The sequence below is a fragment of the Tachypleus tridentatus genome, chromosome 12, assembly GCF_004210375.1.
Source record: "Tachypleus tridentatus isolate NWPU-2018 chromosome 12, ASM421037v1, whole genome shotgun sequence".
In the NCBI taxonomy this organism is placed as follows: domain Eukaryota; kingdom Metazoa; phylum Arthropoda; class Merostomata; order Xiphosura; family Limulidae; genus Tachypleus; species Tachypleus tridentatus.
The window spans coordinates 58,499,048-58,787,405 of NC_134836.1; the positions used below are offsets into that span (position 1 = coordinate 58,499,048).

Consider the following 288,358-nt stretch of genomic DNA (forward strand, 5'->3'; position numbering starts at 1 on the left):
ATATTATCTGTTTAGTTAGTCTGATATTGGAACATATATTCATGTGCCCCTCCCACTCGTAGGTATCTTCTGGACGCTAAGTATCGTTCATCAGTTTTTATACCAAAAAGTGTTTTTAAATGTGTTGCTTTATATTATTAGATACATTTCATTTGTTTTGAATTTCATATGAATGCAGTTTAACATATATATATATTTTTAAAAGATGCTGTGTACAATTTATCATTTTATTTGTAAGACCTCCGGGTGTGCGGCTGTTTGCATATTTCATCCATGAAACTACGTCAGTTGCTGGACTTGAATAAATTGGTCGCCATCTTTGAACTATAGTGTTTGAATGTTAAACGTAAAACTTTGAATCTTCGAGTTAAAGTATTGTACCGGAAAACTTTTAAGTAATAAACGCACAGGAATAGTGAAATTAAAAAGGTAAGAGAGTATTTTTTGAGCTATTTCATTATAAATGCCAGGTAATATTTTAAATAAAACTTACGGTAGTAATTTATTTATAGTTCTTACACTTAACAATTGCAGTAATAGAAAAGTAATCCTTATACCACAGTAAATCCAGAGTAATGTCAGTGAAGTTTACTTAGGCCTAATGGCTAACAGTGAGTTTTTGTCATAAGTTGCTGGGTAAAACAAATTTCTACATAAGAAATAACATATTAGTTGGATACTTATACGCCCGACTCTGCATAATGATAAAACAAACATGGAAAACTTGTATAACTAGCGCTTCGAATAGTAGTAGTAAGCTCATAAAGGACATCACATGTTCTGGGTAGACCCAAGTTGAACTTCCCGAGTACAAAGTGGAAAGTTAACAGTGTGAACTATTTTGAGTATCCTTTTATTTTTAAGTAAAATCTTTCTATCAACATATTACGAAACCAGCAAGATATTTACATAGATAAATACGAAACATTATTGACTTGATATTTTCAAATAAAAAAAAAAGTAAGGCGAAAGGCAAAGAGTATTAGGGAAAAGTGAAGATGAAAAGATAGTTCAACTCTTCAGTATAAACTCAAAATGTGAGATATATTGTACTAAAATGCCAGAGATGTTCATGTATGGTAACTGAAAATAAAATGAATGAATCCTTTTTTTTCTATATTTGAGAATATTTTGGACGTTAATAACAGGATTCTTAAAAAAACAAAATATATTTATTTTAATTTTAACACTTAAAAAATGACCATTCTGTGAGCCACTATGCTGTGACTAAAATTAACAGTAAGCATTACAATACATTAAGGATAATCAGAATGCTAGGATGGAGGTAGGACCCTTGAGGAATGCTAAAGGATGGCTTGTGTCTGATGATTGTGAGATGGTCGGGTCATTAAAGTCTACTTTTTCTACAGTTTTTACTAATGAATATTTTAAGTAGTATTCAATATCTTTTATCTGTGTATAGATGGAAACAAGATCAAATAAGGTGACCACATTAAGTCTACTTGTTAATCTGAATTATTTGGCTGATATAGTATTTTCCTAAGGATTCTAAAGACAGTTAAAGATTGAACATACAAGTCAATTCCTACTATAATTTGCTAGTTGTTCAATAGTTGGCAGAGGTACCAGAGGATTGGAAGTTGGCTTGTTTCACTCTTCTTTGCAGGAGAGGTGATAAAAATTGTAACAGTGATTATAGGATTATTAGCTTTAATGGGAAAGGTGTTTGGAAAGTCTGATGATACATTGCAAATGCATCATTTAATGAAATTTAGAATTGTATTGGGTTGTCAATACAGTTTTGTTAAGGGAAAATGTTGTCTCACAAATATTATTTTTTGAAAAAAATTACTCTGTCTAGATGAGGATATGGGTGTAGATTTAGTGTATATGAATTTCAAAATTATCTTTAATCTATCAACTTGGGTATAAGAGTGGCTAGATGGAAGAAAACAGAGGGTTATAAGTGGATTTTACTCAAACTGGGTTATTGTTACAAGTGGGGTATCTTGGGGTTTAGGCTTAGATCTTTCTCCATTTTGATTTACCTCAATGGTATAGATAAAAGAATGATCAGTGAATTACTTCAATTTGTAGATGATATTAAGGTCTTGAGTGTTGCTAGCTGTGAAAAGGATGCTGCTGGATTATAAAAGGATTTAGATCATTTATTGAGTTTGGCAAGGAAATTGCATATGTGCTTTTAATTATAAGTATAATATGGATGGAAATAACCTTAACAGAGTCATAAAAGGAAGGGAGCTTAGTGTAACGTTTGATTGGTCTCTAAGGGCGTCCAAGCACTGTGCTGTTGCTAATTGTAGGGTAATTACCAATTTAGGTTATATCTACAAAAATGTTGAATACAAGTGTATAAAACAGTTAATTTTATTGTAGACTGCTGATTAGATCACATTTGGAATATTATATTCAGTGGAGGGTTGCTAGGATGGTGCCTGGGATGGAATGGTTATGATACGAGAAACGGATGAGATTTGTCAGATTGTTTTCTCTAAAAAAAAAAAATAAGATTAGGGGGGATCTGATTGAGGTGTTTAAGAATGTAAATGAAATTGATTGTGTTGGTGAATCATTGGTTTTGACACCTAACGGTAAGATTAGTAAAACTAGAATACACAAGGTTTGACAAGGTTGGAGCCATCTGCAACTAAGATAGTTTGGTTTTTCTAACATGCTGGCTGCCTTCAGGTGTGGAGGCAGTAAATGTGAGTTTAAGAAAAAGCTTTAATTATGTGGACAAAGGTTGGCTTTAAATTTATTATTATTTATTTATTTAATAGGTTTAGTTCATAGGATAGGACATCTGAGATGGACTAATACAGCCTTTGTTGTCTTAAAGCATTATGTTGTGTTTTTAATAAAATGAAAACAACAACAAAAAACTTGATGCCTCCCAGCATTGGTCATTTTATTTATTACTGAATTAACTCTTTAATCTTTTTGCAATGTGCTGTGTATAAAATACACAGTTGTACACCTTAAATATTTCTTCTATAACTTCAGTGCTATATGTGTATCTTCACAAAATTTGGTAGACTTTCAGTAATGATTCAGATTTTTTAATGAAGTATTTTTACCAAAGATCTGTTTGTGAAACTGTTAAGTCTATTTTATTACTAGTCAGAAATGTGTGAAATGATTTGGGTATCGTGATTTAAAAACTATTCTTCATTTAAAAAATCGTTTGTGTAATCTCTTAAAACCTCCTAAGTACATTTCAAATGCTTGTTTTCAGTAAAACTTTATATTTTCTGTTATTTACTCTAACAATATGATTCTGTCAATTTGACCAACCTCGTAACCACTATAAAAATAATTATAAATAATTTATTTTTATTAAATTGACTTTCCATCTTGCCTGGCAAAATATAGTACAGAAGTTATAATGGAATGACATGTGCACTTTCACCATGTTCAATAAAAACTGACATTTAGTCTTTATATAGTGATGTATCGTGAACTAATACTTTGTGAAATACAGTTATGTTTCAATTATTATATATGTATATGGATTACTACTTTGATCAAACAAGTTATTAAACTTATCTTTCTTAAACCAGGGCAAAGTAAATAAAGTAAATAATTATTTCTTGTTACAACCTGTGTACTTGTTTACTGCTGCTTGTAGTTTGTTAAGCTTTAAGAACTTTTGCACTTGGAGGATCTAAAACAAAATTTATTTTGTAGGGTACATACACACACTTTAATAACCAACATTACATAGATGCTGTAGATTTCTATTATTGTTTATCAGGTGCAGTAACTAAACTGTATTTTGGTTTAAAAATATGAAATTTTGAGGTAACTAAAGATGCAGTTTCTACCTCCTTGAAATTCCATTTTGAAAGAATGATGTGTCCTGTAACATATTACAGTTTCACGTAGCCTAAACTGAATTAAACTGTAATTTAGATTGAAAGTTAAATGTTTACGTGTCCAATTTATCATACTTACAAGATTTATACATAGTTTTTAATATTTCAAAATACAAATGATAACTTTACAATAATGGTTATTATAAATAATGATCTTTTGCAAGTCTTGCAAATATATTCTTCTTTCTGGTCTAGAACTTTCTCTATCTTATTGAGGGTTCAGGATGAGTGAGTTAATTTTGTGTTGATGCAGTTCATTAACAAGAAGCTAGCTTCCTAGTTCTCTGCACTTTGCTGATCACAGGTGAAGTTAAATTGTTTAATGTTCAAAATCTATAAATGTTCTTGGTCAAATATCTGAAGTTCTCAATTAATAAACAATAATTATTTATAGCTTCTGAAGCTTACAAACCAACCACAGTAAACAATGTTTACTGTCACCTTGGCTACATTTGTAGGTGGGAGGAGAGTTTCTGTTAACCCTGCAGATGGTGCACCGGTATTTACATTCACACATATTGTTAATTCGTATACTTTATAATGTTACAATTTTAGTTAATATGCAGGAATTATGCAACACAGATTTAATAGTGTAAGTTGTCTACATTTCTAAATATAAACTGAACATACATCTATTAAAATAGATATGATAATAAGTCCATAATATACATACAAATGCTGAAAAATACATTAAATATATTACATTGGCTTTGTTATTAAAGCTGTAATTCTTTTATATTCTCAATACCCAGAACAATAAGTCTTATCAGTGGCATAACTTGAATCCAAGGGCAACATGCCTTCTAGTTACAATGTTGGAAACACAGTGGGTAAGGTATTAGCAGTGTCCACCTGTTTCCATTTTTGGAAACTTGTTTACACTTCAATATATGATGAGAATAACCAATCAGAACTCAGAATGTCCATCTAGTGGCTTATTGGCCATTTTAAATTGTTAGAAAGCCACCTCATTCACTTGAACTAAGATTTCTAGGAGCTAGGGTGTCTTCATTTTGTTTGAAGTTATTAGTTTTTAGATAAAATATATCTTATTAAGCCTGGTAGATTACAAATTAATATTATGGTACGAGTATTGTTATTTATTATTTTTTGGTTATTTCAAGTATATTTGTGTGTGTGTGTGTAAGAGAGACCTGGAAAGACTTTTCCTTTGTAATCCTCCACATGCAAAATTAGGAACATATGGCAAGGAACAAGTCATTATAATTAGAATATATATGTAATAATTTAAATGTGACTGCATTTTACAAAATACTAGTCCACTAAAGTACATCTGAGACAGGTAACAAATAAAGATTGGTTTTATATTATTGGATATGATGACATGAGTGCATGTGTCATGTCATTTTAACTTCTCTGATGTTAGCCAGGCATAGCTGGAAGGTCAGTATAATAGAAGTAATTATAGATAAGTATATAATGTTGTGATATTTAAACTATTTGGACTAAATATTTTTCTTTGTATTATAATTTGCAGTCATTCTAAAACAGAAAAAGTATATTTATATTTTTTTCCCATGGTGGTTATAAGATCAGGCAAATTGACAGACCCCATATAGTTAGGTTAGAAAAAATAACAAACAAAATATAAAGTTTTTACTTCAAACCAATATCTTAAATGTATTTGTGAGGTTTCAAAGATTACGAAAGTCATACCAGATTTTTGAAGCAAAGAATAGTTTTGTAATTGTAACGTGAAGTCATTTTTTTACTTGGACTAGTAATGAAACATGCTCTGTTTTTACAAATAAATCTTTAGTGAAAATACTTCATTAAAAATCTGGTTTTCTATGAATAAAAGGTTTGTAATTTTTACCAAAAGTTTGCCAAATTTTGAGAAGGTACATCTATTGCATCAAAAGTTTTGGTATAAATATTTGATTTTTATATCGTACATTATAGAAACACATCTTTCAATGGATCTCAAAGTCTATCCATCGCTGTTAAAGGCAGTAGAAGCAGCAGCTTTCAGTCGGGCATCAAGTTTATTGTTTTATTCTTTGTACGGATCTGAAATTGTAATGATACTTGTATTCGTTGTGTAGATATATTTTTATTGCAGCTTTCTGTATCTGAGAGTTAGTTTGTGGAAAGTTATATCAACATTATTTTTGTAAATTTGAGTGATATAACTAATAATTATACATTTAAAACAAATTGCAGTTATTTTAATTATTTTTCTTTAGACATTCATGGATATACTACTTCCTGTATGGTAACCGTTACATATCAGTGTAACTTTATTCTGTGTTCAATGGACATTTTTGGGTTTTCCATAGAAAATTCAAAATGGCTTCCGTAGTTTTATGAAACTGCCAGTTGACCATGGTGTGATCATACGCGTAGGTTTTAGGCATTTTTTGTTAGCAAGGAAGTTATTTAAAAAAAAAAAAAAAGGTGAATGATTTATTAATATTTGTCTCTACCAAGTGTCTTCCCACTTTATCAAATTTTTGTGATAATTATTGCTCATGACTGAGATTAGAAAAGTAAAATAAAATTTATTGCAGAATATTTCTCATGTGCTTAATGCAGTGTTTCTTCCCCTTCACTTGATTAATCGTATCTGCAAGAGAAGGAATATTAGTTGTGTGTGTACTTATTGGTTTGTTTTATTTAATGTACAGATCAAACTGAGTTGTCAAATTGCTGATTTTACACACACACACACACACACACACACACACACACACACACACACACACACACACAGTATTTCAGTGAAGGAGTCAGCAAGACTTTAAACATAACTACCTTCTTAAAAAACAAAAAATAAATGATTTTTGAAAGTGATGAATTTTAGTAACAGGAAATGTATGACCTATGAATTGCATAACAGGCATGGGCATGTGTGTATTTATGTGCAAATAGAAGAATAAATAAATATTTTTCAAAAGTAGTGTTACATTACTAGTTTAATGTATTAGCATGCTATGTAACATTTAAGTGTTGGTTATTTTTATGAAAAGTATTGGTGAGATTCATTAAATGGTTTGGGGGCTAAATTTCAGTGTGCTATGGCTGAGAAATAATTTTTTTTTAAACTGTTTACTATTAATAGTTAGAAAAGTGATATTTAATTTGAATATTTGTCTCTAACAAATTTATCTTGTTTAATAAAACATTTAAGACTCAACAATTTGCAGTGATCATCATATTTTGCATATTTCATGATGTAATCCAAATGGAAGGATACTCTTCCTAAACCTTCAGTAAGGTCATGAGCTTTAACTAAATTGTTTTGAAATTCATTTAATTTCCAGAACTCCAGTTCTGTTGGCCATTCAAGGTGGATTCCTGTACATATTAAGGTTATCTTCCAGAGAAGGTTTTGTACTTTCAGTTTACCTCCTCTAGCATCTGAGCATTCATCCACATGTTTGCCATGCTAGGTGACTCTTGAAGGGGAGGAGAGGAGTCTGGTGGTTGAGTAGTCCAATCCTTATGCACCACTTTGGTTTAGAGTTCCTGTATATGGGCATATGTTGTGGATATTGCCTGATGCTGGTGTTTGAGTTTTGTGCTCACAAAATCCTGGCATTACTGTCCTTGTTTGGTATTACAGGTTTCCATGATGGTGGGGACTGTGGGCACTGAAATATTCTTGCTTTAGTGTGGATACTCCCATTCATGAACACAAAATAAATCATAAACAACAACAGATTATTGGTAAATGACCATGTATGGATGACTATTACATTGTAATTATCATAGTTGGTTTCAGTACTGAGAGTTCTCATTTTGCATTCATTATCTGAGAAATTTTTAGGGCAGATGTTTCCTTTTTATTCAAGAGGAATTTGTGGGGCTTCCTGGTTTTCTAAAGTCAGTAAGAAAGTTATGTTCTGGAGACATCTTGATGGAAACATCCTCACCTCAACATATTAAACTCTTCCTGAATTCAAAGAGCATTGAGGTTACTCCTTATGCTATCCTGAATTCCTCAAGAGGAGTTATTGTTGATAGGGACTTGAATAACATTCCTGAGTTGCAGATCCTTACTGGTTTTCCCATCTAAAGCATTTTTTTTTAGTTTCCCAAATCTCCCTTTGCAAAAAGGTAATTATGTTGCCTACTAATGTTGTGATTTTGATGTTCACATCACTATATCTACCTGTCACAGTCGAGGCAGGTTACCTGAACTTTAAGGTACAGCCATACCTTCCCAAACCTCTCAGATGTTTCCAGTGGCAGCGGTTCGGTCACTTGAAGACATGTCGTGATTCCCTGACGTGTGCTCTTTGTGGTGGCAAAAAGCACAATGCAGAGGAGTGCAAACTGGAATTGCAGTGGTTTACATCCTTCTTACTCTTTTCTTGCCCTAAGTGGGTGGGGGTGAAAGAGACACAACACTTGAAGACTCTAAACAATATTGCTTACCCAGAGGCTTGGAAGTTTTTGTTTTCCACTCCATCCTGGATATATGCTGATTTGCTCCATTCCACTACTACAGTGGGAGTGCTCTCCATATCTCTAGTAGAGTTGTTTGCAAAGCATCTGAAGAGTCTTTTTGCCCTCCTCCACTTCTCTCATCTCTGTCTCCACCATTCCTTCTGGTGGCTCTTTGAGTATACTTCCTTTGGCTCCAAGTTTGGGTGTTTTTTTGGGTCCATCTTTTTCTCTGGCCCTGAGATGCAGAACAACTATTCGTTCACACCCTTAGTTGCTGGAATCTCTGTTCACAGATAGAGACCTGCCTACACGACTCTGGGCATGATCCAAAGAGCTTGATAAACCTCCTTCCAGTGAAGAAAAAAATGGTTGAAAACGGGTCTCTTTTCCCAGTTCTTCTCCAACTAAATAAAAATGTCTGATTTGCAACAGTGAAACTGTTGAGGTTTTCATTTCAGTATATATAACAGTAAGGATTTGATTGATTCTTATTTTGTGTCTCTCTCTTCATACAGGAAATATTTCTGAAACCTGGCAATGTGGTCTCCTTTTGGCAGTTTTCTTTGTACAGAAATGACAGGTTGTGTAATAGGTAAGTGCAAGGAGGGTTGACATTGCTGTTCAATCAGCATGTGCCTGCCCTCTCTTTGTCACTTGATACACTCTTGGAAGCTATAGCCATCCGTGTTTCTCTGGTCGTACCATAACTATTTGTTCTCTCCACTTATCTCTTGGAGAAATCTATGATCAGTCCGAGCTTGATGCCTTCACTGAGCAGTTACCATTTCCCTTTTTAATCCTGAGAGATTTTAATGGACATAATCCACTCTGGGATAATGTTTTTATTGATGGGAGAAGTCATTCCATAGAGTATGTGTTTTTGGATCACAATCTTTCCTATAGTTCTGGTTCTTATAGTTATTTTCATGTATCAGATCAGTCTTTTACTGCTGTTGATTTCCCTATCTACTCTTCATTTTTCTTACTTTTCTTGGAGGGTTGATAGTGACCCATGGGGGCAGTGATTGTTTTCCTGTTATTTTGAGAGAGACTGGCTGTGATTGATGCCACCCAACCCATGTGCCTCAGTGGAAGATGGATCAGGCTATCTGGCCCTCTTTTACTGCTCTCTCTCAGAACTTGATCTTGCTGTCATCTGTAAGCCATCTATAAATGACTGCATCATCCTGGTAGCTGTTCAGTGTACTACTAAAACCTCAACATGTTTTCCACTGTATCCTCACTTGTGGTGGAATTCTGCCTCCCACATGGCATGGAAGGCTCAAAAATGAGCCTCGGATACTTTATGTAGGCATCCCACACTTTCAAACTGCATCATATTTTTAGCAGACCCATACATATGCTCGGCAGGTAAGACATCAAAGTCGGAAGGAATCTCGGATTAAGTACACAACTAGCATCTTTTTCACCATTGGTTCCAAAGTTGCACAGGACAAGAATCAAAAGGCCGGTGGGTAGTATGCTTCTGCTCCCCTTTTCATCTTGTTTTTTGATGGCCAGGAGTTTGCTGATGCCCACAGCATTGCCAGTACTCTCAGGAAAAGCTTTCCTCATGCATCTAGCACTTCTGCTTCATCCTTCACCTTCGTAGTTCTCAAGACTTTGAGCAATTGCCTCTATCCTTTCAGGCTGATCATCTACATGACTGTTATCACCCCTTTACATTGGTGAGGCTATAGCTTGCTCTTCATTGGTATGGCAGTACATTAGCTGGACCTGATTATATTCACTACAAGATGCTGCCTCTCTTGCTATTCTTCTGGTTGTTTTTAACAGGAAAATGCTTTTATTCATGCTTGGTGCCAGGCTATTGTCCTCACTTTTTCTAAGCTTGGAAAGGATACCAAGATTCCTTCAAATTACCATGCAATTACACTGAGCTATCTCTGTAAGATCTTTGAGAAGATGGTTAATGCTCGTCTTGTTTGGTACCTCGACTCAAGCAACCTTCTCTTGCCCACCTATTATTGGGTTTCAATATTGATTTAACTTAACCTTTCTCAAGCAACATCTTGTTTCTCACTTTTTACCATGTGGAAGTAACACATTCTGCGAGATCTCCACTCATATGAGTTGGGTGGTTATTAGCCCATTTTTATTAGACATTTTTAATGGACCAGTGATCCCAACTCTATGTGGGTTTGACACTTTCCAATTATTTCTCACATTAAGTTGGAATCTCTCAAGGCTGTGTCTTGAGTGTTACACTTTGCATTATAAAGATTGCCTTTACTGTACAACTCACTCCCACAGTTACAAACGGACTGTATGTCAACCATTTCCACATCTGGTGTTAGTCATCGATCACGAGGTTTATTGAGCAACAGCTACAGACTGCTCTCAGTTGTTTACAGCAAGTGGTTTTTACCTTTTTTCTCTATCTCTCTCTTTCTAAAACTATTTGCATGCACTTTACCACTAACAAGGTATTAACTCTGATCCTGATATCCATTTCAGTGAAGTTATGCTTCCTGTGGTCCCCGAGACAAAGTTCTTGGGATTTGTACTTGACCATAAGCTGTCTTTCATTCTACACATCAAGAAGTTGTGTGTAAAGTGTACAAGGGCACTGAACATCTTCTGTGTCCTCTCTACCATCTCTTGGGGAGCAAATCGATGTTCAGTGCTAATAATCTATCGTGCACTCGTTTGATTGAAAGTGGACTATGGGTCTCTGGACTATGGCTTTTTCAAAACCTTGGACTTCAAGATGTTGGACCCTGTTCATCATCTGGAATTTTAGCTCTGCAAAGGTGCCATTATGCCTTTGCATCCAAGTGCAGCTGATAGAATTGGGTTTGTTTTTGGGTGAAGTTGCTGTCTCCACTGGTGGTTAACTGGGAGTGATGAGACCGTTTCAAATGTTTTTTGATCATGGGTTCACCCCTGATGTTGGACACTGTCCTTCATAATAGTAAAACTTTGTCTTACAAATTAAATTTATTTTTGTGTGAACTGAGCATTCATTGTAATATCTAATATAAACATAACAAACTGTTTAGGGCTTTTGTAAAAAAAAATAAAATACACATTTGGATTTAATTTTTCTTTTACTAAAAATAAAGAGGATTTTTTTAAAGAGATAAAGTATTATGTTCTACTCTTCCTTTTATCTGGATTTTGACTTCATGTTTATAATCACCCTCAGAATAAATTTCAGCCAGTTTAATGTTTTTGTTTGTCCAAGTGTAACAATTATCCTGATTAATTCTATTTTTGTATTATCAATTCCAACCACCAGATCTCTCCTTTCTGAACTAGAAATGTAAAAAAAACTGATACTGACTACAGCAAATATATACACAGTTAGCTGGTTTTGTGTGCCACTATTTGATGTAAGATTATTTTTTTTATCAGACTTTTAGATAAACATTTAATTTATAAATGCTTTGCTTGGGTTACATGTGTTTTAGCCCTTAAATAGTTAACTGGTTTGAATGGCTTCATTGGTAATGAATTTCTCAGAAAGAAGTATGTTTGATATGTTATACATTCTTTAAGTCCATGGAATTGAATATCAATAAGCCAAAACAATTCAAATCATATACTAATGTAATAAAACATGTTTTTGAAGCTGTGTACAAAGAAAAAGTAGTTTTATCAAAAGTTAAACAGACTATTTATGAGTGTTCCAAAGTCAAGAACATTGTCTTCAGTTTTAAACTGTAGACATTGTAAACAAACTCACTGATTTGTATATGTACTGTACAAGTATTTGTGAAATATTTTGCTTTATTGATTTACAGTATCTGTTTCATAGTGCCCTCTTTCATTGTTTATCTGCATATACTGGTAATTCTAAATAGTTGTTTTTTGTTGTTTTATACCTATGCCCCAAACTGCAATATTATTATAGTTTGATATGGTCAGCAACACCAAATCAACCCTATTTCATTGTTGCCTCTTTAACAGAATAGTGCAGATTGCAAACAATTTTAGCTGAGACTCATGAAAATTAAAGGGGTAAAATTTATTTTAACCATTACTCCATTCTCCTGTTGTTTATAATAAGGGGAAAGAAGGCTTCCTAAGTGGTTATAGTAATAAAGTTGAACTTTTTAAAAAATGTACAGAGATAGACTGTAATTATTTAGAATATTCAGTTGGCTTAAAAGGAACGGTACAAAATGTTATTAGGTAAGACAGTTTGTAACTACCAAATGCTTTTAGTGATTTGCACATAGTATACCAAAGATGACTGAAAGTAATCAATTCCTCATATAACTGATGGCAGAATGAACAAATTAATTTAAACTTGTATAGAACAGTGTTAAATTATATGTATTGATAGCAAAAGAAACATTATTTGCAATGGTATACTTTCTGAATAAAACAAAGTTTGCCCACATAACTGTAAAAGTTCAGGAACTTTGCCATATGTTTCTTAATAAATAAGGAAATTTTTACTTAAGTGGAGTTTCTATCCACTTCTGACATCAAGTCTAAACATCTCTGGCTGATTATTCTTTATCCTTAATGTGAAATCTAGGTACTAGTTCAGTAGTTCTTATTGAAAACTGGGGTATCCAGTTTTGTGGTAGTATTATTTTGTATGTTTATATGTTACCTCAAAATAACATAATAGTAAAAATGAAATATGTTTGAACCTCACAATACTGGTTATGAAAATGTTTTAACAAGATAATTCAGTAATTAGTTTTTATTCTTTTTATTAAACTTGTATAACTACTCAAATTCCACTTATGTTAGCCCAGACAATTTCTAATAATATTTTCATCAAAAACAAATAAGAACAGTGTTAAAAATGCCTATTACATTTGCGTTAGTTTGAACTGAAGCCAATATACATGTGGTATACATTGACACACATTTGCAAGATACATCACTGTTAACCAGTAGTGTATAGAAATTACCATGAATAGTAATAACAGTATAATTAACTTTTTCAAATATTTTGTAATAACTTCATTATCTTAGAAGGCAATACTGAAAACTAATGCATTAAACTAACTACAATTTAATTTTTTTTATTGCAGGTTTTCCAGTTCTTGAATTCTGGATAGTTGAGAAACATCTTTTAATAGACCTCATTACTGTGAAGTTGTAACTTAGTGTTTACAGACTTTAGGTTTTTGTGCCTGTTTGCAAATCATCATGGCATCTGTTAAGGCAGAAACTCTTAATTCTGCTAATCGCAATTCTACAAGTCTCACTAACAACAGTGTGGATAATACTTTTAGTCAGAATACAACAGTAACAAGGTGAACATGTTTTTTCACTTTGAGAACCTAATTGAAATTATTTGTTTAGGGTATGTAATAGTGGTATTAGACATTTTCACTATTTTAATCCAAAATATAGAATCACTGATGTTATCATAATGTTTATTTTATGAGGATGGTTATGATAAGGTTCTTACATTAATGATTACTTTAACTTTTCAAAATTATCTGAATGAATAGCTTCATTGTTGTTAGTTAGAACATAAAATGAAAAAGTGAGTTGGGTGAAAAATTTGTTCATCTATTATATGTACGTATCATAGTGAGTAATATCTTTATGAGTATCAATCTGGAAAGCTTTCCTTTAACTCTCTCAACATGTTTGAGTTTACCTGACCACGTTACCTCTTTGTATTTCTATAAAGCTTTTCTAGATTTGATACTATTTTTTAATATATTATGTATAACTTCACAATATATGTCAGTCTTTCAATAAACACAAGTCTTTTGCATACAAAACCTTTTTGTGAAGTAAAAATAGATTTAATGAAAATATCAAGTATTTGTTTTGAATAGTTTGTGTACAAAGTGGGTTTCATGTTAAAATTAAAAATACATATCTTGGAAATCTCAGATTGGATTTTTGTAATATGTAAAACCTAAATATATTTTAAATACTTGTTTACTTTAGAATATTGTAATTTATGGTATTTTGTCTACCCTGTGTATGATGTTGATCAGTTTGGCCAACTTCATAACCTCAAGAAAAAACAAAACTAAATTAACTTTGTAGAAGGACTTCAAATTGTAACATAAAACTTTTATTTATCCTAAGTAACTTTGCATTCCTAACAGTACACATCTATTTATAATTAAATTTTGTTTTATTACCATTTGAACTGTCTCTAACTACTGTGCATACCACAAGTTGTAAATAACTTTGGGAACATGGAGGTATATTACTCTATCAAATTGCATTACATGTGAGTGTCTTGAGTATGTTCTTTGTCAAAGTTTTTTTATATTATTTATTCTACCGAATCCAATCTTTACTAACCTAAAGAGGTCCCATATGTTTACATTCTAGTTACTTTTATAACAAAGGAAACAAAAATAACTTTCCCAAATAATTTTTCTAACTATTGATTGTCAGTGACACTTCACCTTACTTTTTATACTAATGGTAGTAATGCACAAAGTTTTTATTTAACTAAATAATGCACCAGAGAACATAGTAATAACTTGCAAAAACAGTTTCTCCTAACATCTCATTATCTTCCCTGTGGAAAAGAGGCTAACAGTGAAACTGACAGTTCTTCATTCACAGTGTTATATAATTTGTCATTTGATGGATGAAAACCTTGACTTTCTATTGGTTGGATACAGAATTAAATACTAAGTATTAACAAATCCTAAAAGAGAAGTGTGACAAGAGGGTTTTGATTTCCTGCTTGATAACTCTCTTACCAAGTAATTGGCATCTATAAAAACTGACTTGTGCAATGGTGATTTTATAAAGAGTAGCTTTCATTTTGTACATGTTAGAGAGATCTTCTGTCAAGTAAAGATACCATGAGTAAATTTCATACTAAGGGAAATTCATGATTTGTTTAAAATGTTACCTCGTGAAATTAAAAACTTAGAACTTGTATACTATTAAAACATGGATTACTAGCTAAGAATTTGTTCCAAAACATTTACATTGTTAACAGTGATACAACACTGTAACAAAATAATCTGAATATGACCATTATATCAATTAATAAAACTAAGCTTAGTGTTTTAGATCTGACAGTCTTTAATGCAGTAACACAGTAATCAGTGTTCATTAACCCTTCAAGTGTGTAACTAAGTGTCAGATGGGATTCACAAAGTGTCGATTACCCACTAGAAAGTGAAATTTATAATTTTAATATTTTTTAATATCAAAATACACTAGTTGCTCTTTTAGCACACATGGTGTCAAGGTGTGAGGAAATGTGTTTCTGACACTGTGGGTTAATCTGTTTGTGACACCCAATTGTTATAAATCTCAAGTTGTGTAAATCAAATTATAGCATCCAGAGGGTTAAAACCTAAAAATAATTTAAGATTAATGAAATTATCAAATGCTGTGTTACTACTTATAAGAATACTAATTGGACAATATTAACTGTTTGGCCATACCTTATTTTAATGAGATCTTTGAACAACTCATTTTCATAAAATGCATACATTCTTGCATATTTAATCACTGTAAATTGTTTCTTTTCTAAATATTTTGTTTTTGAGTAGCAATTATTAATTTTTTTAGATGTATATAAATATCTCTCAACTTGATAGCTCCAGTGCATGTTTGGAGAGTTGGGTGTATTTTGTAGTGCCATTTTAATATTAGCATTGTATTCTTATTTCCTGTGTTTATATTTTAAGAGGCTTAAGTGTATCTTAGGAGCTTAAGAGTACATAAATGTTGTGCTTGCATTATAATGCTGATTTTTATATTTATTTCAAACCTTTCATCATTGTAATTAACGAAACTTACTTAAAAGGAAGTTTAAGAAAAGTACATAAAGCAGTATTTTTAACAAGTCTGTTTAGAAAAAGCACAGAAAACAACTGCATATTATTCTTGTTCAGTGCTGCCACCTATTTACAAAAATATTTTCACATGGTTTAATGAGGTCTTGCATGCAAATTATCATGTAGGAAACCTCCACCAATAGATGTGCTTTTAGACAAGTTTTTTTAATTGTCGTTATAGGAACTAAGCAAGCACTAACATCTACAAATTACCTTCAATTTAAAATCACTTCTGACTTGTGAAGGTGATTGTTACGTTATTTGATGTTTTCTTGTATAAGGCATTGGTTTCATTCTTAGGTTACAATGTGCACATTGCTTGAACAAAACAATAAACTTAACCAAGTACAATAGATGTAGGTAGTGTAAATTTGACTATTGTGTCATGTGACATTCAGAAAAGTGTAAGCTATTTGGTGAAACTGTCAAATTAAATACAACTTCAAAAGATATAAAAACTTTCAGAACCATGCTGTGTGGAACAGAATGGAATATCTCTGATGAAACTGAATGTATTATAGCCAGATGTCTATCATCCTGTATATCTTCAGGATAGTTATTAATACAAAACAAAATTGTAGATCAAAATTCATATTTTCAAGAGTACATTACAGGGAAATTATTCATTCTTTGCAATTACTCAAATTTAATATCAAGATTAACATTTGAACTGTATGTGCTAAATGTTCAGTCTCAAGAAAAACCTTTAACTGTTCAGTTTTGTGAGAGGAAGTTCATGAAAAAAGGCATCGTCTGCCACATGACTGAAATAAGTATTTTTGAGGATAAGAGGGTATGAAGGAGGTAAAAAATTCATACAGAGAGGAATATGTTAGATTATATGTTGTCTTCATGTGAGGAATATGTTAGATTATATGTTGTCTTCATGTGAGGAATATGTTAGATTATATGTTGTCTTCATGTGAATAACATATGCATGATTTTATTGTACAGTGCAGAATAAATTGAGTGGAATAACTCTCCTTTTACACTTGCAAAGATGAATACTATTAAAAGCACTTGCTTCCTCAGTGATCTTGCACTCAAGAAATAGCAGCATTCTGCAGAAAACATCCCAGTGACTACTTAACAAAGCTGAATGATTTAATGTGTTGGATCCACCATTGCATCAAAAACCAAATATTTTTGTTAACTGTGTATTGTATTCATTCTCCTTTGCTTAAAAAGAAACATGGTACTTTAATAATGAAAATTTCAACATGTAGAATGACAAAGGACAGTTGTAAATGGCCCATTTACATTCTGATGCAAAGGAATGGGTTGACTGCACATTTTGTATTTATTCATTTCTTTCTTTAGGAAAATTAACATTAAATTGTTTCAACAGGAATCTGGTAATATAAAGTTAAACAGACTAATAATTCATAATGAATGAGATAAATTATGTGGTAAAAATAACTTTGTAGATGCAGTTACAAACTAGGATGACTTTTACTGATAATCCTACTTATTTATGTAAACATTAAAAAAAATCAGTTTCTGATTTTTGAATTGAGAGTAAATATTTTTAGTTTAGATGTTTTGAAAGTCTTTCTCTAGTGTAATTTGTTTATTTTCTTATTTAAAGTATTAAATTCAGAAACTGAGGAAAATATCTTCAAGTGAACTATTAAGTTTAGGTTTTACATTGTCATTAGTGTCTACTGTATGCTTGTAAGTTTATAGACTAACAGCATGATCATTTAACTTTTGTAAAAAGATTCATGATGTGCACAGATAAAAGATGTAATAAAGGACATAAAGGATCTGAAAGTTCTGTACTGTTAACAAATATGTGGTGTTATAGAAGTTCAAAGCACAGCTCCAACTATTTTATTACATTATGTTATATAAGAAAGTGCTTTTTGTTTCTCTAGCTTCAAGAATTGTCACATGTGATCAGGGTAATGCTGTGGATCATATCTGCTGTTTGAATGTTGTTAAGAGTATTCTAGTTACATGTATGTGTCATTTACAGGGATGACATTGGATGGAAAGCCAAACTTTCTCTTCCTGAAAAAGACAATCGAAAACGAACTGCGGTAAGTTTCCTTTTATAATTTGCATATTTCACTGTTGTGGTTCAGAAAGTGTTTTAAGCAATTACAAAAAGTGTGGATTCATGAATAGTAGTGTGAAAATTAAGTTGTAACAATAACTGGACTATTTTAAATTTTTAGACCCTTATAGCAATGTGTTTTGTATTTTTGAAAAGTTTCATGGTTACTTATTACATTTTGTTAAATGTCCTCATTGTCAAAGACTTAAGGTTAAGTATTTATCATTCCTTAAATGTAACTATCCATGTTTTTCTTTTCAGCTATTTTCCACTTCTGTTAGTGGTTTTTATGTGTGACCATTTGAGTTGTCTTTTATTTACCATGGGAAAGGTGTTTATGTAGCATTTTAAGTGTGCATAGCATTCATTTGAATTGTACAGTTTATTATTATAAGAAACATTAGTCTGGTTTTATCAATCTGCTATTTTTTAGGGTTACTGATGAGGAATGCAACTCCCTGAATTCAATACAACTTCATAAAAAAACAAACTAACTCAATGATAAATTGAGCATATTTATTTTTAATGTTAGCTGTTTCATTAGGGCTTTCTTATTACCCTTTTCATGGTATTACATATGGTCTAAACAATTACTTATGAAGCATACCTTTGAAAATTACTAATGGAAAGTGTAAATGTCATTTGTGTAGAGCCTGTTATAAGCTGCTTACATAAGTATAGAGTAAATGGGTGATGTGAGCAGTAATTTGTAGCTTTTTAGTGGGAAAGTACCGATGCAGGTCTTTTGTTTGAACAGAGAAATGTAAGCTTAGACTTCATAACAAACTACAGATATGGATAGTATTCTTATAATTTGGTTAGATATTGAATTATTTCTGAAAATGTTCTGTTCTACATTTGTTTGAAAGTGTTTTATGAAACTAGTTACGTTTTGAGAGTATGATAATATTTCTTTGACTAAACCTTTTTTTCTATAAACTTCAAGTTTATCATGTTCAGACAGTACGCAAATGAAAACAATTTTCTTTATTTAAATCTAATTATTTATTAGATATAAATTTATATTGACCAGAAATATTGTTCGTAGAAAGCTACCTAGCCTGACCAAAATCATAGTGATGCCATTTCGAAAAAATGGAACTCTAGGTCACAAATAAATCATTGTCAGATTTTTCTAAAGTTTTACAAGTTGTAGCTGGAAGTAATTACTACTATGGTTAGTAATGTACCGAGAGAGAGAGAGAGATTGCAAATCTTAATCAAACAAGCTTATTTGTGTAAGTTATTAACTGTAATTTTTGAAGCCAAAACTAGATGCTCTGCAGTAAGTTTGTAATGAGATTCATGCAACCTAGATTAGTATTTTTGAGGGAACGGATTTAAAAAAAAAAAAGTTACTCAGCACCACACACACACACACACACACACACATGATTTAAAAAGGGCTACTGATGTTTAAGTAAGTAAAACTTGTTACATACATATTATTTTTGAACAAAATGTTATTTGAAATAAAAAATATTAGGGATAACTAGTCATTATTAAAAATAAACTTTATTATCAATGTCCACCCTAAGTAACACAGATATTACTCATTTCTGAACATTTGATGTTGTGTGGAAGCAACTGGTTTTTGTTTTCCCTGTGCTTCCTGTTATTTACTACAGATACTGCTGGCTAAGGCTGATTAGGTATTTTCATGCTACATATGATAATATTAATTGTCCATCCATACTAATGAATTACAGCTGTAAAAAGTGATAAGTGTAAATAAACTAATTTTACTTATAACAGCAGCTTATTTTGCATGACCAATTTGACTGAATGTGCACATATTGTAGAAGGAATTTTGACTAATTCTGAATTAACAATGTGGCAGGTTTTTAATATGATGTACAAGTCTGCTGTACACAAAATCAGATGTTACAGAAGTGCTTGTATTGAAGATCTCTCTCTGGATTGTTGACAAGGTCTGTCTAACTCAGATGTTGACAAGTTGGAGTGGAATATCTCTGTGGATTGTTGACAAGGTCTGTCTAACTCGGATGTTGACAAGTTGGAGTGGAATATCTCTCTGTGGATTGTTGACAAGGTCTGTATAACTCGGATGTTGACAAGTTGGAGTGGAATATCTCTGTGGATTGTTGACAAGGTCTGTCTAACTCGGATGTTGACAAGTTGGAGTGGAATATCTCTCTGTGGATTGTTGACAAGGTCTGTCTAACTCGGATGTTGACAAGTTGGAGTGGAATATCTCTCTGTGGATTGTTGACAAGGTCTGTCTAACTCGGATGTTGACAAGTTGGAGTGGAATATCTCTCTGTGGCTTGTTGACAAGGTCTGTCTAACTCGGATGTTGACAAGTTGGAGTGGAATATCTCTCTGTGGATTGTTGACAAGGTCTGTCTAACTCGGATGTTGACAAGTTGGAGTGGAATATCTCTCTGTGGCTTGTTGACAAGGTCTGTCTAACTTCGGATGTTGACAAGTTGGAGTGGAATATCTCTCTGTGGATTGTTGACAAGGTCTGTCTAACTCGGATGTTGACAAGTTGGAGTGGAATATCTCTCTGTGGATTGTTGACAAGGTCTGTCTAACTCGGATGTTGACAAGTTGGAGTGGAATATCTCTCTGTGGATTGTTGACAAGGTCTGTCTAACTCGGATGTTGACAAGTTGGAGTGGAATATCTCTCTGTGGATTGTTGACAAGGTCTGTCTAACTCGGATGTTGACAAGTTGGAGTGGAATATCTCTCTGTGGATTGTTGACAAAGTCTGTCTAACTCAGATGTTGACAAGTTGGAATGGAATATCTCTCTGTGGATTGTTGACAAGGTCTGTCTAACTCAGATGTTGACAAGTTGGAGTGGAATATCTGTGGATTGTTGACAAGGTCTGTCTAACTCGGATGTTGACAAGTTGGAGTGGAATATCTCTCTGTGGATTGTTGACAAGGTCTGTCTAACTCGGATGTTGACAAGTTGGAGTGGAATATCTCTCTGTGGATTGTTGACAAGGTCTGTCTAACTCGGATGTTGACAAGTTGAAGTGGAATATCTCTCTGTGGATTGTTGACAAAGTCTGTCTAACTCGGAGGTAGACAAGTTGGAGTGGAAGATGGTCTTCATGTGAAGAATACCTTGTCCATTGTTCAGCATGCATGTTACAGTTGACTAACATATTGTTTGTTGTTCAGTAGTCCCTTATATTGTAACTATATTTAAGCTACCAAGAAATGTCACTAAATTATTAGTTTAGGGTACAATTAATAGTTAATTCTGACCCTCCATCCTCTAGATTCATGCATCTTAAGTTATGACATGAATACTTTAACTACTACCCTTGTACTTAGGATTAATACTAGGTATAGTAGTTACTGTGAAATTAGTCATGTGTTCCTTGCCTTTTCCTCAACAAATAATTGTGCTAGTGATAAGTAACCATCTGTGTTGCTTCCATTCTGTCTTCCCCTCTGTGTGGATTTCTGTATGTGGTGAGGGGACCTCTCAGGGAATGTTCTGTTCTTTCTGGTTACCTCCTCTGGGATCTAAACATCCACCCACGTGTTTACTTGCATGGCGACCTGTGAAGGGGAGGAGAGGATCCTAGTGGTTGAGGGGTCCAACCCTAACACACCACTTTGGCCTCGAATTTCTGGAGACGGGCGGCCTTTGGGTGGCCCCCCTTGGGTCAATCGGCTGGTCCACTTGGGCTAGAGTCAACCAAGTACCAGTGTTGGAAGTTCTCAACAGATGTTGTGGACATTGTGTGTGACGCTGGTGTTTGAGTTTAGTGCTTACGAAACCCTGGCATTGCTACAATGTCCTTGCATGACCTTGTATTGCATCCCCTTGTAGGGCTCCATGGTGGGTGGGGTCAGTGGGTACCAAAATTTTCCTTTTTTCCTGTGGATTCTCCTACGAAAAATTTAAATAAAATAGTGAAAAAACTGTCAATAGGTAAACGACCACATCTTGAAGACTCTGAGTAGCGATCTTCAACATCTGTAACACACGTACCTCATTTTTTTATTTTACATTCGCTTTCAGAAAAACCTTTAGGGCAGATGTCCCCCTTTTTTATTCAGAAGGGACTTGCTGGCTCTCCAAAGTCATAAAGAAGCTTTAATCTAGAGACATATTGGTTGAAACATCCACATCCCAACACAGTGACTCCCATTGAATTCAAAGATAGTTGTGGATATGCCTATTGAGGTTACACCTCATGCTTTTTTGAATTCATCATGAGGAGTTATTGTTGAGAGGGATTTGAAGAACGTCCCCGAGTCAGAGATTCTTGCTGGTTTCTCCACTCAAGGAGTTTCTACAGTAAGGCACATCTCCACTCACAAAGATGGAGTTACACTGCTGACAAATATCCTCGTTTTGACATTTTACATCACCACGTGCACCTGCCAGCATAAGGACAGTAAAGAAAAAAGACGTCGTAAACAGAAGGGTTCTCCAGCCACTTTGCCTACCTATCATTAAAAATGGCCACTTTGATACAAAGGAACTGTCGAGGTTTATGTTCTAATCTGGATGACATCAAAACACTGATTTGCTTCCTACCATCCTGTATGTCTTTCCTTACAAGAAACATTTCTAAAACCTGCTGATACAGTCACCTTTCAGCAGTTTTCTCTGTACAGAAATGACAGGCTGTGTGATGGACGAGTACATGGAGGGGTGGCATTGTTGGTTGATCAGCATGTGCCCACCCTGTCTTTGTCACTCAACACACCCTTGGAGGCCGTAGCCATCCGTGTTTCCTTGGGTCATACCATCACTGTTTGTTCTCTCTACCTGTCCCCTGGAGATACATATAATCAATCAGACCTTGATGCTCTTGTTAAACAGTTGCCGTCTCCCTTTCTAATTCTGGGGGACTTTAATGGACATCATCCCCACTGGGGAAGTGCTGTTATTGATAGGAGGAATCTATCTGTAGAGCGTATGCTCTCTGATCACAATCTTTCTCTTTTCAGTACTGGTTCTTCCACTTGTTTTCATGCACCTAGTCAGTTCTTTAATGCTATTGATCTCTCGTTTTGCTCCCTTTCATTATTCTCCCATTTTTCATAGAGGGTTGACAATAATCCACTAAGCAGTGATCATTTTCCTATACTTTTGAGAGAGACTGGCCGTTGTCAATGCTACCCTACCTGCATGCCCGGTGGAAGCTGAATCGGGCAGACTGGTCTACTTTCACTGCTCTCGCAGAACTTGATCCTGCCATTGTCAGTCAGCCATCAATAGATGACTGTGTAGCAGTGGTAACTGACTGTATTATACAAGCAGCTGCTCAGTGTATTCCTAAAACCTCAACACGTTTTCTATGATATCCTTGTCCGTGATGGAATTCTGCCTGCCACATAGCACTGAAAGCTCAAAAACGGGCCTGGGATACTTTCCGTAGATATCCCACATTTTCAAACTGCATTGCTTTCCAACGGGCCCGGTGCACATGCTAGGTGGGTAAGACGTCAAAGCCAGAAGGACTGTTGGATTAAGTTCACAACTAACATATGTTCTACCACCAGTTCCAAGGTCATACGACTCTCTTAAGGTAGCCAAATGCCTCGTCATCTAATTAGTGACGGGCATGAAAGGATTAACGAGATTCCCACTGTCCCTATCTACTATCTAGCGAAACCACAGCTAAGGGAACGGGCTTGGAGAAATCGGGGTTTGAAAGGTCAGTGGGCACTACAATTCTGTCCCCCTCTAGATCTTACTCTCTGATGGCCAAGAGGTAACTGATGTCTGGAGCATTGCTGATACTCTAAGTGAAAGCTTTTGCTGGGTATCTAGCACTTCTGCTTGTTCCTCCACCTTCTGGCCATCAAGACATGGACAGAGCATTCCTTTCGAACTGATTGTCTTTTTGACTATAATCATCCCTTTCTACTGGTGGAACTGAAAATGGCCCTTCATCGGTCTGGCAATACATCTGTTGGACCTGATGATGTACACTATGACATGCTGTGCTATCTCTCTCCTGCTTCTCTTGATATTCTTCTACTTGTTTTTAACTGGATCTGGCAGGAGAATGGTTTTTCTAATGCTTGGTGCCAGGCTATTATCTTACCTTTCTCTAAGCCTGGGAAAGATCCCAAGATTCCTTCAAACTACCGTCCAATTGCTTTGACAAGTTTTCTCTGTAAGACCTCAGAAAGGATGGTTAATGCTCATCTTGTTTGGTTCCTTGAATCAAGCAACCTCCTCTTGCCCACTCAATGTGGGTTCCAAATACAGCACTCCACCATGGACCACATAATTCGACTTGAAACATCAATCAGAGAAGCCTTTCTCAAAGTTAACATCTTGTATCAATATTCTTTGATATTAAGAAGGCTTATGACACAACATGGAGATATGGCATTTTGCAAGACCTCCATATATATGGGTTATGTGGCCATTTACCCATGTTTCTTAAATTTTTTTTAATGGACAGAAGATTCCCAGTTTGTGTGGGTTCGAGACTTTCTCGTTCTTTTGTACAGGAACTTGGGGTCCCTCAGGGCTATGTTTTGAATGTCACACTTTTCAGTATAAAGATTAATGCCATCACTGAACAACTCCATCTCACTGTTGCAAACGGGCTCTATGTCAACGACTTTCACATCTTGTGTCAGTCGTCAAGCATGAGATATATTGAGCGGCATCTATAAACTGTCCTCGATCGTGTACTGAAGTGGACCACTGCAAAACGGCTTTAATTTCTCTCTGTCTAAAACTGTTTGCATGCACTTTTGCTGCCAACGGGGTATTCACCCTGATCCTGAACTCCCTGTTGGTGAAGTTTTGCTGCCACTGGTCCCTGAGACCAAGTTCTTGGGGCTTATCTTTGACTGTAAGCTGACCTTTATACCACATTTAAAGCAGCTATGGGTCAAATACACAAAAGCACTGAACATCCTCCGTGTCCTTTCTACCACCAGTTTGGGAGCGGATTGATGTTCTATGTTAAAGATATATTGTGCTCTTATTTGATCGAAACTTGACTATGAATCAATTGTCTATGGTTCTGCCAGACCCTCGGTCTTAAAGATGCTGTACCCCATTCATCATCAGGGACTTTGACTCTGCACTGAGGCTTTTTGCATCTCCCCAGTTCAAAGCTTGTACGTAGAATCTCGTGAACCTTCTCTGCATCTTTGCCGTTTGCAAATGTCTTTACTGTATTTTTTGAAACTTCATTCCTTACCAAAGCATCCAACCTGGAGTTGTGTTTTCCTTCCTCAGTGGGCCATACTTTTTCAGAACAGACGATCTGCCTTTTGGCCTTCGCATCCAGGTGCGATTGGATGAATTGGGTCTGTCCTTGGATAACATTGCAGAATCCACTGGTCAGCCCATCCCACCATGGCTTATTACAGTCTCCAAATGTGATCTTTCTTTAAGACATCTGAGAAAAGCAGATACTCCCGATTGGAAGTACCGTATTTTATTTACTGAACATAAAAATAAAACCCTATATTGGACTTTGGCTGTCTAGCTTCCGTAAGGTTTGGAAGGAGGAAGTTGTTCTAACTTGACTACGCATTGGTCACAGTTTTTTTAACTCATCGTTTTCTTTTATCTGGAACCTACCAGTGTGTAGTTTGTGTAACACTTAAATCACTGTAAGCCACATTTTACTCTCTTACCATCATTATGACTCTCAATGACGGCACTATTTTAAACATGTTCTGTCCCAAGGTTTGTCCATAACATTGGACAGTGTTATTGGTGACCGTGACGCTGTCCACCCTGATAAAATTTTTAGTTTTTAATGACCATTAATCTTTTTAGTCTCATATAAGTGTTTGATATTTATTCATTATACCTTTTTAATTGTGGTTTTCCCTTTTATGAGTCTCAATCTCTTGAGTTCAATTTGAAATTGAAAAATGGCCGTAACATTAAATAACTCGATACCAGGACTGGAAATGCCAACTTCAGGTGACTAATGCTGCTGTTTGAACTACCTGTTAGTCATCCTGGCGAGTTATTACAATTTTCCTGCATGTTTTTTAACACTTTTATTACTTTACCTTTTGGTACTGGCCGTAATGACTCATAACCTGGAACCAGGACTAGAAAGACCAATTTCAGATGACTGATGGTGGTTCTTGTACTTACCTGTTAATCTTCTTGGCAGGTTATGATCATTATCATTCTTCTACAGGAAGTCCTTTACAACTTCTCTTACTCTGCTTTCTCTCTTAACATTGTAGACTAGGTGTCAACATTGGTTTTATGCTTTTCTGTTTTTCAATGCTGTTTTGTTTTACCTTCATTACCTTTTATGTATTTTACTACATTAAATTTATTTTTACCTTTTACCAGACATTTGGCGCAGATAGCCTAGCTGCTTTGTGCCATAAAACACTAAATCAACCAACCAACCATTTTTGTCTTTTAACCACAGGGTCAATGGTTTCTCCATCAGACTCCACTATTCTCTTACCATCTTCTTTTGTTGCTTTTTTAAAAAATACTGTTAAACTGAGGATTCAGTAAATTCGGTTTCATGCTTTCTTTTAACCATAACTATAACCAGTTATAAATATTTAAATAACTCGTTGAGAAATGGAACAAAAGAATAGCCACATTTTGGATAAGTTTCAAAATTACTGAGTGAAGCTGAGCTTTTGAATATTTCTTTAAAATCACAAAGTACTCAAAAGTAAACCCATGTTATGCTCCTTTTGCATTTGAAATCATTCATTATAATAAAAGACCAGAAAAGTCATTACTAATGTTGCTTCATGCTATCAGTGGAAATTTTGAATTAGCTTGGAGAGTAGTGTGTGAAAAATGTATCTCATAATGGTTGGTATGGGTATTAACACTTTTATTGACAAGCAGAGAACAATTTTCAACCTTCCTAGGTCATCCTCAGGATAACAAAGAAGATGACCTAGGAAGGTTGAAACATTGATGTCTGCTTATCAATAAAAGTGTTAATACCCATACCAACCATTCTGAGATATATTTTTATTTCAAGTGGGTTTCTTGTCATCAAGAATGTGTAAAACATCAAATGGCAAGTACATGTATGTTAAAAACTTGGTGTACATAGCTATTTAAATGGCATATGACAAGTTGAGTTTTAAAAAAGCATTGGATGCATCCAGTTAAGGTTATCAGTAAACTTTTGTCTACAGAAAATTATTTACAGTTTGAGACACTAGATAGAACTTGTCTCAAGCTATTATAATATTCTTTGTTAAAGTGTTGTTACTGCACCCTACTTTGTCTGTAATTTATCCTTTTATGAAATGCTATATTTACTTGTAGAGTACTTTGCCAACTTGACAACAGTACATTTGGTTTGCATTGAGTTAACTATTCATTGAATACAATTAGCATGTTTGTTGAATATGCAAAATTTGATTAAGAAACTTAACATCAGTGTTTGATAAGTGTTTATTTGGACATGGAGAAAATCTTGAATATTTTGACAAACAAGTTAACTGTACATACCTTGGTAGACATTTCTTGAGCAGTTGCATATACAATTGTTATTAAATATTTTTTGTGTTAAAATGGTGTAGATTAAACTTGTGTAATTGATTGGGTGAATTTTGTAAATATTACTTTTATTTTGCACAGCAGTAACTTGCATCTTTTATAATTAAGATTTTTTTGGAGGTGCATCAGAATAATTTATTTAAAAAGTACAAGCCCTGATGTAAATTAAATTGCATGAGTATTGTACCAACTAGAATAGTACTTCCCATAATTTTGTTTTGCAAAACATTTCAGTTTTAGAACAGATTTACCAATCTTTGTACATGAAATACTGATCAAAACAATGCAGTTATTTGTCATTAATGTAAGAAATTGATAAGTGTTTTGTTTGTTTTTTTAAATTCAGGATGTGACTGATACAAAGGGAAATGAATTTGAAGACTTCTGCTTGAAAAGGGACTTGCTCATGGGTATTTTGAAAGGGCTGGGAAAAACCGTCACCTATTCAAGAAGTGAGCATCCCAATTGCCTTGGTTGGTCGGGATATTTTAGCTCGTGCAAAAAATGGAACAGGCAAAACTGGTGCCTACATTATTCCAATTCTTCAACAAGTGGATACCAGTGTTAACTATATACAAGGTAAGAGGTACAGTGTATTTGGATGTGTACATTTTAAGTTCTCAATTTTATAAGAAGTTATTTATAAAATCTTCAGTTTCACTTAGTTTGAAAATTGTAACATTTGTTTTCTGGGTCTTTTCCTTCTATTTAAGATTGAGGTTTTATATCTTATTTCAAAAAGAGCATTAATATGTTTAGTTGGTGTTACTGCTTATTTATTCAACTGATTGGTGCTTTATTGTCCAGAAGTTTCATTACTTTTGGGAAGAAATAATCTCAAATCATGCTAATGGTAACAGTATATCAAGTAAATAAGCAGTCTTGACCAATAATAATCAATTATTTCATTCTAACCAGCTTGGCATGCATGCCAATTACTGTAATTTACAGCCTTTAGTAAGACTAAACTTGTATGGGAACTCTCACAGATGCTATGTCTGCATAATATAGACAATGGCTGAGTACTATATTTAAATACATGCCACTGATATGTATTGTCATTCATGCTTTTAGTTTGTATTAACCTACAGAGGAATAAAGTTAGCCTTAATTTTTATCATTATTCTATTTTGTACTGATCACAACTTTCATAAAATTTGGCTTACAATTAGTTACTATTATGTTCTTTTTAAGTTCTGGTATTTCCTGCTTCTCTCCTCATAGCTTGGCTTTCCATATTTCTAACTTTTGAACGGTCATGTCTGTCTATCAACCTTATACCTGTACATTTGTAATTGGAAGGGGTCACTGTTTTAACTGTAATCAATAAAGAAAACTCCAAATTTGATTTTGTAAATGTGATAATTTTAGTCCCTGCTGGAAGTTTTTAAATGGTGAAGAAATTGAGATAACCATAATAGTTGTCATAAGCATCTGTACTAGACATTAATCTTGCTAAGTGTGTTATCAGCATTTATTTTCATCAGAAATTCCTGCATGCATAAGTGTATGCATACAGCTATTGCACAGTATAATGTGTGGTGATGTAACTAAACTGTATGAATTGTACTGTGGAAAAATTACATTCATAAAGTATACGTGAGGTGCAACTTGTCCACGATAAAATTTATCGACTTAAATGGCATTATTTGCTAATAATAAAACTGAGAAACTTCATAAAATGGATGTCCTGTTGTGGACACACAAGTGTGGAGAACAATGTTTTGAAAGTAATCTTTTTGAAACAAACAAACAAAAGAAAAAAATGGTCCAAAAATACTTTTGTTTGGGGTTCAGATTTTCAGTTTCATACTTAGGGATATTTACTGTTGATTTTGGTCAAGGATCAGGGTCAACATAATCTGTGGGCATGAGTATAGTGGACTGTGATGTTGTTTTGAGTAAGTATGTTCCAGGTCATTAATCATTTGTTGGACAACACAAATGTTTAAGTTGTTCCACTATGAAAATCATAAGTTGTCTTGGATGACTGTTTATTAATCAAGCCTTGTAAAATGAAGTCTTTCTAGAAAGAGAAAAAAAGGATATTTTAGATTTATTTTATACTGTTTTATGTTGGTCAAAGGAGCTTATCTTGTACAGTAAAAATATTTTTACTGAAGAAACAAAAATTATGAAGAAAGTTTTCAAGTTACAAAATTTGAAGGACTGAAATAGCCAGGTGGTTATAGTGCTTGTCCTTCAAGCTGATTATTGCTTGTTTGAATGTTTGTTCTCCCAAAATATGCTTGTCACTTTCAGCCTTGGTGGGATTATAATGTTATTGTTAATCCCTATACTTGTTGGTGAAGGAGTATCCCAAGAGTTGGTAAAGGGGTGATTGAATAGTTTCCTTTTCTCTAGTCTTAGGGTGCTAAATTAGGGATAACTAGCACAAGATAGCCTTTATGCACAAAATTAAGAAAATCTGAAAGCTTTGCAAATGAATAAAATTATTTTTAATCTTAACATGAAAATAATTTTGCACTTGGAGCAGTCAGCACTTTGAAAATACACAAAACATGTCAGAAGTTATGGTATATAGCTGGTCATTTTGAGTTACAAACTTGGTCATTTATCTTAACTTTCTCACTGAAAGGAAACATTTTTACTCATTTCTTCAAAATATCATATTAAAACATTTACATTTTAATTATTTAAGTCAAGGAGAAAAAAGTAACTCTACACCCTTTGACCAACATTTTAATCATCTTTTCAGTGTCTAGGATTACTTGCTGTTCTGTCTCCAAAAGTAGTACATTCCTTGTGTGAATGTAATAGTCAGTACTGTATATTTACTTTCTGATTTTGTTCATAGTTACACAGGAAGACTAATTTTATATATTTGTCCTCACAAATATTAACGATTGTTTATTACGTTTTTCTAGGTTTCATTATTTTATAACTCAGTGTTCTTGTAAGCAAATAAAATAATCTTATTTAATTGAATTAAGCAGTTTATAACTTGTATTTATAATATAGTTTTCATGCTTCCATACAGTTTATCAAGGTATAACTGTAGAATATTGTTTTAAGTTTCCTCCCCTGAATTCAACTGAGTTGTTTCATTTTCTTTTGAACCAGTTTTTGTATCAGCCCAAATAGCCTCAGTAATTTGCATTGTAATTTGTGCAGGTCAAGGTATAGCTGCAAGGTTCCATTGTCTTTTCTGCCATTAAAGATATTCATTCATGCTGTATGCTTAGGATCCTTCTATCTCAGGAAGGTTAATTCAAGCACAGTGAATTGTACTCCTTGGGAAATGGCATAGCGTATCAGATCTGTATGTATCAATGGTCAGGATACCATTAGTATTAAATCACCAACACCACTGACCAAGATGCTGTCCCAAACATATACTGACTCCCTACTGTGCCTCGCTGTAGTTGTGCATGAATTAAGATACATTTTTCCTCTGCACTGTTAAACAAATTATTTCTGAATAGTCTTGGGTTAAAATCATGTGTAAAGTGCATGTCTCCAGTTATAGTTCAAAACCTGTGTTTGGTTATTCTTAGTAACAATATGTATAAACATCCATCCAACTCTTGCATCATACTGTTTTCATTCATGCCCATATTTACCATTAAGTCAGTGCCCAGATCTGTACTTGACCACGATCTCTATCATATAAATGATTTTTCATGATTCTTCTTGACCACTTATTAACAACGTCAGTTTTGCATCACCTCTTCAGATTCTTACATTAATTTATCTCCTATTTCATGAAATGTGGAGACTTAACTTTTGTTGCTCAGAGTTACTATACATAAATATTATTCCTTCATGGCTGGTATGCTATATTTCAGTCTTGGAAGGTGGTAATGGAGTTTGATTACTACTATGTTTTGAGTATAATTTGACTCTCTGAATTTTATAGGCTTTACACTAGTGTGACAGTATCTGATTCATCATATGACAACTAATCACAGTGACAAGTATTGACATGGCTGTATGCTGGTATAGTTCTTGGATAACTGTTTCTGTAAATAATTTCATTATTGTGTACATGAATAACTTTTATTGTTGTTTGACTTGTGCCTATTTCACATTTTCAATTGTAAAATTATATTTAGCTGTGAACTATTTGCAAACGGAGGGTAGTAATTAAGCATCACCTGATTTATATTTCTTTTTTGTCATCATGTGCTGCGAAAAGAGAGTATATGAATCTAAACACAACTTGAGGAAAGCAGCCATAACTAAATGTGAGGGCCCACAACCATAAAAATTAGTTGTATTTTCTTGAGGATGATGGTATTAACATTTTAACAGTTTGAAGCCTAGTTGTTAAATGTCATTTATCATGATGCTTGTGTTTATGGGCAAAGGTACTGTTGATGGCCAATAGAGGGCATTACAAGTATTATATGTCCAATCAGTTTGTGAATTTTTATTATTTTGGACTTAAAGAAATCCCCATTTCTTTATTTAAAAAAAAAAAATTGCTGATCCATTTTGAAATAACATAGAATGAGGTCGTTAGAACGATTAATAAAATATATTTTTGTTAAAGCAGGAATTATGGCATCTGCTGTAATTAAACTGTAAACAAACACCAAAGAGAAACACTTTGCATTTAAAAAAAAAAAAAAACTGAAAATTTCCTAATATTTGTGAATTGTAAAAATTGTGTTCCGTGAATTATCTTAAATTATTTTGAACCTTTAATTATTAAAAGAATGAACCATAGTCTGAGAAAGCATTGTATTAACTTTTGTTATTGCATAAATACTGAGACGTTACTCATAATCTGAGGGTCGCAGGTTCGAATCCCTGTCACACCAAACTTGCTCACCCTTTCAGCCGTGAGGGCATTATAATGTGACAGTCAGTCCCATTAAGCGTTGATAAAAGAGTAGCCCAAGAGTTAGTGGTGGGTGGTGATGACTAGCTGCCTTCTCTCTAGTCTTACACTGCTAAATTAAGAACGGCTAGTGCAGATAACCCTCGTGTAGCTTTGCATGAAATTCAAAAAACAAAACAAACGAAGCATATATACTAAGAAATAAATTATATGCTGAAATTTTCAGTTAACTGTGTTAAAATAACATTCGTATAAGACAAACAGGAAAATCTAATCAATAAAGCCAGCAAGATTGTAATAAGTATGAACCAAACATTATTTTATAAACTGTCAAAAAGTTTTATGAATCAGTTTTCTAGCACATATAAAACCTAATGAAAATGATAGGACTAGCTTACACTTAAATTTAAATGTATGAAACAATATTAGTGGTACAAATACACACATCAACAAGACAGATGAATTTATCATATCAAAAATAGGAATAAATCAAAATAAACCTCGCAGATTTATTTTTGATTATTAATAGTTTGTAAAGTTATCTCTAGGATATTTTAGGTTTGTCCTACAGTTGTCAGTAGAAATGGGTATTATACATTAATTTTTTATTTGAGAAATAATTTTTTAAAAATGCATCTAAATATTGATTTGTGTGTGTGTGATATGTTGAATGCAACATTGGTTCAATGTTTGCAGTGGCCAAATACAAAGTTTGTAGTTTGTTACAAATTAGGAACTCATATTATTATTGATAAACCAGAATATATCTTTTCTGTTTGCTGAGGTACTGCTACATTTACTAACTCTGACAGTGTCCCTGCCTACTACTGCCTCTGATGTATTAATAACCAATTGAAAGCTCAGAATGTCCCTCTAATGCTTTTCTCAGCCTTTTTGAAATTTTCAGGCACAAACCTTTTATATGTTAGATTCAAAAACTTCAGTGAGCTCAAAGTTTCATATTTTTCGACACAAATACAGTTTAGTTACTAAGTCTAAGAAATTATAGTGCAGTTTTGTGGAATTGATATAGTAATTTATAATTTTTGGATATTTCATATTGTCCATGTACAAAATTTGTTAAGGCTTAGCAACTTGTGGCAAGCAGCAAACTAATACAAAGTTTGTAACTAGACGGAAATGATTGTTTGCTGTACTTCTTTATTTACCATTTTGTGTTTTAAGAAAAATTAGTTGTTGAGATTATCTTTGTAAATACTAATAATGTTATACATGTATAATTTATTATAACTAAAATGTGACTATTTTACAATATACTGGTCCACTAAAATGCAACCAAGACTGGTTACTCTATAAAGACCAGTTTTATATTTTGAATACAGTAACATTGTAACTTTTGTAATGTTAGCTGGGCATGATTGAAGGTCAGTATAATTCAGATCAACTGAATCATGCAGGGATTCAATACTGAAAATACAAATAATATACATAAAATATAAAGTTTTTCCTTGAAAAACAAACGTGATAATTATCTGGAGGTTATAAAAATTTCTCATAAGATTTGCAAATTTTGTGATATCCATTTAAAATCAAAATGTATGTTAGATAATCAATAAAAACATCTTTAAAAACTTAATAATAAAAATAACATTTCCATTGAAAAGCCTTGTAATGTTTACTGATAATTTGCAAAATTTTGTGAATGCATAATGAGTTAAAAGTTACACTAAGAACAACAAAGTTGTTACGAGGTTGAACCCAGGGACTGAGGTCAAGGTGAAGGGGTTGCAGAACATCAAGATATTTGACTTTCTTTAAGGGTTGGGCAGCTAGCTTGAACTTATTTTGAAGTACATGTATTCTTAAGGGGAAGATAAAAATGTGTATCATTTGTTTTTGCTTTTTAGTTCTTTACTAGTGTTTTTTTTTTTTTATATTTATCTTACCTTGCTATAGTATATATAGTTACTAATTTACTACAGATTTTCTACCTAAGTAAAATAGATTTTTGAGATATATTTGTCAGTTTATACCATAAACCCTTTATTCTTGTTTTTCAGCTCTTGTAATGGTACCCACAAGAGAGTTAGCTCTTCAGACCAGTCAGATTTGCATTGAAGTGTCAAAATACATTGGAGCACGAGTGATGGTTACAACTGGTGGAACAAGTTTAAAAGATGATATCATGAGAATTTATGAAAATGGTGTGAATCTGTTATTTAATTGCATGAAATAGTGTTTTTGTTCTCTCTTGAAAAAGCAAGAGAATCGGAGGGGGGAGTTTTTAGAAAGGATGATATTGTAAAGTTTCAATGTTAACAATACCTAAAGAAAGTCCAAGACTATTTTGTTCCATTTATAAGAATATTGAGGTTTTAAAAACAAACAAAATTACCTTAGATAGAACATTCCAACAACAATGAAAAGATACAAATGCTAGAAAAAAGTAAATTTCCCAGTTTACACAGCAGTTCAGATTTACTGTCTTTCATGTAATTTAATCTTTCATAATAAACTGAAATTCTGAACCATTTAACAAGCTTATTTTTAGGAAAACTAGGTACAGAAATTAAACCTAATTTCAGAATATAAAGATTGATTTTTAAATGTACATATGTCAGTTTTCATCTATTATGGCAAGTAATGATTTTAGTCTTAATTTATTTAGTGGTGGTGGCATCCTGCAATCTAATACTTATGAAATTTGAAACTCCTTAATATTAATTTAGTTTTCTTTTTCCAGTTATGATGCGATGAAATCATCTTAAAATATCTGAAAAAAATTAAATTTTTCCACTCTGCAGAATGATAGTATAAGATATTTTCTTTCACTCGGTATTTAAATCACAGACAAATATTTAGCTGTCTTAACTAATTATTATTTCTCAGAATTATAAATGTTTTATTTTTTTTTGAAGTTGCACTACAAGTTTTAAAGAAATACTGTTACACTAAATGTTGTTTTTTATTTCTTAGCTGTAGTCAATGCATTACAAATTTCATGCCAAAGGGTGCGTAAAAGAAATGCCTAATCCAGATAGAAAAGTATGAAAATTCTTTAAATTCATGAATTTAGTATCCAGAATTGTTTCTCAAGATAACCTAAGTTAGCTCATGGCAACTTTTAAAATTTTTCTGCCATACTGTTAATGAATTACAATTCCAAGTGTTCTTCTCTTCTAAAGTTATATACTTGCAATTTTATTTTACAAAGGTTATGTTTTTCTTTCTTCTCGTAATGATCATTTACTAATATATCCAGGGTGTATTGTCAGGGATAAAAAAATCAGTTTGCTTTCTCTCACATAGTTCGAATTGATAAAGTGAAAGTTAAATATATAAAAGTGAAATGGATTTAAGAATGAAGAGAATCCTTGAAAACTAAAACACCTTAATGGAGAATAAAAGTAAACTGACCCTAAACTAAAAAAATAGTTCAAGATGAGCTGAAACAAAGTGATAAATATGACAGCAAATAGACCACAAAGATAAACGAGCAAGAAACTTAGAAATCAAAGTGGAGAAAGTGACTTTAATACTAAAAGGAATATCATCTGGGGTGGTATTCATTAAAGTTGAAAGGAAAGTTAGCAGAAGCATCACAACATTAGATTTAACAGTAGGGAAGGGAGACCCTCAGATGAATACAAGCTGACTAGACTGATCTGGTAACAGATTTAAAGTTTGTGAGTCATTTAATGGAAAAATCAGTCTGCTCCTTTCTTACATTTGATAGTCACACAAAGTTACTCATGATACCAGCAGTCTTGGAAGATAGAATGAAAAGATGACTCTCTAAATTTACAATGTTAGTAAGTTTTTGAAAGATTGAAGGAAAGCACCATGTTGAGCTAGTATGGTGAAATCCACAGACTTAAGTAATCACAACGGATGAATTGTTGTGAAATAAAAAGTGTAATGGAAGGAAAATAAATTTGTCTTAGTTGTTGTAGTGTGGTAATAGGTCAAAAGGAGAAAAATGATATAAAATTAACTTGCAAACTTTAGGAACATTACAACAAAATATATCATTAAAAACACACAGGAGTTACAAGTGCTAGCAGAAAGCTCATGTGATGTACATGGTAGTTAGAACAGGAGTGTAGATTCTTGTGTTTTTAAAGTTGCATTATAAACACTTTACAGCTCTGCTACTGATTGATAGAGAGAGTTTGTCCCTCTTGAGTAGCTCAGGTTGAAACTTATGCAGGAAAAGAGTTTGATGAAGCTTTGTAGAATGGACAGCAACTGCAAGTAGACGAAAGGTGGAAGACTTTGAAACTTCGTCCTCTACACTGTGTCTCCACAACAGGCAGTTGTCGTCCATTCTACAAAGTTTCATCGTGAATACTCTGCCTAAACAATCTGTCAAATAATAAGTCTTTGTTAATTCACATTGTTTTTGAATTTGTTTGTCATGAACTCCTACACTTGTAACTAGCAGAACCAAATGTGGCATGTGGGCTCTGGGCATCTCAGAAATGTTTATTTTTTGATATATGACAGAGCCCTCTACTTTTATTTATTCCATGAGAAACCTTCTAAGCTAAAATGTGGATGTGAAGTTATCTGGGTGTGTGATGGGTGTCTAATAATATATTTATAGGGTTATTGAACTTTACTTAAATTGTATTTTGTGTTTCTCTGTCCACTTTTTATCCCAGGGACACTATTTCTGAAGTTATTTTATCTCTCACTCACAGTCAAGTTGGACTAATGTTTTTGTTGTATCAAAACAAGTCCTGATTGGGTTAGCTAGTAAAGTAATTAGGGTTAATGGAGGATTATCAGTACATAGAGATTTCTTAAATTTAAAGAAGTCCTAAACTTTGATGTGGAATTATGGGTGTTTTATGCTAATCATTCTGATTTGATGTCAACTGGAAGGAATATTTCAGAACATTTAAATGTTTCATAAATGTTACAGATAAGAACAGATATTTGTGGTTTCTCATAAAATTAACGAGTTACTCTTGAATTTTGAAAATTTCATAAGTAACTATGGAATACTAATTTGAAAATCAGAAATATTAGTTTTTCACTAAGAAAATTAAATATACTCTTCTAAATTGTGATTTTTATTTTCAGTTCACATAATTATAGCCACACCAGGAAGAATACTAGATTTGATGGAGAAACATGTAACTCAGATGGACAAATGCAACATGCTAATCTTGGATGAGGTACAGACATATTTTTTTCAGTGTTGTCAGTGTAGATATAATAGAGAAAATTATTTGTTAAAAGAAATATTACACAGAGAGAGAGAGAGAGAGAGTTTATGCTGAAATGTATTAACAATGAAATGAAAATCATTTTAACTCCTGAAATTTTGTTTGTAATGATTGGTTTTGTTACATAAACTTTCTTGTAACATTTCACTTGTAGCAGTAATAATAATAAATTGAGTTTTAGACAACAGTAGATAATGCTTGGAATAAGTTGGTGGTGTACACTTGACTACATGTACATGTGCCTAAGAATGAGAATTATAGCTTTGAAATGTAAGTTTGGTACTTTTTAAATATTAATAAAATTATTTGTCTCATAATCTAGGCTGACAAGCTACTGTCCCAAGACTTCAAGGGTATGTTGGATAAAGTAATTAGCTATCTACCAAAGGAACGTCAGATTCTTCTTTATTCAGCAACGTTCCCTTTGACAGTTGAACAGTTTATGGTATGTTAGGCTTAGTTCCTGTCACTAACATATGGTTGTTTCATTGCTTATGTCTATAAATATGAAGATGGTCATGCTCCACTCTCGGCTAAAACCAATTATTTTTAAGACTCAAACAGTTGATGTGGATTATTCTTTTATGTAAAGTACTAGAAAGTTGTAGTTAACAGTATAATTGTTGTCAGGCATAATTAATAATAAAATTCCATCCATTATCAAAACTGAAGAAAAAATGTCTGTACAGATAAATTAAAGGAGGCTTCTTCCAAAGTATATGTTAGCTAACATGACACCAAAGTGAGAAAGATCACAGGATTTGAATGACATTGTACAGTTAACTTATTTAACAATGAAATTACATAAGGCTTAAATACTGTACTCAACATGTGGAACAAGTTTAGAATTCTATTGCCATTTTGATGCACTTCAAGACTGTATTGGACACCATGATGAACCTATCATTGGTTCTGAATTTTGTGAAGAGATAATTAATATAGTTCTGCTAAAATGAAAATACAGTAGTATTTGCTAATCAGTTTGTGGCCCCATTAATTAACTACATTTGATTAATATAGTGTTTCCTTAAAGCAAAAACTGTTGGTAGTCAGTACTGCCAGAGAAATACCCTCCACCAATGACAACAACAGAAGTCTGACAGCAAGTTCTGCCAGAAAGTTGCCTTCCCTGTACTCAACAGTTAAAAATAAGTGACATTTGTAACTCACTTTAGTAGCTTTGTTATAAAAGAAAGAACCAGTTTTAATAATAATGTTTTGATTACTTGAAAAGTTGGAATAATTGAAAATCCTATATATGTAAAAACAGCTAGTTTGGGTTGAGAAGAATTTTATGTAGAGGACAGAACAACGTTTCGACCTTCTTATGTCATCGTCAGGTTCACAAAATTCTAGGTACTGCTGCTATTATGTCAATTCTATTTTATTTTCTGGTTTCAAACTTGATAGGTGTAGTTGTTTGTTGTTGTTTTTTTACAAAGATATATTTGGAATATTTATCTTCATGACCTGATAGTTAGGGTACTTGCAATTTGCAGGTTGTGGTTTAAAACTTATTGCCAGAAATTCTCACAATTTCAATTGTTGGAGCATTGTAATGTGGCAGTAAACCCCATTTTTCATTGGTGAAGAATAACACAAGAGTTGGCAGTTTGTGGTGTTAACTAATTGCCTTCCCTTTTGTCCATTGCTTCTAAATTAGGGACATCTAGTTCATATAAACCTTGCAGTTTTGCAAGAAAGTCAGCTAACAGGTGAATACTATTACTGAAAGGGCTAAGGTGGAAAATAATTTTTTTTTTAATAGTACATGATAAGGATTATCATGATGTAAAAACGTTTATCAATAATGACATGAAATTTAAATGGTTCACATTACATTATTTCCTCTTGTAATAGTACTTGTCATGATGATTTAATGTGTTGCATGATTGTTTGAGGAAAGATTTGTTTGTTTTTTCAGGATTGTTATTTCAGATATTTTTTTTTATACAGAGAAAGTACTTAAAGAAGCCGTACGAAATTAATTTAATGGATGAGCTGACCTTAAAAGGTGTGACTCAGTATTATGCTTTTGTTCAGGAGAGGCAGAAGGTACATTGTCTCAACACGTTATTCTCAAAGGTATTTTTATGATTTCTGTCAGACAAAAGTTTCATTCCTGTATATAAATTATTTTTAGAACTGAAAATTTAAAAAAATGAGAGTTGTTTTCCTTTTTTCTTTGGTTTTCTATGCACAAAATAGGCCCAGTCATAACTGATGTTGTTTTGCAATTTTTGTAATCCATTATTTGAAATGTATGTAATAATACTACAATAAACCAAAATATGTTTAAATAATCCACAAACTGACTGTCTGGTGTGTAAGTGATGTAACTGTCAAAAACAAAACATGTAATTTCAATAACAGGATTATTTTGATTATTAAAGACAATGTAAAAACCTGTTCCCCAAAAACAAACAATGATTGTAAGACAAATATGATTATTTGTTTGACAACCAACCAACTTTTTAAAATAAAATACAGCAATCCTTGCACAGGACAACATTGTTCTGTGAGATTTAAGGTTGATCCTTAAGCAAAGGATTTAGGTTTCAATAATAACTGTTTTGTTTATTACAGAATACTCCAACAAAACTGTTACAATACACAGTCATCAAATGATGACAAACTTGCTGAACAAGTTTATCAAACTAGTATGGTGGTTGAAATCCAAAATTGGTTTTAATATTCACATTAAGGACACACAAATAATTCGGTTAGACTGAAACAAAATTATTTATCACTTTTCAGCTTCTGGTCAGATACAACATTCCCATGATCTTGGATATAAATGGATAATGCAGTGTATGTGATAATCCATATAATACAATTTTTCTTCTAATAGTTAACTTTTGTTTAAGTCGTATATATGTTTCTGCCTTTGTATGAATTTTATTGTAGATATATTATTAAATGCTTTTGTAGATACTGTTCTCTTTCTTTTTGCAAAAGCTTATTAGAAATAGAGAAGACAAAATGGAAATGTATTGAGTACCAGTGAACCGGTTCTAGAGTTTGTTTAATGGAGTCTCAGTGAAAGATATTTAGCTAATAATTGACAGTTTTTTTTAACTCTTAATTGTCAAAGGTACCATTCACTGCCAACATAGGTCTTGTGAGCTTTCATTTCATTAATGTATAGACCCTGTTGCTGACATTGGTCAGTAATTCGTCAGTGTCCAGCAGGTTGAAGCTTTGACTGGTAGTTTTTTGTTTTTTTTCAAGTTATAGGGAAACTATTTTATTTTGGTAAATTCAAAGCTTGTGTTAATTTGTTTAATAGCAAAACAAACATACACAAACATTTAATATTTTGTTATTAAAATGAAATTAAATACTTGCATGAAGAAATAAATTGTTAAGTGTGTACATGAATTCATATTTTAACATTCTTCTTCTAGGTGACCTGTTGTTTGCTTTCTGTTATCTCTCGTACAGTTATTTCATTTTTCTTTCGAGTATCCTGATTTCGAAATAATTTTAAACTTATTAGAAAACTTATTTGTTATAAGAACTGCAGGTATTCCGAGCAACACTAACTTTGATGGAAAATTAAATCTGTAAAGACTAGCCATATTGTTAGAAAGTCTTAAGAAAGGTCAAGGTGCAGAAATATACCTCAGTCATGTTCAATTGATATTTAATGTGTTCTGTTTGCTTAAAAATAATTAATTATTAGTTAAGACAATAACCAAAATTACTGTAGTCTCTAGCTGTGCTGACTTGAGAAAATGCTGGAAAAAGCTTTTGTTTGAATAATCTGTTAGCTCTGAGCACAGGCTCCATCCCTGTGACTGACCTCATAACCATTTTGTGCTTGTTATAATTTTTATTTTATAATTTTTAAATTGGTGAATTTATCATCACACAATTTTGCAGATTGTTAGCAAACATTAGAGCTTTTGTGTGCAAAAATCAATTTTATTTACTACGTTTTAAGGTTTTTTAATATTTTTTTTGCACCTTTTTCTCTTCTGGAATGTTAACTATCCAACATGCAAAATAATTTTGATTTTAAGATTGAAAATGCTTTTGTGTTCAGAATTTTTAAATCTTGCATGCAAAGTCTTTGTGATGTCCAAATAATTATCTAATGTTCCTTATATTTAAAAGAGAGAGAAAATAATTACAACTTGTGCCTCTTCATATAGAATTCCTAGTTCATACAGAACTATAGGCTTTGTATTTGAATGTCACAGATATCTAATTTGAACCAGCATTGCATTCAACATACGATATGACTCATAAAAACTGATATTTAGGTGTGTTTTTTAATAATTAAAAGAATAATGTTAATACTACAATTTTAAATTATCTATTGTTTGATGTCAAATTTATAGACTTAAAATAGTCATTCAATAAGATTTTCCTGGGTCTCTGCAAAAATAAGGCCCCCTAGTGGCACAGTGGTATTTCTGCAGACTTGCACACTAAAACCCATGTTTTGATACCCGTGGTGGGCAGAGCACAGATAGCCCATTGTGTAGCTTTGTGCTTAATTCTAAACAAACAAACAAAACAAAAAGATTTTTGAATGCAAGTCTACAAACATGATGACATGGCCTTTGACCTGTGATCTTTGCAGACATGGCTAATTACTGTAAGAGCATCATCTAATTTTTCTTTATACCATATGGTATTGATGTTTCACTTGGAATCCCTTCTCAGGATTCATGTCAGTTTATACATTAAATACTTCTATTACTAGTTCTTCTCCAAAAGATAAAGGCAGGTGCCAGGCCCTCTATATCCACTGCTGCTTATACAGCATTGAAAAACATGGAGGTAATTTAATAATTCACATGATTACAGTTATTAGTACTTGGAACAAAAGTAGATAGGGGAGATATCTGTACCCCTTCCCCATACCTTCACTTACTGATACAACATTAAAGGATATATTTACTTAATTATGAATGGAGAAAATGTAAAACAAATGACAGTAAATTTATTATTTATTTAATTGTTTAGCAGCTGAAGAGTTGGTAGTTGATGCTGTCTGACAGTTGCCTTCCCTGTGGTTCAGTAGCTCAAATTTAGTGACTGTGACAGGTGGTTTTGATAGCTGTGTAATAACAAGACAAGCAAGTTTATTAACAATGGAAATTAGACCCTCAATCATGAGGCATTCTTTGTAGCTATAATACAGGTTTGCACTTAACAACCAAATGTAATGGTATTGTTTCAATTACTAGAATATATGTTATGATCGGAGGTACCAGTTTTCAGAATTTAATATTTTTTTGTGGCATTGATTGATTAGTTTATGAGAAACTAACAAATGTAATTGTTACTTATATATATAATTGATTAAATGGAAAAACTAATTTTGTCCATAGTATGGTATCTATTTATGTAACCTCTAAAACCTCCAAAATACTTATCTGCAGTTTTTTTCAGTATCCTTGTATACTGTTTATGATATCTACTTTCCTCTACCACAAACTGTCACTAAATCAGGAATGCAGAGTAAAACAAATAGTTGGTATCTCTGACATCAGTTACATAATGCAGTGTTGAATGACACTTTGACTCTCACTGTGCACGTAGGCTTAACATTTTTCAACATGAAAAGAAAGACTAAAGTAACTTCTCTATACTTTATTGATTGAATAAGTTCAATATTAATGTATAGTGTGATGATTTATATTAATAATGCAGCCATGCCGTTAATATGTTGTGATGTTTTATTTGTATGTACCAGTTACAAATCAATCAGTCCATCATTTTCTGCAATTCAACTCAACGAGTGGAACTCCTTGCTAAAAAGATAACAGAGCTAGGATACTCTTGTTACTATATTCATGCCAAGATGTCTCAACAACATCGTAATAGAGTCTTCCATGATTTCCGTGCTGGTCTTTGCCGAAATTTGGTCTGTTCAGGTAAGAAATAGGTGCTATTAATAAATAGAACTTTTTGATCTTAGAATATTCACATATAAACTGATTGTTAAATTACTGTACTCCATTTTTGAGTTATTTTCATTCCACTATAACAGTATGGAGAACATGTGTGCACTGACTTTAACATTCTCTTTTCTGAAAATAAAGTTTAGAGATAGCTTTACTGGGCAGTAATAAAAACTCTTATAAATGCATAGTGTTTCTACAAGATTTTGAAACCTTAAGATACAAGTAATATCATGTTTTTAAAGTTGATATAACTTAGTTTCCTTCTATTGGCATTGTAATTGACTGTCCTACTTCTGGAACAAGAAGGCTGACTTCTTGGTTTGATAGTTCTTCTTAATGATAGTAAAGTTAAGTGAAAATCAAAAGCAATGGTAATTAGTGTAAGAAATAAATAATTTTATGTTATGAGTTCCTTAATATAAACATGTGATTTGCAAATGATTGAATGAAATCAAAATTGATAATTGGAGTGTACTTGAGTTATTTGTGAATACTGTTGACATTAAAAATACCTAGACCCCCACTACTTAATCTAGTTCAGACCATAACAGTTGTTGTTCTTCATCAATACTCGTGACATTAATAGAACCTAGACCCCAACTACTTAATCTAGTTCATGCCATAACAGTTGTTGTTCTTCCTCAATACTCGTGACATTAATAGAACCTAGACCCCAACTACTTAATCTAGTTCGTGCCATAACAGTTGTTGTTCTTCATCAATACTCGTGACATTAATAGAACCTAGACCCCAACTACTTAATCTAGTTCATGCCATAACAGTTGTTGTTCTTCCTCAATACTCGTGACATTAATAGAACCTAGACCCCAACTACTTAATCTAGTTCGTGCCATAACAGTTGTTGTTCTTCGTCAATACTCCTGACATTAATAGAACCTAGACCCCAACTACTTAATCTAGTTCATGCCATAACAGTTGTTGTTCTTTATCAATACTCCTGACATGAATAGAACCTAGACCCCAACTACTTAATCTAGTTCACGCCATAACAGTTGTTGTTCTTCATCAATACTCGTGACATTAATAGAACCTAGACCCCAACTACTTAATCTAGTTCACGCCATAACAGTTGTTGTTCTTCATCAATACTGATGACATTAATAGAACCTAGACCCCCACTACTTAATCTAGTTCACGCCATAACAGTTGTTGTTCTTCATCAATACTGATGACATTAATAGAACCTAGACCCCCCACTACTTAATCTAGTTCACGCCATAACAGTTGTTGTTCTTCATCAATACTGATGACATTAAAAAATACCTAGACCCCTACTACTTAATCTAGTTCAGACCATAACAGTTGTTGTTCTTCATCAATACTGATGACATTAAAAAATACCTAGACCCCTACTACTTAATCTAGTTCAGACCATAATAGTTGTTGTTCTTCGTCAATACTCGTGACATTAATAGAACCTAGACCCCCACTACTTAATCTAGTTCACACCATTACAGTTTTTGTTCTTCATCAATTCTCGTGACGTTAATAGAACCTAGACCCTTACTACTTAATCTAGTTCAGACCATAACAGTTGTTGTTCATGAATACTTATGACACTTAATAGCACCTAGACCCATACTATGTTGAATCACAGGTCTTATGAGCTCTGGTGTTTGATAAATAACTTCATTGGTGCTGGGTACTGATGAAGTATTATGTTTGATATATTTTTCTCTGTTTTTACTCAAAAGTTCTTAGAATTATATAATGTTCCACTAAGGCTTGTAACACATTGAGGGATTGGTTTTATAAGAAAATGAATTTGAAACTCTAAGCTTTCTTAGTAGGTATGTTATTGGGAAGGATTTAAAAAATGTGTGTGTATTCCATTAGTCTGAGGCTTGTAAAAATGTTTGTGGTTGTGTAACCAATATTTTATTTTACTAAAAATGTACTATTAATACTTTGTCTTTATTTTTATTTTTAATTCTTCAAACTTTTTTGTTTGAGAAAACAAATTAAGTTAATGTGTGTAAGGAAATTCTCTGTTCTTGGGGTCAGTTAATGTTAAAAAGGTAAAAAATTAAGTATGATCAACATAGTGTTTGTTTTTATTACAGACTTGTTCACCAGAGGTATTGATATACAAGCAGTCAATGTGGTTATCAATTTTGACTTTCCTAAAATGGCAGAAACTTATCTTCACCGTATTGGTAGATCTGGTCGATTTGGACACCTGGGTATTGCTATCAACTTGATTACATATGATGACAGATTTGCCTTACATCGTATTGAACAAGAACTTGGAACAGAAATAAAGCCAATCCCTAAGGTACAGATAAGTATCTTGTTTTTTATACAAACTGCTTTTATTCAAATGATTTTTACTCAGTTTGTGTGTGTGTGTGTGTGTGTGTGGATTGGTTAAGGTTTGTGAAATGGTGTGGTGGTGATGCAGCTCTTTTTATGGAACTTTGAATTCCACCACAATAAGAACTGATCTCTCAGTTCTTCTAGCATTACACAAACACATTGTGTTTATAAGTGATTTATGATGATAAATCTGGTGACGAGTGATTCATGTGACAGTAAATTGGTTAGTGCTGAGCAGACTACATAAAGGTTTGTTTCAGTTAGACATAATTTAATCCACAAGCAACACATACTGACATTTTTTATACAGGTTAGATAATAAAATGTAATTCACTAGATATTTGTCTTTTTTCTTGTATACTGGTGCATATTATCTTTTTTAATAAAGATGTAACTTATTTCCTAGAACCAAGAGTACTGCAGTCAACTGTAAGGTATGGCCACCATACATTCCCAACCCTCTGGTGTTTTCGGTGTCAGTGGTTTGGTCAGTTGAAGACAAGTGCAAACTGGAAATCCCAGTGTATTAACTGCAGTGGTTTACACCCTTCCTACTCTTTTTCTTGCCCTTAGTGGGTGGGGGAAGAAATAGGTCAAAACAATAAACAATATTGCCTACCCAGAGGCTTGAAGTGATTGTCCACCACTTCATGTTGGAGGTATGCTGTTGCACTCCATTCCACTGCTACAGTGGGAGTGCTCTCTGTACCTCAAGCAGAGTTTTTGCCCTCCTTGATTAAATGAGTTGACAAATCTACGTCTACTTTCATCTCTGTCCCCACCAGTCCTTCTGGTGGCTCCAGGTTCAGATGTTTTCTTGGATCCATCTTCTTCTCTGGCCCTGAGATGTATAGCGATTATTCATTCATGCTCTCAGTCACTGGAATCTTTGTCCACAGACAGAGACCTTCCTACTCGACCCTGAGCGCAGAATCCATATAGGTCAATAGACCTCCATCAAATAAAGAAAAAAAAAAAAGGTGATCAAAAACAGAAGGGCTTCCCTGCCCCATTCTCCTCCACATGAATAACAATGGCCACTTTGATACAGCGGAACTCTCTGGGTTTTTGTTGAAACATAGATGACAATAAGAATTTGATTTGTACCATCCTTTGTGTGTCTCCTTACAGAAAATGTTTCTGAAACCTGCTAGTGCAGTCACCATTCGGCAGTTTTCTTTTTAGAAAAATAACAAGTTGTGTGATGGATAAGTGCATGGAGGGGTGGCACTACTGGTCAATCAGCATGTGCACACCCTGTCTTTGTCACTCTATACACCCTTGAAGACTGTAGCCATCTGTGTTTCCCTGGGTCGTACCATCACTATTTGTTCCCTCTCTCTGGCTCCTGAAGAGACCTATGATCAATTAGACCTTGTTGCCCTTATTGAAAAGTTACTATCTTCCTTTCTAATCCTGGGGATTTTAATGGACATAATCTCCCCTGGGGTGGTGCTGAAATTGATGGGAGAGGTCGTTCCATGAAGTGTATGCTCTTGGACCACAACCTTTCTCTATTCAGTACAAGTTTTAATACTTATTCTCATGCACTTAGTCCATCTTTTAATGCTATTGATCTCTCTGTTTGCTCATGGAGGGTTGACAATAATCCACAAAGCAGTAATCATTTTTCTATAATTTTAGAGAGAGACTGGCCATGGTTGATGCCACCCGACCAGCACACCCCGGTGGAAGCTGGATCAAGCAAATTGGTTCTCTTTCACTTCTCTCTTGGAACTTGATCCAGCAGTTGCCTGTAAACCATCGATAGACAACTGTTTGGCAGCATTGACTGACTGTCCATGGAAGCTGCTCAGTGTATTCATAGTATCTTCATTTGTGGTGGAATCCTGCATGCCATGTGGCACAGAAGACTCAAAAATGTTCCTGGGATACATTTTTTAGGTATTCCACATTCTTAAACTTCATTGCTTTTAAGCAGTCCCATGCACATGCTTGGCAGGTTAGATGACAAAGCCAGAAGGAATCTTGGATTAAATGCACATCTACTCTACCATCACTTCAAAAGTCATATGGGATAAATTCAAAAAGTCTGGACAGGTTACTTCTTTCCCCCTTTCAATCTTTCTCTCTGATGGCCAGGAAATTGCTGATGCCCAGAGCAACACCAATAATCATGGCATAAACTTTTCTCATGTGTCTAGCACTTCTGCTTCATCCCTCAACTTATTAGCCATTGCCTTTCTCAATTTGGGCTGATTGTCTCTATGACTATAATCATCCCTCTATGCTGGTGGAACTAAAGCTTTCTTTTTCATCAGTCTGGCAGTATGTCGTCAGACCTTATGACATTCACTGTGAGATTTTGCACCATCTCTCTCCTGCCTCTCTTGCTATTCTGCTGGTTGTTTTTAACTAAATCTGGCAGGAGAATGTTTTTCCTGATGCTTGATACCTTAATATTGTCCTCCCTTTCCCTAAGCCTGGGAAGGATCCCAATATTTCTTCAAATTACTGTCCATTTGCTTTGAGTTGTCTCTGTAAGATCTTGATTTATATGGGTTGAATGACCATTTGTTCCCCCTCCTTTTTGTCATTAAACATTTTTAATGGACAACTAATTCCAAGTCCTTGTGGGTTTAACATTTTCTCCTTCTTTCTCACAGGAATTTGGAGTCCCTCAGGACTGTGTTTTGAGTGTCACACTTTTCATTATAAAGGTTAATGCCATCAGTGGACAACTCACCTCCCCCCCTACAGTTGCAAGCAGTCTCTTCATCAACAACTTCCATAATATTGTGTCAGTCATCAAGCATGAAGTTTATTAAATGGCAGCTACAGGCTGTCCTCTGTCATTTACTGAAGTGAACTACAGTAAAGGGTTCTACCTTTTCTCATTCCAAAACCATTTGCATTCACTTTTACTGCTAACAAGGTATACCCCGATGTCGAGCTTTGTTCCTGAGGCAAAGTTCTTTGGGTTTGCATTTGACCATAAGCTGTCTTTCATTCCACACATCAAGAAGTTGTGTGTCCAGTGTAAAGGGCAGTGAACATTCTCTATGTCCTGTCTTCCATCTCTTGGGAAGCAGACTGATGTTTGTTGCTAACAATCTATTGTTCACTCATTTGATCAAACCTGGACTACAAGTCTCTTGTCTGTGACTCTGGCAGAATCTTGGTCTTGAAGATGTTGAACCCTGTTCACCATCATGGGCTTTGGCTCTTCACAGAGGCCTTCCACACTTACCCAGTCCTGAGTTTGTACATTGAGTTTCTTGAATCTTCTCTACACCTCTGCAGTTTGTAACTGTCTTTACTGTATGGTTCAAACTTTGATTCTTACCACAGATCATACCTGGGGTTGTGTTTTCCTTCCTCAGTGGGCTATAATGTTTCATAATAAACACTTTGTCATTGTTTCTTTTCAGGTGCAGTTGGATAAATTGTGTCTGTCCTTTTGATAACATTACTGTATCCATTAGTCAGCCCATTCCACCATGGATCATTACCACCTCAAAATGTGACCTTTCTTTGAGTCATCTGAAGGAGGAGGATACTCCCAATTGAAAGTATTGTCTTCTATTTGCCAAACATCTTTCGAACCATCCTTCGGGCCCCCTGCTAGTACAGCGGTATGTCTCTGGATTTACAACGCTAAAATCAGGGATTCGATTCCCCTCGGTGGGCTGAGCAGATAGCCCTTTGTGGCTTTGCTATACGAAAAACACACACACCATCCTTCGATTACCATTTGTACAGACGATTCAAAATTGATTGACTCTGTGACTCTGCCATTGTTTGTTGTGATTCAGTGGTTGCACATAGAATTCTGTCTACAGTTTCTGTATTTGCTGCTGAATTGTTGTACACCATTTTTTGTGCCCTGGATCACATAGTAGCTATGCAGTACACAAACTGTACTATTTATATGGACTCTCTTAACTCTCTTCTGTCACTGGAATTGCTTCACGTTGGTTCTCACCCTGTTTACGTTGGCTTTCAAAGCTGACTGGCCAATTTTTCTTCATCTATTTCTATCCAGTTTTTAGGATATCAGGACTCCTCAGTATTCACAGGAATGAACTTGCTAATATAGCAGCAAAGTCTGTCTCCTCTGGTGCTGTCACTGTTGTGCCTATTCTATACATGGACAACAGTTCTGTATTCAGTGCTTGGTTCTGTGCCAGTTAGCAGTTGATTTAGTGTAAGCAATGGATAACAAGCTTTCCCAGATCAAATCTTCTATTGTTCTTTGGGCATCTTGCTTCTGGAAGGAGGAAATTCTCCTGGCTGGGCTATCCATTGGTCACATTTTTTTAACTCATCATTTTCTTTTACCTGAGACTGATGTACCAATAATGTGGTCTGCGTTGACACTCAAGTTACAATAGCCAACATTTTACTGTCATGCCATCATTACGGCCATGATCAACAGCACCATTTTAGACACATTTTTACTGTTTGTTCACCCTTGACTTTGAACAGTGTCATTGGTGATGGGTGATGCTGTCCACCTCAGTTGTGTTTTCAAGTTTTTATGGGCCATTGGTCTATTGAACTTTTAGGTTTTTAATTCAAAAATTGGACTTTGTTTTCTTTTAACTTGATTCCTTTATTGTATTTTAAAAATTTTATTTTTACTTTTGAACAGTTGTTTGGTGCACATAACCTAGTTGCTTTGGACCAATGAACCCAACCAACCCTAATTTCAGTAGTATGGTACAATACAAAACTTCTCTCTAGTCAGTATGCTGTTAATATTTCTGATACACGTAAAATGCGTTAAAAATTATATTTCTATCTAGATTATTTCTATATTTACATATTTCTTGTATGTATTAAAGTAACCTTTTTTTTCTAATAACAAAATTGTTTTCCATATAGTAAGTTTCACCATATAATGCACTTTTATAGGAGATTGACAAAAGTCTCTATGTTTCGGAGTTTCAACTAGATGATGATGTAGAAAATATAAGCAAGTAGGCCACATTCTAAACCTCTTCATAAGGTAAATGTGATTCCTTGTTTGTTTGTTTAACAGTTTGAAATTGCAAGTTAAAGAATATATTTATCTTGTGTATGGTATTCTTTTAATAAGAACATTTTGTGAATACTGAAATCATTTTGAATTCATTTAAAATTTATTAAACTAAAATTTGTAAAATCCAAAATCCTTGAATTTTTTTTTATTTTATTTTTTCTAGTGCTTGAAAATATGATGTGCAAATCTTACAATAACACTTAACAGGTTGGACAATGTATTGATATAAATTTTGGTAGTTTTATATTATATATGTAGGAAAGCAGTGGTGCTTTCTATAAGTAAAACAACCTTAATAAGTTCCACATATTTTATAAAGTATATTACTTGTGAAATGGTTTACTTTTTTTTAATGTTTTGAATTGCGTATATCTGTTTCTAGATAGTCTTTTATGAATTTTTACCAAACGTTTTGTGTAATAGGATGATGCTGCCATAGTGAAGTACTGAAGAAATGACTGTCTTTAAATTTACCAAATTATTAGTGTCTTAATAAATTAGCATGTACATGTTTTTATAACAACACATTTCATGCTAACATGAAAAATATTTTGTTTTATTATTACATTAAGCATATACAGGTGAACAATATATATATATATATATATATGGTTTGATGTAACTCAAGGTTTTCCTTTTCAACTCTTACCCTTAAAGGGTATTAAGACTTGCTAATAAAGCAGAGAATGACATTTGACCTTCCTAGGTCATCTTTAGGTTAACAAATGGAAATAAGAGTGTGATTCTTATAGAAAGATGTGTTAGTAACAAACATAAATGACTGCATGTTTAGGAATCTAATGCTGACTTTCGAATGATATTTGTGTAGAAACAAAGTATATACTGTAACTTGTTTATTTCTAAAATGTACTTAAATGATATGATAGTGAGCAAGTTAATGAATGCAGAGAAATTGTAGATCATTAAGTGGTATTTTTCATTTTTAAATGGGTGTAGTGATGAATGTAAAAAAACGGGTTGTACAAGTTTCATTTTTTCTTCATGTAACAACCACAATGTTATACAGTTTACTGTGTAGCTTACTTACTGTTTAACACCTAATTTTAAAACTGGGTTGGTCATGTTGTTGGGAAAGACTAAAAATCAGCTTAAATCACACATAATGTACGTAATAGACTGCTAGGTAATAAGAGTACAACTTTATAATTTAATATTATTACTTTGATGTGCTCTTACAGTGCTCAAAATATTTATACAAGAAACAATCTCACAACGTTTATGTACAACTGGTTTAAAAAATAAAAACACCTTGGCATTATCCTGCATAACACATACTATATTTAAGACTTGAAAAAGAAACAAAATAAAAACAGGTAAGTGAACATAACACACAGTTATTATTTGACAATTACTCGAGGATTCTCGTCAGTACACAGTGGATATTGAGCATTATGTTTTTTGTAATTTTAGCAAGAAATAATGTTGTTTTCATTATACTTCTGTTGTATAATAATTTACTGTATTTGTGAGTAGTAGTTAAACCTCTGTGGATAAGCCTTCCAATCTGCAGCTGATGTGTCGTAGATAAATTGTTAATTTATAATTTTAATCATTAAGTGAAATATTACTGGCATGCTACTCTTTTTAAAAACTTAATTATGCATATATTAAGTCTTATAATAAAATAGTGACTCGTTTGAAAAGTGTAATTAAAAGTGTGTGTGGTCTTTATTTGTTTGTTAGTACTAATAATAATTTTATGTGCATCGATTGTAAAGTAGGGTACCGACCATTAAAATGGTTGTTTATGGATGTGGTCAAAAGTATTGTATGACATAAGTTTGATATGAATAATGCACACTATTCAGCATGTTTTAGATTTATTTAAACATTCTGTTTAAATAGAGTTGGCTAATCAGTGGAATTTCACAGTTGATTAATTGTTAAGCTTGTTAGTTGACTACGTTGAACTAATCTACTATTCTCACTGAAGCTTATAATTGTTGAAATAAATGATAATAGTAATAAATGGAAACTCCAATTTCTATAATTTGATTATTTTTGTGAGTTATGGCATTAAATCAGTTGAGCTAAATAGCTTTTAATTAATTAAAAATGTGAAAGAATGTAAAACAGGATAGCTGGAATTGTGAGTTTCAGTTGAATATTTTGAATTGCACCAATAATTGTAGTCAGTACTAGTAAATATTTAATAATATTAAGTAAATCACCCAGTTCTGCTATACATGCTTGATGTTAAGCTGTATGCAATACTGTATTAAAGAATTATATGCTTGTTTTGGCAAATATTATTCCAATTTAAAAATTTAGCTCCATTGTTTTCCATATTCAGAATTAAAAAAAAATGTTGTATAACTACTATGAACAAAATATAAAACTGAGTAGTGTTTTTAAAATAGGTTGATGTCATATTATGAATATTCTGTTTATTTGTTCATTGCTAATACTGTTTTTCTTTAAACTTGATATACTATTAAACTTGGAATTAATATTAAATGATTCCCAGTTTGTCCAACTATAATGAAATTTGTCATAAGTAATTAACTGATAAGTAAAGAAAGTTTTTATTGTAGTTCTTGTCTAAAACCTATATTTGTCCATGGATTAAAATTTCAAATTTTTTTGAAATGACGATAATTTTAAGTGTTGTGTTAACCTGTGACGGAAAAAATGTGTATCTTAAAGTATTATTGGTTTTTGTGTTTCTAAACTGTTACAAAGTAACAAATTTTTGTTTATTTACTTCATATACATAATTATAATATATGATATATTTATTAATTTACTAGTTATTTACAGTTATTATGAAGTATTAAGTTATGTACTTATTTCTGTTTCCCATCTTCTTTTCAGAAAACTATCCTGTGTAGATGAAACATTCAAGGAACTTGTAAAGATTAATATACCATTATACTTCACGAGTCATCTTTCAGATTTGGTCATACAGAAATCATTGAGAATAGCTGTTTGTGTTTTATATAATTCTTTAATTAACAAAATATATTTATTTTGCTCTCAGCTTGCAAAGATTGTGAGCACTGGCAGAGTTTAGTAAGGAAGGTTGTAACCATTCATATTGAGCTTTGCTGTAAATAGATAATAGATGAGCGTAATATCAGTGACTGCCACCTTCCTAATCAGTCAATATTTAGTACATGAAAATATGCATCCAACATAAAATTTCATTAGAGTAAAAGAAAATGTTTTACATATAGTGTAAGAATACAAAGAAAAATAATTTATGGGGAAGTCTACTAAGATATTAATCCCTCTCTATAGACTGAAGAGCAAATTTGTATTGGATATCTTACATATTTTTTGTTTTGTCTTAAAATTGCACAGAAGTCATGTTTAATTATCATTCATCTGTATTGAGATATTGTTCTTAACATCAGATGAGATTTTGTATATATGTCTAACCTGAAGTTTTTCTTAACTACAGGTTTAATTCGTATGATAAACATTGTTGTCTTTCACGTATATGGCAGTGACTATATGGTGAGAAAAAATGTTTGACCAAGGTTTGGATAAGTTACAAATTAGTTGAACTTAATTTGAAGAGGGAAAAGAGATCCTTCTAAAAGATCCAAACAGTCATTGCCAGTGTGTTTGTATGTTTTTACATGTATTTTTCTAATATTCAAACTGATTATTTTCAGTGAGGGTGGTTGTCTTGAAGACAGGTTTTTTGTGTTTTTTTTATATTGTTTTTATTAGATACCAACTTGAGGCAGACAATAATAATAATAAATGTAGGAGGCCTGAAGTTCTTCTGCAGAAGTAGAATAAAGATTAATAACATTATATTTGTTAACCTTCTTATAAGATAACCACACTCACTGAAATAAGTGTTAAAATGTAAACACAGCACTTTTAATGAGATGAAACCCAACATGTGCATGTGGTAATGCTACAAGCCAAGACATAAGGTGGAGTATGAGGAATCTAGTTTGTAGTAGTAGTACTGTGAGTACAGACATTATAAAGCACAAAAAGACTTTGTGGTTGTGTTGTGTGTGCAAACATTTATAAACCACAAGAAGATTGGCTTGTGGTATTGTTGAGTCCAGATGGATAGGAGCTCAAGAAGATTGGATTGTGGTATTGTTGAGTCCAGATGGATAGGAGCTCAAGAAGATTGGATTGTGGTATTGTTGAGTCCAGATGGATAGGAGCTCAAGAAGATTGGATTGTGGTATTGTTGAGTCCAGATGGATAGGAGCTCAAGAAGATTGGATTGTGGTATTGTTGAGTCCAGATGGATAGGAGCTCAAGAAGATTGGATTGTGGTAATGTTGAGTCCAGATGGATAAGAGCTCAAGAAGATTGGCTTGTGGTAGTGTTGAGTCCAGATGGATAAGAGCTCAAGAAGATTGGCTTGTGGTATTGTTGCAATTCAAGACATTTGTAAAACATAGACTGATGGTGTTAAGAGACCATAACACATAATAAAGGATTGATTTATGTGTAATGTAAGGCATACCAGCTGTTCTTCAATATGAAATACTCTTAACATAGTGCAGTTATAATAGAAGAGGTATAGAAGAACAAAGACAAACGATTTTTTTTTTTTTTTTTTTTGGAAGAACAGAAATATTTTGTCTATGCAAGTGTATTGAAATTTGCAGTGAATTTTTTCTTTTAAAAAGGACTTCAGGTCTTCTACTTTGCTCGGCTAGTTTCAGTTGAATGGTATCTCTAAAACTACATTGGGTATCTAGAACCAGTAAGGTTACTATGAAACCTTATTTTTGAACTTTCAAAGTTTTTACTTTACCTCATCTGAAGCAAGTCCTCTTTCTGTAGACTAGAACACTAAAAGTTTGTGCCACTTAGCTGCAATATAACCTGGCTCTGTTGGGCTTATTGCTTCCGTATAATGTTTATTAATTGTTATCAATGGTCTCCGAGTAGTTAGGGCCATAATTAGTCTTGGTATTGTGCCTAAAGGAATTGGGTATTATCCATATTTTGGTATCAGATCAACAGAATAACACTGACTTACAGTAAACACAATGTATTATCCATATTTGGTATCAGATCAACAGAACAACACTGACTTACAGTAAACACAAAGTATTGTCCATATTTTGGTATCAGATCAACAGAATAACACTGACTTACAGTAAACACAAAGTATTGTCCATATTTTGGTATCAGGTCAACTGAATAACACTGACTTACAGTAAACACAAAGTATTGTCCATATTTTGGTATCAGGTCAACAGAATAACACTGACTTACAGTAAACACAAAGTATTGTCCATATTGCCTTAGATTTCTTTTTATTTCCTTTGTGAGTTTACATTCACAAGATTTTCCAATTTTTCACAATTATTTCTTAAGCTACAAGCACAAACTTTTAGTTTGAGTTGAAACCAAGGAAATGGCCTCCTTCTGGTTGCTCATTGTTCTCGTCTTGAGTGGTTCAGACTTAACTAGATTACTTGTAGTAAAATAGTGTTTATTGGTCTATTTACACAAGTCATCCTAAAATCGGTTGAATCTATCTAGGTATGGTTAAGTCTAAGAATCGACTGTAGGCCATAACAATAGTGTTTCCCAGGAAAATTGGAAAATATCAAGAAAGGTGTGTGTACACCAAGTGTAAAAAAATATCTTTGGTCTTAACAAAAGAACAAAACTAAACTTACCAACGTTACTTTTATAAATTTAAATTACAATGCAAATGAGAATTTTTTTAAATGGTAAGGGTCAATTAAATCTGGCTCCTTTTATGTTAATTGATATAGTTACAAATAATAAATTTTATGAGAGGAATGAAAATCATTGAAAAAACATGGATTAATTACAAAACTTTGGTACTGTGTTACAAGAGTGTCATTATGTACTGAATATTTTAAAAACATTAGCAAATTTAAAGAGATTAAAGCGTATAATTAAAATGCTGTCTGTATAAATAAATAAATATTACTGACTAGAAAATGATATTTTGGGGGGAGGGGGGTAAATGAAGTTATTTAATGAATTAATAAATACTGTTTATGGCTTGAGGTCCGTCATTGTTTTGATTTGTTTTACGTTAACTTCAGTGGTATAAGACGTTAAAACAAATTGTCCTATACCACACACGTTTAATGTAAAAAATCTGGTCGTAGAAACCATGTTGTGTCTCGTGCAATCTATGAAAGCTAAAACCCTCTGTGTTATGCAAGACGACTTTTAACAAAATATTTATAGAAGGGATGCACAATAGGAATATATTTTTAGCAAGTCGTTATATAGACATTGGTTTCGTTTCAAAGTATAATGTTTACCAAATCGAGGTTTCGTCACCAGAAGATTTTGTTTGAATAACGTTCATTTTCGGTGCATCTGAGTTGCGCAGTGCAACTTGTACACGAAAGTTCTTTATTAAAAAACGTGCTTATCTGACGATATTTGCAGATCTATAACACAACGTAAAATGTGTTTCTGGATTTTTTATTTTGAATTTCATGTGAAGCTACACAAGGGCTATCTGCGCCAGCCGTCCCGACTTTATCACTGAAAGACTAGAGGGAAGGCAGCTAGTCATCACCACTCACCGTCAACTCGTAGGCTACTCCTCTACTAATGAGTAGTGTGATTCTTGTAAAATCTCTGAAAACTTGTTTTTAAATATACTAACCTAAACGTGGTGTGTCGACTTATTTTCGTTTTGTGAAAATTGTAGTATCTAGCTTGTATAAAATCCTGTGCGTGTTAAGTTACGTTTCATTTCTCCGTACAGTAATAGTCATAAAAGCCAAGATGCATTTATCCATATAAAATAATTCGATTACTCTCTGCGCAATACGAGTTTAGTGAGGGAAACGTGTTTGCCATGAAACCTTGCAAGTGTAGTGAATGTTGGTGTCATAAAGTAAAGATGTAATAAGGGGTCACCTTGCCAAGTGCGTGAAGTTTATATTGAAAGTAAAAATTGATTTAGTTTTAAACATCAATCGTTTCTGAGTTAAGCTGTTTTCTGCTGTATCGCCCACAATTTAATAGGTAAAACTTTTTTAATCAGTAGAGACTAAATTGAAAAATAAATATTATTCAAGTTTTGTTGTCCATAATACATTTTTATGCTTTCGATAATACATAGAGTAACAACAAGTTAAGTTAAACTTTTTTTTTCTAAGCAACATGTCCTAAAGGTCAGTGTTGAAACTTCGTGCTTACAAAAAAAAAACTGACTTTTCTATATATAACATAACGTTTGGAAATATTATGGAATTTATTGGTCTATCTAGGCTGTTCCAACATCTAAACTCGTGTTTAAAAAATGACTAAAGTCAACTTTTTCTTTAACTTTTAAATTTACTGCCTCTTTTAACATCCGAATGCCACCCACCTTGTTAGAAAAATGAAACTGTCTAGGTTGAAGAGGACTCTTACCCTGTCACAATTTATATTTGTGTTCCGTAGTCTGAGTGTTCTCACTGTTAAATATGAAAACAAAAATAATGCTTCAACACTATCAGTTTCCTTTACAATTTTAAATACTGGAGTCAGATTCCTCCTTAACTATTATTTTTCAAGAGAGAAGATTTTCAGCCTCTCCTGATGTAATAACCCATCCTTCCCAAGCACCATTCTAATAACCCTTTCCGAAAATTCAATGTTTTTCCTAAGATAAGGAGCTCTAGACTGAACAATATGCCCTCCCCAGTGGCACGACGGTATATATGCAGACTCGCACCGCTAAAAACTGGCTTTTAATATCTATGGTGAGCAGTGCACAGATAGCGCATTGTGTAGCTTTGTGCTCATTTCCAAAAACAACAAACAGGCCAGAAATGGCCAGGTAGTTAAGGCACTTGACTCGTAATCTGAGGGTCACAAGTTCGAATCCCCGTAACACCAAACATGCTCGCCCTTTCAGTCGTGGGGGCATTATAATGTGACTATTACCGCCTATTAAAGAGAAACCGAAGATTTGGAGGTGGGTGGTGATGACTAGCTGCCTTCCCTCTAGTCTTACACTGTTAAATTAGGGATGACTAGCGCATATAGCCCTCGTGTAGCTTTGCGCAAAATTCAAGCCAAAAAAACAAAACAGTTTTCCAAATGTGGCCTAACCAGTGACCTATACAATAAAATTAAAATTTCTTTCGACTTGTATTCAGTATTTTTATAGGTACGATCTAAAACCCTATTTTCCCAACCATTGATAACAGCGTGTTACTTTGATGGCTTTAGAGACTAATAACCTATTATAATAACATTTCCTTTTTCCTCAAAACGCTATTTCGGTTATTCCTATCCAAATTATGATAATCGTCATGCATTTAAAGTAATTTATTTACCATTGTTCCATCTATATCATTGAAATAAATCAAAAAGAGTAAAGGCTATGAGACTGAACTCTGAGGTACCCCACTTGCGACATTAATCTGGTTTAACTGAACCCTTATTTGTAATAACCCTCTGCTTTCTTTCATCTAGACATTCTTTTGCCCAATTTGGTAATTTAGAGATAATTTTGAAATTGAGATACACTAAATCTATACCATTCTAGATGAGTGGTAGCTTTTTCAAAGAATAACAAAAGATTCATAAGGCAAGGTTTTCCCTTAACAACACCATGTTGGCATCCCAATAAAATTCCAAACTTCATTAAGTAACTTTTCAAAACATTTCTATTGAAAATTTTCAAAAAAACATTTTCAACAACTAATGTAAGACTAATGAGTCTATAACTATAGAGGTAATATTATCACATCACTTGGGCCCCCATGCTAGTACGACGGTAAGTCTACGGATTTGCAACCCTACAATCAGGGGCTCGATTTCCCTCGGTGGGCTCAGCAGATAGCCCGATGTGGTTTTGGTATACGAAAACCCATCACTTGGAAAAAAAGAAGTTACATTAGCTAACTTTCAATCCTCTGGTGTTTGCCCACTATTCAAGAACTGAAGAAAGAAAGTAGTATATAGATCACGTATCAAATCTTTAGCTCTCTTCGAAACCCTTGGAAAAATACTATCTGGTTCAGGAGCCTTATTTAAAAAAAAAAAAAAAAAATCCCAACGTTTTGTTAACCAGCTCATAATTAATGTGGTGATGTTAGAAGTTAATATAAATGTTCCCAATAATTATTCTATGAATTCATCTTACTCCTTAAATGAATAAAAATGTCTATATATTAAAACCAGAGATAGCAGACAAGTGGTATTTATATATATATATATATATATATATACCACACTGATCCCTCATTTCAAATTATTCCGATCATTTCTAATTTTGAAGTTTAAAATCAAATTTGCCCACATATTATATTAGCCAATAATTTGTTCTTAAACTGACAACGCATACGTCGGAAGGCATATCATTCCAAACCTTTTGTTACAATACTCGTGTTGAACAGAAAACCTCTGGCCTTCCTGCAGCTTTATGCTTAATAACACAATATAACCCTTTAACAAATGTCTCATGATCAGATTGTAATTACATAAAGTTTAATAAAGAGTATGTTACAACATATCTGTCCTTTGTCATTAAAACTTTCTTAAAACTAAGGTACATTTACAACGTAGAGTCAAATATAAAAGGAACCCATCAAAACTCTTTCTATACACAATACAAAGAACAAGAAATAATACAAATGTTTGGCCTATAAATTAAATTGGATAAAAGCAACATTAAACTCTAAATGACTATACTTACAACTTCAATAACAGAACAAACATGTTACATAATAACATTTCATAACAAAAATACTTTGAGATACAATCACTGTAGCTGCTGCTGCTGTGAGCTTTGTTCTCACGTAAAGACTTCATCGAAGTTGTAACGTTAAATCTCATTACGAAGGAACTATCTCTGTTAAGATGGGAATCTCTCTTACGCTTAAGTGATGCCACAAATTAATTTAAACATTTTTATGTAACACAAATAATAGTTGGAAAAATATACTGTAGGCTGGTGTAAATCAATGAGTTTTTGTAGTACTGATCCATACTGAGAAAACAGAATTATATGCACGACACAGTAATGGCATTTTTTCCAGGAGATATAAGTTACTTACGACACTGTTGGACATTGTTGCCATAAAAATGTGGAAGGTTATATTCTCAAGCTAAACTGGCATGACAATGGAAATTATCGCCGTCTATTTTTACGTTGTATGCTCAAATTTATAGAAATCTTTACTAGGAGAAAGTGTATGTGATACACAAGTAAATGATCCAGAACAATATGTAGCTTGTGCGAAAAGAATACAGCTATTTCCCTGACTGACATTCTATACTTAAAACAACATAAAATCGTACGCATTGAAGTTTTTTAAGTTCCACATTAAATATAATAAGCTACCAGAAATGTTTGAAAAACGGTCCACATTTTTTTTATATATAACATGGTTGTATGTTTTTGTTAAGGATTATCTTAATATAAACGATTGCACTTGTGATACTATGAATTTGTTTTTTTGTCTTGTTTTAATTAAAAGTAGTTTCAATTGGTTTATAACAAAGGGCATTTTTGTAGTTTTAAATAAACTGTTTTTTCTTCCTTGTTAAGAGTCATTCTTGTAATTTTAATTTGTTGCTGTATCTATGTTAGTGTTTATTTGTGTATTGGTTTAGTTGCTCAGGGATATCATTGTATAATCGGTTAGCATTATGGATTAATCTATAATAAACTTTTATTTGATATTGTATGAAAAGTGATTACATTTTATTCTTATTATGCTTAATTTGTAGTAATTCATTGTTAAAGGGTGTTTCAGTGTAATTACCGAGTCTCTGTTAAAACGTTGTGTTGTGTGTAAGGGTTTTTACCTGGAGGAAATTCTTACAACATTATTTGACTAACACATATTTGTAAGTTTTATTGGATTTAAAGCTGAGATTAATGCCTGAAGACAGTTAAAATGTGATATATAAGCATATTATTACATCTCGTTGTAGTAATAGAGGAATTTTTAAATGTTGTATTTGTGCAAGTATGTGCTTTGTCCTCTTGTAAGTTCCTTTTGCTCTGGCTATTTATTGTTCCATACCATTTAATTAGAAGAGCACTTTATGCTTTTCTGTGGGAAAAATGTACTTGTAGTATTTTATGTATCAGCAGTCAAGTGATCTCTTGAGGTTATAACCTCATATTTTGCTGGGAATAGCCAGTCACTTTAGTAGTACTAGTCACCGTAAGTAGTTCTGAAATAAACAATTTAAAGTAGCTAATGTGAGATTTATTCAGTATGGAATACGATTTCAAGATATACAAGCTGAAACAAGAAATCACCAAGTTAGGTTATAAAATATTATAGACTATACACTATCTTCAAAATTAACACTAGAGGCGACTGTCGACTGTAACACGTAAATTATACATTTTAGCTGCGTCTGCTTCAAATAATAATTATTTATTTAGTGTTTGTGTTCAACATTTCTTTATTTCTCACAAACTCATTTAGTCAGAGAATATATAGTTATTTCGCAGCAGATACCTTAACAATATCTCGTTATTAAGAGACCTGTATTGTAACTCTTAGGAAAAATCAGTTTTACCTCAAAATACCCAAATACACGCATAAACATTCGTGATTCTAAAACTAGAACTGTATAATCAGTAAGGGTTTGCTAACATATATTCAATCTTCAACAGCCCAGGCGTGAATAAAACTTTTTTAAACGCTTCATTTCAATGATTAGGCTAATACTGGAGGAGATAATTAATTATTCACGTTATTTTTAAAAAATCTTCATGTACGTTACTAAACATGTTAAATTATGCTTAATTAAAAATATCATAACTCTTAATTTTTGTGAGACATTTTTCGTTTGTGTTAGATATAAAAAAGATAATAGTTCTATATTTTAAATATTACAGTGTCCCTCCGCTTAAAAATATAGGAGTTCTGGAAGCCCAATATCATCATTCATTATTTAATTATATATTTTTATTTTATAGAAGTACATGAAATTTATGATTTTAATTACGTCAATAAGCCTACACTGAAATATTTTAAGTATATTTATTCGCATTTAGAAACAGTGCTAAGCCTATTCTGCTTTGAAAGGTGGGATTAACAACACCTAGCATAAGGCATGAGTCGTTGCGCGGACATGTATATTATCACAGTGTAGGTCCTATTTGTTTGTAGAAAGGTTCGGTTATACACAGTGCTAACGTGTTCTTATTTATTCAGTATTTGAACTTTTCAGCATTAGTAGAAGAAAGCTGATCTCAAAATGTGGGAAAGAAGATGGAGATGTGTATTACTCTCAACAATTTTATTAGGTAAGATTATTTATGTGTTTGAGTAAATGTAGTTTTACTTCAGCGCTTGGGAAACGCGGCTTCTTGCTGTGCTTGTTGTCCTGGTAACTTAACGTTTGCCGTGTGTTACCTGTTGAAAGCTTTTCGGAGTTTCAGTTACTGCGCATTAATAACATGTTTATTTTATTTGAACTTGTTCGTGCAGCATAATACTTAATTTTATGAGAAAAATGAAAATCGGAAAAATTTTGGTGATTGGAATAATAAGGTCAAAACGTAGCAAGTTTAGAGAAAGTATTTTAAAGAAGAAGATCCGAATTTGGAAGATGGAAACAAAATTGATTAAATTGAAACTAATGCCCAACATACTATTAATGTATTTGCATAAACTGTTTATGAAGTTATTCATGAAAACTCAGTGAAATATATTATGCAAAATAATTCAGTAGTGACTAATAATATCTCTATCTATATATATATGGCCTGGCATGGTCAAGTGGTTAAGCCACTCAATTCGTAATCCGAGGGTTGCGGGTTCGAATCCCAATCCCACTAAACATGCTCGCCCTTTCAGCCGCGGGATCGTTATAATTACATGGTCAATCTCACTATTATTTGGTAAAAGAGTAGCCGAAGAGTTGGCGGTGGGTGGTGATGACTAGCTGCCTCTAGTCTCACACTGCTAAATTAGGGATTGTCAACACAGATAACTCTCGTGTCGCTTTGCGCGAAATTCAAAACAAATCTTTCTGTATATATTTATACATATATATATATATATGGCAAATACAGAAATATTTAAGAGATAACTTTAAGATAATTTATTGAAAAGAAACAAAGTTTGTTAAGTATGAGAAAATATTAGTGAGATAAAGACATAAAATTGTACTTTACAACAACATAAGATTGTTTGTGCTTTTGAATATATCTAAAGTTCAAAATAGAAATTCCACCACATATGATTCTTCTTGTAAGAAAGTTTATATATAAATCTTGATGCATAAACTTTTCAGTTTAAATGACAAAATTAACCATGGTAGTCATCATTGTTAGGTCTGTTACAGAAATAAGAGAAATTTTTGTGAAGTCCATGAAATTATGGTAATTATGTAGAATTATACACTGACTTTTGTCTACATTATAATAGTTTTAGTAAATAAATGTAGAGAAAATTTGACGTATAACATAAATTTATTCACATTCTGAATTTTAAACAAAAATTATGGCAATTATAATTAAAAGTTCTATCATATTTTGTTTGTAATGTACTTTAATTGGGAGAATTTGATAATTCCATTTGTTTAATTAAATGAGGATGTGTTGATTTGTTATATGGATTAAAATACACTTTATCTCTTGATTAATTTTGTACAAACTGTGCAGTCATTTGTGTGTTTGACCACTTACTGCAGACGTCATCTGATCAGGTAAGGGTGGTCAATTTTTTTTACAGTTGTGCCAATTTTTAGGTTCTTAATTTTGACCTCAAACAGTTTCTAAACCAAAGTCCAATGGAGTGGAAAGGGGGTTTCATGTAGTCATGGTAAAATGATTAAATTAAACTGTTTGTGATATGACATATATGTCTGTTATGGTTCATATGTGCATGTGTGGAAATCCTAAGCTACATTCGTCCTATGTGCCACAAGTTTCGTCTTATGTCATTTGTGGCATGGGTAATGTCGATTTCATGGCTACTCTGTCATGAAGGTTACTGTAGTTTTTGAGGTTTTTCTTTCTATTGCCTACTGTGAACAAAAGAACCATTCAGATAACAAAAAGTGTTTTTGTAAATAAAGATAATTATAATCAATCAACCTCCTTATGCTTCCAACTTTACCACTGAATGAAGCCTCTGTTGGTTATTGTATGTACATTATGAACTAGACTATATGATTGATATTAAATACTAAGAAGCAGGTTTTAGCCTAGCTGTTCAAATCTCCAAACTGAGACTTATAACATTCTATGTATTAACCAGATAATAATTTCCAAACTTTTCTACAGTCCTTCTAACCTTATCTTTCTGTTAATTCTCTACATCAAAGAACACCAGTTTTATTTCTTTTTACATTGTTTTTAAGCTGAAAACCATGGTTATAATATTTTTACATTTTTTTTTAGCAGTTACCATCAATTATAAAAATAATATAACTCGTAACTAGATTCTACATTTTATATTCTGCAACCATTTTAAAGAAAGCACAAATATTTTTATTTAAACTTGAATTTCCATGTTACAATATCTTTCGACTTTTTCATAGGCCTTAAAATGTTCATTCCTAATTGCATAAGTGAAAGAAAATTTCAAGTTTTAATTAATTCACTAGTTCTGTCCAAGTTTTAATTAATTCTCTCGTCCTGTCCAAGTTTTCATTAATTCTCTAGTCCTGTCCAAGTTTTCATTAATTCACTAGTCCTGTCCAAGTTTTCATTAATTCTCTAGTCCTGTCCAAATTTTCATTAATTCACTAGTCCTGTCCAAGTTTTCATTAATTCTCTAGTCCTGTCCAAGTTTTCATTAATTCACTAGTCCTGTCCAAGTTTTCATTAATTCTCTAGTCCTGTCCAAATTTTCATTAATTCACTAGTCCTGTCCAAGTTTTCATTAATTCACTAGTCCTGTCCAAGTTTTCATTAATTCACTAGTCCTGTCCAAGTTTTCATTAATTCTCTAGTCCTGTCCAAGTTTTCATTAATTCACTAGTTCTGTCCAAGTTTTCATTAATTCTCTCGTCCTGTCCAAGTTTTCATTAATTCTCTAGTCCTGTCCAAGTTTTCATTAATTCACTAGTCCTCTCCAAGTTTTCATTAATTCTCTCGTCCTGTCCAAGTTTTCATTAATTCTCTAGTCCTGTCCAAGTTTTCATTAATTCACTAGTCATGTCCAAGTTTTCATTAATTCTTTAGTCCTGTCCAAATTTTCATTAATTCACTAGTCCTCTCCAAGTTTTCATTAATTCTCTCGTCCTGTCCAAGTTTTCATTAATTCTCTAGTCCTGTCCAAGTTTTCATTAATTCACTAGTCCTGTCCAAGTTTTCATTAATTCTTTAGTCCTGTCCAAATTTTCATTAATTCACTAGTCCTGTCCATGTTTTCATTAATTCACTAGTCCTGTCCAAGTTTTCATTAATTCACTAGTCTTGTCCAAGTTTTCATTAATTCTCTAGTCCTGTCCAAATTTTCATTAATTCACTAGTCCTGTCCATGTTTTCATTAATTCACTAGTCCTGTCCAAGTTTTCATTAATTCACTAGTCCTGTCCAAGTTTTCATTAATTCACTAGTCCTGTCCAAGTTTTCATTAATTCTCTAGTCCTGTCCAAGTTTTCATTAATTCACTAGTTCTGTCCAAGTTTTCATTAATTCTCTCGTCCTGTCCAAGTTTTCATTAATTCACTAGTCCTGTCCAAGTTTTCATTAATTCACTAGTCCTGTCCAAGTTTTCATTAATTCTCTAGTCCTGTCCAAGTTTTCATTAATTCACTAGTTCTGTCCAAGTTTTCATTAATTCTCTAGTCCTGTCCAAATTTTCATTAATTCACTAGTCCTGTCCATGTTTTCATTAATTCTCTCGTCCTGTCCAAGTTTTCATTAATTCACTGTCCTGTCCAAGTTTTCATTAATTCACTAGTCCTGTCCAAGTTTTCATTAATTCTCTAGTCCTGTCCAAGTTTTCATTAATTCACTAGTCCTGTCCAAGTTTTCATTAATTCACTAGTCCTGTCCAGGTTTTCATTAATTCTCTAGTCCTGTCCAAGTTTTCATTAATTCACTAGTTCTGTCCAAGTTTTCATTAATTCTCTCGTCCTGTCCAAGTTTTCATTAATTCACTAGTCCTGTCCAAGTTTTCATTAATTCACTAGTCCTGTCCAAGTTTTCATTAATTCTCTAGTCCTGTCCAAGTTTTCATTAATTCACTAGTCCTGTCCAAGTTTTCATTAATTCTCTAGTCCTGTCCAAATTTTCATTAATTCACTAGTCCTGTCCATGTTTTCATTAATTCTCTCGTCCTGTCCAAGTTTTCATTAATTCACTGTCCTGTTCAAGTTTTCATTAATTCACTAGTCCTGTCCAAGTTTTCATTAATTCTCTAGTCCTGTCCAAGTTTTCATTAATTCACTAGTCCTGTCCCAGTTTTCATTAATTCACTAGTCCTGTCCAGGTTTTCATTAATTCTCTAGTCCTGTCCAAGTTTTCATTAATTCACTAGTCCTGTCCAAGTTTTCATTAATTCTCTAGTCCTGTCCAAGTTTTCATTAATTCACTAGTCCTGTCCAAGTTTTCATTAATTCTCTAGTCCTGTCCAAATTTTCATTAATTCACTAGTCCTGTCCATGTTTTCATTAATTCTCTCGTCCTGTCCAAGTTTTCATTAATTCACTAGTCCTGTCCAAGTTTTCATTAATTCTCTAGTCCTGTCCAAGTTTTCATTAATTCACTAGTCCTGTCCCAGTTTTCATTAATTCACTAGTCCTGTCCTAGTCCTGGTTTTCATTAATTCTCTAGTCCTGTCCAAGTTTTCATTAATTCACTAGTCCTGTCCAAGTTTTCATTAATTCTCTAGTCCTGTCCAAGTTTTCATTAATTCACTAGTCCTGTCCAAGTTTTCATTAATTCATTAGTCCTGTCCAAGTTTTTATTAATTCTCTACTCCTGTCCAAGTTTTCATTAATTCTCTAGTCCTGTCCAAGTTTTCATGAATTCTCTAGTCCTATCCAAGTTTTCATGAATTCTCTAGTCCTGTCCAAGTTGTCATTAGTTCACTAGTCCTGTCCAAGTTGTCATTAATTCACTAGTCCTATCCAAATTTTCATTAATTCAACAGTAACTTAACTAACCAGTTGATTAGAAATGTTTTCATATATTTTTCTGGTCTAATGAAATGTTGGTAAGATCTGATTATACCAAAAATAACTTGTATTATTAGGCCCTTATTGGCTGGTGCACAGTAATTTTTAATATTGACAAGTGTAAAATGACACCTGCATGATATTGTAATTTTTGAAAGTATTCATTTTTTTGCGTGAGATGAGTGTTGGTACTGTGGAAATTAGTTGAGTTCAATTTGTGATAAAACCTCACACACATCCAGCTGTATGTTTATCTATAACAAAAAGCGCAAATAACGTTTTGGGTTGCACTAATAAGAGTTTAAAAGTTAAGAATGTAAAAATTTTCACAAGGCCTCTTTTGATACTGTGAGCTATTTTTAGTGCCTCTATGTTATTATTGTAGCAAAATGCATTCTGCATCAAAAACACGTTTAAGAGTCTTACGTTAAGGTAAAACATAGAAGAATGAAATAATTGACAGTGGATTTGACTGTTTTTTATCATGAAGATGTCAACATCTTGGAAACAGTTCTGGGATGTACTACTACAATGGTTTAAGTCGGTTAAGTGAGAAGACGAGACATAATATATTTATTATTGTTTATCAGTAGATTCTGGAGCACAAAAGATTCGACTTTTGAAAGGTCTGTGGGTTCAAGAAAAATTAATTATTAAGTATACGTGGTAGGCATGTCATTATTATTACTGCATACTGTAAAATTTGAATTTTTGGGTCGCAAGAACTAATAACTAAGAATTTCTTGAAGAAACTGTTTGTTTTTGTTTTGAATTTTGTGCAAAGCTACTTGAGGGCTATCTGCACTAGCTGTCCCTAATTTAGCAGTGGAAGACTAGAGGGAAGGCAGCTAGCCATCGCCACTCACTGCCAACTCTTCGGCTACTCTTTTACCAATGAGTAATGGGATTGACTGTCACATTATCACACCCTCGTGGCTGAAAGGACGAGCATGTTTGGTGTGATGGGGATTCGAACCAGTGACCCTCAGATTACAAGTCGAGTACCTTAACCACCTGGCCATGTCGGACCTGAAGAAACTGATATTTAAAACTGTATAATAAGCATAATCAACTACTGTAATAACTCATTTTTAAGTATTCTGGTTTTTCTCAGCCTTTTAAATATAGACCATGTACAGTGAAGTTTATTTACTTGCTCAGAGTACGCTGTCATACAGTCAGCCTTAAGCTATAAGATAGATAAAATTCAGACACTGTACCATCGTGCGTATATTATTCATTCAAGTATCAGTATATTGTATTGTAAAATAAGTCCAGACAAGAGCTGGTATAGATAGGTCAGGTTTACGCACGTGCTTCGATGTTGATTTGTTGTAAGATGACACTTAGTTAGGTTGACTATAAGAGTTGGCTTTGTATACTCATTTCTCACAATACATGGCTTGTGAAAACTGGGGTATGTTCTGTATCCATAACTGATGCTAGTGTCTAGTTTCACATGATTCAGAAAGTGTTCCATACAATGAAATAGAGTACCACGTAAATATGTCCTTTATAATCTCTGCAGCATATGTGTTTCTAGATTCGGTTAAATATATTTCATACACATACAGTAAATATGTAGGTAAGAAATATTTCGCGTAGTATACTTGCATTTGCGTATATATATGTTTCGCTGATCATTTCAAACAAAATGGTTTTGGTTTGGTTTGTTTTGGATTTCGTGTAAAGCTACACGAGGGCTATCTGCGCTAGGCATCCCTAAGTTAGCAGTGTAAGATTAGAGGGAAGGCAGCTAATCATTACCACCCACCGCCAACTCTTGGGCTACTCCTTTTACCAACGAATAATGGGAGTGACCGTAACATTATAACGCCCCCACGACTGAAAGGGCGAGCATATTTGGTGTGACGGGGATTGGAACCCGCGACCCTCGGATTACGAGTCAAATGCCTACACTACCTGGCCTTGCCGGGCAAATGCAGTAAGTATATATAGCCCGGCATGGCCAGTTGCTTAGGGGAGCTCGACTCCTAATCTGAGAGTCGCGGGTTCAAATCCCCGTCACAGTAAACATTCTCGCCCTTTCAGCCGTGGGAGCGTTGTAAAGCTATGATTAATTCGCCCTAAGATAAAGACCAATTTATTCAATACAACACAGAATCACAAACTCGATTCAACAAACATCCGCTAAACATTATTACAATTTGAAAAAGTCTATTTTTCCAAGAAGCATATTTACCTAATTTTATTACATTCTAGATACAACTGCTCTTACGACTTAGCAAAAAGCACCTATCATACATTTCAGTTTGACAGTTTTTCTTTCGTATTTTCTTCTAAAGCACCTTTTCTGACATAGGTTTAAACTATGTAAGAATATTTATAGGTTTGATAATATCAACATTAGTTTTTAAAGTCCTCCGCTAGGATAGCGGTAATTATAGAGGTCTATAAGGTGGCGTTCGTGTTCGTGTGTTCTCCTTGGCATTATTGCACTGTTTCCTTGCCTTCTTTCAAGTATATAAACAATGTTTTAACACCGTTATGTGATCTTTATAATATAGTAGTAGATATTCGTTTTGTGTGAATGTTGTCATTAAATACCTTTTCTATAATTAAATGGCTTTATGGACATCTGTCAACATGGTCTATCGGCGGTGGTGAATGAACGGAAATACATCTGCCACTAGGGAAACGGGGCTGCAAGTTGCTGACTGACTGACTGAGACAAAAGACAGTTGGACAGGCTTTTAAAATACACCATACATTTAACTGTGCTTTAATGAACCGATTCACTCCATTGTGGTCAGGATACAACTGTTTTCGCCAGTACCATGCAAAGAGCTTTTAAAAAAAACTACCATATGGTAGCTGAAACTGCCCGAAAACCGTTTATTCCAGGTGCAAATGGAAAAACTCAGTTTTGGGCGTAAAATGTAGACAATGGGTAGCTCAAAACATGTGATGTTGTCTAATGAATAATGCACCATTTGTAAAGATTTATGGGAACTACATGAGCCTCCAAACTTGTCTGTGCTGTTTTGACTATTGAGGATGACGTATTGGTGAGAAACACATTCGTTGCAGAATTTAGTTTAAATTATTTGCGTAGGAGAATGAATTGCATCCAGATTATTTTAAAATGTTGTTGGCCATCGTGTGGACCGTACTTTGCTGGATTTTCACCCTGATGGGCAGGGAGTCCTTCAAGATGATAATGCAGCAACTCATTAAGTTCATGTTATCCGAAGTTGGTTCAAAGGCAGTAACTCCATTCGTTATGCTTGAATGTCTGTCGGTGTTTGGGTAAGAAAAGTTCATACCTTGAGGGTCAGGTTTTCTATGACCTCTTCCGTTGTACTTGGTCAGCATAATCATAGAATTTGAACCACACCGAGCGTGAGCTAATTACCAACCCATGCCTTGATGACTGACCTCTTCCGACATCTTATGGAAACTATGCCATGTTGATGACAGGTTGTAATCCTGTCGAAAGCTGGCCCAAACTTGCTTCTTTCTTTATATCCTCTGAGGACTAAGTGTGTGTGTTGTTCTTGATGTCGAAAAATCCACATGAAATAAAAATGTATCTCAGAATGACTGGTATGGGTATTAACACTTTTATTGTTAACCTGAAGATGGCCGAAGAAAGTCGAAACGTTGTTCTCTGCTTATCAATAAACAACCGTTCTGAGATACATAAGTGTGTGTGTGTGTGTGTTTTCTTATAGCAAAGCCATACCAGCCTATCTGCTGTGTTCATCGAGGAGAATCGAATCTCTGATTTTAGTGTTCTAAATTCATAGGCTTACCACTGTTCCAGCGAGGGACTTGACGATTGAAAAGCAGTATCTTGATATTTCAAAAAAATTATGCATTTATATGGCCATAGTATATAAAACATAGTGAGTAACGCTGACTTAATTATCTAAATTATCTTATCAGTGACACAATGGTAGCTTACGTACTTACATTCGGGGTTCATTGTCACGCAGTGTACGGGTGTGGAGATATCCCAGTATGCAACTTTGCACTTTAAAATAACAATAACTTTCAAGCAAATTGAAGAAAGCCTCAGTAATTTTTTTAACCCCCATATTTCTATGAGATGCTTTAAAAGTAAACGTTTTTGTTGTTAAAATAAACAACGCGTAGATATGAGTTTCACATGGATTTCTGAATATTAATGTCATGTCTTACCAATTAAATGAATGTTAGTTTTTGGGAATACAATCAGGTGATTGGTAGAGTATAAAAATCCTTTGTGTATATTTGTACAATCGTTTCTGACGACCGTCTTCAAAACCTATACCATAATTAAGTAAATAGAGCTCTGAAACAACAAACGTATCCTTTGAACTGTTTTTTACCAGATAGATTCCTTGTGAGAGATAATTGTAGGGATAAAAGGAAATGGGGAATAAGTTGTAGTCCCTTTTATGGTACAGGTAAATCTGGAGTCGACGTCCAGATCACATCAGGGCAATGAATTTATCAAAATGATTTTTTTGAGTAAAGTTAACACAAATGGAATTGCAGTCGTAACCTACCTTCAAAGGAAACTTCATATTTCAGACTGAAAAACAACAACAACACACACATGAAAAACTAATAGAAACGGATGAATGTGTATGATTATAAACATTATTTTGTGAGAGATGGAAAAAATTATGTTTATTCGTCGTGGTTATTTGTGCGTGTACACAGTTTCTCACAGTACCGAAGAAAATAAAAAAAGCCTTACAACACCGAAGATTTAGGTAAGTATCTGATTATTTTAATTCGTGTATAACTTTACACGAGATTATAAAATCAGTATCTGAAGCATTGATACATATATATATATACTTTCTGCAAGGCATGGTCAGGTGGTTAAGGTACGCGACTCGTAATCCGAGGGTCGCGGGTTCGAATCTCAGTCACATCAAACATTTCAGCCGTGAGAGCGTTATAATGTTACGGTTAATTCCACTATTCGTTTGTAAAAGAGTAATCTAGGAGTTGGCGGTGAGGGGTCTAAAACTAGCTACCTTCCCAACATGTCGGTGGCTCAGTGGTAAGTTTAAGGGCTTATAAGTGAAATTATTGTAGGCAGAATTAGAGTAAATTAATCTTTTAGACCTTTGGCATTGCAAATACACCAATCAACAGAGTGTGACCTCCTGAGCCCAACACTGTAATTATTTCTTAAATCAGTTAAGAGGTGACGAAACTATGAGCTAAAAGTTTTCACTTGAAAAACTCGGAACTATTCTATGCGCCAATATGCCGCGGCTGAAAATTCTGAAGACTTTGGATACCTGTTTCAAAAACTCGTATACGTCAGTGTTAAATTCTAAGTAGCCCAATTAGGAATTACACATTTGTACTTTTGTACTGTTGCTTGAATGCTAATAAATATTTATATATAAACAATTTATAAACAGTTAAATAACAAAACCAAATTTGTACGCCTTTAGTACAACTGGTAAACTATCTTGTAACTTGTTCAATTGTTACTGAAAGTTTCTAGAACACTTCAACATATTTAGAAATGTTTCTACTTCACATTTTAAGTTTGAAGGTTAGCAAAAAAATAAGTACAACAGGTAGAGATCTTTCTTTTCAACGCAACAGAATAAAATATATCACATAAATGTTGTCAACAGTGGATGAAAAAGGAAGGTTCAACAGACAGAGAGCAGAGTTCAGTCTTGGGACAGGGTTTTAATCCCAACTTTAAAATGATGTATTTATTTTCCAGTCCTGAAACTTTAATTTTGGAAATGTAAGTCAAAGTTTTAGGTACGTGTTCAGTGCTTGTAAATTTGATTGTAGTTGACAATGTTTAAACGAACTCGTGAAATGTTGAATGATAGCAGCTTGGGGACGCCGTACATGCCTCTCAGGACAGGAAGATAACATTAATATCACACAGAATATCTTTATCAGCATATTGAAGATGATAAATTGATAATACCTGGACAAAGGGTAACTTGCAATATTAAAGAAAGAATATGTAATTGATATGTTTTTCTTAAGGTTTTAAAAATTTAGTTTTTTCGTTAACTTTTATGGCTGAAAAATTTAGTGGAAAAAATTCTGTTGCTCTAACGACTTCTATAGAACATTCTTCCTGTTTTCCACTTTGTTTTAGTTTTTCCAAAGATATTACGTTATTAAATATTACACTGTTTTAGTAAAGAGACAAACAAAATAATCAGTTCATCACGTCGCTCCCACGAGAGGCCAGAAAAAAATTGGTATGTTTTGAATTTCGCGCAAAGCTACACGAGGGCTATCTACGCTAGCCGTCCCTAATTTGGCAGTGTAAGACTAGAGGGAAGGCAGCTAGTCATCACCACCCACAGCCAACTCTTGGGCTACTCTTTTACCAACAAATAGTGGGATTGACCGTAACATAATTAATGCTCCCACGGCTGAAAGGGCGAGCATGTTTGGTGTGACGGGGATTCGACCCCACAACCCTCGGATTACTAGTCGAGTGCTTTAACCACCTGGCCATGCCAGGCCGCCAGAAAAAAAGTGAATCATTTGGTAAAGTGAATAGCTTTGAAACATTATACTGAAAGAAAGAAATTTGTCACTAAGTGAAAAACAAACAACAATATAGAATCAGTTAAAGCATTTATGTATATATTTTGTCCACGAACTGTTGTTAATATAAGTTTACATTTAATTTGTCAGAGCTTGATAGGCGCATAAGTAAAGAATAATTTCTTCTCTACCCACATTGGCTCAGCAGCAAAACTGAGAGCTTAGAAAGCTAAAATTCTGAGTTCGATCTTGCACTGGGCACAGCACAAATAGTTCATTGTGTAGTTTTCCGTTTTAAAAGGACAGAATATTCTAAATAGTAAAATCAACTTACAAAATGAAAATGTACACTGTATACTTGTAATTTTATATAGTCGTAGGAGTTTTTTGGTTGCTATTGTTTTTATAGCATTGATGGATAACTAACTCAGGCCCCGGCACGGCCAAGCGTATTAAGGCATTCGACTCGTAATCCGAGGGTCTCGGGTTCGAATCCCGGTTGCATCAAAGATGCTCGCCCTTTTAGCTTTGAGGACGTTATAATGTGACGGTCAATCCCACTAGTCGTTGGTAAAAGAGTAGCCCAAGAGTTGGCGGTGAATGGTGATGACTAGCTGCCTTCTCTTTAGTATTATACTGCTAAATTAGGGACGGCTAGCACAGATAGTCCTCGAGTAGCTTTGCACGAAATTAAAAAAAAACAAAAACTGATAACTAACTCATCAATATAACATTTAAAACAAGAGGTTTGATAAAAAGTCCAGTTATTTAGACAACCTATATAGTACATTAAATATGATTCATTTCCATCTAAGTTTACTCTTTAAAGACACAATTATCTCTGTGTCTTTAAACGTATTAAACTTCTAATATTTCTGAATCGCAACTTCATACGTAACTTACCAACATCGTTTAACTTAACACTACTTCAAACAACTTAATTTAAACATGTTGCATACTTGCAGAAAATTAGTTAGAAATAAACTACTTAACAGAACATACAGTAAATTGAAATGAACGTATTTCTTTCTTAAGGCGAAATTGACACAGTCCAATTTATTGGTAGCTTTCCCCTTTTCACTGGAAGTGCTACAACAGTGCCATAACCCTACAACAGTACCATAACCCAGAGATATAGATATATTTTTATGAAAATGGTGTATCTTTTCTTTTTCTTTCTGAGACACTTCACACTTCTTGCGGTCAACATATTTTCACAACAAATCTTAGTCTCTTGATGGAGTTATAGGGAATATATTTCTAATTCACAAATGAACCCAGTTTATCCGTGGGTAAAGTGGCCCATAAATGCGATGTCGGATGTTGTTGTGTTTGGATGAGGTCTGAAGGAAATGTTGGACATTTTCACAGCAGTTTAAAGTTGTTAGTGATAATAACACGGACGATGAGAGACAAGCACTGTTGATCGTGAAAATGAGGTCAGTCTAGCGGAAAGTCCGACATTAGGACCTCCACCACATAAACATATAGTGCTTAGAGGTCGCTTCATTACATCAGATGCCACTTCAAGCCGTTCTCAAACCTGGTGCCTTCAGTTACCATATATTCCGCATATATGGTTCTGTAGGCCGTCTCAAGACATAACCTGCAATTGTCGGTAAAAATTCTAAAAACAAAAGCAAAAACAATACTAGACGTCATCCTTACATTATTATATTTGATATAATATGTACCGCACGGAACTTTATATATATATTATACAGTCGCACAGCTGGACAATGAAGTCTCAAATGCTAGGCTATAACTTGTTTCGTACAGTTTATTTGTGTGGCCTCAGTGCTTGCAACTTAGGAGAATTGTATATCGACTCTCATAAGCATTATTTTGGTGATTCCATGATCCAGGATACCATGGTATCTTCTTTTGTTATCCCAACTCTCAAGTACTCTGTTGGCCTGGTGTAGTTGTGAGTGACGTGGACGGGTCATTTTTAAATATTAGTTTATTAATACAACTGAACACAGATCTTAGCGCCACACTCTATATACAAGACTATTTAAACAAATGTACCGACTTTTTTTAAGAATCAGGCTTGGGCCAGTGATTAAAATACCCGGATGCAGATCAGCAAATTGGAAACTCGAGCCGTGATACCCGTGAACACGCTGTGCTCTCATAACCACAGGTGCATTATAAATGTGACATTCAGTCGTGTCTTTCGGCTGAAAACCCTGTGACAGCAAATTTTACTAACTGGCTATTTATCCCACGTGCATATAATGTGTCATTCAAACGATTATCGACTTTTTTTAATTTTATACACGGCCTGATTCGTGTCACACCAAGAGACTCATGTAAGTGAAACGCCCCCACACAGAGTTAATGGAACTACTTATTTTCAGGATACTAAAATACTTTTTAACTGGTATTAATTTATTATTCTTGGGTTTAATGCAAAATTGATGCATAACTACGAAATTCCTATGTTCCAAATTTTTACGCCCACGAATCTCCCGACAAGTTCATGATATATCTCACATGAACGAAAGCAATTATCTATTCAGTCGAGTTCCTCTCTGTCTACACAAATATCTTTCGGTGGCTCAGCGTTAAGTTTAAGAGCTTATAACTGAAAACACACACTCGATACCTACAGACACATCATTGTATGGGTTGATGCTTTACGACCAATAAGATTGTACGGGTTTACACCTGGCACTTTAATTGTTTATATCAAGTAATTTCCAGAATTCCTTCATCAGCAGCATCGATATATATATATACATAAAGTACACTACAAATAGATTAGAAGATGAATTATGCAGTATATGATAAACACAATACCACAGATATAATTATAGTTCTAATGTTCCACTCATGTGTAACAATGCTTCGTTGTTTATGGAATTGCTACTCAATAGGTTATCGAATGGCAAACTGACCCATTTTATTACGATCAAATGGACAACCAAGTGCCACGTTTCTTGCTTTAGACAATTACATACATATAAATTAAAATAATTAATCTAGGAGTATTGTGATGAGTCATTTCGGAGCATTGTGATGAGTTATTTCGGAACATTGTGATGAGTCACTTAATAGGTATAATGGGAGAACATTCCTGCTACGTTGATTTCAAAAGCTAGACCTAAATAATCAATAATAATATATAGGAAAAAGGTAATTTAAATTGTTATTCCAAAACTTGGCAGGTAAGATTAGAAATTATATTTCTGGCTCTTAGCTGGTGGTATATTAATATGTGTTGTGGTATTTTGAGTTTCTCGGATTTAGTGTGACTCCCGTGTCAAAGATTTCTGAAAAATCGTAACGTCATTATCGCATAGCACGATTCTCTGATGTCTGTGGTTACGATGTGTGACACACCTTCCCTATGATGCTTTCGTATTTACGTATGCATGGTAATTTGTTAGTGAATGACTCATTTAAGATACGTCAAATTTTACGTTGTTACCGCCTGTTATTGGTTTTCGTTAGGAATAAAATGTGTTATAGAAATCATGGAGTCATTAGACAGAATAAAAAAAATATATATATTGTTAGTTTGTGCAGCTGGTATACAAACTAGCCTCGCCAGAAACGCCACATTATCATGTTTTTAAATACAGCCAGTATTTTAAATTGAATTTTGTTTGTTTCGCTTTTGAATTTCGCGCAAAACTATTCGAGGGCTACCTGCGTTAGCCGTCCCTAATTTAGGGGTGTAAGACTAGAGGGAAGGCAGCTAGTCATCACCACCCACCGACAACTCTTGGGCTACTCTTTCATCAACGAATAGTGGGATTGACCGTCACATTATAACGCCCCCACGGCTGAAAGGGCGAGCATGTTTGATGTGACGGGGATTCGAACCTGCGACCCTCAGATTATGAGTCGAGTGCCTTAACCACTTGGCCATGCCGGGCCTTAATTGAATGTAACTCGCCTGCTAGATGTTTCAATTTAAATACTATTTTGGAGTTCTATGTGTATGTATATAGGTAAATTATTTCAAAAGGAAAAACTTTTCTTTTCCTAAATACGCGTTTACGATTCGAAGAAATAAGTAAAACGCATATCTTTGGAATATTTATTATATGAAACGAATGTAAACCATTAGATCATTGTGAACTGTAACAGTATTTTCACTGGTATTTTGGGAGTTGTAAGTTGTAATGAAACCATAAATTATTCATGTGTTCAACAATGTACTTTTTATATCTCATTATTTAATTGAATTTAGAGACTTACTACTAGTTATTTGCACAAAGCTGTTACGAGAAATACATACACACACATACATATAAGCAGATTACAAAACAATGAAAATAAAAAAAACAACTTCTTTTCGCAAGCAGTGTGCCAAGTTTTTCACTTTTATTATTACATTTATGATGCTAAAAAGCAACAGGTTTCGATATCTATGGTAGACACAACGCAGGTAACCCATTACGTGGCCTAATACAAATATTTTAACGGTACTTCTGAGGGCTTATAACGGTAAAATTCAGGTGTTGATCCCTTCAGTTGTTGTTCACCGGTGGGACAGCAGCAAGTCTTCGGATTTACAAAGCTAAAATAAGGGATTCGTGTCCCATTGGTGGACACAGTAGATAGCCCTATGTGGCGCTGCTAAAAGTTAACATATCCCTCATATTCCATTGTACAGATTTGCCTTTAAAATCAAACAAACTATTACATTTTTGATACTGCTGCTGTTTAAAATTTCCCTATGTTTTTTTTTTTTTTTCTGTGCTAAAGTTACGCAGCCCTTATGCGTTCGTTGTACGTATAAAAGATTCGAAGCATGGCAGGTTTTGTCATCAAATTTAGTGATTTATAAGTTCTTTTTATGATATTGTACGTATTGCAAAAAGAATAACTTTTTTTTAAGTTATTAACAATCTGTAGACACTTTGACCTATGTCAGTGAACCTTGCTTTTAATGGGCCACAAATCCCCACTTGAGATATAGTTTTAAGATTTTTAAATTTTCTACACTGTTACTCCCACTGGCGTGAAAGAAGAACCCCCCCCCCTACAAAGAAAACAACAAAAACATTAATTCTTTTTTCTTTTGCTCCAACAATAAACTGCTTGTTGAATTTCCAGTTCATTGTGGATAAATCTAAATCCCACTGGCGTGAAAGTAGGACCCCCCACAAAGAAAACAACAAAAACATTAATTCTTTTTTCTTTTGCTCCAACAATAAACTGCTTCTTGAATTTTCAGTTCATTGTGGATAAATCTAAATCCCACTGGCGTGAAAGTAGGACCCCCCCCCACAAAGAAAACAACAAAAACATTAATTCTCTTTTCTTTTGCTCCAACAATAAACTGCTTCTTGAATTTCCAGTTCATTGTGGATAAATCTAATGTATTTTTGATCGACTGTACCTATACTTTGCAGGGAAATGTTTGATATGAATATTTTGTAATATTTATAACTTCGATGGTGAATAAGTGACAAGTAATTCCACGTTACCCTATATTATTTCTTTTCTGTTAAATCACCCAGACATTCATCAGATGTTCTTCAACGAATTCATACATAGTACCGTTTTTTTTTTGTTTTTTTTTTAATATTGGCGAGAACAGTTTTTCTGTGTGTGTTCGTAATCTCATGATAGAAAAACTAAATGTTTCTATATCTTTGACTACAGCATCACTGGACTTGCTGATAATGTACTGCAGAAATTACTTTTATTAGGTACCCCCCCAGTGGCATAACGATATGCTTGCGGACTTACAACACTAGAAACCAGGTTTCGATACCCGTGGGTGGTAGAGCATAGATAGACCGTTGTGTAGCTTTGTACATACTTCCAAACAAACAGATTTTATTATGTAAATGTGCCATAAGACAGTAATGTTAAAAAGGTTTTACCCCTTTTATTCAAAGCGTTCAAATATGTTCTGAGCAAGCTGTTTGAATCTGTTGCACAGTGGGCTATATTTGCCGTGCACACAGCGAGGATCGAACTCTAAATTTTAACATCATAAGCCCTCGAAATGGGTAAACAGTAATTAATGTAATTAATAATTTATGTTACAGCATTTGAGACCTTTTTTTTTTTTTAGGTAGTTGGAACACTGTAAGCAGGGATATAAGCTCGAATTCTGCTCAGTCAAACCTTGGATGAATTAAAAACATATATGCGGGTATATCTTCATTTAATCTGCATAGTTTTCTATATTCAGAATATATCATTTTGCTTAACGGAAGTTGTTTTATTTTATCCGAAGTGCTAATACGGCTCTGAGTAAGGGTTAAATGTTGTAAGTGGCAAATGTTTTTTTTTTTTTTTTTTAGCTTTCATTTGTAAAAATGAACTAGTTTACTTTACACCGAAACTGTTTCATTGATCTGACGTGTTTTAGCCTGTGGGTAAAACTGACGAACCTGAATTCCTGTTCTCAACAGACACACCACATGCATGACAGCTTTAACCGATCGTATTGTGACAGTAATGACTCTCGTTAGATATATATTCTCCAACCCTCACCCTCCCTTTTTAAACGTTGTTATAATTCAGGATATTTAAACATCCATTTTATTTTTATTGATCAAAATTTTAAAGCGTATTTAGAGCATTTAGTATTTTATATGTGGAATTAACAGTACTTAAAAACCAGTGTAGTCAAGTATGTCTGTACTTGTTAACGCCCTTGAATAAACTCTGCATTGTTTGTTACCAACAAGTATTTAATAAATCCATTTCGTACGTTATTTTACACCTTTTTTTATTGTTTAACTTTTGAGGAACTACTGATTCTGTTTGACTTGTGACGTTTGATCTGGATACCACCAAATTGCGCGGCCGTCTTGGTGAGCATGGGCATTATTGTTTATGGGTAAATTTCCTCCACCTGGTTTGATTTTACCGTACACCGAGTCAGTCGGTAGATCGGTGGTAAGTCAACAGGTTTACGACGCTATAAAAACTGGGTTTCGATACCCCTTAGTGAGTAGAGCACCGATATGCATTGTGTAGCTTTGTACTTGCCAACTATAAACAAATTCTGGTTGAGAGTAGAAAGCTTTAGTCGTATAAATTTATTTTATTGTAACGTATTAATAATTTACGTGTTCATTCCTGATTAAACAAGACATCCTCTCCAACAGTTTACCATAGAACTATATAAACTGCCACATCTTTATAACCATATAACTTACTATTTATTGCTGAATACATAAAGTTCTGAATAATTCAGAGAACATATGATTGACTCTCAAGCGACTCGGGACGTTTATAAGTTGCTCACATGTCACTTAGAGAATATGTTAGTTACAAGTGATCTGAAGCAAGTATTAGTGACTCACAAGAAACTGAACACGTAAGAGTGAATCACTAGCAACTACGCTACTCGAGACTAATAACTCTACACACGCACGCACACTAGTAGTTTATGACTGTTGTTAGTTACTCATAAGATACTTTAAATTATGTACACATGTTTATTTTTCTATCACTTTATAAAATATTTGCTTCCCATATTTCATTCCTGAAGAAAGTTAGGCCTAATTTATTCTCTAAAACTGACTAATTACGTAGATTTATTTGTGTGGCTAACAAGTTTGAAACGATAAAATCAGATGTACTGTAAACACCTTAAATTTGATAAAATATGGCGCTGAATATTGAAGTTAAAATAGACACAATTTGAATGACAGTAAAATTGTTTTGAGTTATACTATTAATATCTTAATGTGTAATTATAGACACCTTTAGCAGAGATGTTGACATGAAATAGAAGTTTAATCCTCTCTCCTGGTTTGCTCAGTTATTGTAACCCTGATTGATGTTACTAATACAAGTATGGTATCCATTATGCATGCCACATTTCTCTCGTTAATATATTTTTCTTTTTTTATTAAACCGCTACAAATTGCTAGCTAGTCTTAATTCTATAAACGACAACTGTGACGTTATACATTTTACTTCACGCAACATAAATGTTACACGTTAAATCTTAATAGTTAGACTTTTCTGGCCTCGTGTGGCATGATGATTAAAGTACTTGACTCGCAATCTGCGGTTCGCGGGATGAAATCCCACTACTGAACATGCTCGCCCTTTCAGTCGTGGGGGCGTTATAATGTGATACTTAATCCAGCTATTCAAAGGTAAAAGAGTAGCGCAAGAGTTGGCGGTGGGTAGTGATGACTAGCATCTTTCTATCTTATGTATCACTTCAAAAATAAGGACTGGTAGCCCTCCCCCCCTCAGTGGCACATCAGTATATCTGCAGATTACAACGCTAGAATCCGGGTTTTGATATCCGTGGTGGGCAGAGCACAGATAGCCCATCGTGTTGCTCCATGCTTAAATTCAGACAGAAACTAATAGCTCACATAGCCCTCTAGTGACTTTACGCAAAATTCAACTAACAACAACAAAACCTTCCTGCGTAGTCAGTTACGTTAAGGCCCGGCATGGCCAGGTGGGTTCAGGAGTTTGACTCGTAATCTGAGGGTCGCGGGTTCGAATCCCCGTAGCACCAAACATGCTCACCCTATCAGCTACAGGTTCATTATAATGTGTCGGTAAATTCCACTGTTCATTGATAAAAGAGTAGCCCAAGAGTTGGCGGTGGGTGGTGATGACTAGGTGCTTTCCACCTAGTCTTACACTACTAAATTAGGAATGGCTAGCGCAGATAGCCCTCCTGTAGCTTTGCGCGAAACAAACAAGCACCCCAGCTGTAATAAGTAAAGTATGGTATTTCATAATAGGCCAGTATTAAAATATATACAGGTCAATGACAAAAGCCGTCCATATGCCACAGACAACAGACGCAGCACAAAGAAATCGCATCTCCGTCTGGTAAATGGTTGGTGTGGTTTGGTGTTTTATTCCGTCTAGGAAAGCGACGTAAGTTACATAAGCTGTAGAATAAAACAGGTGTTCGTGCAGTTCCGTATGAAGACATAAACTGCAAGTCGTTTGAACACATTGCTTATATATATATATGTGTGAGCTTCCGTTGAAACGGGCGCTGAGAATCTATTGTCTTATCAATATGGTACCCTTGTGACGGAGCGTTTTCATTAGAAACTGTGGTGAACGGCTATTGTTAAGATGTAGTCGTGAAACAAAACATGGCCGGACGTTACGATTGGACTAAAACAGCGTAACGAGTTTCCACAACGGTTCAATAATCAATATTTAAGTTCTATATCACAATACTTTTGCTCGTTTCTGTTGAAATTATTTTGTAATTCTTTTGAAACATTTAAAACAGTTAAAACCAATTACTGGCATATTTAAACAAACGAATGAGCAGTGTTATATCTTTATATTTGTGTTACATGTACACAAAAAGTTAGGCCTACTTTCGCTCGCAAATTGTACTGTTATTAAATATGCCATAATGATTTGCATTTATGTAAGACTTACGAGTAAGGGTGCGTCATTATTTACTTCGTGATGTAGTCCTACACAATAATTTGTAAAGTTATTATGTTTTCTTTTAGTGCAAAGACCCGGAACAGAGGCATCCACCACAGGGAAACGAATTCCTTGTTTCAGCGTAATAAGTCCATAAACATAACTGGTGACCAGGAGCATAGTGAACAAAATAGAAGCAAATGAACAATGTGATTCAGTAACGTGTACTCGACGTAACAATATTTACAAATAACTTTTCTGTTTAGCGACCATACACAACAGTTACTAAATGTTATCGTTGTAAGGATTTATTACAGAATTCCATGTTTCAACATGAGCTATTAATAAAACTACAAAGAGCAGATGATGGCATAATTAATAACAAAAGAGGTAGATTTAGAAAATCGAAACTGTTCAAAATTGGTGTTAAATTATCTCGTATATTTTTTTATCGGATAGATGGCGCAGATAGCCTAGTTGCTTTGCGCCATTAAACCCCTAAATCAAAACCAGTGGAATGAGCAAAACGTGACGCCTGCTTTATAAAGATGAATCCAATTAAAAGTTGTTAATCAAAATTAAACGAAAATGTGCCTGATGACGACAAGGAAAATTAGGGGCGTATATTTTTTACACACGATGGGGGTGGGATGATTCTTGCAACCACTTATGTGGACTGTTAAAGTTGCAAATTGGTAATCTCTGACTACGTGAACCTGAAAGCTGTAAACATGCAGTCATAGAGTAATCTTGTTGCCACGATACTTGCATGTATACTTAGGCCTACTGACTGATAATTACGAACTATCGTTTAGATCGAAAAGCTTAGAAGCACGCCTATATTAAAGATGTACATTTCGGATACTGAAAAAGCCTACATCTAGGCCTAATTACGTAATTCGATTGGTAAGAACATGTGAATCACGAGAACAAACAATTTGTAGGCCTGTGATGCAATAAAACAATTCAACAGACCAAACTGTAGGGGGGATGATTGTATGCACCATACCCCCACCTAAAATGAAGGGGGATATATCCCCCCATCCCCCAGGATCTACGCCCCTAAGGAAAACCATATCATCGTCAATACTGGGGAATTAGTACAATAACTGGACTGTTTCTCGCTCTCAGCCAACTGTGTAGTTGGTGATTTACATTAAATTTATGAAAGTCTGACAAATACAGGTACGTAATTATTAAGCATGTCATTCTCAACAAGACTTGGCGGGAATTCATGTGACAGCAAGTTATTATTCTAACAAATACAGCAATATGTAGTGCAAAACTATCTTGAAGTAAAATATAAACTGGTGTTTAACTCACAGCCCGGCCCGTAATCGGAGGTTCACGGGTTAGAATCCCCGTCACATTCAAAATGCTCGCCCTTTCAGCCGTGGGGCGTTATAAAGTTACAGTTAATCCCACTATTCCTTGGTAAAAGAGTAGCCCAAGAGTTGGCGGTGGGTGGTGATGACTAGTTGCCTTCCCTCTAGTCTTATCTTATCTTAACAGTTGTAATATTTTGTGTGTCTCCCCTTTGGCTTTAATATCTGCACAGTCTTTCATGCATTATCGCAACATATTTAACCAAATTGTACTTTGGGATTTGTCTCCTAAAGTGTTTATAATACACTCCCATAACGTTTCTTTGTCAAGTATTTGACTTATTAAATCCCAGGTCTTCTCATGTTGATATTGAGATTCTGTGGGGCTCATTGAATCACGTCCAGTACCTTTATTCTTAGTTAAGTAATTTCTACATAGGTTGAATGAGTGTTCGTAATCATTATCTTCTTGGTAGTAGAATCCTTTAACAACAATACAGAAATCACTGGGTGTGCCATGATGGATAAATATCTTATGATACTTACACTGGCCCATTTTTCCATATATCTTGCAATACCACCTGTTACCTCATCATAAAAACGCCCCCAAACCATCACACTGTATCCACATGCTTCATGGTAAGTGTTATGCATTGAGATTAGTGTCTTTCATCTTTCTTCCACCAGATATTCAACGTACGCTTTGAACTAAACTTTCAAACTTGGACTCATCTACCCATACCGCCCTTTTCGAATAATTAAGAGTCCATTTTTTCATTTTTTAAACAAATTTCAGTCTCTTAACAATATTTCGAGATCGAAGTAAAGGTTTTGAAAATTACTACATGACCAAATATTGTATTCTCATTGAGTTTCCTTGATACTATAGATTTGGACAGTTTTCTATCATTTGGCACATGTTTATCACATGTTTGAGATCAGCGTCATTCTTCTTTCTGTCCTGAAAGCTACATAAACGAAGATATTTAACATTAGTAACATTGAGTTTAGGTGCTCTGTATCTTACTTTGCTATTCTCATATTTACTTGTCTCGGTCTCACAATCTAGGATCTAGTTGATAGTGTTTGTAAAGCATTTCAAGTCTGCAGCCATTTGTCGGAGAGTCCAACCAACATCACGTGAAGCTTTTATGCAGATTTTGAGCTCTGTAGCTAAGCACTTCTGGAATAGACGTACTCTAACATTGAGGTTTATGGTTCGTTGTTGTTTTATAATTCTTAAACACAAAACACCACAAGGGAAAATCTGTGCTCTGCCCATCTGAAACCCGGAGTTTAGCGTTATAATTCTTCAGAGTTACCGCTGAGCCATTGGAATGAAGCTATAACTACCAGTACTGTTTGTGAATATATTGTTTCATGTATTGAGTGTTATAGGAGTATTTGATGTATTACATTGTAGATGTAACTGTAGGATGTATTAATGGAAAAAAGACGTCGTTTTTCAGTTTTGGTTTCGATAGTATGACTGAATCTAACTTATGAATTTCAAGGACTTGCTCCTGGATGTTTGATATTTGTTTTTTAATGTTGGTTTAACGATCAAGTGGAACCAGAGGGCTTAAGACAGTTTGAAATGATAACTTATCTAGCGTCTTTTAATTGTTCAGCCCGAGACGGAAGAAGTGGGCGTGACAGACAAGAGGGAGTTACACACATTACGTTGTCTGTCATATTAATCACAGCAAATTTCAGAAGTTAATTCTCTAAAAACAAAAAACAAACTATACAAGACCCGTTTGTATCTACACTTATGTAGGCTGTAACAGTTGACAACTGAAACTTAATACATTCTATCACATAACAAAGGCTTACTTGTATCGATGTCTTAGTGATAAAAATGTTACGATGAACATGCTACGGACATACAGACAAGATTTAACCTATATAGTTCTTGCGTGTGTGTGTGTGTGTGTGTGTGTGTGTGTGTATGTTTTCCTATAGCAAAGCCACATTGAACTATCTGCTCAGCCTACCGATGGGAATGGAACTCCTGATTTTAGTATTGTGAATCTGAAGACATACCGCTGTACTATCGGGGGACAGTTCTCACGATCTCACGTGGAGTGAACTGTTATTGTAATATACCGTCGCATTCTCAGTTTCTGTGGACCAAATTATATTTATTCCTCGTCAACTAAGCTTAAAAAAAAAAAAAGGAATTCATACAAAATGTTCAACAGGAGGCAAGAACATCAGTTGTATATGTTGTACTTGATATTTGGGATAAAAACGTATGTGACTACTCTAAGTAAATTAGAATGTAAGCGAACAATCAGTCTTCGTCATTGGTTTAGTTGTGTGTAGGTTTACATCTAAAAAAGCAGAGCAGAGCACAGATAAATCATTGTGTACATTAAGGACAAACAAAAAATATCACACACAAACAACAAAATCCCTTTGAAAATTAGGTTATGTTTTTTTCAACGTCTATGCGTTAAGCTGCGCTACTTTTACAGGCGCAAGTAAAGAGTTTCACGTTATTATGTTGTTATAGTAACCCGTGGCGTCTTTTGTGAAGCATTAAACTACGCTAATTTTACAGACGCAAGTAAGGAGTCGGTTTCACGATATTATGTTTCTATAGCAACCTATGGCGTCACTTCTCTGAGCCAGATTGTCGGTATAAATGAGTCAATGGATTTTTGTGACGTAGAAGGTGTTAATTGTCTCGTTGTTTTGTCTTGCTTGAAAAACCTAGCGATAGTGGCTTCAGGCTTATATTTAAAAAAACAAAATTGTTATGTCTAAAAATATATTATGAAAGTTAAAGTATTTATATATGTATGTCGCACTACAAGACGTTATTAGTAAATTCGAGAGAAAAACAAGCTAACTGAAAGTGGTTGTAGGTGATACTAATAGCTTTTCAGCACTTTGTATTGTAATTGTGTTCCGTTTAGAGCATAAGCTCATCACAGGCACAACTAATACCCAATACGTTGATGCGTGCAAAGAACTGATTGACTACAGGGTGGCCCGTAAGTCCCTACCCATCCAAATGTCTTATGTATCCAGTGTATCTGTGTGTTGCCCCTCATTCTCGCTGCATAATATTATGCGACGCCATGTTCTGTGAGACATTTTCCTCAACATAGCAGGGGTTATTGTTTTGAATGCCGCGGTAACAGCTGCCTTCAACGCATTATTTGTATTATAACGTTGTTTAGGCACAACTATGGATGGGTAGGGACTTACGGACTACCTGTACAGAGAGAAGAGTTAGTCATTCCTAACTCTTGTCTGGTAAAGTCATAGGATTTGATTGTTGCCTTTATGGTATATTCATAGCCTAAAACTGTGAAGTCTGGATATGCTAACCATAATCTTAATACATATCATAGATGATAAAAGAGATGATTGCTGTTTGCTTAAACACAAAACTTCACAGTGGGTCTTTTGCACTTTGCCAGTTGAGGGGAATTGAACCTTGGCTTTTAGCAATTTAAGTTTGTAAATTTACTACTAACCCACCAGGCAACAAAAATTGCAGTAAATGTGACCTATAAAAATCAGACTTGTCATTAGCAGAATTGCTAGGAGGTCTCACATTATTATCTTGTTGTAGGAGGTTGGCATAGTTATGTTAAAAAACAAGGTTAGAGGTATTTCTTTGGTTCTCACAAATGAAGATGTCTTTTGTGAATTTTATGATTGATTTTAACTAATTGAAATTGTGAATGATTCATGTAAATCATACTTAAGTGGCCTTAGGTGCAATTAATAAAGACATTTAGCCTAAAATTATTTGAGGATGACAATACCTGAAACTTACATATTGTGAGTGAAGTCTTCAAATTATTTGCTGATCTAGCAGTTTCAATAAATAGAAATGTACTAATCAAAAGGATAGGAAATTTATGAAATATAGGTTATATATACCTGTTCAATCAAATATTCTGGCTGAATACTGAATATGTAATTTATAAATTAAGTTTTTCTGATAAATTATTCAACTTGTTATGAAGAAAAAATGTATTGTAGAAAAACATCTCTCTTTGTATGTTCATAAAATACAGTTTTTTTTCTTAAAATATTTGACAAGAGAACTGAAATTATTCATAGTGATAGCAACAATTACTTTTACTTGTTCTTCTGTTTTCCAGTTTCTTTTCTGACTTTGTTTGAGATACGAAACCTGTTAGGTAACTGGTTTATTACATTGGAACTATATTAGATTTATATGGGCATTACCGAATTAACTTAATCGTGCCAAAGGAATTCTCTCTCTCTCTCTTTGTTGTTGTTGTTAACCAGATTCTTCAACTCTTACAATAAGGTATCTAATACATGTTATAGGGTTTGTGAAAACACAACAGACCTAATCAGGTTTCAGTAGTACAGAAACTGAGTTAAAAGAGCTGTTTTGATTAGCGAAGTTACATTTTAAACTGTGAACATTATTGTAATGCTAACAGATACAAATATGTACAGCATATCACATCCATAACAACAAACCATAAGGGAATAAATAAATGTGTGTAGTATTTTATTTACTTTGACATCTTAGTGCTCGTAAAATAAAAAATGTAAAGAAGGATAGGATATAAAAATACATAATTAATTATCAGGGTTAGCTCTTCTTGGTGTAGGAGACATGTTCCCCTGCACAGGATGCCATCCTGAGGGGCACCAAAAACAACATTGCCAATAGTAGTTCTTGTCAGTTTTGCAGGGGAAGAAGCACAGAATATAAAGTTCTTACAGACCACAATTTTGCCTGGAGTTGACTCTATCAATTGTAGCAATTAAAAGTTTATTAGTGATGAAATAGGTCTGTCATACCTGTTGTTTTGTTTTTATGAACGTATTATAAAACAACATAACACTTGTGAAGTATGCAGCTCAGGAGATTTATATACAGTTTAGTTCCTAATATACAAAATTATTAGTTACAATTTAGTTCTCAAATATCAATAATCTTAAATACAGTTTAGCTCCTAAAGTGCAATATCCTTAGTTACACTTTAGCTCCTAAAGTGCAATATCATTAGTTACAGTTTAGCTCCTAAAGTGCAATACTCTTAGTTACACTTTAGCTCCTAAAGTGCAATATCCTTAGTTATAATTATTTCCAAAAATTCAGTGTTCTTTAGTTGAAAGCTAGATTTATTTTGTTAAATATGTTGAGAAGTGCTTGTAGAAAAAATATACATGTATATTTATTTTATATTCACTGTGAGCTTGTACAATTCCATACTTTAAATTCTCGAAGGATCTAAATACTAATAGTGACCTCTTGTTTTCCTTTGTAGAACTGTAGCAAAAAGACGAAAAAAAATAGATGATATTTATTGAGGCAAAATCCTACTGCATAGAATCAAATGCTTCAAAAATCATCATCTATTTTTTTTTGTCTTTTTGCTACAGTTCTACAAAGGAAAACAAGAGGTCACTATTAGTATTTAGATCCTACCCATCTACCAAAAACTACCCAGATAGTTGTTTTTGACTATCATAAAAACCCACAGTATTTTGTATATCAAAGAACACATTTTTGTTGTTCAAAATTGAAATTTGAATTATATTTCTTTTTATTTGCTGTTTGGTTCTGATTTATTTTAGTACAGAAGTAGATATAAAACTGGAATGTTTAAAGTTAGTAAAAAAATAGGCTTTTCCAAATGAAAGTGATGTCCTGATGTTTAAAGTTTTATTCTTTCAAAAGTTATTTTAAAATAATAATATTTAATAATATTCCTAATTTGTATCAGGTTGTTTTGCTGAGGAACCTGAGAATAGAGCAGAACTTATTATACAGCCAAAGGGCAATTCTCAGTCTCGTCCAGCCAGGGAAAGCTTTGCTATTACTTGTACAGGAAAAAGTGACAACAATGAATATTTCTCAGACATGGAGTGGAAAGACCCAAGTGGGAACACCCTGGTTTCTAGGTGAAAAGGTTTTATAACTATTGTTGTATTTCATTATATAATATTTTTTTAATTTGTGTGAAAACTGTAGAAAGCTATAATTTTTGTTTAGTTAATGATTGTCTTGCTTGTAGTGTAATTTTTATTTCTATCAAAGAAACACAGCTATACATTTATATGCAGATAAATGTTTAAAATAAAGAAAAACAAAAGATCTAGGATTTTTGCAGTCAGAACCTGGCTGAAAAGGATTTTGTATAAGTGTTTCTCTAAAATATGTCATAAAAATGTTTAATAATTTAAGCTTATAAATATTAAGTTTTAGCTAGTACCTAGTTTTGCAAAAACATTTCAAATAACAATTTCAAAGTGTGAATTTGTTTGTATTACTAAACATTTTAGTATTGTTTTCTCTTCTTTAAGTCATCAGTGCAGAAAAAAAATATTGCATAAATAAATTTTCTCTAGAAAACGAAAAATGGATTTTAATTGATAAAGAAAAAAATTTAAGTTATATATATTTTTGGAGCTAGTTAGAATGGAAATTTATGCAATATTTCTGAATGTCTAAAAGCAATATTTGGAAAATTATTTGGATTACTTAGCATTTTGTAATTATAAAATCTGTATCCAAACATTTTGTGGTTCTGTTAAATTCTTAAATTGTGCTGTCTGAAAACATTTCAAAAATTTAAAGATAAGTTATGGATACATGATTTTTAAAGTAAAAACAAAATATCAACTCTTAAAACCTGTAATTTTTTGTGTGTTCTGCCAAAATAAATTTCATAATAACTGCCACCATACCTTATAGAATTTCAATTTTCTTAATTTTGTTTTTTCCATCAGCATCACGAGTACCCACATGAAGCATTGTTGAGTAAATAGCCTCAAATCTTTCATTGTTATGCATTTAGTGTCACCGTCCAATGGGTAAATTGCAAATTTTAGGCTGCATGCTAGTAGCATCTCCTCAGTTTTAAGGTTAATTCTAATAACATGATTTATAAACTTTTTCAAACAAATTAATATCTCACAAGACTTGAATGTTTTTCCATGTACACAATAGTTAATACAGTAATAATCTGAACAGTTTCTCATTTATTTGAAACTGTGTTGTTTTTTTCATGTTTTTCTAAAAGCATCACACCTTGACCTAATTCTTACATTATTTTTGCAAAGCAAGTTATTGAAATATTCAAACAAATGTGTACAACTATGTAATTATTCAGCCAGTTTTCAGCTCCTTGCAACTTGTATTTTTATTGAGAGTTCCTTTTTTAATTTAAAAGTAATATTTCTCAATGCATGGAATAATTGTAGTATCTGATTGGTTGTTTCAGCAAATAAATATTTTGCCTGTTTCTTTTAACAATGATTGAAACAAGTTGTCTAAAGTAATTTAGATGTATTAGTTTTAAATTTGTCAATTTTTTTTAGATACAAATCTAGAAACTGCAAATCCTTTAAATGTGGAGACTACAGTGATGTTATTGATGAGTTATAAATGAAACAGTCAGCTGAACTTTCAACTAAAAAAATATTTTTTCTAAAGTGCATTAAGTAACTTATGGGAAACTTTATAAGATATTTTAACATCATTTGTGGATTTTTTTTTCCAACCTTGCTTTGTTAAATCACACTGATTAACCTACTGGACAAATCATTAAAGAAAACTGGTATTTTAAATCTAAGCAGTGAATCTTGTATTTTCAAATTGCAGCTGAAAATTAATGTAATAGAACAATGAAGTGTGAATTTAACTTTTAAAAAATTGTAATATAATTTTTTTTTGCTTATTTCTGACAGTGAAAATAACCAAGATATTGAAGTACGTAAAACGAGTGAAAGCATATTGTCTCTTGTATTTGTGAATCCTCGAACAAAAGATTCGGGCAGGTATACATGTATAGCATCTTATGATAATTCTGAAAGGTTGGAGACTTATGTTCAAATTACCTTCTTTCGTAAGTATTTTGTTAAATATTTTGTTTTAATCTTATAATTTTGATTTTTAAAAAAATGTAGAAATTACAAAACCATTATTTTAAGAGCCAATATAACTTCTCAAAATATGCTTCAATCTTGAGTACAGATGAAATAATTTACTTTGCGTGTGACATTGAATTTAAAACATGTTTCAACATTTAATTACACTATGTGACAAAATTTTTAATTTTTCTTGTTCCTGGGTAGAAAGTGTTATTTCCCAATTGCTTATGCTTAAAGTAAATGGAAAAGGCCTATTTTTCTCTTCAAACTTTGCTTTTGTGACCAGGGAGTGTATAACAAAAGCATGATGGGAGACTATATTTGGGGGCTGATACGTGAAAGTGATTTATATTATAGTTGCAAATCTCAAAAAACTACTCACTTCTAAACATTTTTCTATAATTTAGTATAAATACATGTAAATCTTGATTCATATGTTGTTTTATTCAGACCTTATGCAAATGAAAATGTGCAAATTTGCCCGTTTTTACATATAAAATAGGTTAATTTCTAAATTTCATTATCCAGGTCACAAAAGCAAAGTTTGAAGGGAATAATGGCCATTTTCTGTACTTTTACAACACAAGCAATTAAGAAATAACACATACTATCCAGTAACACAATTTGTGTTACACAATGTTATTTTTAATTTAATATTTTTCAAATTTTTAACATTTAACCACTATGAAACTGTAACTATCTGACAAAGGGAACTCCGTGAATATAACAGAGGTGTATGTTATAATGATACTTTGATGCATCTAAGTATACCAGGAACTTAAGTACCTTCTTTTTCAATCAGAAATTAGATAAAATTAAGATATAACAATAACATTGCATAAAGAAGCATTATGAATAAATTAAAAACCAACTTATGAATGATTTATTGAGATAACGTTTTACACCAGGAGAGAACAACGTAGTGAAGTCTCACGCTTGTAATTTTCTGTCATGTTCATGTCAGTGGGGTATGGGATTGATAGCTATTTTAACAAATAGAATGGAATTCACTCTGCAATTTAAACACTCCATTTAACTGTAGAAAATACAACATTTTTCTGTATTTTTTTGTATTTCTCTGATTCTGAAAGTTTTATTTTTGGAGAAAACAGGTTGGAGTATCTCAATTGCTATAAATATTATTTCTGAGAAAATCTGTTTTATTCACAGTTAGTATTTGTACCTTATTATTAATTCATCTGTAAAATCTGTTTTATTCACAGTTAGTATTTGTACCTTATTATTAATTCATCTGTAAAATCTGTTTTATTCACAGTTAGTATTTGTACCTTATTATTAATTCATCTGTAAAATCTGTTTTATTCACAGTTAGTAATTGTACCTTATTATTAATTCATCTGTAAAATCTGTTTTATTCACAGTTAGTATTTGTACCTTATTATTAATTCATCTGTAAAATCTGTTTTATTCAGTTAGTATTTGTACCTTATTATTAATTCATCTGTAAAATCTGTTTTATTCACAGTTAGTATTTGTACCTTATTATTAATTCATCTGTAAGATCTGTTTTATTCACAGTTAGTATTTGTACCTTATTATTAATTCATCTGTAAAATCTGTTTTATTCACAGTTGGTATTTGTACCTTATTATTAATTCATCTGTAAAATCTGTTTTATTCACAGTTGGTATTTGTACCTTATTATTAATTCATCTGTAAAATCTGTTTTATTCACAGTTAGTATTTGTACCTTATTATTAATTCATCTGTAAAATCTGTTTTATTCACAGTTAGTATTTGTACCTTATTATTAATTCATCTGTAAAATCTGTTTTATTCACAGTTAGTATTTGTACCTTATTATTAATTCATCTGTAAAATCTGTTTTATTCACAGTTAGTATTTGTACCTTATTATTAATTCATCTGTAAAATCTGTTTTATTCACAGTTAGTATTTGTACCTTATTATTAATTCATCTGTAAAATCTGTTTTATTCACAGTTAGTATTTGTACCTTATTATTAATTCATCTGTAAAATCTGTTTTATTCACAGTTAGTATTTGTACCTTATTATTAATTCATCTCTGTTTATATTCCATATTTTTTCAATTATGCTTTACTTTTATCTGCTTGGGTACTGGGGCAAATTTAACTGTCAGATGAAGCTGACTCAACCTCTCTTTAGGTTAGGCCCCTATTTGCTTTTGTTTGTTAGCTGATTAGGTAGTTTAGGTTTAAATTCCCCCCCTACTTGGGACTATAATTGTTGAGATTGTCCTTGCTTGGCTCAATAGTAAATTCAGTTGTTACTTAGTTCTTCAAATTTTGTGATAACTTTTGCTTTTCCATTTCAAAAATCCTTTATTTTCATCCATTAGTGAAACATTTGTTCTGTCTTCAGATGATTCAATTATTCTTTCTCTTACTTTCTAGTTAGTTTTAATTTTCGTAACTGTTTGTTTTGGTTTTTGCTTCATTGTAGACGTTCTTTCTACAAACTCTAATATTATTCATTTCCTTTCTGTGTGAAGGTTTGAATTAAGAGATTTCAGTTTATAAACAGACTAGAGAGAATGGCTTTAAATGGAACAATCTTATAAGTTATTTGCTAAATTCAATACTATGCCCTTTGTAATTGTCTGTAGTCTGTAGACGTTTATTTAATGTGGATTATTCTCATTGCCTGTGCTGACTAGTAACTAATGTTTCACTGGTTTAAGGTAGAACTTTTAAAGCAGTTTATATTTCAGTCAATTTCAAGTAGATAAAATACACACTTATTTCTTTCAATCAGACTTTGATTTAAACTTGAATATGTCTGTACATTATTCTTCATTCTATTCTGTTTCCCAGAGTTTCTCACTTATCTGTCTGACAAGCCTTGTTTAACTTGTGAAAGGAAAGTGTAGGCATAACTGAGACAGTACATAAAACACAGAGGATGTTAAAAGATAAATCATGCGTAACTGAATATATTGTTTTCCTAAGTTTTTTTGTAATTATGCCATTCAGTGTTTTGAATTTAACGTATGTAGAAAATAGCACTTCGGATCCATCTTTTGTATGCAAACAAGTCAATACTAGTAATGCCTTTTGTTTATACGAGAACTTATTATCTGGTTTTATATATATACCTATGGCAATCAAAAAGGTGAAATAAATGCTGTTTGTTTACATTATAAGAAACGTATTACAGTGATGTAAATTTCCTAATACCTATCTTGTATTGTGTACAAATTTATTTTTGTATTATGCATGGACCAATTGTCTTTTAGCATTGCATTCAAATTTAACATGATTGCAAACTCGTCTGTCGTAAAGATTGTAAGAAATATAAATTTTGGAGTTTATTAGTATAATTTGTAATTTGTTTGCGCATTTGCAGAGACAAATATTTGTGCATAATATGTCGAGTATTGCATCATATATCTACCTGTATCATAGAATAATTGTCTATTACTTTCTCAGATATTTATATTTTAAAATATGTTGAAAAAATGATTGCAATTCTAGTTGGTGAAAGAGTGTCACAAGTGTCAAATATTCTGATAATTTAATTATTTTATATTCTAAATAGCAAATGATGCAGGTTACTATAGTTTTTAATTTATAGTAACACACCTCTTATCCATGATCAATTGATTTCACCAGGATAGAGACAATTTTCTAGGGACCACTTTCCAAAATTGTATTATGTACCTAGCTAAACTCAAAAAAGAATACCGTTACCTAAAAAATTTTAATAATACAACAAAACACACACATAACAGTCTTATCAACCACTTTGACAACTGCTGTTCACATGAATTTATATCTGCTATCTGCATGTATGAATTTCTTAGTTCCAGTCAGTCCCCTAACAGAAATAGTTTTCGTAACTACTGATACAGTTGTATTTTCCTCATTAATTGTATTATCTCCAAGAATATATGTATTTTTTTTTACAGATATTTAATGTTATTCTTTGGAAATATATGAAAGATCTATTGATTAAACTGCAATGTCTGCAATTACTTGTGCAACACTTACTGAAAACATAATCACATATCCTTGTTATATCCTTTTCCCAACAGACTACACTATTTTGTGTATCTCAGGATTGTTGGTATGGATATTAACACGTTTACTAATATGACAGGGAACAACATTTCAACCTTTTTAGGCCATCTTCAGGTTAACAAAGAGAGAGTTTGCAACTGACCATTGCCAGGTGCATATCATAGGAATGAGGGTATAAACAGGTACGGGATTGTAGGGGGCATTGCAGTTACATTTTGTTAATTAGCATAGGTATAAAGGTGTTCCTTTATATTGGTTTAATTTTGGTTTTAGTTATTGTATAAGTAGGGCTTCTTTGATTTTGAGTTTGTTTATATTTGCTTCCCTACTTAGTATCTGGGTGTTTTCTATGGTTATGTTGTGTTTATTTCATTTGCAGTGTTAGTAAATGTGTGGTGTGTTTTTGTGATCTTTGAATCTGGCTTCCATTTTTCTACTTGTTTCTCCAATATAGAAGTCGTGACAGTTTTTGCACTGCTATTTAGTTTCTAGTTCCAAAATAATGTCCACACAAAGTATCAACTCGACATGCAAGGTTTACAGCTGATAAATTATTATGTTGTATTCTTTCGACTAAAGTCTTTGGTAAATTCAAAATATGTACATTCCTGCAGAATGTTCATACTCTTATTTGAATAACTGGTATTGATATACATTAGACTTGCTCCATTTTGGTAGGATTAATTAAGAAAGAAAGACTCACAGTTTTGTCATTAACCTTCACTACTGTCACTTGAATGTAATGCATTGATATATCAACATTTCTGATGAATGTATGCTCCATTCCAGTAAAATAAACCAACAATTAAACATTTATAATTTTACCACTGCTTTCAGTACTATAACTTGAATGTATGGTACTGATATATCATAATTTTGACAAATGTATTCACCATGCAAGTACAATAAATCAAGAAAAACACATGCAATTGTCATTTGGACTAACATGTTCAAATAATTTAAAACGATACATTTTGTTTGTTTGTAATTAAACACAAAACTATACATTGGGATGGATATCTGTGCTCTGTCCACACTGGGTTACTAAACCTGGCTGCTAGTGTTGTAAGTTTGAAGACATACCATTGTGCCACTTAGTGGCAAAGTGTTGCAGACACAATCAGCTAAATTTTCATCTGGGCGTTTCCCGAGTATATGTGTTTATCTCATTTTGTGATTTTAGAAATATTTTTGAAGAAAATATGTCAAAAAATTTGAAAATACTGTGATAGTTCCTTTTGCTTTGTTAGCAAGTTTGTAAATTGTAATTTATAAAATTTATTGTGTTTGTTGTTAAGCACAACCCTACACAGTGGGCTGTCTGTGCTATTCCACTACGAGTATTGAAACCTGTTTTTAGCATTATAAGAGACTTATTGTTATACCAGTTGGGGTAGTAAAATTTAACCAATAATTATTTTCAAAAGTAAATCAGCTTATTTTCAGATGTTAAGTTGAGGAATCAGAAAGTGTTGTTTAGTTGTTCTCATTATAAGTAAAAATAAAGCGATATGTTCCTTGATTTATGTGATTTTTACTTTAATTCGTTTATCTCAACAGATGACATCACTTGGAATGATTGTTCAGAGAAACAGTCACTGATTGTTAATAAACCTGGAAAATTGTTATGCATTGTTTACTAACCCTTCTCCTCAAGTTTCCTGGGTAAAGCTAGAGGGTACTAAGGATATTGAGTTGGATAAAACCCACATTACAGTTGAGTCAGATGGAATTTTTATGTCTAAGGTGCAAGAAAGTGATGGTGGAAAGTATCGTATCCAAGCTATGGTTACAGAAACTGGAAGATTCAAACATCGAGACATTAACTTGGAAGTTCTTAGTGAGTGAATTTTCCAGTAAATTTCTGGACACTTTAATTAAGTAATACACTTTAAATTCAAGCTTAATTTTGAGGTCAAGATTTACTTTTATAATGCTCTTTTCTCTTATAAAATCTTTTTTAGTTCAGTTCTGTTGTGTGTGTGTCAACTGAAATGTTATCATATTTTAAAAGTTACTTGTAATTGTAGCTTTGTATCCCCAAACTAGTCTATTTATATATGTATTTAGTGGCAACCAGTGTGCCTTATATCCTGAATGGATTGTTTTATTTCATAGGATATCTTGTTACAAATCAACTGCTTGTTTGGGTGATAACCCCTTTAATATGAAGGACCTGCTAATCATGTGCTTAATATGTAAACTTTCATTCAGGTATTCTGCATGTGGTCAGTTGGCATCTTGAGTAAAATATGTTGTAAATGAATTATCAGCAGAGCATTGAAGTTAGGCCTACTGACAACAAGAGGTTCTTGGATCTTTGGTTTTATGATGTAGTTACCTTCAAGTTACAACAACAGTTAAGTCATGAAAAAAATAGACAAGACATGTGTTCACAAGAGTAACAAATATTTAATTGCATATTCACTTTTTATTAAATACTAAACAATACACTGTAAATAATGCAATAAAAACAATATAATAAACAATAGATAAAGTGGTCTGTTCTTGTAATTGGAGAACTGGAAAGAGCTGATGAACCTTAATAAGATATAAGGCTGTTTTCAGTTTGGTTTGGATGTTTTCCTCTTGAAAATTAAATTGAAAACAAAGGAAACAAATAAATGGGAAATAACTCTATCTGAAGTTAAAATAAACAATTATTACCACTCTGTGAAAGGAAATTTTCTTTTTGTATGTCACTAAAATAACTATTTTACTTTAAAATACTCTTACAGCATGTGGTGAAAGTAAACAAAGGTAAGGTTCTTTTGAGAGCCAATTGGGCTGTTAATCTAAAGCATGATGCAAGTAATGGAAATCTAACAAAACAAAACAAAAGGTCCTTTCAAAATGCCTTTGGGTAATGCAGATACAAAGAAAACTTTTAATTAAACATTGACATTTTAAAAAATTATACACAAGTAAAACATGAAACTCTGGTCTCTTTAGTACAAGCATGAAACTGAAGTGTAATAAGACCAGCCTTTAATCACACTAAAAGCTACATTCCACACTATTAAATGTAGGTTTATAGACCAGACACATTACCACTCTAGACGTTACCTGATTTATCAACAAAAATAGTTTAACTTGTTAATAAAGTGCTGTCTTAATGTTTCCTGTAAGAACATTGGATAAGTAAGTTTCAGGATTTGTTTAAAACTTGCTTGCCACTTAGAGAAGGCTAAAGTTAGTAACTCTCTTCAGCACCTCACTGAATTCAAAAATGGAACCATGAAAAACAACATAATTCTAAAACATTTTTTTTAAGCTAAGGGGTAGGAAACAGTCAGAAGGTTCTTGTACTACAGAGGTAAACCTTAAGTATGAACAGAGGGGAGCTACCACAACTGTTTTTCAGAATTGCTTCTTTAAACATCATGTTTTTTTTAAGATGAAGTAATAGTCGTTTTAAGGGGTTGTACAAAGACTTGTGCTAGATGGCATGTGTTTTATCTTCTTTGGAAAACCATAAAGGGGATGAACAGTAACACAGATAGTTGGAAACTGTTGCACAAGGACTTTTCATGTGGTATCACTGTTCTTCTTGTGATGGACAAAATTCGTTATTTATCAAAAAAAGTAAAGCGTTTGGAGTCCTACAAATTCCATTTTCATTTTCTAAAAGAAAATATAAAAAACTAGCATCAATCATTGGATATCACTGAAATTACATTGTGAAATTTAATGACAATGAAACAAAAACAAAAAATGTGTGGAAAGTGAACTTCCCTATAGTTTCAAAAATTTGGCTTCGTTTATAACTTCAAATGCAGTTGTTAAAAATAGCCTAACAGTGCACCTCTTTAGAGTGTAGAATATGGGTTATTATGGATTAGAGTTTTAAGTTCACTGAAGTTTCGCATAAGTTATGAACTTTTGAAACTGAGAACTTAATATTTGATTATATTTTTATATTACAGTTCCTCCTAATATCACAGAGTTTCAGGAGAAAACTCAAGCAATCGAGGATAATGGCTTAGTACTCAAGTGTGTGGCTAGTAGTGCTAATCCTGACCCTTTGTATTCTTGGTTTGATAAGGTGAGGCAGTGCAACTACATTATGTCAGTTGTTACCTAGCTTTATAAAATAAATTCCAAAACATTACAGTATGGTGAGAATTTATTTCAGTTACAATCATGATTTGATTAGTTAACCCTAATTTATTTTGATTGAGGATGTTTGTTTAATTTCACATATTATTCATTTAACAAATAAATAGTTTACTATAACTATTATAAGGAATAATACTGTAAAGTATATTTTCTGTTTCCTAACCTATGCACACTGTTTGTCTTGGTTGCTGTATTGAAATTAATTATTTTGTTTGAATGGATTTTATGTACTGTTTCCTATACTTGTTTAATTGAGAGTGAATCTGTGTATGTGTGTAGGGTGGATTTGTTTTTCTGGAAAAGCAGTTTGTCGTTCAGTACATATTCTAAGAAGTAGAACAGTGATTATTTTAATATTATTTTTTGATGGAAATTTCTTACCATTATAGAATGATCATCAAATTCAAACTGAAGGAAGATTTTTAGTTGATAAAACTTTGGGAACTCTTACGATACAAAAAGCTAAGAAAGAAGATGCTGGACTTTACAGTTGCATAGCTCAGAATGAAGCTGGACAAGATAAAAAACAGTTACAGCTTACAGTTCTGTGTGAGTTCCAGGTTTTATTAAGAGTCCAACAAGATTCCCATTGCCCATATTAATCATATCCTCTCTCAGTATTTATAAGTGTTTCCATAATTATGGCATACATTATAAAGAGAACCATGTAAAATATTGCAGTGACAAAATATGTAATTTAAGTTTGCATCATACAGTGATTAAAAGTTATTCATATGTAACCTTCGAAAGTACCTGTGCTTTATAATGTACTTATATGTGTCTACTTCTAACCTAAAATGATCTTGTGAAGAGACTGTACATTTTTGTTGCTCATTTATTTTAATATTTTATGTATTAGCTTGATTTTTCTATTTAACTACAGTTTGACCTTAAGGGATACTGTTTAATATATTGAAACAAACCATGAGCCATGAGTGGGAGTCTGAGGGATGAACATCTTCATTAATGTTTTAAGAAATGTAGTTTTGTTGTTTTAGATTTAATGAAACCTTTTCATGTTTTTGTTTTGTAGTGAACTTTACTCAGTCAAAATTAAAATATTTGAATTATTTTTTGTTATTAGGAATATATTACATTTTGTTAACTTAGTCGTGTTTGTTGAGGAGTACAAAAAGTTGCATCTATACTTATGGAAGAGTTTCGTTACAATGTTTTTTCTTATTGCAGCAAAACCAAAAATTCTGCAGTTTGAAAAAAAGAACACTGTTGAAGGAAAGTCAACTTCTTTAGAGTGTCGTGTTTCTGGTGTCCCACATCCAGAAGTGTCTTTACGTAAAGAAGGATCACATGAGAAACTTGAATCTGTGAGTTTGGGCATAGTACTTGGATTCATGTTATTTTATTATTTTATAATTTTTTTATTTCATTAAATAAATGTATGGAGAGTAACTGGGCTGGTTAATTACACTGTATAATAGTTTAATATTTATGAAGTGACATTTGACTGCATATGAAAGCCATGGCATCATAGATGACAAATCTTATTTAGTTTGTAGCAAATTTTCAACCATTTGATGATGCAATGTCTCAGTGGTAGATTAATGGCTTTAATGTGAGCCATAGCCTTTTCCAAAGAAGATTATTTATAACTCTATATAGTTAAGTGATATGGAACTGTTGGCACAACATTTGAAAGAAGGAAGCCTTTTGTGTTCTCTGTGTAGGCAGAAACTCTCTCACAGCAGAGCATATAGGATAAAAATGGACTCAAGAACCACACTTCAAACCAATTCAGAGCAACACTGTCAGATTCAAAGTGAAGATGGGATACATGAATGAGAGCTATCTAACTTGAAAACAAAACATCTCCATGAAGTTGAGCACATCTCTTGACACCTTTATCAATTTAAAAAAATTCATGATTTATATTGATCAAGATTGGCAAGCCACCAGCATTAACAAGCATAACTGAAAAAACTGAAATCACACCAGTTCCATTGAACTGCATATCTGTCAAGTCACTTTGATCTACTTAAATGTGTTCTTGGAAACCAATGTCAGCTATAAAGTTTGCTGAGATATATGGTCTAAGATTGAACTTTCTGTCCTTCACAATAGATTTTTTTACAATAGAAAGTGCAATGTTGTACAGTGGTCATCAAGTTATGCATGACTGGTGACGGAGAGAGTAGTACAAAAAGCATTATACACTTGGAAAGTCATGCTTATAGGGTGCAGTTAACCCCACATAAAACCTTTTAAAAATTAACAATTATGAAATGTTAATTGATATTTTTAAATTATTTTGATTTACTGATTGAAAGTACTTTTTGGGGTGATCAAAATTATTATGTGAAAAGGTTTTGAAGCATTTTGAAGAATGGTCTAGTAGTAAAATATTATAATTTATTTTTTGAAAGGTTTGTGTGTGTTTACATGCATATGAATTACTAATGAAGGTTATCTACTTCCCTTCGGTTTTGTTTCAAAGAAATCAGATAAAATTAACTCTGAAATACTAAAATCTTTTTATTTTTTAATTTGCTCTCATGCTGTCAACAGTCATATAAATTAGGGTCCTGAATGGCTTTGATACAATGCACAGCATGCATCAATTTGCCTAGAGTTCTCTGCTCTCCCACTTTCTGTGTAACTCATTGTGAATAATTGTATCAGGAGAACATACATAAGCTATGCTTTCTCTCTATAATTTAAATTTCTTAGAGTCTTGATGGAAAGCCACATAATTCTTGGTTGACAGGAGGTGGGTTGGAATGTATTTCAGAAGTGAGTACCTGTTTGTGAAACATGGTATAGCAATAAAAAGTTACAATGTTGTAATAGTTATCTCAGTAGTAACAAACATTTTGCAGTAATATTTGTTTTAACCTTGTCTTTTATTAAGTTATTAATCCAAACTTTAACTTATAAAGAGTGGTAAAATAAATATTAATTTGTCAGGGAGGAAGAATGATTGTAGAGAGTTTTCAAGAGAAGGAGATTACGAGCTTGAAAATGACTATTAGCCAAGTTATGAGAGAAGACGATGGCTTATACTTTTGTCATGCAGAAAACATGGCAGGCAAAGTGGAAAAAGCAGGACATCTAACAGTTGAATGTAAGATATCATCAGTTTTTGAAGATATCGTATCTTTTGTGGTGTTAACTAGGCACTCTACAATTTTTCCTTGCATTAGTTTCTGTCTGTTCAAATAATCTTAGATATTATGAGAATATGAGTAATGCTATCATTAATATCATAATGTTTATTGAGTGAAATATTTTTTCCCAAATTCTGCAGATCGTAATATCAGTTGGAAAATTACCATAAGTTACCTGCACACACAGATATAGATATATATTGTATTTATTATTATTTTTAACATTTTGACTTTATCACTTATGATTACACTGCACAACAAAGTTTTTGCTTCTTGAACACTGTTGGGTGTTCCTTATAGATTTTTGGCTGCTGATCACAAAAATCACATCCAAATTGCCCATCGCATTACCGTTTCATTGAAATCTTCAGTTTTGCTATAATGGAAAAATGATATCAGGGCAACTGGAATCTGTCAATGCTTGATGACTACTGTTGGACACTGCAACGTGATGCACCGGACATTGAATACAAACAAAAATCAGGAGCAAAACACTTTTAATTATGTTAAACTTAATAGCATATTAGAAACATAAATGTAATTAAATACATTATTGCTGGTAAACAATTAACTGTATTTCTCAGAGTTCCTACGTGATGAAGCAAAATCAAAACTATATTTGTGCATACCCACCAGGTGTCTGTCACAATCAGCAAAAACTTTTCAGGAAGCAAAACTTTTGAAAAAAATTGTTGTGCAGTGTTATATATTTTTAGGAAAATCTTTCAACATGCCTAAAAAGTCTAAAGTTATTTGATTAGTCTTGCTAATACATTGTTACATTTCTCTTGAGAAATACAACAAAATAAGTCTTATGAAAATTATACAATTTAAATATTAAGATGATTGGATGGACTGAAACCTACAAATATATGGAGAAAAGAAAACAGAAAAAGATGAATGGAAACTTGAAGAAGGCTTATAAAATTCTGTCTTTTGTATTGTTGGTTCATAATATCTATACATGTTTCCATACAACAGTTTTAGTTAAAAATATACTCAAATTCAGTGTTTGTGTTTTGTCTTACAAAGATGTTTACTGTAAAAGATCAGCTGAAGATTGTCACTTGTTTTGGTGTTTGGGGAAAATTTATAATTAATTATTGATGCAGTTCTCCACTGTAGATGTTCTACTTTTGGTTGGTTCAGTTGATTACACTATCTTAAAAGTTATTCTTATGTATAATTAACATTTTTCACTCTTACAAATCTGTTAACAGTTAAGCCACGAGTAAGTACTCCAAAGTCAAAGTTCATGAAAACATGGAGTGAATACTCGGTCAATCTAACCTGCATTGCTGATGCCATTCCAAATGCAACTATTCAGTGGTCTTTTAATGGACAAGAGATTAAGTCTGACCAGAGTGAAACTTACACTATTTATGGGAAAGGAGGATACAGTAACTTGCTTGTAAGTGTTAATGTTTTTTTGTTTATTAGATTAAAAGATTAAGTTGCTTCAACAGATAATATAGTATAATCAGTAGGCTAACAGTATGTCAGTATTTGTAACATCTCAAATTCAGATTGAAGTTCCAAAACCTTATTATTTTATAACAAAATAATTGTGTTCTTTAAACCCATAATATTTTGCACATTTTGCAAAATTTATTTTCATGATATCCTAGTAATTATTACCATACGCAATAAAATTTCTGGACTGTTTATGTAAGGTGGGTAATTGCATTGTTAGAATTAGTTTTCAACAAAAGAGACATAACTATTATCAGACACTGTCACTATTTGATGTTTAGGAGTTAAATTAATTCACAGTTGAAGTGGCTTCCATTAAAAATGTTTTATTTGGAATATATTTTTACAGCTTACATTCTCAAAGAAACTGAACAAACTTGTATGCTGAATCAATGATTAGTTTTACCGTAAATCTCAAGTGTTCCCAATCATTACTTAATCTATATATAAAAACGGCTCATTTTGGTTGAGAAAATATTTTACGTAGAAGAGTGAACAACGTTTTGACCTTCTTCGGTCATCGTCAGGTTCACAAAGAAAGAAAGAGGTAACTGACCAGAAGCTGACCACATGTTTGAAAGGGGCTGTGTAACTGAGTGTAGGAATGTAGAGGGGCGGTGTTAGATGTTTGAATATATAATTTTATATTATTTATTTTATTATATTTAATATAGATATACAGGTGTTCCTTTGTATTGGTTTATTTTGAGTTTAAGTTGTTGTATAAGTAAGGCTTCTTTAATTTTGTGTTTATTTCTTTATTTAGTATTTGAGTGTTTTCTATGGTTATGTTGTGTTTATTTGACTTGCAGTGTTCGAAAACATGTGAAAGTGACTTTTTGTGTTCTTTGAATCTGGTTAACTCTACTTGATTAGTATTTATTCACGGAAAATAAAACTCTGCTAGAAAAGGTTACTAAACCAACAAAATGAGATAACCATACCTTGTTTTTCATGTTAAAATTACTAAAAAATTCTAGAGTGTTAAATCTAACCTGTTCTTTCAGTTAAATGGTACATGCTGTTTCAGTTTTATTCTGATGGATTCAGAAACTTTTGTGTGCATATAATATCAGTTTTCTTTTAAATTAACCAAGATTTTTTATTCACAAAAATTTAGTGATTTGTCAAGTTGAAATTGTGTGAACAGCTAAGAAAGTACATTATATACATGCTACAAAATAAAGAAAAAAAAATTTAAAAGTGTTATTAATTAGTTTATGAAGGAACAAAAAAGAAGATACTGGTTATATATTTGTTAAAGATGCGTTAATTGGTTCCACACATTTTCCACAAAGCAACACTAGTAGCTATTTGTGTATAGCTACCCCTAATTTTCATTTAATAGACTAGAGGGAAAACAGATATTCAACGTGCCTATTTCTAACTCTAAATCTAACTGAATAGTTGGATTTGACTGTCACTTTTATAATCTATTGACAGCATCAAAGGGTGGAATGTACTTTGTGCCAGTTAGTGGACTGGGAATCGTGAGCTCTCAGATTCATAGTTCAAATGCTAAACATTATGCAAGCATTTATTAGAGACATTTGAATATTGTAACTCACTAATTCATAAGGAATATAAATAGATAGTCATCAGGTTGGGTTACAGTTTCCAAAAGTAAATTATTATATCATTTAAAAGTTTGTCATACTAAGTTCTTTTTTAAAAATGCAATTTTCTTTACATATGAATTATCAACAATGTTTGAAGTCATATCTTACAAATATTGGAAGGGGTATTTTTTATTCTAATTAGATAGTTTTAAATGCATACCTGTCTTCATCAGTTTTTTCTCATGAAAGCAATATGTGTATTATAAAAAAATTGTATACAAAGAAACTGAAATCTTAACCATACACTATAATCACACTATTTTTTAGCTGCAGCATAATGGCTTATAGAATGGTTTTGTCTTTTCTTTTAGTTCATAACTCCACCTCTTAATTGATTTTGAGATATAATTACAGCCAGGGTATTGAAGATTCCCTCATGTTAAATTTTTTATTTATATATGGACATTGAAAGAACCTAATGATTTGATTCAAATTTATTTATTTATCTGGTTTCAAAGTCATGCACATTTCTATGCTTAGAAGTAACAAGTTAATTAACTTTAATTGTACATGATGTCAACATGTTACTTTTCTTTTGTTCCTGGCCCTCTTGTGGTTAGTTTGATGGTTTATAATGGTAAAACCCAAGATTTAAAACCTGTAGGGAAATACATAGATATCCCACTATATTGCTTTATGTTTAACAACAAATAAATTAATAATTTATATGCATTAAAAAATCATCCAATTAGAATAAATCGTCTTGAAAGATTTTAGAAGTAAACTGTAACAAGAGATGTTTTGTGTTACAGGTGAAACCTTCTTCCAAAACAAATGTATATGGTTCTTACAAATGTGAGGGAGTTAACATTCATGGGAAAGACAACATTATTATCCAGTTAACTGAATCATGTAAGTTCAGCATCATTAATAAATAATGATGGCACTTTTCAACTTTAAGATGTTTTTGTTTACTTGTTCTGTTCATATACATACACTTTTTGAATGCTGTAAACTAGCAGACATATTGTAGGGTTTTTGTTTTCAATTTTGTAATTTCCTAAATATTTTGTAATTTTATTGATTAAGATTAGTTTACTGTGTTATTTGAAAGCACACTAAAAATAACAAAATGTTACTGTAAATTTAAGAAAATGGTAAACTTTAAAAATTTTACAAAAGAAATGTTTTTAATTAATTAAATCTATGATGTTTTATCTTCAACTAATGTATGGCTAACAACAAATATGTTAATAATGAGGATAATGGAAATGGTGGAAACTGTTAGAGAAAAAAAGAACCTTAATACTTAAAAAGACATACCAAATATATCAGTTATTATGACCAGCAAGTTTTTTTTTTACTTATGCTATTTGCTAAAAAAAAGTTGAAAATAAAAAAGTTTGCATTTGACTTTGGCCTGGTCAGACATTGTTTTGAAAACCAATTTCCACATACAGTGGAAGGCTTGTGAAAAAATTTTCAGAGTGTCTACTTTAATATTGACCTCTCTGTCCTCTGTAAGTACTTGTTAGAATGGGAACTGTGTAGGTGGGCAATACTGCTTTCCCATTGCTAACAGATTAAACATGATCAGTGACAGAGAAAGAACCTTCAGGGTCATCTTGAATCTTGCAGTATCATTTGTGCAATTAATTTTTTAGTTTAGATAATTATAAGTAACAATGAAAATTATAGTATCTCCATAATTTATGAGGTGGTATTTCTCTTAAGCTGTCCCAAAAAAATTGTTTGAAGTGATTTACAAAGATGTTACATCTACAACAATCTCCTTTGAGTTTGTGGGCCCTAAGGATGATGGAGGTATGCCTATTACTTCATACTTGGTGGAATACAGACAAGAAACTGATTTACCAGAAAATTCTAAAATAAAAGAAATGACAAAAGGTTAGTAATTTTTAGTTACTTTGTTTGTTTTTATTCTTAGTTTAACTTTGAATCTTTTCTTTCTTTGCTTCTGTTTCATCAATTTCAGTGACAGTTTTAGCAAGCCACAAATATTTTAATTGGCCCTATATCCAACATTTAATTGTTCCCTGCTGAGACAATGTTAAGTCTCCTGATTTACAGTGCTAAAACCAAGGGTTTGATTTCCCTTGGTAGACACAGCAAATAGCCCAATGTGGCTTTGTTATAAAAAAAATCACACAACATTTAATTAAATAATACTGTGTTGTAGTGTCAAATAAAAGATAAGTAATAAATAAATTAACACAGTAATATATTTCTGTGAAGAGAGGGCTTTGACTGTGACATGTAATTAAAGAGTGGTGTCTCAGTATTGCATTAATATGAAAGTGTTTCATAGTTAATTTCTATTAATCATGTGTATAATTTCTGTATATCATGCTATATCAAGGCATCTGGACCATTAGGTGGTGACCAAAAGTTACAATGAATAGGTACATGCCCATTTCTGATTTAAATAGTATATTAATAACACATTATATTCTTGTGGTGTAAAAGTCAATAAACGTATTTAGTTAAGTTTAATCACAGAATAAAATGTTTTACCTTTCTGTACAGGAACAACTTACATTCTGGAAAGCCTGAAACCAAGAACTACCTACATTTTTCGATTTGCAGCGAAGAATGCAGTTGGCACAGGGATGTGGCTTGACAGAGGATCATGGACAATGCCAAAAGAATCAACCCTGACCCACCAACAATTATTTCACCCCAGGAAACATAAGTGCATTTCCAGACAAAGTAGTGATTAGATGGACTATAAACCAAGACAATGGAAAGCCGATTGAACTTTATCAGTTACGCTACTTTAGGGTATAGGTCACAGTATCAGTTATATTAAGTTTTTTTACAGTTTTATTTAGGAAAAATAATGAATGTTACTTTTGAAGTTTTTACACTTTGAAATATTGCATAATAACAATTCATTTAGTTATATCTGTGGGATTAAAAATTCATACTGCAGAAAAAGACATAAAAAGTTAGTATTATAAGCTAGTTTATTGAATCCATAGTGAAATAACATATGTGTATGCTTAGACTACTATTATTATGCATAGATTCAGAGATACAATAGACAACAGTGGTACTAACACTTTTTATCAATATTCTAATAAAATACTTCTGTGTACAATACAGTGGAGCACTGTTAAGCCGCTGTATTTGGGGTCAACCTGCTTAACCGCGGCTTAAACCTCTGTGACTGAAAAGCCGGTCGCCAACAGCTCCGCTGAGGAGCCTCATCCGGCCATTCGCGTGATCATTATAATATCAATAAATATCCCCTTGAAGTTATAAAACCAGGATTAAATTCTTAAGCCGCGTTTTTACACATTCTTAAATTAGCGGTGAGCCGTGATAATCCTTGCTCACATCGCTCACAAGACTTGCTACAGCGGCTTAAGCGATTTCGCAGTTTACTGGTCCGCGGCTTAATGGCGCTCCACTGTAATTACTACATTCTTACACTATATCATAACACAGAATTGTACATGGAAAGTTCTAAATGTATTGACACATTTTTCTATACATATTTATAATCGTATGAATATACATGGTTAGGTATTAGAAGTCAGGATTATCTATGTGAAAGTAATTTAATCACACTTTACTTTTTGTGTGGGTACCATCATTGCATGCATCAGTAGATTTTTTCCCAAACAATTTCGTGTTTCTTCATAAAATTGTTAACGAAATATTTCTTTACCAGTTATGTTGCTTTCCAGAGAGTCACATAAGAACAGGTCCTCTTCAGTAGCCTTATTAAACCTGTAGCATCAATTTTCTTACTAAATGTGTACATTATAACATATTTTATTCAAGGTTTAATAAGTGTCTTTCCAATAGCATGCACTTCTCCAGCAAGCTTATATGATAACTTACCCTGCAAGATGTCTCGGTTGCATTTTTATTGCCTCTTTTAGAAATTTTAATCAGAGAATGTTTGCAATTATCAATTGTATTAAGTTTCTTCCTCAAAAAAAATTATGTTGTTCATTTATGTTCATTGTGGTTTGTTTCCAAATGCCTATGAAGTTTATCAGGAACCAATGAACTGCTTGATAGTATTTTATTACACACCATGCACCGTGCATCAGGACAATCTTTATTTCCAACACACATAAGACCAAATGACAAATAACTTTTGTTTTGGTAGTTTATCACTTGTTTCTAATTTAATTCTTTTACCTGGATTTTTGTTTTTTTCACCTTCAACAATTCACTGCTAGTAATAGAGTTTCTACCAATGAAAGATTGAGAACATTCATTCTTATTTTGAACTCTCTCGATATCATGATCATTTATTTCAATTTTTTGGGGGTAAGAAAGGCTTTGTTTTTCACAATTTCTGTTTTCAGCTATTTACATTTATTGGACTTAAAGTATGAATAAAAACACTTTTGTTTCGATTGGGGACTTGTATAGACACTAGACATGTAAAATATTGGTGAAGAGAGTATGCTGTGTATGTAACACCCTCTGCACCCATATATTGCAGTGCCAACAAATACGTATGCGATACCAGATATGTATATTATTTGTTTATTTACCTATTTAATATGTATTATGAATTTTTACATTTTTATGCTTATAATATATCTTAGGTACAAACCTCTCCACTAAGATATTATATAGAATAATTTTGGGATCTTCTATAATTCTTCAACTTGAAATCGTTATTATCTAATTCTAGTCCACAGAAAATATTTCATAACAAGTCATGATCATGCAAAAAGTGTTAAATATTTTATTAAAAATTAAAATTATGATTTTCTCAAAGAGCACCTATTAATCTCAAACGAAACACCAGTATTCTGCAGAACATAGTTTGGGAAACACTGCTGTCATGTAATGAAATATACATTTGGTTCAGTATGGTTTTTCCTTTATTTGGGTCTGAGTCACTTGTGTGCATAGGTTTGCTAATGAATTTGCATGATAGCACACAACTCTGTATTTCATTACTAATTTGTTTACAGTCTGACAAATTAATAACACATGTGGGAACCATGCCTCCATTTCATCAAAATGATACATTCTTTGAACAGTCTTTTAAGATACTTTGTGCACTTTGTAATGCCCTCGTTATGAAGAGCCTACATCAATTTTCAGCTATTCTCAAAATGCATCATCAGTCCAACAAGTTGTAAAGTTTTTCTTGTTTTTCACTTTACTCTCACTGAGTCCCTTCTATTTTTTATATCTTTTCTAATCTTCACATTTGTTGCAGTTTTTATTCAGTACATTATTGAATTCCTGAGTTTTCTATAAAACATTTCATTTGAGGTTGTTTTTTTTATAAGATCATAAAAGACAGTGAAGACAAATGGAAGCAAAATGGTCAAGTCAAGATAGTGAAGCTTGAAGATAATTGGCAAAGAGCCCAGTATATTATAACTGGATTGGAACCCAAAACCTACTACAAGGTTCAATTGAGAGCCAAAAATGAGATTGGTTACAGTGACGATGAAACAAGGATTTTCCAAACAGCTGAAGGTAAGAGTTTGTATAACATTGTGTGTAACAGCTGAATGTAAGAGTTTGTATAACATTGTGTGTAACAGCTGAAGGTAATAGTTTGTGTAACATTGTGTATAACAGCTGAAGGTAAGAGTTTGTGTAACATTGTGTGTAACAGCTGAATGTAAGAGTTTGTATAACATTGTGTGTAACAGCTGAATGTAAGAGTTTGTATAACATTGTGTGTAACAGCTGAAGGTAATAGTTTGTGTAACATCAGTGTGTAACAGCTGAATGTAAGAGTTTGTGTAACATCATTGTGTAACAGCTGAACGTAAGAGTTTGTATAACATGTGTGTGTAACAGCCGAACGTAAGATTTTGTATAACATTGTGTAACAGCTGAACGTAAGAGTTTGTGTAACATTGTGCATAACAGCCGAAGGTAAGAGTTTGTATAACATCAGTATAACAGCTGAAGATAAGAGTTTGTATAACAGCGGCACTGTGTATAACAGCTGAAGGTAAGAGTTTGTGTAACATTGTGTATAACAGCCGAAGGCAAGAGTTTGTGCAACATCAGTGCATAACAGCCTGAAGGCAAGAGTTGTGTAACACTGTGTATAACAGCTGAAGGTAAGAGTTTGTGCAACATCAGTGCAACAGCTGAACGTAAGAGTTTGTATAACATCAGTGTAACAGCCGAAGGTAATAGCCTGTGTAACATTGTGTAACAGCCGAATGTAAGAGTTGTGTAACATTGTGCGCAACATCCGAAGGCAAGAGCCCAGTGTAACATTGTGTGCAACAGCTGAAGGTAAGAGTTTGTGTAACATTGTGTATAACAGCCGAAGGCAAGAGCTTGTGTAACATGTGTATAACAGCCGAAGGCAAGAGTTTGTGTAACATCAGTATATAACAGCCGAAGGTGAGAGTTTGTATAACATCAGTGCATAACAGATGAAGGCAAGAGTTTGTGCAACATTGCGCATAACAGATGAAGGCAAGAGTTGTGTAACATGTGTGTAACAGCTGAATGTAAGAGTTTGTATAACATTGTGCATAACAGCTGAAGGTAAGAGTTTGGTATAACATCAGTGTAACAGCTGAAGATAAGAGTTTGTGTAACAGTGGCATTGTGTATAACAGCTGAAGGTAAGAGTTTGTGTAACATTGTGTATAACAGCTGAAGGTAAGAGTTTGTGTAACATTGTATATAACAGCCGAAGGTAAGAGTTTGTGTAACATCAGTGCATAACAGCTGAATGTAAGAGTTTGTGTAACATTAGGCATAACAGCTGAAGGTAAGAGTTTGTGTAACATTGTATAACAGCTGAACGTAAGAGTTTGTGTAACATTGTGTGTAACAGCTGAAGGTAAGAGTTTGTGTAACATTGTGTATAACAGCTAAAGGTAATAGTTTGTGTAACATTGTGTATAACAGCTGAAGGTAAGAGTTTGTGTAACATTGTGTATAACAGCTGAAGGTAAGAGTTTGTGTAACATTGTGTATAACAGCTGAAGGTAAGAGTTTGTGTAACATTGTGTATAACAGCTGAAGGTAAGAGTTTGTGTAACATTGTGTATAACAGCTGAAGGTAAGAGTTTGTGTAACATTGTGTATAACAGCTGAAGGTAAGAGTTTGTGTAACATTGTGTATAACAGCTGAAGGTAAGAGTTTGTGTAACAGTGGCATTGTGTATAACAGCTGAAGGTAAGAGTTTGTGTAACAGTGGCATTGTGTATAATCCTGGAATTCTTCAGAATTTTAGTAATAACAGAAGTTTATGACAGAGCCAACTATTGTGCACGTTACCAATCACAAACAATATGTTCAAATAAATAAGGACAAGAAATATGCATTTTTTAAATCAAATTTTAGTAGCTGTTTCAATCAATAAATATATCTTATTAAATACGACTATAAAGTCTATTAACTATAAATTGTAATCTAAGTTTATTAAAACAGTTTTCTCTAAGTTTGATAATGCTACCTGGTAGGTAGTTGTTTTAAAAAAATAAGGAAATTACAGTTGTTTGTTTATACATTGTGTTACACCTGATTCTATTTATCCTTGAACCAGCTTTAATGATGATATAATTGTTTAACATATCATAATAAACAGTATAATAAGGCTTGTAAGCTTTATTAATAGTTACAGCTTGGTACGTGTTTTAAGTTATAAACAGAAACACTTAGCAATAACTCACTAGTTTTGTCATTGATTGCATCACATTAGGTTAATTCAAAGAGTTATTACAGAGTTGATCTTTTGTTTTGTATATATTTTAAATAGGTATTTCACTACATATTTTTCATAAGCATACTTATCAACTTGTGTCTTTTCAATGAAATAAAGAACGTTTTAACACTAACTTTACGAAAAAACTTTCTTGGTGTTAAACAAAACAGAAAGTTAGCAACATCAGGAACTATGTACATATAATCTGTTTTAAATGCTTAACACCAGTGAATGGACATAATAACTGATAAAAATCATACTAGATAACAAATTCCTTTTTTACACAATCTTCATAATTATTTCATTTCAGATTTCAGAACAGAAGTGCCTAAAAATAGCCATTTTTTCCATCAATAAATTTTGGTCTACATTATAAAAATCTGGTGCAATAGAATAGTATGGTAACAACATAAAATGGTAACAGTTGATAAAAGACTTTTAACATGTTTATACTTGATCTTTAAAGGAAGGATGTGGTCTAATAGAATGCACAGTCGTTATATGCTCTGTGTATACAATCATAAAGAGGCCTTCAGTATTCTGATATTGTGTTTGTATAAATATAATAAAACTTGTATACATGAATCATGTAGTTAAGTGTAAAACTTGTATACATGAATCATGTAGTTAAGTGTAAAACTTGTATACATGAGTCACGTAGTTAAGTGTAAAACTTGTATACATGAGTCATGTAGTTAAGTGTAAAACTTGTATACATGAGTCATGTAGTTAAGTGTAAAACTTGTATACATGAGTCATGTAGTTAAGTGTAAAACTTGTATACATGAGTCGTAGTTAAGTGTAAAACTTGTATACATGAGTCGTAGTTAAGTGTAAAACTTGTATACATGAGTCGTAGTTAAGTGTAAAACTTGTATGCATGAGTCATGTAGTTAAGTGTAAAACTTGTATGCATAAGTCATGTAGATAAGTGTAAAACTTGTATGCATAAGTCATGTAGTTAAGTATAAAACTTGTATGCATGAGTCATGTAGTTAAGTGTAAAACTTGTATGCATGAGTCATGTAGTTAAGTGTAAAACTTGTATGCATGAGTCATGTAGTTAAGTGTAAAACTTGTATGCATGAGTCATGTAGTTAAGTGTAAAACTTGTATGCATGAGTCATGTAGTTAAGTGTAAAACTTGTATACATGAGTCATGTAGTTAAGTGTAAAACTTGTATACATGAGTCATAGTTAAGTGTAAAACTTGTATACATGAGTCAGAGTTAAGTGTAAAACTTGTATACATGAGTCGTAGTTAAGTGTAAAACTTGTATACATGAGTCGTAGTTAAGTGTAAAACTTGTATGCATGAGTCATGTAGTTAAGTGTAAAACTTGTATGCATGAGTCATGTAGTTAAGTGTAAAACTTGTATGCATGAGTCATGTAGTTAAGTGTAAACCTTGTATGCATGAGTCATGTAGTTAAGTGTAAACCTTGTATACATGAGTCATGTAGTTAAGTGTAAACCTTGTATGCATGAGTCATGTAGTTAAGTGTAAAACTTGTATGCATGAGTCATGTAGTTAAGTGTAAAACTTGTATGCATGAGTCATGTAGTTAAGTGTAAAACTTGTATGCATGAGTCATGTAGTTAAGTGTAAAGCTTTTAAACATGAATCATGTAGTTAAGTGTAAAGCTTTTAAACATGAATCATGTAGTTAAGTGTAAAGCTTTTAAACATGAGTCATGTAGTTAAGTGTAAAACTTGTATACATGAGTCATGCAGTTAAATGTACAACTTGTATGCATGAGTCATGTAGTTAAGTGTAAAACTTGTATACTTGAGTCATGCAGTTAAATGTACAACTTGTATGCATGAGTCATGTGGTTAAGTGTAAAACTTGTATACATGAGTCATGTGGTTAAGTAACATGATTAGTTTTATTCTTAGTTATTCATTTTTTTTATACAGACTTCCTTTGTTTGATTATAAAAAAACTGGAATTCCATCTCATTTATTTGGCCTTTTTCCATGTGACATTAGGGACTATGAACAGTCATCAGCCCCTGACCCAGGAAAAAGGAACAGTTTCTAATACTGTAATAATCGTAGTTGTGGTGGTTGTTATTCTCTTGACACTTATCACCATTGATGTAACATGCTCTTTCCGCTACCAGTGGGGATTGCTACACTTACTAAGGAACAATGTCTGTGGCAAAAATTCTGATAGCAACAGAAATGAAAAAAATGTCTCTGATGAAGAGAAGGGAAGGTAAGAACAGTTTTGGTTAATGGAAGAATCTTTGTATTATTTGAATCCGGGTGATATATGAATCTATAACATGATCAAAAATATTGTTTACAGTGAGAGTATCCAGCTAATGAAACAGTACATTTTTGTCTATATGTATGAATATAAAGAAAAACATGTTTGTTCAGCTACAATCTTTTACCAGGGTGACTTGCTCTGATTGGTCGTTAATAATAACTAGTAACTATTTATAAGTGTAAAAAAGAAATATTCTAACAATTTACTAAGTGAATTTGCATTCATGTAATAATTAATTGTCACTAATTTTCTAATTTCAACTTGTGAAACTGCATCCAATGGTTTATCTTTTAGCAGTGTTGTTAGAATTCCTAAAGATCATGAAATATTTTATTACTGTCTTTCTTTACTATGAGACTTAAGTAACAAATGAACTCACAAATATTTCTTATTATTCAAATAAGTATAAATGGGACCTTATTTTGTATGTAGATATTTTGAGTGATACCTGACATAAGAGGTTAAAGTATAATATAATTGTCATGGGAAAATTTGGAATTTTGGTGTTATTTCAACTTTCAATTGCTTCTTTATGTACATGTTTAAATACAGTTTGAAACATCTGTAAATGGATTATGGAATAATCAAATGGAAGTTTAAGAATTCATGTCAGAAACAGTTTCTAATTTGTCATCTGCTTGAGCTTTTTTAATAAGTTGGTACCATCACAAATATCAGTTGAAACTGTGTCTTTTATCTTATATATATATATAATTTTTTAAAAATATGTTTCAGTTATTTAAACTGACCAATAATTTAGTTGTAGTGTTTATTTGAAGTTCACTGGCTTATCTATGTTGTTGAAGCAGTAGAATTGTTGTTGTTGCACACTGTAATGATAAACTAACTATGGCATTTAATCACAAAGTAAAAGATCAAATTAATCAATTTTATAAAAATGTTTTCCATACGTTTCTTGCAATTAAAATAAATATAAGTTGGGCTACACTTTATACTTAGATGGTTTGGTTTATGTTAGAACATAAAAGGTAAATAGTATAATGACATGGTAATACAAACATATAGAATCTTGTGTAAAATAAGAGGTATGTGATAGTTTGCCAAACCATGTGTTCCTACAAATAAGATTAGAGTTTTAAAATGTTATTAAATCATAGTTAAAGAGAGTATTAAGTACTTAAAACTTAAGTAAAATTAAGAACTCTTAAGACTACTAAAGAATAATTTGGTTTGTTATTTTAATAGCAAGTGTAAACTGTTATATTTTAGGGCAAAAATGTTAAGATATTGTCAACCAACTTTATTTTTGGTATAACCTGTGTTTTGTTTATTTTAAATCTGAATGTCAATTTTTCAGTATGTAGACAAGGAAAATATATCTTGATAACGTAAATACTTTGAGATAACTGCTCTAAGAGCAGCCATATGAACATTCATTAGGCCATGTTTTTCTCAAGCATTTCTAAATAAAATATTCATTATTTTACTTATTATAGATTGAAAAAAAAATGTTAACATTTCATAACATCATGTTTTTCTCTAAAAATTCTCTAAATACATCTGAATAAAATATCCATTATTTTGGTTATTATTGATTCAAAATATGTATGTTAATATTTCTTGTTTACTAATATTTTGGATGTTTCTTTATAGAGCTGGGTGATTAGTTTAATTATCATAATTATGATGAAATTGACTACTGTTATAAAAATAATCATCTATTAAAAACTTGTGTTGATTATTATTGTTTTAAATTATTCCAACTATGGAAGTAATTAAAATATTGGTATTATGATATCTCATTATTTTCAATGACTTTAAAGTTATTCATTATTCAGCTTAATTGTTAGTGAGTGTCATGAATTATGAAAATAAGCAATTAGTTGAAATTTGTAATTTTACTCATTGCTATTTTTGATTAATACAACATTTCTAGTTTTGTATGAATAACTGTTAATTTAAAATAATCAAAAAATAAGCCTGACAATTAATCTACTCGTAAATTACACTAATTTCCCAGTTCTAACTCCCTAGGACAAGGATAACAAGTCAAGCTGTTACTTATAGTTTTTCTAATTGTTTATACTTAATATAATACTTGGATTTCTTCAGTTTCCAAGCAAACATGGATGAAGTTAAAACTACAGATGAAGCTATTAACTCAGCATCTCCAGTTGACATGTAAGCAATCTGGCTCTGTTTTCTACATGTGTGTGAAAGCATAAATGCATCTGTGACTATTTTATTCGACTGATGTATATTGTGTGTAGATAATTTAGTTGTTGTCTTATAATGTGAAGATAAACTTGGCTTCAATCCTAAACTACTGAACATATTCATTCATTCATCTTTGTTCTGCCATAGACAGGTTGGACTCAAAGCACAAAATATCGATCAAGCTGTTATTTTAAGTCACATCTTCTTCTCCACTGTTACCCATCTTCTGCCCTATTCATCAGATCCTCCTCATCTTGTAGCATAATTCTGTTGTTTTTTTCATTCAGGGATATTTTCTTCCATTATTTAAAATTTGTTTAATCTAGCTTTGTTCTCTAATTTTAAGCCCAATCTGTTTCTTTTATTTTCCTATTTTTTCCAGTGATTTTCATGGAATGCTCTCTAATAATTATCCAATTCTTTGCTGTTCATCTCATTTTCTTCATTCTACACTAAACTCACATTTTACAACTTTCTGATTTTCTATATATGTCACTACATTCTACATGTTATATTTATTTTTCTTCAGTTTTCTGCTCAGTTTTTTGTTAAAAGATGTTTCTTCATTCAGTATATTTATTTTTCCATTGCAGGTTTTAATTTTGTTTCTTTGACTCAATAAAGACTTTCCAAATTCACATATAAATCTTTGGTAGAAATAAATCATTAACATTTCTGATTTTTCTGTGTGCAGTGAACTTGTAAAGCTTACTAAAAGTTTGTCAAATTTCATGTACATACATGTAGTAAATTCAGAACTGTAGTAAACATTACTAATGCCATGCACATAAATTAAAGATCTCCAGGACCTTACATGTTGAACTACTTATGACTAAAACTGTTATCCTTAGTTAATGTAAATTAACTAGTATTTTGTAAATGGTAATAATCTAGTGTGAAATTAACCAAAAATATATCATTTAGAATCCGCAAAATGCCAGTTCAACAATTAATTTTATTTGTCATGACACAAATTAATTAAGCTGAACAAATCTGAATCAGCTGAAAATAATAATGAGAAATCATAACAGCAATATTTTAATTCTTGGATAGTTGGAATAAAAACAAATTAGAAATATCAAAACTTATTTTCAGTTCTGTGATTATTTTTGTGACATTATTTTAATTTTGAGCATATGATAATTTTAGGAAACACGAATCAATTATATTGAGTTAATCACGTAATTTTATATCAAACACTTAATAATGTTTATGGTGTAACATGTTAAAATCTTTTCATGTATAGAAATAAGTTACGTGGGTTAATAGACTTACTAAGTACTTGTCCAGTGCTTTGTGGTTAGATAGTTTGTTCATTTACACTGTTAAAGTCATTCCCTTAACTTTTTACCAAATAGAGATCAACCTTGAATAATCAAACTTTCTTTATATAAGCATCAAATATTCCCGATGTGTCTTTATGAGATACTTAGCACTCTTTGTAATAAATTAGTAATGTATTCTGTTTCAGTGAAAAGAACCTACTTCACAAGACTGATGACAAACCAGTAATGACAAAAGATCTAGAGGCAGCTGAAGAAGACACACCAATGATTCCACAAAACAGGTATCTATTTGTTAACTCGAAGACTGTTGTAGAAACATATAGAAAGGATGGGATTTCTAAGGTACCAAAGTACCATCCTTTTAATCTTAATACTTTACTACTCCATAAAAGGCTATAAACCTTAAAGCTTAACACACATAAAAAATAGTTAACCAAACGTTTTGTGGTCAAAGCAAGAATGATTACTCTTTGGTGGCAAGTTTTAGTACATTATCTTGAATCCATTAATTTTTCACTGCTATAAGCTGTAACTGATTGAAACCTAGTGAAGTTCAATATATGTGTAACTATACAAATATACTGCATCAGGTGGATTGGAAAATATGGGTCGCATCATCCTTTCAGCTCTAACCTATAGAAAACCCAATGCTTTAACTGTTTGGAGCTGTTTCTCATAATCAGCCATATTGCTGATAGGCTGATATAGTAGTTATAATTGTGCTTCTGTGCATGTTACCAAGTTGGATGACATCTTCTCTTTCTTTGCTTCTTCATAAATAGCCATCTTCGTCTTTATCCATTGGATAACAAGAGTACTAGATGGTGTTGTATATCTTTGAACAAAATGTACCAATGTATGATAATATTTTATCAAAAAATAGGACTAAGTGTTAAAACGTTGGGTTCATTTGGAACAGAAACTCATTAATATCTGCATACTTGAATTTATTTATGCAGAAATTCCTATTTGCATAAAAAAATCAGGTTTAAATCAGATAGTCTGAACAAACATTTACTCACTTTTAAACAAACTTGTCCAGGCTGTCAGCCTAGTCAATGTTGTGCAATAAAATTGTACTCTTGCAATAATGTGATCCAATGCTCATTTAAAGCTTCCAGTTCTGTACATTTCAAGAATTATTTCAATGATTTGTCATGCCTTGGACAGAACATTCAGAACCATACAGGTAGTGTTAAAAATACTTAAAATATGCAGCTACTTCAAGAAGTTCTTTCCTTATGTTATAATAATAGTGTTGTATCGGCATGAGTGCAGAACTCACACATACTGTAACACATATAATATACATTGCCCTGTATTTGTACTTTTTAAAAAATATATATAACCTGACTCACGAATTACTGTTTAACAAAATTCAAAAGAGGTGAACTTCACAGGCTTACATTTTGTGAATAACCTGACTCACGAATTACTGTTTAACAAAATTCAAAAGAGGTGAACTTCACAGGCTTACATTTTGTGAAAATTTCTAAATAAAAGTTTTTGTGAGTACACAGTTTCCTATAGTTCTGAAAGACAACACAGTTTGTTGTCCATGTCTGTTGGTTACACTTTATATAAATAATTTGTTTTTTTAGGAATCTAAGGTAGACACAGGTTTTGGAATCCAAAAAAACACTATGAAAATAAAATTACGTGAATACCACAAAATAAAAAAATGTTCATTTTGAAAACCTTCTTGACCCACAATTTAACTTAGGTGTGGTTAAAGCAGCTGGATAAGTGGAACATTACCAATGTGAAAAAGAAAAGACAGACTACATTTAGTATGTAGAAATATATACTTTCATAAAACCTCTACTTAAATACTTAGCATGAAGCAAAATGAAAATCTCCAAACTCTTACAACTTCTGAATCTAAGTACAGTTTTAATTTACGTTCTTACTTTGAGCAAAAGTTGAAATAGACAGGACTTGTCTATTAGTGAATGGATAGAGCTCTTTAAGCACATGTTTTCTAGGCTATGGTTAGATAGAAAATCTTATTTTGTATTTAAAGGATTAATTTATTATCAAGTTAATAAAGTTAGTTTAAGGCCGTTCACACTTGCTGTGGTTAGTATATTTGTCATTAGAAATAATGATTGGAACAATGCCTTGTTTGCATTATTAAACCACTTTGATATGGATAGTATATAGACAACATATATTTCCCAATTTTCAGTCACAGTTAATGGAGTCTTGAAATACTAGAATAATCATCACCCAAACATAAGACTTAGAGTTTAACATGAACAGTAATGCAGTTTGCTGTTTTTCGTATATAATCAACAAGGCTGTTCTAATGTTGGTAGTTATTCTAAACTGGTTATTGTGATATTTTTGTTTACAAGTGATTTAAATGAATATGAGAGCAGTAATAGTTAATTTCAGTCCTGGATAGAATAAATCTTGAGAGAGAAATCAAAAGTGTGATCAAATTCGTTGTGAGAACGTTGTTTGTTTTATTTTCCATTTCAGGTATTTAATACCTAAAATAAGACAGTGTCTGTTATTTACAAATTTAAATATTCAAGTTTTGCACAGGAATGTGTAAGCTCTATTATTAAGAGCCTGCCTTCACTCATGAGGAAATGTGCTTTTGGCAACATGAAAATTTATCTAGAATTGCATTACACATTTCAACTAAATGTAATGCTACTGTCATTAGTGATAGCTTTGTGTTTATTATCTGTTACTTAAAGTTTGTGTAAGGCTGATGGTTGTGAATCTGAAGACAAAAATAAACCAGTAAGATCTGGTGATACCACATCCACTTGAACTATATTCTGGCTCTATTGCTTTCATATTTTCTGTGTTAATCTGGCAACTGTAATTTCATTAATACATGTATTACTTCCATCTTACAGTGAGTATAACACTGTGATAGAAGAGGAAGGAAAAAAACAAACACACCAAGGAGTCTAAAACAAGCCTACAGTAGCAGCAATATTGCTCATTCTTTTCATCGGTTTACCAAAGGCCACTTACCAATTTTTGAAACAGGTTTTTTTTATAATTTTATTTAAAGATATAAAATATTTTTATGCATTGCTAGACATGAAAAACAAGTGAAGGAAATGAACCATGAGCAATTTGACTTATTGGTCATAAACTGCTTAAAGTTTTACTTGGGTAAATTCATAAGTTTGATGCATGCTGTTAGGGGTTTTGATACAAAAATCTGCTGTATAAGATTTTTTCCCCCTAATTCCACAGTTCTCTGCATTCACAAATTGCAAGCTGTTTTTCATTTGTTAATATGGACAAAATATTCTAATACTGATTGTATTTTGTCTTGGAGGTTATTTCATTGATACTTTAATTTTATTTTTTTCATTTTGTTCATTAAAAGTATTATTCATGTTTTTGTAGAAGGTTACTGTGTTTCATTCTCTCATATGTGTTTGTAAATTGTATTCATTATCTGTGGTAATGCAACCATTAAGTTGGATGCTGAGGAACTTTTTGTGGGGTGCAAAAAAAACACCAATAAACGTTTCTTTTATTTTTAATATGTACTTCATAGTGCAAAGAAAGTATTTCAGTTATTGTGATTAATATGCTTCTGGTAGAAATGAAATCAAAATTATTTTTTGAGGCTCTTTAAAAGATCAAAAATATTACTATTGTCTATGATACTTTATCGTGTGCTTGTTTATCAACAGCTTAGTTGAACTTGGATTCAGTGTTGTAACCTGCTAGTCACAGTTATATTAAGTTAATCCTAGCAGTCAACATTGAAAGTTATGTGTCCTTGTTGTTAATATAAAGTTTCTTACATATTACTTTGTATGTTGTGCACATAAAAGAGACTTAATATTCTAGTCTTGTTGTGGTCAAACTTTAGTACATGTGCTGTTTAAGTCCGTCCAATAAATGTGAACTTAAGACCAAATAAATCAAACTTTTATCCCCTCTTGGTCATTTTTTAAAGAAAAACTGTTATATTGGCTTCTTTCAGAGAACAGTTTTGAACTGTTTGAAAGTTTCTTGGAATAACATTCTTGCCATTATCATTGTAGTTGATGTACGTTTGTACCTTATATGAAAAGTACAACAATATATGTAAAATATTGTTTAAACATTTAAGACTAAATATTTAAAATGATTTTAACATCATGCAGCTGAAGGACTTTTAGGGTTATAAAGATTTAATATGAATATAAATCTGTGAATATAAAACCCTGCCACTGAATGAATACAACATTAACATAAGGAGTAATTATGTTCTTACATATTAGGAATAAGAAAATGGTACATTAGGCTGCTAATTTTTGTAATCGTGAGAAAAAGCCCTCAAAATCAAGAGAGAAAATATAATTAACACACTTACTAATTAATATTGTTTCATCACCATTAGTTTAACCATCTACATTTTTATTAAATGCATAAAGTATTTTTTTTACAAGATAGCTGAGAGTCAGGTTAACTATATTTTGAATAATTGAAGCAGGTAAATTATCCACTTTCATATTTGGCATCTTAATGTTAAAATGTTCTTTACATGTTTTTGTATGATATCCCATTTTTGGTATTACTAAAAGTCTCAACTGAAACTGGTTAATAATACATTGCAGTACATAAGTTCAGTTTGATTGTATTTGTACTTAATGATGTATTGTGATAAACCAATTATTGGTATAATCTTTCATATTTGGTAGATCAATCTTGTCCAAGATTATTTTCTCCTCACAAATAAATTTAAATGTTAAAAAAAAAGTAATACATCACCTTCACTAATGTGCTTTTTTAAAAAAAATCACGATTTTTACCCGTTTATTGTGTGTATTTGTAAGTTTATATGAACAAAAATTTTCTATCCTGTTGTACTACATAAATGTGTATGAGAATAAATCAGTCTTCAGAATTGTCAGTATTGTCGAGTCTTCTCTCATGCAAGCATTTAATGCTTTCATGTAACTTTGTAGAGAATGTGGACTGACATTTGAAATACCAGACATCGTAAAATTCATTTTTACATTCCTCATTACAGTTGGTATTAAAACAAACAAAAAAAAATTACAATCTTTAATATTCAATATAGACAGATATCTTTTTTCCTTGCTGATGAAATTGTATATTTATGTACATTACAAAACGATAGTTTTAAAGAAATTATTTTCTCTCTTTCATTTTGGTATTGATTCACTGAGTTCTATAGCAAATAATTTTAAAAAGGCACTTAAAATTTTATATTATATTTCAAATTGATCAATATTTTAGTAGCAGCTAATTAAAGCTCCAACCTTAAGAAATTAAAAGCATATGTGTAATTTAGTGAATAGTTTTAGCATGCTGATAATTATAATTTTTCAGGAAGATAACGACATTTGGATCACAATTTTATCATAGGTTTTTATCATTTGAAACTGTTCTTGTTTGACAATTATAGTAATTTGGAAGTATGTTTTTATAAAGCTAATAATACTAGCTAGTCATATACTAGTTATCACCATTTTCCCTTAAACTACGTCTGCTGTGTCTGTTGTAACAATTGAATCTCGAGTTTTATAATTAAATGCCCTTAAGTTTGCTTGTGATCCACCATAAGATTCACGTGAAAGGGATAATCTTACATGTAGTATACCACACTTTTATATGTTGTATATCCATTTATATCTTATTAAAGAATTAAACACTTTTTAAGATTAAGTTATTGTTTTATATGTACATACACATATATTGGTTGATTGTAATAACAGAGAAAATATTTGTTCCTGTATGTTTTCAACAATTACTTTCACTTCCAACACTTTTCTTCTAGTTCATAACATTCATTACTAGTTTATTGATTAATTGTGTAATCATTTCATTGAGTTTATCCATCTGTTTGTACATATTTAAAAGCAACACCTTCATCTTCAGATGTCTAACTAAGAAACTTTAACTTACTGAGCTGTTCAGATGCCATAATTATTATGATTATATTCAACTTTCTACTCCACCTCATCTTCTATAAATAAGCTTGTTCACTTCTCTACATTTACATAAATGTGTAATGTACTCATCTTCTGACCAATGGCTCTTAGTTTAATGGCCCCAGCATTTTATATACAATGGAGTTCTTTCTGGGAAGGGAGAATGACATGGAAAAAAAAAACTGTAGGTAGGCATAACCTCACATTCACTTAGACAGTAGTTGGTAATACTGCTCAAGTTGTACAGTTTAGTATAAGCGTTCATTTATTTTATTACAAAGCCTTCTAGTGGTCTAGACAATATATTTTTCATATTCAATGAATGCTGTTCTTCTGAAAGTTCATAAGCCTGTTACAATTACATACTGTTAAAAAACTCATTTCAACTGAATTAGTGAATATAGCTTTTCTTAATAATGTACAAAATAGTGCCTAAGTAGGGCTTGACTAGATTATCAGTTTCCTTTCAAACATCTAACAGAACGGGTAAAGTATGAAGTTTTTCAACACAGGTTTGGATTATCTTTAATAAGAACAGCAGTAAACTACTCAATTTATTTAATGTTCTCAACTTCTGCCTTAAACAAGATTTGTAAAACAGTTCAAGTGTTCTTTAAAAAGTGAAGTAGTGAAACTTCCTAAATGTGAAGAGAGTCCAACAAAAGTGGATTTTAACACACTTTATTGGTGTTGAGATGAATAAGAAAGGGTTCATCAAACTTCAGCATCAAGTATATCCTTTTTTTACCAACAAAAGTGGATTTTAACACACTTTATTGGTGTTGAGATGAATAAGAAAGGGTTCACCAAACTTCAGCATCAAGTATATCCTTTTTTTACCAACAAAAGTGGATTTTAACACACTTTATTGGTGTTGAGATGAATAAGAAAGGGTTCATCAAACTTCAGCATCAAGTATATCCTTTTTTTACCAACAAAAGTGGATTTTAACACACTTTATTGGTGTTGAGATGAATAAGAAAGGGTTCATCAAACTTCAGCATCAAGTATATCCTTTTTTTACCAACAAAAGTGGATTTTAACACACTTTATTGGTGTTGAGATGAATAAGAAAGGGTTCACCAAACTTCAGCATCAAGTATATCCTTTTTTTACCAACAAAAGTGGATTTTAACACACTTTATTGGTGTTGAGATGAATAAGAAAGGGTTCACCAAACTTCAGCATCAAGTATATCCTTTTTTTACCAACTAAAGTGGATTTTAACACACTTTATTGGTGTTGAGATGAATAAGAAAGGGTTCACCAAACTTCAGCATAAAGTATATCTTTTTTTTTACCAACAAAAGTGGATTTTAACACACTTTATTGGTGTTGAGATGAATAAGAAAGGGTTCACCAAACTTCAGCATCAAGTATATCCTTTTTTTACCAACAAAAGTGGATTTTAACAAACTTTGTTGGTGTTGAGATGAATAAGAAAGGGTTCACCAAACTTCAGCATCAAGTATATCCTTTTTTTACCAACAAAAGTGGATTTTAACAAACTTTGTTGGTGTTGAGATGAATAAGAAAGGGTTAATCAAACTTCAGCATCAAGTATATCCTTTTTTTACCAACAAAAGTGGATTTTAACACACTTTGTTGGTGTTGAGATGAATAAGAAAGGGTTCATCAAACTTCAGCATCAAGTATATTCTTTTTTTTACCAACAAAAGTGGATTTTAACACACTTTATTGGTGTTGAGATGAATAAGAAAGGGTTCATCAAACTTCAGCATCAAGTATATCCTTTTTTTACCAACAAAAGTGGATTTTAACACACTTTATTGGTGTTAAGATGAATAAGAAAGGGTTCATCAAACTTCAGCATCAAGTATATCCTTTTTTTTAACACATAAACATCTACAAGTTAGAGTTTACCAATCTGTGGAGTCAGTAAAAAGATTTTTTCACTTTGTAAGTGATAAACTTCCCAATAAAGTTACAGTGTAAATCCCCATTGGCTTGTTAACTTGTACCTTTTCAGACAGTTCCTCAGAGCATAAAATTGTTCACCGCTTACATGCGTCTGTAAGTATGAATGCAGTGATTTCGTGCTTTAGATAACAACAACAAAATTCAACTACAACTTCAGTATCATTAACAACAACTGTTTACAAATACTGTTAATGTGTGCTAACTGAGATTGCACTGAGTTGCCATTTCCAAGTACTGTTTGAGGTCAAACAAAGTTGCCATTTCCAAATACTGCTAGCGTGTACTGATTGACGTCAAACAGAGTTGCTGTTTTGAAATACTGTTAGTACATACTAACTGAGGTCACACTGAGTTGCTGTTTCCAAATACTGTTAGTGTGTACTAATTGAGGTCGCATTGAGTTGCCATTTCCAAATGGTAGGTAAGTATTTCATGTTTATTGGCACAAAGCTACCAGGCTATCTTTGCCAAACAAGATGTAGTATACTATAATGGTATCTGGAAATTAAGGTAAAAATACATAAAATATGTAAAATTAAGGCCCACCAGGAAGACTGAAGTATTAAATTCATGCTTTCTGTCAATCACCTGAAGTTGGCCTTTCCAGTCCTGGGTTCAGGTCAAAATAAAAATCAAAATGTGTTAAAGAAATAATATAATATAGTGTATAGTCCAGTAAAAACCTTAAATTAAGTTAAAAACACCAATGGCTCTTAAAAATGTAAAATCATGAGTGAGGTGGGCAGTATCACCTATGATATTGGCTAATGTAAAGAGCAAATCTACTTTAAAAATATGTTTAAAATGGCATGATTGTAACGACATGATAATAAAATTTGTACGATTGTGACCTGAGTGCCACAAGAACCACACACTGGTGCAACAGTACCAGATAAAAGGAAGTGGTGAGTTAAAAAACTGTGACCAATGTCACCTCCCTTTGATCTTTACAGAAACAAAATGGCCAAAGAGCTAAAGAAAGCTGGATTTGAAAAAGCTTATTATTTTGTTACTCACTCCAGGTCAGCCATCAACTGGTGTACAGTTGGGTTTTGATAACTGGACCATAGTCCATGTATGGAACAGGTACGGTGGTGATAGAGCCAGAGCAGATGGACTTTGCTGCTCTGTCAGCTAGCTCATTCTCATGAATACAAACATGACCTGGTATTCAGAAAACTGGACAAAGGTAGATGATAGAGATGGGCAAGTTTGTTGTGGATATTGATAAGAATAGGATGGTAACTAAAATTTTCAGTGCTGAGGTTCTAGCAGAACCATAAATCATAGACCCATAGTCAAGTTTGGATCAGATAAGGGCACAATAAATTTTAAAAAGGGAGTATCGATCTGCTCCCCAAGAAGTGGAAGAGAGGACACAGAGGATGTTCAGTGCTCTTATACATTTGACACAAAGTTGCTTGATATGGGAAATAAAGTTTAATTTACACTCAAATATAAGACCAAAAAACTTTGCCTCAGGGACAAAAGGAAGTACAACATCATCAATATGAAGTTCTGGATCTGGACCAATCTTTATAATGAAAAGTGTGGCACTCAGAACACAGCCCTGAGGGACTCCAAGATCCTGTAGGAAAAAATGTGAAAGTGTTGAGCCCACACAGACCTGGAATTGACGGTTCATTAAAAATGCTTCATAAAAAGTGGGTAATTGCCAAGCAATCCATGTGAGTGGAGGTTTCGCAAGATGCCATATCTCCATGTTGTATCATAAGCTTTCTTTAAATAAAAAAATATAAACAAGATGTTGTCACTTCAAAAATGCTTGTCTGACCGATGTTTCCAGGTGAATTAAGTGGTCTATCATGGAGCGTTGTCTTCGGAACCCACACTGAGTGGGTGAGAGAAGGTTGTTTGATTCAAGGAACCAAACAAGACGAGCATTAATCATCCTCTCTAAGGTCTTACTGAGACAACTCGTCAAAGCAATTGGACAGTAATTCGAAGGAATCTTTGGATCCTTTCCAGGTTTAAGAATAGGGAGTACAATAGCTTGGCACCAAGCATCAGGAAAGACATTCTTCTGCCATATCCAGTTAAAGACAGCCAGGAGAATAGTAAGAGAAGCAGGAGAAAGGTGGCATAGCATCTCATAATGTATGTCATCAGGTCCAACTAATGTATTGCTAGACCAATGAAGCGTAAGTTTGAGTGCCACCAGAAGGCGATTGTAGTCATAGGGATGATCAGTCGAAAAGGAAAGAGGCAGATGTTCAACTTGTGTTTCAACAGCTAAGAAGGAAGGGGATGAGTTTGAAAAGCTAGATACATGAGAGAAACATTCACCAAAAGTATTGACAATGTTCTGAGCATCAGCAACTTCATGGCCATTGAATATTAAGATAGAAGGGGGCAGAAATATATGGGACAAGATCTGGAAGATGAGTGGACGGTCAAAGCCAGAAGGAATCTTGGATCAAATAGACCTCTAGCATTGATGTCTAACTTGCCGAGCATGTGCACGGGCTTGCTGAAATGCAATGCGGTTTGTAAGTGTGGGATATCTATGAAATTTATCCCAAGCACGTTTCTGAGCTTTTCATGTTATAAAATAAGCAGAATTCCACCAAGGACGGGGATGCCATAGGAAAGATGTCAAGGTTTTGGGGATGCACTGACCAGCTGCTTGGATGCACAATACAGTTAAGTTACTGCTGCTACACAATCATCTATCAATGATTTACATAAGATGGCAGGATCAAGTTCTGAGAGAGCAGTGAAAGAGGGTGAGTTGGCCTGGTCCAACTTCCACTGAGGCACACAGGTCAGGAGGTACTGACCATGACCAATCTCTCTTAATATGATAGGAAAATGATCACTACCTCATGGATTGATGTCAACCTTCCAATAAAAGCAAGTTAAAAGTGAAGGGGAGCATATAGAAAGATCTATAGCAGTAAATAACTGACTGGGTGCATGGAAATAAGTGTAAGAGCCAGTATAGAAGAGAGGTTGTGATTCAGGAGCATATGCTCTATAGCACAACCCCTCACATCAATACTAGAACCACCTCAGAGAGGATAATGCCCATTAAGATCCCCCAAAATTAAAGAGGGGGTTGGCAGTTGCTCAATGAGGGCATCAAGGTTTGATTGATTATAATTTTTTCCAGAGGTAAAGAGAGCAAACTGTGATGGTACGACCCAAGGAAATACGGATGGCTACAGCTTCCAGGGCGTATTCAATGACAAGAACCAGGTGGGTACATGCTGAGCAACCAGCGGTGCTATTCCCCATGTCCTTGTCCTACACATGACCTGTCATTTCAGTGCAAGAAGGATTGTCGAATTGTGACTATATTAGTAAATTTTAAAAGTGTTTCCTGTAAAGAAAGACATTTGGGATGATAAAAGTCAATCAAATCCTTGATGTCATTCACATTTGATTGAAAACCTCAACAGTTCCATTGGATTAGCGTGGCCATTTTTATTTATTTTGGAAGAGAATAAGACACGAAGACCTTCTGCTTGTGACTGCATTTTTTTTCTTTATTGAATGTGGGTCTGTCACCCTCTATTAATCCTGCTCTGGATCGAATAGGCAGGTCGGAGTTTTTAGACATACATTTCAGTGATTGAGGACATGAATGAATGGGTTAATTTTGGGGTGTCAAAGAGGAAGACCCCATGGAAGCACCTGGGCTTGAACGAGGTGAAGTTAGGCAGTAACTGGAAGATGTGGTAGGGACAGAGGTAGAAGTAGATACTGATTCGTTAACTTTGTTGATTTTGGAGGGTACTAGATTAAGATGTTCTGTTAATGATTCTGTAGGAGGCATGGAAAGATCTGTCTGGACTCCTACTGTAGTAGTGGAATGGATTACAGCAGCATAAGTCCGAGATGGAATTGGGAATAGTAATTTCCAAGCCTCTGGATAAGTAATATTGTGAACTTTAGACGTTGTACTTCTTTCTCTTCTACCCATTTAGGGCAAGAAGTAAAATATAAAAGATGTGAACCATTACAGTTAATACAATGTAGTTCTAGTTGGTGTTCAAAGGCATTGTGGTCTTTACCAGCACAAGTCAAGGAACAATGGCAAGATGTTCTTGAGTGACCAAATCGTTGACAATGAAAACATCTAGCAGGGTTAGTAATATAAGGCCGTACCTTACAATTCAGATTTCCTGCCTTGATTTTGGTAGAAAGACGTGACATGGTAAATGTTAATATTAGAACATTTGTTGGCTCCATAATCCCGTCTCTACGTCCGGCGCACGGCCGTAACACCTTGGCTGTTGAAACGTGCGAGGATCTCCGACATGGGAATGGTCTTTAAATCGCTCGCAATTATAACTCCTTTGGAAGAATTCAAAGTAGAATGAAGAGTAACCTCAAAGGGTATATCCTCAAGCCCTTTGATTTCAAGAGGAGTTTGTAATGTTGTGATGAAGATGTTTCCATTAAAATGTGCCCAAACTGTAACTTTTTTACCGATTTAGGTAAGCCAGCAAGCCCTTCCAAATGAAAAATGGAGACATCTGCCCTATGGGTTTTTCAGAGTATTTGAAGAGTATCCATAATAAAAAATAACATTTCGGTACCAACTGACCCCACCTACCATGGAGCCCTACGAGGGGATGCACTACATTACTATATAAGGTCACTGCAGCAACTCCAGGGTTTTGTGAGCACTATACCCAAACACCAGTATCAGACATAACGTCCACTACACCCACTGAGGACATCCTATGTTGGCATTCAGTTGAACCTGGCCCAAATGGACTAACCAATTGATCTTGGGGGATGTACCCCAAAACTGCCTGTCTAAGTCTAAGTGGTGTGTTAGAATTGGACCCCTCAGCCACCAGGATCCTCTTCTCTCCTTCATGGGTCACCATGCAGGTGGATGTTTAGATCTCAGAGGATGTAAACTGGAAGTACAGAACCTTCTATGAGAGGTCCCCTCACAACGTACGGGGGTCCAAATGTTCAGTATGTACTAATTGAGATCACACTGAGTTGCCGTTTCCAAATACTGTTAGCGTGTACTAATTGAGGTCAAACCGAGTTGCTGTTTCCAAATACTGTTAGTGTGTACTATTTGAGATTGTATTAAGTTGCCATTTTCAAATACTGTCAGTGTGTACTAATTGAGGTCAAACCAAGTTGCTGTTTCCAAATACTGTTAGTGATATATAATCTTTTATTTACTTATAACACATGCGTGTTTACACTCCATAAATATCATTATGTTTTACATGTAAAATCAGTAATTTTTACAATTCTCTTAACATTTCAACTCTTATTTTTCTCTAACGTAAGTAACTTTTGCTTTCTTATATTGTTTCATGTTTTACATGTCCATCTGATGTGTTTTAATAATTAAATACTGAAGAATATATTCCTATAACAATTTATAATTCAGCAGGTTCTTATTTAAATTATTCATTAAGATAAAATAAAGGTCTACTCCACTTTAAGTATTTGTAATGAGTTGTTTATTTCTTCCTTTGTAAAGTACACAAGCAACATTTATCGATAGGCTTAACTAACAAATAAACTACAAAGGATTAATAAAGAGAAACAAAATAAAAAAGCTGCAGTGAAAGAAGAATGGTTGTTTTAATAAACTAAAATGGGAGAAGTTAGAATTAAACAGTTAACACTTAATAGTATGGTAAATGGTGATATTCTTTATAACATGTTAAGAGTTACTGAGATTGTGTAAACATCTATGATTCCAAACTTCCAAAATATATTTTACAATAATATACAAGAGCCTAAAAACAATATTCTATAGAAAATTGCGTTTCAAGTATATATATAAATGTTAAAACTGGTTTCTAAGTTTCTTGGAACTTTTGTACGTCTCACTAGAAGCCAAGTATTAATCTGAAACATACATGGACATCAAAACTAATTGAAACATTATTCTAAGTCACATTAAATTTATAAAGACAACAACAAAACAAGGTAAATTTGATGGTGTTACACCTATGTTATTCTTTAAACTGTTCAGTGCAGTAGACGAGATAACTCATTCAAGCCGATCGGTAACACAGTGCCACGAACGAGTTAATTCATTCTAAATAATACCCAACTTCAACGCTAGATGTCAACTCCATACATTCATTTAACCTACTTACAAATCGTTTCACTTTCGATCGAAAATGGTGTGACGAAAAAAGTTACAAAATGACGAAGGAGCTGCCGTAGCAACTGAAATACTGGGCAGTCAACAGGTTAAATGCTAGTAGAATAAGTACATTGAAAAGACTGTCTCTTAAATTGTGAGATATATTTATAGATACTAAAAAACATACAGCTACTAATCAGAAATATTTGTGATAATTCATACATTTCTTACAAATAAACTCAATATTTTCCAATACAAATATTAAAGAAAATATACAATTTAAAACTACATTTCTTCACACAATTATAAGTAACTTCATACTAACATAAAATAAACTAGATCTACGAAACACGTGTAACAACAATATTAAGTAAAAGTTCAGTGTATTTATCAACTTCTTCTATCACTAAGGTTTTAATGCATATGTTGGAGAAACAGCAGGAATTATAAAATAAATTTAAGATTGCACTACTTGGAACAGCTCTCAGCTTTTGAAGGTACTTCATTAAAAATGCATTAAAATGGCTTATTAAACAGAAAATTAGTAATCATTTTGAAAGCTGGTCCTGGCTTATCCTGTGGCACCATATGACCAGAGCCCTAAAACATAGAAAAATAATTAAAAATGAGTTTTATCATTTGCTTGTCATGCTTTATAACACTAATACTTAGATATTCAAAGTATGTTGACTATTAACTCGATATATATTGAAAATAAAAACTGAAAATAAAAGGGCCAAAACGAGATAGACAGCATCCTAAAACTGATTATTCTTATTAATTAAAACATGTAGCAAAATACCTTTATTCATTTATCCATTGTTTTGATTAATTATTCATTAGTTACCTTATAAACTGAATTTATACATTATTGTCAAAGTTAGATGGCACTCAAAATCACCAACCAACAAGGTCATCATATGTTTATTTGATGCTATCAAGCATGGAGCTACATTATGGACCATCTGTGCCTTGCCCATCACAAGTATTGAAACCCTATTTTTAACATTAATTAGCCTACAAACTTACTGTTGAACTGCTTTGGAAAAAAAAGAAAGTCATAACAACAGCTGTAGGCAACAAAAATTTTCAGATACAATATACATTTAAATGCAAAATACACAGTATTAAAACAAGGAAATAAAGATCTTTAGTTTCTGTCTTGATGCAAACAAACACATGGTATCAATGGTTGCAATAATAGCCTCTCCACAATTTGGCATTGTATCATTCTTAAAAGTTTACATAAGGCAGCAGCTTGTTTACCAACTAGTGCAAGTTCCACCATTAGTGAGAAATTTAATTTTTAAAATTCATTTAATCAGTTGTTAAGATGTGGCATTTTAATATATACGTCTTTACATAATTCTACACTAAAACATTTCAATTTTTAACATTTGTGTTTTATTTAGAGATGTTAATCTTAAATTTACATTTAAGAGGTGTGTTTTTGTGTTTTTATGAAGGATAAATTTGCTGTATTTAAAGATTTAGACAATGTTTGCTCTTTTATCTGAATGATTTTGTTTTGGCTTTTAGTATTTTCTTGGACAAAATTTAAAGTATAATGTTGTAAAACTATTAATTGAATTTAAATATAGAAGCAATGGAGGGCCTCCAGCTTCCAGAAACCAAATAGCTCCTGCACCCCTTCCACTTAACACACACAATGGGTGAAGCTAATGTTACAATAACTTATAAGGCCACCTAGATACAAATATCCCCACAATCTATAACAGCCATTAGTCAATTTCAAATAATTATTATAATTTCAGATAGGGTTATTTATGTAAAAATAACAATATTTACAGAATACTTAGACCTGACGAGACTACATGGACCTGATGAGGCTACATAGACCTGACGAGACAACTTAGACCTGACATTTCATAGGTTTTATTAATAAAATGTAATAGAATTAAAAGCTAAATACATCCACTCCTAACTATGTTTAACATTCAAACTTCTACAAGCAAATTTACATGCAATGTTTTAACACATGTATACATAATCCTGCATATTAACACAACTGAAAACTGAAAGAAGTTACACATGCATGTAAAAACACACACAAGTATACTTTATAAGAGTCATCACTAATGTTCATTTTTATTCAATTATAACAGTTCATAATTTCAAAGTGATCTTACCTTAATTGTGACAAATGTCAAATTATAAAATTCTTTTACAAATCCAGCAACCTGATCTCCAAATTTCCACTTTGTAAATTCTCTCTTTACCTGGATGTTGTGGTTCAAAATATTTTTTAATTTCATGTCAGCAAATGTTTAATTTACAACTTAAAGCTTCTTGAAACACTACACAACTCAAAATGCATTAAAACAATTAAGTGAAGGGCTTTCTACCTAAAACTTTAACACAACTAAATACTCATTGTCATGTATGCTTTCATTTTTTAACCCTTTATTCATCAAAACTACTGTTGGTGTCAACAAATGGAGCATCCTTAAAAACCACCAACTTCTCTTTAGTACAAGTTTACCATTTTTAATAAATGTTTACTAACTTTTATGTTTAAAATAATTACAGACACAATTCTTAAAATAAATCAGTAGAGAAAAATAACAAACTGTAACTAAACTGATAATATAAGTAAAAAAATTCACTTTTTTTTAACAGTTTGCTTTATCAAATTGTTTAAACAAATAAGGTTTAATTCCTAAAATGTTGTGTACATTTATATATTAAAATGTTTTTTAAACACTGTACTAGTTGACTGGTAACATTTATGGTTTAAATGGCTAAATATATTACCATTTAACAATATTTGCTGGTGAATGTAAGAGTTTAATATAAGAGTTGCACTTAAGATTCAACCAATCAAAGAAAACGAAGTACAATTTTAATACAACATATAGACTAAAGATCTGTTTCTTCAGAGCTCTCTCTGCACATCCAATCAAAATAAACCCTCTCTACATTTTTCAGAAAATCACAAAATTCTAATTCTGAAATTTTTGAGCAGTGGATGCTGACAAAAACTCATTCCAAAAGTTTATAACTTTATTAAAAAAGTTAAAAATGTCTTAGTTTTAGCCTAGATTCTTTTCAATATCTTAAAACTATGTCCTCTCACTATATTATCTTCTGACCAGGTAATTTTGTGAGTCAGTTGGCTTATGTTGAGATAAATCACATGTGAATAAAGGACAACATCAAAAATTAACTGAATGTGAAAAGACCTGAAATTACAACATTAAAAAAAGGACAATCTTCAAAAATATTCCAGAAAAATGAACTATACACTTTTTTCTTCTATTTGCCAGTTTTAATTACTTCATTGTACTTTGATAACAGATAGGGTTAATGATACAGAAGAGAAAATGAAAAAACACATTTACCTAGAAAACATTTGATATTCATTTAGGAGGTCCTAGATGTTATGCAAATGAAACATGAAAACTTAGGAAAAGTATTTTCACCTTGTACTTGAACTATTCACAGTTTTAGTGCAAATAACTACTGTAGATAAATGTCATTTTATTAGAAAGGCATAATTAAAATAATGTCATTCTTTGTGTACAAGACACAGTTACATGGTTGTAAATTTTAATGAAATCTCACCAGTTTTTGTTAGGAACATACAAAGTTACCATATTTTTGTTTTACATATATATCCTTTCCTAGTGGACCAGATGGTTATCACATCAAATTGTGCTGAAAGGGTTAACAGAAGAGTTAGTGTATACTGTCAAGTTACATATACCAGATAGTTGGTATGTAACTAAAAGAGAACATACGAACTGTTTCCCTGAAAGTATGTTCGTTTGTTTTAGAGCAAACCAAAATTGGGCTATTTGCTGTGTATACCACAGATAATTGAACCTCAGATTTTAGCACTGTAAGTCCATAAACTTACTGTTATTCTACTGGTGGGAACTTCCCCAAAAGAGATCATGTTTTAACCACTTGCACCATTATACAGCAATGTGTTGTGTGTCATTCAGTCAGTACACACTAAAATTATGTCACATAAGGAATGCTTAACACTTCAACATGTATTGTCATGATGTCCATAAAATGTGAATATGCCAGTAACCAGGAGAAGAATCATGCATTATGTAGCATGACACAAATTTAAAAAACAAAAATTCCAAAAACATTTGTTACAATTAATTTTGGTTTTTATTCACTCTTCAAAGAAAACACTTTTTGAGGAACCTGTACATCTACTTTATAAAACTAATGCTGTATTCAGTTATTTACTAACCTTCAATTGTAGGTTATCCACAAACCATTCATCCCCAAGAAAGTTGCATGCCATGTCTACATCACCATTATATACCAATCCTTTCAAATGACCTGATTTTATCAGTTGAAGCACCTGGGGTTTCATTGTATCATATATATTTTTATAGCCAGCTTCCACAGCATCACTATAAAAGAAATTATTTACAAAACAAAGAACTTTCACAGTCTTTACCTGAGGTTCAAAACTGACAAAAATAATTTGTATACTTAGTAATCTATACAACCACCTGAGACTAATTATTAACTTGTTTTTCAGAATAATCAGACATTAATTAGAAACTAGTTTTTCATCCTACATTTGGTGGCTAATCTGATGCTGTCTTCTTGGAAGTCTTGAGAAGGTCTATTATATCTGTTGGTAGTAGTCAAAGTTCAATCCTGGGTTTCCCTGATGGAAGTCTGGCAATTTATCATTAGACCTATTCTAGCATGACAGAATATTGCAAACTGATCATAATTACAGTCTTGTATGGCCATTATGGTTCCCAGCTTGACTTCTGTAGGACATTTTTTTGTTTGTATATGGTATTGTATCCACATTCACAGAGGACAATGTACGTGGAGTTTTTTTTTTCTCTTTATTAGATTCTTCAAGTGGTTCAGTGTATATCAATTGAGATCACATTGCATTGCCATTTCCAAATACTGTTAGTGTGTACCAATTGAGATCACACTGAGTTGTCCTTTACAAATACTGTTAGTGTGTACCAATTGAAATCACACTGAGTCGCTGTTTCCAAATACTGTTAGTGTGTACCAGTTGAGATCACAGTGAGTTGCTGTTTCCAAATACTGTTAGTGTGTACCAGTTGAGATCACAGTGAGTTGCTGTTTCCAAATACTGTTAGTGTGTACCAATTGAGATCACAGTAAGTTGCTGTTTCCAAATACTGTTAGTGTGTACCAATTGAGATCACAGTAAGTTGCTGTTTCCAAATACTGTTAATGTGTACCAATTGAGATCACAGTGAGTTGCTGTTTCCAAATACTGTTAATGTGTACCAATTGAGATCACAGTAAGTTGCTGTTTCCAAATACTGTTAGTGTGTACCAATTGAGATCACAGTGAGTTGCTGTTTCCAAGTACTGTTAATGTGTACCAATTGAGATCACAGTGAGTTGCTGTTTCCAAATACTGTTAGTGTGTACCAATTGAGATCACAGTAAGTTGCTGTTTCCAAATACTGTTAGTGTGTACCAATTGAGATCACAGTGAGTTGCTGTTTCCAAGTACTGTTAATGTGTACCAATTGAGATCACAGTAAGTTGTTGTTTCCAAATACTGTTAATGTGTACCAATTGAGATCACAGTAAGTTGCTGTTTCCAAATACTGTTAGTGTGTACCAATTGAGATCACAGTGAGTTGCTGTTTCCAAGTACTGTTAATGTGTACTAATTGAGATCACAGTGAGTTGCTGTTTCCAAATACTGTTAGTGTGTACCAATTGAGATCACAGTGAGTTGCTGTTTCCAAGTACTGTTAATGTGTACTAATTGAGATCACAGTGAGTTGCTGTTTCCAAATACTGTTAGTGTGTACCAATTGAGATCACAGTAAGTTGTTGTTTCAAAATACTGTTCTAATTTTATATTATCTATGTATTCCCTGTATGTTTTCAGAATGAACGTTAACATAATGTAATATAGCTACATGTCTTTAACTGAATCCCTCTTTATTCTTGGTGCTTGTTTTCTTTGCATTCTTGATTTTTATATCTAGATATTGAAATATAAAGTTATACTGATGCATTTTTCTTAACTTCCTTGATATTACAAATCTTTTTCATTCTTGAAAGTAGGTAATCTAAGATGCACGTCTTTACACAACTGAGTTGGCTTGATTTATACTTGAAATATTTACTCACATCTCTGGTGCACTGACATAGTATACATGAGCTTATTATATTTCATCTATGAACTGCATCAAGAGATGTTTCTTGTTCAGATAGTGTGTTTATCTGCAGTACATGGCAGTATTATAAAGGCATCTTAAACAGATGCGAGCCAAAGCAAGAAACACACAGTAACTGTTTCGACGATATTAGCTTAACAAATGTTCAATTGTGTTAATTAGTGTTAGCAACAGGGATAAACTCAGAGCTAAGCCTTCTTGTTATTGATAGTATTTACCTTTAAGTTGGAAATAGGCTTAGAGTTTCAGTGTTACATAGATTATCATTTGGTGATTTCCTTAAAGGTTCCTTCATTTCTAAGCTGTTTGTGGAGTATTTGTAGCTACCAATAGAGAAAATAGTTCCAAAATCCTCCCTGAAGGTGGCAGCATCAAGTTAGCAGTCAAAATACAAGATGAAAACAGAAAGTAGTTAGTGTTTAATTATTAAAATAGATTACTAAGTTAATAATCACGCTTGAATGATCGGAAGGCTATTAATCATGACAATGTGCGATATCCTGTCACTACATCCTTACAAAAATATTTGTAATAAAGAGTTAGTTATTCTGCAATGACAATATAATAATTATATTTCTGTAGGATTTAAAATATATTATTATGAAAAAAAAATTAACAAAACTTCAGAATTGTATATACCATACAATTATTAGGGTTCTTAATTTCATGTCAAAGTAAAACATAAATTTACCACAGGAATTACCATTGATGAAATTAATTCAATATGAAGAAAACAAACTTGTCTTATCACTATTAAAACAATGTAAGAAGGCAATATCAACTGCAGTCACAACATATTAGAAAGAAAAAATTAAATAAATAGAATGCAAGTCTTTGTGTGTGTTCTCAGAGTGCAAGTTTGTGATTGGTCGAAAAGTGTGATGTCATACACATACTTATTTCTTGTTCACTGTTCGCTAACAATTTCTATCTAAGCTTCTATACTACATGAGTACAAACATACTTAATTTCATGACGACAAGAATGATGACTTAATTTCATACTGGAGAATGTAAAGTTTAAATTTCTACACCAATATTTTTGCAATCTCATTTCAAAATACTATATAAACTTTCATTTACCAAAGGCATCTGTTCATGTCTGTAATTCTGAATATGACTTAATTTTTATCCTCTCCAAATAAGCTGTATTTAACTTCTAGTTTCATGTAGGCCTATTTGCATGTTTTCAGACTTCAATACTAGTACCTCTTGTTGTTCGGGTCCATTCACAGTTGCTTCTTTTAGAAAAGTAATTGCATCAGAACAAAAAAAAATACAAGGCCTAATGCAACTACTGTTTGTTTGTGGGATAGAGCAAGTTTTGTTTTAGTTATAAGATTATAAAAAGTCAAAATTCTGTGTTGAAAATTTTGTGCTGCTAGTAAAACATTAACTCTACTAATGACAGGTATAATAACACATTTTTGGTAGTTTCATACTCTAGAATACCATACAAATATGTTTAATATAGGCAGAAAATGCATTTCAAATAATGTTTTTAGTGAAACTTTTTTACATTTGATAATATCAAGACCATATCTGTATAAAATAGTTAGACGTAATTTTTTCATATGCAAAACATGCACATATAACAAACAGTAAACTCATAATACATATTATGTACAAAAACCTAGTAAAAACCAGTTATTCAATTTAAAATAAATAAATAACATTGTGATTAATTTAAGCATATTTTATGTATGATTATGTATTATGTAGAATAATTTACAGGATAACTCAGCTAGATCTATATTTAAACTTATTACTAACCTACAGATGGTCCATTTCTGTACAAAACGTGGAATGTGCAAGGCACTTCGAACTTCCAGCTGGTTCAACCACTTTTCAACATTTCTTGAATCTATACAGGGTGGGCTTTTTGTATAAAAGCTGGGCTGAAACGAAAAACATACCTTTAAAGAACTATTTGTATAACAGCATAAGTACCATTCGGCTGGTATGGATATTAAAACTTTTACTGATAAGGAAATAACAACGTTTCGAACATTTAGAAGTAAACAAATACAGAAGTGTTTATATTTAAAATGGTCGAAAACCAAGCTTTTATGTTAAACAGTTTTAAAAATTCCCATTGTTATTATTATACCTCTTTCAAAGAGTAATTTAAAGGTACACAGAAACAAATCTTTAGAATTTAAATTAAAACAAAGTTTTGTTGTACCTTTCTTCTCAGGAACTTCAAAATTGTGTTTTTATCAACAGAATATCGAGAATGTTTGACATCACTGATAAAAGTACAGTCTTCATACAGGTTGTAGACGTTCAGTCCTGAACCCCACACTAATTTTGTGATTTCCTCTACCTATAGAAAAGTTTTTCTTTCTATTAAAGTTGTTACACTTTTGTTACTGTGTAATATCAAAAGAAAATTGTGTTGAAAAGATTGTTCCTTATTGGAAAATAATTCTTAAGAATATACAATTAAAAAATCATTACTTAAGAAACAATAACAACTTATATTCTCATGATGAGTCATTAGACTAGGCATCAACAATTAGAGAAAACAATTTTAATGGTAACAATAAATCTGTTAAACCTTCTATTTGTGAAAATACAAATATTTTATGGTCTTAAGAGTGAGTGTTCCTAAACTTGACTTTTCTCAAGCACAACTCTAATCTTAATGAAAAACTGAATTCCATTTCTCTACATAAATGATTTAGTGGTAAGTTGTTTATAAGAAGTGCTTTAAGTGAAAGTTGGATACACTGTAGACCTTTGTATCAACACTTTCAAATTATGTTCCACAAATGTTAAAATTCTGGTGAGTAGTGTTGTAATGTTAAAGTAATCTCATTCAAAAATTGGATTAGCTTTACCTATTCATGCAACTGTTAAATTTATTATACACAAGCAGACGGTATTTGTAATGTTTCTAATAAGCATATACAAACCAGGTCATTGGTTAAAGGGGTGTATCAATCATCACTACCATATCTAGTTATGCCTTTTAGTGGTTTTTATTTCATAAATTGTAAATTTATCAAGAAAACAACAACATAATTTCAGTTTTCAGAAATGCTCAATAGTTGTATTGTTTTGTTTGGTAATATTCATGACTTACAAAACTTTTCATGAATACACACATTCATAATTGGCAATTACCGTCAACAGACTGGTGAAAACTAAGTTTAGTTTTTGACACCAAGTTTTCTTAGTGCTTTCTGTCCTTTATGTAAGGGAAATGGGTAACAAAACTAGATGTGTGCTCACAAGTTCTTGTACGATATTTCAACTTTATTTAACCAATAGTAAGTACTGTACAGTTTCAAATTTCATTTCAAGAATTAATCTTCTACGTTGCTAAAGATTTCGTGTCCAAATTCTCCGTATGGTGTTCCATTTAAGTATAATATAATTATGTGCTCTTAATAAAGAATAAGATATCATGCTGGAGCTGTTTAACTGTTTAGGTTTACTAGAGAGATGTAAGGATATCATGCTGGAGCTGTTTAACTGTTTAGGTTTACTAGAGAGATGTAAGGATATCATGCTGGAGCTGTTTAACTGTTTAGGTTTACTAGAGAGATGTAAGGATATCATGCTGGAGCTGTTTAACTGTTTAGGTTTACTAGAGAGATGTAAGGATATCATGCTGGAGCTGTTTAACTGTTTAGGTTTACTAGAGAGATGTAAGGATATCATGCTGGAGCTGTTTAACTGTTTAGGTTTACTTCACTTACTCCTTTATCACATTTCAAGTTGTTGCTATCAACAAAGTTACAGCTTTCCTCTGATACATTTCCATGACAACAGTTGTCAATAAGGATGTTCCACAGTCTGAAACAAACCAATTTATATGTGTAAAAATACCCAGAACATGACGAATTAGTAAATTAAAGATGATGTTAATATATTTACCCAAATAAACATATTAGGCCTAGCTATAAATAACAAATTAAGTTAGTTCTTCATTCTGAATGCATTTTCAGACTCTAATCACATTGTACTACTGTTATTAAACATGTTTCTAAAACTTGAAATGACTAAAATATTCATATAATCTATTTAAGCTATATCATATGGGTTTACAGTATTATCTTAGATAGACCACTGTCCAATTGGAACAAAATACTACAGAGTGGACATGATTGACAAAAATCCCCTGCAACAAGAAAATTCCCTATGTTTACCCCTAGTTCTTAACAATTATGTAATTTTTTTTCAATTAGGCAAATCTGGTATCTTGCATAATACAAGCCTAACCAGTTGTATTTTCTCTTTCTCAGTTAGTTGTCAGCATTTTGTAGTGGCAGATACATTAGCCTCCTGTAATAAATACATATAAACAGCTGATCCTGGAATTAACCTTTGTTAATATCAATCCTATTTTATGGTACCTACTGTAATGTCTCTTTGTAAGACTAAGATTCTTTTTCTAACCTATTTCTACTAAGATAACCATGAGATTTCTTCATATGCACTTATAAGACCCAAGCAGTCATCCAACACATCTTTAAACTAGAGCATTCTGAAGGGGGTCCACAATTATAAAAATCAAGTCTTCATACCACAGTCTAAGAAATAAATAAAAGTTAATGGTATGTTTTATTATTTTAAATCTGAAGGTTTCATTAAGTTACATTACAGCTTTTGAACACTGGAGAATCAACTTCCACAAATAGAATATTTGAGTATTGGAAAGATTGTCTTTGGCCTATGAAAGGTCTAAAGAGGTAAAAAAAAATGTTGAGAACCACTGACCTACACCATACTTTTTAACTTCATGGTATTGGATTTAGTCTTAAAAACGTTTAATGCTATAACAATAGGTAGACAAAAAATGATTTATATGGATAAGGAAGAGTCTTATTGATGGTGGAACATGTATGTTTTGACAGAACATTGGTTTGTAGAAACATGTACTGTGTTTCACCATCAATAAAATTCTTCCTATTGCTTAAAAGTTGTTTGTCTAATTATTATTATCATAATTAAAAAGCCAAGAGTCAACTGGTCATTCAGTCAGTCACACTCGATTCCTCTTTTGATTGCCTGTTCCCATTTCATATATCTCAGAATGACTGGTATGGATATTAACACGTTTACTAATAAAGCAGAGAACAACGTTTTAACCTTCTTAGGTCATCTTCAGGTTAACAAAGAGAGTTTGCAACTGACCATTGCCAGGCACGTCTCAGGAACAAGAGTATTACAAATGATAAAAAAACAACAATACAATCTCAGAAAATCTTTATTCTTACCTATGAAGGACCGACTCACACACACCACAACTATACGACACCCCCAAACCTCACAAACCCGACTGACCACTACAACCCATAATATAAACCTATGAATCATTTAACTACATATTCTTGTCCCAAAGATGTGCCCAGCAATGGTCAATCACAAACTTTCTCTTTGTTAACCTGAAGATGGCCTAGGAATGTCAAAACATTGTTCTCTGCTTTATTAGTAAAAGTGTTAATACCCATACCAGCCATCCTAAGATAAATTTGTTCTTCAAGTGGGTTTCTAGTCATCAAGAATTGTTCTCATTTCAGTTAAATTAAATAATAGCTCCTACATTTCTCCACTTTTCCTGCTGTTAACATGGGAATTGTTATAACAATGATTTATTTAGCACTGAGTGAAACTAATTCGCTGCTTGTTACAAGGAGAAGTTTCAAAATGACGATTGAGTAATTACAAGAAATGTGGTTTTAAAAGAACTGTTGTAATAATGTAATAAGAAACTTACACTGATCAGTGTGTGTGTTTTCTTATAGCAAAACCACACTGGGCTATTTACTGAGTCCACCAAGGGGAATCAAACCCCTGATTTTAGCAGTGTAAATCCAAAGACTTACTGCTGTACCGCCGGGGGAATGTGATCAATGAAAGCTTGGACCAGCATCACTGCTTAGGTGAAGGAGATATTGCTCGTGATAGGTTTTGGTTTCTGAAAGCTAGAAGACCCTTTATTTTTATCTGTTTATAAGAGGAAAAGCTGCAAATGCATACAGAAAATTTGAATTTAGTAGACTTTGGTTTTCCACCATTCTTGATGGACTTTTAAAACATTACTCACTTCTGGTGAAACATGAGTACCTGTACCAGCTAAAATAAATATGAAACAGTTACTTATTTTATTATTGGAATATTATTCAATGAACTTAAGTATTTAAACTGGCTCAAAATGAAGATGACCCTAGAGGTAAAACACAACTATAAGTTAGTGAAATACTTCTACTTTTATTTGTAATTTATCAGTCCACTAACATCAATGAATGCTTAAATATGCTATGACGACACAGGAGTCATATTCACGTACACAATTGGCCTGCTATGTTTAGTGCACATAGCAAGATTGTCATCAATAATTAAATATTGAAATTAGACTTACTCTTTACCAACAAGACCATGGTAATAAGCAAAAAATACCAAAGAATTTCCGAGGTATCTCCGACTAAGAAATCCATTTCCAACAGCAAAACCCTGAAATAATCAGAATATATCTGAATAAGAAAAAAAATGAATACATTGTTTTAAAACATAAAATTCCAAAATTTGCAAAACATTGTTGTGAGTTAGATACAAGTGAAGATGTGATAATTTGTTATGCAGTTTAATATTCTTTAAGCAGAGTACAAATATATATGAAGTAGATGGCTGTAACATTCTTCTAACTTAAAGTCAAAAATAAACTGCTATTTAGCTACTCAAACCAAATAAAATCCAATTTTGCACAAGTAATTAACCAACTGGTAACGACATATACCTTAATGAGCTGAGATAAATGTAATTTTTTTTAATTAATTATTTACATATTTTGATATTTTTATGATATAATCATTCTTTTATCTCACAAACAAAATTTATGTTTCAAAAAGATTTAAGAAATATTGTCACAGAGAAACATTCTCTTGTTAATGTTTTATATAAGCTAAAAAGACATTAAGAAAGTAAGATTTTGTACATAGGTTCATTTTATTAAAGAATTGTGAATAAATTCCTTTCATAGTGTATTTTTTATTATTTCTCCTTGAAATCAAACTTATAATACAGCATAACTTTTTTCACTTTTAAGTTTGGATTAAGCATAATTACCTTCATGTGCATTCAGAAACTTTAAGAATTACAAGCCAGTAATCTTAATGCTGAGCCAACAACGGCACTTTTATTAAGAATAGAAATTACCTTTGTTTTTCAGTAACTTAAATATTTATCCACCTACAGTTTTACTTATTGTCTTGAAAACTTACTAAATTCTCTCACTATCTGCCTTCTAAAACTAACCTGTAGTTAGTCTGTTAATAGATAAAAGGGCATATAAACTTTTCATTCAAGACAAGAACTTTTTTAATTGTTATTATTATTATACAGTAATTTGATACTGACTTTTAGAATACACTGGTGGAGTTTTGCAGTGATTCTGACATACAAATTGATTAACAAACCTTGGTAATTAGTGTAAAAGACTAATCAAACCATGTAGTAGCTGGCTCCTTCTGAAGATTTCCTCAGGGTAGCCAGTGCTTTAGGGCAAATCAGTCTCATCTGGTAAAGCAAATGATTAGAGGCCTTGGGGCCAAAATTACATCAACTTATTCCCAAGCTTTAAATGTGTAAAACGTCCAGCATATTTTGTATAAAGAACTAGAGGCATGGGATGAACCACTGCTACCAAATAAAATGTAATGTTCATGACACTTACCAATGTCTATTAAATGCCAATTTGTTTTCAAACATACAAGATTCACACCTTAAAGTAACCACTCTTTCAAAATTTTTATAAACGTTCTTTTAAATAAAAGAGGTTAAGCAAAAAAAAATTGTTTAAAATACATAAACACACAAACGTACTAGAAATACACCAAACGTTATCTTTCCATAGTGATGAAAAAAATGCTTGAAACACGACAAAAAACTTTGAAATAATTAACTGTAGAAATGTACGTTTCCCATGAAAGTTTCCCCAAAACTTATTCATTTTAAGGATTCTTTCAAGAAAAGTACCTTGTTTAAACTATACAAATTACTTTAATAACTCAAAGTTACCTTTAAATTGATTTTAGCTGGTCCATTTACAATTTTTACAGATAAAGTAGGAACATAAATGCCACCATAACTTTCTCCTGCAACGTAAAATTCATTTTTCTTCAAATGTGGAAACTTTTTAAAGAAATGCTGTAGAGCTGCATAATTATCATTGGCAGCTTGGTCATCGTCAGTGCTATACTGACCATCTTTTGAAAATGAGAATCCAACCCCTGCTGGAGCTTCTAGGAAAATTACATTTGCAACCTAAAATGAAAAAAAAAATCTTAGGTTGTCACATTTTAAAGTAATATTTTTTTATTGTCAACAGTATAAAATATCACAAGCACAGATAAGTGAACTTATAAAGCATTCCAAAGTTCATACTTTTACAACAAAATTGTAAATAATAAATACCATAAAATGTAGTATTCATAACTCCAGATGAGAAACAGACAACTAGATACTAACCTTATTCCAACTGTAAGGATTATCATACAAGGTCTTTCCATCTTTCTTAACATGGAAGGGTCCTAATTCATTAAGAAGTCCATCCAGAGAACTACAACCTGGACCACCATTCATCCAAAGCACCACTGGGTCATTTGTAGGAGACTTCTGGCTTTCAACAAACCTTTAATATGTAAAAGAAAGAGTTAAAACAACTTATTTTGTTCAAATTAAAATCAAAATGAACATCACTACGATTCTCTTTAATCTTATTGTCAAATATCATGTTATGATTTGTTTAAACACATTACAGGAAAAGTTCCAAAACTGTTTTGAAACATTTAAAGTGAACTATATAGTTCTTATTTTATAAACATCTTAATGACATTTTAAATCATTCCTACAAAATTAATCTTACTTCCATAATAAAGTTAATTAACAAGCCATTATCAAATTAACTGTTTATAAAATTGTATTCAGTCTTTTGTTGAAGCTTTGAAGTGGTTATAGAAGTGATATGAATCAAGGTTCATGTCTATTAAAACTGAAATGAAAACTAAAAAAAGAAAAATTCCAAAATAGAAACTTACTATACCTTCAAAAGAATAGGTGGTTTATAATATTGTAGCAAATCATTTTGTACAAAAACACAATATTCAACAGTGAACATTCAGTTCTCAAACTTCTCAGAATAACTTAAGAAACATCAAATCTATACAACTGTTTATGTTACTCTGATATTTAAAGGAAGATGACAGGTGTTGCTTAATATATAAATAATTATTTCATTATAACTTGTAATGTTTATTAAGGTACTGATAATATTCCACAATTATTTGTGACTTATTGTGGTTTATAGATAAAGGTAAAAGTTATGTACCAGTAATGAAGCATTTTCTCTCCTGTAGCATTCAAATACCCCGAATACTGCTTGAAGTTTGGTGGTTTGACAAGTCCTGGCAGTCGGTGAATCTCATCGGATTAGAGTTACATACATTTTGAATCAAACTCAATCCAAGGACCAACAAAACAAGATGTTGTTTCATTCTCACAGCTAGGTATTTATTTAATTTTCTGAAATGAAAACACCAAATGCATTATTAACACTATGTTTTAATACAACTTTACTTACAGTACAGTACACCTACGAATATCTCAGCTTAAGAAAATTAATAACTCAATAAAAAATGTTAATAAATTAGTAATATGTTAAACACTATAGACATATTCAAGTTGTTATATTCTAAACTGGCCTACTTTATTATGAACATTACAAACACAAGCTAAAATTTTGTCATGACCATGTAATGCTATCTTTCTGCACTTTTTTAAAACTATGTCAGTATTCGTACACAACAAATTTCACATCTGATAACCTAGAAGTCTACAAGATTTTGAATTATAAAGTAACTTATAAAAGCATGAATTTGAAACCTATGCAACTGGGGGTTACAAAGTACCTTATTAAGGTATAAAGTTTTCATTCCAATGTAACAGTCACATGTACACAGCACTTAGAAAGTTATATAAACACTCATGTTTCAATCCCTGCAACAGTTCCAACATCCACAACAAAACTGTTTATATTAGAACTTACAAAACCTCATTTATCAGTTATTTCTAATATAACCTGTGGATATAAAATCCTTTCACATTAGAGAAAATCATTGTGATTACTGTGTAGTTAAGAATATTTACTGGTAATGTTCATATTGAATCATAATATAAGCACAGAAGGATCAACCCTTAATTAGAGAAACTCTTGGGCTACTCTTTTACCAACGAATAGTGGGATTGGCCAAACATTATAGTGCCCCCATGGCTGAAAGAGCAAGCTTGTTTGATGCAACTGAGATTTGAACCCGCGACTCTCGAATTACGAGTCGAACGCCTTAACCCACCTGGCCATGCCAGGCCATTAAAATATAAAGTTCCCAATTCTTGTGTTCTTCCTCTCAATTTATGGCATACAGAATACAGCATGTAGAAAACAGCACTTAACCTTCTTAATACATGTTATCAGATTTTAACCTACCCTTCCATCTCCTGAATTATCCAAGTAACACTTCTCTGAAACCTTTTTAATAAGTTAATATCATTTCTTAGATTACAAGAGCAAAACTTTATACAATATTTTCAGAGAGACCTAACAAGCAACTTGTATTGTAATAATTACCTCTTTGCATTATAACCACTTTTCCTATAAAAACATCCTAAAGTTCAATTAGTATTGATACTAGTGTGGATGACTTGTTCGCTACTGTATCAAAGTCCTTTTTCTTCAGTCATGTTATTCAGATGGTTACCATGTGTTTGTAGATATAACACAGAATCCAGAGTTTAATAAATATAATGCACTACTTTGCACTTTTCATAATTAAAAATCATTTGTCAATAATTTACTAATTAATTGAAAAAAATTAAGTACCACCTCAACATCCTCAGTAGGGCTAAAAATACCTTCATTAATAGAACAACCATTTTATTAGGATAGTTATAAGAATGGATGGATTCTCTTATAGGTATAGGTTACAGCCATAGGTACAAAACTGATAAAGGTACTGTTAATTTGAAACATTATGTGTCTTATTCTGAAACAATCCCTTGTAGTTTCCAGTGTTTTAGTGAGTGGCCATAACACTTATTCTGAAACAATCCCTTGTAGTTTCCAGTGTTTTAGTAAGTGTTTATAACACTTGTACAGATTTATTATGTAATGATGGTTGTTTAAGAAGTTCTTAACTGTTCAGTCAGCTTGCACCTGTGGTTTGAAGATCTCTTACTTTCCCTTGAGAAAAAAACAGTAAGAATATCTGAGGTAATTTTAATGGATTCTACAAGATTACCCAAGGGTTCAATGACATAGATGAGAGGGAAACCAGCTAATCAACATTACCCATAACCATCTCTTGGGTTACAATTTACCACTAATGGGTTTGGTCATGAATTTTGCACAAAGCTACTCTATGGCTATCTGCACTAGCAGTGTAAGACTAGTCGGAAGGCACATAGTCATCACCACCCACCATAAACTCTTGGGCTACTCTTTTACCAACAAATAGTAGAATTAACTGTCACATTATAATGTCCCCATAGCTGAAAGGGTGAGCATTTTAGTGTGATGAGGATTCACACCCATAACCCTCAGATTATGAGTTGCGTGCTTTAACTGCCTGGCCATCAATAGTGGGAATGACCATAAAATTATAACATCACCTATATTTGAAGAGGGTGAATATGTTTGGTGATGGATTTGGTTTGCTTTCAATTTGCACATAGCTACACAATGGCTATATGTCCCCAATTAAGCAGTGAAATATTAGAGGGAACGCATCTCATTATCACTACTGAACACCAAGTCTTGGGCTGCTCTTTTACAAACAAAAAGAGAGTTTGACTGTCACATTGTAATGCACCCATGGCTGATAGGGTGAAGTTGTTTAGTGGGATAAGGATTTGATTCAGCAACACTTAGGTTGCAAGTCCAGCTCTCTAACCACCTGGTCATGTCTGGACACTTGGTGATTGAATTCAAGTCATAGCCTGCAGATTGAAAGTCAAGTGCCTTATCCAGAAGACCATTTGAAACAGAAACAGGTTTAAGGAATGAGTTTTAGTTAGTACTAAACAAAATGTTATGAAGAGAATGAATGATTTCCAAAAGATATGCCAATATAGTGCAGACTTAAATTTATAACTTTCTCTATGGTGGGTGTGAAAAGTTATATAGCCTTAAGCTTCAACTAAATCAGTAAATGGACCCTTGTTGTTTCACGTTACGTTTGCATAGGCATGAATATTAAAGCATGAGAACTAGTGTAACTGATCATTTAATGTAACTTGAAACTTGTCTGACAGAATTAAAAATCTTTAAGTTTAACTGGAAAATTCAATGTGCGAATAACAATTATTTACAAGTTATAACTTAAAACTGACATTTAAGTAACATAATTCAGCCTCAGGTGCAACTCAACAAGAATCACTACACTAGGTATGAATTTCATGATAAAAAATAAAATATGCACACAATAAAAGTTCCAATTTCATACTGTTTTTCAAAAAAATCAAATGACACAAATATTAATATATTATAGGATTAAGAACTTGAAAGCTGCAATTTACACGTACTGGTACTACTTCTAACTGAGTGAGCAATTTATGAAAGCTTCTATTGAACGTAATGAGCATATAATATAAGTAATAATATATCAAATACACCACGATTTAATGTCATCTTGGACAGATCCAATCCTTCTACTTTACTTTTATTCTCTCTGTATCAACCTTATTCTTATTGAAATAATAAGCCTAAGAAACGTACAAACTTGATAAGGCGCCTGCGTACATGCAAATACACGTGATAATCATAATAAACAGAAAACTAAGACACCTATAGGTAAGAAAAAAAAGAAAAAGAAGAGAATTTGTATATTTTTGTTGTTAAACGCAAAGCTACATAATCTGTACTATGATATAATAGATATCTGTGCTATGCCACAGAAGCGATAGAAATAGTGGAAAAGGTTAAAACACACGTCAGAAGTCACAATAACAATAATTTATTTAACCTTCTACACTTCCAATGTATTTTCCTTAGGCTTACCTGCCAAAACAACATATAATGTGTTTAATATTTTAATGTACCTCAAGACGGCTGGTGTGGGTGTTAAAACTTTCATTAAAATAAAATAGGCTACAACGTTTCGACCTTCCTAGGTCAACTTCGGGTTAGCAACCTGAAATACAGCTCTTTGTTAACTTGAGGATGACCTGAGAAGGTCTAAACGTTGTTCTCAACTTTATTTTAATAAGAGTTTTAACACCCATACCAGCTGTCTTGAGATACATTTTTTTACTTCAAGTGGGTTTCTCGTCATCACGAATCACGTTTAAAGTTTGTATAGAAACACATGCAGTTATAAGTACAACTAATGCAAAGATTAGAAAACGAGACACTTCTAAAGAGTAAGAAAATGAAAATGAACTCTTTACAATTTCTGGCTTTGTCATACAATATTTTTCTATTTTTCTAAACTGTTATAATTATGTATCATATATTTAGTGAGTTATGTCGTATGTTGAATGCAGCACTGGTTAAAATCAGATACTTGGGATGTCAAAATACTAAATCTACAGTTTCGTAAAAATTAGGAACTCACATGCTCGCCCTCCCAGACGTGGGGGCGCTATAATGTGACGCTCAAGCCCACTATTCGTTGTTAAAAGAGTAGCCCCAGAGTTGGCGGTGGGTGGTGATGACTAGCTGCCTTCCCTCTAGTCTTACACTGCTAAATTAGGGACGGCTCGGTGCAGTGGGCTAACAACCTACTCACTCAAATAGTTGTTGAAGAATCCGCAAGCGATCGCGGCCCTATGTTTCTGGATGGAATCTAATGGTGATAACTAACTAATATAAAATAAGAACCTCAAATATTTTTATTTTGCTGAGATATGGCTTATGTACTGAATCAAATACGGTGGTTCCCTTCACCTCTTTATATTTATAGAAACTGTCCCCTATATAAACTTGCTACAATATATGACATGTGATTAACCAGTAACCAGTTGACAGCTCGTGATTGTCTCAGCTATTTTAATCTGTGAAAAGGCTACTACGTTCTTTCGAGCCAGGATTTCAAGCAGCTAGTTTGGGTCTTTTGTTCCTCAAAGTTTCATACTCTTTTTAGATCTAATTGCAACTTAGTTTCTAAACTTAATAAATTAGAGTGGAAGTCTATAGTATCTGTATAGTTACTTGCGACATTTTGATTATTCAACTGTGTATATATATATATATATATAACATAAAAATATTTTGTTTGATATCTTCCTTTACGTGTGAAATTTAAAAGGCTTAGCAAAACATGACGAGTAACAATTAATTCAGGCGTTGTTACGAGAAAACATAATTGTTTGCCTTACTTTTTTATTTATAGTTCTATATTTTAAGAAAAATAAGTTTCATAACATATTTTCAAATCGTATTAATTTGTATATATGTATAATGTATAATTAAATATTACTGTATAATACAAAATACTATCCCGCTAAAACATCGCCAAGAATGAATCAGTTTTATATCACTGAATAACGTGCATTTTTCAATACATTAGTTTTTCATCAAAATTGCAAAGGTTAAATACTTTTCAAGAATATCGTGAAAAAATTATTTAACATATTATTGCTCTTGAAAGCCGTACATGACATACGCACTCCATAATTATACTAATTTTCATTCAGAATGATTGAATCTGGAAGATTATCACGCCTTCATTATAAACTTAATCCATGTTTTACTGATTTTATTGAGAAGAATATAAATTAGCTTTTCTCGGTTAAGAAGCGATATAATATTATTTCTTAAAGCCTTAACGTTTCGCCCTTGAGTTTTTACTAACAAATTTTGTTTTGTTTCGAATTTCTCACAAAGCTACTCGAGGGCTATCTGTGCTAGCCGTTCCTAATTTAGCAGTGTAAGACTAGAGGGACGGCAGCTAGTCATCACCACCTACCGCCAACACTTGGGCTACGCTTTTACCAACGAATAGTGGGATTGACCGAAACACTATAACGCCCCACGGCTGAAAGGGCGAGTATGTTTGGCGCGAAGGGGATGCGAACCCGCGACCCTCAGATTACGAGTCGCACGCCTTAACACGCTTGGCCATGCCGGGCCATTTTAGTCCGACGAGGCGGATATGTTACTAACAAATACAGACAGTCGGAGATTTCACACATGATTTTGCTGTGAAAAACTTACTTTTTTGGCATTTTTCAAAACATTTTTTTCAGCAAAACGCTCGTGAAAGATTTATTTTCATATTATACTAGAAAGAAGCACTTGACGAACGTATTTCATAATTAAACTTCTTTCATTTAAACATTTAAGTCACGATTTGTTTTAAGATGTTCTTCTAGTTTTCGATTTTAATATACTTATCAAGGTAAGAAAGTTAATACAAGGACCTTAAAAAAGAGGACTTAGTCCATCTTTTATTGTGGAGAAGAGAAATAAGTTTTCCTCAGATTGGAAGCGATATAATACAACTCCTTATAGTCTTAACGTTTCATCTATTAGTTTTTCTAACAAAAAAAAGACAACCAGATATCTTGCCATAATTTTGTTGTAAAATATTTTTTTCCATTTTTCAAACAATTACTTGCTTATCAAAATTGCATAGGTAATTTCCAAAACATCATAAAAAGATTATTTTCAGTTTATTTGACTTAGTCCATTTTTTACTGTTTTCATTATGGAGAAGAGAAATTAGCTTTCTTTATTTGGAAAAGATATAACATTAAGGTAAGGTTTTGTCGATTGGTATTTCTAACAAAGGAAGTTGTTATTTTGTTTGTTGTTTTTTGAATTAAGCACAGAACTACACAATGGGCTATCTGTGCTCTGCCCACCACGGGTATCGAAACCCGGTTTTTAGCGTTGTAAGTCCGCAGACATACCGCTGAGCCACTGAAGGGCGTAACAAATAAAGACAATCGGAGATTTCACACATTATTTTACTTTAGAAACGACAATTGTTTTGCATATTCCATGCAGCCAGGTGGGTTAAGGCGTTTGACTCGTAATCTGAAAGTCTCAGATTTGAATCCCCATCGCACCAAATATGCTCGCCCTTTTCAGCCGCGGGAGCGTTATAATGTGACAGTCGGTCAATCCCACTATTTGTTGGTAAAAGAGTAGCCCAAGAGTTGGCGGTGGGTGATGATGACTAGCTGCTTTCCCTTTCGTCTTACATTGCTAAATAAAGTACGGCTGGATAGCCCTTGAGTAGCTTTGCGCGAAATTTGAAACAAACAAGCATCTTGCATTATACGAATTTCGTTATTTTCAAAGTTCTTCGCTGTTACAGCGGTAAGTCTGCGGATTCATAACGCTAAAATTAGGGGTTCGATTCTTCCTCGATGGACTCAGCAGGTAGCCCGATGTGGCTTTGCTACAATAAAAACACACACACACACTCGTTTTCAAATATTTCGAAAAAAAAATTTATATTATTGGACTACACATATGGCCCTGACGTACGAACTTTAAAATTACACTTTTTTCATCAAAGTTTCCAACATTTAAAAAATGATTTGTTGTGAAAATTTCTGCTAGCTTCGATTTCAGTATAAGTATCACAAATAGAAAGTTAATTCAGGGACATTAGAAAAAGGAATTTTTATTCCAAATGATTAAACCTACTAGATTATTATCGATTTTTGGAAACTTAGTCCATTATTTTTATATTATTGTATACTGTGCATTTTTCAAGACATCATGACATTATTTTTTAGTCTAAACTACAAAGGTTATAGTAGTTTTAGTAAAAATATCTAAATTTCGAACCACGCAAAAAGTGTTTTTAAAGCAAAATTAACCTCTGCAAATTTTTATTTAAAATAGGTTTCTTTCAGATTTCAAACAAAGACGTTCTTCACCTATCCATTTGTAAAGACCCGACATGGCCAAGAATGTTAAGGCGTTCAACTCCTAATACGAGGGTCGCGGGTTTAAATCCCGGTCGCGCCCAACATGCTTGGAGTGCTATAATGTGACGGGTAATCACACTATTCGTTGGTGAAAGAGTAGCCCAAGAGTTGGCGGTGGGTGGTGATGACTAGCTGCCTTCCCTCTAGTCTTACACTGCTAAATTAGGGACGACTAGCACAGATAGCCCTCGAGTAGCTTTGTGCGAAATTCCAAAAACAAAAAACAAACTCTTTTAGCCTTGGAGTGCTGTAATGTGACGGTCAATCCCATTATTCGTTGGTAAACGACCAACCCAACAGTTGGCGGTATGTGGTGATGACCAGCTATCTTCCCTCTAGTTTTACAGTGCTAAATTAGGAATGGCTAGCGCAGATAGCCCTCGTATAGGTTTGCGCGTAATTCAAACAAACATTACAACACAAATACGCCCTTGATCAACGCTTTCTGACATGAATAACGCCCTTGATCAACGCTTTCTGACATGAATATATTTTCAACAAAATTCTCATTATTTATACCATAAACTGTTATCAAAATTTCGGCTGACCTCGATTTTCCTTTTATTCTTAGTATAGGGTAAGAGCTTTAAAAATAAAATTGTTTAAAAATCATTAACTCTAGAAGCCTATTATGTATACTTTCAAAGTATGCTACGATTTTTGAATTGCTTTTACTCTGAGTAGGCGTAAGTCCCTTTTTATTCTAACATTAGATATTTCGCTGATCACATATACCGTCAATCTTGAGTTTTCCAACTAAGTAAACAATATCCAATACTTTGCTATTAATATTACACTGAAAAAGCATTTTTAACATATTAAAAAAACATATTTTATCTAAAACTACCAATTTGATTTTTTCAGAAATGTTAAAAAAAAAATTGTTTTTCTCCATATTTCAACACAAAGATGTCCTTGATGAACTCATTCGTTATTTATTCCATAAACTATTGTCAAAATTTAGGCTAATTTCGATTTTCCTTTGCTATAAGAAAAAAAGCACACATCAAAAGGGCCATAATGTAATTTCTTACAAATATATTATGCTTTTTAATATATTTTATTTTGAATTAACGGAATTTGCGTTTTCTTTTTTTTTTCTTTTTGCTTTTCGTTAATCAAATATAGCCTCAATCTCGAGTTTTCTGACAAAATAATCATTTTCTTTTTTTTTACTATTGGTAATGCGTTTAAAAAAAATCACTTTTCTCAATGTTTCAAAACATTCACATTTTCACCGAAACTACCAAGACTAAAGCTATTCTTTCTTCATATCTCAACACAGAGATGCTCTTTGTAAACGCTTTCCAAAATGAATATCTTTTCACTAAAAGTCTCATTATTTATTCTATAAACTACTATCGACATTTAGGATAACTTCGATTTTCTTTGGTTTCTCAGTATATGGTAAAGCGAGAGCATTACAAATAAAACTGTTAATCAAATCACCACATTGAAAAGGCCATGACATATTATTTTCGAACATACTACGACTGCCCCGGCATGGCCAGGTGGTTAAGGCACTTGACTCGTGTTTCGTGGGTCGCTGGTTCAAATCCCTGTCACATCAACCGTGCTGGCCCTTTCAGCCGTCGGGGCATTGTAATGTGATGGTCAATCCCACTATTCGTTGGTAAAAGAGTAGCCCTAAGAGTTGGCGGTGGGCGGTAATGACTAGCTGCTTTACCTCTAGTCTTACACTGCTAAAGTAGGGACGGCTAGCACGGATAGTCCTTTAAAACAAACAAACATACTACAACTTATGGATTGATTTTATCCTGGGTCTACGAAGTTCCCTTTTCTCAGCTTTTTGAAGCGATATTATGTATTTTATTAATGAAATATAGCCTGAAAATATATAGAAAATAGCCCTTAAATTCTTGCCAAAATATCTTCTTTTCAAATAAACTACGCTTTTCGATTTTTTTTTCTTTGGATTAGAGTGAGTTCTTGTTTTTTTTTTTTTTTTGAAGCGATGTTATATGTTTCATTAATAAAATATACCCTCAATCTTGAGTTTTTTCGCCAAAAAAATACTAGCTGATATTTCTCTATTACGTTTGTATTTAGATAACTTTATACTTATTTGAGGCAGTAATACATTAAGTCCAGCGGTAAGTCTCCTGATTTACAACCCTAAAATCAGCGGTTCGATTCCCTTCCGTGGACTCAGCAAATAAACAAACAAGTAATATCTTAAATATTTTTAAGAAACTAGAGAATCATTTCTGGTCTTTTCATGAGTCAGTTTTTAATTTTTTATTAATGTTTATCAGAAATAATGTTTTTCAAGATAACAAGCATCTTTTGCCCGTGTTTTTCTCTCTTTTAATTTGATTTTAACAGAAAGAAACGGGTACTATATTTTTCTTCCCTTGTCAACATTTGACATGATAAAATTACCCTAGCGATCTGCTAACGAGATTAGAAGTATCAAAAATTTCAATAGGAGCGAACAGCTATTTGAAAAATAAAACTGACATGGCAAGAAACTAAAACTATTGCTTTCAGTATAACATTTAGTCTTCATATAAACTCATGCATATATGTATTTTGAAAAAAAACAACACAACATAACAAGACAATTGTGTACATCACTAGCTTCTAACGTTATGTGTTATAAAATTAGTTTAATTAAAGTCTGAATCATTAGCACCCATTCTTAAACATTGTATTGAAATAACTAAACATTCGGAACATATTAGTTAAAGTAAATAATTTGAAATATTGCTCATGAGTTATTATATATATATATTTTTTACAATAATGATTCAATGATGGATTAAAAATCCAACTATGATTCATCCGTTTGTTTTGTAAAAACGGACCTTTCAATACTTATAAATGAGTATTACCTCACCATGTGGATATCCACATTTTTGAAGTAATTTCACCATGGTACTGTCCTGAAGTTAGAATAACATAGTATCAGTTACACAAAGTCACTCAAAGACATTTATTACTTATTGATTTAAAAAGATGCATCTGAGGGTCGCAGAGTCAAATACTCGTCACAACAAATATTCTCGCCCTTTCAGCCGTGGGGGCGTTATAATGTTACGGTCAATCCCATTTTTCGTTGGTGAAAGAGTAAGTAGCCCAAGAGTTGGCGGTGTGTGGTGATGACTAGCTGCCTTCTTTCTAGTCTTACACTGCTAAATTATGGACAGCTAGCGTAGTTTTGCGCGAAATTCAAAACAAACCAAAACCACAACGTAAAAGATGCTTGTTATCTTGAAGAAAATTGTCAAATGAAAAAAATGTTATTAATTATTTATATACATATGAAAATACTAAAATAACAAATACGATTTATTTGAGAACTCCCGTCTCTGTAATGCATTCTTTTCTTTCTCATTATTTTTAAATATATTTTTATCTTGAAATTTAAATTTTTAAAATCAGTTGATATTAGTTTCTGTCGTTGTAGTTTCATTTTTAAATTGAAGCCTACAACTGTAGAAAAAAAAATTGTAGCGAGAGCATTGTTTCTTGCGTTCATTACTATAAGTAATTATCACAAATATATAAACTCTTACCACATATTTAACTTAAATAACGACAAATTGATGTATGTAATGAGACAAAAGTTTACCGTTTAATTAAAGATAGCAAGTTACATAAGTGTCTAGGATAAGGTATCTCAGTCATTGTCATATGATTAGTAGTTCATATAATTACCAAAGTGTAATTATTAATTAGTAACTTTTGTTTACCTCCATCCTACGTTTCTGATATTACTATGTTGTCGTTTCCATGGAAGTCCTTTGTTGAAAGTGGACAGTGTCTGATCCTGGATGTTCTTCACAGAAGTGCCACTGATTTCAACTAGCCAACCAGATTTATTAATATTATTAAATTACATCGTATGGTCTTCAATGATGGGATATTTTGTTCCTAAATTTTGAAATTTCTTGATGTTTTTATTTCTTCGGTGTATTGGAATCTAAATTTAAAAGGGATTCTATAAATAACGCATTCCTTCCCATTTATTCCTCTAGTGGTTTGAAAGGTACTGATTGAAGTCCTTTCGTGTTACTGCTTATAAATACAGTCAAGTGTGTCAGAGATAAAGCTACAGTTCTTCTCGTCCTAATTCATCTTGAAGTTTTCTTAAAGCTTAAAACAAAATGTGTAGATCCTTAGTTGTTTTGAATTAAGCACAAAGCTACACAATGGGCTATTTGTGCTCTGCCCACCACGGGTATCGAAACTCGGTTTTTAGCGTTGTAAGTCCGAAGACATACCGCTGAGCCACTGGGGGGGGATGAATGTAGATCCTTAAGTGACCATATGGAAGAAAATAGAAAGATTTTGAACATGTTAAGAAGGTTGTTCAAACAAAATCACCACTTACCAATACAGTAATCGATGGCTATCTAATGAGTTTGAAAAGAACGTTCCTATTTGGCTAGACCTTCCAGCACGCTTTTGTTGGTTAAGGTCTTTAAAGTTCTGGTGTTCAGTTATACATTATACATGCCACATGCTAATGTACTTGTATCATAGTTTAGTATTAGCTACAGCTGAGGTAATGTAAGATTGATTTGCACCAGACACATAACGAATACAGAACAATGAATGATATCTTCACATTTACAGAATCAGACCAATCTGAGAAATCTAGATGATCCTCATGACCTTCCATCTCAGACTTCTCTTTGTGTCTCTTGAGTAAAAAAAAAGGACAACAAGAGTCCTTACAACGTCCAACAGAGTCAAAGCTCGTGGACTCTGTATTTAGCCACACAACACTAGTTAACGAGTTGGAGAGAATCTAGTAGTTAGATGACATCTCAATGCAATTAATTGCATCAAGGCTTGATGATAGTGAAGAACATGAAATTAAAAGTCTCAAAAGAAACAAAACAGACTGGCACAAACCATATAGCTTTAGCTTCACTCCAGCTGTATTCAATGATTGTTCGGTTGTTTCTTTGCAGTTAAGCACCAAAGCTACACAATAGGCTATCTGTGTTTTGCCCACCACGAGTATGGAAACCTTATTTTTAGCATTGTGAGTCTGCAGACATACCGCTGAGCCACTGGGGGAGCATATTCAAAAGAGAAGTTAAACAAGTAGAAACCATTATAAGTGAACACTCCTATCTGGAGTTTAATCTAGCACACCAAATTAAGAATACATCTGTGATTAAACATACAATACTTGGTGTTATTTCTAATCATTGTAATCACTAAGATAAGTGTTCTGGCTACATCATAAAGACACTCTACATGTATAACATGTTCGTCTGGAGGCCATTTTGAAATATGTCAATACATGTTTTATATACTTTCTTCTTGTTGTTTTTTAAGTGTCCAAATATTTATATCTTTTTAACGTGTACAAAATTATAACTCTGTCACACATTACACTTACAGTAAAAAAACTGCACACCATTACAGTCGTTCCCTGGAGTGAAAGTATGAAACACTTTCATGTCTCTAAGTGCTTCTGTCTAAGTTCAGCACTGTCTTTAAGTGATCACGCTCGTACATTAAATGCACCAGGTATAATTATTATATAAGTCGTCTAGGACGAGTTGATAAGTAAGATAAATTCTCTGCAGTCAGTCTTCTTTTAATTACGCATGTGTCAAATAAGCTTAGGCCTAGAAGCTATCATGTTTTATTCTGCCATTACGTTAATCTTTCTCTCTCAAAGGAATTATCTAGAAAGCTATGACACCAATTAATCAAAATAAATTACAAAAGAAACCAATAAAAACAAACAACAAATATACCCGCAATAATCTGTGGTCAATTATCCCAGGTTTCAGGGAAATATGCAGATAAACTTGTTACAGATGTTTGTAATATACAAATAAACTGATTACAGATGCTTACCGTCGTGTGGGGGGGGATAGTGAAGTGAAAAGTAAAAATAATACACATGTTGAGTGAATTGTAGTTTTTGTACAGGGCAATTGACTACGTCCCATGAGGTATGAAATATCTATCTCCCACGTGACAAGTAATAAACGATCCCACAAGCAGCTCATCCAATGACACAGTTGGAATCGGTAGGCCGGTCGTACCCGTAGGATGAAATATAGTGGTTAAATTAGAAGTTTTATTTCGTCTTCCGTAACACAGGGGAAATAAGTGAACTCTATCGGACTATCAGGGAAACCGTTGTTTATTAGTGATTTTTAGGTAATTACACCACTGAACTAAACTAGTAAACTTGAATAAAGTTTTCAACTATATACATATATATAAACATTATAACAAGTTAAAAATAAAAACCGTAGTCTCTGAGTTTATATTCCAATAAACTTTTATTTCGAATGTACTGCTATGTGGTAGCGGATTCGAAATGTAGATCCCCAGAGGCACAGCGGCATATCTGCGAACTCGCATTGCTAGAAACTGGGTTTTGATAGTCTGGTGGGCAGAGCACAAATAGCCCTTTGTGTAGATATTCTTGCTTAATAACACATAAATAGAATATAATTAATTAATTTATTATGCCTTCATTAAGTGAATATCCAATACTTCATTTTAGTGTCCATAATTAAAATATTAATTTTTTTTATTCATCAAAAACTTTATATATATAATTCTAATTTACATTATCTGTACTCGGAGTTTAAAAATGTTATTTAATCTAATTATCTGATTCGCCTACACATCACAGTTATTTAATTAAAACGAGTGATTTTATTTGCTAAGTACGAATATGTTTGCAATTTCAGCTATAATAGCCAATTAAAAATATAGTGCAAGTTTTAGTAAAATGAAAAAAAAAACAGCATATATGTTACATTACTGAACTACTCGGGAGGCCCGGTGTGGCCAGGTGGGTTAAGGCGTTCGACTCGTAATCTGAGGGTCGCGTGTTCGAATCCCGATCGCATCAAACATGCTTGCCTTTTCAGCTGTGGGGGCGTTATAATGTGACGGTCAATCCAACTATTCGTTGGTAAAAGAGTAGCCCAAGAGTTGGCGGTGGGTGGTAATGACTAGCTACCTTCCCTCTAGTCTTAGACTGCTGAATTAGGGACGGTTAGCGCAGATAGCCCTCGAGTAGCTTTGTGCGAAATTCAAAACAAACTACTCGAAACAATTCTTATTAAATCAATTTAAAAATTCGTGTGTATTTTGTTATCAGAAAAGGAAAAAAAACACCCCTCCGTAACCCTTATAAATACAAAGTTTGTTTCTGATATACAGATGGGTTGACTTTTTGTCAAGTAGGGTGTTTTGTTTGATGGTTCTAGCTTTTATTGCACACAAGCAAAAGAATCCGTCCCCAGTAAAACTGGAAAAGTTTAAATTAATATATCAATATATATTATTTCATGGGGTTTAAAAAGGTTTTGTGTTGCTCATTCGGTTTCACTCAGAGCCAGGGCTCTGAGCTACTTATTAATTAATAAAACTATATTTTTAAGGTTTATTTATGTCACATTTTAAGACATGAATGACAGTGTGTTTAATCACCAACAGTTTAGTGCAGGATATCCTGCTTGGAAAATAAAATTCAACATTACCATTATTTATGTCTCTTATAGTGTCATTCCAAAGATGAATATTGAGCTATGACTGCGTGCACATGGCTTAAGAAACGAGAGTCGGTGAACACTCGGACAGACACCAGGGATCGCTAAATATCTAACATACATCACAGCCAATCTATCTTTGCCCGGTTTGCTTCCAAACATCACATCAAATGCTTTCAAACTTTCAATATTGTTACTGTATCAGAGGTTTTTACGCGACGGATTTACAACTCTAAAATCAGGGATTCGATTACCTTTAGTGGACACAGTAGATGTGGCATTGCTATAAGAAATCACAAACACAGACATATTACGTCAATACCAATCCTCATCACACTGTAACAACTGTGGTTTATCAGAAAGAATCATCTTAAGGTACAAATGTCTTCCTTCAGTGAAAGACAGTTTCTAATACAAAAAATAACTGAGTAAGACGCCGTCAGGTTTCCAATGATCACAACGTTCGAATACCTGCTTCGTTGTGTTAACTGGAGCGCAATAAACGTTTACGACATCTGATATTGCTGACGTGACCACTGAAGAAATAACAGGAACATTTACTGAAAGAAGAAATGACATATTATGATCATATTACTAGTACGAAAATTATATTTAATCTTACGACATTTGTTAAGCCTTATTCAATTTGTTAAGAATGTACAGATTATTTTAATTCTGTTTTTGATGTCAAAAGAACATATAAATTTTGTAAGTTTGATCTAATACATTATATTTTTCTCAACTACAGCAGCTTTAAAATAAATCGTTATTTTATGTGTAATTTCTACATCAGATGTTGTTATTCGCTGCTTGTTAATGAACATTCCAAATAAATTGCATTTCATATATATGTCTTAGAGAAGTTAGTGTAAAAAAATCGAAGCTGGGGAAGAAAAACATTGACATACGTTGTTGTTAAGAGCCTAACTAACTATGCGGTGCCAACCACAGGTATCTAAACCCAGTTTCCAGCGTTATAAGCCTTCACACTTCGAGCTGAGCTAACTTGGATAAGAGGATACAATTCTTTATAAAATTAGGTGAGAAATTTTCAGTTTTCTCTCAAAATTATAGAAAGTTAAGATCATTTATTTTGAAAAGGACTGTTAGGGTTACTTCAACAATGTTTTGGATTTTATTTCATGTAAACAAAATTCATTGCAAACGATCGTCTATTTTCTGTGACAATTACATATATAAATAACGTACATTTTACGCACTATCGATGAAAAAAATTGAAACGTTACATACAAAATAATGTGAAATTAGCGAAAGACATTTTACTAGTGAATATATGGATACAATAAGTAACTGAGGTTTCATATTATATTTACAGTTAATATAGATATATAAGTAATGCTCATAAAAGTCGAAATAGGTAGCAGATACGCATACTGGAATACAAACTTTCAAGTCTATTAATGGGTAAAAAGTAAGCCTACTGATTTATATATCGAAAAATTCTGAGTTCTATACTCGCGGTGGACACAGCAGATAGTCCGCTGTCGCTTCGATTTGAAACAAACAAACAATCAAAAATTCAGACATACATACATATGTATATGTTTCACACAAAAACAGGGATAATAAATAAGATATTTATTTCTTAGTACAGAATAGTGTTCATGATTTATGATTTCCAGTCTCTTCTCCTACCACCGATGATGTACCATGTGAAAGCCCTGATAATGGACTGTTCCACCCTGTAAAAGCCCTGATAATGGACTGTTCCACCCTGTAACAGCCCTTTTAATGGACTGTTCCACCCTGTAAAAGTCCTGATAATGAACTGTTCCACCCTGTAACAGCCCTGATAATGGACTATTCCACCCTGTAAAAGTCCTGATAATGAACTGTTCCACCCTGTAAAAGCCCTGATAATGGACTGTTCCACCCTGTAAAAGTCCTGATAATGAACTGTTCCACCCTATAAAAGCCCTGATAATGGACTGTTCCACCCTGTAAAAGCCCTGATAATGGACTGTTCCACCCTGTAAAAGTCCTGATAATGAACTGTTCCACCCTGTAAAGATTGTATTTACCTACAGCTTTCAACAGCTGATATTTCATTCAATTCTGTGATTTTTGTGTCACTTTGGTTGAAATAAATCTGTATAAGTTATCTTGTTTGTAGTACCAAGTGAGGTGCGTACTTTATAACTAGAGTTCCCTGCTGTGTCACTGACCTACTTCGGATGAGGAGCTGTGTAGCTATGTTCGCCAACTCCGATCCACGAATGGCAGCTGGTGCCTTGCATGCTTTTATAACCATGGAATAGAAGACATTCCCATTAAAAGTCAATTGGAGGTGCTACCAGTTCTGGTAAAACATCACATTTCAATTTAATTGTAACAAGAGATGTCCGTAATTATAACTTGTGTAGCCATTGGATTTAGGTATGGCTATGGGAAAAGTAATCCTCTAACCACATTTTACGTTTCTGTTTTAAACTTTCAGGAAGGTTTTTAAACGTAGAGAAATATAACAATGCGCCTGTAATTTTCTTTTTTCTTACAACGTCCAGTAATGGTAATATTTGACTGCTACTCCTATTTTACACTCATGTACCCAAAGTACAGAACTTATATTTCTAGTAACGGGTCACAAACCATGAATCCTCAGATTCACGTTTCGAACACACTAAAGATAAGGCAGTTGTAACCGTAGGTCTATAACGTGTTTAATATCGCAGCAATATTGATGCAGGTTTTCGTTCGTTTAATAAATGACATACAAACTTTCGTTCCACGTGGAGCTTTTGGCAAAGAAATGCACTTTGTTTATGTTTTTTTTTTTTTTAAACCGAGAAAACTGTGAAGGTAATGATGTTAAATCATATTTCATATTTCCCAAGTGATAGAACTGTCAACTTCGGATGCACGTGAGGATAATGTTCAACGAACTTCCCTCCTGTTGCTTCTATATTCTCTCTCTAAGAAATTGGATGACACTGAATATAAGCCATGTCATAGAATAGTGGAGTATGCATATGAAGCTTCCTCAATGGAAGTGCTAACAGCATGTGTCAAAACTCGCCTTAATTAAACAAGTCTGAAGTTTCTCAAATCTGGTACGTTAAACCGATGACGTGGAGCAAAAACCCCGAGTTGCGAATAGACTACATAAGATATTGTGAGTGATTATTTTAGGAACAGATTCGAACCATTGATGTTGCAATTGCAATTATTGTTCACGACGCACGATAAGTATTGCATTAAATGTCTAAGATGATTCATATTTAAAAAAAGTGTTTATATATTCATATATTTCCTTGGTAAACTTTTCAGTTGGAATCATTTCTCTCGATGTCCAGCATACATTCTCACGTGGGAAGGCCTAGGTATATATGTATGTCGATAGGCTGTTTATTAGTGTCATTACCGGGAACAAATAAAATCATAATAATTTTAGCGTAAATGTTATATTATCTGCTTCAAAGGCGTATATAAGAAGTAGAAATATTGCTTACACTGTATTATTAAAACTTGCCGAAAACGCTAGCAAATATATATGTGTGTGTAATATATATTTATATATATTATAACCATACGTTTTTAAGCCATATATAAAACACATTAACATGAAACAAAATACACTGTATATATATACATATACAAAGCTGAGTACCATGTAACAACTTGAATATGGAAGTTAGCAAGTTTCATGATAATTACAGCCAATAGAAAGTCGCGTGGAACGACATGGATGAGACATACGTTTTGACATTGTATGACATCGTGTAGAGGTGCGATGTCACCAGATATCGATCACTTTTGGAAATGGCGTGTGGCGACCCTTGTTGACGTAGAATCCATCATTCAAAGCACCGGAAAGCAAAGAAATATGGATTACCTTGTAGTAAAAGAATAAAGTTAGAGAAACCCGGTATGGCCAGGTGGTTAAGGTGCTCGACTCGTAATTCGAAGGTTGCGGGTTCGAATACCAGTCACACTAAACATGTTCGCCCTTTCAGCTGTGGGGACGTTATAATGTTACGGTCAATCCCACTATTCGTTGGTAAGAGAGTAGCCCAAGAGTTGGCGGTGGGTGGTGATGACTAGCTGCCTTCCTTCTAGTCTTACACTGCTAAATTAGGGACGGCTAGCGCAGATAGCCCTCGAGTAGCTTTGCGTGAAATTGAAAAACAAAGAAAGAACAAAGTTAGAACAGTCAGTTTAAATCCACGTTTTCATTTTCTTGAGGTCAAATGCTCAGAGAAAATAATGGTGATTGGTCGTATTTCGTGTTGAATGCTATGCGCTTGAAAAAGTCGTTTCCAATTTAAATAAATGATCAGATACATTTATATTTTACTAACCAGAAAAACAAATGAACGAGCATATAAGTTACTAAATGCGTACACGTGTTTTGTTTTGGACTCATAATTTGGGTGACAACAGTAACAAGATAATTAGAAACTTACTTCATATAAGTATCTCTGTGCTTCGGTTTTAATAAACTCGTGATTGCTGCTACGTAGCCGTTATCAATGTTACAGTCCAAAACGTGTTAATAAAGAACCAAAATTAAATGTGTGTGCAGTATGTTCGTACATATTTACTTTGTTTCAAACATTGATATGTAACTAAAGGTAACAAATGTGTTTTGTTTTCATTCATTTGCGAGTTTGTACCGTAACATAAGAGATATATACAAGTAAATTAAACCAACAGTTCACAGACTCTAAACGTGATAACCGTCACACCAAAACGTGCTCGGCCTTTCAGCCATGGGGTCGTTATAATGTGACGGTCAATCCCACTATTTGTTGGTAAAAGAGTAGCCAAAGAGTTGGCGGTGGGTGGTAATGACTAGATGCCTTCCTTCTACTCTTACATTGCTAAATTATGGACGATTAGCGTAGATAGCCCTCGTGTAGCTTCGCGCGAAATAAAAACAAACAAACAAACTGAACATGGTGAAATCAGTTTTCGGTTGATATAACTCCCCAGATTTAGAATTTTAAGTGAGGTGAGATAAAATATTTACATTTTTAAATTTAAATTTTTAAAATGTTAGCTGACAACAACAGTTATTTGTCATTCGCTAAAGATTGTACAGTTCCATAGAATAACGAGGTACAACAAATCCGTTTGTTGTCTGGGGTTTCGTTCTTTCACCAACATATTCCACCACCACCTTAAGATTAACAAGTATTTTATGCTGAATCTATTAATTTGTCGCACAGCACAAAGAACGTAAAGATTTAACATGTATATTTTGTCTTGTATCATATTTCACGCTATTGCGACTTTTCGAAGAGAATCGATTGTTTGTTGCGACTCGAAGGCGTCTTTACACAATACATTTGATTACAGAACTTTTTTAAATAATTAGAAATGTGGTTAAAAAAAAGAAGAGACTCAGTTATGGTGTTAAAGCCATTCATTGATGACGTGTAGTATAATTAACGCTTAGAATTACGAACGTCTTTAACCTATTACATTGTTCACTATGGCCAGAGTTCATGAACTAATCACCTCTTAAGAACCAACCCACATTTGCCCATTAATTAGCAAATACATGTTATTTTTGATAGCTTAAAAGTCGTATCTAATATCAGTTCGATCTAATGTTGAATTTGTTTGTTTCGACGTTAAAGCACAAAGCTACACAATGGGCTATCTGTTCACTGCTCGCCACGGCTATCGAAACCCGGTTTCTCGCGTTCTAAGTCTGCAGACATACCACCGCGCTGCTGGTTGAGAAACTACACTTTTTAGAGCTTTCTAGTGTTATATTAATGTTTACTCAAAATTGTTTGCTGTTGGGTAATGTGTTAAAATTCGATCTGCTACTGTACAAGCCCGGCACTCGACTCGTAATTAGCGGGGTCGAATCCCCGTCACACCAAACATGCTCGTCCTTTCAGCCGTGGGGGCGTTATAAAGTGCGGTCAATCCCACTACTCGTTGGTAAAAGAGTAGCGGTGGGTGGTGATGACTAGCTGTCTTCCCTCTAGTCTTACACTGCAAAATTAGGGACGGCTAGCGCAGATAGCCCTCGAGTAGCTTTGCGCGAAATTCAAAAAAACAAATAATATATGTTCTTTTAAATTAAAACCCCCAGTGGCGCTTACAATTCTATAAACCAGGATTCGATAACCAATATACAGACAGCCCACTGTATATCTTTGTGCTTAACTTCAAACAAACTTTACTAGACAAATGGACTATCAACCTCTTGTTTTATCATTCATTTTACCAACCGATCTACGTCCGGCATGGCCGGGTGGGTTAAGGCGTGCGACTCGTAATCTGAGGGTCGCGGGTGAGCATCCCCGTCGCACCAAACATGCTCGCCCTTTCAGCCGTGGGGGCGTTATAATGTTACGATCAGTCCCACTATTCGTTGGTAAAAGAGTAGCCCAAAAGTTAGCGGTGGGTAGTGATGACTAGCTGCCTTCCCTCTAGTCTTACACTACTAAATTATGGACGGCTAGTGCAGATAGCCCTCGAGTAGCTTTGCGCGAAATTCAAAAAATAAATAAACAAACCGATCACTCCTTGTATATTAAATATTTTGTTTATTTCTCACTTTTATTTTGATTATTATAGTTATTAATTTCATTATATATTTTAAAACACCGTTCCACGAAATTTCGTGGTAAAGCTATAGATAACATTTCATTCTGAGCACTTCAGACCTTGTTGTTCTCCAAAATCATCCGACTGACTTCATAACTGTTCGTAAAGTAATAAAGAATGTGATATATATATATATATATATATTGAACAAGAAAAGATCTAATTAAATAAATGAATTTGAAAGAAAGTACAAAGAAATGTTTACGCCATGAGACATCGCTCGAAAACAACAACTAATTACATCGTTCATTTCATTAACATTTAAAACGAATCCAATAATTAGTTGAAGATAATTTAAATTATTGGACACTTTGTGAGCTCTTTTACATCAAAGCATTTTAATTCAATTTTTCTTTTATAAATTTGTAGATGTAATTTACGAGCACCGAAGTGCGATGCTTACTTTTAAAATTATTTATTATATAATGATGGGTTTAATTACACATTTGATGAGTGTCCCATATGTGGTATATAAGGAGCCATTTGTTGCTTTTAAAAGGGTCTCTGCATGGCCGCGTGCGACTCGTAATCCGAGGGTCGCGGGTTCGCGCCCGCGTCGCGCCAAACATGCTCGCCCTCCCAGCCGTGGGGGCGTTATAATGTGACGGTCAATCCCACTATTCGTTGGTAAAAGAGTAGCCCAAGAGTTGGCGGTGGGTGGTGATGACTAGCTGCCTTCCCTATAGTCTTACACTGCTAAATTAGGGACGGCTAGCGCAGATAACCCTCGAGTAGCTTTGTGTGAAATTCCAAAACAAACAGCTTTCAAAAGTCCTTTTTAATATAAAATACATTAAAGAAAATATTTTTTAAAATGTTAGTAATATATAAACATGCATATTTGAATTAAGCATCTAGGCCTATTGCTGTTAATAACTTATTATGTAAATATACCATAGCGAATGTAATATAGTATTGTATATGCAGTAGTAATTTACTTGATAACTTATTTAGTATGTTCGTGGTTCTTTCCTATGTATTTTAAAACTTAAGTACAATATGGTTAAAACGAACGAAAGAAAGATTGACTTACGCGATTGTAAAGGAAACACACGCACAAGTATTCTTAGGAAGTAATCTCAGCGTTGCAATGTTTTCGATTTTTACAGCGAACGCACCTAAAACATACACCAAAAAGGTTTTCAGGTGTCGGTGACAATTTTTTTTTTCAATTTGTTCATGTGTTTTACAGTTTATGAAACTTCCAGTTTATTACCATTCTAAAACAGGTGGTTCATATTTAGTGAGGTCTTCTTTGATCCTTGTGCTATATTCAACCAAATGTTTTCAACTGGGCTTTGGAGACACTCAACTTTTATACAAAGCTTGATCAAAATTGCACAAATAACTTTCGATTTATACTTTTAATACACACTTAAACGAGTGAAAACAATGCACTACCTGGGGATAATTATCAAAAATCCATTATAGATATTTTATTTGGATATGGAAGTGCTGATAGAAACAAATTGAATTTAACGTTTAACTCAAACTTTCTTTTGTTGCCCACAGGTTGAACCAGGTGTATTGGTACTAACCTCAATGACGGTTAAAACTACACCAACCTTAGATCGCACATTTGAACAAAATCTCCACTGATTCATTTTATAAGAATGTTTAACTAGAAGATCTCGTTGAAAAAATAATGACATAAAAGCTCATTGGATCTGTTTCTAAGTCATTGACAGGCACTTACTGCTATCTTTAAGGCTGTTGGATCTGTATCTAAGTCATTGACAGGCACTTACTGCTATCTTTAAGGCTGTTGGATCTGTATCTAAGTCATTGACAGGCACTTACTGCTATCTTTAAGGCTGTTGGATCTGTATCTAAGTCATTGACAGGCACTTACTGCTATCTTTAAGGCTGTTGGATCTGTATCTAAGTCATTGACAGGCACTTACTGCTATCTTTAAGGCTGTTGGATCTGTGTCACAGTCATTGACAGACACTTACTGCTGTTTTTAAGGCTGCGTTACCCATCGTTTTCATAACAATAGCCATGTTATCTGTTTTACTTAAAGGTACCAGAAGATATGTCCAGTTTTAACTTGAATATTTTGTTGGGTGGAATGATAATTATTCACAAACGTAGTTTTTATTTTGAGGATTTGGACATTGTTTCACATTGAGTAGTTTCAAAATACATTGCTGAACGCTCTGCTTTATGGGAGTTTTAGGCGTCCATTGAGAATACTGCAGCTCCATTTCAAATGTATTGGAGAGGAATGACATTTATCCGAAAGAATCGTGACTTGTTATTTTCACTCCTGAGTTCTTTTGTGGCCACATTAAAATTGTCATATGTGCGGAAATATTCCTTGACAGAAAACACACACGTATATAAATATACATAATGGTAAAATATGTCTCAGGTAAAGTCACATCTGCAGCGAAACATCACCTTCTGTATATAACAAATCTGTTTTATAAAGAGTGATTAATCGTCTTTACCAAACACATTGACGCTGAGAGAAAATATTATAAAAAAACAAGTTATAAGGATATTAATCAGAAAATAGAGTTTAAATGAGCAACTCGAACGTCAATGAATCATTTTACTTAATTAAAAAAACTTCGTGTCGTTTCATTCGTAGTTGTAATATTATAGTTTCTGACAGGCGTTTCTTAAACAGCTTAGTTTTCTTCCAATAAGAAAAAATATATTCAGTAAATTTTGTTATTGAATATCGTGATGTCTTTCTCTGGGACTGACACATACACTTAGTCCTATATTTTCGGTAAAAGTAACGTTGAATATTGTTCGGTTATTTCAAAAATTTGAACAAGGGCTATCTGCACAAGTTATCTCTAATTCGAAACTAATCCGTTAGAGGTAGGCAGCTAACCAATAGAAAGCAGTTGATACTGTGATCAAACTGTAGGATTCTAGCATCACTCTTATACGTTTCATTAAAGTGAAAAAAGTGTTGAAGAACGAAAGATGAAGATGAAAAGCAGGATAATAACATTAATTCAGTATAGCTTAACCCTGGATACCATACCTTAAAAAGAAAACAGAATATTTAACAGAATTGTATTTAGTATATCAAAAAGTTAAAGTAAAAGAATTAAAATAATGCAGAAAAATTTCTTAGCATCAACCTTCTTTGAATATTTTGTTTAACTTATAAAATTACTTGTGTAAATTTATATATATCTACGTTTATAATATATTGTTTGACTTATAAAATTACTTGTGTAAATTTATATATATCTACGTTTTAGAATACATTGTTTGACTTATAAAATTACTTGTGTAAATTTATATATATCTACGTTTTAGAATACATTGTTTGACTTATAAAATTACTTGTGTAAATTTATATATATCTACGTTTTAGAATATATTGTTTAACTTATAAAATTACTTGTGTAAATTTATATATATCTATGTTTTAGAATATATTGTTTGACTTATAAAATTACTTGTGTAAATTTATATATATCTATCTTTTAGAATATATTGTTTGATTTATAAAATTACTTGTGTAAATTTATATATGTCTACGTTTTATAATATATTGTTTGATTTATAAAATTACTTGTGTAAATTTATATATGTCTACGTTTCAGAATATATTGTTTGACTTATAAAATTACTTGTGTAAATTTATATACATCTATCTTTTAGAATATATTGTTTGATTTATAAAATTACTTGTGTAAATTTATATATGTCTACGTTTTATAATATATTGTTTGATTTATAAAATTACTTCTGTAAATTTATATATATCTATGTTTTAGAATATATTGTTTGACTTATAAAATTACTTGTGTAAATTTATATATGTCTACGTTTCAGAATACATTGTTTGACTTAAAAATTACTTGTGTAAATTTATATATATCTACGTTTTAGAATATATTGTTTAACTTATAAAATTACTTGTGTAAATTTATATATGTCTACGTTTTAGAATATATTGTTTGACTTATAAAATTACTTGTGTAAATTTATATATATCTGTGTTTTAGAATATATAGTTTGATTTATAAAATTACTTGTGTAAATTTATATATATCTATGTTTTAGAATGTATTGTTTGATTTATAAAATTACTTGTGTAAATTTATATATGTCTACGTTTTAGAATATTTTGTTTGACTTATAAAATTACTTGTGTAAATTTATATATATCTATGTTTTAGAATATATTGTTTGATTTATAAAATTACTTGTGTAAATTTATATATGTCTACGTTTTATAATATATTGTTTAACTTATAAAATTACTTCTGTAAATTTATATATATCTACGTTTTATAATATATTGTTTAACTTATAAAATTACTTCTGTAAATTTACATATATCTATGTTTTAGAATATATTGTTTGACTTATAAAATTACTTGTGTAAATTTATATATGTCTACGTTTCAGAATATATTGTTTGACTTATAAAATTACTTGTGTAAATTCATATATATCTACGTTTTAGAATATTTTGTTTGACTTATAAAATTACTTGTGTAAATTTATATATATCTACGTTTTAGAATACATTGTTTGACTTATAAAATTACTTGTGTAAATTTATATATATCTACGTTTTATAATATATTGTTTAAGTTATAAAATTACTTGTGTAAATTTAGATATGTCTACGTTTCAGAATATATTGTTTGACTTATAAAATTACTTGTGTAAATTTATATATATCTATGTTTTAGAATATATTGTTTGATTTATAAAATTACTTGTGTAAATTTATATATATCTATGTTTTAGAATATATTGTTTGATTTATAAAATTACTTGTGTAAATTTATATATGTCTACGTTTTAGAATATATTGTTTAACTTATAAAATTACTTCTGTAAATTTATATATATCTATGTTTTAGAATATATTGTTTGACTTATAAAATTACTTGTGTAAATTTATATATGTCTACGTTTTAGAATATTTTGTTTGACTTATAAAATTACTTGTGTAAATTTATATATATCTATGTTTTAGAATATATTGTTTGGTTTATAAAATTACTTGTGTAAATTTATATATATCTATGTTTTAGAATATATTGTTTTACTTAAAATTACTTGTGTAAATTTATATATGTCTACGTTTTATAATATATTGTTTAACTTATAAAATTACTTCTGTAAATTTATATATATCTACGTTTTATAATATATTGTTTAACTTATAAAATTACTTCTGTAAATTTATATATATCTATGTTTTAGAATATATTGTTTGACTTATAAAATTACTTGTGTAAATTTATATATGTCTACGTTTCAGAATATATTGTTTGACTTATAAAATTACTTGTGTAAATTCATATATGTCTACGTTTTAGAATATTTTGTTTGACTTATAAAATTACTTGTGTAAATTTATATATATCTACGTTTTAGAATACATTGTTTAAGTTATAAAATTACTTGTGTAAATTTATATATGTCTACGTTTCAGAATATATTGTTTGACTTATAAAATTACTTGTGTAAATTTATATATATCTATGTTTTAGAATATATTGTTTGATTTATAAAATTACTTGTGTAAATTTATATATATCTACGTTTTAGAATATATTGTTTGATTTATAAAATTACTTGTGTAAATTTATATATGTCTACGTTTTAGAATATATTGTTTAACTTATAAAATTACTTCTGTAAATTTATATATGTCTACGTTTCAGAATATATTGTTTGACTTATAAAATTACTTCTGTAAATTTATATATATCTATGTTTTAGAATATATTGTTTGACTTATAAAATTACTTGTGTAAATTTATATATATCTACGTTTTAGAATATATTGTTTGATTTATAAAATTACTTGTGTAAATTTATACAAAATACATTATCTAATATTTTAACGTCTCTAGTTAAACCTTGTTTAAATTAAATAAAGTAAGAATAAAATGGTATATCACGAAACTTCTACACCAGGTGTTTTTGTGATTAACAATGTTTTCTACACTAGGTGTTTATATCATTAACAATGTTTTCTACAAAAGGTGTTTATGTGTTTAACAATGTTTTCTACACCAGGTGTTCATGTGATTAACAATGTTTTATACACCAGGTGTTCATGTGATTAACAATGTTTTTTACACCAGGTGTTTGTGTGATTAACAATGTTTTCTACACCTAGTGTTCATGTGATTAACAATGTTTTATACACCAGGTGTTTATGTGATTACCAATGTTTTCTACACCAGGTGTTTACGTGATTAATAATGTTTTCTACACTAGGTGTTTATGTGATTAACAATGTTTTATACACCAGGTGTTCATGTGATTAACAATGTTTTATACACCAGGTGTTCATGTGATTAACAATGTTTTCTACACCAGGTGTTTATGTGATTAACAATGTTTTCTACACCAGGTGTTTACGTGATTAACAATGTTTTCTACACCAGGTGTTTATGTGATTAACAATGTTTTATACACCAGGTGTTCATGTGATTAACAATGTTTTCTACATCAGGTGTTTACGTGATTAACAATGTTTTCTACACCAGGTGTTTATGTGATTAACAATGTTTTATACACCAGGTGTTCATGTGATTAACAATGTTTTCTACACCAGGTGTTTATGTGATTAACAATGTTTTCTACACCAGGTGTTTACGTGATTAACAACGTTTTCTACACCAGGTGTTTATGTGATTAACAATGTTTTATACACCAGGTGTTTACGTGATTAACAATGTTTTACGCTAAAGGACCCATTCTTTAAGATTTTATAATATATTAAAATGTAATATAATAACGATATTTATCGGATAAACGCAACAATATTGGACTTTCTTTTCCTATTTGCATTGTTATTTAAATTTATGTATAAGCAGTCTGTCTTCTTTTTAAGTTGATTAGGCTCTGAGTGAATACTGAAGCGTCGGAAATTAAACCAGATACCCCATAAAACCTTTTGTGTATGTGTGTATGTATATATAAATATACATGTACACTACACGGCCAAAAGTATGTGGATATCAGATTATCACACCCATATGTGCTTGTGATATATATAAATATACATACACATTTACACTACACGGCAAAAAGTATGTGGACATCAGATCATCACACCCATATGTGCTTGTGATATATATAAATATAAATATACGTGTACACTACATGGCCAAAAGTATGTGGACACCCGACCATCGCACCCTTATGTGCTTGTTGAACATCTCATTCTAATACCATGAGCATTAATATGGAGTTAGTCCCCTTTTGCTGCAATAACAGTCTCCTCTCTTCTGGGAAGGCTTTTAATTAGATTTTGGGACATGACTGCGGAGATTCGCTCCTATTCAGCCAAAAGAGCATTAATGAGGTTGGGCACTGATGTCGAGAGAGAAGGCCTGGCTCGCAGTCGGCGTTTCAATTCATCCCAAAGGTGTTCGATGGGGGTTGAGGTTAGGGTTCTGTGCAAGTTATCAAGTTCTTCCACACCAACCTCGGCAAACCATGTCTTTATGGACCTCGCTTTATGCAAGGGGACATTGTCATACTGAAACAAAAAAGGGCCTTCCTCAAACTTTTGCCACAAAGTTGAAAGCATACAATTCTTTAGAATGTCATTGTATGCTGTAGCATTAAGATTTCCCTACACTGGAACTAGATAGCTTAAGTCATGAAAAACAGCCCCAGACCATTATTTCTCCTCCTCAAAACTTTACCGTTGGCACTATGCATTCAGGTAGGTAGCGTTCTCCTGGCATTCGCTTGTGTGTGACCACTCGGCCATGGAACCCATTTCATGAAGCTCCCGACGAACAGTTCATGTGCTGATGTTGCTTTCAGAGGCAGATTGGAAATCGGTAGTGAGTGTTGCGACTGTGGACAGACGATTTTTATGCGCTACGCTTCAGCACTCGGCGGTCCCGTTCTGTGACCTTGTGTGGCCTACCTCTTCCTGGTTGAGTTGTTGTTGCTCTTAGACGTTTCCACTTCACAATAACAGCACTTACAGTTGACCATCCAATTCTACTGCCAATGTTTGTTAATGGAGATTGCATGGCTGTGTGCATGATTTTATGCACCTGTTAGCAATGGGTGTTGCTGAAATAGCTGACCCCACTAATTAGAAGGGTTGTCCACATACTTTGTCATGTAGTGTATATATATATATATATATATATTTATGTGCGTGTGTTTTATTATAGAAAAGCCACGGAAGGGAATCTAACACGTGATTTTAGCGCTATAAATCCATAGACTTACCTCTGTACCAGCGGAAAATGAAGCCTTTTGTATATAAACATACATTTATCATTTGTTCTTGCAAAATCTCTGCCTTTATCTTTATGGTACTAAACCATAATACTTTTTAATACGTTACAATGTTTTCTTTAAGGTGTATGTAAATAACTGACTAGAGTTGTTTGTTTTTTTTCGTTTTTTGAATTTCGCACAAAGCTACTCGAGAGCTATCTGCGCTAGCCGTCCCTAATTTAGCAGTGAAAGACTAGAGGGAAGGCAGCTAGTTATCACCACCCACCGCCAACTCTTGGGCTACTCTTTTACCAACAAATAGTGGGATTGACCGTCACATAATAACGCCCCCACGACTGAAAGGGCGAGTATGTTTGATACGACGGGGATAAACCCGTGACCCTCAGATTACGAGGTTGCACGCCTTAACACGCTTGGCCATGCCGGGCCATCTGACTAGAGATAAGACTGAAAATCTAAACCTTCTTATATTTAACACGTTTCGTTTTATCTCGTTGTGTCTTGTTGCAATATAATCTACCATAAAATTGCTAAAGTTTTATTGTAAAATACTGTATTATCAATTTTAGTTAGACCGACTATACATTTATAATAGTGTAGGAATTATTTTAAATATATTTAACTTTTTCAAACATAAAATTGTTTGAAAGTAAGAATTTTTCTCAAACTTAGTTCCATATTAACAATGTAATAATACACATACAAACCCAAGCTGAAGGTATTTCGTAAATATTGAAACAGACAAAATAATTGAGATTCTTTTTCAGTACAAAAATTACAGAAACAAAGCAGAGAAATATCATATAATATCCTCATTGTTTAGTTCTGCTGTCAATCACAATTCATTAGATTTATTTATCCATTTATATCAAGAACTTAAAGTATTAAATAAATAAATATAGATTACAATCTGTCTAGACTACAGTTTCATAATGGTAGAAAAACCCAAATACATTTTTGACTTTACCTAAAGAGTAAACAATAATTTGAATGTGGAAAGCATAATGAAGATATGTGATCAAAATATGTTCTTTAAGTGCTCAAAACATTATGTTCTGTTAAGTTACAATCAGACAGTTCGTTAGAATGTAACTTCAGCCTTTTATTAAAAAAAAAATTTAGTCATTTCTTCCGTTAGTATAATTATTATTACTACGTAATGTTAGTCATAATGGATATTATAACGTAAAATCGTCTGTAAATCTTTTTAACGTTTATGTTAGTCCAATGTCACAATCTAAAGCACACTTATCCGATATTTTGTGTTAAAACTACATGAATGTTTTTGTTACTTTAAAGTAAATCATAATATGGAATGTTTTAACTCACTTAACACGCGGTTGGTCTATATGACCGACCACGTGACCCCTTTGTATTCCTTTAAAGTCTTTTTAGATCTAATACTTCTAACTTTCAATATAGTTTGTATATATCTTCACAAAATTTTGCAGTATTTCACTTAATAATATGTCTTTAACATACAAAAAATATAGTTATTTTATTGACTTATTTCTAATAAGATAAAATAAACATTTGTCCATGAAGATATTGAGTATTTGTTCTGAATAGTCCGCATGTGAAGTAAGTTTCATGTTAAGAGTTAAAATACTTTTCATTATCTCAAACTTTTTTGTGTAATACCTACGACCTCCTAAATACATTTCAAACAACTTTTTCAGTAAAACTTGACAGGTTACATGTTATATTTCTTTAACTAAAGAGTAGCTTTATTATACTATAATGGGTCACCACAGGCTATTTGTTATATTATGAAAGTATATAGAAAAGCTTAGGATATTGACACTTTGTAATGACATGTTTTAATAAATTTAGTATAATTAATCACATGATTTGTAATCTTCACTCATTACGTACTGATCTATACAAGTTTAAAACTGTTAATAATACTTAACTTTCATGTAATGAATTATTACTTTACTGCTTCTTTCAAATATATGTTTTACTCAAAGCTTTACTTTATAAAAGTTGTTTCATGTGTCATTTTATAACTTGAAGGCAAAATTATCTTTCGAACATTTTATTTGGTTTGTTTTGAATATCGTCTACAGCTACGCGAAGGCTATCTGCACTATCAGTCCGTAATTTAACAGTGACAGAGTAATAGAGTAGAAGGAAGGCAGCTAGTCAATATCATTACCCCAACTCTTAGGCTACTCTTTTAAGAACGAAAATTAGGATTAAAAGTAACATTACAACTCCTCCAATGCTTGAAGGACGAGCATATTCGGTAAAGAAAATTCAAATTCGCCACTCCAAGGTTGCAAATCGAGCGATTTAACCACCAGGCCGTGATTCTTCGTGTCTTGACAAATTATTTTCGATGTTCTAATAATAATAACAACTAGAATTACATATTACACTAATTATAAATCTTAGATATTTCTTACAAATGTTAAAGTTTTGGCAAAAGCTAACGTAATGTAAACAACAGTTCATGATGAAGATGATTTAGATTACAGTTGTGAGATATTTTATATTTATTTTATATGTAATGAAATATACACTTTTTTTTGTTCATCAGAGTAGTATGCACGTTTCGTGATGACCAGAAATCCACTTCAAGTAAAAATGTCTTCAAACAAAAATTTGTTAACCTGAAGATGACCTCAGAAAATCGAAACGTTATTCTCTGCTTTATTTTAATTAAAGTTTTGATATCCGTCTTGAGATATAACATGCACATTTATTTACATGTGATAAAGGTTGTTTACTTAAAACAAACATAGAATATAAATGAGGGATGTCTGTTTCAAAGATGAGAGATTGATTAGGGTTAAATACAGGATGAACTGTCTGTACTATTAAAAACATTTGTGATAGAAATGACAAAATGGCTTTTATTTTCCAAAAACAAGATGAAACAAATTAAAATATTACGAAAAATTATAACTCTTAAGCAAACAGCAGATTAAATATATCATTAATAAATGAATATTGCAGGCACGTTAACTCGACTGTTGTAATTTACATAGAAATTATGGAAAAAAAACAAAACAAAGTCATTGGCTTAAGAAATTAATTTTAATTAAAGTTAGTTTAAAATAGCGATAACTTATCACCAAAAAAGAGGAAATTTGATTGTATGCCTTATTCCGAAGCCACTTTCTGCTGTATGGAGAGATATTTCTTTGTATAATAGTAATTATTTTCCCAATATTTTTTTGTTTTGATTACATATGATGTTGAATATGTAATATAAAATTAGGTTTTAGTTTCTGAGACCATTAATTAAATATATGAAACTAATTAGGCCGTTCTATAAGTTTAATTTTCTCATACGAGAAATTGTTTGTTTGTTTTTTGAATTTCGCACAAAGCTATTCGAGGGCTATCTCTGCTAGCCGTTCCTAATTTAGCAGTGTAAGACTAGAGGGAAGGCAGCTAGTCATCACCACCCACCGCCAACTCTTGGGCTACTCTTTTACTAACGAATAGTGGGATTGACCATAACATTTTAACGCCCCCACGGCTGAAAGGACGAGCATGTTTGGCGCGCAGGGGACGCGAACCCGCGACCGTCAGTTCAGGAGTCGCACGCCTTAACACGCTTGGCCATGCCGGGCCATATATGAGAGAAAAGTCAGTATTGTCGTATAAAATCTGATTTGTTCCCGTTGGTGTGAAAAAAGGTAATATTTATGTTAGAGAATATATCATCAGGTACTCTGTCGTAAATATCACAAATTACGTATTAAGTGCACAAAACTTTCTTTTCGTGTGTGTAAATATTAGTTAGTATTATTTAGGTGCAAAATATATTGATAAAAACTATACACACTACAGGAAGTAGTTCAATACATTGCTGGATAGTGGAGTACTATATTGAATAAGTTTCATTAACCCTAATAATTTCCACAAACTCTGACATACACACAAATCAAAGATCGAAAATATTTACTTTGGAATAGTAATTGAAAGTTTGTTCTTTATGAGTTTGTGCTTGCCTGATTAATATACAAAACATTTCATAATCGTAACATTCATAGTTAATATTTGCAAACATTAAATATGTATAAATAACAGATTTCCATATGTATCCATCAAAAATGAACTGACGTAAGCAGATTTATCAGTGTTTTGAAGGAAGCTAACAAGAGAAATTAATGTTTTCAAAACATTTCTATACGAATACATCTTTATATCTATTTATTACGATGTTACAGAAATGTTTCATTTGAGTTTTCTGATAAATAGTTGAGTTAAAAAGAAAAAATTAACCTGGAACGCCAGAGGACTGAGAAGAAAAAATATTAAGTAACAAGCTACAGTTCTGAATATGCATCCGCTATCACAGTATCTGTATAAGTAAAGAATAACCCAGGATTCTACTGTGTGGGTTTGGTTTGTTTTGAATTTCGCGCAAAGCTACCCGAGGGCTATCTTCGCTAGCCGTCCCAAATTTAGTAGTGTAAGACTAGAGGGAAGGCAGCTTGTTATCACCACCCACCGCCAACTTTTGGACTTCTCTTTTACCAACAAATAGTGAGATTGACCGTCTCATTATAACGCCCCCACGGCTGAAAGGGCGAGCATGTTAGGTGTGACGGGGATTCAAACACGCGACCCTTGGTTTGAAAGTTGAGTGTCTTAACCACCTGGCCATGCCGAGCCACCTACTGTGTGTGTTTTCTTATAGCAAAGCCATGTCAGGCTATCTGCTGAGTACAACAAGGGGAATCGAACCCTTGATTTTTGTGTTGTAACTCCATATACTTACCTCTGTACCAGCGGGGTACTAGAAGTGTACTATTTGTAAACTTTCATCTTATACGATAGTGACACACAAACATGATATGTATTATTATTTTAAACTTTATGAATTTTGCTGAAGTCATCTTTAAATCTGAATTTAAAAGTTGTTGTTTTTTTCAAGATGAAATATGTTATTTTAACACTATGGCCGTTTACAAAATTACATGTACTTGTTGTACAAAGGTTTCATGAATATCCAATATTTTTGCATGTGACAAACGGAAGTATATGATCACATTGGAAGAAATTTAAGTCAACTTAATTGTCTGCAACTTAGTCTGGGCCTCTTATTACACTAAGGTGTAATTAGGCAAGGTGTAATTATTACCCTATGTAACAAAATTTTTACTTTTTCTTGTTCCTGCGCAGAAAGTGTTATTTCCCAATTGCTTATGCCTAAAGTAACTGGAAAATACCTATTTGAAGACTGATACGTAAAAGTGATTTATATTACAGCGTTAAATCTTGAGAAACTACTCACTTCTAAACATTTTTGTATAACTTTAGTATAAATACATGTAAATATTGATTCATATATTGTTTTATTCAGACCTTATGCAAATGAAAATGTGCAAATTTGCCCGTTTTACATATAAAATAGGTTAATTTCTAAATTTCATTATCCAGGTTACAAAGTAAAGTTTGAAGGGAATAATGGCCATTTTCTGTACTTTTACAACATAAGCAATTCATAAATAACACATACTATCCAGGAACAAAATTTCTGAAACATAGTGTTATGATTTGGTCAATGATACAACATTTTAAGTATAATACAGAGAATGTCACGAAACTAGAGGCGTGGATATATAGTGGTAGGTAATATGTAGGTTGGTAAGTGAAACATATAGTGAGTTTTAAAATATGGCAAAATGAGTTATGCACACCATCAAACTGACATCAGTAAACATCATGTGGCAACACGATTTATGTAGAGACCAAACCCTCTTAAGATGTGGTTCCATTAAAATAAAACATTCTGTCACATACATCCAAACGAATGTGTCAGTTTATTTCAAAATTTCGCAGACATATCCCATAATCTTTTATGTACCTTCAGATTGCCCTTGAAAACATCGGTTCGTATCATTTAATGATCTTGGTTATATGAATATGAAGGGGCACTACTTACTTCAGTGTATGGTTATATGAATATGAAGGGGCACTACTTACTTCAGTGTATGGTTATATGAATATGAAGGGGCACTACTTACTTCAGTGTATGGTTATATGAATATGAAGGGGCACTACTTACTTCAGGGTATGGTTATATGAATATGAAGGGGCACTACTTACTTCAGGGTATGGTTATATGAATATGAAGGGCACTACTTACTTCAGTGTATGGTTATATGAATATGAAGGGCACTACTTACTTCAGTGTATGGTTATATGAATATGAAGGGCACTACTTACTTCAGTGTATGGTTATATGAATATGAAGGGCACTACTTACTTCAGTGTATGGTTATATGAATATGAAGGGGCACCACTTACTTCAGTGTATGGTTATATGAATATGAAGGGCACTACTTACTTCAGTGTATGGTTATATGAATATGAAGGGCACTACTTACTTCAGTGTATGGTTATATGAATATGAAGGGCACTACTTACTTCAGTGTATGGTTATATGAATATGAAGGGGCACTACTTACTTCAGGGTATGGTTATATGAATATGAAGGGGCACTACTTACTTCAGGGTATGGTTATATGAATATGAAGGGGCACTACTTACTTCAGTGTATGGTTATATGAATATGAAGGGGCACTACTTACTTCAGTGTATGGTTATATGAATATGAAGGGGCACTACTTACTTCAGTGTATGGTTATATGAATATGAAGGGCACTACTTACTTCAGTGTATGGTTATATGAATATGAAGGGGCACTACTTACTTCAGTGTATGGTTATATGAATATGAAGGGGCACTACTTACTTCAGTGTATGGTTATATGAATATGAAGGGGCACTACTTACTTCAGTGTATTTTACAAAATGATTTTGTGCAAAGATCAATACATGAGACGATCACTGAAAACGCCACTGGTGATTAAAAAAACGGGGCTAAAAAACTAATACATTCATCCTTGTATTATTATCACAAGTCATAAACAATCCATCTGTAATGTGTCACGTATACATTCATACTTGTATTTTTATCATAGGTCATGAACAATCCGTCTGTAATATCAATGTGCCACGTATACATTCATTTTTGTATTATTATCATCGGTCATGAACAATCCGTCTGCAATAACAATGTGTCACGACTACATTCATCCTTGTATTATTATCATAGATCATGAACAATCCATCTGTAATGTGTCACGTATACATTCATACTTGTATTATTGTCATAGGTCATGAACAATCCATCTGTAATATCAATGTGTCACGTATACATTCATCCTTGTATTTTTATCATAGGTCATGAACAATCCGTATGTAATATCAGTGTGCCACGTATACATTCATTTTTGTATTATTATCATCGGTCATGAACAATCCATCTGTAATAACAATGTGTCACGAATATATTCATACTTGTATTATTATCATAAATCATGAACAATCCATCTGTAATGTGTCACGTATACATTCGTCCTTATATTATTATCATAGGTCATAAACAATTCGTCTGTAATATCAATGTGTCACGCATACATTTATCCTTGTATCATTGTCATAGGTCATGAACAATCCATCTGTAATGTGTCACGTATAGATATTTTCATTTCAGCGAAACATATATCTATCTAATTTTATTACAGTCATTTTTATCATTTAGTGTCGGATATATAACGTAGCTTAAATATATATTTCTCTAATATGCTTAGCACCAAATTACAAGTACTTTTCTCAAAGTCAGGGTTTGGAATGACATACAGGCTAGTGTAATTGACTGTGAATTTCAAAGTTCAAATTTTCCGTTTAACTGTGCCATGAACATGCTCAAAACTATTGAACCCTGGATATATTATAAGAGTTAAGGACAAATTATGCCAGTCAGGAGTTGGAAGTGAGTACTTTCCACAAGCTTCTTTTATTATTTTATATCAGTTCAAAACTAGAAACGACTAGCACAGATAAACATTGTGTAGCTTTGAGCGGGTTTCTAAAAAAAACACCAAAACCAAAACTTACAATAACAAAACATAAATCAATAAAATCCACAAAACACTTTTGATTTACTGACTGAAGAAACAAGAAATAAACACCTTCATTTTAATTTAGTAAGGTTACACATTATACGTATCTAATATCAAACTTAGTAAGGTTGCACATTATACGTATTTTAATATGAAACTTAGTAAGGTTGCACATTATACGTATTCTAATATCAAACGTAGAAAGGTTGCACATTACACGTATTTTAATATCAAACATAGTAAGATTGCACATTATAAGTAGTTTAATATTAAACTTAATAAGGTTGCACATTATACGTATTTTAATATAAAACTTAGTAAGGTTGCACATTATACGTATTTTAATATGAAACTTAGTAAGGTTGCACACTATTTAAATATAAAACATAGTTAGGTTGCACATTATACGTGCTCTAATATGAAACTTAGTAACGTTGCACACTATTTAAATATAAAACTTAGTAACATTGCACGTTATTTTAATATCAAAATTAGTAAGGTTGCACATTGTACGTATTTTAATGTCAAACTTAGTAACGTTGCACATTATACGTATTTTAATATCAAACTTATTGAGGTTGCACATTATACGTATTCTAATATCAAAATCAGTAAGGTTCCACATTATACGTATTTTAATATCAAACATAGTAAGTTTGCACATTATACGTATTTTAATGTCAGCTTCTTACTTTTGCACATTATACGTATTTTAATATCAAACTTAGTTAGGTTGCACATTATACGTATTCTAATATAAAACTTAGTAACGTTGCACACTATTTAAATATAAAACTTAGTAACGTTGCACATTATTTTAATATCAAAATTAGTAAGGTTACACATTGTACGTATTTTAATATCAAACTTAGTAAGATTGCACATTATACTTATTCTAATATCAAACTTAGTAACGTTGCACATTATACCTATTTTAATATCAAACTTAGAAAGGTTGCACATTATACGTATTCTAATATCAAAATTAGTAAGGTTCCACAATATTCTAATATCAAACTTAGTAAGGTTGTACATCATACTTATTCTAATATCAAACTTAGTAAGGTTGCACATTATACGTATTTTAATATCAAACTAAGTAAGGTTGCACATTATAAGTATTCTAATATGACACTTAGTAAGGTTGCAAATTGTACGTATTTTAATATCAAACTTAGTAATGTTGCACATCATACGTATTTTGTATCAAACTTAGTAACGTTGCACACTATTTAAAAATAAAACTTAGTAAGGTTGCACAATATACGTATTCTAATATCAAACTTCGTAATGTTGCACATTATACGTATTCTAATATCAAATTTAGTAACGTTGCACATTATATCTATTTTAATATCAAACTTAGTTAGGTTGAACATTATACGTATTTTAATATGAAACTTAGTAAGGTTGCACATTATACGTATTCTAATATCAAACGTAGAAAGGTTGCACATTACACGTATTTTAATATCAACATAGTAAGATTGCACATTATAGGTAGTTTAATATTAAACTTAGTAAGGTTGCACATAATACGTATTTTAATATAAAACTTAGTAAGGTTACACATTATACGTATTTTAATATGAAACTTAGTAAGGTTGCACACTATTTAAATATAAAACATAGTTAGGTTGCACATTATACGTGTTCTAATATGAAACTTAGTAACGTTGCACACTATTTAAATATAAAACTTAGTAACATTGCACGTTATTTTAATATCAAAATTAGTAAGGTTGCACATTGTACGTATTTTAATGTCAAACTTAGTAACGTTGCACATTATACATATTTTAATATCAAACTTACTAAGGTTGACATTATACGTAATTTAATATCAAACTTATTGAGGTTGCACATTATACGTATTCTAATATCAAATTAGTAAGGTTGCACATTATACGTATTCTAATATCAAATTTAGTAACGTTGCACATTATATCTATTTTAATATCAAACTTAGTTAGGTTGAACATTATACGTATTTTAATATGAAACTTAGTAAGGTTGCACATTATACGTATTCTAATATCAAACGTAAAAAGGTTGCACATTACACGTATTTTAATATCAAACATAGTAAGATTGCACATTATAGGTAGTTTAATATTAAACTTAGTAAGATTGCACATTATACGTATTTTAATATAGAACATAGTAAGGTTGCACATTATACGTATTTTAATATGAAACTTAGTAAGGTTGCACACTATTTAAATATAAAACATAGTTAGGTTGCACATTATACGTGCTCTAATATGAAACTTAGTAACGTTGCACACTATTTAAATATAAAACATAGTAACATTGCACGTTATTTTAATATCAAAATTAGTAAGGTTGCACATTGTACGTATTTTAATGTCAAACTTAGTAACGTTGCACATTATACATATTTTAATATCAAACTTACTAAGGTTGACATTATACGTATTTTAATATCAAACTTATAGAGGTTGCACATTATACGTATTCTAATATCAAAATTAGTAAGGTTCCACATTATTCTAATATCAAACTTAGTAAGGTTGCACATTGTACGTATTCTAATATCAAACATAGTAAGGTTGCACATTATACGTATTCCCCTTTGAAATTTAGTAAGGTTGTACATTATACTTATTCTAATATCAAACTTAGTAAGGTTGCACATTATACGTATTTTAATATCAAACTAAGTAAGGTTGCACATTATACGTATTCTAATATGACACTTAGTAAGGTTGCAAATTGTACGTATTTTAATATCAAACTTAGTAATGTTGCACATCATACGTATTTTATATCAAACTTAGTAACGTTGCACACTATTTAAAAATAAAACTTAGTAAGGTTGCACATTATACGTATTCTAATATCAAACTTAGTAAGGTTGCACATTATATCTATTTTAATATCAAACTTAGTTAGGTTGAACATTATACGTATTTTAATATCAAACTTAGTTAGGTTGCACATTATACGTATTTTAATATCAAACTTACTAAGGTTGCACTTTATACGTAGTTTAATATCATACTTAGTAAGTTTGCACATTATACGTATTTTAATATCAAACTTAGTTAGGTTGCACATTATACGTATTCTAATATAAAAGTTAGTAACGTTGCACATTATTTTAATATCAAAATTAGTAAGGTTGCATATTATACTTATTCTAATATAAAATTTAGTAAGGTTGCACATCATACGTATTCTAATATCAACCTTAATAAGATTGCACATTATACTTATTCTAATATCAAATTTAGTAAGGTTGCACATCATACGTATTCTAATATCAAACTTAGTAACGTTGTACATTATACGTATTCTAATATCAAACTTAGTAAGGTTGCACATTATACGTATTTTAATATCAAAATTAGTAAGGTTCCACAATATTCTAATATCAAACTTAGTAAAGTTGCACATTGTACGTATTCTAATATCAAACATAGTAAGTTTGCACATTATACGTATTCCCCTATCAAACTTAGTAAGGTTGTACATCATACTTATTCTAATATCAAACTTAGTAAGGTTGCACATTATACGTATTTTAATATCAAACTAAGTAAGGTTGCACATTATACGTATTCTAATTTAACACTTAGTAAGGTTGCACATTATACGTATTCTAATATGACACTTAGTAAGGTTGCACATTATACGTATTCTAATATCAAACTTAGTAAGGTTGCACATTATACGTATCCTAATATCAAACTAAGTAACGTTGCACATTATATCTATTTTAATATCAAACTTAGTTAGGTTGAACATTATACGTATTTTAATATGAAACTTAGTAAGGTTGCACATTATACGTATTTTAATATCAAACTTAGTAAGTTTGCACATTATACGTATTTTAATGACAGCTTCTTACTTTTGCACATTATACGTATTTTAATATCAAACTTAGTTAGGTTGCACATTATACGTATTCTAATATAAAACTTAGTAACGTTGCACACTATTTAAATATAAAACTTAGTAACGTTGCACATTATTTTAATATCAAAATTAGTAAGGTTGCACATTGTACGTATTTTAATATCAAACTTAGTAAGATTGCACATTATACTTATTCTAATATCAAATTTAGTAACGTTGCACATTATACCTATTTTAATATCAAACTTAGAAAGGTTGCACATTATACGTATTCTAATATCAAAATTAGTAAGGTTCCACAATATTCTAATATCAAACTTAGTAAGGTTGTACATCATACTTATTCTAATATCAAACTTAGTAAGGTTGCAAATTGTACGTATTTTAATATCAAACTTAGTAATGTTGCACATCATACGTATTTTGTAGCAAACTTAGTAACGTTGCACACTATTTAAAAATAAAACTTAGTAAGGTTGCACAATATACGTATTCTAATATCAAACTTCGTAATGTTGCACATTATACGTATTCTAATATCAAATTTAGTAACGTTGCACATTATATCTATTTTAATATCAAACTTAGTTAGGTTGAACATTATACGTATTTTAATATGAAACTTAGTAAAGTTGCACATTATACGTATTCTAATATCAAACGTAGAAAGGTTGCACATTACACGTATTTTAATATCAAACATAGTAAGATTGCACATTATAGGTAGCTTAATATTAAACTTAGTAAGGTTGCACATAATACGTATTTTAATATAGAACATAGTAAGGTTGCACATTATACGTATTTTAATATGAAACTTAGTAAGGTTGCACACTATTTAAATATAAAACATAGTTAGGTTGCACATTATACGTGCTCTAATATGAAACTTAGTAACGTTGCACACTATTTAAATATAAAACATAGTAACATTGCACGTTATTTTAATATCAAAATTAGTAAGGTTGCACATTGTACGTATTTTAATGTCAAACTTAGTAACGTTGCACATTATACATATTTTAATATCAAACTTACTAAGGTTGACATTATACGTATTTTAATATCAAACTTATAGAGGTTGCACATTATACGTATTCTAATATCAAAATTAGTAAGGTTCCACATTATTCTAATATCAAACTTAGTAAGGTTGCACATTGTACGTATTCTAATATCAAACATAGTAAGGTTGCACATTATACGTATTCCCCTTTGAAATTTAGTAAGGTTGTACATTATACTTATTCTAATATCAAACTTAGTAAGGTTGCACATTATACGTATTTTAATATCAAACTAAGTAAGGTTGCACATTATACGTATTCTAATATGACACTTAGTAAGGTTGCAAATTGTACGTATTTTAATATCAAACTTAGTAATGTTGCACATCATACGTATTTTATATCAAACTTAGTAACGTTGCACACTATTTAAAAATAAAACTTAGTAAGGTTGCACATTATACGTATTCTAATATCAAACTTAGTAAGGTTGCACATTATATCTATTTTAATATCAAACTTAGTTAGGTTGAACATTATACGTATTTTAATATCAAACTTAGTTAGGTTGCACATTATACGTATTTTAATATCAAACTTACTAAGGTTGCACTTTATACGTAGTTTAATATCATACTTAGTAAGTTTGCACATTATACGTATTTTAATATCAAACTTAGTTAGGTTGCACATTATACGTATTCTAATATAAAGTTAGTAACGTTGCACATTATTTTAATATCAAAATTAGTAAGGTTGCATATTATACTTATTCTAATATAAAATTTAGTAAGGTTGCACATCATACGTATTCTAATATCAACCTTAATAAGATTGCACATTATACTTATTCTAATATCAAATTTAGTAAGGTTGCACATCATACGTATTCTAATATCAAACTTAGTAACGTTGTACATTATACGTATTCTAATATCAAACTTAGTAAGGTTGCACATTATACGTATTTTAATATCAAAATTAGTAAGGTTCCACAATATTCTAATATCAAACTTAGTAAAGTTGCACATTGTACGTATTCTAATATCAAACATAGTAAGTTTGCACATTATACGTATTCCCCTATCAAACTTAGTAAGGTTGTACATCATACTTATTCTAATATCAAACTTAGTAAGGTTGCACATTATACGTATTTTAATATCAAACTAAGTAAGGTTGCACATTATACGTATTCTAATTTAACACTTAGTAAGGTTGCACATTATACGTATTCTAATATGACACTTAGTAAGGTTGCACATTATACGTATTCTAATATCAAACTTAGTAAGGTTGCACATTATACGTATCCTAATATCAAACTAAGTAACGTTGCACATTATATCTATTTTAATATCAAACTTAGTTAGGTTGAACATTATACGTATTTTAATATGAAACTTAGTAAGGTTGCACATTATACGTATTTTAATATCAAACTTAGTAAGTTTGCACATTATACGTATTTTAATGACAGCTTCTTACTTTTGCACATTATACGTATTTTAATATCAAACTTAGTTAGGTTGCACATTATACGTATTCTAATATAAAACTTAGTAACGTTGCACACTATTTAAATATAAAACTTAGTAACGTTGCACATTATTTTAATATCAAAATTAGTAAGGTTGCACATTGTACGTATTTTAATATCAAACTTAGTAAGATTGCACATTATACTTATTCTAATATCAAATTTAGTAACGTTGCACATTATACCTATTTTAATATCAAACTTAGAAAGGTTGCACATTATACGTATTCTAATATCAAAATTAGTAAGGTTCCACAATATTCTAATATCAAACTTAGTAAGGTTGTACATCATACTTATTCTAATATCAAACTTAGTAAGGTTGCAAATTGTACGTATTTTAATATCAAACTTAGTAATGTTGCACATCATACGTATTTTGTAGCAAACTTAGTAACGTTGCACACTATTTAAAAATAAAACTTAGTAAGGTTGCACAATATACGTATTCTAATATCAAACTTCGTAATGTTGCACATTATACGTATTCTAATATCAAATTTAGTAACGTTGCACATTATATCTATTTTAATATCAAACTTAGTTAGGTTGAACATTATACGTATTTTAATATGAAACTTAGTAAAGTTGCACATTATACGTATTCTAATATCAAACGTAGAAAGGTTGCACATTACACGTATTTTAATATCAAACATAGTAAGATTGCACATTATAGGTAGCTTAATATTAAACTTAGTAAGGTTGCACATAATACGTATTTTAATATAAAACTTAGTAAGGTTACACATTATACGTATTTTAATATGAAACTTAGTAAGGTTGCACACTATTTAAATATAAAACATAGTTAGGTCGCACATTATACGTGCTCTAATATGAAACTTAGTAACGTTGCACACTATTTAAATATAAAACTTAGTAACATTGCACGTTATTTTAATATCAAAATTAGTAAGGTTGCACATTGTACGTATTTTAATGTCAAACTTAGTAACGTTGCACATTATACATATTTTAATATCAAACTTACTAAGGTTGACATTATACGTATTTTAATATTAAACTTATTGAGGTTGCACATTATACGTATTCTAATATCAAATTAGTAAGGTTGCACATTATACGTATTCTAATATAAAAGTTAGTAACGTTGCACATTATTTTAATATCAAAATTAGTAAGGTTGCCCATTATACTTATTCTAATATCAAATTTAGTAAGGTTGCACATCATACGTATTCTGATATCAAACTTAGTAACGTTGCACATTATACATATTTTAATATCAAACTTAGTAAGGTTGCACATTATACGTATTCTAATATCAAAATTAGTAAGGTTCCACATTATTCTAATATCAAACTTAGTAAGGTTGCACATTGTACGCATTCCCCTATCAAACTTAGTAAAATTGTACATCATACTTATTCTAATATCAAACTTAGTAAGGTTGCACATTATACGTATTTTAATATCAAACTAAGTAAGGTTGCACATTATACGTATTCTAATATGAAACTTAGTAACGTTGCACACTATTTAAATATCAAACTTAGTAAGGTTGCACATTGTTCTAATATCAAACTTAGTAAGGTTGCATGCACATTGTACGCATTTTAATATCAATCGTAGTAAGATTGCACATTATACTTATTCTGATATGAAACTTAGTAAGGTTGCACATTATACGTATTTTTATATTAACTTAGTAAGTTTGCACATTATACGTATTTTAATATCAAACTTATTGAGGTTGCACATTATACGTATTTTAATATCAAACTTAGTAAGTTTGCACATTATACGTATTCTAATATAAAACTTAGTAACGTTGCACACTATTTAAATATAAAATTTAGTAACGTTGCACATTATTTTAACATCAAAATTAGTAAGGTTGCACAGTGTACGTATTTTAATATCAAACTTAGTAAGATTGCACATTATACTTATTTTAATATCAAAGTTAGTAAGTTTGCACATCATACGTATTCTAATATCAAAAATAGTAACGTTGCACATTATACATATTTTAATATCAAACTTAGTAAGGTTGCACATTATACGTATTCTAATATCAAAATTAGTAAGGTTCCACATTATTCTAATATCAAACTTAGTAAGGTTGCACATTGTACGTATTCTAATATCAAACATAGTAAGGTTGCACATTATACGTATTCCCCTTTCAAATTTAGTAAGGTTGTACATTATACTTATTCTAATATCAAACTTAGTAAGGTTGCACATTATACGTATTTTAATATCAAACTAAGTAAGGTTGCACATTATACGTATTCTAATATGACACTTAGTAAGGTTGCAAATTGTACGTATTTTAATATCAAACTTAGTAATGTTGCACATCATACGTATTTTATATCAAACTTAGTAACGTTGCACACTATTTAAAAATAAAACTTAGTAAGGTTGCACATTATACGTATTCTAATATCAAACTTAGTAAGGTTGCACATTATATCTATTTTAATATCAAACTTAGTTAGGTTGAACATTATAGGTATTTTAATATCAAACTTAGTTAGGTTGCACATTATACGTATTTTAATATCAAACTTACTAAGGTTGCACTTTATACGTAGTTTAATATCATACTTAGTAAGTTTGCACATTATACGTATTTTAATATCAAAGTTAGTTAGGTTGCACATTATACGTATTCTAATATAAAAGTTAGTAACGTTGCACATTATTTTAATATCAAAATTAGTAAGGTTGCACATTATACTTATTCTAATATAAAATTTAGTAAGGTTGCACATCATACGTATTCTAATATCAAACTTAGTAACGTTGTACATTATACGTATTCTAATATCAAACTTAGTAAGGTTGCACATTATACGTATTCTAATATATGAAAATTAGTAAGGTTCCACAATATTCTAATATCAAACTTAGTAAAGTTGCACATTGTACGTATTCTAATATCAAACATAGTAAGTTTGCACATTATACGTATTCCCCTATCAAACTTAGTAAGGTTGTACATCATACTTATTCTAATATCAAACTTAGTAAGGTTGCACATTATACGTATTTTAATATCAAACTAAGTAAGGTTGCACATTATACGTATTCTAATATGACACTTGGTAAGGTTGCACATTACACGTATTTTAATATCAAACATAGTAAGATTGCACATTATAGGTAGTTTAATATTAAACTTAGTAAGGTTGCACATTATACGTATTTTAATATAAAACCTAGTAAGGTTGCACATTATACGTATTTTAATATGAAACTTAGTAAGGTTGCACACTATTTAAATATAAAACATAGTTAGGTTGCACATTATACGTGCTCTAATATGAAACTTAGTAACGTTGCACACTATTTAAATATAAAACTTACTAACATTGCACGTTATTTTAATATCAAACTTACTAAGGTTGACATTATACGTATTTTAATATCAAACTTATTGAGGTTGCACATTATACGTATTCAAATATCAAAATTAGTAAGGTTCCACATTATACGTATTTTAATATCAAACTTAGTAAGGTTGCACATTATACGTATTTTTATATTAACTTAGTAAGTTTGCACATTATACGTATTTTAATATCAAACTTAGTAAGGTTGCACATTATACGTGTTTTAATATCAACTTCTTATGTTTGCACATTATATGTATTTTAATATCAAACTTAGTAAATTTGCACATTATACGTATATTAATATCAGCTTCTTACGTTTGCACATTATACGTATTTTAATATCAAACTTAGTATGATTGCACATTATACGTATTTTAATATGAAAATTAGTAAGGTTGCACATTATACATATTCTAATATAAAACTTAGTAAGGTTGTACATTATACGTACTCTAATATGAAACTTAGTAACGTTGCATACTATTTAAATATCAAACTTAGTGATGTTGCACATTATTATGATATCAAAATTAGTAAGGTTGCATAATTTTCTAATATCAAACTTAGTAAGGTTGCACATTATACGTATTTTAATATCAAACTAAGTACGGTTGCACATTATACGTATTCTAATATGACACTTAGTAAGATTGCAAATTGTACGTATTTTAATATCAAACTTAGTAATGTTGCACATCATACGTATTTTGCATCAAACTTAGTAACGTTGCACAGTATTTAAAAATAAAACTTAGTAAGGTTGCACATTATACGTATTCTAATATCAAACTTAGTAACGTTGCACATTATATCTATTTTAATATCAAACTTAGTTAGGTTGAACATTATACGTATTTTAATATGAAACTTAGTAAGGTTGCACATTACACGTATTTTAATATCAAACATTGTAAGATTGCACATTATAGGTAGTTTAATATTAAACTTAGTAAGGTTGCACATTATACGTATTTTAATATAAAACCTAGTAAGGTTGCACATTATACGTATTTTAATATGAAACTTAGTAAGGTTGCACACTATTTAAATATAAAACATAGTTAGGTTGCACATTATACGTGCTCTAATATGAGACTTAGTAACGTTACACACTATTTAAATATAAAACTTAGTAACATTGCACGTTATTTTAATATCAAAATTAGTAAGGTTGCACATTGTACGTATTTTAATGTCAAACTTAGTAACGTTGCACATTATACATATTTTAATATCAAACTTACTACGGTTGCACATTATACGTATTTTAATATAAAACCTAGTAAGGTTGCACATTATACGTATTTTAATATGAAACTTAGTAAGGTTGCACACTATTTAAATATAAAACATAGTTAGGTTGCACATTATATGTGCTCTAATATGAAACTTAGTAACGTTGCACACTATTTAAATATAAAACTTAGTAACATTGCACGCTATTTTAATATCAAACTTAGTAACGTTGCACACTATTTAAAAATAAAATTTGTAAGATTGCACATTATACGTATTCTAATATCAAACTTAGTAACGTTGCACATTATATCTATTTTAATATCAAACTTAGTTAGGTTGAACATTATACGTATTTTAATATGAAACTTAGTAAGGTTGCACATTATACGTATTCTAATATCAAACGTAAAAAGGTTGCACATTACACGTATTTTAATATCAAACATTGTAAGATTGCACTTTATAGGTAGTTTAATATTAAACTTAGTAAGGTTGCACATTATACGTATTTTAATATAAAACCTAGTAAGGTTGCACATTATACGTATTTTAATATGAAACTTAGTAAGGTTGCACACTATTTAAATATAAAACATAGTTAGGTACACATTATACGTGCTCTAATATGAAACGTAGTAACGTTGCACACTATTTAAATATAAAACTTGGTAACATTGCACGTTATTTTAATATCAAAATTAGTAAGGTTGCACATTGTACGTATTTTAATGTCAAACATAGTAACGTTGCACATTATACATATTTTAATGTCAAACTTACTAAGGTTGCACATTATACGTATTTTAATATAAAACCTAGTAAGGTTGCACATTATACGTATTTTAATATGAAACTTAGTAAGGTTGCACACTATTTAAATATAAAACATAGTTAGGTTGCACATTATACGTGCTCTAATATGAAACTTAGTAACGTTGCACACTATTTAAATATAAAACTTAGTAACATTGCACGTTATTTTAATATCAAACTTAGTAACGTTGCACACTATTTAAAAATAAAACTTAGTAAGGTTGCACATTATACGTATTCTAATATCAAACTTAGTAAGGTTGCACATTATACGTATTCTAATATCAAACTTAGTAACGTTGCACATTATATCTATTTTAATATCAAACTTAGTTAGGTTGAACATTATACGTATTTTAATATGAAACTTAGTAAGGTTGCACATTATACGTAGTCTAATATCAAACGTAGAAAGGTTGCTCATTACACTTATTTTAATATCAAACATTGTAAGATTGCACATTATAGGTAGTTTAATATTAATCTTAGTAAGGTTGCACATTATACGTATTTTAATATAAAACCTAGTAAGATTGCACATTATACGTATTTTAATATGAAACTTAGTAAGGTTGCACACTATTTAAATATAAAACATAGTTAGGTTGCACATTATACGTGCTCTAATATGAAACTTAGTAACGTTGCACACTATTTAAATATAAAACTTAGTAACATTGCACGTTATTTTAATATCAAAATTAGTAAGGTTGCACATTGTACGTATTTTAATGTCAAACTTAGTAACGTTGCACATTATACATATTTTAATATCAATCTTACTAAGGTTGCACATTATACGTATTTTAATATAAAACCTAGTAAGGTTGCACATTATACGTATTTTAATATGAAACTTAGTAAGGTTGCGCACTATTTAAATATAAAACATAGTTAGGTTGCACATTATACGTTCTCTAATATGAAACTTAGTAACGTTGCACACTATTTAAATATAAAACTTAGTAACATTGCACGTTATTTTAATATCAAAATTAGTAAGGTTGCACATTGTACGTATTTTAATGTCAAACTTAGTAACGTTGCACATTATACATATTTTAATATCAAACTTACTAAGGTTGACATTATACGTATTTTAATATCAAACTTATTGAGGTTGCACATTATACGTATTCAAATATCAAAATTAGTAAGGTTCCACATTATACGTATTTTTATATTAACTTAGTAAGTTTGCACATTATACGTATTTTAATATCAAACTTAGTAAGTTTGCACATTATACGTATTTTAATATCAAATTTAGTATGATTGCACATTATACGTATTTTAATACCAAACATAGTAAGGTTGCACATTATAGGTAGTTTAATATCAAACTTCGTAAAATTGCACATTATACGTATTCTAATATGAAAATTAGTAAGATTGCACATTATACTTATTCTAATATCAAATTTGGTAAGGTTGCACATCATACGTATTGTAATATCAAACTTAGTAACGTTGCACATTATACATATTTTAATATCAAACTTAGTAAGGTTGCACATTATACGTATTCTAATATCAAAATTAGTAAGGTTCCACATTATTCTAATATCAAACTTAGTAAGGTTGCACATTGTACGTATTCTAATATCAAACATAGTAAGGTTGCACATTATACGCATTCCCCTATCAAACTTAGTAAGGTTGTACATCATACTTATTCTAATATCAAACTTAGTAAGGTTGCACATTATACGTATTTTAATATCAAACTAAGTAAGGTTGCACATTATACGTATTCTAATATGAAACTTAGTAACGTTGCACACTATTTAAATATCAAACTTAGTAAGATTGCACATTGTTCTAATATCAAACTTAGTTAGGTTGCATGCACATTGTACGCATTTTAATATCAATCGTAGTAAGATTGCACATTATACTTATTCTGATATGAAACTTAGTAAGGTTGCACATTATACGTATTTTTATATTAGCTTAGTAAGTTTACACATTCATTATACGTATTTTAATATCAAACTTAGTAAGGTTGCACATTATACGTGTTTTAATATCAACTTCTTATGTTTGCACATTATATGTATTTTAATATCAAACTTAGTAAATTTGCACATTATACGTATATTAATATCAGCTTCTTACGTTTGCACATTATACGTATATTAATATCAGCTTCTTACGTTTGCACATTATACGTATTTTAATATCAACCTTAGTATGATTGCACATTATACGTATTTTAATATCAAACATAGTAATGTTGCACATTATAGGTAGTTTAATATCAAACTTCGTAAGGTTGCACATTATAGGTATTCTAATATGAAAATTAGTAAGGTTGCACATTATACATATTCTAATATAAAACTTAGTAAGGTTGCACATTATACGTACTCTAATATGAAACTTAGTAACGTTGCACACTATTTAAATATCAAACTTAGTGATGTTGCACATTATTTTAATATCAAACTTAGTAAGGTTGCAAATTGTACGTATTTTAATATCAAACTTAGTAATGTTGCACATCATACGTATTTGATATCAAACTTAGTAACGTTACACACTATTTAAAAACAAAATTTAGTTAGGTTGCACATTTTACGTATTCTAATATCAAACTTAGTAATGTTGCACATTATACGTATTTTAATATGAAACTTAGTAAGGTTGCACATTATACGTATTCTAATATGAAACTTAGTAACGTTGCACATTATACCTATTTTAATATCAAACTTAGTAAGGTTGCACATTGTACGTATTTTAATATCAAACTTACTTAGGTTGCACATTATACGTATTTTAATATCAAACTTACTAAGGTTGCACTTTATACGTAGTTTAATATCAAACTTACTTAGGTTGCACATTATACGTATTTTAATATCAAACTTACTAAGGTTGCACTTTATACGTAGTTTAATATCAAACTTAGTGAGGTTGCATATTGTACGTATTCTAATATTAAACTTTGTAAGTTTGCACATTTTTCCTTTTCTAATATCAAACTACTATTGACAAATATATAGTTTTCCATTTTTGATCATTTTTTTTCGTCAAAACAATTTTTCTTTCTCGCCTGAAACATTGTGCAGACCCAAATAGCTGATCCATTTATATCATTCAAATATTCTAATGAAATATTTTCAGTCCGAAGTTGTTACTTGGTTTGTTTTATTTTCGTGCAAAGCTGTACGATGACTATCTGCACTAGCCTTCCCTAATTTAGCACTGTAAGATTAAAGGGAAGGCAGTTCGTCATCACAACTCACTGCTAACTGCTAACTGTTGGTCCACTCTTTTAATTTTAACGCCCCGCAACTGAAATTGTGAGTTTACTTGGTGTGACGGGGATTCGAACCCGCGGATCTCGGATTACGAGTCGAGTGCCTTAACCACGTGGCCATGCTGTGTCGAGGCTATTAAAATCACATTACGTAAACAAGAATGCGAATAGACTTTTCTCCCATTAGTATGAGATAATAATATGGTAATTAGGTAAACTGAATAAAGAATAATTTCCATAAATAACAGAATATTCGAAATCCCATTCTTTCAAAGAATAAGAATAATTATAAATAATGCATACAGGTTTTGTTGGGGGGACACAAAGCATCTTTAATGTTTTACAAAAACATGCGCAAGGTTTAACGAAAGAAAGAGACGGGCGTGTTCTATTTTCAAGAAAGAATAAGAGTAAAACACAGTGATTAAAAATAGTAAACTTCCACTGAAAATATAACCACACTTTGTTTGTTTCAAGGAGCACAAAGCAACACAATGGGCTATCACCACATGCATCGAAACCAATTTTAGGCGTTCTGTGTCCGCAGGCATGTACCATGTACCATGGAGGAGGAGTGTGTTGGGTGCTTAAGGTTCTAGTCTAAGGGAGGCAATATAAGTATTGGTATATATATGTGTGTGTGGTTCAGTCACGGTATAATAAAACTTTGACAATTTCAATCTGAAACTCAGCAAAACATATTTCTATTCGAACTAATAATTGCTAGTTGTACGCATTCGCCAAACTTGCTGCTCTTGGTTATAAACAAGACAGTACAGCACCAAAACGATGTATATTTCGTAAAAATATGGAAATCAATCAACAGGGCTAAACAACAGAAGCAGTGTTTTAGGGTAAAATTGTGAAGAAATATTTATACAAGAGAACTACAAGAATCAATAACAGTTTTGAGGTGAACAATCTCAAATTGTTGTTCTTTCGAATTAAACATAAAGCTACACAATGGGCTATCTGTGCTCTGCCCACCACGGGTATACAATCTTAGGTAATATAGATACAAATACTATAGTATAACAACTCACGTGTGGCGAATTTCAATTTAGTTGGAAAAGGATCGTATATTCAAATTACAAAATGAATAACAATGTTTAGGTGTGACTGTGTTACAAAGTGACAGTAAATCCTGTTATTGGATAAAGTAAAAAAAATAAACCTGCGTTGTTGACTACTATCACTCTGCCAGTAATTCAAAATCAAGGATTGTTATGGTTTAACGCTAGGAATCACAGACTTCCATGTAATCCACGTGTGCATATGGTGCCATTCAAAATATATGTGTTTCCCTTGCTATAGCAAAACCACATCGAGTTATCTTTAGTGTCCACCAAGGGAAATTAAGTCTCTGATTCTAGACTTACCGCTGTCTCAGCGTGGTACGCTATTCGAGTTGACTGTTTGGTTCCAATTAAGCACAGAGCAACACAATGGGTTATCTGTTGTCTGCCCACAAGGGGAATTGAAACCTGGTATCTAGTGTTGTAAGACTGAGGACATACCGCTGTGTCACTGGAGACGTTCAACTTAAAAAAATCCATTTTTATGTAATTTTATTTATTTCATAATAGCAGAAAAATAACATATTTATTTGTTATGTCAGTATTTCACCTTAAATCGGTGCAGTGTTTGTCTATAAATATGTTCAAAAGTAAAATAATTTTAAAGATACAGAAACATAACCCAAATTTAAATTAACATGTTATTTACATAACGCAACGACAAGATATATATCAACAACAGATAGCCCTCGTGTAGATTTGCGCGAATTTCAAAATAACAAACAAACAAACCAATATGAAAACTCATAAGGTGGTGAAGATCAGATGGAATGTATTCTTCGTTGGATAAGAGTTTATGAAAGAACATATAATTTAAAAAATATGTTTTACGTTCTAGGATAATCTGTTCACCGTTCGGATAAAAAAAAGGTAACTTTGGAGGCTCTAATGTTGTTATATACAGTGTGGTTGAGTGACTGTAATAGAAAGTTTGCTTTTAAAAACAAGAACAAAAGTCTTCCAGGAACCTATAGACATTTTCATTTCAGTCATGTCAAAACTTAGAAAGTTATCGAAAACAAAAATCGCGCTCTTGTTAGTTTCTTATGGGTTTGAGGCTAAAACTCCATTATATACATCTTAGGCTTTTTAGGGTGTATTGGAAAAATTTTGAGCAGACAATACCCGCCTTTGGATAGTAATGTTTTTTAACTCTTGCACCTTATATGGTTCTATTGATTTTACAAGTAATGTAGACTTCAAATTTTTTCCCTTTTTTTCAAATAATGAAACAAAAAATACCATGCTACAGTATTTGGTATTTTCTACCTGACTATAAACGTAAATGTTTTAAAAAATAATAACAAAATATTTTAACATGATACAGTATTTGTTATTTTCTACCTGACTATAAACGTAAATGTTTTAAAAAATAATAACAAAATATTTTAACATGATACAGTATTTGTTATTTTCTACCTGACTATAAACGTAAATGTTTTAAAAAATAATAACAAAATATTTTAACATGATACAGTATTTGGTAATATTTTAACATGATACAGTATTTGGTAATATTTTAACATGATACAGTATTTGTTATTTTCAATCTGCCAATACACATAAATTTTCAAATAATGATGTGGTTTGTTTTCAACTTCGCGCAAAGCTACACGAGGGCTATCTGCGCTAGCCTTTCCTTATTTAGCAGTGCAAGACTAGAGAGCAGACAGCTAGTCATCACTACCCACCGCAAACTCTTGGGCTACTATTTTACTGTTGAATAGTGACGCAGATTTGAGCCCGCGACCCTCAGATTAGGAGTCGAGTGCCTTAACCACCTAGCCATGCCGGGCCTTTCAGATTAGGAGTCGAGTGCCTTAACCACCTGGCCATGCCGGGCCTTTCAGATTAGTAGTCGAGTGTCTTAACCACTTAGCCATGCCGGGCCTTTCAGATTACAAGTCGAGTGCCTTAACCACCTAGCCATGCCGGGCCTTTCAGGTTAGGAGTCGAGTGCCTTAACCACCTAGCCATGCCGGGCCTTTCAAATAATGAAAAGAATATTGTTACATTTGGCATTATTTGGGTTCTCTTAAAGTTTTATTTATATAAATGTTTCAAATAATGAAAAAAAAATACATGATACAGTGTCTGGTATTTTCAATCTGAATGTCATCTAATACGACACAAGGATCAATCAATTAACTTAGAAGCACCTATAATTCAAGTATAAACACCTCTATTTTTTAATGTCAACCAAAAGGATGTTTGATACAAGTTAGTTAGTCGTTATTTTAATAATTCATTTTTACTGGTTTATGACTGTTTTACTGTTCCTATGTAATATTCGTGATTATATATTTATTAATGAACCCAACCTATGATAGTTATTTACAATGCGTTTTACATTGAACGACAGTAATTGATAATATGAAATTAATTTATTTTTATACCCAAACCTAGTATGTTTGGTTTTAGTTCTGTTTCGTTATAGTTTCACTCAGACACTCTCGAAATGCAAGGTGCTATTTATTACATGGAGCATCTATTTGCAAACACAAGATGAAGTTACCAGCACGTGCTTATTGAACTGTAGAACCACGCTTGAGAGCAGCGGGTAATACAAGTAATTTGTGATTCATTTTTCTTTTTTATTCAACCTAATCAAATTATAATTTTTAAAGGTTAGTTTATCTTAAAAGAATAATTGAAAGACATACCTAAACGACAAAATTTAGAACTTATGTCTAAAATCGTACGATAGAAATCTGCGTCAGATTCTAACTCAGTTCTTTGTAACGATACTGTAGACCAAAACTTCAAAACTGGTTATCTCAACGGCCACTAGCCGTTCTATAGGTTAGAAATAATTAAATAATAAATCTCCTAGAGAATTAATGAAATTTCTGAAATACAGGACGCTCTATAAAGGGCATACCACGAAGGCTCACTTTTCTGGTTTATATTTCTGTAACGCAGGAAGTGAAGAGGTAATAATTTACATTTTAACTTAGCAGCATTTGATGTTTAATTATTTACTCTCGGAAGCAAAGGAAATAATATGGGTATGGTAAGTAAATCTAAAATGTATAATTCGGAGCGAACAATTGTTACGTGGTACAGGTTTTTAAACAAGTGAAAGGAGTTCCAATGGTAGCTAACTATTCAACTCGTAGAGCGAATTTACATTTGCACCATTATGAAAATATATTTATTAAAAACTATACTAATCCAGATTTTTTACTTGCTGAGAATGTGGTTGGTGACGACTTGATTGCTTTTGTCCAGGGATTCTGTTCTGTCGAGTCTGTCACCAGGTCCTGGTGGGTCTCGAGAAAGCCTGTGCCTCCTTGCTGCGGCAGGCTGGCATGTGGCATTCGCGGGCTCGCTGCCTGGCCTTGCAGGGCAAGCAGGACACCTTGGCTGCTTTGCTTTGTGGCGGACCGACAGGTCGCTGGGTCCTCTCGAACATTGAGAACCTGTGTAGAAACATAGATGTGGACTATTCCAAACTGTTCCGTGCTGCGAGCATCTCTAGTCTGATCGAATCACTTGATTCCAGAACTGCCACTAGAATTCTGCTGTGCAAGGCATGGGAGATGGCTAAGACCAGACACATCTCCAGTCTGGTGTTGGAGAATGGTCAATCGTCAACTGACATCTCTGACATTCTAAACGCGTTCTCGGCTATTACCGCCGTTTATTTTCAGCTTCACCCGTGGACGAGGGGTTGTGGGATGACATTACTCAGTTTTTGCCCTCCCTCGACCCTTCCTTTCACGACCAGCTGGTGAAACCATCAGCTTGGGTGAGTGTTGGTCGGCCATTCGGTCCATGCCGCTTGGAAAGTGTTCTGGGCCTGATGGACTGCCGGTGGAATTTTACAGCCACGTGTGGCATGTTGTTGGACCCTCTTTCATCAGAATTTTTAACGACTATCTGACTACGGGGTCTCTGCCGCCGTGAACGCTGGATAGGCTAATTACACTTATCTGTAAGGATCCCAGCCAGCCTGAAGATCTCTCTTCGTGGCGAACCATTTCTCTCCTGAACGTGGATGCAAAGATTATTTCTAAGGTCTTGTGTGCCCGTTTGGGTGCGGTTATGCCTTATTTGGTTCATTGCACTCAGACATGTGGCGTGTGGGGCAGAAATATTCAACAAAACCTTGTGCATCTCAGGAACCTGTTTCATTACATCACGAATTGGAATATCTCTGATGTCTTTGTGACCCTCTATCAGAGTAAAGCTTTTGATCATGTTCACCACGGTTTTTTGTGGTTTGTTCTGGAGAGATGTGGCCTCCCTCCGGTTTTTGTCCGGTATGTGCAGGCCTTGTATGCGATTGTTTCGAGCAGGCTCTTGGTTAACGGGTACCCGACGTCTTTCTTTCCCATCTTACAGGGATTTCGTCAGGGTTGCCCGTTGTCTCCATCGCTTCACGCGTTGGTTATCAAGGGCCTGCGCTCTCATCTGTATCACTCGGTCTCGGTGCGTGGTCTCCAGTTGACGGGAGGTACGAATGTCAAAAGTTTCTCATGCAGACGACGTGAACCTGTACCTTGAGAACTCGACATCGTTAGGTTCGTTGGTGGCCATTGTCCATCGTTCCTCTCAGGCCAGTTCTGCCCAGCTCAGCTATGCCAAGTCTCGGGCTCGGTGGTTGGGCAAATGGACCTCGTCTGCCGACTCCTCGTTTGGACTGGACTGTACCTTCTCCCCCAGTCACTTGCTTTGGGGCTCATTTTCTCGCCTGCCCCGAGGTTGCCTGAAGCGAGATGGTGCAGCATATTGGTTCGGCAGTGCACCATTACTGCTACTGCTCTGCTACCTTGTTTGGAAGGCCAAGGGTGGTGAGGAGAGGGATACTCCCCTTGGTCTGGCACCTTGAGGCTGTTCTTCTTCTGGATGACTGCGAGCTATTGAGGACCATGTCTTCACCTTCCTGTGGGGTGGCAAGCCTGAGGTGTGTCTAGGCTTTCTTTACACTGCTGTCTCACAGGGGAGGTCTTGGCATACCATGTGTAAGAGCCTAGTGTCTTTTTCTCTTACTGTCTACAAACATTGATGTGTTTTGATCCTCCTTCCTGATATGTCGACGCTGCTGCGGCGTTAAGGAGTTGTCGTGCCGTGTCAGCAGACGTTTTAACGCCCTTACTTTCCCTCTACTGCCTGCTGGTCCTTAAATGTACCCACAGGATTGAGCAACACTACCCTGCTCTGCCATGGGACATTATTTAGAGCCGCGTGGCGTTGAGTCATGTTGACGGCCATCTCCAGGCATTCAACTGGTTCGTTGTACATAACATCCTTCCAGTGAGGGAGCGTACATTCTTATGTAACTATTGTGCAACTGAGTTGTGTCCTTTGTGTCACGCTCAGGTGGAATCTGTCATGCACAGGTTGGTCCTCTGTTCGACGTTGGTGAAGATATGGGATAGGGTGGCCCGCCTTTTCCGGGTACCGACGCTTTCGACTAAGACCATCTTATACCACGTACCACTCCCTGTTCTCAGCCACTTCGCCATTTAGTTCCAGTACACGTTAACTGTCTTTAACTACGTCATCGGGCTTGTTCGAAAGGAACTCGGTGTCGTACTTTAAGATACTGGCTAAGGTCAAGCATAGGCTCTTACTCCAACTCGAGGCAGGCTTTGATGGCTGAATTCCAGAGACTTTTTCCATCAGTGGTGGCCGGACGTCTTGGTTTTCTGTGCGTTGGTGAGGTGTCGGGTTGAGCTTGGGTTCTGAGCCGCCCTATCTCCACTCTTGCGTCTTGTATGTCTCTATATATATTTTTTCCTTAATTATTTTTTATTTTTCGTATATATTTAATTATTAATTTTTTCGCTTTGTACTTATTAAATTTTTTGCATTGTATATATTTAATTACTTCTTTGTTTCTGCTTTGTATACACCATTATTTTTTACGTGTTTTAATTATTACGTTGTTTTTTTTTGCTTTATATATCTATGAGTAATTCTTACGTTTTTTTCACTTTGTATATATGTATAACATTTTTCTCATAGTTCATACGGCACTCCTTTTTTGTCATGACTCATTGTACAGTTACTTCTTGTTATAAATAAATTCAAAATTATATTGAGGGCAGAAATGCTAACTTCAAGAGGTAAGTTTCATCTTGCGTATCTGCAACTGGTAGTTCCTTATTTTTATCTTTACTTATCCTATTCTTATTTACTTTAGAGAGCAGTTACCTTCCCACAGGCCCGGCATGGCCAAGCGTGTTAAGGCGTGCGACTCGTAATCTGAGGGTCGCGGGTTCGCATCCCCGTCGCGCCAAACATGCTCGCCCTTTCAGCCGTGGGGGCGTTATAATGTGACGTTCAATCCCACTATTCGTTGATGAAAGAGTAGCCCAAGAGTTGGCGGTAGGTGGTGATGACTAGCTGCCTTCCCTCTAGTCTTACACTGCTAAATTAGAGACGACTAGCACAGATAGTCCTCGAGTAGCTTTGTGGGAAATTCAAAAACAAACAAAACAAACAAACACCTTCCCACAAATGTCTGCAGGCAGTGAAGGTTGATATAGAAGTGGGGCATTATGGGCTTGAGCGCCCATATCTCGCTTTCCTAAGTTCTAGTATAATTGTGTCTATTCCTTATGTGAGACTAGCAAATTGGATGTTAAGACTGACAGACGGTGCATCCCCATCGGAATGTGGGTCCTAATTATGCAGTCACCTCCAAAACTATGATACATTTTATAATCTCACGTTGTACCTCGTGCCCTGCGATCTTTTTTAAAAATGCAGAGTATTTTCTTTAATTTTTAAAATTTTAATGAGTTTTGTTTTAACTTTTGAAAAATTATGGTTATTTTATTTATATATATATATATATATACATAGTTTTGACAAAATATTTTCATGCTGTTCTATATGGGTGTTATTGTGTACGCCCATGGAATAATTATTGAGTGAATGCCTGAGTGGTAACAAAGAAAGTAACATGTGATCGAACTAAGATATACAGGTTTTTATTCTGGTTTGTAGAAGTGGTTTTAATCATTAGTTCCTCAAAACACATACATACCTATTTTATATAAAAAATCATCTTTTACAATTATGTTCTTTTTAAACATAACAACGATTTAAATATATCTCAGAACGGCTGGTATGGGTACTGTTATTAATAAAGTAGAGGTCAACGTTTTAACCTTTGTAGCTCTTTTTTTTTTTTGTGTTAACCTGAAGACGACCTAAGAAAGTCGAACCGTTGTTCTCGTCATCACAAATAACTCCAATTTGTTCATACAGTTCTTCTGTTCTTGGTGTAGAATGATGGTTCGTCACGTGCCAGAAGGTATAAGACGTCAAATGCTATCGACTGTCTAGGAATGATACGAAGAAGACGGACATTGATAGAATGCTCTATCCACAATTTTAAAACGTCATAAAACAACAAGAAACGTTGTTTTAAGAAAGTCTACTGGTAGGCACCGAAAAACAACTGCAGGAGATTTGTGTGTTTTGATCAGACTAACAAGTCAAGTTGGATAATGGGAAATGCATATTTTTATTACTCAAATGGGTTATATATAAATCTATAGTAAATCATATTAACAGGCTTTTCTTCTCTTTATTATCTATGCATTTGTCAAATGACGTAGTAGAGGTTGCGTGTTATTTTTACGATTACAATACTTAATAAAAATGAATATCACAACTGATTGTTGAACATTTCAAAACCTACTATAACAGAGTAATAGGTAGTAATAGGTATATTTTCATGTTTCATTTATCTTAATGTTTATCAGCAAGTGTAGAATATTTTTCTTTTAAATTTTCGTAACGAAGTAATAGACTACTGTCCCCCCTAGTGGCACAGCGGTATCTTTGCGGATTTATTGTTCTAAAAACCGGGTTTCGATACCCATAGTTGGCACAGAAAGGTCATTGTGTAGCTTTGTATTTCATTATAAACAAACGATAGAATACCAATCTTTTCAATAGGATTGTGTCATAACGTTTCCGCATTTATTTCCCCAAATTGATAGCTTTATTTTTTATACGGACATCACCTTTAACCTCTGTTCTTCTGGGTCTAATAAAATCGTTTCGACTTTAAGGCATTCTTCCTCTCTTTCCAGTGTGATTTAACAAATGTTCATTTTTGATATTTAGGTGCGATTACTTCATGTCATAAATATATAAAAACTCCCAATCTTCCAAGACGTTTCACTTTGAAAGCGAAGAAAGAAAAACCTCATTTCGCAGGGCTTTAACCATCAAACCGTGAGATTTGTTTTATGACATAAGAGGATTATCATCCTATTGTAGAAAACGTAAGCAGTCCAATTTACTGTGTATTTCATAAATTTTTTAAGACAGCTATACTGGAAACACTGGCGCCAGTAAACTTACTTCTAGGAAGAAAGACTTATCAATTCTGTCTCTATAACTTGAATAGCTTAAATTTTACACTGTTTCGAATACATAAAGATGCGTTTAGTGATTTCTAATCGTTATCTGTTACATGAACTGCTAGACCTTTCGTCATTTGATAAAAATAAACATATCTTTATTTATTTACACAGTCTGCTTTAATTATTTCTTGCGAAAAAGGCGTTAAATTGTCTTTAGGAATATCTTTCTTTTTTTTCTCAGATAAATCCATTCATAATTTCTAAAAACCGACACATATACACACTTTTTATGTTCATGCAGTTTGCTTTGAGCATTTATAATTTGAAACAGAGTATGATTTTGACGTAAATCAGCATTTTGGTGCTGATTTAATAACTAGTAGTGGTAGTCGTATTTAATAACTAGTACTGGTAGTCGTATTTAATAACTAGTACCAGTAGTCGTATTTAATAACTAGTACTGGTAGTCGTATTTAATAACTAGTACCAGTAGTCGTATTTAATAACTAGTACTGGTAGTCGTATTTAATAACTAGTACTGGTAGTCGTATTTAATAACTAGTACCAGTAGTCGTATTTAATAACTGGTACTGGTAGTCGTATTTAATAACTAGTACTGGTAGTCGTATTTAATAACTGGTACTGGTAGTCGTATTTAATAACTAGTACCAGTAGTCGTATTTAATAACTGGTACTGGTAGTCGTATTTAATAACTAGTACTGGTAGTCGTATTTAATAACTGGTACTGGTAGTCGTATTTAATAACTAGTACTGGTAGTCGTATTTAATAACTAGTACTGGTAGTCGTATTTAATAACTAGTACTGGTAGTCGTATTTAATAACTAGTACTGGTAGTCGTATTTAATAACTAGTACTGGTAGTCGTATTTAATAACTAGTACCAGTAGTCGTACTTAATAACTAGTACTGGTAGTCGTATTTAATAACTAGTAGTGGTAGTCGTATTTAATAACTAGTACTGGTAGTCGTATTTAATAACTAGTACTGGTAGTCGTATTTAATAACTAGTACTGGTAGTCGTATTTAATAACTAGTACCAGTAGTCGTATTTAATAACTAGTACTGGTAGTCGTATTTAATAACTAGTACTGGTAGTCGTATTTAATAACTAGTACCAGTAGTCGTATTTAATAACTGGTACTGGTAGTCGTATTTAATAACTAGTACTGGTAGTCGTATTTAATAACTGGTACTGGTAGTCGTATTTAATAACTAGTACCAGTAGTCGTATTTAATAACTGGTACTGGTAGTCGTATTTAATAACTAGTACTGGTAGTCGTATTTAATAACTGGTACTGGTAGTCGTATTTAATAACTAGTACTGGTAGTCGTATTTAATAACTAGTACTGGTAGTCGTATTTAATAACTAGTACTGGTAGTCGTATTTAATAACTAGTACTGGTAGTCGTATTTAATAACTAGTACCAGTAGTCGTATTTAATAACTAGTACTGGTAGTCGTATTTAATAACTAGTACTGGTAGTCGTATTTAATAACTAGTACTGGTAGTCGTATTTACTAACTAGTACTGGTAGTCGTATTTAATAACTAGTACTGGTAGTCGTATTTAATAACTGGTACTGGTAGTCGTATTTAATAACTGGTACTGGTAGTCGTATTTAATAACTAGTACTGGTAGTCGTATTTACTAACTAGTACTGGTAGTCGTACTTAATAACTAGTACTGGTAGTCGTATTTAATAACTAGTACTGGTAGTCGTATTTAATAACTGGTACTGGTAGTCGTATTTAATAACTAGTACTGGTAGTCGTATTTACTAACTAGTACTGGTAGTCGTATTTACTAACTAGTACTGGTAGTCGTACTTAATAACTAGTACTGGTAGTCGTATTTAATAACTAGTACTGGTAGTCGTATTTACTAACTAGTACTGGTAGTCGTATTTAATAACTAGTACTGGTAGTCGTATTTAATAACTAGTACTGGTAGTCGTACTTAATAACTAGTACTGGTAGTCGTACTTAATAACTAGTACTGGTAGTCGTACTTAATAACTAGTACTGGTAGTCGTATTTAATAACTGGTACTGGTAGTCGTATTTAATAACTAGTACTGGTAGTCGTATTTAATAACTAGTACTGGTAGTCGTATTTAATAACTAGTACTGGTAGTCGTATTTAATAACTGGTACTGGTAGTCGTATTTAATAACTAGTACTGGTAGTCGTATTTACTAACTAGTACTGGTAGTCGTATTTACTAACTAGTACTGGTAGTCGTATTTAATAACTAGTACTGGTAGTCGTATTTAATAACTGGTACTGGTAGTCGTATTTAATAACTAGTACTGGTAGTCGTATTTAATAACTAGTACTGGTAGTCGTATTTAATAACTGGTACTGGTAGTCGTATTTAATAACTAGTACTGGTAGTCGTATTTAATAACTAGTACTGGTAGTCGTATTTAATAACTGGTACTGGTAGTCGTATTTACTAACTAGTACTGGTAGTCGTATTTAATAACTAGTACTAGTAGTCGTATTTAATAACTGGTACTGGTAGTCGTATTTAATAACTAGTACTGGTAGTCGTATTTAATAACTAGTACTAGTAGTCGTATTTACTAACTAGTACTAGTAGTCGTATTTAATAACTGGTACTGGTAGTCGTATTTAATAACTAGTACTGGTAGTCGTATTTAATAACTGGTACTGGTAGTCGTATTTAATAACTAGTACTAGTAGTCGTATTTAATAACTGGTACTGGTAGTCGTATTTACTAACTAGTACTGGTAGTCGTATTTAATAACTAGTACTAGTAGTCGTATTTAATAACTGGTACTGGTAGTCGTATTTAATAACTAGTACTAGTAGTCGTATTTAATAACTGGTACTGGTAGTCGTATTTACTAACTAGTACTGGTAGTCGTATTTAATAACTAGTACTAGTAGTCGTATTTACTAACTAGTACTAGTAGTCGTATTTAATAACTGGTACTGGTAGTCGTATTTAATAACTAGTACTGGTAGTCGTATTTAATAACTAGTACTGGTAGTCGTATTTAATAACTAGTACTGGTAGTCGTATTTAATAACTGGTACTGGTAGTCGTATTTACTAACTAGTACTGGTAGTCGTATTTAATAACTAGTACTAGTAGTCGTATTTAATAACTGGTACTGGTAGTCGTATTTAATAACTGGTACTGGTAGTCGTATTTAATAACTAGTACTGGTAGTCGTATTTAATAACTAGTACTGGTAGTCGTATTTAATAACTAGTACTGGTAGTCGTATTTACTAACTAGTACTGGTAGTCGTATTTAATAACTAGTACTAGTAGTCGTATTAATAACTGGTACTGGTAGTCGTATTTAATAACTAGTACTAGTAGTCGTATTTAATAACTGGTACTGGTAGTCGTATTTAATAACTAGTACTGGTAGTCGTATTTAATAACTAGTACTAGTAGTCGTATTTAATAACTAGTACTGGTAGTCGTATTTAATAACTAGTACTAGTAGTCGTATTTAATAACTAGTACTGGTAGTCGTATTTAATAACTAGTACTGGTAGTCGTATTTAATAACTAGTACTGGTAGTCGTATTTAATAACTGGTACTGGTGGTCGTATTTAGTCCTTCAAGATTTTTTTACGAAAACTTGCTTTAAATTAAACATTACTAAAAAGCAAATATACCAGTTAGTTTTTTGTCGAAAACATTATAGTTTTAGATTACAAATTGGGCGTTGATTCTTTAAACAACGAACCAAACTTTCGTTTATTCAGATGAATTTTAATGGTTGTTAGAAACATCGTTCAAGTTGTAGGGTTTACGTGATAGTGTTATGAAATTAGTAACAAAAACGAGATGCTCTTTCAGTGTTTTCGGGGAGCACGCATTTCCCAAAATACAAGTATATTACATTTATTCAACAAAATACAGCTAACATGTATTTCATAAAGTGCAAAGTATGTGAAATTGTAATGAAATGACAATTTATTTTTCTTAAAAAATTACGAATCGCTTATGAGCGTTCAGAGTAATCTATATAAAATTATACATACTTTTAAAACAGAATGTGAAATCATATCACAGCTGGTAAATAAAGACCGATATTTAAAATTCATCAGGTTTTATTCATTCTGAATTCACGAGCTGTTTACTTTTCTAACAATAATGCTATATTCCAGCAATTAATGTTTTTTAACAATAACGCAGGTGGATGAATTTTAACAAAAATTCTAACAAAATATTTAAACGGATCGTCAGCAATAAGTGGTTTATCTGAATAAATAGACATTCGCAAAAGCTTCATTAGGAAAAACATGGAGTTGGTTTGAATTTCGCGCAAAGTTACTCCAGGGCTATCTGCGCTAGCCGTTCCTAATTTAGTAAGACTAAAGGGAAGGCAGCTAGTCATCACCACCCACCGCCATCTATTGGGGTACTCTTTTACCAACGAATATTGGGATTGATCGTCATATTATAACGCACCAACGGCTGAAAGGTCGACAATGTTTGGTGTAATGAGGATTCGAACTCGCGACCTTCACGTTACGATTTGAGAGCCTTAACCACTTGGCCACCCCGGGCCGGAAAATAATGAAAAATGAATTATATTTATGTGAATTGTTATCTTTGGAAAAAAAAAAAAACTTATTAATTAATTATTCAGTGTAAAAACTCACGCCCAGTTATAATTTACACATAATTTGGACATCTAATGAAATAAGTATATGAATTTCTCCGGACTCCGAAAGATGAAGCAAAAGCTATCGTAATATTTTACAAGTAACACCTTCAAGTGTTTTTATCTTCAGTTGTACTCAAAAGCCATTATTTCAGTTTCCAAGTAGTTGGGAAAACAATTTCTTTTAAATCATAAGGTTTTATATTTTAGCGCTTCGGCGGATCAGCGGTGAGTCTTGCGTGCTTATGATGCTAAAAATCGGGTTTCGATACCTTTGATGGACAGAGGATAAACATGCTATTGAGTATCTTTGTGCTTAACAACTGACAACCATGATGTATATATTTTTCCATGTGCCATCAAGCACTACTTGTAATGTACAGTAGCAAATTGCGTCTGAAAAAGAGTTATAATGGAACACTACATAATAATGTAGAGCTAGTGACTTTCGTTCCATGCTTTATTTCGGTTCATTTATTTCTATACTTAAGAGATTAAAAAAGATAGAACTTTGCAAAAGACTTACTGATAACTTTTATCCCAGATTTGACGTCAGCTGATTTCCTGGGTCTTCGTTTCATTTTTGATTAGCGCAGAAGAAAAATCAGACCAAAAATAAATCTTCCTCAGAATAATATAGTAATTTATTCGTCTCCTGAAAATCTCGAATTGTAACAAGAAAGAAAGAAATTAGTTAATTTCTTTAATAAAACGAGGGTGAAATATACACACACAAATAACAATAACACCTACCCCAAGGTCGATTCTAAACTTTTAAGGAAAAAAACAAAGAAGAGATTCCATAAGGAGCAGATGAAGGATGATGACATAGTAATGAATTACAGAGATATGTTAAATAGGATGACATAGTAATGAACTACAGAGATATGTTAAATAGGATGACATAGTAATGAACTACAGAGATATGTTAAATAGGATGACATAGTAATGAACTACAGAGATATGTTAAATAGGATGACATAGTAATGAACTACAGAGATATGTTAAAGAGGATGACATAGTAATGAACTACAGAGATATGTTAAATAGGATGACATAGTAATGAACTACAGAGATATGTTAAATAGGATGACATAGTAATGAACTACAGAGATATGTCAAATAGGATGACATAGTAATGAACTACAGAGATATGTTAAATAGGATGACATAGTAATGAATTACAGAGATATGTTAAATAGGATGACATAGTAATGAACTACAGAGATATGTTAAATAGGATGACATAGTAATGAACTACAGAGATATGTTAAATAGGATGACATAATAATGAACTAAAGAGATATGTTAAATAGGATGACATAGTAATGAACTACAGATATATGTTAAATAGGATGACATAGTAATGAACTACAAAGATATGTTAAATAGGATGATATAGTAATGAACTACAGAGATATGTTAAATAGGATGACATAGTAATGAACTACAGAGATATGTTAAATAGGATGACATAGTAATGAACTACATATCAGTGTTTCTTCTATAATGAGGTTTAGTAAAAACTTTATGTGTTGTGTAGTGTTGTAATATCGTATTTAATTTTAAGTTATAGTTCTATTTATTTGGTTGTCTTTAAGCACAAAAGTACGCATTGGGTTACCTGTGCGTAGACCACCATGTGTATCGAAACATATTTTAAAGTTATAATTTTCTTTAACTTATCGCTGAACAACTAAATATGGGTGGTGGTGATCCTATGTATTTCTTGCCCTCCAGTGGCACAACGGAATGTCTGTGGACTTGCAACGCTAGAAACTGCGTTTTGATACATGTGGTGGGCAGAGCACAGATAGCTTTTTCTGTAGCTTTGTTCGTAGGCCAGACATGGCCAAGCGTGTTAAGGCGTTCGACTCGTGCTCTAAAGGTCGCGGGTTTGAATCCTCATCGCACCAAACATGCTCGCCATTTCAGCTGTGGGGGCGTTAAAAGTGACGATCAATTCCACTATTCATTGGTAAAGAGTAGCCCCAGAGTTGGCGGTGGGTGGTGATGACTAACTGCCTTCCCTCTAGTCTTACACTGTTAAGTTAGGGACGGCTAGCGCAGATAGTCCTCGAGTAGCTACTGCGCGAAATTCAAAACAAACAAACAAGCGTTGTTTGTAATTCAACAAAAAAGCCTATGTACATTTCAGGTTTGAGTCTAATACCATGATGTATTTGATACAACTTTGAAATTGTAAAAAAATGAAAATCATATTCAATAAATTAGTTATGAAGAAAAAATAAGTTAATAAAGCGTATCTTATGTTTCCTTGAAACGAATTAGTGACAAGAAATCGTTTAATGTAATTTGTAGGATAGAATTACAAGAGTAGAATCAAGTAACATTTGGTAGAATAGATTAATTGTTCATGAAATTTTGTGTTATAAATCGGATTCATAAAATGTTTTTTGTTTTTTATAAAGAATAAATTAACTATAGCAGTGTTCTATAGACATCCGTAATTAAGGAAAGCAGCTAGTTATCAACACCCACCGCCAACCTTTTCGCTTCTTTTTTATTGAAGAATAGTGGGATTGACTTTCACGCTATAATACACACAGCGGAAGAAAGAGAGAGCACGTTTGTTGTGACAGAGATTCGAACCCGTGACCTTCAAATGACGAGTCAAGAGGCCTAACCACGTGAACATGCCGGGCCCATGTATAACTGAGTTCTAAGGAAGCACATTGTGTTAACATAATAAGTATGTAAACAGACCAATGTTCTGTCGAAATATGAAGTGTGTTCCAACATCAATAAATTTATTTATCTTGCATAGTTAAACACTTTTCAATGGCACAGCCTTCTGTATTAATGTGGTAGTTATTAGAATTGCAATAGCATATTAAATAGAAATGAATAAGCAGTAATTTTGTATTTGAAACAAACAATAATTATTTTCGTATGATTAAACTAAGAAATAACTTGCTTACATTAATGTAATGTAGCATTAATTAAATCCTGATTCGCTTTATAAGTCTCAACATTTAATCAATTTTCTAAACTCATCGGAATTAGCTCATTTCATGTAATTATACCGGATATGTTGGAACAATACGTTAGTCAGAATCATGTGATGAAGGATTACATGCGTGTATAGTCCCAATGAGAGTTTTAAGTTTCTCAAAATAAACCTTGTATTCGTTGTTTGTTTTGCATTTTGCGCAAAACGACACGAAAGCTATCTGCGTTAGCCGTCCCTAATTTAGCAGTGTAGGACTAGAGGGAAGGGAGCTAGTCACCACCACCCACCGCCAACTCTTGGGCTACTCTTTAACAACGCATAGTGGGATTGACTAAAGTTTTATAACGCCCCCACAGCTAAAAGGACCTAAATGTATGGGTGACGGGATTCAAACCCGCGACCGTAGGATTACAAGTCGAGTGCCTTAACCACCTGGCCATCCCGGGCCTGTATTCAGCGTCGTTATTGTTTTATTTGTTCAGCATGGCCAGATGGTTAAGGTACTTAACCATTGTTAAGCAAGCATTGACGAATTCCAGTTGCCCTAATATAGTTTTTCCATTGTAGCAATGTCCTGGTGAAACTGAAGATTTCGATGAAACGGTACGTGATGGGCAAATTTGGATGTGAATTTCGTGATCAGCAGCCAAAAATCTATAAGGAACACCCAACAGTGTTCAAGAAGCACAAACTTTGTTGTGCAGTGTTACTATGAAAATAAATCTTTTCTAGTCACAATTCTTTCTGTAATAAGTCAGTTAAAATAAACAAGTGCTAAGAGCACCTGTTCTCATCCGTTAACACAAATGTGCAACATTTGTAATGAGTGTATTTGCAATCAGTGTAATGAGAAGTGCTTCTTAAACCAGTGATGCACTTAAATCTGTCAAAAAGTATTAAAACTGTTTAGAAATTAAAATATAAAAGTATAGTACAATGTGCTCAAGATGTTGATGTTGACCACCGTCAAGTCTATATAATCAATGTAAACGCCCGTGCGTCACGATATATCACGTTTGATATCTCGAAATAGAAAGAGTCATGAAAGGTAAAATGTATTTATTCAGATAGAATAGTTCTAGTACTGTCTGCACATTACGATCTTAGTGACGAAAGTGCAAGGATGCCTTGAGGGTGTGTACGTGGTCACTGAAACCATATAAGTGTTGTGAGTGTTGGTATTATGAGCCCAAAGTAAAGACGTACTGTTGGATCACGTGATCTAGAGCCAGGTGCATAAAATTTATCATGAAAATAAAAGCATCGACTCAGTTTTAAACTTAACTAATGTCTCATTTAAGCTATTTTTTGTAATATCATCAATGTTTTTAATAATAAAAGTTTTTTACTCAACAGATACTTTATATTAAAAAATCAACAAATATTATTCCAGTTTTGTTGTCCATACATATACTAACAATAATTTTGCGTTATACTTTTGTTGCTAAACAACATTACATAAAAGTCGTTGTTGGAACATAGTGTTATCAGAACACACTGGCTTTCTATATTAAAAACCGATGATATAAATCAGGGGTCACCAAACTACGGTCCGCGTGCCGGATACGGCCCTCGAGGTCCTTTTGTCTGGCCCGCCAGCAGCTAGCTGCTTGGAAAAAGAAAGTGACATTTCATCAAATGTTCGACTGTCATAATAAAATAAATCACACCGATGATCGCTTTAAGCTGGCAAACATAAGACGTTATGATAAAAGAAACAAGGCTGTCACGCGCATTTTAACCAATAGGAAAATTCTTTCGTCCTTGCTGACCGTTTATTCATATCCAGGCACGTATTTGTGAAAGCGTTAGGATTTCGAAAACAAGTACAGATTTAACCCTCGTTCTATCGACTCGTCTTGTAAATTCAGGGGCTTAGGGTTACCGCTTCAGCAAGCTCATTTCTCTTGGTACTCAGGTTATGCGCTTTTCGTAACTCGTTCTTAGGTAAGTGTCGTGGCAAACGTACGTTTCACAATATATTTTGTTTGTGCGTTCTTGAACCAGTACAATACTTTTCTCACAGCGTTCTGTGTTTTTCATTTTCAGATCCTGTTGTTTTCACCCATCGTTATGGCTGTTTTTAAAATAAGAAAAGTGGACTTTGAATGTCGTGAAGAATGGGGAGAAAAGTACTTCTTTGTGGAAACCAGAAAGTTACTTGTGTGATATGCACCAAAAGTGTTGCCGTTTTGAAAGAGTACAATCTTAGGCGTCACTATGAAACAAAACATCGATCAACATATTTGAACTTTTCAGGAAAGTTCCGTTCTGAAAAATTTGAATTCATGAAACGTGTTTTTGAATCTCAAAAGAATCTCTTCACGAGAAAGTTTGCTGAAAATAAATCTGTCACTCGTACAAGTTACAAAATAGTGCATAGGATGGCAGAGCGAGGAAAACCTTTTACTGAGGCAACTTCATCAAAGAGCGTATGATGGAAACAGCAAATGAGCTGTGTCCTGAAAAAGACAATTTCTTTGAAAGTATCAGCCTTCCAACAACTTCAGTTGTACGGAGAGCAGAAGAACTTGGACAGAACATCACATTACAGATACGTCAAAAAGCTAGAAATATCCTGTGGTATTCTCTGGCACTGGATGAGTCTACTGATCTCTCGAGTACGTCACAACTACTCGTGTTCATTCGTGGAGTTTATTTGGACTTTCAGATTACGTGAGAGTTGGCATCAGTTTGCAGCATGCACGGAAGAACAACTGGAGAAGACATTTTCATGGAAGTGAATAAACCTTTGCAAGACAATAACCTTCAGTGGAATCAGCTTAGAAGTGTAACAGTTGATGGAGGAATAAACATGGCTGGAGTAAAGAAGGGACTGATCAGGAAACAGTTGGAAGATCTTCAACTCCCAAGCACTCTGTTCATATACTGCATCATACATCAGCAAGCACTCTGTGGAAAAGATTTAGATATTTCTTGCATACTGAAACCACTCATTTCTGCAGTGAACTTTATTCGGGGTCATGCACTTAATCATCGTCAGTTCAAGGTGTTTCTTGAAGAAATTGATTCGGATTTCTGTGACTTGCCTTATCACACGGCGGTGAGGTGGCTCAGCTGCGGTAAAGTCTTGTCTCGTTTTTATAAGCTGAGAATAGAAATAGATGTATTTCTTATCAAAAAATATAGAGACGATCCACTTCTGATGGATCCAACCTGGTTGTCAAAGTTGTTATTTTTGATTGACATCCCATCCCACATGGATGAATTGAACTTGAAACTTCAGGGAAGAATTACCTTGTCTGGTAATTTTATAGAATCATTAAAGGATTTCGGAGAAAGCTGTCATTGTTTGAAGCACATTTGGAAGGAGGAAACCTCTCTCATCTTCAGTGTTTCAATGAGTTTCATGCTGGAATCACAGAAGATGTCAACCTGGAGTTTCAGTAAAAGATTATTGGTGATTTAAATAAACATTTTTAGAGAGATTTTTGGATCTCAACAGAATCAAAAGTAACATTCTCCTTTTTCAGAATCCTTTTGATTGTGTCATTGATGACGTACCAGTAGAACTTCAGCTGGAGGTCATCGATTTGCAAAGAAATAACTTGTTAAAAGGAAAACACAGAGAGGGGCAACTTATTGAATTTTACAGCTGGATACCTGAAGATGATTTTCCAAAGCTGAAACAGTTCGCATCTGGTATGGCATCAGTGTTGGGAACAACTTATGTCTGTAAACAAGTATTTTCAAAAATGAAGTCGGTACATCGATCAAGGTTGACTGATGAACATTTGAAAGCAATTCTAATGATTTTATGCAGCAATTCAAAACCGAACATTGAAGATATTTTGAAAGCTAAACGCCAATTTCATGAATCTCACTAACTTTTAATTAACTTTTAATTTCACTAACTGAAATTCAGATATGTACTCACTATGTGTGATGTGACAATTGTTTTTGCTGCTGCCACCTTCTTTGATAACCTTTTGGTAAATAAAAATGTTGGTTGTATTTCTGTTTATTTTTTATTATATGTGTGTATTGCATGCTACTCCCACATGGCTAATGTGGCATCCTAAACTTAGTGTTAAGTCTTTTACAGAGAGCTTTTGTTCTAGTTTATGAGTATTGAACATAATGATCATGTGCCTCGCACTTCTCATTCCCCAAGTAATCTGGCCCCCTGTGAAAAAAGTTTGGTGACCTCTTATAGAAATGATTTTTACCAATAATGGTTCTTCGAATACACCACAAATTCAGATCTTGTTTTAATTGACAAAGGAATTTATCGACGTTTGACGTTTTTGTTTATTTGTTGGTGAAGTTTGATTTCACAAGATTTATTTTTTTCACTCAGGTATGAAATGTGAGGTTAGGGTATATTATGGGATGGGTGTGGTAGCGCCTGGCCTGTCACTTTTAACGAGCTGTATGTACACTAGTGTCTGAATAAAAACTTGAAAAAGCTTTAAAATAGTAGTTTCCCAAATACCTGAAATAAATATTCTTACAACTATAGAACTGTTATCTTTTATCTGATAACATTTGATATAAAAACATACACTAATCCAAAGCTAGGAACACTGGATTCTCACGAAGCAGTGATCTCTCTTTGAATAAAAGCAGAGGTAATCATATGAAGTAAGTTTGTATTTTTCATATTTCCTATTATTTAATAAAATAGTAAGTCCATTCAGTGCAAATAATACTAATACGAAAATATAAGGCATTATGGCGTCAATAATACACAGAGATGAAAAAGTTATGTTAAAACTACTTGGAATATGTAAATGAACAAGTCATGTGAGAACTGCTGCCGATATAAGGTGCGGTGAAACGGCATGTGTAAATTAGATTTTACATTGTTTGTGGCCCAGCATGGCCACAGGTTAAGGTACTCGACTCGTAATCTAAGGGTCGCGGGTTCGAATCCCCTCACACCAAACATACTTGTCCTTTAAGCCGTTGGGACGTTATAATGTAACGGTCAATCCCACTATTCGTTGGTAAAAGAGTGGGCCAAGAGATGGCGGTGGGTGGTGATGACTACCTGCCTTCCCTCTAATCTTACACTGCTAAATTAGGGACGGCTAGCGCAGATAGCCCTCATGTAGCTATGCGCGAAATTCAAAACAAACCAAACATTGTTTGACATTATATAGTTAGCGTAGTGCTATTGAAAACTGGCCGCTTTTGATAAGAATATGAAACATCTATTTCTTGCCAAGCTGTTCATACACTCAGATCGTTAAGTTGTGTGCAGGTCGAGAATATAGAATCTTCAAGACAAGATATTCCTTGCACGTAATAAAAGATACTGGAAAATTAAGGAGTATACATCGTCTTGGAGAACAAAATCCAGCCAAGAAAAGATTTACCTTATGCAATATTCGAGAATTATGGTGACAATTCCTGAACATAAATGTCTATGGCAAAAGCCATTCTCATATGTAGGGCAACATTATTGGTATGGACATACAAAGACATATTGCTCAAGTCACCAAATGCAATATCTATCGATTTCTGTGCAATCGAAGTGTTGAAAATTGCAATGAAAAATTGTCCCTATCGCAAATTGGAAAATTATGGTAAATAATCAGAAAGGATTGTTTGTTACTACTCTTTTACCAACAAATAATGGGATTCATTTTAACATTACAATGCCACCACGAATGAAAAGGCTATCATGTTTGGTGTGACGAGGATTCGAACCAGCGACCCTCAAATTACGAGTCGAGTGCCTTAACCTCGTGGCCATACTAAGCCTAATCAGAAAGGAATGGCATCCTTTGGACATTATGGATTTACAACGGAACCTTTTTCAACAGATGTCAAAATACGCTGTCGTTAAATAGCGCATGACCGGATGTGGTTACACAGAATGTAACAAAATTGTTTTAATATAATGCACTCATTCTCCGCAGTTCATTGCTGATACACGTTTATACTGGTTCAATATAAGTAAAATACTGAAACCTGTGAAATGAACAAATGATAAGAGAAAAGCAACTTGAATAGAAAAGCGTAACGAATGAGAAATTAGAACTAACGTTGAATACCCAAATTCTCAATCATATTTCAATGGACAATAAAATGATTTATTGTCCAATTTTGGAAAGCTAACATAGATTTAATCTAAGACCGAGATCACATCAAAGTAAAAGGCATACTATAAGTTAATCACAATATATGTGTGTGTATACATATATATGAAGCATTTCAAAGTTAAGAGACAAGTATATCATTAGGTATCTAGTTTAGAGTAAATGACCAAGGTTTATGTAGAATGAAGCTAACTAACTAGTTATTCTTGACTTGACCTTTCCAGTGGATAACCAAGTAGATAGGAACGTTACATTTCAGATATATTTGACCAAAAAACGTTGTTTGTGCTTTGGTAAACACAGTAGATGGATAATGTTCTATATATGCCTGTGTTACCTGGATGACATTTAAAAGATCTAATAACTCTACGACAAACTCTTTATATTTTGTTTACCTTTTGTTTGTTGAAGAAATGACTATTTTGTGAATGTCTAACTCCAGTTTTTATTTCTAATTTTGGATGTTCACAGAAATTATTAAAGTTTTTGTTCTGAATTATTTATGACTTTGTTGACAGATGTATTTCAGCAACTAAATCTCTAAATTTTTTATAGACCCATTTTATCAACAATAAATCCCAAGATTCATTGATATCTTTTTAGTGGATACATTTTACCAACAATATATCTCAGGAAATAAATACTTGATATATAAACAAATAACTGTTTGCAAATAACGTTTAAATGTGATATTTGTAAATCCGCATACAAATATTTTCCATATATACTCTCCAGTCTGTACAAAGACGTTTTACCGGCGACATTTTATTTAAAATAGATAAGTAATTCACAGAGAAGTAATTTGGTAATGTAAATGGTAAGTTGTTTTCTGATAACAAAACAAGAGTCTTCTAAATATATCGAATACGTTGAAAAAAACACATAAATTAATAACAGTAGCCCGCTGGTCCAGAGGTAAGTCTATGGAATTACAACTCTAAAATCTGGGGTTCGATTCCCCTCTGTGGACTCAGCAGATAGCCCGATGTGGCTTTGCTGTAAGAAAACACACACACACAACAAACTAATAAGGGATAATACTCTTCATATTTCATAACATTTTAAATGTAATCTGTGTAGTTCTACCTAATATCACTTTGTATGACAACATGTTTTACATTTGTTACAATATTAGCCTACAGAAAAAAAAGCTGTTAATATTTTCACTTCAGTAGTAAGATGTGATGACTTAAAATAACGAAAATGATATTAGATGTCTTTTGTACGCATTTTGAAACAATTTTGAATTTCTTTGATTATGGTCATATTCTGAAACGTATGTTAGAATCCGATGATTGTTTGGTCATGAAAACATTCATGACTTGTGCATCTCATGCATCAGGCACGATATTTGTGCAAAATATATAATGAATGTTCAAATTCTGATCGGTAGATTTACTTAAATCATACATGAAACGAGATGTAAATCTCTTAAGGTTTCCCACTCTAGCTAATTAAACTTCAACACATAAGTGGAATATTCTATATAAAGCTTTGCTTCAGCACAGTGCTTTTCTCTGTCTTACAGCTCCTAGAAATCACAAGGTGTCTTAATTAAGTGGAACTTATCTTTTCAAAGGAATTGGAGAATTATCACGTTTAGTGTGGTCCTTCATGAGTAATTAGTTAATGGATAACGCATGGAAAGAAATAACTTTATGTTTATAATCCGTATACTAGTCTGGAAAGACAACATGCCATAAACAATCTTAAGTAATGAAAGTAATTATATTTTGTTGGATTACATTATCTCGAAGGCAACGTTCTCTCCACAGAAGTTCTCTTATTGTTATTTCATAATGCAGACCTTCTGTGGAGTTTTACGATCAAAGAAGACACACCGAATGAGAAAATTCAATACGCTAAAGTAAATTCTGATTTTGTGTCTTACATTAGGTAACAAATAGAAAAACATAAAGTCGTATCGAGATGAAACTTAAAACGTCATTTGATAAAACTGTTAACATAAACACCAGTTTTTTTAGTTAAATGAAGTCAAGCTGGTGTGATCTCGGAAAAAAACAACAACAACACGAAACAAAAACAGCTGTTAGTGGACATGGAATTTGTAGTTATGTAGTTATTGTGAATATGTTGATTAACTTTGATAATGGGCTAAGCCTCTTTTGTTTGGTTTGTTTTGAACTTTGGCAAAGCTAACGAGGGTTGTCTGAGCCAACTGTATTTAATTTAGCAGTGAAAGACTTGAAGGAAGGTAGCTAGTTATCACCACCCATTGCCAAATAGTGAGCTATAATTTTACCAACAAATAGTTGGATTAATTGTAAAATTATAACGCTCTCAATGCTGAAAGGTCAAGCACGTATAGTGGGACAGGAATTCGCACCCACGATCCTCAGATCCCCGGGCCACTAAACATCCTAACTTATTAACCAGTCTATAACATCTACAATGCCCAGTAGGTGTTCTTCCTAAAATACATTGTGTGTGTATTTACAGCAAAACCACATCTACCGAGAGGAATCAAACTTCCGATTTTAGCGATGTCATTTCACATACGTACTGCTTCCACACAGGTAAACAAAATCATTTCGTAAAATATAATGTGTGTGTTTGTGTGTGTGTTTTTCGTATAGCAAAGCCACAAAGGGCTATCTGCTCAGTCCACCGAGGGGAATCGAACCCCTAATTTTAGCGTTGTAAATCCGGAGACATACCACGTAAAATATAATGTCCTGACTGATTTACACACGATTTAATGTAAATCAAATTACTTTTCGGACGTTAAATATTGTTCATCAATTTCCTTTTCTTCGTCTCTAATACAATGATCCTTTCATTTTCTATTGTTATCCTTGTTATAAAACAATTGATACAATGCGCGTGTTTTTTGTTATTTGCTGTAATAAAAATCATTTCTTGTCATTATGGAATAGCAGCCATGTTGAAAAACACAAAACATTAGCTGTTCTAACTTTCTATCTGATCTTAGTTTTCTTTTAAATGTTTAACGTTCGTCGGCCCGGCGTGGCCAAACGTGTTAACGCGTGCGACTCGTAATCTGAGGGTCGCGGATTCGAATCCCCGTCACACCAAATATGCTCCCCCTTTCAGCCGTGGGGACGTTATAATGTTACGGTCAATCCCACTATTCGTTGGTAAAAGAGTAGCCCAAGAGAAGGCGGTGGGTGGTGATGATTAGCTACCTTCCCTCTAGTCTTACACTATTAAATTAGGAACGGCTAGCACAGATAGCCCTCGAGTAGCTTTGTGTGAAATACAAAACAAACCGAATCCTTTGAAAATAAACTGTTATATAGATAAATCTAATATGTGAATACAAATTTGGCATTGTTGTTATTTTAATTCTAAGAGTTTACGTACTGCACATATTTAGAATTTTCAATTGCAATTACTAGCATATAATTCATCGAATTATGCTTAATAATTTATATAAAATGAAGAGATGAGATTTATTATTGTAACTACATTTCCTATATCATAGATCATTATCCAATAAAATTGATCGCAATACTATTTTCAGTGGCCAAATTTGTTTGTTTTGAATTTTGAGCAAAGCTGCACGAGGGCTATCTCTAATTTAGCACTGTAATACGAAAGGGAAAGTAGCTAGTCATCATCACCCACCGTCAACTCTAGGCTACTCTTACCAACGAATATTGGGATTACTGTCATATTATAATGCCCCCACGGCTCAAAGGGCGAGCATGTTTGGTGCGACGATGATTCGAACCCGCGACCCTGAGATTACGAGTCAAGTGCTTTAACCACCTAACCATGTTGAGCCTAATGGTCAAGTAAGAGCTAAAAAAAAACAGCCAATTAATACCCTGATTAAGGTCAGAGTTGACTGGTCAACCAGGCAATATATACATAAAAATGGTTCTGACTTTATTTTCTTGGAAAATAAAAAAAACGATCAGAAATTGAATGTCATATTGGATGAAATGGGTTGCCACCTTTGTATTTGACTTTTCAGGTAATTTTCAAAGCCTTTCAGGTAAACGTTTGGTATTATTAAAATAAATGTAACTAAATCTACCTGAGCAAAAAAAAAGAAGTAATAACTATTTTTCTGGCTACTCAGTGTTACAGAGTAAATTCATTTGTAACGAAGTCAGTTGGTACCCGTTCATAAGCAAACTTTTCCTGAGAAAAATAAATAAAATGGAAGAGTTTTGTTATAGAATAGATCAAGTAGGTGACATAATTAATTCACTATACTTGTAAGTTATACTTGATAATATAGTTTATAAGCATCGGTTGTTGTTTTTTCTTATCGGGATATCGATTATAATTTTAGTGTTTTTAAGAATGTATAGTATTTGTCGTAACACGACCCTGGTGTAGGATAAAACAAAAATAATTTGATTCCCGAGCAGATAAAGCATTGTATGTGTTTCACGAACATTTTCTATTAAAAGGCAAGGAAAATATATTTGTTTGTTATGTTTAGCAAGGCTTATGGATGTCCTATTGGCGGACAAATACATGTTTAGGAATAAAAACCAGCAATATCTATTCGTGAAAAAAAAAACAAAGAGAAAGCACAGTTTGCCTCAGAGAAGTTGCTTAAAGACTTCAATTTCAAAGCTGTTTATAAGTATCCCAACACCATTAAAAATGTTTTACTCTTGAACAACTCCGTACATCGAGATAGAGAGCAGACTGTCTGTATGGTACTATAAAAATACTGCAGAAAAGTTTATGTTGCTTTAACAAGAAAACGGTATAGATACTATACCCGCAAAACCCCCCAAAAAAGTGTTAAAAATGAACAGAATTGTATTTTTTTACGTGAGGTTCCTTAAACGCCAAAATCAACTGAAAGTTATCCAAAATGATTTATAAAACTAGAAGTTATGTTAACAGAAAAACGTTGAAAAATTCACTGATTCAATGAGTCATAAATTTTAAAAAATGTAGTTTTATGTTGAATCCCCTTCTGATGCTCCATACCCTGAGACAATATGGAATTCCCGGTGATAAACTAAACTGTATATGTATATTTCTTTAACTAACAAAAGTCTAACTGAAGAGAACACATGAAAGTGTCAAAACTTGTATTCGTATAAAATTCATTTTCCATACTAATAATAGATCTAAATTTTTTGTTAGATTACTTTAAGTTGTACTGTGTATTTACCTACTATTATTGAGTAAATATTATACTATTATTAAGTAAATATTATACTATCATTAAGTAAATATTATACTATTATTAAGTAAATATTATACTATTATTAAGTAAATATTTAAAAATAACTAAAGCTAATAAAGAATGTCTAACATTTGTATTGAATACGTCAAAGTACCATAATAGTGTGAGTGTATAAATATTACAAATCGTATTAAACCCACTTTTTGGTACCCACTGCGGGAAGTATTCTTGTAATAAAACTCAATTCAACAGGTTTAAGTATTCTAGTAATAAAACTCAATTCAACAGGTTTAAGTATTATAGTAATAAAACTCAATTCAATAGGTCTAAGTATTATAGTAATAAAACTCAATTCAATAGGTTTGAGTATTCTAGTAATAAAACTCAATTCAACAGGTTTAAGTATTATAGTAATAAAACTCAATTCAATAGGTCTAAGTATTATAGTAATAAAACTCAATTCAGTAGGTCTAAGTATTCTAGTAATAAACCTCAATTCAATAGGTCTAAGTATTCTAGTAATAAAACTCAATTCAACAGGTTTAAGTATTCTAGTAATAAACCTCAATTCAATAGGTCTAAGTATTCTAGTAATAAAACTCAATTCAATAGGTTTAAGTATTCTAGTAATAAACCTCAATTCAATAGGTCTAAGTATTCTAGTAATAAAACTCAATTCAATAGGTTTAAGTATTCTAGTAATAAAACTCAATTCAACAGGTTTAAGTATTATAGTAATAAAACTCAATTCAATAGGTCTAAGTATTATAGTAATAAAACTCAATTCAATAGGTTTGAGTATTCCAGTAATAAAACTCAATTCAACAGGTTTAAGTATTATAGTAATAAAACTCAATTCAATAGGTCTAAGTATTATAGTAATAAAACTCAATTCAACAGGTTTAAGTATTCTAGTAATAAACCTCAATTCAACAGGTTTAAGTATTCTTGTAATAAAACTCAATTCAATAGGTTTAAGTATTCTAGTAATAAAACTCAATTCAACAGGTTTAAGTATTATAGTAATAAAACTCAATTCAATAGGTCTAAGTATTATAGTAATAAAACTCAATTCAATGGGTCTAAGTATTATAGTAATAAAACTCAATTCAGTAGGTCTAAGTATTCTAGTAATAAACCTCAATTCAATGGGTCTAAGTATTCTAGTAATAAAACTCAATTCAACAGGTTTAAGTATTCTCGTAATAAACCTCAATTCAATAGGTCTAAGTATTCTAGTAATAAAACTCAATTCAACAGGTTTAAGTATTCTTGTAATAAAACTCAATTCAATGGGTTTGAGTATTCTAGTAATAAACTCAATTCAATGGGTCTAAGTATTCTAGTAATAAAACTCAATTCAACAGGTTTAAGTATTCTTGTAATAAAACTCAATTCAATGGGTTTGAGTATTCTAGTAATAAACTCAATTCAATAGGTCTAAGTATTCTAGTAATAAAACTCAATTCAATAGGTTTGAATATTCTAGTAATAAAACTCAATTCTATAGGTTTGAATATTCTAGTAATAAAACTCAATTCAATAGGTTTGAGTATTCTAGTAATAAAACTCAATTCAATAGGTTTGAGTATTCTAGTAATAAAACTCAATTCAGTAGGTTTAAGTATTCTAGTAATAAAACTCAATAGGTTTAAGTAGCATTTCTCATTTAAATCTTTTAAATGATTAGGAAAATTTATCAAACCCAAATGCTTGCTTTTCCTAACTTAACCCGACATGGCCAGGTGGTTAAGGAGCTAGTCATATGAGGGTCACGGGTTCGAATTCCCGTCACTCCAAACATGCTCGCCCATTCAACCTTTGGGGCGTTATAATGTGATAGTCAATCCCACTATTCGTTGATAAAGAGTAGCCTAAGAGTTGGCGGTGGGTGGTGATGACTAGCTGCCTTCCCTTTAGTCTTATACTGCTATATAAGGGACGGCTAATGCAGGTAGTCCTCTTGTAGCTTTGCACGAAGTTCATAAACAAAGAAACAAACAAACTCCTAACTCATATGCGCTGTTATACACTAATTGCTGTAGATATATATTACATAATAAGATCTATGAAATATTAAACGTTCACTAATTGTTTAGTAGGCCTAACGTTCGAAAAATTTAAATACGCAAAACGTAAAATTTGTATCTGCACTTCTTTTGCAGCTCTAGGCCTAACTCTCTTTATAGTAATGATAACTCTGGAAACCGAAAGTATTAAATTCGAAATAGTTTGTTTGTAATTAAGCGCAGAGATACAAAATGAACACTTTGTGCTCTGCCCACCAACGGTATCGAAACCTGTAGTTTCTGGCGGTGTGAGTCCGCAGCCATGCCGCTGTGCCATTGGTAGAGCATTGTTGGGAAACATTTTGTGATTGATACACATTAGATTTTAACGACAATTAAGTAAAACTGATTTGCACCCTTATAAAACTTCATAAATTATTGTGTAATACCTTTATCAGGTATTAATAATAAATAAGTAAAATATACTGAACAAAGAAAATATTGTAGTTTTCTAATATTACTTTTGCTCTGTACTTAAACTTCTGATAAATTCCAGTGATGTAATGTTAGCTGAAGGCTAAAGTAAATGTTCACAAAATATTACTTCTTATTATTGGGGTCTAGACACTTAACAGATTATAAACCTTAAATTTAGATTGCAGAATATGCTTATTTTTATTTTATGAAAACAAATAAATTTAGGATTAACACTTTCAGTTAACGCTATTCAAGTGAAATTTAATTGTAATCTTCTTACAACAACAAGCCTAATGCATTGACTTTCCTTAGGCTTATTTTAAAGTCTAAAGTTTGAGTTAAAATAAAAAAGGCTTTCATTTAAATAACATACTGCTTTTCTGAGGGTATTCAAAGACATTTTGGATCGTCCACAGGTGCGTTATAAAAGTGATGCAAGAGTTAACGGTGGGTGGTTTTGATTAGCTACGTTTTTATAGTCTACCAATAAAAAATTAAGGACATTTTAGATAAATGTTTTGTTTGTTTTTTGAATTTCGCACAAAACTACTCGTGGGCTATCTGTCTATAATTTAGCAGTGTAAGACCAGAGGGAAGGCAACTAGTCTTCACCACCCACCGCCACTCTTGGGCTACTCTTTTAACCAACGAATAGTGGGATTGACCGTCACATTATAACGCCCCCACGGCTGAAAGGGCGAGCAGGTTTGGCGCGATGGGGATGCGAACCCACGACCCTTAGATTACGAGTCGCACGCCTTAACAGGTTTGGCCATGCCGGGCCTATTTAAGATAGATATTCTCTGTGTAGTTTTGTGCAAAGTTAAAGAAATGAAGAAAAACAACAAGTCATAATACTTTACCACAACCACATTTAGCCACAGATACATATTAGATGTCAGTTGAATTAAACTGACACCAGATGGCAGCCAACGTCAGAAACTAGTTGCAACATAAAAAACTTGATCATTCAAAGAAAAAAGACTGTTAGGAGATAATAATATTACAGTCATCAAAATTTAGCTTCTAAGTTTAAGGCTGATTCAAAATTGAACGAAATCTCAATCTTAACTAATTGAAATTTGAATATATTCAAGTTAAACAACAACAACAACAGCTAGTGCCAAATTTCTGCACAGTGTAATAGTATTAAATAGATATTACTTATACTTGATTAATTGAAACTAAAAATATATAGATAACAGTAAAAATGGTAAAGATAAATCAAAGTGTTTTTCACCGGCTGGTTGTCGGTCTCTTCGTAGTAAGTGATTTAGAAATTTTTGAGAGGTCACAGGTTCGCCTTTTTAGTCGTGGGGACGTTGTTACGTGACTGTAGCTCTCATTATTTGTTGGTAAAATAGTAGCCCAAGAGCTGCTTTTCCTTTAATATTTGACTGCTAAACCAGGCACAGCGACTTGAAAAGAAGAAAGACGCTACCAGTTAGATCTGTCCTAGGATGACCAACGGTCGCTAGCGACTTCGAAACTAAAACAGATAGAGCTTAGTATATGGATTTAAGACTGGCCAAAATCATATAAGCTGGTAGAACTTCATAAGATATTAATCCAATTGGAATTACGGCCTAAATATCATTAAAACTGAGTGTGACCAACCGATGAAACAAAACATTCCAAGCTTTATAAGTCAGGAGACGAGAACAGCATATTTAGGTAGTTATATATTATAGTCTGTATAGGTAGCTTGTTTAATCAAAAGTTAATATTAATTTTCTGTGATAACACTAGTGTAGGTGTCTGTATAAATGAAACATAGAAAGAAATTTTTAATGTTTTTCTCGGCTTTATTAAAGTTGCGAAATATGGTTGATCCGCATTCGACAATGCAGCTTTAAACAACGCTGTGAAGGTATTGAAGCTAAAAGTTATCACTAGTAGATGGACAGTGTTGAGAAAATCGAGACCGAGTGCCAGTCAGATGTTGGATAAAATACGCTCCATTTTCAGGTGATGAAATGAAATGGTATTTCAATCTATCAGTAAGTTTTTTAGTGTGTATTTTGACAACGCCGGATGTATCACAACCCTGTTGTAATATCTTTAAGGATGAATTTTCGAAGAACCAGAAGAACTTGTCATCAGGAGGATGAAGGATGATGTATCACTCGTCCAAACCTTTCATTTTAACTTTAAATTAGCATGCATCAGTATTTGTTATATATTCTCTCTTGGTGTAATATTACATGGCTTAGATAAAAAATTTTGTTTGTTTTTTAAGTCAGTGAAACATACTAAAGGCAGTCGAGACCAGTGGTTCCCTCTAAGGACTTTTCGTAAATAAATAAGTAATACGATGCCTCAAATTAAATGGTTGTATATAAAGTGTGATTAACATCCGTCATTCCAATAATTTATCTAATAACACTCTATTAGCGCTCGTCTTCTTTACTATTTTTTATGAGAAAAAAATAAAATTGAAAAATGATCTTTTTTGGATTAAATTCGTCACGAAGTGCTTTCAGTATTTATTACACATCATGCAACCAATCACACTAAAAGATAATGTTTTTTTCTTCAGCAATATTCCCAACAAGAATATAAGCGAATTGATTAAACTGTAATAGTCAGTAGCGAATAACAGCAACTAGTACCACAGCGATATGTCTGCCGATTTACAACGCTAAAACCGAGTTTCGATACCCGTGGTAGGCAGAGCACAGATAGCTCTTTGTGTAGTTTTGTGCTTAATTCAAAACAACACTGAAAAATAAAATGGTAAAACAAAAGGTTGAATAAATAATTGATCATGGAAAATTTGAAATACAATACGGTGTTAAGTAACAATAAAACTGTATTCAATTAATTTGAGTTCTTTAATGTTTTACGCAGGGAGTATTTAATTTATTCATAGTTGAAATCCGATTGTTTTTTACTAAGTTGTGTTTCTAGACAAGAAAATAAATAATACGAAACAACCGTATTACATAGTTTCTAGAATGCCAAACTGAAAAACACAATCAATATGGAAAGCCACTAGTTTCAAAGCACATGAGAAACAAAAATGATTTCAGACATATATAAACAACGTATCAGATATATGTTAACAATGTATTAGATGTATGTTAATAATATATCACATATACGAGATTAACAATACATTAGATACATATTAGCAATGTATCAGATATAGATTAACAATGTATCAGGTATATATTAATAATGTCTGCAGGTATAGAATAACAATGTCTACAGATATATATTAAAAATATCTGCAGATATAGATGAACATTGACTACAGATACACTGCTGGTCAAAATCTTAAGGCCAATGAACATAAAGAAAAATATGCATTTTGCGTTGTTAGACTCAACTACTAATTTCAGTAGAGCTTCGAAAGATTAAAATAAGAAAAGGGTAAATAAAAATAAAAAACTTTTTAGCATTTAATTATGAAAAATGTGAACACTATGAAATTAGCCTAAAATTGTTCTTATTGTTCTTGAACTGCATTCTGCGTCCGTAAGGAGTTTAATCTGGTTCGACGATCGGCCGATATCTTGTCGGACAACCAGTTGAATCCTCCTGCTCAACGCCGGCGAAATTTTCTTGGGCCGACCACTTAAAATTCTCCTTCCGTATCCATCAGGGTCTTGTAAGAAATTTGCAACAGCAGTTTTACTACGCCCAATCTCACCAGCGATGACACATTGAGAGAGACCTTGCTTTTGCAGCTCGAGAATTCTGCCACGTTCAAACTCTGTCAACGTTTTAACCTTTGTGATGTTTTCACCCAATGTAACACAGGAGATATCAGTGTGAGATGTTGACAACGCTAATACTTGAACACAAATGACTAAATTTCGTTACGTGTTTACCAATTAACGCTTCCTTTCAGTATGGTCTTAAATTTTTGACCAGCTAGTATTCAGGATAATTTCATATTGTTCACATTTTCCCTATTAAATGCTGAAAAGTTTTTTTTATTTTTATTTTCCCTTTTCTTATTTTCATCTTTCAGAGCTTTACTAACATAAGTGGATTAGTCTAACAACGCAAAATGCATATTTTTTTTCTTTTGTTCATTTCCTTTAAGAATTTGGCCAGCAGTGTATATATTAACAATGTCTGCAGGTATAATTTAACAATGTCTAGATATATATATATCAACAATGTACAGAGATATATATATCAACAATGTACAGAGATATATATTAACGATGTCTACAGATCTTTATTAACAATGTCTGCAGATATAGATGAACAATGTCTACAGATCTTTATTAACAATGTCTGCAGATATAGATGAACAATGTCTACAGATGTAGGTTAACAATGTCTACAGATATATATTAACAATGTTTGCAGTTGTGTATTAACAATGTCTACAAATATATATTAACAATGTATCAGTTATATATTAACAATGTATCAGTTATATATTAATAATATATCAGATATATATTAAGGATGTCTACAGATATATATTAACAATGTATCATATATATATTAACGATGTCTACAGATACATATTAATATTGTCTTCAGGTAAAAATGAACAGTATATCGGATATATATTGATAATGTTTGCAGATATAGTACAAAATGTAACAGATACAGAATAATCATGTCTGCAGGTGTAGATTAACAATGTCTAGAGATATATATTAACAATGTATCAGATATATATTAACGATGTCTACAGATCTTTAGTAACAATGTCTGCAGATATAGATGAACAATGTCTACAGAGATAGGTTAACAATGTCTACAGATATATATTAACAATGTTTGCAGTTGTGTATTAACAATGTCTAGAGATATATATTAACAATGTATGAGATATATATTAGCGATGTCTACAGATATATATTAACATTGTCTGCAGGTATAGATGAACAGTGTATCGGATATATATTGATAATGTTTGCAGATATAGTACAAAATGTAACAGATAGAGAATAACCATGTCTGCAGTATAGATTAACAATGTATCAGATATATATTAGCGATGTCTGCAGAAGTATATTAACAATGTATCATATATATATCAACCATATCTACGGATATATATTAACAATGTATCAGGTATATATTGACAATGTTTCAGATATATATTAAACGACGTCTACAGATATGTATTAATAAGGTATCAGATATATATTAACAATGTCTGCATATATAGATGAACAATGTATCAGATATATATTAACAATGTCTACAGATATATATTAACAACGTCTGCAGGTATAGATGAACAGTTTATCGGATATGTTAATAATGTCTGCAGATATAGTACAAAATGTAACAGATACAAAATAACCAAGTCTGCTGGTATTGATTAACAATGTCTACAAATATATATTAACAATGTACAAGATATACATTAACAATGTATCAGATATATATCAGCGATGTCTACAGATATTCATTAGCAATGTTAATATATATGTTACTTCAAAAACAAAGAGCATATATCATATAATATATAAGGTTTATATCATTTTAATCTTTCCATTAACGTTTTCTTTCATGCCAACAATGACACAAAAATCGCACCTGTTCAGAACAAAGTGAGAAATAAAATAATTCACAAATAAGCACAGTGAAGACAACCCAGTATGACAAACCGACTAAACGTAGTTAATAACAAGAAAATTAAAATCGGTAAGTATTTATTGATCATGTGAAAACCGTCGCTGTTAAGATAATTTCTGACGTACTGTACGGATTACAATCCTTCTATGAAACATTATCTTTAATACAATCCAAATGATGTGCAGCTAGTCGTTCAACGTATATAGTCGTGGCATGTCCAGGTGGGTTAAGGCGTTCAATTCGTGATCTGATAGTCGCGGGCTCGAATCCCCGTCGCACCAAACATGCCCGCCCTTTCAGCCACGGTAGCGTTATAATGTTACGGTCAATCCCACTATTCGTTGGTAAAAGAGTAGCCCAAGAGTTGGCGGTGGGTGGTGATGACCATCTGCCTTCCCTCTAGTCTTAGACTACTAAATTAGGGACGGCCAGCGCAGACAGCGCTCGTGTAGCTTTGCGCGAAATTAAAAAACAAACAAACAAGTATCAACGTATATAATGTACGTTAAACAAATTAATTATTTATTAACTTTTATCTATTTTACGTAGGTCATCATAGGAATGAATCGAGTCTTCTCCGTGTTGTTAGAAGGTTACGTTGGATATAGGAATAACGACTCCCTTCTTTATATTGAAAACACATTTTGTCTACATGATGTTCCTGTCTGGGAATACAGAACAACAGAATTGTTTTCGTTTCTACTGTATGATGCACAATGGGCCTGGCAATGCCAAGCGCGTTAAGGCGTGCGACTCGTAATCTGAGGGTCGCGGGTTCACATCCCCGCCGCGCCAAACATGCTCGCCCTCCTAGCCGTGGGGGCGTTATAATGTGACGGTCAATCCCACTATTCGTTGGTAAAGAGTAGCCCAAGAGTTGGCGGTGGGTGGTGATGACTAGCTGCCTTCCCTCTAGTCTTACACTGCTAAATTAGGGACGGCTAGTTCAGATAGCCCTCGAGTAGCTTTGTGCGAAATTCCAAAAACAAACAAACAAACATGATGCACAATATACAATATATATCTACTGTGTGTATGTTGTCTGATGAAATAATTTTGTGTTTTATAATACCCAAGTTATTATCACTATTTACAAGAAGTGTGGTCTCTTTCTTTCTCTTTGTTTACTGATGTGGAACGTTTAGAATAACGCTTATAATTTTTCTTATATTAGATCATAGCTACTTGGAACATATTTCCTCTCTTTAGGTATAAATAAATCAGATCTTTTTCGTATTTTATTAATAAGATATACTCATAATATATTCTTAGAAATAATTCATTTAATAATTAATACACAAACAATGATATAAGCTACGTAGTTTACATTTATTACTTGTAACTGATTCAAAGATGCTTGTTATGAACGGCCCAGCATGACAAGGTAGTTTGGGTGCTTGATTTGTAATATGAAGGTCGTGGGTTTGAATCCCCCATCCACTTAACACGATGGCCCTTTCCTCCGTGGTGGCGTTATAATATTATGGTCAATTCCACTAGTCATTTGGTAAAAGTGTAGCCCAAGAGTTGGCGGCAGGTGATGATGAGTAGCTACCTTCCCGCTAATCTTTAACTGCTAAATTATGGTCGGCTAGCGCAGATAGTCTTTATGTAGCTTTGCGGGAAATTCAAAATCATTTATTTTTCTAAAAATCTTTAAAAATTAAAAACGAAAGTTTACTTTTATAACGCTTGTATAGCTGATAAAAATTTATGTCAAAACATTTTACAGAACAAATAAAATTAAGGGTCGAGCTATTTAGACCAAAATAATGTAGATCAAAGACCCATCTGTAACCAAACCTTATTGTGTAATTATTTCTTTTCGTACTTCTTTTAGCTTATGTAAAAACATAAATACGTGTGTGTTGAAAGTTAAGATATATATATGTTATGGCAACTGTAATTTTGTTCTATATAGAGAGCAATGAATATTGGTTCCTCTTACTTTGTTTTTATTAAATAAATTTTTTACTACATTATTGAAAACATCACTTAGTTATTACTAGTTTCGTGTTGACGAAAAGCCTCAGTCTTAAACGGTTATGCTAAATGGAATCTAAGTTTCAAATGGAATCAAATTCTTAAACAAAACTATTTTTATCTATGTTTTACCCGTTTATTCGTAGTTCATCACGACACGAAAATCGATTAACTTTTAAATTAAATCGGTTAATGTTTCACTAAAATTAAAAAGAAAAAGGAAGCCTATATTCAATAATGTACAATACTGTTCACTTACAGCGTTCTCATGAGAATATTATTTTGTTCAGTGGATTTCAAAATTACAGTAAAATCATTGAAAAAAAATATTAGTTCATAAACATATTTATATTAAAATTACTGTGCGTTTTTTTATGGGTATTTTCTTATAGCAAAAACCATATGGGGATATCTACTGAGTCCATTGAAAGGAATCGAACTCCCTTATATTAGCATTGTAAATCAGAAATCTTACTGTTGTCCGAGTTGGGGACTACAATTTCTGAAAATGTATTTTAATTGTTTGTTTGTTTTTGAATTTCGCACAAAGCTACTCGACGGCTATCTGTGCTAGCCGTCCCTAATTTAGCAGTGTAAGACTAGAGGGAAGGCAGCTAGTCATCACCACCCACCGCCAACTCTTGGGCTACTCTTTTACCAACGAATAGTGGGATTGACCCTCACATTATAACGCCCCCACGGCTGGGAGGGCGAGCATGTTTGGCGCGACGGGGATGCGAACCCGCGACCCTCAGATTACGAGTCGCACGCCTTAACACGCTTGGCCATGCCGGACCATGTATTTTAATAGATACATGCGAACATTGAAGTTTTTAATACGTAAATTTTCTAGCCATATAATTTTAATAGAACTGCTATTAATAGTATTTTAGTGCCTTAATGCACAACGGACTCACAAAGTTAGAAACCGGGTTTAGATACCCATAGTTGGCAGAGAACAGGTAGCTCGTTGTGTAGCTTTGTGTTTAAATACAAACAATAAAACTTAATCTACACATGACAATCATTATTTAAATTTCTTTGGCGTTTTCCCCCGCTGGTACAGCTGTAACTCTACAGATTTATAACGGTAAAATCAGGGGTTCGATTCCCCTCGCTGGACTCAGCAGATATCTCGATGTGGCTTTGCTATAAGAACACACACACACACACACTTTTCTCTAGTGTTAGTAACCTTACAAAAACACTCTAAACTTAAAAAGGAAACATATAACGTAAACTTTAATTCCCGTATGAGGACAAAGTTTTAATGTTAATAACTATTCACCTAATACTCGGATGACAGAACTAACTCTAGTCTCTCATAATCTACTAGTAATAACTACTTTTACAATCACAGTGAAGAACATGGACGGTGAGAAATCACTTTTATTAACTTAGTTGAACATACATGACTTGTAAAAATGAATATAAGCTAGAATAAATCAACCTATCATTTTGTAACCTGAGTTTTTAATGAAATATTAGTCTTTTTCCTATAAAACATATATTTGTTTGCTTGCATAAAGTCAAGCAGAAACCTACACAATGGGATATTTGTGCTCTGCCCACCAATGGTATCGAAACCCAGTTTCAAGCGTTGTAAGTTCGTAAGAATACCGCTGTGTTCCTGGTATGACCTGTTATCAGAATTACAAGCTTAAGATATTATGTAACATAAACTGACAAAATAAGTAGAACAGAAAACATGGTAACAGAATTAATGTCACAACACAAACGTGAAAACATTTTAAAATTGGATACAAAAACGAAAATACTTAAACAAACATATAAACATGAAATGTTTCTAATATCTAATTTTGCTTTGTAGGCACCTAAGCTACTTGTTCACTAGTGCCATAAATTTTTAAATGTTGAAACTACGTTTAAAAGTATCCTCAACAGCGAAGTTATCTAACTGATGAAACATTGCATTATAATTCTTATAATTAAGAAGACGGGAAAAATATATTTAATTAACTTTTCTCGCCAGCGGGCTGCTTTTCAATTTTGCTTCAAATGCGTATTTCGTTCCATTGGAAGTTAAGTATTAATCACAGCGAAGGACGAACACGCGAGAGCTTGCACAGACAAAATATTTATTCTTTAAGTCGAACTAGAGGTTCGAATTCCGCTTGATCCTAATTCACGGTCATTAAATAATAACAATAAAAAATAATCTTGTATTTATCGGATGACGTAACCCCATCATTTGTTAAAGTTAAACTATTTTATAAACATGAACAACTACTCCGAAGAAGTTGGGCCCAGCATGGCCAGGTGGTTAGGGCGCTCGTCTCTTAATCTAAGGGTCTCGGGTTCGAATTTCCGCTGCACCAAACATGCTCACCCTTTCAGCCGTGAGAGTGTTATAATGTGACGGTCAATCCCATTATTAGTTGGTAAAAGAGTAGTCCAAGAGTTCGCAGTGGGTGGTGATAACTAGCGGTCTTTCCTCTAGTCTTACGCTGCTAAATTTGGAAATGCTAGCGAAGATAGCCCTAGTATAGCTTTGTGTGAAATAAAAGAAAACAAATCCAATAAAGCTCACTGTAGTATTGAATTAATTGTTTAACAGGATAATTATAGAACCATTACGGCCTACGATCAATAAATTATCTTTACAAGGGGTTATCATATTTGACTATGAAGTGAATAGTTCGCTATTTGGCATGTCATTTAGGGCTGCAGGCGAATTTCTGGAATATTTTGGTTTAAGTACGCATTAATTTATGAGTTGCTATTAGTTTTAATACATTACACTTACCTAAGCTGCGTGTATTGTTGTATTATTTCGTCACAAATATATATTTCCCTACTGTAGGAGCAAATTAGTCGATCTCTCAATATATTAACTCCAAAATCAATCTTTTCGACCATGGAATGACTGACGTAACCATTCAATTGTACTTTTGTTTTCTTTTGTAATAGATAAAACTAATGGATAAATATAGCTATTAAATGCTACTTTTTACTTCTTAGAGTAATAATTCCTGAGATCTCAGGAAGTTGTTTGTTCGTACTTAAGGGACCGTACTGTATTTACTTAAAGTGAAAAAAATAAACCTTAACAGTTGTTGAAATCTAATTAGGTTATTCAAAATTTAAACCCGAATCGATCGATATAGACTGGGTATTTATACAAATTAATTATCGTAAAGGTGCCCTTAATTTCCAGATAATAATTAAAGACGAAATAGAAACTTTTAAAACATTAAAAATAAACTAAATTTTTAACTAAAACATATAATTAACTGGGAAGAAAGTGGTCAAAGTCTGAACAAAAAAATCTATGAATATTTTCAACAAAACGTCAGAGAAAATAACTCGTACAAAACTATATTAATTAATTTAATATTTATACAGGCCCGGCATGGCCAAGCGTGTTGAGGCGTGCGACTCGTAATCTGAGAGTCGCGGGTTCGCACCCCCGTCGCGCCAAACATGCTCGCCCTTTTAGCCGTGGGGGCGTTATAATGTGACGGTCAATCCCACTATTCGTTGGTAAAAGAGTAGCCCTAGAGTTGGCGGTGGGTGGTGATGACTAGCGGCCTTTCCTCTAGTCTTACGCTGCTAAATTAGGGACGGCTAGCACAGATAGCCCTCGAGAAGTTTTGTGCGAAATTCAAAAACAAACAAACAAAACATTTATACAATTGTAATGCCTCGTATTATACAATTTATATTAATAGTGTTTTTTTAATATCTTTTTTGTTCATAAATGATCTTTAATTCTCTTGCTATATAAGAAGTCTATAAATTTCGGGTATTACTGGATATAAAATTATTATTAGAGCATGAATAGAATAACAAAATTATAATCCAATGTAAGTGTCGTACACGAAGTAATAAAACTAAAGTTTAGGTGGTTAAGACACTCGACTCATAATCTGAGGGTCCAGGGCTCGAATCTCCGTTACACCAAACGTGCTCGCCCTTTCAGCCGTGGGGGCGTTATAACGTGACGGTCAATCCCACTATTCGTTGGTAAAAGAGTAGCCCAAGAGTTGGCGGTGGGTGGTGATGACTAGCTACCTTCCCTCTAGTCTTACACTGCTAAATTAGGGACGGCTAGTAGCTTTGTGCGAAATTCCAAAACAAACAAACAAACAAACTATCTGATCTGGAATTGAATATTTTCTTGATGGTTCACGAAGTACGGAATAATTCTGTGTTGATCACAGGTACACTTCATTTGAGGGGAAGTTAGCTGGTTTCTTCACACGTGAGGTTTCTCATCGACGAAAACATCTAATGTTCTGATATAAATACTGAAGTTAAATAGTTTGTAATGTTCGAAATATATAAACGTTCCTGGTCAAATATGTGTAGTTTTCTGATTAATAAGCGTTTATCACAGTTATAGCTTCCGAGGTTTGTATTATATTAATTGTAGCAACCCAACAGTATTAAACTGTCTCTTGGCGTGTCAATTTATAAACTTTAGGCGAGGTTCTCGAAAGTTCAATTAGCAGCAATATTTCACTTAGACACATAGTACATTATTGGTTCTTACACTCGAGAATCTTCTACAAATTTAGAAAATAGGCGGGGCTTTTGCAATACACATTTAGCAATATAACGTACATGAATTTCTAAATATATGTATATTAAACTGAGACAAACATAGATATTAAAATAAACATGTAACCATAAATCCATCACAATAAACTCACCTAAGAACATTAAACAATGAAATAAACACGCATAACATATTAAAAGTAATGAATAATAAAACTTCCTAAGAATCTTAAACAATAATAAACAATGAAATGAACACAGATAAGACAATAAACATAATGAACAATAAAACCTAAGAACCCTAAACAATATTAAACAATGAAATGAACACAGATAAGACATTAAACATAATGAACAATAAAACCTAAGAATCCTAAACAATAATAAACAATGAAATGAACACAGATAAGACATTAAACATAATGGACAATAAAACCTAAGAATCCTAAACAATAATAAACAATGAAATGAACACAGATAAGACATTAAACATAATGAACAATAAAACCTAAGAATCCTAAACAATAATAAACAATGAAATGAACACAGATAAGACATTAAACATAATGAACAATAAAACCTAAGAATCCTAAACAATAATAAACAATAAAATAAGTCCTCTTACGAACATTAAACAATGATGAAAAACATTTTCACTTGTTGGTGATATAAATAGTTTATCTTTTTAAAACCGTTATAATTTCGCATCGTTTTGATACTGCTACGTCATGCATGTCTCGTATTAAAATTTCGTAATTACAAATATAAGTTTTGTTTTTGTTTTTACAGACATAAGTTGTTAATACAGTTTGAAAACATATTTCATTTACGCATTGAAACTACAATTAACAAACATACCAACAAAAGGTGTTTTATATGTATTTAAGAAGACCTCAAGTCTCACCTACGAAAGAAAGACACATTCTGGGTGAATTGTGTGAACAGTTGTTTAAACACGAATGATAACTTGTTAAACAGTGGAATAAATCCAAGTTTTTGTTGAATACAAAATTCTATCTAGGTACCTAGATTAAATTGTAAAAACTTAGCAAAAATGATTTTAAAGTTCAATATTAAGTTTTTATAACATCTATCAGTCAGATATGGATTATGCTCTGTATTTTAGGTGTCCTGAACAATAAAATTGGCAGATTTAACCACAGTACTTTTGTTCTGTCTGTCGACGTTTAAGTAAAAATCGCAAAAATACTAAAACGCCTAAAAATCACATAAATCTTCAAAAAATTATTTTAAATAAAAATAAAACAACAAAGAGCAAGCTGAATTCCTGATTACAGCAGGAAGCTACTTTTATTCAATTTATAATTTATAATGTTAGATTTGGGTTGATTGTTTTCACGATTTCTCAAGCTGACTGGAATCCAAATTCCCATTTCTCAAAAGTTCCCACTGTCACAGTAACCAGCTGAACTACTAATAGCCGTTGTTTTATCAGTTCCCACTGTCACAGTAACCAGCTGAACTACTAATAGCCGTTGTTTTATCAGTTCCCACTGTCACAGTAACCAGATGAACTACTAATAGCCGTTGTTTTATCAGTTCCCACTGTCACAGTAACCAGCTGAAGTACTAATAGCCGTTGTTTTATCAGTTCCCATTGTCACAGTAACCAGCTGAACTACTAATAGCCGTTGTTCTATCAGTTCCCACTGTCACAGTAACCAGCTGAACTACTAATAGCCGTTGTTCTATCAGTTCCCACTGTCACAGTAACCAGCTGAACTACTAATAGCCGTTGTTCGATCAGTTCCCACAGTCACAGTAACCAGCTGAACTACTAATAGCTGTTGTTCTATCAGTTTCCACTGTCACAGTAACCACCTGAACTACTAATAGCCGTTGTTCTATCAGTTTCCACAGTCACAGTAACCAGCTGAACTACTAATAGCTATTGTTCTATCAGTTTCCACTGTCACAGTAACCAGCTGAACTACTAATAGCCGTTGTTCTTTCAGTTCCCACTGTCACAGTAACCAGCTGAACTACTAATAGCCGTTGTTCGACCAGTTCCCACAGTCACAGTAACCAGCTGAACTACTAATAGCCGTTGTTCTATCAGTTCCCGCTGTCACAGTAACCAGCTGAACTACTAATAGCTGTTGTTTTATCAGTTCCTTTGTTTTATCAAATCAAAGTACTGGTGAGCTGCTCGCTGTTTCATTATCTTCGTACTGGTGAGCTGCTTGCTGTTTCATTATCTTTGCTGGTGAGTTGCTTGTTGTTTCAATCTTTTCACCAGTGCGCTGCTCGCTGTTTTTAATATTTTTACTGGTGAGCTGCTCGCTGTTTCTTAATATTTTTACTTGTGAGCTGTTCACTGTATCTATATTTTTATCAGTGCGCTACTCGCTGTTTCAATATTTTTACTGGTGTGCTGCTTGCTGTTTTAATTGCTTTACTGATGAGCTGGGCCAGGTGATTTAGCCACTAGACTCGTAAACCTCATGATACACTTGTCTGTTAAATTTGAAATGCTTTATACATATATACACATGTATTGTGATTAACTTATAGTAATGCCTTTTACTTTGATTTAATCTGGGTCTTAGATTGAATGTATATTTGTTTTCCAAAATTAGACTACAAATCTTTTTTATTGTCCATTGAAATCTGATTGAAAATTAGGGTATTTAAGGTTAGTTCTAATTTTTCATTCGGTACGCTTTTCTATTCAAGTTGCTTTTCTCTTATCGTTTGTTCATTTGATAGTAGACCTACAGTATCTCTTGAAAAAATGTTTCCGTCGTAAGTCTATAATGTCCAAAGAAGGACACTATTTTCTGATTAGGCCTGGCATCGCTGGGTGGTTAAAACACTCGCCTCGTTATTTGAGTATCGCGGATTCGAATCCCAGTCAAACAAAAAATGCTCGCCCTTTTAGTCATGTGGGCATTATAATGTGACTGTCAATCCAACTATTCGTTGTTAAAAGATTAGCCCAAGAGTTGGTGGTGGGTGGTGATAACTAACTGCCTTCCCTTTAGGCTTGCACTGCTAAATTAGGGACGACTAGCACAAATAACTCTCGAGTGGGTTTGCACGATATTCAAGCCAAACCAAACTGACAAGCTGCTCACTTATTAAATCTTTTTAACAGCGCGCTGCAAGCTCTCGATAGTTTTTTTGTCTGCGTGGAGAGTAATTGGTTTCTCTGATCTCTAGCTTCGCTTATTTATTGAATTTTATTTTGGTACAATATACGTTACACTTGTTCAGACTTATTAAGTTCGCATTTGGCATGAATGTTGATTTAATTGTAATGAGAACAACAGAAATTTGAAAATCGATATTTGTCTAAGCAGAAAAGAGCATCGCTAAGCTACTTCTACGGGTTTCTAGTGTGCTGTTCTCCTGTTATTACAAACGATCGTCTGACTTGATGGTGATGTACGACGAAGTCGAAGAATAATGGTTATTCCTATAAACGTTCTGGTCTATAACCATCTAATGATGTGAGACGTTTAAGAGGGGTTGAAAGGTGCTAATGTCCTTTGTATCGACGAATGAGAAGACGGTGGGAACTACTGAAATATAAATATGAGTTATAATAGTAGACGTCAGCTTCACTTCATGTAAAAACAGCAATCTGCTAGAGATGAACTGTCGTGTGGTTACAATACTGGAAGAAAAATATTATTAAAAAACTAATTCATAGACAATAAAATTGTTAAAAACTATGTGCAAAACTTAAAATTAACAAATGTTTTAGAAGGAAACAATATAAAATAAACGTTATTTTTTAGAATTAACTAAATAAGAGAAAAAAATTAAAACATAAATCTTCATATGAATATTGATATTTAAAGCTCTAATCCAAATATTTATTTCAAATGCTTATTTTGGGACATCCATCATGTTTTTGTTTTCTGTTTTATCTAATAGCAAAGCCACATCGGGCTATCTGCTCAGCCTACCGAGGGGAATCGAACCCCTGATTTTAGCGTTGTAAATCCGAAGACATACCGCTGTACTAGAGAGGGGCTTCACGTTTTTATTAGGAGTGATAATACACTGGCAGAAATTACTTTTATGTAATATCTTGTTCCGGAAATCATTATTAACGTATAACTAGTTCAAATTTGGGCCTGTGTTATTTGTGCTGTATTTTCTCCAATATAAATAACACAAGCCTACGAATTTAGACTGTGTAAAACATCTTTCTGGTTTCTATAACGGATTTTCTGTAATTCAGAGACGCAGTTTTCGAAAATAATATATATTTTTCTCTATCGCGTAAGGATATTTTTACAACTCAAGAAAAAAATCCGATTACTTTTACTCAGATTAAATTATTATCTCGTTTACCACAATGAATATATTTTACCCTTATGGTTGGACTCCAGAACGATTGATAGATTCTCACATTGCTATTGGTCAAAAGAAATGCTTAGCCAGCGTTCGTCAAAATTTTAAACATAAGAAAATGTGATTCGATTTCAATAAAAGTGATTCACTTAAGTAAAATTAAATATAAGGTTTTTTTAAAAAAAAATCTGTACATGATGGAAAAACATGGATATCATTTTTCGGGTCCCGCGGACAGGAACTACTGTACAACATGTAAACATTAAGACAATAAAATCACCACAGAATTATCTACTTTACGTCTTACTTTACGTTTCTCTTCTTTCTCTGCATGGCCAGATGGTTAAGGCGCTCGAGTCGTAATCCGAGGTTCGCGGGTTCGAATTCATGTTACACCAAAAATGCTCGCCCTTTCATCCGTGGGGTCGTTATAAGTGACAGGCAATTCCTCTATTTGTTGATAAAAGAATAGCCCAAACGTTGGCGGTGGGTGGTGATGACTAGCTGCCTTTCCTCTGGTCTTACACTGCAAAATTAGGGACGGCTAGCACGTATAACCCTCGTGTAGCTTTGCGCGAATATCAAAACAAACCAAAGCAAGATAGGCGGTAGCACGTTTTTGAGACCAAAACAACTTGCAGGTCACACTGCATGTTATTAGCGCTTTTCCACTATCTGTACCTCGAATTGTTGTAATCCAAACTATTAAATATTTTCAGCGAGTGCGCTCTACTGGATTCTTACATCACATGCACACTTTCAAGGCAATTTATTAAGAAATACTTGTGATATAAAAACGTCTACGGTTTCATTGAAAATTTTCATTTTTTCGCAACGAAAGTACAGAAACTTTATTAGATAGAAAAACAAACTTTTATTCTATAGGCGCTTTAAAAACTTCGTACATCTTTATAACCTATAGCTGGGAGTTAAATTTAGTGTAATTATAAACCACAAAGTTATTGAACAAAAAACTGTTTACATTTTGCGCATGCCTACATAAAATGCCACGTGAGCAACCGCTCCAATATTTTTACTGGAACTTCATTTAGGAGTAATGAATAAAACTATACAAAAGACTATCTGTGTCCTGCGTACCACGAGTATCGAAACCTGTTTCTAGCAGTAAAAGTTCGAAGATATACCACTGTATCATGGTGGGGAGCTACCAGAAGTAAAGGTGGATTATTCCATTTTTACATTTTTTTGTCAAATGGATTTAAAACAGGTAATTTATAGCAATAATCCTATAGAGTGAAAGCACGTAAAAATATATAGGTATTAGTTAAACCAAGCTAACTTGAATAGCAGTTTCTACCTCAATTTTCAAAATAATCATAAAAGTGGACTGTAATTATTCATTGACAACTTTCTTTCACAATTTTTTTAAATTTTCTAAAACCATCCTAATTATTATAGAGCGTTTAGCGTTTCATGATATTAGCTTAAACAATTATCACAAATAATGAAGCGTAATACGGCTGTACTCATTATATGGTGTGATGACAAGAAACTGTTAATCTAAATTCCATGGCGTTAGTGCAAAGAGAACTATTGAAAGTATCTCAGAATAGGTTCGATTTCCCTCTGTGGATTCAGTATGTAGCCTGATGTGTCTTTGCTATTAGAAAACACTCATACACATACACTATCTTAGAAAGAAAAAAACATATATTTAAAAAAAACTCTGGTTCATTGCGTATTTTATTTGTTTGGTTTGTTTTGAATTTCACTCGAAGCTACACGAGAGCTATCTGCGCTAGCCGTCCCTAATTTTGCAGTGTAAGACTAGAGGAAAGGCGGATCGTCATCACCACCTACCGCCAACTCTTGGGATATTCTTTTACCTATGAATAGTGGGATTGACCGTCACATAATAACGCCCCCACGGCTGAATGGGTGAGCATGTTTGGTGCGACAGGGGTTGTAACCCGCGACCCCCGGATTACGAGTCGAGTGTCTTAACCCACCTGGCCATGTCGGGCCTCGTTGTGTAAAGTATAGGTCTGTTCTGAATAATAAAGATGCGTTGCTAAAGCTAACGTTGGTTACTATTGAGTGTCAATTTCTTATTTGCTATGGTTTCTTAGTGTGTAATGACAAAAGGTCATGACATTTAAGCAAAATCACTTTAGGTGTGAAAAAAGGTGAGGTCAAAAAAGGAGAGAGCATGGGACTTAGAAGAATGAAGTCAAAACAGCCAATCATACTGATAGATATATCTATAACATTGGTAATGGTTTAAAACAGCCAATCATACTGATAGACATATCTATAACATTGGTAATGGTTTAAAACAGCCAATCATACTGATAGATATATCTATAACATTGGTAATGGTTTAAAACAGCCAATCATACTGATAGATATATCTATAACATTGGTAATGGTTTTACAAAATAATATTCATTCATTAGTTATCTAGGCCACCTATTTTGTTTTACCAACTGTCGTGTCCTCCTCTGGTATAGCGGTAAGTCTATTTACAATCAGGGGTTAGATTCCCTCGATGGACTCTGAAGATGTGACTTTGCTATAACAAACAACATACCGTCATATTCGTATTTTATTACTTTATGTCAGACGTTTTTCCCTCCCCCTGAGATATTTTTGATTGTATATTTATTACCCATGATAACGAATAGACTACGAATGTTACATATCTTACAGTAAATATCCAGTATTCCATTTCTTATTTTGTTTTAGTGACTGAACGTAAAGAGAACAGTTAACAACGTGCGTGGATAGGCATAAAACTGTTGAACAACTAACACTGATTTTCTGTTTAGTAGAAAGCTGGTGAATTAGATACCTCGACGGAATTGTTTTCCTTTCTTACACTTTTCTTTTATTAACCAAAAACATTTCTGCATGTTAACTATATCACAAAGATCTTCTCTGTATTCCATACGTTTATATGTAGTCAAGATAACAAATGGCACATTAAAAGTTTGATGTACTTATATGTAGTTCTCTAAATTATTTGAAACAGAGAGCGACATTCATCAAACACAGATATTTTTTTTTCTCTTTTGTAGAAGTTTTATTCCTCTGATTTTCGTACTTCCCGGCCTGGCATAGTCACGTGTTTAAGGCACAGGACTCGCAATCTGAGGATCCCAGGTTCGAATCCCCGTCACATCATACATGCTCACCCTTTCAGCCGTGGGAGTCTTATAATGTGACGGTCAATCCCAATATTTGTTGTTAAAAGAGTAGCCCAAGAGTTGGCGGTGAGCGGTGATGACTCCCTACCTTCCCTCTAGTCTTACACTGTTAAATTAGGGACGGCTAGCGCAGATAGCCCTCGTGTAGCTTTGCGCGAAATTCAAACCAAACCAAACAAATCTACTTCTGTTTGTCTGTTTTTTTATTTTATTTTATTTTTTTTTTGCATTTAAATTGATTGAGAAGCACATAACGTAAATTGCAAAGTTTATTGACTTAACAAAACACATTCCTAACGTTATTGGAAACCACCAAACCCACTTCTTTGTACTTCTAATGGATGAAGTGTAATCACACCAACAATATCGAGTGCACTTTTAACTCTTAAAGCGGTAGTGAGGCAACACACTTTTCATTCTCCCATTAGTTTTCTTCGCTTATGAATTTAAGTTGAAAGTATAATTTTCAAACTTGTCCTTGCAAAGAAATTAAAAACTATTTGTATGTAAAAATCTTTTGCAAAATAGTCCGGCATGGCAAGATGATTAGGGCGCTCCATTGGCAGTCTGAGGGTTGTGGGTTCGAATCCCCATCACATCAAGCATGCTTGCACTTTCAGCCGTGGGGGAGTTATAATGTTACGTCCAATCCCACTATTCGTTGGTGAGTAGTGCAACAGATGGCGGTGGGTGGTGATGACTAGCTGCCTTCCAATTAGTCTTAAACTGCTATATTAGGGATAACTAACGCAAGCAGCCCTCGTGTAGCTTTGCGTGATATTAAAAAAACAAACAAACAAAAGTGAAAAATAAAACAAACCAAATAATAGATGAGAATAAGTACAAAAATGTTTACTTCAAGTAATAATGACATAATAATATTTTGAATGATCAATTTAATTTTTAATTAAAAATGATTATGTTCAAAACATATAAACATGTCATGAACATTCTTACTGTGAATATTATTTTACGAACAGGTTTAACACTACATTTAAAAACAAACTATCAAAATATAAATACACTTGTTTGTGTTTCTTATAGCAAAGCCACATCCGGCTATCTGCTGTGCCCACTGAGGGGAATCGAAACGCTGATTTTAGCATTGTAAATCCGTAGACTTACCACTGTACTAGCGGAGGGCGTATTAATACAGTGATTTCTTATTACTTCAACGAGTTTTGTGAAAAGGCTCTAAAGCTTTAGACTTGAGGTATTTCGTAATCTTAAAATAGCTGCATGTTACAAGCTAAAGATATCTTAGTTAAGCCTCGTGTTTGTTATAGGACAACTAATCGTTTGATAAAATGTTATGGCTATGCGACATTGTATGTTCATATGTCCACACACGCATCTATATAAATATATATTTTTAAGTACATTGGCCAGAACAACTAAGATGGTACTCTGGTTAAAGTTATAAAAGATAACTGGAAAAGCTCTCTGTCTAAATACCAACAGACAAAAATATACGAGTTATAAAAAGAACAATGTCGAAAACTCTGTAAAAATAATCCATTCATATAACATATTGTTTACTGTTATGTTCACAACTTACTGACGTTATAACATACTGTTTACTGTTCTGTTCACAACTTACTGACGTCATAACATACTGTTTACTATTCTGTTCACAACTTACTGACGTCATAACATACTGTTTACTGTTCTGTTCACAACTTACTGACGTCATAACATATTGTTTACTGTTATGTTCACAACTTACTGGCGTTATAACATATTGTTTACTTTCTGTTCACAACTTACTGACGTTATAACATATTGTTTACTGTTCTGTTCACAACATACTGACGTTACCGAAGTTTTTGACATATTCTATGAAAAGTTACGTAAGCTATTGATAAAATAAGAAATAAAAGCTATTTATTAAACAATCAATTTGTCTAATTATTTTTCATCAGTATTTAATCCATGTTGAATCTAAACACTCAAAACTAGACTGAAAGCTATATTTTATTATCGTACTATGTGTTAAAATATTAAAGTATTCATTGCGTTGAATTATAACAAGTGAAATGTATTCCATTTCAAAATCGGATACTAAGAAATTCACTCACAAAAACTGGGCCCGGCTTGGCCAAGCGTGTTAAGGCGTGCGACTCGTAAGTCACGGATTCGCATCCCCGTCGCGCCAAACATGCTCGCCCTTTCAGCCGTGAGGGCGTTATAAAGTGACGGTCAATCCCACTATTCGTTGTTAAAACAGTAGCCCAAGAGTTGGCGGTGGGTGGTGATGACTAGCTGCCATCCATCTAGTCTTACACTGCTAAATTAGGGACGGCTAGTACAGATAGCCCTCGAGTAGCTTTGTGCGAAATTCAAAACAAACACAAAAACTGAAAGTCAAACAGCAAATACGTACTATGAAAGGTTAGGAGAAAAGAACTCATCCAGTGTCATTTTCTCCCCCTGTGTACGATTTCTGTGTTAGACCTACCGTTACAACTTTCGTCGGTTTAATGTAATTTTTCCTACTTTGCGTTTTATTTTCAGAGAACCTCCTTATGTCATTTATCGTTGTACAATGTGATAAATATTAAGAGAAGATAATGTTTGATGATGGGAATGGATATTTTTTATAACAACTAAAGTTTACTTAAGTTGTTACATTACATTTTGTGTAATGCTTCTAAGAGCTCAGACCGTTTAGTTTACAATGGAACTACACACAGTGTAATATGTCATCAATTAACAAAAATCCACAGATCTTATGTACCTGTCAAAGAAAGAAATTGTTATTCCTTAGCTATTACCTTTTTATATATGATAAAGCTGAGACACTTCTAGACTCATGGGACCAATAAACTTTCGCCACGTTGTTTTACACAATGGTCACACTGAAGTAATCTTAACTTGTAACATTCAGCTACTTCGAAAGAACCACTTGTGTCGTAGACGTAAGCGATGTTGTGTGTGGACCTAAAGGGAGAACCAAGTATCAAGAAATATAAAAACTGATTTAGAAGAAAGAGACTTTTGTATCATTTCTCAAAATGTCGTACGTTTATTCATCCATCAAACGATGGTGAAGATGATAGAAATGTTACACTTACATGTTTTATCAACATTTCCATTACTGATGTATTCTAGAGCATATCAGACTGATCATCAAGTTAACATATGAAAGTCATGTTAACTTGAAGTACGAACTCAAGTGTTAGTTATGTATGTTGTTGTCATTCCTGCTGGTGTCCGGTGCTGAAAAAAAAAATGTACTAGCCTCGCACCAGATGATAGAACAAAAGAAGCTTGGTCTAATTAATGGAAACATAATGAATCTGATTAACCGTTCGGAGAACACACGTGCAGCAAAAGAATATCAAATGGAATAGGCTTTAATAAATCTTCGAACTTCAGTTGGAGTTTGATGACATCTTTCCTATAAAGTCATCTTTGGGAAAAATTACATTAATGTTAATCTGTTTGAAAGTTGTCAGATTGTTTATTCTATTATCTAACAGAATTCTAGCTGCCTGGACCTAAAATATATTTTTGCTTCTTTAGTGCACTTTAATGCACTAAAGAATTTAATTCTTCTGTAGTTTGGTAAGTGATTTTGTTTGTCTGTTTTCCTTGTACATCTTGGATTTGTGCGTACAAGGTACCAAGAATTAAGGTATAACCTTAATGTATAATCTTATAGCAGGAAGAAACAGCAGTGATCCATTTTAATTTTATATGGCACGCATATATACATATAGAAAAGTACCAGTTATGAATTCCACTGGCGAAGTTGAGGCAGGTAAAAAAAAGCTTTTAAATATATAATGGTTATTTCTATTCACAGGTGGACATCTTACGTCATCCCAGGCCAATAATATGTTGGTGAGCAAGAAAATAATACAGCAATTATTCATGATATTCACGTCCACCATAGAACTATGAAAAATGAATGTCCACCACATCATATCTAAATAATTCCGACTCATAAATACAGATCGTTTAAGACTGCAACATCAAAATAGAAGTGCCAAGGACTAAATGTCCAAGAAATTAATTACATTTTCATAAAATCTTGTAGTGGAACGACCTGAGGACAGGCAGAGTCGGCGAGAATATCCTTGAAATACCACAGTTTTCAACGACCTGAGGACAGGCAGAGTCGGCGAGAATCTCCTTGAAATACCACAGTTTTCAGCTGATATGCGATTTTCAAACAAAGGGTTTTATCAATCTAGAATTATTTCATTTTCACTTACCAATTTAAAGTTGATTCGTTGTTTTTTTAACAAATATTTTAAACTTGTGCTCAGTTACTCAGATAACGGTGTACAGAAATAGATCTTATAGATCGCAAATAAATTAGTCGGAATAAATATGCTGTAAACAAGTATAATACATAATAATAATATAATTTATTATTCTATGTGTCAACTATAATTCTTAGTACAATTTGAAATACTTGTGAAAGTTGCTATAAATATCAATAGGAAAGTAGTAAATAAGTTAGTTAATGTAACTGCTTTAGTATAATTAATATACAATAAATGTTTACCCAAACTAAAAGGTAGTCTTAACTACAAAGGATTTAGGTGCTGAAAGGAAAGGATGTTTCGTTTTCTTCATAAAATAGTACCAGTATAAGGTTGTCTTTATTTATGGCCCGATATGGCCAAGCGTGTTAAGGCGTGCATCACCGTTGCACCAAACATGCTCGCCCTTTCAGCCGTGGGGGCGTTATAATGTGACGGTCAATCCCACTATTCGTTGGTAAAAGAGTAGCCCAAGAGTTGGCGGTGGGTGGTGATGACTAGCTGCCTTCCCTCTAGTATTACACTGCTAAATTAGGGACGGCTAGCACAGATAGCCCTCAAGTACCTTTATGCGAAATTCAAAACAAACAAACAAACTTTATTAATGGCGTAATTAGAATAAATTTTAACAAAAAATATCGACTAAAAGTTTTTGGAATAACAAAAGAGAACACACACAAAAATAGACATCAAATACATTAATTAATTAAAAATAGAATTTAATATTACGTGTAGATAAATTAGGAACATAAATCAAACACAAAACTACTTATCATGTGGTATTAGTGTAAAATTTAATATATTTTTAAAATTTCATTATTTATCTAATCCTTTAAGGATTATTATTGCACAATAACTGTATTCTAATTGTATTAAAAACATCTAAAAGAACAACACTTTAATCGTCTCTCAGATTTTGTATTCCTGTAGAACAGTGGCAAGTTTACAGACTTACCGTTCTGAAATCAGAGAGTCAACTCCACGCAGTGGAATAAGCAGATAACGCAACGTGGCTTTAATTTAAAATAATTAATAACACGTAGATTACATATCGGGTCTTAATCTCCAACGTAGCTAATTGTTCAATAGACGTTTCCTTTTCCTTGTATTCCTCTACTTACTAACGAAATCTAACAACAAGAAGTGTACTTTAAATTAGATTGAGCACTATATGCTGGTTCTACATTAACAATATTACACGAACAATACATTTAAAGATAATAATTACTCACCAACCTCATACGGTTGATTATCTTCAGGAGACACAGGAACGTTCACTGTAAACAACTAAATCTTCCTGTTGATTCCTAATTCATTGCTAGTTTTGTTTACTCTCACCCATTCGGGATGTCTGTTTTACAAAACAAACGTAATCTACTGCGATTATTTTGTGAAAAGGTTAACTTATTTTCGGCATGATTGTCTAGTGTAAAAGGCATTCCGTGGAGATGTTTTACACAAAATAACCGTTTCTTTGTTTGAACGCAAAGTTTCATAAAAGGCTATCTTTACAGAGTAAATATGTGTCCTTCCTCATAAAAATATACTTCGTTTATAAGGTTTGAGACCTAAATATTTTTGATACATTAAAAGTTTGAAACATTGTTTTCTTTTATAGTGAGCAAAACAACTAATGTTACATTTCCTATCGAGCACATAGCTACAGAATAAACAACACGTGCAACGTCCGCCGCGGGTATCAAAACCTGATTTTTAAAGTAATAAATCTTCAAACGTATTGTTGAAGTACTGATGCACTTAATGTTGTGTACGTAACATATTAAAAGTTCTCTGAGAAGAAAAATAAAGTGCTTGAGTAAGGTATTTGAAGATAAATCTTAAATTCTTTAACATATGCGCAGACTCCGTGACGTACTTTTCATTTTTCTCACTGTTCTATATATTTTCCAACACAATATTGCTTTTCTAAGAAACGATCAATGTATTGCGCTTTAACTGAAAAAGTCTCATAGATCTATTATGAAGTGAACATAAGACGTCAAAAGTTTCAGCTAAGACAGTAATTTGCTCTCAGTTTGGTGCTTTTTATTTAAAATAAAGTTAATTTAATAAACATTATTTAAAATGTGAGTTTGATAATAAAAAATCGTATTTATTTTAAGCATAGCATTAACAAACTAAACATTTACAGAAAGAATTCATATTTTAATATACGTGCAAAAGAGAACGCTACTTTGTTTGCAACTGAGCACAAAGTTACACAATGCACTATCTGTGTTGTGTCCACTACGGATATCGAAACCCTGTTTTAGCGTTATCAGTTTTTACACTTACCTTTATGCTAATGTCGAACGAAACTTTAAAAAATTGTATTATGGGAAAGACAGATTGGGCTATATTACTTTGTTTACAGCGAGGCATTGAACTCCGTATTTTCGTCATGTAAGTCTGTAAAATTATCGCTGATCCAGTGGGAGACATGAAAAAGAAATAAAAACAAATACATTGATCTTGATGCCCTCTGCAGGTTTGATATTGAACTCGTGGGATTTAAAAAAAAAATTAATTAAATCATTTTTATATTTTTTTTTGAGTGGAATGTAATTAAGTGTTTGAACTGAACATTATATTTAAGAGCCTCTTGGAAATTACTTTTATTTTCAACATATATTTCATTTATTTCTAGATTAATAATGCAACGTTTTTATTTGCCATAAAATTATAGCGGTATACTAACAAGAGAATGAATTTCACCATTTGTGTGTTTTATAAAAACGTACACTGTAAGAACATAATAATGAAACAGTTATCCAGCCTCAAGGGTATATTAACTATTATATTTATATGGTATGTTTCTAATGTCTCTACTGAAGTATACTTTGTACCAACACTGGTGGCATTTTCCCAATGGAATCTCGCTATGCGTTTAAAGTAATAACATATTTTCCCCTCATACCACCGTAAAATAAGAATTAATAGCTTCTTTTCTCACGTGTATTCCGTGTTATCCAAGGTGAGGCACTTTTATCCATTCAGATATCGTTTTATCTTTTCTCTTCATCCCTTCGAATAAACAATAATCACGCCCAGCTTTTTGAACGAGGGAATTTTGTTTTGTTAAATGAACAAACCATGAACGTTAGTTTAACTATTTCTACGTCTCTCCACTAAAATATTCCCCTGAATGCATTAAACCTCTTCACACACATGCAATAAAAGCCCATGATAAAATGCAATGTGTTTTATTACACTTATTATGGATACAGTGCCATATCTTATCCGAAATAGAAAAGAGGAAAGAAGTCTTTGTTAAAACCTTATTATGCTAATAAATAAAAATAAAAAAGACAATTTCCAAGCACGTGCTGGATGACAATACTCGTCATTATAGTAGAAACAATAATTTTAATATTTTTTTTCTACGTAATAAAATAAAAAGAATAAAATGTCTCAAATCAGTATTTTTCTGTACTATATCCAAGAGTGTTATTATAGGATATCAATTGCTTAATGTGCTATTAATTTATAATAGCACAATAAGTTCATAAAATGACTCTAATGAATACATTCTAAACTTCTGTAAAAAAAATCTGTTTCCAATTCGCATTAACCCACTATTAAGAATCCACACTAATGTCTCCCATGTCCACAATGAAACTTGAATGTTATTGTTCAAGCCATTTAACAATAACAAATACGTAGGTATGTTTCTAACTTCCAAGAGAATTATAATTCTTCAGGCTTTATTATTTACAATATTTAGCGTAGGAGTTATTCCGTATATCATTACGTAGTAATTTGAAAATTGGCTTCTTATTATATATCTTTTAATGTGTTGAATAACAAGATTACTTTCTTATGTTGCATTGAAAGATATTTGGAGGATACATGACTGGCTACTTTTTAGGACTCTCTGCACTTGTGTGACAAACAAAATAATATGTCACATGTCAGGTGGCAGCTGAAAAATATGTTTGTTCGTAATTTCACGTAAAGCTACACGAGCTAGCCGTCCGTAATTTAACAGTACAATACTAGAGGGAAGGCAACTAGACATCACCACCCACCGCCAACTCTTGGGCTACTCTTTTACCAACGAATAGTGGGATTGACCGTCACATTATAACGCCACATAACTGAAAGGACGAGCATGTTTGGTGCGACGGAGATTCAAACCCGCGACCCTCAGATTCGAGCACCCTAACCCTCTGGTCATGCAGGTCCAACGAAATATGACTCTATTTGAGTAAAAAAACAATCGGCAATCGTCTAAATATGTAAAACGTAAAAGGTCATGGTCGCTGACATTCTTCTAAAAGAAGGGTCGTTGTTTTAAAACTCTTTCATTACGAGGATTCAAATATATGTTTTCGTAAACATATGTTTACGAAATATATTAGTAAACATTGCAAGGCTTTCGTACACAAAATTTTAAATTAAGTATTAAGATATTTTAACTATATATTTTTTCGTAAATGTTTTTGTTTTAGAATATTAACTAGACAACGTGCAGAGTAATTTTCATCTTAAGACTAAAAATACTTTTCTGCATGAGAAAATTTCAACTTTCATGTGGGAAATTTTATAACTTCCATATAATTATGAAATGTTTTTAAGATTAAAACTTTCTATTTGATATGTTATTTTCAATACCAAATCGAAATATCTATACTTGTTCAATTTGACCGATCTCGTAACCATCATGGAAAATCAGGAAGTAAATCTTGTGATCAGTTATTCAAAGTAATTCGTCATCAAAATGTAACAAGAAAACAACTCACGCTTTGCTTGAATTTTCCTTATTCTATCATTTTTAACCATAATATTTAAGCAACGCTTTCTCGCAGGCATTATTTGTTAGACCGATAAACAAAGACTTATTTTTAAAAAATCTCTGTGCGGTCAGATAAACAAACTCGAGTAAACTTAACTTCATTTAATAAAATTACACTTAAAGTAAAAAATAAAGTGTAGTAATGATACTTATAACTGTATACAGTGTGTGAAACAATTTTAAGCGTTAAGTGTATGACACGATTTTACGAGTTAAAACAAAGAACCTTACAAAGGGAAGATTAAGTTTGTTTGCAGTTAAACACAAAGCTACACAATGGGCTATCTATAGAAGCATTGTAGATCCATAGACATACCGCTGTGGGGACACGAAGAATGGAAGCTGTATTAAAAAAAGAACAACAGTTGAAAGATTTTGTAGCAGTTTAGGAAACCAACCAAAGCTAAATTATTGCAAAGTAAAGTAAATGTCAAGTTGCAATGAAGGTAAACTTAGGTTATTATGCAGAAACTTCTGTATGCATGTTCACAAAATGATAAATATGTGGGTTTGAAAGATCTGCGCATGCGTATTTCAAACCTAAATAAATCAAGAAAGCTCAAAGCCCATAGCACTTGTACTTAGTATAATGTTAGTTTATTTAACAAATTACACGTGGATTAAATGTTCTTTGTATGAAATACTTTGCAAATAAAAACTGAGGGGAAGGTAGAAGTCAATCGTTGCGTGGTCGCCACGACACTGTGCATTTGTATAGCAAATTCGTTAAAATAAAAAGCTTCACTAAGCAAACAACAGGCAAGATTATTCTGAATGGCTAAACCAACATGCAGTCTAGAATCGTCGAATAAAGACCTTTATGAGAGGTGTAGGTAGTATTTTGAGAAAATATCCGGACGGACAAAGGGAAAAATGCAAGCATATTACTTACGTAGACACTACAGAGTACAGCTCAAGTTATTAAATAAATGATGAAAACTCAACGTCAATCAAAGTGACAACCTTTTCCTATAATGATGTTCTCAAATTTAGTGTTGAATGATTGTAAATGTATAAGGTGAATCGCCTTTAATACTGATAGGAGGTGAAATAACACATTATTACTACTTGATAAAGCTGGTGATAATATACAACTGAGGAAGGAAACATTGACTTTTTGTATATGAAATATTTATGTCTCCATCATAGATTACAACAAGTTAAAATATTTTCTTTATAAAACTACCCGCGTGTAACGTATCCTGATGATAGTGGTGTTAAACTACAGAAACACAGTCTTTTGCCAAACAAAATTTTATTGCGCATTTTAAATTTTGATTTTATTTTTAAGTTTTTAAATTTATTTATACAAGTTGCACTAATTGAATTTTAATTTCTACCTACTTCTAGTGATGAAATGGTAAATCACGTTTTCGTGACATAAAAGGACTTCTTGATTACTTCCAAACGAATGAGTACCGTAGAGGGGTTACCTGAGCATTGAGTAACGTAGAGAGGGCACTTGTACATTGTTGCTTACCGTAACTCAACAATAAACAGCCAACTGTAACTGACACCTAGTTGTCATAGTTGGAATCAACTCAAACGTCAGATTTATCAGCGTTTACATCTTCTGGTGAGCCAATGTCTTGACGAATGGGCCACTCGTGAACCAAGACACGTTTAAGCAGCTGTAATGATTTCAAACTATATATTATGGCAAAAGATGAGTCGCCACGACACTAGAATAGGTGATAAACCAGCATACGAGGTGGAAAGTTTAATTAAGTTGGAATAATTTCCGAAATGAAACAACTAAGCTTAATTTGTGAATCTTGACTAAAGTCTATTATTATGTTCCTATAAAACTATTTGTAAAGAGGTGTTTTAGTAGAAAAAAAACTGTATCAACGAGGATAAATCGAACCCCGCATTTCAGGATTGTAAGTCCATATACTTACTACTGTACCACCATGGAGTAAATATAAAGATATAATAAAATTAATTCGAAATCATTTAGAAACTACTAAACAACGAGACATTGAAGCAATCCAGTCGGATAACTTGCTGTCATGTCATGGTTACTGTGGACTTATCCTACTTGTTTAAACAACCAGTGAAATGTTATGCGTTGGAAGTCTACTAAATGAACAAATTCGAATTAGAATAATTGGGATATCACTGCAATCCAAAATCAGATCCTACTATGTTATTATACGACGCTAATTTTATGTCATTAATTATATTTTGAAAAAAATATATATAAGGTTTAATACGATAGGAAGCTCAATTAACCCACTAGGTTTGGTTTGAATTTCGCGCAAAACTACACGAGGGTTATTAACGCTAGCCACCCCTAATTTGACAGTGTAAGACTAGAGGAAAGGCAACTAGTCATCACCATCCACTGCCAACTCTTGGGTTACTATTTTACCAACGAATAGTGGGATTGATCGTCACATTATAACGCCTCCACAGCTCAAAGGGCGAGCATGTTTGGTTCGACGGGGATTCGAACTCGTGACCCTCGGATTAGGAGTCGAGTGCCTTAACCACCTTGCAGCCAGAAAAAAGTGAATCATTTGGTAAAGTGAAACATTATACTGAATGAAATGAAATAAACCTTTTCACTAAGTAAAAAACAAACAACAATATAGAATCAGTTAAAGCATTTATGTATAACTATTTCAAGCCGATAGCTTATTATGCATTTGAGCACAATAAGGCGCTAAACAATATTATTAGAAGGTACGCTTTGCTGGTCAACCTTCAAATATCACGCATGCGTAGTTGATAGCTTGAATACCTTTATAATTTTGTTATGATGCGGAAATTAGACACGTTTTGTTAACCACCTCTAACACACAAACAACAAAACAAACCCAACAAGGAACAAGTATTCACTTAACGTTATTGTGTTCATTATGTTTTACACATGACGTACTTTGTGAAGAGCTTTGTTCTGTTTAATATATAACAATATATTGCTTCATCATTGAATTTTTATATGGATTAGCAGAATATATGCGTTCATTTAGTGAATAAACTTTATGTGAATGCGAGTTGAGGTAGCAATATATATATATTCTAATAACTATACTAATATATAAGTTTGTTTGTTTTGAATTTTGCGCAAAGCTACACGAGGGCTAGCTGCAATATCCATCCCTAATTTAGCAGTGTAAGACTAGAGGGAAGACAGCTAGTCATCACTACCCATCGACAACTCTTGGGCTACTCTTTTACAAACGAATAGTGGGATTGATCGTCACATTATAACACCCCCACAGCTGAAAGGGCGAGCATGTTTGGTTCGACAGGGATTCGAACACGCGATCCTTGGATTACGAGTCGAAGGCATTAACCCACCAGGCCATGACACTAATATATAAGATAAACTCCATTATGTTTACCTACCTATCTTTGATCAGAATTAGTAAATTACCCAGTAATGAGTTTTAAATTTATTGTTCTTATGGTGTAACCACAATTATGTGTTGTTTCTTAAGTTAATTATCCTAGCTAATAATGATATCTTCGTACATGATCCAATAATAACTCAAGGGAGATGGTCAACCCATCAGATTTAGTTTAGTCGTATATCCATATACTAAACTAACAATGTAAAATAATCGTTGTTAAAAATAATGATGATAAATGTAAACGTTTTAACAGATACTGTTTATGACGGTAGTGTTAACAAAATAACACAATATATCATACTTACACGAGCATTGTCGTTAATAACACTTAAAGAACTTGAATATAACTGAACACAAAACATAATATGATACGACTTAATCAACTCGTGTGACCAGAGTAGCTTTACATCTGAGAAAAATTACTGTGACGAATTTTATTGTATAGCTGTAGAGTGGGTTAGCAGTCAGGTACGTATAGTACAGTAAAAAATAATGTTTAATGAAACCAGAAGTAATAGAAATAAATTAACCGAACAATAAAGTGAAGATTAAAACAACATATTAAATATACTATAATACGTGTCTGTCACAACAACTACAGTTTTAACCAACTCCTTTCGGATTATTAGATACGTGCCAACAACACGAAACAATAAATAGAATTACACCATAAATTATAACAGAAGATTAAACGCAATTACATTCGAGAGAAATATTAGAAAGACAAAAGAAAACAATAATCATAATTCTTTTATGAAGATCATTATATCTCTATTGTTTTTATTGTAGAGTCATTTAGAAACACATTCTGAAGTAATACGATCATACGCTTATTAGCAGTTGTTTATCTGATATTCTTCTAAGTTAGGAGTCATCCTGGAGGTCATAGTTGCCACCGATCAGAAGATATTTTTTGAGTTCAAAGGTAACTTAACTTTTTTATTAGTGCTTCCTCCCCCAGCGACATATCGGTAAGTTTTATAATGCTAAAGTTCAGTATTCTATATCTGTGGTGGGCATAGCCCATTGTGTAGCATAGGTCTGTAGCTATTGTGTAGCTTTGTGCTTAATTATAAACAAACAAACCTGCGACTGTTGCTATAGGGTACAAATCAAACCAATGTTATTTATTTAATGAATGACTGCTTTTTATTTAATGAATGACTGCTTTAGTATCATTAGTGTCCCTCTTGTTGAAGGTAAAAATGTTTCTGTTCAGATCATTTAAAATCTGATTTTAATTATTATATTTCATCTGATCATTTTCTCATTCTGTTAATCAAAGCAGATCGATTGTCTACTCACACTTGTTATATAAATCTCTACTTAAATGAATTAACTCAAGATGGAACAAAAACAGATGTTTCTGATAAAAATTAACGGTTTAAATTTATGTTATTTGAAATTTATGCAGAACACGTCTACCAAGAACTTTCAGTTGCCATTGTCTCTCTTGGATGCGCTTTCTTATGGACCACATTGGTATGTTTAAACTAACATTATTAGTATTCGAATCGTTACATCGGTGACATCTCTTATAGCAATTCTGGTAACAAACCGTAAATGGTGTATAAATGCAGAACCCTTCTACTATACAAAATATCATTTGTTTTTCCGCCATTCATGGCTTATTTAATGGGAAATTCTTTAGATCTCTTGATACGTTATACTTACTTAACCATAATTATTTGATGTATTAAAAGCACAGTTGGGGATCTGAACGATTAACTTTGGATTTGGTTTGTTTTAATTTCGCACAAAACTACACGAGGGCTATCTGCACTAGCCATTCCTAATTTAGCAGTGTAAGACGAGAGGGAAGGCAACCACCGCAACTTCGTGGGCTACTCTTTTACCAACTAATAGTGGGATTGACCGTCACATTATTATCCCCACAGCTGAAAGGACGAGCATGTTTGGTGCGACGGGGATTCGAGCCCGCGCCCCTGGGATAACGAGTCGAGTGCCTTAACCGCCTGGCCATGCCGGGCCTTAACTGGAGGGATAAACGTGCTCCTGTAGATTACCATACTAACAAAAGTAATGAGGCTTATTGGAAGGGATCACATGAGGAAGATCATTTGTCCTTGAACTGAAACCAACACTGTTGGAGAATATTGATGTATCAGAACGAGAGTCCCTAAGAATGAAGATGACTAAAAAAATCAACTGAACGTAAATGTTGACATTTACTTGTATGTTTGTATGTAAACTTCATTTGAAAATTAAACATAACACTTCCTCTCTTTATTATTGAACATAACACATCCGCTCTTTATTATCAAACATAACACATCCTCTCTTTATTATTAAACATAACATATCCTCTCTTTATTATTAAACATAACACTTCCTCTCTTTATTATTAAACATAACACATCCTCTCTATTATGAAACATAACACATCCTCTCTTTATTATTAAACATAACACATCCTCTCTTTATTATTAAACATAACATGTCCTCTCTTTATTATTAAACATAACACATCCTCTCTTTATTATTAAACATAACACATCTTTTCTTTATTATTAAACATAACACATCCTCTTTTATTATTAAACATAACACATCCTCTCTTTATTATAAACCTTGATAAAAACAGTGTTTAACATTGATATACATTGATAAAAACAGTGTTTAACATTGATAAACCTTGATAATAAGAGTTTAACATTGATAAACCTTGATAAAAACAGAGTTTAACATTGATAAACTTTGATAAAAACATTGTTTAACATTGATGAACCTTGTTAAAAACAGTGTTTAACGTTGATAAACCTTGATAAAAAGAGTTTAACATTGACAAACCTTGATCAAAATAGTGTTTAACATTGATAAGCCTTGATAAAAACAGAGTTTAACATTAATAAAACAGTGTTTAACATTGATAAACCTTGATAAAAACAGTGTTTAACATTAGTGATGTCGAGAAACCCACTTGTTGAGAAATTTATATGCAAAAACGGCTAGTTTGGGTTGAGAAAATATTTTACGTAGAAGAGCGAACAACGTTTCGACCTTCTTCGGTCATCGTCAGGTTCACAAAGAAAGAGGTAACTGACCGGAAGCTGACCACATGTTTGAAAGGGGTTGTGTAACTGTGTGTCGAAATGTAGAGGGCGGTATTAGATGTTTGAGTATATAATTTTATTTATTTTATTATATTAATATAGGTGTAAAGGCGTTCCTTTATATTGGTTTATTTTGGGTTTAAGTTGTTGTATAAGTAAGGCTTCTTTAATTTTGCGTTTCTTTATGTGTGTTTCTTTATTTAGTATTTGAGTGTTTTCTGTGGTTATATTATGTTTATTTGACTTTGGTTTCCATTTTTCTACTTGTTTCTCCAATATATAAGTCGTAGCAGTTATCACATTGTATTTTATAAATAATGTTGGTGTGGTGTTTGTCAGTGTAGTTTTTACACAGTATAGACCTCAGTTTTGTGCCTTGTTTTTGAATAAATTTGGTATTAACTGGAATGTCATATTTTGTTACTAGTTTTTGCCAAATGTTGGTTATTTGTTTGCTGATGTCAGGAATATATGGTATACAGCAGTATATGGTTTCGTGATTTTTTGATTCGTGAGATATATTTACTTTAGTTGGTTGATTTTGCTTTCTCTCTAGGTGTGTGCGTATAATGTTTTCTACGGTTTGTGGAGGTAACTTATTGATGTTGATGAAGTATTGTTTTATTTTGTCTAATTCATCGTTAATTTTATCTGGTGAGCATAGTTTTATGGCTGTGTTTATTTGGTTTCTTAGTATGTTGAGTTTGTGTTTTGTTTCATGTGCTGAGTCCCAAGGAATGTATAGTCCAGTATGGGTGATTTTTCGGTGGATTTCTGTTTTGAATTGTGTGTCAGTTCTTGTAATTTTGAGGTTAAGAAATGATATTTGATTGCTTTCTTCCTGTTCACATGTGAAGTTAATGTTGGGATGTATAGAGTTAATGTGATTGAAAAAATTAAATCTGTGTTCTGTAGATTTGAATTTCGCAACCGTGTCATTTACATATCTGTACCAGTATAGTGGTGGATGTAATGCTGTGTTAATTGCTTGTGTTTCAACTTGTGTCATAAAAATATTGGCTAGAACTGGTGATACTGGGTTGCCCATGCTTAGGCCATTTGTTTGTATATAGTTTTGGTTGTTGAACATGAAGTTTGTCTTTATCGTGGTGAATTCTATGAGGGTTGCTAACTGGTTACTGGGAATTTCTATAATTTGGTTTAAAAAGTATAAAAACTAGGCTGTTGATGGTTTGAAAAGGGTGTTATAAACGAATGAGTTCAAGTTTGAAATATCTGATTGAAAGAGTAGGTTGTACGTCTGTTGGAATAAAGGTGAAATACTCGTAAATAACTCAATGCATAACACCTACCATGAAGCATTGAGAAACGGCTATGTTCATCTTAGTCACCATAGTAACAAGGCAACCGCTGGGCTCCATGGGATGATGGAAAATAATAATATAGAAAATTATTTTTCCTAATTTTATGAGAATTATGATAATTTCTAACTATAAAAAAAAATCATAATACGAAGCGAAAATATACTCACAAATAGAAAACGTGCTGTATGATCTGTCGCAGTAACGTAATTTTATTGACCTTGTTTACGCTATAATAAACATACATAGAGCTACAGGATTTTTTGTTTGTTTGTTTTTAATTGTGTGCAAAGCTAGACGAGGGCTATCTGCGCTAGCCATCCCTAATTTAGCAGTGTAAGACTAGAGAGAAGGCAGGTAGTCATCACCACCCACCAATAACTCTTAGGCTACTCTTTTACCAACATATAGTGTGACTGACCCTAACATTATAACGCCCCTACGGCTGAAAGGGCTAGCATATTTGGTGTCAGGGGGTTTCGAACCCGCGACCCTCAGATTACGAGTCAAATGCCTTAACTATCAGACCATGCTGGGCCTGCAGGAGTTCTAAACGTGTGTTATACCATAACTGACGTAATAATTTCAAGAACTGACTCTGTCTTCACTTATACTAAAGGTCTATCGGATTTGATTTCACATAATATTCAGACATTAATTCCGTTTCACCTAAAATACCTGTTTAAACAACTTCAGTATTTACTCTGTTTGAATCTCATTAGCAGTTATTTTTCGCATATAACGACACTTGCCCTGAAATCAAAAGATAAACGTAGTTATCACAGATTTTATGGAGTACTGTACTGCAGCCATAATGGAAAGTAGAAAACGTACAGTTAAAAGCGTAAATTATACGCTTAGCATATATTTTAACATAAACAAATTAAAGTCTGTATGCACAGAAACGTTTTATTAACAAATAATTCACTGATAAAACACTTCTGATCTTGTATGTCGTTCATTTAGGATTATTGTGATGTTGGAAAATATTAACATGAAGTTAGATTGTATATTACTGCGATGTCACCATTTCTGAAATTGCTCATGACTAAGGTGACCCCTCTTGTGAACCGTGAATCAAAAAGCCATTTCGCACGTGACGATCTGCGATCTAAAGGGGGTTTCAGGTTTGACAGTTCTTTCCTTTCGCACTAGTGTTTAGTTACACTGGTAAATATTGAGCATTACATAACTGTTATTACCATACGTACAGTAGCCGCGTAACACCACATCCATTTATATTCAACGTTCGTTATTTGTATTAATGTATACCTTGCTTCATATGTCGTGCATATTACATATTCCAGATACTTCATATACTCCAGGGATGATTCATCTTGTAACATATCTTATATGTATTTAAATAAATAACCCTTTTTAATACATAATATATATATATATATATATACTACATAAATGATATTTCGTAATCCGCTGTGCATGGTAATGTGTTTTTACGTAAGATTTCCTGCAGTGGAAATACGAAAACAAGTTGTTTATAAGTCTGTTGTACAGTAGTTGTATTATTATTTAAGAAGTGGAAATTTATTGTACGTGAGTTTTTGTGCACAGTTGTGAATATCGAATTTTGTAATTGTTACATTTTGGATTTTGTCTTATTTGGCACAATGTTAGTCCATGTCTAACGGACATAATCTGTTACTGAATGCATGTACTGTTTGTATATTTGTAGTATGTATCTGGACGACGTGTTAGGGTTGTTGCCAGACGCACCTCTAATCTAGTTAACTTGTCTCCGGATTTTGTTTGTAACTTCATTAATATGTTTTTGTTCTGTTAATTCTGAATCATACGTGAGACCTAGAAATCTTGCTGATGTAACAATCTGGTGACATCTTGCTGATGTAACAGTCTGGTGAAATCTTGCTGATGTAACAGTCTGGTGAAATCTTGCTGATGTAACAGTCTGGTGATATATTTCTGGAATGTTTTTAAGAAGATCATTTTAATATATTGATTTTTATTATTTTTTTCTGACACTATTTTGTTATTACTTCTACAGCAGGTTCTACGTTTACAGCTCTTATGGAGGGTGTGTTTGTCTCTTTTTGAATTTCGCGCAAAGCTTCAGGAGGGCTATCTCTAATATAGCAGTGTAAGACTAGAGGGAAAGCAGCTAGTTATCATCACCCACCGCCAACTCTTGGGCTACTGTTATACCAACGAATAGTAGGATTGACCATAACATTATAACGCTCCCATAGCTTAAATGGTGAGGACATTTGGTGTGACGGGGATTCGAACGCCTTAACCACCTGACCACTCCAGGCCTGGAGGGTGTGTATAGGAACTCTTCCAAATTGCTACTTCATTTGCGAATTTAGAGGCAGAACAGAAATTTATATCGGTTGGCGGCGTGTTAATTATATGATGAAGAGTATGGTGCCAGCTACTTCTCTCTAATAAACATCTGTCTCAGGAGTAAAACACTCTAACAAAGTGCCCTCAACATTTATAGAACATTTTCTATTATTTAGAAAGTTTGATAACCAACGAATCATTCCTCGCGGCAGTTCCATTTGTAACATCCGGGACCTTGGACTTGAGTGTCAAATCATATGGTAAGCCTTCTTTAGTTCGAGCAAGTAAACGAGTGGATGTAACCGTTTTTAAAGTTATCTCTCACTGTTTCATTTAAACTAATTAAATGGTCGGTTGTTTGTTCCCGAAACCATTTTGTACATCTGGAAATTCCGAATTGCTTTATAAATATATATATATAATCTGTTACTTACTACTGCTTCTCAAATTTTCTTACGTATGTGCTATGGCTGATTAATACATAGCTAGGTAGCTTATTTACTGTTTTTCCTTCAAAGAGGCCGGATGTGATACCCGGATGTGAGAACCAGGTTAAAAAGTGCCATCAGATGTTCGAGTAATATGCTTTGAATGCTGCCTTCCGGTTTGTTTTATCGCTATTAAGGTTTGGGTCGTTGTTACTTCAATGTTTATATATCCGTCAGATGTGTACGTAATTATTGTTTATGTTGGAATGATTACCTTAAGTTTCTGTGTGAAAAAAAAAATTTCGTTTAATATTTGCATTTACCAGAATTATGTGGTGGTAGTGGCCTCGAACTTTGGATCGTTTTAAAGAAGTGCATGTTTTCCTTCAGTACTTCAACTTTCTCTTGTTTGCGAATGTACTTTTGTTGGCATGCACTGGTGTTGGTTATGTTTTTGATGGTTTATGGCTTTGTGAGTGTTTTGTTAGATATTTTCAGAATTGTTTGGGGGAGTTCTGTTTGTTTGATTTGTTGCAGAGGCTGTTCCACTTTTCTTGTTTTAATTATTTGATCTCGTATCTGATTTTTTTCTTGATGACGAGAAACCCCTTGAAATAAAAATGTATCTCAGAACGGCTGGTATGGGTATTAACACTTGTACTGATAAGGAGAGAACAACGTTTTGACCTTCCTGTTAATATAAGTGTTAATAAACATACCAGCCGTTCTGAGATACATTGTACCTGATTTTGTTTCTCATTGCGTTAATTTGGGGTTTTTAAAATCAGATATATTGTATGAATGAAAGCCTGAGCCTTTCTTTGATAGATTTCTCAGTGGGACAGCGGTAAGTCTTCGGATTCACAGCGCTAAAATTAGGGGCTCGATTTCCATTGGTGATGAACACAGTAGATAGATTTAGCTTTATTATAAGAACACACACACTGTTTAATTAAGTCTATTATACTTTCATCTGGTTTCCACGTGTTATTTCTACTAATGGTTTTGATGCTTAACTACGGTCATTTTTTCGACATTTGATAGTATTCGTCTGAATCACACAGACGCGAGACACGTGTCGCGATTGAATTCGACAGAAGTTTGTCTAATTTTACCTCGTAATTTTGCCAGTCACCTTTATTAAAGCAACAATTTGATGATATATTGGTTTAAGTTGGTAAGAGTTAGATCGAAGGTACTCCATATTTGGAAGTGATCGCATCAGTATCACGTCCTACAATAAATTCAGTACAATTTTTAGCTTGGGTTAGCGGAGGTTATACATGTATCTAGTATCTCGATAGTATTTGTTGCTATGTAACAGGGTGTTGTTTAAGGGTCTGGTACAATTAGCTGTAATAAGCGGACATCAAAAGTTTTTTATCTGCAGTTGAGGTTCTCTATAACTATATTATTGTTGTTATGTTTTAAAACATTTTTGAGAAGATTGGTATATAATGCTCCACTTCCGGTCACAGTAATGATTATAACTCACAATGCACTCAAAGAAACTTAAGTTTTTCTTTTTCTTTGGAATTTAGCACAAAGCTACACAATGGGCTATCTGTGCTCTGCCCACTACGCGTAACGAAACCCGGTTTCTAGCGGGATGAGTCTGCCGACATTTCGCTGAGTCACTGGGAGGCGTTCTTAACTTACAAAGTTAATATTTGTTATCGGTATAGTTGATCAATAAATGAGGATGATATGACTCTATTCTGAACTCTATGATCTTTTGGTTACTCTAATAATTGAGTAGGTACTCGAGTTCTTCGTTACTAGAGTTTCTCTTGTTAGCAGTATACCTGAATCAGTCTCTCTCATCTGTTCTTCAATTTCATGTCACTTGAAGTCTGATATTCACAAGAGTCAAGGTGAACGTATCCAAGTGTTGCACAAAAAGAATTTTATCATGTATAGTAATACTATGGTATCAGGTGTTTTGTAACTAAGGTCGTAATAACAGTGATATAAGGTTAGTGTCATTGTTTGATTTGTACGTTTTTGCCAAGTAACCCAAGAATAATTATTGTAAGAGCAGTTATGATAGGTGTATATTGTTATGTGTTGCTAGTATTAGTTTGTAAGTACCCTTATGATAGGTGTATATTGTTATGTGTTGCTAGTATTAGTTTGTAAGTACCCTTATGATAGGTGTATATTGTTATGTGTTGTTAGTATTAGTTTGTAAGCACCCTTATGATAAGTGTATATTGTTATGTGTTGCTAGTATTAGTTTGTAAGCACCTTTATGATAGGTGTATATTGTTATGTGTTCCTAGTATTAGTTTGTAAGTACCCTTATGATAGGTGTATATTGTTATGTGTTGTTAGTATTAGTTTGTAAGCACCCTTATGATAAGTGTATATTGTTATGTGTTGCTAGTATTAGTTTGTAAGCACCTTTATAATAGGTGTATATTGTTATGTGTTCCTAGTATTAGTTTGTAAGTACCCTTATGATAGGTGTTTATTGTTGTTTGTTGTTACTATTAGTTGTTTGTAAGTACCGTTATGATAAGTGTATATTGTTTGTAAGTACCTATGATAGGTGTATATTCTTGAGTGTTGCTAGTATTAGTTTGTAAGTAATGTTATGATAAATATATATTCTTGTGTGTTGTTAGTAATAGTTATTTGTTGTTGTTACTATTAGTTGTTTGTAAGTACCGTTATGATAGGTGTATATTGTTGTGTGTTTCTAGTATTTGTTTGCAAGTACCCTTATGATAGGTGTTTATTGTTGTTTGTTGTTACTATTAGTTGTTTGTAAGTACCGTTATGATAAGTGTATATTGTTTGTAAGTACCTATGATAGGTGTATATTCTTGAGTGTTGCTGGTATTAGTTTGTAAGTAATGTTATGATAAATATATATTCTTGTGTGTTGTTAGTAATAGTTATTTGTAAGTGCTGTTATGATAAGTGTTTATTGTTGTTTGTTGTTACTATTAGTTGTTTGTAAGTACCGTTATGATAGGTGTATATTGTTGTGTGTTTCTAGTATTTGTTGTTTGTATGTACCGTTATAATAGTTGTATATTGTTCTGTGTTGTTTGTAAGTACCGTTATGATAGGTGTATATTGTTGTGTGTTGTTTGTGTTAGTTGTTTGTAAGCACCGTTATGATAGGTGTATATTGTTGTGTGTTGCTTGTATAAGTTTGTAAGTACTGTTTTGATACATATATCTTCTTGTCTGTTTTTAGTATTATTTGTTTCTAATTACCGTTATGATAGGTGTTGCTCGTATTTGTTGTTTGTAAGTACCGTTATGATAGTTGTATATTATTGTTTGTTGTTAGTATTAGTTCTTTGTAAGCACCGTTATGATAAATGTACATTGTTGTGTGTTGTTTGTATTTATATTTCGGCGTTGTTTATTATTTCCGTGTTATAAATATTTTTTGCATATATTTTGGGTGTGCATTTTGCGCTTTTTGTGGGGGTTGACATCGACTTGTCGAAAGTTTTTGTTTGGTACTCTGAGTTTCACGGAAAGCTGCACAAGAGCTACATGCAAAGAGGTTCTCGATCCCCTTTTTGAATTTTCGGAATTATACTGGGGTCAATTTTGTGTCGTGAAACCTTTCTTTCTTTCTTAAAGTAACAACACTACTGTAATAGTAGCAGCTGCTGCTCTTGGTTTCACTTAATAATTTAACCAATGCAGTAACTAGCTGTTATGTCATTATGAAACTCGCTATGCTAATAGAGAAATAGTATGTTCAGTGTAAGGTGTATCCAGGTTGAAATTATGTCTCTATGCGTAACTCCCGCATACCAGTATCTCGCGGAATCCCCTGATTTCTGTGAGAAACACTGAACTAGAAGAAAAGTACCCTCCGCTAACCTTTGAGCTACACTATTACCAAGGAATAATTGGATTGACCGATTGCTTGCACGGCTTAAAAAGCGAGCAGGTTCGTGGACGAAAATTCAAATAAGTGAATCTCAGATTATTAGGACATGCCAGGCATTTCATTGGATGAACATTTCTAGATAGTAATTTCTAGCGATTTCATTGGATGAACATTTCTAGATAGTAGTTTCTAGCGATTTCATTGGATGAACATTTCTAGATAGTAGTTTCTAGCGATTTCATTGGATGAACATTTCTAGATAGTAGTTTCTAGCGATTTCATTGGATGAACATTTCTAGATAGTAGTTTCTAGCGATTTCATTGGATGAACATTTCTAGATTTCTAGCGATGTTTAGTACTTTGTACTTGTATTTCAATGTATGTCGAAATGTTCTACAGAAATCATAGATGTTGATGTACGATGCTATTTGTTGACAAAGTCTACAATAGTAACTGTTTTATAATTTCGCTTAGCATAGATAACACGAATATGTATTTTCGAAATGATTGCATATGTAGTTGTATTTTTTTTTTCTCTGGTAAGTTAGTCATTTAGAAAACTGTTTAATGAAATATAATATTAACATTTCCTACTTCATCACCCGTAGTTGGAGTAAAATGTTTGTATAGAGTTAATTATATGTCTTAAGAGTTAGATCATACGTAATGGTATTTAGAAATGTAAACAGATATTTTGAGTGCTGTATGTATCACGATAGAGTGGGTAAGTTATTTTAGCTTGGACGTACCATATTGTCTTTAAGAGATATGAGGCATAGAATAAAAATTCTAGAGCTTGAATGTTTTGTGAAATAGGAATCAGGCCTTTTTATTGTTAAAATTCTAGAGCTTGAATGTTTTGTGAAATAGGAAACAGGCCTTTTTATTGTTATACATTTGGTTGAAATTCTACTTTTGTTTAAGTTTAATGCATGTCTATATTTTTAAATGTGTATTGCGAAATTTTTCTAAATTTGTAGAAGATTCTTGAGAGTAAGAATCAACAATGTACGATATGTGTATGTAAAGTACTACTGATTGGCAGAATTGCTGCTAGCTGAATATTCGAGAATTACTCCTGATGAGTATGAAAGCTAGCTATCACAACACGCGGAAAGACAGCTTTAAAATATTGTGGTTTTACTTTGTTGCCAACTGAGCTTTCGAGAACCTCGCCTAAGGTTTATAAATCGCGCGCCAAGAGGCTTGTTTATTTGTTTTTGAATTTTGCACAAAGCTACTCGAGGGCTATCTGTGCTAGCCGTCCCTAATTTTGCAGTGTAAGACTAGAGGGAAGGCAGCTAGTCATCACCACCCACCGCCAACTATTGGGCTACTCTTTTACCAACAAATAGTGGGATTGACCGTAACATTATAACGCCCCCACGGCTGAAAGGATGTTTGGCGCGACGGGGATGCGAACCCGCGATCCTCGGATTACGAGTCGCACGCCTTAACACGCTTGGCCATGCCGGGCCGCGCCAAGAGACAGTTTAAATAGTTGAATTGCTACAATTAGTATAATATAAACCTTGGAATCTGTAGTTGTGATAAATGCTTATTAATTGGTAAACTACAGATATCTGAACATGAACGCTTATAAATCCCTAAAATTACAAACGGTTTAACTTCCGTGAATTAACTTTGGACATTAGCACTATTACGAAACCGTTAAATATTGTAGTTGGTGAAACACTTACGTATTTTGAAGCTAGCTCGCCGACAAGAGAAGTGCACCTGCGTATCAACATAAAATTAAATCGCTCTCCTTGAACTTTATTAAAATTATTCAGTTACAGACCAGACAGAATACTGTTTGTAACTTTGTAAAACTATTGTATATAAATCATTATTTGTAATAACCGTTATTATAAATTGTATTGTTGTTTGTTTATAAAATTATATGTGTGTTAAGAAAGACAATTTTGTATATCAATCTTGTTAACAAATATCATAATTTTAATATATATCAACATTTAATTAACTTATAAATCAAAATTAACGTTTCCGGCTGTTTGAAACCGTAATACGTAACGTACGTGACATAATAAATGGAGACTTGTCCGAGGTAAATTATAATTCGTAACAATACTAATTTAAATTACACTTTAATATACACTAATAATTGCATAGGCCTGCAATGGTTTAAATATCTTCACTTTTTTATTACATGTTCTACAGTAATTCCTGTATAGTAAATCTAAAAATGTTTTTTCACGAAACATTGTATGTACTTTCAAAATTAGCGAATAATTTTCATTGAAATCAATCACACTTTTTTATGTTTAGAATGGCTGTACTACTTTAGAATAATGACATTCTGAAAACTTAAGAATTGCGCAGTTTCACAAATTATTTGAAGACATAACTGTTATTTCAGGGTAGTTTTGTTCGGTGATATAAGGCAACTTCTCTCAGCGTACAAAATATTTATGTTTTAGAAATAGTAAATATCCTATCTGACTATGTCTTACTGAGTGTCTGATTGATTTACGTCAATGTCTTTTTTGTTTAAGTACAAGGCTACACAGTGCGTTATTTGTGCTCTGTCCGCCTTGGGTTTCAAAACCGGTTTCTACCGTTGTAACTCCGCAGACAATCCACTAAGCCCCGGCATGGCCAGGTGGTTAATGCACTCGATAAGTAATCTGAGGATCGCGGGTTCGAATCCTCGTCGCAACAAACATGCTCATTCTTTCAGCCGTGGGGGCGTTATAAAGTGATGGTCAATCTCACTATTCGTTGGTAAAAGAGTAGCCCAAAATTGGCGGTGGGTATTGATGACTAGCCGCTTTCCCTCTAGTCTCACAATGCTAAATTAGGGACGGCTAGCGCAGATAGCCTTCTAGTAGCTTTGTGAATTTCAAAACAAACAAAACAGTCAGTCCGCTGTGCCTCTGGGAGATTTTACGTTGATACGGGGAGAGACATACCTTTCCAAAAAGTATTAATTGTTTGGTGGCCTTAAAAGAGCTACTTAAAGTTAAACAATGTCAAAATGTATTTCAGAAGCTTGCCGTTCCTCCTTGACTTTATAAATGCTGTTGTTGTGATTTCAGTAGCTGATTTGGATTTTGAAACTGTTATAATATAAGGAAGTCATTCTTTTTCTTCCAGTCGCTTGTATTTTAGTGTTATAATGTCAACAGTTTCCATATTTTAGTGTTATAATGTCAACAGTTTCCATATTTTAGTGTTATAATACCAACAGTTTCCATATTTTAGTGTTATAATGTCAACAGTTTCCGTATTTTAGTGTTATAATGTCAACAGTTTCCGTATTTTAGTGTTATAATGTCAACAGTTTCCAAGTTTGTTTTATTTTTTCTCACAACAACAGTGAATCCTGATATAAAATCGAAGTTTCCAGTACACTAATTTAGACGAAGTGAAAGTTAATTTATATCTGCACTTGAGAGAGATAAGTTGATTGACTTACGACCCTAAGATTTGTGGTTCGATTATCTGCGATGGGCAGAATGCAAGTAAGCCATAGGGTCGGTTTACATCAATATTAACTAGTGCAGACAAATAGGTGGATTATGGGAACTAAATGGTGTGTCACGTATGTCGTTTCGAGTCAACGCTGTTCCATTAAAGGTTTAAATGAACCTCTCTTACAGACTCGTTCTACAGTTACCTACATTTTATGATCGATACAGTAAAATGGCGAACTAGTACGTAGAATTTTTACAAACCCGTGAAACCCTCACGTACTTGAAAGTAAATTGTTGATGAAGAAACAATAGTTATAAGAAACTAAATTAATAATAAATAAACAAATAAACCTCTTACATACGTGCAACTAAATTAGTTGTATGGCCAGTAGGAGTATTAAAACTTTTATTGAAATAAAGTGGAGAACAACGTTTTGACCTTTTTAGGTCATCTTCAGGTTAAGACAAAAAAAAAAAGAAGATGACCTAACAAGGTCAAAATGTTGTTCTCTACTATATTTTGATAAAAGTTTTAGTACCCTTACTAGCTGTCCTGAGATAAAAATTAGTTATTTAGTGGTAAAACTGTTTATTGATCAGACAATAATATTCTATATAGACGAAGTAAGGGCATAAGCAACCAGTCTGAATTTTTTTTCATATCTCATGACGTACTTATAAATTACTACCTATTACATTCATCTGTATTACGTTTATCTGCTGTCATGCTGTTTTTGGGTACAAAACGAAATATACTAAATCGATAATTATGAAGTAGAAATTCAAGGATATCAAGCGATATTGGTCCTAGAAAACAATTTTCACAAACTCTAAGCAAGGCTTAAGTGTTTATCAAGGTGAAATTATACACTCGTTGCTGAACCTTTAGAAAACATAGCAATTAAGTTAACTCTGTTTACCGTGCTTTGTTCGTGACTCTCTATATATAATAGAGCGTAAATAACCATGTATTAGAATTTCTGTGCAGAACAATATGAAACTGTATTTATACATATCCTTCCCCAGTTTCAAATTGATGGACTAAAGAGAAGGCAAGTATTCAACAGCACTCTCCGCCAGCTCTTAAGGTTACTCTTCTGTGCCTAATAGTGGGAATTTACTGTTACTCTTACACTGCATCTATAGCCACAATGTGCGTCACACTAATGAAGACAGTTTTCTGTTTTAATTTATGAATAAATTCGAATGAACAAGTGGAAAAGTTTTATTTTAACATGCTGTCAGTCATTTTAGGCGGAATGTGTGAAATATTTATTGTGGAAATAAATTTACATCAGATCACATTGGCTCCAAATGATTTGGGGTATATTACGGTAAACGAAAGGCCGAAACTCATATTTTTTGTCAGCTAATTATTAAACGTAATTAATATTTCTGAAAGTAAAACGCTCCTTTGATTATATCGTATGACTAAGAATTTGAAACAATGTTCTTGAAATCATTTCAGAGATTAGAGACCGGACCCTAATAGGGTAAAACATCAGTAAAACAAATGTATATAATAAATATTCGACTTTTGAATACGTAGTTTAAATGAACGTAATTAGTATACATATATTTTGTACCATAACAATGTGTCGTTTACGTCTACTTACTAAATATATAGCCTGCCAGTGGCGCAACAGTTTGTTTGCGGACTTGAAACTAGAATCCGGGTTTCGAAACTCATTTTGGCCAGAGTATAGATGGCCTCTAGTGTTGCTTCAACCAAATATATACTAAATATACACATTTTAAATTAATTTTAGATTTGCCAAAGTATTTATGTTGTTATACTATTGTTGTCTTCAACAGGCTAATGACGTCATGAACCGACGTATATGATTTTAACATTTTAAGGTATCTGACTTAACTCTATGTACATGAAATAACGGAAGTTGATGATTATGTGACCTTTTCTAGTTAATTATTTGTTGAAATGAAGATATTATTTACACCATAAGAAATGCATCAACAATTTGGTATTCACTGATTGTTTGTTTGTTTTTGAAATTCGTGCAAAGCTACTCGAGGGCTATCTGCGTTAGCTGCCCCTAATTTAGCAGTGTAAGGCTAGAGGAAGACAGTTAGTCATCGCCACCCACCGCCTACTCTTGGACTACTCTTTTACCAACGTATAATGGGATTGACCGTCACATTATAACGGGCCAATTTGTGAACTTAAAAAAAACTATTTTAATCGTTTTAAGAACATCTGGAGAAGTGTAAAGGCTTATTGTAATGGTTCTGTTTATACACGTCAGTAAACAGACACTGTTTGAGAAATACATCCGTTTCGCCTTTATTGTTCAGGATTTAAACTAGTTAGTTAACAAATTATTACTATTACATTCATTTATGGCTCGGCATGGCCAGGCGCTCGACTCGTAATCTGAGGGTCGCGGGTTCGAATCCCCGTCGCACCAAACATGCTATCCCTTGAAGCCGTAGGGACGTTATAATGTAACGATCAACCCCAATATTCGTTGGTAGAAGAGTAGCTTAAGAGTTGGCGGTGGGTGGTGATGACTAACTGCCTTCCCTCTGGTTTTACACTGCTAAATTAGGGACGGCGAAGTTCAAAACAAACAAGCATTAATTTACACAACCAGACATTCACACGTAACAATAGTTTCAACTCTAGCTGGACGTATGTTAAACACCGTTTATATTATGTATTTTTATGACTCAAGCACGATAGAGAGTCTGTATTATTTGGTCCTCTTGCTGATTTATGACGTATTGTAAAACTGAACTCCTGTTGTAACAGACTCCATTTTAGCAGATTTCTGTTTTTATTCTTTACTCTGTGTAGCGAGGTTGAAAGTTATGGTCTGTTTCAATACCAAATGATTCACTTTAACGATTTGTTATAGAGAAAGATTATGTGGTTCTTGCAATCAAAATATTTACTGTTATTGTTGTGAAATACATCAACCAAAATATTCACTTTATATTCCTGGTTTTTAGTACTTTTAGCATCACAAATATTTTGTTCACTGTTACTCTCCTGGCTAGCTTTAACTTCCAACTTCTGGACCTTTGCAAACCTTTCCTTCAAGGTGTTCGCGTATACTAACACATTTCCTGACGTCTTTAAACCAATTTATTTCAAATAAATCCAATCTTTCCCCTCTTCCACTAGCACAGCGGTATGACCACGGACTTACAACGCTAGATCCAGGTTTCGATACCCGTGTTGGAAAGAGCACAGATAGTCCTTTGTACTTAACTTCAAACAAACAAATCTAATCGGTTCTTAACATCTTTACAATATAGTAATTAAAAAGATAAAATATTTTGTTGATGTTTGGAGGGTTTTCGACATGCACAAAACTTTTAACATAACTTGCAACCCTCTAACATAACTTGCAACCCTCTCTCTCCATTTGTTTCAGATATTTAAGATATAACCTTTAATTTTTACTTCTGTCGCCTTCCGTAGTGTCATCAATTGATCTGTGTGTGTGTGATTTCTTACAGCAAAATCACATCGACATATTCGCTATGTCTAGCGAGGGGAATCGAACCGTTGGTTTTAACACGGTAAATCCGTAGACTTACCGCTAAACCAGCGGGGAACTTAAAATTTGTAATAAATTCAGTAAACATGACTCGCAAGAATAACACTGTCGTTCTTGAGCTATTTTCTCGGTAAACTTGATCCACGAGAATAACACTATCAGTTCTCGAGCTGTTTTCACATTAAACTTGATCCACGAGAATAACACTATCAGTTCTCGAGCAGTTTTCTCAGTAAACTTGACCCACGAGAATAAAACTATCAGTTCTCGAGCAGTTTTCTCAGTAAACTTCGCCAACGAGAATGACACTATCAGTTCTCGAGCTGTTTTCACATTAAACTTGATCCACGAGAATAACACTATCAGTTCTCGAGCAGTTTTCTCAGTAAACTTCACCCACGAGAATGACACTATGAGTTCTCGAGCTGTTTTCTCCACGTTGAATCCAGCGTTACTATTTTCTACACACCTAGCGGTAAAATCAACCACTGTCACAACATGATTATTTCTTTTTCTGTGTTAAAAGAATTGTTCGATCACTTGATGAAACTGAAAGGTCGCTAATAATTGTTAAACCGATTAAATGACCTTCTACTATTATGATCCTCTTACCACATCGTTTCTAAGCCTCTGTGTTCCCAAATACACCCAGCCACAAGTAGTTTTTACTGATCATATCTCTCATATTAACAATACTATATTTCCAGTCAGTTTCCCATCGTGTCCTGTCTCTAATACTGTGCTTGGATAGTAATGTTTTATCTCATCTGCCTATCTCTAATACTGTCCTTGAATAGTAATGCTTTATCTTATCTTCATATTGCATTACTCCATCACTCTAAGGCTCGTTACTACTTCCTGCTTGTGACAATGACTTCGTCCGAATGTAATTACTTTTGAGTTCTCAACCACGTCTTCATTGTGGCATATATCCAAGCTCTCATTTTTTTAACTACAGTTTCTCTACTGATACATCCTGTTGCAACATAAGTTAAAAATTCGCCATTATTTGTGATACCTAATTGATGGTCCCTTTTACCATCAATACCTTCCACTGTTCCAGAGGATTTCTCTAATCTAATCTGTTATATGCTACGTTGATTTCGTGTGACCACTGCTACTGATGTATATTGCAGCTTCTACCTCATTGCCAAGCAAACCAAGATAAGGGATACCGTTATAGTGATACGGTATATTTGTTTGTTTTTTGAATTTTGCGCGAAGCTACACGAGGGTTATCTGAGCTAGCTGTCTAACAGTTGACAGTATAAAACTAGAAAATGGCAGCTAGTCATCACCATCTACCGCCAAATCTTGGGCTACTCTCTTACCAATGAATAGTGGGATTGACCGTCAAATTACGACGCCACCACGGCTGTAAGGGCGTGCATGACAACACCCCAAACAACACCCCAGTTGTTTGACGGGGATTCGAACCTGCCACCCTCAGATAACCACCTGGTCATGCCAGGCCATGTGATAAGCTATACGGAGCTGATCTTTTTCCAGTTAAATCTAATGTAACTGTTATGAGTTGATTATCTAATGTAACTGTTATGAGTTGATTATCTAATGTAACAGTTATGAGTTGATTATCTAATGTAACAGTTATGAGTTGATTATCTAATGTAACAGTTATGAGTTAATTATCTAATGTAACAGTTATGAGTTGATTATCTAATGTAACAGTTATGAGTTGATTATCTAATGTAACAGTTATGAGTTGATTATCTTTACTATTTCTTTTCCTTTCCTTTAACACTATTTATCACCACTCCTCTAAATGTCCCACGCTGGTACACCAGTAAGTCTACGGATTTACAACGCTAAAATCAAGTGTTCGATTCCTCTAGATAAACTCAGTAGATAGCCAGATGTGGCTATGCTATAAGAAAACATACACTTCTTCTAAACATTTATTTGAAATTTTTCTCTCTGTTTTCAATACAACACATAATATTTTCATTTTTTCCCGCAGCTTTTACTATCTATCTAAATTGGTCACTATAAAACAGTACAGCAGAGGCTTATAATTTCTAAATTGATCACTATAAAACAGTACAGCAGAGGCTTATAATTTCTTTCCTTGTTCAAAAAATCACTCCGTGAAAAATATTTTATTTACATTTCTCAGCGATCGTTGATCGAATGTTATTTGTTCGTGATAAGTTGATTAACTGACTTGATTTACATCTACCTTCAACCCACTATGTTTCTACGTCACTACATGCCCTTTCGCTGACGTCGCTGTCTCACTTGTGTTTGTTGCCTTTCTGTCTTTGAATAAAATACAAATAAGGCCGCGTTGTTGAAGTATTTTATCTTTTACTTTTCTTCGTATCTTCTAGTCGTTGGACCTGCTGGACCTTGGCTTATTCATCCTTTTTCCACACGTGACTTCACGACCACTCTCAATCTACTGTTCTTATTAACTGGATCACCGTAATATAAATCAACCCCTAATTCGTTGAAGTCAACCATACCTGATGCGAAGGGAAAGACGATACAATAGTCTTCAAACATTTCGGATGTCAAATCGATATTTTTATCTGAATATTTGTCACGTTTCTTTGGCTGTGTTTGAGGAAAAATATAGAAAATACGATCAGAAAGAATAGAGACCATGAGATATGAGAGTTGGCGAATAAAGATAGAGAGAGAGACTTACGAGAAACATGCTGTTAATAAGAACCAAAATTAATTTTAAAACTTGTTTTCTTATGCGTTTAATCGATACAACAACAAACAGAAGGTTGTTGTGTTTGAATTTCTAACGAGTCAATTCATGATGGAAATAATTAAAATTCTAATTAGATACATGAAGTTTTAATTGAAGTAGGAGCCATTAAAGTGGGTTTTCTAACCTTAAATTTGGTAGAAACATGGAGTTCACGAGGATTGTCATGTAGGAAAGAAGGCGTTGTCTGTCTGTTTGTTTATTTTTGAATTTTGATCATAGCTATCTGCGCTAACCGTCTCTAAATTAGGAGTGTAAGACTTGAGGGAAAGCAGTTTGCTATCATCACCCATCGCCAACTCTTGGGCTGCTCTTTTACGAACAAATAGTGGGATTGACTAGCTCATTATAAAGCCTCCGCAAGTGAAAGAGCGAGCATTTTTATATGACAAGGATTCGAACCTGCAACCCTCAGATTGTGGGTCAAACGCCCTACCTCCTGGTCATACCTGGCTAAGTTGCTGTATGAATTGTTTGAAAGCAATGCAGTTGTGTGTTTTCTGTACTTCAACCATCACATACGGTGAACAATTTCTAAACCACCTAAAAAGGCATTAGAAGTATACAGTGACACGAAATAAAGTTAACTGTTCTTTCTTAGAGACGTATAAGTTAAATCCAAAGATATCGCGGAAGGGTTAGAGAGTTATAAAAAACGAAAAATGAGATATTTAAGCAATATCAAAGAAGGCTATGTGAGTTGTTGGTTAAATATCATAGATTGGAAAATCTAACTGTACTTCACTGGAGGCACTGAATATGCTGTAGATTTGTTATTGGAGGAGAAAATTTTGGCAATATTATTTACGCAGTCAGGGATGTGGTTAAACGAGTACAAAGATATCATGGGATCGGTCATATAGACCAATCCCGTGTTGAAAGAATTTTAATTAATCACTGTCTAAATGAATTAAAAAACATCAACAATAGTAACAATAGTTCAATGAAGATTTATCAAATTATATTTTAGTAGCGTGGACAACTTAATTGTCTATGATAATAGAATTATGTAAATTATATGTTAAATAACTAAAGGAGTTAATATTTGCATTACCCTTTGATTTTCTTGTATATAGTTATAAAGATGGCGCTGGTAGCGTATAAGTTGGATTTTTACACCGTTTAAACAGTAGGCTTTTACACAAACTTTTGAATAAGCTTTCGATACTTGAACATATATTGATGCAAGTTATTTTATTGTATCTTAAGTTTCTTCAACATTAAAATCTACGTATAATTTTATGAAACAATAAATTATATCCTGTTATGAATTATTCAATTGATAAGCATGTTTTAAGCCAAATCTATTTATTACTTTTCATTTTGTTTAACAATCCCCTCTCCAGTGGCACAGCGGAGTGACTTCGGACTTACAACGCTAGAAACTGGGTTACAATACCTTTGGTGGGCATAGCACAGATAGCCCATTTTGCAGCTTTGTGCTTAACTTCAATCAACTAGCCTTCAACACTTTTCACTGAAATCACGGAAAACGAAACTATAATATATTAGAGAATTTTAATAGGCTGAAAAATAAGTCAACTGAGAGAAGATGTCGTAAGAGATCTGAGCACTTGATTGAAAATAGTGCATTAAGGTTTGTTGGCACAAGTCTGAGTTGTACTATTCGTTAACACACGGCCAAGATGTGTTTGAACGAAGTAAAGTAGCATTGGTGGTGTACGTTTCTCGGACAAAGAACGTCTCACGAGAATGTCGAAATTAAAGCCATAGAAGTGAGCTCTTCCATTAAGTCTTATCAAC

General features: G+C 32.8%; 4 protein-coding genes across 9 annotated transcripts; 3 read left to right on the plus strand and 1 right to left on the minus strand.

The window, feature by feature from the left end:
• The first annotated feature begins 291 nt into the window (after positions 1-291).
• Positions 292-55,295, plus strand: LOC143233379 (ATP-dependent RNA helicase me31b-like). The gene is given in 13 exon segments (XM_076469564.1): positions 292-429; positions 13,289-13,513; positions 18,015-18,078; positions 27,924-27,997; positions 27,999-28,156; positions 34,406-34,549; positions 37,434-37,528; positions 37,902-38,024; positions 39,536-39,664; positions 43,290-43,470; positions 45,585-45,796; positions 50,716-50,809; positions 53,678-55,295. Coding segments are annotated over 11 exon segments (1,356 nt in total). The 5' UTR covers positions 292-429; positions 13,289-13,406; the 3' UTR covers positions 50,785-50,809; positions 53,678-55,295.
• A 32,820-nt stretch (positions 55,296-88,115) lies between these two features.
• Positions 88,116-98,655, plus strand: LOC143233381 (fasciclin-2-like). Its single transcript, XM_076469567.1, has 4 exons — positions 88,116-88,341; positions 90,810-90,987; positions 92,776-92,933; positions 98,541-98,655. The coding sequence occupies exons 2-4, from the start codon at positions 90,947-90,949 to the stop codon at positions 98,621-98,623; spliced, it is 282 nt and encodes a 93-aa protein (XP_076325682.1). The 5' UTR covers positions 88,116-88,341; positions 90,810-90,946; the 3' UTR covers positions 98,624-98,655.
• A 26-nt stretch (positions 98,656-98,681) lies between these two features.
• On the plus strand, positions 98,682-125,566 carry LOC143233380 (fasciclin-2-like). 2 transcript variants are annotated; one of them, XM_076469565.1, is made up of 14 exons: positions 98,682-98,820; positions 100,907-101,025; positions 101,489-101,648; positions 102,288-102,424; positions 104,022-104,178; positions 105,442-105,632; positions 108,066-108,165; positions 108,988-109,161; positions 109,801-110,055; positions 112,545-112,737; positions 116,938-117,166; positions 119,297-119,365; positions 120,873-120,968; positions 123,561-125,566. In XM_076469565.1, exons 1-9 carry the CDS (start codon positions 98,718-98,720, stop codon positions 109,992-109,994), a joined length of 1,335 nt encoding a protein of 444 aa, XP_076325680.1. In that variant the 5' UTR covers positions 98,682-98,717; the 3' UTR covers positions 109,995-110,055; positions 112,545-112,737; positions 116,938-117,166; positions 119,297-119,365; positions 120,873-120,968; positions 123,561-125,566. The 2 variants fall into 2 exon arrangements, with proteins under 2 accessions (XP_076325680.1, XP_076325681.1); XM_076469566.1 differs by lacking the exon at positions 119,297-119,365.
• Positions 125,567-133,991: 8,425 nt separating this feature from the next.
• Positions 133,992-154,592, minus strand: LOC143233382 (lysosomal protective protein-like). 5 transcript variants are annotated; one of them, XM_076469570.1, is made up of 11 exons: positions 154,453-154,592; positions 150,174-150,367; positions 149,315-149,477; positions 148,865-149,110; positions 147,210-147,301; positions 144,544-144,640; positions 143,022-143,162; positions 142,610-142,734; positions 138,884-139,049; positions 136,803-136,892; positions 133,992-135,252 (listed from the first exon to the last, which is right to left on the minus strand). In XM_076469570.1, the coding sequence occupies exons 2-11, from the start codon at positions 150,185-150,187 to the stop codon at positions 135,169-135,171; spliced, it is 1,218 nt and encodes a 405-aa protein (XP_076325685.1). In that variant the 5' UTR covers positions 150,188-150,367; positions 154,453-154,592; the 3' UTR covers positions 133,992-135,168. The 5 variants fall into 5 exon arrangements, with proteins under 5 accessions (XP_076325685.1, XP_076325687.1, XP_076325686.1 ...); XM_076469572.1 differs by lacking the exon at positions 154,453-154,592 and adding an exon at positions 153,615-153,643; XM_076469571.1 differs by lacking the exon at positions 154,453-154,592 and adding an exon at positions 153,512-153,612.
• Between the last annotated feature and the right edge of the window lie 133,766 nt (positions 154,593-288,358).

Coding starts and splice junctions, on each gene's coding strand:
- LOC143233381 (XM_076469567.1), top strand. CDS start 90,947: ATGGAGTGGAAAGACCCAAGTGGGAACACCCTGGTTTCTAG. Junction 90,988..92,775: donor GGGAACACCCTGGTTTCTAG/GTGAAAAGGTTT, acceptor TATTTCTGACAG/TGAAAATAACCAAGATATTG. Junction 92,934..98,540: donor TGTTCAAATTACCTTCTTTC/GTAAGTATTTTG, acceptor TTATCTCAACAG/ATGACATCACTTGGAATGAT.
- LOC143233380 (XM_076469565.1), top strand. CDS start 98,718: ATGTCTAAGGTGCAAGAAAGTGATGGTGGAAAGTATCGTATCCAAGCT. Junction 101,026..101,488: donor TGTATTCTTGGTTTGATAAG/GTGAGGCAGTGC, acceptor TTACCATTATAG/AATGATCATCAAATTCAAAC. Junction 105,633..108,065: donor GAGGATACAGTAACTTGCTT/GTAAGTGTTAAT, acceptor TTTGTGTTACAG/GTGAAACCTTCTTCCAAAAC.
- LOC143233382 (XM_076469570.1), bottom strand. Junction 149,111..149,314: donor ATCCTTACAGTTGGAATAAG/GTTAGTATCTAG, acceptor TTTTCATTTTAG/GTTGCAAATGTAATTTTCCT. Junction 147,302..148,864: donor CAGCTAAAATCAATTTAAAG/GTAACTTTGAGT, acceptor TGATTATTTCAG/GGTTTTGCTGTTGGAAATGG.